We start from the raw sequence: 288,358 nt of genomic DNA on the forward strand, positions 1-288,358 counted from the left end.
ACATTCCACAGTGCTCAGCTGCCCCCAGTGAGCAACCAGAATGTATTTGGCAGAACTCAGAGTCAGACACGAAGTCAGAGGAATCCTTCAAACAAGCCACGCATCAAGACAGGTAGCAATAAGAGACAAAATCCATTTAACTAAGCCAGAAGTCAGGAATGGATAAGACAGTAATTCCTATAAACAATCTGGGTCAAACACTGATAGCAGAACACGTCAGGAATAAAGGCACACTAGGCCAAACAGGAATTATCATCAGCACTGGTATGCTGCCAGAAAGAGGTTTGTAAAAGCAGCAGCTCCAGTCAGAACTGCAGGATGATTAGCTGCATGAGTGTGGTAGGTGATTGTACACCTGAGGCTGCCAGACTGAGAGATGAATATATATATATATTGGTTGAAGTGTTTTTCGGTGGTAAGCCATACCACCAATGCTTCTGCAGCTTTGGTTGTAAAACTGTAAAATTCCATGCACTTACCTTTTCCATACAGACACTATTAAATTTCCACTTCGACTACTGTGTGTGTGTGTGTGTGTGTGTGTGTGTGTGTGTGTGTGTGTGTGTATAATATATATATATATATATATATATATATATATATATATATATATATATATATATATATATATATCTTGGTAGCATGGTGGCGTAGTGGTTAGCACTTCTGCCTTACAGCACTGGGGTCAGATTAGACAGAAATGCTAGCCACTTAGCCACCATGCTGCCCCACACTGGGGTCATGAGTTTGATTCCCAACTATGGCCTTATCTGTGAGGAGTTTGTATGTTATCCCCGTGTTTGTGTGGGTTTCCTCCGGGTGCTCCGGTTTCCTCCCACACTCCAAAAAACCATACTGGTAGGTTAATTGGCTGCTATCAAATTGACCCTAGTGTGTGTGTGTGTGTGTGTGTGTGTGTGTGTGTGTGTGTGTGTGTGTGTGTGTGTATATGCTTGTTAGGGAATTTAGACTGTAAGCCCCAATGGGGCAGGGACTGATGTGAATGAGTTCTTTGTACAGCGCTACGGAAATAGTGGCACTATATAAATAAATGATGATGATAATGATGTTGATTGCCAGGATAGCGCATCCAATAGGACGCTGTCCTGGCAATGATTTCACTTACCTTAAAACTGCTGTTCTCTATGGTCACTGTTTCAATTATTATTATTATTACCATTTATTTATATAGCGCCACTAATTCCGCAGCGCTGTACAGAGAACTCATTCACATCAGTCCCTGCCCCATTGAAGCTTACAGTCTAATTTCCCTAACATACGCACACAGACAGACACACAGACTAGGGTCAATATGTTAGCAGCCAATTAACCTACCGGTATGTTTTTTTGGAGTGTGGGAGGAAAACGGAGCACCCGGAGAAACACGCAAACACGGGGAGAACATACAGACTCCTCACTAATAAGGCCATGGTCGGGAATTGAACTCAGTGCTGTAAGGCAGAAGTGCTAAGCACTTGTACATGCTTTGCGTATATGCAGAGACATGCTTGCAATAGTGATCAGAGGGTACAGCAGGTAAGCTATGGTGAGGGATTCGAAGATCTCTCTACCGCAATGCTCTCTCCAACTTCAAAACTTTATTTTATTTTTAAACTGTCATTTTCGAGGTATTTTAGAATAAAAGTAGCTTAATAAATAGACCCAATAGTGCTGTCACATACCACAACGTACAGATGGAATGTGACGTTATGCAGTTGTCAAAACTCAAAGAATAAGAACCAGACACAGCAATAGGTGGGGTTCTCTTACTTTAATGATTAATCCTGGCTGACTAAAAGTAGAATGAATTATGTCTGGGTTGATTACACCACCAATATTAATAAGGATAATATTAAAGACATTTTAGCAGAGACATTTGTGAATACTTCTCAATGTATATTAAAATTGTATTTTCCAATTGAATTACAAGGATCATAAAGCATCTAGCTATGTAACGTCTCAGAGCTGACAGCCCTTAGAAGAATGCTGGTTGCGAGCTTATTTTAGCATTTCCGCTGGTCTCGTTCCACTAATTGGAATGCTCCCTGGCTGAAGGTTGCATATTCTTGACTCTACTTTTATGCTCTAAGGCTGAAGAGTTAATTGTCGCTGGAAAAAAGGTTAGATTCTTGAAGTATCACCAACATATAACAGCAAGGTTAATACTGTATGCACACCTCTGACATATTATGCTGGTTTTGTCTTGGTTCTTTTCAATCACATATCCCTTGTTGTACGCTATCACCTTTCCCTTGAGGAATCTCCTGAAACATTCCTTCCAAAGTTTACCACTGTTTAAGCTTGAGGAAGATATTTTTAGAAGTATTCCCCAGACAAAAGAGAAGACAAGAAGTCAAGTGCACATTTGAAAAGAAGCCTTTCTGTGCTGACTTGCAATGTTAGCTTCGCTCTACTGTATTTTTTATCTTCAAGTACTGTGTTTATGTATCATCATCATCATCATCACCATTTATTTATATAGCGCCACTAATTCCGCAGCGCTGTACAGAGAACTCACTCACATCAGTCCCTGCCCCATTGGGGCTTACAGTCTAAATTCCTTAACACACACACACACAGATAGAAACAAACAGAGTACGGTCAATTTGTTAGCAGCCAATTAACCTACCAGTATGTTTTTGGAGTGTGGGAGGAAACCGGAGAACCCGGAGGAAACCCACGCAAACACAGGGAGAACATACAAACTCCTCACAGATAAGGCCGTGGTCGGGAATTGAACTCATGACCCCAGTGCTGTGAGGCAGATGTGCTAACCACTATGCCACCGTGCTGCCCATATCTGTTTATAGTATCACAGAGTATACAGCAATTTATGAAATTTACAAGATTACAGTACAGGGTGAGTTATACAACACAGGGAAATAAATAATAGCTCATTGGAAGATACTTGGTCTCCATACAGTGCTCATTATAAATGGACTTTTAAGATTCAAAGGCACCGCCCAACTGTTTTAAAGTACAAGAAACACCTTCTGGATGTCATGCTCTTGTCTGTTGTCTGCATCGACCTATTTGTGTTGCCAGTTATTTTGTCTGCTGCCAGAACTGACCTCAGCCTTTTACCGTTCATACTTGTCTGCTGCTCGCCCAGACCTCCGCTTGTGATCCTTACAATTCTGTTAGCCATCTGTGCCAATTTTCGATTGGATTTATTAACTGTTTTTGTCACTGTTTGCCTGTGTGTGTGTATAAACCTATACAATTTCTCACCAGACCCAGGGGCAACTGAGTACTGGTGAACTTAAAAAAAACGTTCTGAAAAACTAAACGCAAAGCTAGTAAAAAATGTCAGTGGGTAAATCAGAGAAGTTAAATACAAAAACAAACAAACAAAAAAGACGTCTTGGTGAACAAGAAATTGTAGACTGATGCATGTGATTTGGAAAGAGATAGAGACAAGGGCTAGAGGAGGGAAAAAAGGGAGAGGGAGGCATGAGCAGTAGGGAGTGTTAGTATAGGGAAGATAAGTAGTGGGGAGGAAAGGAAGGAAGATAGTCAGTAGAGGGGAGCAAGTTCTCTAAGCATTTACTGGGAACTCAGGAAATAAAAGCAGGATATCATGTAGATAAATAAGTACACCAGGGGGTAAATGTATCAAGCTGAGAGTTTTCCAGCGGGTTTGAAAAACCAATCAGATTATAGCTATCATTTATTTAGTACATTCTACAAAATGATAGCTAGAATCTGATTGGTTGCTATAGGCAACATCTGCACTTTTCAAATTCTCCGGAAAACTCTCAGCTTGATACATATACCCCCAGGACTGCCAGGTCGATAGAAACTGGTTGAGCCGATCTTTTATGATGCTAGTTATAGGCTCTATATTTATGCTACATTTATGCATATTCTTTAATTTACGCATAAATGGCCTTCTTACTGTTTAGATTGCTATGCTTTTCCCTTACTCCCTCATTCCCATTTTTCCTTTCTATACCCCCTCCTCCATTTATTCTGAAAATCTTAATAAAACTTTATTTAAAAACAAATATCAGTGGTTATGGTTACATTAGAAACAATAGTAGCTAGTGCCAGACCCATTTACTTGCATTTTACTAATGTTAAAAAACTTGTAAGCATTTTACAGAGTACAGCAACATTGTTGCAGCACAGAAAACTATCAGTTACTTGCACATAAGTCTCCCACAAATATTGTGTTGATGTATTCTGCCTACAGAGAATAGGTCTGCTCTTGGTGGGAACCCTGCTACTTTGTAGACAAAGCATCTGTGAGCTGTGCAATAAACCATCATTGGTTTGCTAATGTTATCTTTGTGACACTTTATCTGAGTAAACATATGCAAGCTAGGTGACAAATCCCAGGCCTCTGACATACATTAACCTCTTGATTACTGGCACAATGTGACAAGTTATCTAAAAACTCTTATCTTTGCAAAAGATTATGGCCACATTAATATATTATTTCCAAATTCCTGATTAGGCTATACTCACGACACCAGGTATTGCTCAGAACTCATGTACCTAATCTGCCTCTAATTGGCATCCTTCTAATCCCTTCCCATCTTCCTTCATCAACTACTCTTTAAAACCCATTCCAAATCATTCAGTTTCCTTACTAATGTCCGATAAACCTTGAGGGAAAGTTTCATCTGATGTGCTCTTAAATTTGGGTCTTGAGTTTTTGTCTAGCACTTTTCCTATAACCCTGTTTCTGCAAGTGTTTTGATTACTTGGATCCTGACCTGGTTAATGTGTATTGATCCTTGCAAGTGACTTCTGACAGTTGGATAGGTTTTATCCTCATATATTTCCTTCATTACCTGCTATCCTTTGGGAAGCATTAAGTCTTATTCTAGAATTCCACCTAAGCCAAGTAGACCCAGCTCACTGTTAGGAGATCAGCACAGGGACAACATAATCTCAGATAAGCTTCCCTGTTTCTTTCTCATAATAATGTTATATACAATGCTTCCCTTCCCTTCCCTATCTCCTTCCCTCCCTTTTAAACAATATATCTGTTTACACTAATACATCCATCACTAACACTATATACAAAGGTACATTTTACTATGGAAAAACCGATTAAACTACTCTGATTATTTATCCCCTTTAAATATATGACCATAATAATTGTTCATCACAAGACATACATTAGACACACATGTAAGAGGCTGGAGATATACATAGATCCTATAATTTGATCAGTATGTGGTACATTCCAGGTGGATTGCAATCACAATTTCATAGCGATTAAGGTTAAAAAAAGACATCACCTAATCAACTGTGTTACATCTCTTGTACACTACCCCCATTGGCCAATGGGAATGCAAATAATAACCTCTAGCAATGGGGCCCTAACTAACTTTAAGAATGATTGACAGAATAAATTGTAAACTATTTTGTGAGAAAACTGTGAATATAGTAAATGATGCATATATGAGTCCCAAGTTTCCTTCTTATGTCTTTTAAACTCCAGGGAAATTTAAGTATGTGTTTGAAATACAGATTTCCAATATGTCTGGCTCAAATTAGAGCTGGTTTAAGGGTCCCTGGAGTGAATGGTCAGGTTTGCAACTTATTTCTGTAAACAAATATGACCTTGTAGTCACAAAAAGCTGCAATCTCATTTAATGAAAAGCCGCACAAAATATTCAACACATTCACACAATTCCCATTGAGATATGTGTACTTTATATGTATGCAGAGACAGCACTGAAAAAGTATTGCTAACAGCCACCAACCCAAGACTTTAAAACGAAATCTTGTATTTTTATTTGTAAAAATAAAAATACATACATGCTGCCAAAAGCAATTCTTAGATTACATAATGAACTAACATAGGTAATTAATGTTATAACCAATAGGATTGTTTCTGGCTTGAGAGTAGAAGCTGGACCATGATAAATACCTAAACCTATGTTCCACTGATCCTCCATTTTTACATTAAGTAATGTTTGGTGTAATATGTATGCAAAAGCTAAATAAATACAATTTCAAAATAAAAATAATAATGGAATATCAATAACCACTATAATAAAGGACATATCACTAAAACACGTAAATCCTGCCCTGTCCGATCTGAAAGGTTTGCTACCAATTATTTCATAGTACACATATATAAATGTATTCTTATTGTTTTACCTAAATATAGTACTTTGATTTGTAGCCCTCACAACAACCTCTTTCAGGTGAATATGGATACAGGGACATTGCAGATGATATCAGGCTTGGGTTATGTCATTCTGGTTCCTGAGGAACCAGCTGAAATGGCTTACATCTCATCCATCATGACAACCTATGGATATTTCTAGGAAAATAATGCATATCATAAAATGCACATAACATCACATTACTAATTAGACTAATCAAAGTATAAACAAGTAATTAGGATGTTGAAACATTTTTATGATTAATTCCATACATTTTGATGACCCGTCTAAAACATGCTGAGATATGTGCCTTCGTATACCTAATCATAGACCGCATTAGGGTAGAACTATACTTGGAAACCTGACACGTCATGCCTTCTTGAGTTGCACCCAGACCCAGTAAAAGAGGCTATCACTTCGCATGGTGCACATATCACATTATGCAATCTTGCAAACGTCATTTTTTTAACAGAGAACACTATATAGTACGCTGATCAGGGGAGGTCTGGCAACATTTAGCCTGGGGGACAAGATTCATCTCAGCAGCCTATTAGGAACATTTTAAAGGGAAAAAAATGCAGATGGCCCAGCCCAAGATAGTCCACTATGGGACCGACCTGGGGGGGGGGAATCGGCAGATGCCCCCAGTCCTGCCTGCCCCTGACACTGATATCTATTTAATATATGCATTATTGGATACACAAACTAAAATAAATACACAGGAATAGCATTTTATAACTTGCATTTTTATTTAAGAAACTACACTTGAAATTTCAGAAACACATAGGTATATGCAACACATTTCTACATATGCTATAATATATAGAAAAAGCTATTCGGTACACTTTTGCAAGGACAAAACATTTCAATGGAGACACATGCACACGTATACTGCATAGATATCAGCAACATTTTTCTATGAATGTCAAGTTTCAATAAATATCAGTATTCTCGGTCATTCTGAAGAGATTCTCAGAATTTGGGAAATTGTCCTCTGTTTAGTCTTTGGTTTCTACCACTACAGAAGACGTGGAGAAACCAAGCAATTTTGTGGGGAATAAAATCCTCTGTGCCCAAGATTAATCCATTGAATGCCCCATCCCAGAACCACCGTGAATACGCCCTATACACTCCTTAAATATCAATTAATGTCTCAAAAAATAATATACCGTTATTGCATGTTGGCGGAAAAATAAGATGCACAGGTGATAAACCCTAGCGATCCGTGCAGCTCAGGCAGAGGAGGCCCAAACTTCATGTGATCTGCATAAACTTCAGGGTTGCTATTTGGAGAGCAAGGGGGAATTATAGGTCCCAACACTTCAATAGGAAAAGACTATGTTTTTCAATTATTTATATTTCCCAGTTAAAAATAAGATGATTTTCTATCGTATTCATTTTTCTACTCCCTTATGGTTAAAAAAAAATGACCTTTAACCTTTTCTGCCAGGAGCCCAATGCTATGTTGTATCTCAGAAGGATGCATCATTTTTTTGCAATTTTACTCTGCACACCAGGTAATAAGTTTTTGATTTTTTTATTATATATAGTTTTTTGGAAAGGTTATATTGGTACCATAGTTGAGTCATTATACAGAGAAAAGGGAGAAGAAATAAGATTTTTATTCATATGTCATCCCTTTTCTGCTTTCACAAGATTACTTAAACCCAGAAAATATGCACTACCCTGATTGTATTCTGCAGACTACAACATGGACAGTGAGACCTTGTATATGTAAATTATTGGTTGTTTGGTATATGTTTTCGGTTCATAGTTTCGTGTGTTTGACTCTGCTTTGGTTTAAAAGAAGCTTGTCAGTTTTTTGAGTACTTGGCCATGCAAGTCATTATGCTCTATATTGTAACTGACACCTAATAAAATAAACTTGATATTGTGGCTTCCCAAGGCAATTAAGCTTTAATTAGACAAGTGCAAAGAATTTTTTTTTTTAATGCCAGACAGTTTGTTGTTAATACACCAGGTTGCTCCCCCAAATTTTGCAGCTACCAGCCTAGGCTATGAGCACTGGTGCTGGTAACACTCTAGGGGAGAGCATCCTGATATTTAAATGTCTTTAACATTTATTTAAAACACTGCAAAGGTCCTTGCTGATGATCATCGTTATAAGCACGGATATTTGCACCAGCCATCAGACTTCCACAACAGATATACTTATCGACAGTCATATCTGCATGTCCGTAGGTCTACATTTGTCCAAATTTGCACTCCCTCCCCCGTTATGCCTCTTTACCTATAAGGAGCTCTGCATTTCCCCATATGCCTTTGGTGTCTTTGAGAGCGAATTCACGCCATGAAAACTGGCATAGTAATCACTCTGCATAAGGCCCAATGTGTTTTGCATTTATTATAGTACTGAATGAAAAATTGAAGGGTGGGAAGATATGACCAATATAGGTGAATCAATAACAGGTAAACAATAGGCAAAGGGCAGCCACAGGTTGGTCAGAGTAGAGCTGGCACTTCTATAGTGGGTGAGGATGGACAGTGTGCCTTGATTTCCAGAGGCTAGCAGCTCCATTGGGGCAATTCCATAATCTGTGCACTGTGGGGGACCAGCTAATGCCACCGCAGTGGACCAAATATATTGGACAGGGGACCCAAGACCTCTATCGATCATATAAAACTCACAATTCTGATTATTATCTTTTTTATCCATTTGGGCTACTTTGTATTATTTACCACAGTTTTCTTATAGGCTCAACAACAGATCATGCCTAGCCAAAGAAGACATCACATAATTGATTGTGAGGTGATCACATGACATTGACAGCCAAAAATGTGATACCTTCTTTGGCCTGTCCACTGAGGCAAGGCTAAAAATTCAAGGTTAAATTCCTGCATGGAATACCTGATTTTACCGCATTATACACTGTTGTTGTAAATCAATCTCTGTCACAATATTGTTTCATACTTATCCATTGTTGTTTATGACTTTTATGCGGCATGCTGTACTTCAAATAAGGAGTTGTTAATTGGCAAAGCCTAAAACAAAGGACCGCTGTGTTTCTACAAAATGATCACAAATGCTTGATTTACAACAAAATTAAATATTCTGTATTCCAGCCGGATATAAGCTCTAATTTATCAGAGTCTGAGCAACAAAACTGTTTTTCTTTTCTTACTCACACAAAAGGCAAAAAAAGTGGATTAATACAATTGCTAATGAAATGCATAACATATGAATAACAACTGACAGAGGGTAATGACAAACAGGAGAGAGAGGAACACAATTGTGTGACGGGAACTGTGCTATTTATTGAATATTATTCCTTAATTAATATATCATTTAATAGTCCTTGAATTTAAGTAAACTTATCTACATGAGAATTTTCTTTAACACAGCTAGATCTGTTTCACCAGGAGAAAGTGTGGTACCCCAAAGCCCTGTTGAACAGCACAGAGGAGTGCATAAACGCTTTTAAAATGCAGGGCTACAAGGGGTTAATTGTGCTCCTGAAAACTTGTGCCCAGGAGTGATTGACAGGAGGAGGATGAAGGCCCTGATTGGCTGGGGGAGTAACAGGAAGAGGATGTGCAGGAAGGAGGAGAGAGAGAGAGCAGCATGGTAGAAGGAACAAGGGGGAGGATGTACAGCCGAGCAGAGAGAAGATAAGCTGCTGCCAGAACTGTGACATTGCCAGCAAAGCGGACAGAGAACAGCTGGGGACACACAGCGGGGTGCCAAAGACAGTCTCCACTAACTGCAGAAACGTCTCAAGGTAAAACCCTAGCCTGCAGTGTACTGCACACACCCCAGTGTCAGAGGGAAGAGTGATGAGAGAATCTATCCAAAACTGACATTGCATTCTTGTACAAGGAAGGATTGTGAGGGCTTTTCCCCCGGATCATACCTTTGCACAGGCTGCAGGGAACAATTAAGACGGTCGTTTTACCTATATCCTGTGTGTATGCTGATATCTGGACATTATACCCTGTTGCAGAGCACATGTGCCGATAGAGATTCATTGACTGTTGAGAACAGCGTCATCTTGTGGCTGAAATGAGCAACAGCCCTGCTTTCTACTATAATACTTAACCCTTGATGGAAACCTCTGCAGGACATTGGAACACTACCAAATTCCTGTGCACAGGTCAGCCCAGGACTGAGTGGAAAAATATGGTAACGTTACCAGGGATAATATTGGTGCACCAAATGTTGAGATGGATGTTAATGTTATGTGATTTACCTAAGAATTGATTTATTAATATTGAAGGTGTGACATTCAGTGTTAGTGGTACCGCTGCAATTCAAGTTAACTCAGCAGTAGATGCTAAAAGGGGGGCGCCTGACCCATAGGGAATAGCACGGTACCCCAATCACCTGAATAAGAAGTAGTCCTCTAGTGGGCGCGGTAGTGACCGTAAGAGTCTTGATGGGTTATTATTGATGGTTTTTGCATCATCACCAGTCAGATATTGTTAACGTGAAAGTAGTAACTGTGATTACCAGTGTGCCTTATTAGACAATGTGCATTGAAGATGTTATCGTTATTCTGCCTTATACTCACCAGTTGTATGTCATATGTTAAATGCTATTGTGCTCTATGCCGATCAGACGCATTATTTTGTCATTACTATTGAGCTGAAGGGGTCAGTGGCGCGGTGTCTTAACAAAACTATCCTTACCGCATTCTCAATAAACCCAAGTTATTTGACCAATCCTTGTTCCTTTCATTGAAGTATTTATCTCCTGACCACCGAATATCCGAACAGAAAAGAACCTGACTCGTGTCTGGAGGACAAGGAAAGGGAAGGATTCCCATCAGTACTCGACCACCACAAAAGCACCTATCTGCCACTGCTTTCAACTCAGCATATAAAGTGCGTGAACAAGCCTTTACATTGCTAGGCTCGCCTAGTACCTGCCCCGTTCCACCTCTCTAAGCGCCGACATACAAGATCTGTTGCAACAATGATGCTCACGTCATGTTTGTGAACACTGTGATGTCACTTCCTTTTCTATGTAGAAGACCAGGAAGTGTTTGAGAATCTAGTAACACTTTCCTCAGGGAGGCAAAAAAGTTACTTCTCGAATAGTGGCAAGCAGATCACAAACCCATCAAAATATTGATATCAGTAGAAAGTCATAGCTGTATTGATGGTGTCTATTAGTGAGCAGAGTGTTATGCCTTCACTGATCATTCCAGTGACTGTAAATAGAACTTCATACTCCACTGCAAACGGGCGAGTTACCCAGCAGTCTTCTGGGCAGCACGGTGGCTCAGTGGTTAGCACTTCTGCCTCACAGCACTGGGGTCAAGAGTTCTATTCCCGACTATAGCCTTATCTGTGTGGAGTTTGTATGTTCTCCCCGTGGGTTTCCTCCGGGTGCTCCAATTTCCTCCCACACTCCAAAAACATACTAGTAGGTTAATTGGCTGCTATTAAATTGACCCTAATCTCTCTCTTTGCCTGTGTGTGCGTTAGGAAATTTAGACTGTAAGTTTCAATGAGGCAGGGACTGATGCGAGTTCTCTGTACAGCGCTGGGGAATGAGTGGCGCTATATAAATAGCCGATGATGGTGATAGTGACCACTTTGGGTAAAACTTAAGATTACTTGTGGTCAGTACTCAGCAGTGTCCCTAGAACAGGGGTGGGCAAACCTGTCCTCAAGGGCCATATCCAGTTCATGTTTTTAGGATTTCTGTCTGTAGAAACAGGTGGGATAATTACTGACCCAGCCAAATAGATTAACTCAGCTGTACATGATTAAAGAAATCCTAAAAACATGAACTGGATATGGCCCTTGAGGACAGGTTTGCCCACCCCTGCCCTAGGAGAAAGGGCTGAAACAAGGTAGGAGTAGTCATCAGGCAGTCTGACACAAAAGGCATAATACTCACAGTCAAACCCAATAAGAAACAATGGTACAACATCAGTATAAAAGTATAGAGAAGGGAGTGGCAAATGTCAATAATGATAATACAGACCTGGGGGTAAATGTATCAAGCTGAGAGTTTTCCGGCGGGTTTGAAAAACCAATCAGATTCTAGCTATCATTTATTTAGTACATTCTACAAAATGATAGCTAGAATCCGATTGGTTGCTATACATTTACATTGACCCCCTGATGTGAAATCACCCAGCTGTAATTAATGGATACAGCACAAAGAGTATACTAGATTTAATAAGTTTATTGGGTGCAACTACAAGTGTCAATGCAACTCTATGAACAGAGGAGAAGGTACAAAGGAAGTGACCCTCCATGACCCAACCTCCCTCATGTCCAATCTTTAAAAAATAATTTAATGTTTTCTACCAGCAATTAAAAAATATCACAGTTTTTTACTGCTGAGAGGCAAGTGTTGCCCAATACACCCACTTCCAGCAGAAGTTATATATAAAATATGTGGCATCTCCAAAAATCCAGCCAATGTAAGGGCATGAGGCTTATGTGAATACTTGTAATAAAAAAAGAACACATGAATCAACCTTGCCAGTGGTCATACGTTTTGAAAGTATTATCTATGTTTCCCCATTCCCCTCCATGAGATAAGATATATCTCCTCCACTCTCATCACCACTTCCCACTCCAGAATTCAAGACTTCTCCCGTGCAGCCCCCCTTCACTGGAATGACCTCCCTCGCTCCATCTGTCTCTCTCCTAACCTGTGCTCCTTCAAACGAGCACTCAAAACTCACCTGCTCCTCAAAGCCTACCAACCATCCAATTAAGCCCCTCATCTTTTCTACTCATTCTCCTCTCTCTCCTCCCGACTCCCCCCATTTCTCCCCGATACTTCAACTGCCTCCCCTTGTGCCTGTTTGTTTACCCTCCTTTAAAATGTAAGCTCATATGGGTAGGGCCCTCTTCCCTCTTGTTTCCACTCCTGTTCTTTTGCTCCGCCTCTACTGCATTAGCCTGCCAGAGTTTCTGAAGTATTGGTATTTTTTGTTTATTGTTCTGTACCGTCTCTCCCTGAATAGTCTACTGTTTGTTCTGTGTATGGCGCTGCGGAAATCTTGTGGCGCCTGACAAATAAATGATAATAATAATAATAATAATAATAATAATAATAATCATAATAATATCAGGGACTGGAGATCTGAAGGAAACACAACGTCTTTGTAGCAGAGCACGTCCGCATTCTCTTGTAGGGGAATGCCGGTTACCCTGGTGATATCACAATGATATCTCCCAGACTGTCCTGTTTTGTAGGGACTCTAAAAGCAGAGTAGGGTAGATCCAGACTGGGTCTCCTTTGTCACTAAATCTATTGAATCCAGTGTGCAAAAAGCGCTGTTAGATCCTGGCAGCACCAGATTTAAGAATGTTAGTTGCAGTCATCATCATTTACCTGACGTATATTATTCACTACACTAACTTTTGATATCATTTAAAACAGAAGCAATAAATGTTCTTTAAATAAGTTATAAAACGGAGGAGACACTGAGGGGAAGATTCCATTCAGCGGGATGTGTCTCTGAAACAGTCCACGTGTCGAAGACACACTGCGTCACTGTAGTGGCTGAAATCTCCGCTCATTTTTCCTCACACCCCATAGAGCGGAGAATTCTTACCGTAATACCCGGCAGTGTTTTCAGCTGGACATCGCGCCGCTCTCCAACGGCACATATCAGTTATTTCAATCTCCGCCTGAGGCTCCTTATTTGACACGTCATATTTGTTGTTCTTAAAAGGTATCACATAGAAAGAGGCACTGCAGCTCCCCGTAAATTGAGAACTCACCCCAAAAAAGGGCAAACTCTACTCCCTAAAAGATCATTTTAATATTTTGTAATATTTTGTACCACAACACAAATTCTTGTGTTTGCATATGGATGGAATACCAGGCTTATTCCTGCACTAAGCCCCCATGCAGCAAGGAAATTTCTGACTTGTTACATGGTGCCAAGTAGCAGTCCCATAGACATCTATGGGGACTGCTTTGGAGTATGCAAAGCAGTAGATATCTACGTTATCTGCTACGATGTCCTATTAATAAAGCCAACTTCGCTTTAAAATGCGGCTATAAAAACAAATTAATAAATAGGCCCCATGTTTAGATAGGATATATATGTGCTACAGTCCTTTAAACATAATAACAGCTTGTATTTTTATTTGATTCGTTTAATTGCTGCCTCACATACTGACATGAATCTATCACCTGATATTTCTGAACTTTCGCTCCTTACAAAAGCGCTGTGAATTCCTATCACTTGATTCATTCTTCTTGTAAAAAGTGTATTTAACTTTTGCTCTATCCTATGCCATGAGATAATGGATAGGCTTCCAGGGATGCATTGTCATTGATCCATGGCTTTAGACATTAACCTTTCTTTCCATTTAGAGACATATGCATATTCAGCCTTTGTTCATGGATAAAACAGCTCATTTTATCGAGTGGTAGAACTTATTTACATTTAATAAGTATATTATACCTGCAATTAAATCTGCCCTCTCCATTCATCCTTAGAGAACTTTTCAGAATTATTGCCTTCAGGAATCACATAATGAATTAGTGGTAATTACAAGAGATACACCTGCAGAATGGGTAATCTAACACCCCTACAAAACTCCCTATGAACAAGACTACACTATCAGTCCATACTATAGTAAGAATTGCATGTTTATCATCATATGTAATTTGCCCTAGCTTAATCTCATGCCCACACATTGACATTTTTTCGCCAAACAAATCAAGCAGCACGACCAGAGCCGGTGTGACAGTGCCGATTACTCCCAAGAGAGAACCAATTGGCTGGAGGAGCCATCAGATACGCACCACGACAGACTTAGTCCTAAGAAGATGGGTTGTAAGGGACAAAGCTGAAGTTGATGGTTTGGAGAACGTAAAATCATGAGGGATGAAGCTGAAGCCAATAAAGAGGCAAACAAGACTCTTCAAGTACAGGCAGAGAAATTAAATTTCAACTTTGGCTGTGTAAAGACTGGTAGGAGTGAGGACCTATCATCTGTAGATGTTATTGCAGTGGATCCTCACAGTCGGATCATAAACTATGCAACCTAGACGCTAGCCTAGGGCCAGGTGGGCACTGGCGAGGCTGGATTACCCTAGCAATGGTACATGGAGATTATTTAAGCCCCATCTCACGCCCTCCTGTTAGCCTGACACCTCTCTGCCGTCACCTGCATGACTGAGTCCATATAATTATTGTGCCTAGAGCCCCAAGATATCTCAATCAGTCTGTGAACAAGGTCTATCCTTTCAATGAGAATACTTGCTTTTTTTCAGTGAGATATTGGGAGAAACAGATGGCACAAAGCACAAAGCATTTTAGGTAACTGCAAGAGGAGGATGTGAGAGATATTTTGTGCACCCACTACTGTGATTTATAAGGCTATGAGATGTCACAACAGTTCTGTGACCTGTGCCCTCATACAAAGTGTATATACGGTAGTGTGCGCCATACCATCACCCCTCCTACTGCTTTCATTGTACAACTATCACATTCCATTGACTTACATTTTCCATAATGCCACTTCCAAATTTTCACTTCGACCACTATATATACTTATTATGCATGGGGGTGAATACAGTGGCATGCTACACTGTCACTTCTCCCACTGCCCTCATTGTAAAACTATCAAATTCCATGCACTTACATTCCCATTACATTTTTCATGCCACCACTTCTAAATTTCCACTGCAACCACTGTGTTATATATATATATATATATATATATATATATATATATATATATATATATATATATATATATATATATATATAGTCATATTGACACCCAGCAGATGACTGACACAATGCCTTCTCTCTTGAATCATGGTGCTTTATTGCACAAGTAACCAATAATCCACAGCACACTCTTGTCAGGATGACACCAGGGAGCCCTAGCGCTGGCTGGACATAGACCTCCGGTCTAGTCACAAAAACCACCTATTTATGCTTTCTCCCAGCACTAGCTAACTGTTAAACAAGAAATTAATCACACCCATATCTTCTACCTGTATACCTGTGTTCTGTGTGCAGAGGAGGGTAAAGAATTAAACCTGTCTGCAGCATGAGCCTGTAGATTCCCTGAAAGACTGTCAGTCAGTCTGTCTCTTAACAATCCATGGCAAGCAGCCTTTTTTTTTTTTGCATATACACACACACACACACACACACACACACACATACATGCAGCATGTTGCTGTTAATACCTGCTGGAATTTTTTTCTCATGATGAATATGCAGGGCCTTCTTATCGTATACAAGAGTCAACTTAATAATCTAATACTATACATTTAATATCTGCTTCTTGCTATTAAACAATGTATATAATTTTTAGTGCACTATGGCACACTCATATATATATATATATACACACACATACATGTATAATGATTCCTCTTGCTGAGTATTGTGAGGCTGCTACCATGGCTGAGTCACCCTCTGATTAACAGTTGTAACTTGGTAATGTTAATTTAGCATTCCAACATTTTCCATAACAATTTCATGGCAGCATTTCTATCATGGAGGGTGATCCCATATGCAGAGCAATACGTTCTCTGTGCAGAGTAACTTATGTCCATTTGTTTTACTGAGCATTTGTAGCCACGATTTGTGCATTCTACAATGTGACTAGGAATGAGTGCCATGACTGAGGAAGGAGGCCCATGCTTCACTTCATCAATATGGGCTTAGCTTACAATATAGGTGTATTTACTATGAAGACGATACATAGATACACATTTTCTCTCATAAAAGAACTACTAATGACATTCATAAATATACATGTAAACATTTCAGAAGCTTATCAGAAGATTATACAAACATAAAGTTGTGATTGTGGGTGGATATATCTTACTACACAGCAAACTCCCTGTTAGTAATACCACGGAAATACATTACAGTCCGTCTCTTTAATACACCTTCCAAATGTCCCCATTTGTGGACCCTAAAAGAAGATTACCAAAATTAGGCTTGGCCAGAGTCAGATTAAGGCCCCATGGGGCCCTAAGTCAGATACTAGTTTGGGCTTCCTTAAATCCCTCTGTTTGTCCAAAAAATAAATAAAACATAAAAACAGGTTAGGGTAACCTGGGCCTTCCGGGACCCACTCGGCCTTAGGCAGGTGCCTTGTTTGCCTAATGGATGATCTGACTCTGAGAATGGCCTAGAGTAAATGTGGGTACAGTTGTGTGTATGGGAGAAGCAGAGGCGCCGAGGGTGGGGGGGTTACAAATTACCGAGGCCAGGCCTGCCTGGGGGGGCCCGGGCTCCGCAGTCCAGTAATTAATTTTTTTTTTCTATCTGAAGGTGGCGCGTACACCCTCGAATTGGGTGTGTGGGGAGTATTAAGGGGGAAGGAACGAACTGACAGCTGTCAGCAGCTCCCAGTCCCTGGATAGTGTGTGACATAAGACAGTGACACTGTCCCAGAAGCCCGGAAAGCAAGAAGGAGGAGGAGTTCCAGCTCAGCTTAGGTAAGTGTGCGGGGCTGGGGTTGTGGGGGGTATTATGATGTGTCTGCTGGGGGGGGGCTGATGAAGTTTCTGGGAGTGATTTGTCTGGGGGGGTTGTGATGTGTTTGGGGGGTTACAATGTGTCTGGGGGCTTATGATGAGTTTGGGGGTTATGATGTGTCTGCTGGGTGGGCTTTGTATGGGGTGGCAGAGCCCCTAGAGGCAGCCATTTCTCTTATACATTTACAGTTGTGTTTAATTATCTGACCATTTCCAAGCATATAGATATCTGTGATTATTTTTATCACACATATTTTGCTTGTTATATAATTATATACTGCGTGATCTGTGCTGTGTACTGTGCTCACTTATTATTTTCCATACTTCATGTACCTATACATTTTCCAAACAGGTCCCAACATTCCAGGATCCAGACAAGAATCTAGTACCAGGATGTGAAAGCTGCAATCACAAGTAGGTGAGAGAAATGTCATTTTAATACATAATGCCGGCGATGTGGTGCGCGGACATCGCACAGCACACATTGCCAGCACTTACGGTACAAATTCCTGACAAAATCTCTGCCGCAAAGTGTCTCACGGACATTCTGCAGACACTCCGTGGCTAATTGAATGTCATGTGTAAAGAGGTGCAGCCACAGCCCATGTTGGCCCTTTCCCCATCACTATGTGGCCACGCCCCCTTCAGCACTGCAGCTGTGCACATCCTCTCTCCTGCTATGTGTGGAGGGGAGCCTAGGAAGTTGCTCTACCGGGGCCCTCTCTTGGCGGCCCAGGGGAGAAGCGCTTCCATGGGTTCAGGGATGGGGGTTATTTTTCTTCTTTATGTTTTATTATTGCAATGTAAACAGGTTGCACGATATGCAGGCTTTTGCAGAAAATGCGCGTGTTCCTCTACATAGCAAGTTTAAATAGAATTTCATCGACTCAATTTGTTTCTAAGTATGAAAACTTTTACATATATACCATACTTGTGAATGTGGATATTGGCTAACCCATGCAGATATATCTGTATTATAGTACCACCTTTATGTAAGGGAAATTCTATTGTAGGTTTAGCTGCCCTTAAAGATTTTATTTCCTGTGTAGTGACTCTGCTTTTGTATAACTGCATTTATGAATGCATTTCTCTGTACTGAGCATAATTAACTGAAAAAGTCCAACGCCTGGTAAATTAATGGTCTATAACTGGGGTGACATAATTGTTTAATTAATGTAATACATGCAAAACCACATAAAACAAAGAGCGCCTTAACTAATTTCTAAGGTTTGATTTCAGCTTCTATAGAGGAATAAGCACCTCAGATTAACATTGTACACATACAATGAAGCACAGACAATTGAGGTGCTATTTTTGTTGTTCATGTACTAGTACAGAAGGTGGTTAAAGGTGTAATTAGTCAGAATTTGTCCCCACCACATTAGAAATCTTGGACACATATCTTTTTTTTTTTTCCAGATTAAGACTGATTGAAACAGCAGAGTAAAAAGTCATTTATTAGAAGCACAGAGTATCTGGCAATGATGGAGGCGGGCCAATATATGTCAAACGGGAAGCAATTAGCATTTCAATTGATTTAGCATGACAATAACTGCAGGTAATTATGCTATTTAACAGCTTTTAGGTAGCGTTAATTAGATGCTACATACCACAGTTGTACAGCATTTGTGCATACAAGCAAATTACTTATGCACATATAAAACAATTAAGTATAACATAGCAGAGGTAAACGGCATGCAAATAAATGAATATGAGAACATGCAGTAACAAGGAGTCACGTTGCAGAGGGGGAACATCTAATAGGAAATGGATGGTGATCAAAAATGGGAGAGAATGGGAGGCAGAGTTATTATTAATTATGTCCATCAAAAAACAGCATCTGGGCTCTGTTCCCTCACTAGTGGCGTTGACCCCTATTAATTAGGAATATGTAATACACAACTGTTTTTTCCTGTCTTTACGGACAGAGTTTAGTCATCTGTCTACCTCCAATCTGTGATAATTTTTCGTTCCTAGTATATTCTATGAGTGGCTGAAAAGATTGAAGTAAGTAGAAAACCTGGGCGTCAGCCAAAAACAGGCAGAGTCCTGGTCTGCACATTTTGGGAGGAGGAAGGGCAATTCATTAGCTGCTAATGAATGTTGTTCTCACACAGTGTATTTCTCATTTTGCAAGACTACTCACAGTTGTCATAGATGAATAGGTTCTCTTCATACTAATAAGTTATTTGGGTTCACACTAACTAATGTTGGAATAAAGACACATATAATGTAATTCTACAGTGGTTTTTCTACGGCAAGTAAAGGTCCATGCAGATGAGCCATAAATTTGTTTATGCGCTGTAGCAAACAGAGGGCATGAGCAAATTGATCATTGCGCCTGAGGCTTTCATGCCTCTGCTGTTCAGACAGTGTTAGAAGCTGTGGGTTAGCCCAAACATTCTATTCCTGGGTGCTTAGAACACTGCATGAGAAACTTCTGACTCACTGCTGCCTAATCGCTCATCTGAGGAGTCCTAGATGTGCAATTTAGGGATTGTTGTTCTGTCTGCAATGCTTTACAGGTGTTCTTCAGCTAAAACAATAGTTTTCAATTTTCCCTTACTAGGGTATGATCCTGTAAAGGTCATTAGATTTAAGGTTTGTTTGACTAGGGTCAGAGAACCGATTTCAAATGAATCTTGATCTCCGCTTCGTCTCTATGTCCCCACTTGTAAGTAGCCGGGGTTTGAACAGCCATTCACCAATCGGATCATCACAATGATGACTTTGGTGATCTAGTGGAAGGGCAGTGATTTGTCCACTTATGTGATTATGTAATTTAGGGCAGGGCTGCAGGAGACAGGATCAGTGTCATGATCATCTATCATCATGATCATCTATCTCCCTTGTCCCCCAACTTCGCTGCCTTGGTGTCATCCTCGACTCCTCTCTCTCCTTTGGCCCCCACATCCTCTCTCTTGCTAAATCCTGCCGCTTCCAGCTGCGTAACATCGCTCGCATCCGGCCCTTCCTCTCCCAAGATGCCACCAAATGCCTTATCCACTCTCTGATCATCTCCCGCCTAGACTACTGCAACCTCCTCCTCACTGGCCTCCCCCTCTCTCATCTCGATCCCCTTTGATCTTGTTCTTAACGCTGCCGCTAGGCTTATTTTCCTTTCTCACCGCTCCTCTTCTGTCTCCCCCCTCTATCTAGCCCTTCACTGGCTCCCATTCCCTTTCAGAATCCTCTTTAAGCTCCTCACACTCACCTACAAGGCCCTCGCCAACTCCACTGCGCCCTACATCTCCACCCTCCTCTCTATTCATGCTCCATCCCGCCCTCTCCGTTCTGCCTCTGACCGTCGCCTCTCTTCCCCCCTTATAACCTTCTCCCACACACGTATCCAAGACTTCGCCCGCGCTGCCCCCCTCCACTGGAACAAGCTCCCTCCCTCCATCAGAACTTCTCCTAATCTGTCCAGTTTCAAACGGGCCCTAAAAACCCACCTTTTTTTTAAAGCCTTTCTATCTCCCACTTAACTTCCTACCTTATCTTCTGCCTCCGTCCCCCTACTCTCCCTCTCTCCCCTGCGTCTCTCTGTCTGTCCACCCCTCCCCTTAGATTGTACACTCCTCTGAGCAGGGCCATCTCTCCTCCTGTTTCCACCACTTCTAACTCTGCTCTCTAGCTACTTAGCCCTCCTCCTCGAGGGTCCTCCACCGCACGTCTACTCTCGCTCCCTCCTCCCCCCTGGGGTTCTCCCTGTCTTCCGCGCCCTCCTTCTTGGGCCCTGTCATTTGCGGATCCTCCCTCTCCCTTTCCCGCCCTCTCTATCTGTGCATTGAGCTTACTGAGTTGCTGTGCTTACTGTTTACTGTACTGTGCTGTCTCCCATTGTATTGTAATTTGTTTGTCTCTATACGGCACTGCGGACGCTTTGTGGCGCCTTATAAATAAAAATTATTATTAATAATAATAATAATAATAATAATAATAATAATAATAATAATAATAGATTTCAGAGGAATGAAGGAAAGTACATTGATAGCTTGATGTAATAGAAGGAGCAAGGTCCTCCAACTGCACAGTGTAGTAAGGCAAGACTCCTGTCCTAAAACCAAGGATTTCCATAAACCACACCTTGATACATTTTCCCATGTAGCCCTTAGACACAGAAGATTCATTGGCAGTTGACAATCGTTTCTGGATATACTAAAAAAAAGTTATTTCATTCTGGATAAACTAGAAATGCATTTACAAATTCCCTTTAAGGAAGCTGAAGGGACTTTTCACAACTACAAGCACAAACACTGAATACATTTGTTTCTATTATTTGTCTATGTTATTTATACACTGAGAAGAGACACTTAAGGTCATCCTAGCTCACACATGTAACAAATATTTCTAAGGAACTGATAACTAATTCACATGAGCACATGCGACAAACATAATATACACGATGTATGTCCTAACAATAGAAAATTACATGCAATGATTTGTAATAAGAAGCAAATCCGCTTTTTTTTTTTTTATCACCAGTTTGAATAAAAACCTGTGAAAATAACAGTTTCACACTGTAGTTAAATTGTTGGCAGTGAAATAGAAAATAGCAAATGCTCCCATAATTATCAGGCATTTGCAGAAATGCAAAACCATATTTAGAAATAAATACAATTTTTACTTGCCTTAAATATATATCTCGTATCTTGCATTCAAAGAATTTTTGATGGCTAGGAGTGTGTATACAGTAGTTAAAAGCAGCATTCGAGAACTGATAGCTGTATCCTACTTACACAACTTCTTTCTATGGGAAGCAAAAAGTATCATGGGGAGGGCTGAGTGCATAGAGGGGTTTCTTCTGACATTAAATCATTACAGAAATGTTAAATAGCAATTTCTTGAGAGGGAGAGTTAACATAATCAAAGTGAATATACTCCCGAGAATATTATACCTCCTACAAACACTCCCAATACAAATCATACTTACATCATGTTATGAAAAATTTTGTTTGGAAAAATAAGAAACTTTGTTTCAAATACGAGATCTTATATAAATGCAAACATTAGAGGTATACAACTGCTACATTTTTGTGCCTATTATGACGCTGTAATGTTAAATAGGATCCTAGACTGGACAAGATGTGAATCCATTAAACAATGGGTTTAGATAGAGGGATACATGCTGAACACACCCATTAATCACTTTTCTTGGCAAACAACCCTTCCCTCTATTCATCACCCAACAATCACCACGACTTCGAAAAAAATGGTCCAGACTTCGAAACGTCCCACACATATTTTCCCCAATCTCTACACTAACTCCAATACTTAACTACAAAGACTTTCCTCCTGGGCAATCAAATACAGCCTTTGGCTGATGGACACAGGCTGGATTCTCGAGTGTAGGCCAGTTGATGGATGTATCGCGTGTCATGACATTTATAGACATCCAAACAAAATGGAACTTATTTAACTCTGAAATATGGAGATAATTACAACTAAAACACTTTGTAAGATTCTCTGAGATTTATTTGATGGCGGTAAGAAAACCAACTTTATTTGAGTTTCTATACACAGGTACCCAATACCCGAAACATACAATGTCTTCTATCTATAAGATTCTAATTGAACATATCTTTTGAGCAGAGCTGCCTTATATGTAATAACTAGATATTACATATGGCAATTCTCTGCTCCAAACATAAAACACTGGGGTTTGTAGATGTTCGTACATGGCGCCCATAGAATATGATGGCAGAAAATAATCTACAGATCCGCATTGTCTGTTCTTTTTTGTGTTTTTGTGTATGTGCGTCTGTTTCTTAAACTGTATAATAGATCTAAGTCTCAGTAATAGCTGTATGTTTGTCTCATGCATTCTTGAATTATTTTACTGTATGAGTCCCCTCCACAACATTCCTTGGATTTATTGACCTTTCTGTAAAACAAAAATCTTCTATATGTTACATTTTAGTCTTCCTCCCCAACTTGAGAGTTTCCTCTTCATCTATAAATCCTTTTAGTTTTAAAAATACTGCCTCCCCATTAATACATTTCATATATTTGAATGATTCTATCCTATTACCTCTGTTCCATCGCCTCTAAGTTGTTCATGATTACTAATTCAAGTCTTGTACGTAGTGCTTCTCTGAATTTTTTTCTATATATGGGCCTCCAAAATTGTACACAGCACTAAAGGTGAGGTCTTACCAGTGACCACTAAAGGGACAATTAAACCTCTATTTCCTGCTACTAACTTCTTTCTATACAACTTATCTATCTACTGGCTTTTCACAGTGCTGTAATATTAACTTGGAAGTCCAGATGAAGTATAAATGAATAATAGGTGTAGTCTTAAAGTGGTAGTAAGTTGGAACTGAATATGTCGTTTACTGTTTCTACCCAGCGCATTTCACAGAGCATCTACTAACCTGCAAAACTAGGTGCAGATTGTCTTTATGGCTGTGTTTTTAAAGACCATGAGGTGGACATGCTTCTTGAAATACACTGGTGGAACAATACAGTACAATTGCATACATAAATGGCCAGTCAGCAGATTTTGTGGTTGATTTAATGATTTCTGGCTATGTCATGAAGTATGACATAGCCAGGAATTAATTATTATTATAGATTAACATTATAGAAGACTAGCTGACCAATAAAGAGCATATGTGTGTATGTATAATATTGTGGGGGTTACACTATATATAATACTCGTTTGGTAGTGTCTGCTTGGCAAGGAAACAGAAGATTTTGTAGGGGATGTCAAGGGGCAAGCAGATGGTTCATTGAGAGTAGTGTTAAGAAATATTTGTCTGATCTGTAATCTATGCAATTACTTCTGCTACCCTGTGTAGAATCATTCATGCAGTTCACGCATTCAGCTGGTTGCTATGTTAATATCATTCAGCTGTATAATTACTTACCACTCATGCAGATAATCATCCTGCAGTTTCAGATTGGTGCTGCTGCCTTTATAAACCTCTTACTGGCTTCATACCAATACTGGTGATAGTTCCTGCTTGACCTAGTGTGCCTTGTGTCCTGACTTGTTCTGTTATCAGTGTTTGACCCAGATTGATTCTATTGTCTTCCCCACTCCTGGCTCTTGGCTTATTAAATGGATCTGCATATATATCTTTACCTTTCCTGAACCCTGGCTTGTTTATAGGAACTGCTGATTTCTCTACACCTGACCGTGGCCTGTCTGTTATTTGCATTAATCCCTGCCTGTCTGATTGTCAGCTTGCAATACTACACCATCTGGTTGCTCACTGCCTAATTTCATGTGCAGTCTACTTCACCAAGCAAGTACCAGAGAAATCCATGTTAACAACTGCCTTTCAGATTGTCAGTTTTCAACACTACACTATCATTATCATCATTTATTTATATAGCACCACTAATTCTGCAGCGCTGTAAAATGAATATTTATCATTCACATTCCTGGTTGCTCACTACCTGCTGCTGTCTACTCTACTGGGCAAGTGTCAGTCTGATTCTCAGTTTACTTTACAAAACCATCAAGATTTCTCACTACCTCTTACCGTATTCTGTCCACTCCATCGGTAAATTGTAAATCATCAACTCCTACTACCAGAGCTTAAGTCCTGGGGGCAACTTGGTACTGTGGAAGATATCTAGTTCCTCAGGAAGGGGGCTGATAAAGGCAAACACCTCGAAAAGTAGTTCTTGTTGTTGAGGATTACATACACATTGCCCTTAACAATTAATCACTGCTCCTTATGCAAGTTCAGGTCCAGTTCTATAATTGGACTCTGGGTTATTAATAGGACAGAAACATAATAGAGATATGAAGGCCACCATTTTCTCAAGAAAATGTGGTAACCATAGACCGTGAATAACATTTGTTATGAAAGATCTTTTGTATAAACTGAAAGGGGTTTATATACATTGTCAAGAAATATGACATAGCCAAGAATTAATAAGCTATGAAATATATAATTGACTACTCAACCTGATATAAATGGTTTTAACAGGTAAATTCATTGTATATATCAGTGCCCCTAGGGGGTAGCTAGGATAAATCTACATCATAGGCCGTGAATGTGAATATTTGGGAACATTTGTTGCCACCTTTAGTGTCTCTGTCCTGTTCCGTAGCAGGTTACGAATATTTCAGAGACAGTGTTTCCCAGGATCACAGATTAAATTAGGATGTCAAGATATGGGCATAGGTAGGCACCAAATGGGAATTTCATAACTGGCAATGCTGTTTATAAACCCATCCCAGTACTAAAAAAACACATCAAAGCAATATTATTCATAATTTATATTTGAGATGTCTGCTGAATATTTTTATAATCAGGACAAAAAGGTACATAAAATATGTTGAATGTATAGATCAGCTTAATAGCAAATCGATAGAAATTAAGTATTGACCCAAACAATCAATATTTTATAGGTTTGTTTCATGTCTACATGTAGGTTAATTTATACTCTGCTGCTTGCATGTATTATTTTGATTCTGTGAAGTTTGAAACTTATCTTCTGTGAGCGAATTTCTGGCATTCCTGAATAGATTGTGAATCACACCCAGGTGTGAATTTCCCACCCATCAGCATACACACAGGAAAGGAAGGCTGGAGCAACATGTTTAAAAAGTCATTGAATGTGATCAGAAATTGTTAATTTTGCCTGGAGACCAACTATACTGTGTTTATTTCTTCAACAGATATAAGAAATTGAGTATGTTTTTTATGTTTCTGTATGTTTTCCCTTTTATTTTTAAGAACCTGTTTTGCATAACATGCCTGCATGTCATTTTATTTTTACATACCTTACCATACCAAGCATTGTGGCTATTCTGCCATATTTAATTCCACTTAATAACATTCTGTCTCCAAACACACAACAAATTAATATGCTAATTAAGCTTGCTCATAGAGAGCACTACATGAATACAGGGTATTATTTATTTAATGATAACTCTGATTGATTAAAGTTTTGATTAAGATAGGCCATGGAGTAACCGAAGGCTTCCTGTAAGAGTTCTGCTCTTGAAACAAGCCTTGGTGGTGGCAGTATTTTGGAATTAATAGTGAGCTTATGTTATAATAAGGGGATTATAATTATTGCAAGACAGACCAGATGGGTTTGCTGTGATTAACCCTTTGTCAGACACGTGTCATGCAGGTTCCAGTGTGTGCTGGTTCGTGACATACATATTTGTATCTCATTAATGAACAGCAATCTTAAAGGTATTTCTGAAACATAAACAGCTTACATTTTCCAGTGAAGGATGAATATCTGCATAGTAGACAAAGCCCAAAGATAATTAACAATGACAAATTCCAAAGAAGGTGGTGCTTGTAGAGCTGTTGATCATGTCCTAGTCAACCAAAGTAAACAGGAGCAATTAGGCATTTAATAGGTCTCCTGACATGGGTCTTTAGAATTCATGTATCATACTGCTGTGATCACAGCCTGGAAGAACCCATTGACTCCAAAAGCATGTCAGTTTATCTCAATTATATCAGATTTTGAAAAAAATAGACTATTATCTATTGGACAGCATATGGAGCTAAGTGCAGGTGCTGAATGAGGATAATGGCTGGGTGCCATCACTCTGCTTGGCTTTTCATTCACTCTCAATAGGACACCGTTTGCTTCAGCGGCATGTTTTACATGGTACGGTCCAAGCACTCAGAAGATTAGAACATCTAGATTCTACAGCCTGTGAGCATTAGGATTTCTCTGAAGAACACAGTTGAACATCATTGGAAACAAAATCAGTGACAGTGTAAAAAAGGTTTATTCTTCTTTTGTGACAGCGTGCACTTGTCAGAGGGATGAGTGCCTGAAGCGTGGATGTATGCTCCGAGAGGCATCTTGTGTGTGTGTGTGTGTGTGTATAGAGACTGTCTACCCTTGATTACAGCGTGGTGTGGGATGTAGGAGCTAAAGGCAAGAGATACCACAAATTAATGTGAGAGAGCAGGGCAAGTGGAATGGCCCTGGTAAGACTAAGGCTGAAGACAGAGAGACAGAGTGACAATCTCAATCCGCAGTGTCAGTTCTGGGGACAAATTAGGAAATGAACTTCAATTGTAGTTTATGCAACCAAGAACTGTGCAGGAGAGAAAATATGTAGCAAAAGTGATTATTTCATCAGAGAGATGTCAACTGTGATTGTACTGCTCTACCATGCCTCTGCCTTTACATACATACTTTTTACTGAACCTGCATTTCTTGGAAGAAGAGGGCTGAGCTAGACTGGTGGGGAGTAAGAGAATCTCCAGAGGTAGATGTCTGGGACTATGCACCTACACCAACCCACATATGGACAGGTGGATGCATGTACTTTCTAACATGAGCAAGATTTGTAATGGTGATTGTCCAACCAAGCTAATACTATATACCAGACATACTGCATTGGAAATGGAACTGTAACCCTAATAGCTAGATTACGATGGGTGGGGTACGTTTATCCGATGGCAATAAAGCCAACAACAGTTACAGCAACTTAAAAATTCTGATGACTGTAAGCCTGACAACAATGAAATATAGAATTACTATATAAGTTACAGCCAACATTCCCTACATGCTTACAGCTGTAAAAACCGACTTTGTCAGTTATCTACAGGGCAAATGACGTCAGATGTAATAGCCAGGGTGAAATTGCCGGTTTTAAAGCGGCAATGGCCGGACCCTGTATAATGTAATTCAGGCAGCAATTTTACTCTGGTCATTAGAAGTGACGTCATTTGCCCTGTAGACATTTGCCAAAGTTGTACATGTATAGTCTGTATGCATGAATTGGCATGCTGATCGGGACTTCATTTTTTTCAGTCGTTAGTAAAATCGTTATTGATAACACATTAGTTGGAAAATTCTGCACTGTGTACCCAGTCTAACAACTGTCTTGGACAACGGTGTTTTTGTCTGCCATTGACATATACTAACAATATTGTATGGTAAATAATCAATAATCTTCAGTGATAGTACAACAAATAGTCTTCTTGAATTGAATAGCACTTTTGTCTCTCTGCTTACTTTTTTTTCAGAGTATCATAAATTTTAGATAGTGGTTCGGGCTTGCTTTTTTTGCATGTGTGTTTTGATGTGCGCTGTAGCTAAATGTTTTTGTTCTCCCACCCACTATTGGCCGCTTGCTGCTCTACCACGTCTGCCTCACCATATTGCTTTTACTAATTTCACATGAATTAATTAGAAATCAGCAATAACCATCTTCAACCATGGCATTTTGCTCCACCACTGACACACATTCTCTATATCAGTTTATAATATTTTAAACTCAATAATATTTAATTTTAATAACAGTTCAATAGTCTTCTTGACTTGAACAGTTGTTTTGGCTCTCTGTTTCAAAGTGCCATAAATTTATATTAGATAGCATACCTCCAATCTTTGAAGCTCTTCATATCTGGGGTAGGCTGTGAAAGGGGATGATGCCAAGTCAAAGATCATCTCACTGTCAGGATGTGGCCACACCCCAGGGTGTACATACCGCTCTTGAAGTACGAGCCCACACTTTACCCCCCTGTTCCCCTCAGAACGATCATTCACTGCTAAGCTTATCGGTTGCAGGTAGTTGTGGCACCCACTCACTGCTGGTCTTGTATTCATGGGTGATACCTCCCAACTTTCTGATCCATGGAAGAAAGGTGTCCGTGGGCTGGAATGGATGGTGGGACAAAGCCCTCGAGTTAAGACTTTACCACTTCAAATAGGACAGTTAGGAGATATGATATAGTATTTGCTTAAATAAAACACAATTGTGATGGGGAGCTCTACACCAGTGATGGGTCAACATTCAAAAGGACCACACTTTGCCTTTAATTCAGTAATGAAAAAGTAGCCATCACTCATCCTAAAATCCCCCCAAATGCCCTTCACTTGCTCAAAATTTCACCACATGCCATTCAGACCTCTCACTTGCTTTACAGTAGCCTAACATGGCCTCAGACCCCCCACTTGCCAGAAATTGCACCCCATGCACTTAGAGACCCACAAGCCCTCAGATACCACATGTAGTCGAAAGCTCCCCACATGCAACTCAGAACTCTTCACATGCCCCCAACATGCCACTTAAACCTTCTCACATGCTGCCACATGTCCTCAAACCTCCCACATGCCCACCAGACTTTGTCATATGTCCATCAGACTTCTCCTCATGCTCATCAGACCTCCTCCACATGCCCATGAGAATCTCCACATGCCTTCAGACCTTCCTACATGCCTCAAAGAACTCCCCACATGCCCATCACACCAATGCATATGTCCTGCAGGTGTCCACATGTGCCCTTTACATGTCCCTCAGTCCTCCTGATATGCCTATCAGACATTTGCACATGCCCTGCAGACCTCCCCACATGCCCATCACACCAACATACTTGTCATTTACATGCCCCTCAGACCTCTTCATACCCCATCAGAACTCTGCACATGCTCCGCAGGCCTCCTCACATGCCCATCAAACCTCCCCATATGCCCTTTACATATGCCTATCATCCCACCCCGTATGCCTCTTTCATGTCCATCAGACCTCCCCCACATGCCTTCTGAAACCTTCTGTATTTACTTTTCCAGATGAAGCCCACTGAGGAAAGGCTCTCTCTCTGCAATCCCTCCTCCTCCTCTGGTATGCAGAGGTATATGGCTTTGCTGCATTTTTCAGAAGTTGCTGCTCCTGTCATATAGTCATGTAAACTGCTATGGCTATAGCATACTTGCCAACTCTCCCGGAATGTCCGGGAGACTCCTGCATATTGGGAGAGTCTCACGGACTCCTGGGAGAGTGTGGCAATCTCCCGAATTCTGCCCACTTCACTAGGAAGTGGGCAGAATTTGGTCCACAATGCCGCGATTCACAGTCATTTGGCCCGTCCCCGGTGTAAAATGACACGTTTGCGTCACAGGATCCAAAATGACCAGACTTTGGCGCCCCGCCCCCCTTACGCCCACCTCCCCCGGCAGGCTCCCGGAAGACAACTTAATAAAGTTGGTAAGTATGGGCTATAGTTATGCTTCTGCTGGGTGTAACGTGCAGAGATTATGCAGCAAAGGAAAGATATTTTGTGCGAATGAACCACACAAAATTTGCAACCTTTTCACCCCTAATAGTTACACTTTTACAAAGAGGATAAAGATATTTAAAAAAAGATAGTTTCCCCCAATAATTGCAGATACACAATTACATGCTCAGAAGATCAGACAACACTAATTAAAAAAAAATCAAAGCATTAAATTTCCACATATTTTCAAAGAGATAGATCACAGAAAAGCAAACATTACCTCTGCCACTACCTAACATAGATAGATATGTGGTATTGCTCTTCTGTTTCACAAAGACCATATGTGACTGTCAGTACGCTTCATTGCAACTTCTGAATCAAATAAATACACATTTCTAGCACAGACAAAATAATGTTTCATTGTAGGTTACTGTGTTTATGTTAGAAAATACTTTCAGAGCATAATTAATTTGTCTGTATATCAGCGATGTACAGCATTTCGTTCGTCGGTGGTTACTTATTCTGCACTGTTATTAATGTGTCATTCCTTTGCCAGTTCCTGGCATTCACACACGCAGATAAACCATTTACCGAGGGTGTTCCGGGAATCCCGCAGCTTAAATAATACGATTATATTACTTCTACGTTTTTTTTTTACCTTCCATCCACCTTTCATTATTACAAGGGTAAGTGATACAGTATGTGTCACTAGTGTTATATACTTATTAAATAGAGGTGGACAACAATTCAAAACTATTCAGAAAAATATTAGCCTTGTTCTGTATCTATCAGCAAAACAAAAATATGTTTCCATGGCGAACTTTGGCCTGAAATATTCCCAATCCCAGACCGCAACTTCAGCACACAGCAGAATTAATTGACTGTCATCTTTCCGGCTCTATTCATTCCACGGAATGCCGTAGCAAAGTGGCATTCAAGTTGATACCACCGGAACTTCTCACCTCTTGTATGACTGTGAAATTCAATTTGTGCCAAATTCTGCACCTACTTTACTGGTTTCTATTATTGAGTGCGAGAAACCAGAACATAAGATTTACAAATTGACTGATCCTGCTCTAGTGTTGCAGGTTCAAGAGACAGGAAATATCTTTGTGAAGACCTTTTACATTTTGCTCCTCAAAGATATAATTATAAATAAAGGGATATAATTGTGTGTGTGTGTATGTGTGTATTAGCATATATTCAGTCTTGATTATTGTTACATGCTGTTGGTATTAACAAGAACAATCTAATTAATAAATATAGGGAACAGATTAAATTAACATACTGTACACTTTTTCACTTCTAGCTGCACTGAACTGTTATTCTGTTTTGCGTATGTTGCCTTGCCCATTGCCATTATCCTTAATACTTCCATTATTAAAGACAGGCAGGGATTTTTACGGGTCAGCCCCTGCTGGATGAAGAACACATCTGTTACCTGTGGAAAGCTATGTCATGGTGGTGGCACTGAGAATGCCAACAGTTAGTGGTACTGAAAGAAACACATTATTCCCCTGGAACACTCCTGTCCAGGGGGTGACTGGATTGAACATGACAGAAGAAGTAAAAATTTCACCATAGAGTTCAGTCTACTTTCACCCCCTCATTGGATGACAGCTTTACCTTTGTCCAAACAGAGGAACTACAATAAAAAACATAATACTGGAACAGAAAGCAGAAACACATGATCGCAGGTAAAACATGGAACTCACATTGCCTAGCAACCATTTCCCATTCTGGAAGTAATCATTCATGTGTGACTATAAATAGTTCAAGTGATGTTTAATAATTTGTTGTAACACTGATGACTCCAATGGTTCTGCATTGCTCTTCTGTATGTTCTACATCTCAATGTTCTACATAACATCTCCATGTTGTCAAGGCTGGGCCAAGGAAAGGCTGGGTTGGCTGCCACCTTATACAAAAGAAGTTTACAGCAGCATTCCAATGTCAGCACTTGCTACAATGGCACCTGTGAAGGGTTGGGATATATTAGGCAGCAAGTGAACAGTTATTGAAGTTGATGTGTTGGAAGCAGGAAAAACAAGTGTAAGGATCTGAGCGACTTGGAAGAGGGCCAAATTGTGATGGGTAGACGACTGGGTCAGAGCATCTCCAAAACAGCAGATCTTCAGGGCTATATATCATACACATGACAACCAGGGGCTGAACTCTATAGTGTACACTAGGTAAAAGGGACTGAGCTCTGTAACCAGGGAGTGGGCTTAGTGCTGTACAGTGATCATGTGGGATTGTAGTATATACTTCAAGTCCAGGAAATGGGCTGTATATGACGTACTTTTCCACCAGGGATCTGGATCAGTTGTGTATACTAGCCACCATGGACTGACTTTCTATTGTACAGTGGTTAGCAGGAACTTGGCTATTATGGACTAAGATCTTTATTATACTATTGGCCACAAGGACCTCTATCACAAGGGAGTGGGTTCTGTATTGTACACTTGGCCACTAGGGACTGTCCGTGAGGAAAGTGCTCTGAATTGTACACTGTTAACCATGGAATGGACTCTGTCTTGTACACTGGCAGCTACAAAATGTGTTCTGGGATCTATATTTTACATCTGGCCAACAGAGACTGTGATCTATATTGTACACCGGAGACTGGACTTTGTATTGTACAAAGACCACCAGTGAATGGCCTCTATTACTCAAAGAAAGGCGCTCTGTCATGTATCGTTGCCACTACTCTCCCCCTCAAGCACAGGGCTCTGTAATGTACACTGGGTAACAAGGAATGGTTTTGTTACCTTATTATGCTATCCAGACAGTGGGTTCTGTATTGTATAGTAGTCAAAAGAGAAAGAGGCATGTATGGCAGACAGGTGCAGACTGGGCTGGGGGGTAGAGGGGCATCTGGGCCCTGACCCGGTCCAATAGTGGGCTACCTTGTACTGGTTCACTGGGCCACCTGCTTTTCTTTTCCTTTAAAATGTTCCTAATAGGCTGCTGAGTCGAGTCTTGCCCCCGAGCTCAGATTTGTCAGCCCTCCCCTATTGGCAGGACACTGTTATAATTTGCAGAAGGCAAGTCTAGGATAACATACAGGGATACTGCTGGATTTAATATATAAAACACCACTAGGTAAACTGTTTAAATAGTAAAAATAGTAATGGTCAGAATAATAAATGGGGCTTGTCTGGGTCCCCCTTGGGCGCCAACTCAGTTTCTTCCGCATCTGTAGTTATACATACATATAGAATAGATAAGAATAATGAGAATCACAGTCGGTGTATATAAAAATTGAGATGATATTCTATATATGCACAATAAAAGCAAATATTGAGAAATACAGATAGTGTATGGAATAAGAAAGGTGGAATGAATGTAGCTATTCATAAATAAAAAATAAGAACAGAAACTGAGATTTACATCCATCAGAAAGCACAAGAGAAGTGGTATTCAGACCTTCAGACAAAATAGTAACTGAGTAAATATTTATTACTGCTTAAATATATCTGGTTATTTGGACAGGCTGTAGAAATAAGAAAAGTTTGATAATTGCGTGAATATATTGTTTAAATCAATATATTTTTATGTGATACGTTTTCTATGTTTTTCTATTTCTTTTTTTTACATATGTTTAATGCTCTAACAACATATTTTTATTAGATCAATATTTTTAGCTTTAATAATTGTATGCGTACAACAGCAGTGATAAAATGATTTTTAAAAGCATTACTGTAAAAAGTATACATTAAAAAAACTGCAAGCATGCACAAATAAGACTGACATAATAAAATTCGAAAGATATACTTTAAAATTCATTTCATCAATAGCCAACTTAACTTTGTCACTATGCTTTAGGCAGCCTGAATGAACTGTATTATTCACCCCATCAGGTTCATAGTTACTGTAGCTTGTAAATAACTTTTTTCCTCCCCCAGCCATCAGTTTTATAATGAATGTTGCTGCTGACTTAGACAAATGCTGCTGTACTCTCACAAGAATAGCAACGCTAATAAGAGACTGGTCCCTCTTCTCCACCTCAAATGGGAGGACTTAATGGCTGAGAGGGCTGTCAACGACTAATTTGTGTCCACCCATTTAATACAAGAGCTTGGTGGGAAAGATGAGAAACGGGCTTAAAAATTGACTGTGACGCAGAATCAGTGAGGTTATTTGATATGTAATATGGCACGGTCTTTGAATAATGATAAAACAGGAACCCACCAGCTCGTGGTTACACAACATTGTCAAATGAGTATGATTCTCAGAAGTCACTTCAGAGTTCCAGTGCACACCATATAGTAGAACGTATGTATCCCTCACCCAATGATCTGCTGGTAGTGATGTAGGATATTTCACTGAACTTGGGCAGATATTAAGCGTTACAGCAAGTTAATGATTCAAAAATAGTTCAGGTTGTTTGGGACAAATCCAAGATGTGATACTACATCCGAAAAAAAAAACACGTGAGGTATTGGAGTAAAAGAAATGTAACAGTGTGATCTATAGGTGACCTTTTAACAGGAGTGCATGACTAGTTTTAGGACAACACTACACCTGTAATGTTCAAGGAATGGGTCACTATTTTTCCTTTCAACAATAGTCAACTGATTAACTTTACAAGACACAGAACTGAAGGTTTAATATACCACTAACAGTAGAACAGTATCTTTACATCTTGTAAAGAACAATATGGGGCTCATGCGGTGTTGGATGTACATCTGTTTCTCTTGCATAAAATACGCATTACCATATGGCGAAACGCGCACCACAAATTCATATGCATACTTTCGTTTGCAAATTTGACCTTGTCACACATCGGCCCCGTGGACGGGTACCGGCTTTGTTACCTCTATCTCATAAGCGGTGACCACGGTATCATGAACTCGGTGTTTTGCTTCACAGTCTCCACCTGGTTTTCCGTTCTGCGCATGTGTCAACTACCACTCTCTCTTATGACCTCCTACCCGTCCCCATTGGCCCTGGCACTTTGGAGCGCTATTTAAACCTCCCAGTTCCTGCTATCTGATGCCTGTTCTTCGAGTTACTCACTCTCATCAGGATTGTGCTTCCTTCATGTCACTTAGCTGTGGTTGCTGTGCATCGCTGTTCCAAGGTCTGCTGTAGTTTCTTTCAGGTGCCTCCGCTGGAACTTCCACATTACCCGTCTTCTGCAGCTGTGTTCTGTGTTCCCTGTTCGGCTTCACCGCTCGGACTTCCGCGCTTCACGACTGGAACTCCAGCCTCATTAGGAGCTCTCCACATCCCCTGCTCTGAGTTACCATCTAAACGGATCAGCTAAGTTCTTCATCATTATTGTTTCTGCTGAACTATTGCTCTACCAGTAATCCACCTGCAGTTGCTCTGAGTTACCATCTAAAGGATCAGCTAAAGTTCCATTTCTCCGTTTCCTCCTACCGAACTGCCGCTGTACTAGTGTCCAGCTACTTTTCCTGTGTTGCCTATTATTTATAGCAAGTCCAGTATCGCTACCATTCACGAACCACGTCCGGAGTTCCCATTGTTATTTTTATATCTCTCGGAGCAGTCCCCACTACCATAGCATTCACTCTACATCAGGCTCCACCTACTGTTCTGCCATTACTCCTTCTGGGAACCGCGACCTGCGGTAATAGGTGCTGCAAAGTCCATGCCCTCTCCTGGGACTCAATGGTGAATACCGCCTACCGTTAGACTCCGCGCCCCAGTTCGAGCATTAGTTATCGGCAGACATACAGGACTCTCTAAATAATCACCAGATTTCGTGACAGACCTCATCTTATATTAAGGACTCTCTTCTCCTAGAGAGGCAGAATTGGGGAGGGAATCCTCATCTTTGCAATGAGGATTGAAATCAATCGTGCATATTATGCGGTGCTACATAAATAGGGTCCTTAGAGATTTGGATAGATTAAATGTTGGGTCATTTCAATTCAGCTGTTGTACACATTTACTGGTCAAGAGGTCACTTGGTAAGTTAGAGAATATACGTGTTTTTATAATTTGATTTGTTTTTCACAATGTTATGAATTATATAAGACCTACAGACACATGGCTTTCAAATAAGTTGCTCTAAGTTGCTCAAAAATGTATTAGTCTTGTTCAGGGCCGGACTGAGACTAAAAATCAGCCCTGGCATTTAAAGTACACAGGCCCACCTCAGTTCCAGCAGGAAAGAAACTATGTGCCGGCGCGCAGCGGCGGTGCCAAAAAGGGCGTGGCTACATTGTGTTGTGGGTGTGGCCAACATGGGGCATTGATATACATTATAATAAAACATTACATTTATCACGCCCTCCCAGCCACATCACGCCATCCCCCCAGGCACATTATGATGCCCCCAGCCCACTATACTTATCTATGCTTCTGGTGCTGCTGACATCCATAAGGGTGGGAACTTCCTGTAGAGTGAGCAGGGAAACTCTGTCTCACAAGATTACCAAATTTGCCAGAAGTGCCAGATGGCCAGACCGGCCCTGATTCACTGCATAATAATGGGATGAGGAGGGCTGATTGCATGTGGGTCTATTTTACGGCAAATGACGGACATGTTGGGGCATTTTGGCTAGTTTGTTTGGGGGCTTTCATCCATGATATTAAGGTTAATGTGCAGACCTTTTGGAGGTTGGAGAATCGCACTTGCAGACCTCTGAGTATATTGGGTTGCCAATTACTGCCATACAGCACCAACCCTGAAGCACCCAAAAAACACATCTTTACTCAGCTCAGACAGTCTTGGATACACTTCACTATACGTTGTATATAAGCAATGCTTGTTGAATAGATAGAGGGTATTATTTGAATAAAAGTCCTCTACATGTCTTACATTTAACAATGTCATTAAAATGTCAGCAAAGATGGGTATATTCTTTACAAACATATTAGGGTCTAAATTGCTTGATACCAGTAAAAAACTGCCCTTATGATGAGAAAAGAACTGAAGGAATTTTTGGGAACAGAGTCCAGCAGCAAAAGATCCTAATCACACAAATGAACTGGTGTTACAAAGTACATTAATCGAGTTCTAGGAGTGCCCAAAAGAGAATGTGCTATCGAGCTAAAGGTCCACAGAAGCGCATTGAAATCATATTGTTAAGGATAATACACTTAATACTTGCTGTTTAGATCCATCAACTGGATACCCAGCATCTTTTACGATAAATGACCCGGCTGTCAGTGTGTTGGAGGAGGCAGAGAGGCATCACAGGAAGTCACAGTGGAACGCACGCGCTGTCTGTGACTTTCTGTATTAGCTTGTGAAGCACATGCTCTCTGTGACAGTAGTCATGGGCAGAGGGGGAGAGGAGGATGGAACAGCCCTGACCCGCACGGTAGTAAGGTGGCTGGTTCCTGGGGAGGAGCCAGCCACCAGGAAGCCAATCAATGTCGGGGCCGGTATCTAATAGACTAAGGCCGGCTCCATTAACTTGCAGGAGGTAATGGCCGGTCCGCAGCAGCCCATCTAGCCATCGGCCCTTCTGGCATTTGCCAGAAGAGCCAGATGGCCAGTCCGGCCCTGGTCTTGTTTTACGATTATGCTTGTTCCCAATTGTAAAGCGCTGTGGAATATGCTGGCGTTATGTAAAAAATTAAGTAATAATAATAATGGGTCTTTCAATGTGTGAGAAGCTGGACGTATTCCAGCACACAACTGGCAACAGGAATACAGAGACATAAACCTGTAACTACCCTTTTCTTGGGTTCTCAGCTCTCCACCACTCTCTATTCCTCAGCCTACATTGAAGTCACCACTTACATTGTAGTGTATTCTCTTAAATAATCACTGCTCTGTTTTCTATAGCTTTATACAAGTAATTATATCCCAAATTCTCTGTACACAAGACTAAATTTTATGGGAAAATGTAGTTATAGAGAAAGTGAAAGGCACAGCTGTAACGCCTATGTTTGCCCCTTATTTACAATAAACTCTGTATTACACACACAGCTATAGCAGTCATGCTCTGGTACTTTCTCTTAACAAGGAAGCTGTGTTTATATACACTCTTAAATCAATCATTCCATCAAGATGCTAATTATCTTGTGTAACAAATGCAGTTGTCAGAAATTAACAGGCATGATTAAAACGAATGTGCTGTTGTATATTGGAGGTAGAAACAAAAACAGGATATTTTCGAATTCTAATTCTTCTTTCAATTCTTCCGCTGCTGTACAATTTTGCTCTACAATTCATGTGGGCTTTAAACACAACCCACAATAAAATCGCCTGCTTAGATGATAGATGTAACAAGCACCTTTAGTAAATCTACCAGTTTTCTATAAAGCAGATAGTGTTAAATAAAAAGAATTATCTCGCATCTTCTATAAGGAGAGTAGAGCGCACTTCAACCTAACTTGTAAAAGAAGATATACCGATTCTCATAGCTCATCTATAACAATCAGATTAACCCTACTGAACCAAAGAGTTAAGGTATTACACATTGACCTACAAATCCTTGTGTGAAAATAAATAAATAGGACCTGATTCATCAATAAATGCAATTTGTGTTTTTTTTTTAAATTGGACAGAAATTGCACACAGGTGTGCCTGTATTCATCCACAAGAGGATCTCAAGAAACAGCTCTAGTTGAATACGGGTATAAGTATGTTTTACCTAAACGGCAATTGCCGTATGCAGACAGACATGACACACTGCAGGATATGCACAATGCATGTGTATATATGAAGTCCCATCAGAATGCACAGATATAAAAAAAAAAAAAAAATGCACGTAGAATAATGTTGAAACCTGTTAATAATATTGGTCCTGATTCATTAAGGAAAATTGAGCTAAAATAAGTAAGGCAAAACCATGTTGCATTGGAGGGGGAGGTAAATTTAAAATGTGGGGACAGATTTATATTTGGGGTAGGGCATGTCCTAGGTCAACTTTAAATTTCAGTGTTCAAATAAGCTATCAAGTATTTGTGTGCTACATGAAAAACAGCCAGTATTTTCATTATGTACAAAATAATAAACTAAGTTGCACCCCTTGCATTGCAATGTGGTTTTGTCCAGAAAACTTAAGTAAGAAAACTTACTCAACTTTCCTTAATGAATCAGGTCCATAGTCATTAATAAAAAATACTTTTTAAAAAAGAGGGTTTTTTTTTATTTTTGTATATGGAATACATTTATCAGGATGTTATTAATCCCTACTGTACATAAAATTCATTTTATAGTTGCTCTTGATTGCAAACACATGTTCTGGCATACATACTTGACGGTCATCACTATTAATCGGCACTTACACCTGCCCTGTAGCTGGTGCAAGTGATATGGCTAAAAATCCCGTATCTGGGCTTGAATCAGACCGATGTGTGTGCGCTCAACCTTGGCATGCCCTTACTGTACATTGACTACATGCATATGACTCGTCCCTCCCCTGTTCCACACTTGAAATCGTAGGCTGTTGGAAGTATTACTTGTGTTTGAAAATTAATTGGATGCACTTGCGTTCAATGGCATATAGTCCATTTCTGAGAACACACAGAGCAATTTTACACAAAATATGGCATGTACCGGGATTTACAATCCTTAATAAATCAGACCCGTAACTTATTACTTGCTCCTATTGGCCAACAATAGGTTCAAAACTGCTGTCTTTCTTTCATGGATACAACCAGAGAGGCAAAGCCATCAACTCAACTTGCATAGAGCTTATTTCAATCTTGTAAGATCTCATCAGTGTAAAATACATGTTTTTGTAGTATAAGGCTGCACAAATACAGCAGGGAGCCCCACCAGTTGTAGATGAAAGGAAATTAAAGTGACACTTTTAGCAAATGGAATGTAAGTAAGTAGAGATAACACAGGGTTCTGCTCAAAAAAATTAAACTGATGTGTGTATGTGTATATCTAAGTATTGTAAATAGAGAAACATATTATTTCATGGAATAGAAAGGATAAAACAGTATGTTCCTAACATTTCAATTATACTCTCATGTAAACACAACTTATGCTTTATGTCGGCGGTTCCCAAAGTGTGCGACGTGGCGCTGTCACTGGGGTGCCGCGGGCCAGACATAAAAAAAAAAAAAAAAGAACACAAACTTACCAATCCACCGGGCGCCGGGACCCAGCAGCCTCCTCTCCCCGCAGCAGCTGTCACTGAATATCGACGTCAGTAACAAGCTGCGGGGAGAGGAGGCTGCTGGGTCCCGGGGCCCGGTGGATTGGTAAGTTTGTGTTCTTTTTTTTTTCTCCTATGTCTGGCCTGTGACAGGGATCGTGGCAGCGGAGGGTGACAGCGGGGGCAGCGTGAGAGTGTCAGCGGGGGCAGAGTGAGAGTGACAGCGGGGGCAGAGTGAGAGTGACAGCGGGGGCAGAGTGAGAGTGACAGCGGGGGCAGAGTGAGAGTGACAGCGGGGGCAGAGTGAGAGTGTCAGCGGGGGCAGAGTGAGAGTGTCAGCGGGGGCAGAGTGAGAGTGTCAGCGGGGGCAGAATGAGAGTGTCAGAGGGGGCAGTGTGTCTGGATGCAGAGGGGGCAGAGTGTCTAGATGCAGAGGGGGCATTTTTGCATACAACTAAATAAGTATTTCTGTCCTGACCTAAATACTTATTACAATTTTTTGACCCAACTACTTCTAAAACAGGACTGCTCAATAATTATTTTGGAGGAGTGCCTTGAAAAAATTTGGAGACTCTAAGGGTGCCGCGAACTGCAAAAGTTTGGGAACCACTGCTTTATGTACATTTAAAGAAAAAACAATGCCTCAACGGGTTTATAGACCTAATATATTGGTTCTATACATTTGTCATTGTATTGATATATTTTTAAGTCATGAATCTTTGTAAGATAAATAAATACCTTTTAGTATATTGAGACAAAGCCTAGGAGTCTTATTAATTAATTTGTATGAAAGTTGCTACCCATCCAGCCAAAGAGACGTAGCTTCCAGCATCTTGTAACTATGTATGGAGAGATAGGGTGGAGAATTGTAATCCTCATGTGTCTTCCTCCTTTCTCTGATAAATTGCTAAAGATAACATTTCTTATTTCCTCCTGGGACTTTATATCTGTAAAATACACATTGTTTTGTATGGTGAATGTTTTACGGAGTTTTGCTGCTAGAGGCTTTCAGTTCATAGTTTGGTTTCCAATGAGCCAGCTATGAAATACAATGCAATTCACTCCCTATTCCCAGCATTCCTTGCCGGCCTGTTAAAATGGACCTGTTGTGTATATATATATGTTAAATATATATTATAGATAGATAGATAGATGTCACGAACGCCCAGCCTGTCCCAGATACAGTAATCTGAACAGCTGGCCGTGACTGGCGTCACCTTAGTCACTTAGCAATGACTACACCTTTTCTGCCACCACGAAAGATTTATTACGGTGTCTTTACATTTACCAGAAGCACTTATTAATGCTTCACACTTAAATCATATACACATGCAGCATGAGCCTCCCTGGGCTTCGTAAGCCTTCGGTTCCAAGGCTTAGTTACAAAAATTAATAACAAAACATACAATATGTTGCACAAATGAGTTAAAGAAAATAAAATAGAAAATAAAATCAGTCACTACTTACTAGTTAAGACCTGGGGGGTAACTGTATCAAGCTGAGAGTTTGAAAACTGGAGATGTTGCCTATAGCAACCAATCAGATTCTAGCTATCATTTTGTAGAATGTACTAAATAAATGATAGCTACTATTTTCAAACCCGCCGAAAAAATCTCAGCTTGATACATTTACCCCCTGATGTGTAAGGGAACACAATTGAGAAAGATGAGACATTTCAGTCTTGATAGACCCCCCACATGAAAATGCACACGTTATTGTCTAAGGCAGAATATTTTAAACCTTTCTCCACATAGCTCTCACTCTCTAACTTTGGAGTTTAGTTGTCAATAAGAACAGATTGATCTCCCAGATGTCACAGGGCTTTCGAAGTGAGCTAGGGATGTCCTGAGCTCTGGAATGTTCACAGGACATTATTTCTCACCTCTACTGTTCTGCTTGGCTGGTCAGGTCCACATCCTCTGCATACCAAAAAAAACTCCTCAGAGCTGCTTATCTATCTCTGGATAATTTCAAAAGATTAATGACACTTGCATAGGTTCAAACTCATGTCATTTAGCAAAGCACACGTTGAGATTACATAAAATATTCACATTGTCATACATGAATTCAACAGAAAATAACAGTCATAAAGATATACTACATAATCGTCACTATAGATATAGATAGTGGAAGCAGGCATTTTATAGGATGAACAAATATTCATGAGAATGCAGCCTGTCAATTAACTAAAAACCAATGACAGCGCTAAATGTTATTTTCAAATTGTGCAAAACTGCCACTATTGTGCCTAGTTTTGTGCAAGTGAGCCTAGTTTTAAAGAAAAGTGCACAGACTTGCAGGCCAAGATGGTGGGGTCATTGAGGGCACAAACGTTTGCACTGCTCTATGGGAGGTTGAGTAGATCAAGGGTATTTCTTGCTAAGCCCACTGCAAGGTTTCAGTTGGCATGGAGAGAGGACATGCCATTTCTGTGGTAGGGTGCACAACCTATTCCTCACTGCCTCCTCTGATGTACCAGAAATCTGGTCTGGTCTCTTAAGACTATTATTTGTAGCTCTTGCAGTACCTTTGTTCTACCAGAGGTGCTACTGTTGAGGAACATTATCTGTAGGAGTTAATCTCCCTCCCTTGTTCTGACCTGCACCTGCTTCCTTGGCTTTACATTCCTGCCTCTCACTCTGCATTGTGCTGTTCACTGATTGTTACAGGAGAAGAGTGTTCTGCTGTTAGTGCCAGCCTTCAGCTATTCTTGTCTGTGTTGCTGTGTTATAGACATTTTGCATTCCAGTATTCAGCTTCCTTTATGTTCTTGGTCCTGGCTGTTTCCATTATCATCAATTGTCTGCAACTTCCAGCATTGTGTTTTTCCTCCATCAACCTTGTCATCAGTTCAACTTATGTCTGCAGCCTTCCAGTATTGCATGTCCTAAATATGCCTGCAACCACAAACTTATTGATCCTGCCCCAGTTATGCCACATAAAACAGGGCATTTGGTGGGTATGGGTAAAGCTCTGCCCAAAAATTCTGGGGGAGGCATTTAAATAAATTACAGAGTAAAACAAAAAATATGTATCATGGTAATATCACTAGAGAGTTTAACTTTTAGAAGTTTTTCATTTATTAACTTCCTCTTTTATTCATTTATTTTAATAACTGCTTACTATTTTCCATAGATTAAGAGACACGATATGAAGCTCTAATGTTGATCACCCACAATCAATAAAGATAATTGGCTAGTAAGTCCTTAATTCACCTTTAAGTCAATATGAAATATGGCGCAGTAAAGCACCCCACCCCCTCCCCACAGCTCCAGCAATTTTCATGCGACACCAATCACCCAGAACTAATATCGTTAATGAGGCAACAAGTAATTGATTAATGTAAGGATACATAATATTTGTTTTATTTACTGGTTCACAAGCCAGGGTTTAAATGCATGATTGCCTTTTATATGCAGTAAATCAAATGCTTTAACACTTCCAAATCACAATGGCTTCTAGCTAGGATTATATTCTGCAAGAAGAACTAAAAAAAAAAGCAATGTGATTTAAACTAGGGGTGTGCACCGGCCACTTTTGGTGTTTTGGGTTTTGGGTTCTGATTAGCTTGAGGTTTTGGGTTCTGATTTGTTTTGCCAAAACACCCGACGAAAGGTTTTGGTTCTGATTTTGGGTTCTGATTTTTTTTTAAAAAAAGCATAAAAAAAGTGCCAAAATCCATATTTTTGGGTTTTTTTTCACTCCTACCCTATTATTAACCTCAATAACATTCATTTCCACTAATTTCCAGTCTATTCTGAACACCTCACAATATTGTTTTTAGTCAAAAAGGTTGCACCGAGGTAGCTGGATGTCTAAGCTAAGCGACACAAGTGGGCGGCACAAACACGTGGCCCATCGTAGGTGGCTGTGTAGGCTTGAATGGCCTTTTGCTGCTCCTCCATCCTCTGCAGCATATAGAGGGTGGAGTTCAAGCGCGTCACTACCTCTTGTTTTAGTTGATGGCAGGGCAGGTTCATGCTTTTTTGATGTAGCAGGAACAGTGAACGTACTTTAATATCTGATACTAATATTTCTGGACAGTGAACGTATTTTAACTTAGCAGTACTAATATTTCTGGACTGCAAGAACAGTGAACGTAGGTAAATATAGCAGTACTAATACTTCTGGACTGCAAGAACAGTGAACGTAGGTAAATATAGCAGTACTAATATTTCTGGACTGCAAGAACAGTGAACGTAGGTAAATATAGCAGTACTAATATTTCTGGACTGCAAGAACAGTGAACGTAGGTAAATATAGCAGTATTAATATTTCTGGACTGCAAGAACAGTGAATGTAGGTATTGCAGTACTAATATTTCTGGACTGCAAGAATATATTGCTCTAGAATTTTTTTTATACTTTTTTAATTATTTTTCTTTAAATTATTTTTGTATAATTTTTTTTTTTTTTTTTATTTTTTTTATGATTTGTTAATAATTGTAAAATTACTATGGACTTATCAGAACAAAGCACAGGACAAAAGCACCACTGGACTCAGCAGGACAGACACTGGCCAAAGCACCACTGGACTCAGCAGGACAGAGCACAGGACAAAAGCACCACTGGACTCAGCAGGACAGAGCACAGGACAAAAGCACCACTGGACTCAGCAGGACAGAGCACTGGCCAAAGCACCACTGGACTCAGCAGGACAGAGCACAGGACAAAAGAAAAAAGCACCACTGGACTTATCACACAGGAGCAGGAGCACCACTACCCTACAACCTCCCTCTTCCCTGATCACAGTCCAAATGAAGATGGCGGCCGCAAGCGGCGAATTTATGACATCCGAGTCTCACGAGATCCGGCACGAGACTTGGATGTCATAGCCTCGTTTCGGATTTTTTTCCCGGGCGGAAGTACCCGAACAGTGCTCGGATCCCGTCGGATCCGCACTGTTCGGGTGGGCTCGGATTAGCGGAATCCGAGCCCGCTCATCCTTAATTTAAATGCCAAGGCAATGTGTTCAATAATATACAAATGCTATGTACTTTATGAAACAAAAGTAAGGGTTCATTTTAAAACAACTAAATCCCAGTAACCGTCAGCCTCATTAACACTACAAATATATAGCCATAACGTGATCTTTCCTCAATAACATGATTTTTCCTAAGGAAGAACATAGTAATAAATGCAGTAATGACACTTTCTATCCTTGGAACAGATTGGTTTGTACGCAGTGATACTGGCTGTAGTCAAGGGCAAGTACCCAAGTACAGTAGAACATGTTCAGTACTCTACTGTTTGCAATCTTGAGTCATATATAGATAATAATAACCAACTGCATAGTTTGTTTACATCTGCAGCTCGGGCTTCAGCATTTTCATATTGACAAGAGTATTTGAAATAAAAATTGCAAAAATGAAACGCACCACATGCTTTCTAAATAATTCCTCTAAATCATTTTATATTACATGGCATCCCTGGCTTAATTATTATAACGCAGATTATACATTTTTAAATAATATCCATCATATATCTCATCATATATTCTAGTTTATTGTTTCTCACTATAGGGACATTGATGCCACCTTCCATATGCTTCCTTGTTTATTTTTTGTTTTGTTTTTATTTGTTTTGGGTTGTTCCTCCATATATGTATAGATATTGACAATATATTGTTCTTTACTATTATTGTTTTATAATATAATTTTCAAATAAGTCTTTGAATATTATATGATTGTAAGAGTTACAATTTTTTCTTTCTTATATCAATGTTAAATAATAAAATATTTAAAAAAAAAATATTGTGAGGATACCAGGTTTTAGAACGGAAGTTCACTAGGTTACCCGGCCCCCAATAGGTTCAGAAATCATACAGGCCAGGAGGAGAATGAAAGATACAATGCTATCTTTAATTTTGTTACAGTAAAACAACAGCATATAAAACTGCACACTATAAACAATAGGTCAGCTGCTCAGCGGTGTCAATAAGAGTCCCAGCAAGGTTCCCCACCCATCTTAAGCTGGGTACAAACTACAGAAATTTTGACCAACTTTTTATGCCAAGCGATTTTACATGCGATCGATTGTCCGATCGCTCGGTCCATGGACTGCATACACACTAGCCTTGTTTAGGACGATAAAGGGAAGAGCGGACGTCCCGTTAGCGACTTTTTACAGCCATGTTGTCGTGAACAATGATTTAAATTTCGTACACACTGCAGCGACATTTACGGGAAATGTACGAGATACCAAAGACATTAGCATAAAGGGGCGGACCCTGCACTATAGTGAACTCCCAAAACAGCTTAAAAACAGAAGGCTACACTGTTCCTTCATTCATTCCCATTTGTAAACCTACAATGGCTACAGAACTAGAACAAGCAGCTGCACTTCTCCTGCTTGCTGTGGTAAGAAAACTGTTGGTATGGAACCAAAGAGAAAGAAGGAGAAAGAGTAGATCTTGTTGGAGCAAAGATTGGTTCAAGAGGAGAGACAGGTTCTCTCATATGCCCCTGCTACAGGAGATACGGGACAACAACCCAGATGATTTCAAGAATTTTCTTCGTATGAACGATTCAACTTTCCAGGAACTGCTCCAACTTGTAACCCCTCTCATCCAGAGGGAGAACACCCATTTAAAGAGACCCATACCGCCAGAGCAAAGACTGGTGGCAACACTACGATTTGTGGCAACAGGGAGAACACTGGCAGATCTTAAATACAGTACGGCTATTTCACCTCAAGCTCTTGGCATTATAATACCTGACACCTGTGATGCTATCATCGAAGTTCTCAGTGACCAGTATATGAAGGTTGGTGAAAAGCAATAGTATCTATTGTAAAAATAGCGTTTTACGTATTAACATATTTAACATTGTAAAAATACATTTAACTTGGAACGTGCAAATCATAAATTGTTAGGACCAGAGCAATAGTTTTTAAATGTTGGTAGTGCAAAATTTCGCTTGTGTCCATATGAGATGTGTCCCCAACGTAATGTGGCATCCTTACTGATGGTTATTCCGAGTATTTTAGACACATTATGTAATAAAGGTTAATATGACTTTATAACTTTTATAGTTTTTAAACTTTATAAAGGTTAAATGCGAAATGAATGCCAACATAGATGCAAAGGGTAATAACACACGTGCTTTATACACGTGTAATGGTCTGCAGCCAGACAGGTGCAATACACATCGATACAAAACACAACACAAGTCTGTGATGTGCGGATTCCGCACCCCGTGGGACTGGGATTGACATAAAAAATTAACATACACATGCTCCCCCAGGTCGTGGAAGTATCGGAGGATTGTCGTGGATCGGTCAGAAGTTTATACACACTACACAGCGGAAACGAGATTGGAACGAAAATATTAAACGGTACGACCAACCAAATGAGGCGACAATCGTCCATTTGGGCAGACTTTTGACCATTTAAAGCGGCGCTGCCTTGTAAAGGGAAGTTTCCCTTTACAAGGCAGCGCCGCTTTAAATTTAAGCGCTGAAGACGCCGAACTCGCGGGTGTTGAAGAACCCGGAGCTTCATACATTTACCCCCTGGACTTATAGATCTGGATTTAAACATCTAGACCTATACAGTAGCTATTTCCACCACATATCGCATTGTCACCCCCTGGAAGAATGTAGCTATGATCATCCCTGGCTCAAAATACTTGCACAAAATAAAATGTTTTGCTTTTCAAAAATGCGTAATCGTTGGTTCGATGTTGCATTATATTTTAATCTCCTAGTGCATACTTTCATCTAATGTTTAGAACCATTTCCATTTGTCGGTGCTTTCCTGAAATACATAAGGTGATGTCATTACATTCATCTAGAATTGAAGCTGTTCCCTTTAATCTGTACTAGCTTTTGGAAACACTGTACAGGAACATATCAGGGAGCACAAAAGCAGCAGTAGAACATTACTGGGTCTTAGCGTCACCCATAAGGAAACACAGGGGGGGGGGGGACACATTGGGAGGCCCGTGACAGTGTCTTGGGCTATTACTGTAACTGTAATCTTTTGGGTCCTGGAAGAATTCAATCATGTTGCTCCCGAAGGCCCGAAGCCCCAGGCGTCATGACCGCGCTGTCATAGTGCCGGTCATGTGATGTGCGGGCCCGTGCAGCATTGCCATTTTTCAGGTGAGAAAATCACTGCACCATCCCACCACCGATATATATATAGTGTCCATACATTTGGGTTTTTTTTTACAGTACAGCAAAAGTTACACTACCATCTACAGTTCACACCTGATATTCTGAACCTACAGTACCTGGAAATACCCAGTTCAAAGCTTACCACCCAAATAGAAGAGATTGTCTCCTCCAAGACCTGAAGATTCAGGATGCCTGCTCATATAACGTCTGCTGCATCTGGTCTGTGATCACACTTCAGCTGTCTTTAATATTAAAATAGTTTTTTTCAGTTGAAATGTTTTGTTAGATTTGGTTGTTTTATCAACCCCAAAACATAATAAAATGATTGTTCTAAACCTAATTTTATTAATTAGATGATGACAAATATTTTTTTCAAGAACATCTCTTAAGGAGAGGTAGGCCCACAATCCAAATATGTCAGGGACCCCATAATTCTTATTGGCAGGCCTACTGGGTCTCATTTGCGCAATACAAAAGGGTCAGGGTACAACACAAAATCCTTTTTGGCGATGTCGTGCCCATTGTTTTGCACAAGCGCACGCAGATGTTTGCAGTGATGAAAGGAGTTGGGCATTCCTTGTAAAATACAGAACAAGCACACCCCTGCACTAAATAGTTCAAAGACGATTTTCACAACTGGAACGAGATTATTGAAATCAGATAAATGGGAGGAGAAGGCATTTTTCTTTTTAGCAAGGTTCCTTGCCCACCCAACCATCTACATTGTGCAGAAGGACAAGACTTTTGCACCACCTCTGAGCTGGTAGAGATCGGTCTAGTCCTTTACTTTAATGGGACACGCCTTGAGTCGTCCACTTGTACATTGGTGGAGGAACACATATCTAGCCACACTTTGCCCAATAGAAAAGAAAACTTCAAACACATGACTTTATGTAATAAAGTCAGTCTCATTGTCCTCTCCCAATTCATTTAAGCAATAAATAAGGATAATCCCTGCATTATTTTAGCAGATAAAAAACAGAAATGTTTTATTCAATGAAAGGTTCTAAATCATTTTCTGCTACAAGCCAAAATCGTAAATAATTTCCACTGATTACCAACAGAGGACGTTCACTTATAGGTGTGTTCCTGGCCGTATCGTTGGATTCACAGTCATTTACACTCTGCAAATGGAGTGAATGAATGTTTAATAGAATGCATTTTGCAATTTCATGTTGCACTTTGACGGAGAAATGCGTTTCTGAGCAATGTAATAAAATGCTTTGCACACTAAAATGTATCACATGTAATTAAGCAGTCCTGATGTCCCCTCACTCTCATGATTAATTTTAGCCATAAAGGAGGCTAAATCGTCCGGTAGGAGATTGAACAATGATTTTAACTTTTGTGCAGTGTGGCTCTTGAGACATTGACACCTCTCTGCACAATTCCGGCATCATCTCCTGAGAACAGAGAGTGAGCATACACCTTGAAGTGCGCTGAGCAGACCATCTAGACGCGTTAGTGCAAGACAAAGACATTTTGCCATTTACCAGTGTAATTATGAGCGTAAATAAGCTCCATGGAAGCTTTAAGTTTCTCATTGAACTCCTCCTCCTCCACCCTTTAGCCCAATCTTTACATTTTCAACTGGTAAGCAACATCATAAGATTAAATTTAAAAAAAATCAGGCTCTTACAAGCGTTCTTTAATGCTAGTAAAAGCATATAAAAAAATTTTTTGTGGATAAAATCTATCGGTTCCATTGAATCCGTACCAACTTGCTGTTTACTTGGATGCTTGACCCCACCAAGTGTAAGCACTGGGTACCATCACATATAAAAAGCATTTAACATGCTGTCGTTTACCTAATGCCAGGGGGTAACCAGCCAAACTTCTCACCTACCAGGAGTAATGATTATACTTGGCAATGTAAGAAGAAGAAGGAGAAAGAAGAAAAGAGGAACAAGTTTATAAAGAAAACAAATTAAATCTTCTGCAAAGGACTACGGCATCATTTATTTAAGAAATGTCCAAATAAATACACAGTGAAGGATGGGGTGCAATGTGAAATATGCAAAGATATTACTGATTTGTTGTAATCTTACAAGAGGCCGCATTCTACTGTGTTTCTGACTGTTTCAAATTTACTTTCCTAGACCATAGTTCTCCCATAAGGATAAACTGTGAAATATGAATCTGTTCAGCAACCATGTGCCATGAATCTAAACTATATTGGGCTACTTCTTTGCTATGCTCATTTTATAAGTAATCATTTTTTCATACAGGCTTCAGTTGCACAAAAAAAGGGAATTCAAGGAAAATAATGAAACAATGTCCCCCTTGTATCCATCATGCACAGGACAGTTGTAATCTATTATTATCCTTTATTTATAAAGCGCTGACATATTACACATTGCTTCACATTAAGGGATCATCATACAAATAATGAACATACAATGACATGAAACAGAAGGCAAATTTGGCTCTGTCCACAAAAGCTCACAATCTAAGAGGTGTGTGGAGCAGTTGAACTGTCTATGACCTACACTTATCTTCCTCTCTGGTAACCACACTCACCTCTGCCTTCAAGACTTCTCTAATGCTGCTCCCCCGACTTTAGGAACTCCCTATACAACTGAACAAACTCTCTCCCATCCTTCAATCTTTAAAGAGCTCTATCAGGACTAGAGATGGGCGGGTCCGGTTCTCCGAGAACCGAACCCACCCGAACTTTGGGTATCCGAGTACCGAGCTGAGCAGCTCAGTACTCTCCCGCCCGTTCCGAATCCAAATCGAGGCCGAACGTCATCGTGACGTCGTCGGATCTCGGGGCTCGGTTCTCGCGATACTTCAACTTTATAAATACGCGCCTCCACAGCAATCCATCGCCATTTGACAGAGGGAGAGAGCAGGGTGTAGTCATAGGCTGATTAGAGCAGGGACAGAGAATACAATATTGTTCTTGCAATTGCTCTAACCAAAATCGCTAGTGCAAAGAGGAGGATAGAGGTTTATTATTTTTTCTTAATATTTGGCACTCCCCAGCGCTAATTGTGCATAAATATTTCTGGCTGTCAAAAGTCATATCTGTCAGCAGTATCTACCAAATAATTTTTAGCACTCCCCAGTGGTTTGCGCTCAGAATGGATTCAAAGCAGTCCACATATGATCTGAATGAGCAACCAGGTTCTGTCACCAGTCCTGATGTTAGTGTTCCCAGTACGTCATCTGGCCAAGGCGATGTCAAACAACAGAGTGTTTCCAAATTAGTGCAAAAAACAAAAACCCCCAAAAAAAATTACTGTATTGAAGCGAAAAAGAAGTGTAACTGAGCAAAAGTTAAGTGACGATAAAAAAAAAATTGCAGGCATGCCATTCTACACACGCAGTGGCAAAGAGAGAATGAGGCCTTCACCTTTGGGTATTAGTGGCAGATCCTAAAAAGTTACCCAGCCTACAATTGGTGCACAACTACTGTTACGCGTCAAAGCCGAGCTGCAAGATAACAGTGAGGCATTACAGGAGAATATTTGCTCTGATTCACAAATGACAACAATCCCTGTGGAGAGTCCATCCAACAGTGGGATGTCTAATCGTGAGCATTCTGCTGATGTGTGCCTTAATAGCCCGAGTGTAGCCGGTGATACCCAAATTGAGGATGCCACTTTGGAATTAGAAGAGGATGAGGGGGAGATTTGTGTAGGCGACGAGGGCGCTAATGATGATGTTGATGATTATGATGCAGACAGATACCAAATTGCCTTTCTCAATTTCTATTTATATTCTAGATTATATAACGGCTGAATAGTTTTCTATTTTACTCCTAGTGGAGAGAGGATCTGATGCAGACAGATACCAAACTGCCTTTGTCCATTTCAATTTATATTGTACAGTATATAACGGCTGAATTTATTAGTATTTTATACAAGTGGAGGGGGGCCTAGAGAGACAGAATCCAAACTGGCTTTCTCCATGTCAATTAATATTGTACAGTCTATAACGGCTGGATTTTTTGGTATTTTATACAAGTGGAGGGGGGGCTAGAGAGACAGAAACCAAACTGGCTTTCTCCATGTCAATTAATATTGTACAGTCTATAATGGCTGAATTTTTTGTTTTTTAAAAAAAGTGGAGGGGGGCCTATAGAGACAAAAAGCAAACTGTATTTTTCCATTTCTTTACATATTTAACTATAAGTGTAGGGTGTAATATACATCCAAAGACGATGGCTGCATTGCCAATATGCATAGATGGAGAGGAAGACAATCTGTTTTGTGTGTAGAATAAATGAAGGCCTACCAACGAAGAATTAAACTGTTTTTTGGATGATTTATTACCTCAACAATTAGATTACTTATCTCTAAAACAGTTGGAGCACTAAATTGGGTTATTTTAGGCACAAAAACATGTATTTTCCAACAAAATAGCAAAACAAAACCAAACAAAACCAAAACCAAAACCAAAACACGCAATGGCGGTTTTGCAAAACCAAAACCAAAACACGACGGTTATCCAGATCCAAAACCGAATCCAAAACCAAAACACGGGGGTCAGTGACCATCTCTAATCAGGACCCACCTCTTCACTATAGCTTATGACCACCTGATACAACCCCCTCTGCATGTTCTACCAGCTCCAACCTAATGCCTAATCTGTATCAAACTCTTGTCGCAGTATTGTGCTCCTCCCTCTAGGCTGTTACCTCTCAAAAGCCAGACCCTCTCTACCATATGTATCACATGTGCCCCTCCTTTATCAATGTTGTCTTGTTCTCCTTAAATGCAATTGTATTTTGTACGATTTGTAACTCTGTAAAAATGCAAAGTTTAGTGTCTGCTTATAAATACTTATGATGATGATGATGATGATGATGATGATGATGATGATACATAAGGTCGAGGAGAAGAAAAGTGTATGGCTACTGTAAGGCAGTAGCATTATCAGTCGCCAATATTGAAGCAGCCATTGACAACAAGCATTTCTGTGCAGCTTCCAGTGGTACGGTAGGGTTAGAATGAGGAAACAGTGGAAAGTTGAGACATGAAATATGTAGAAATTGTAGAAATCTTAAGTCGGTGAGTTGCTGGCAACCATGACTGTCCTTCACCATTCAGCCAAACCTCATTCTTGTACTAATTCTGGACAAGGTTTTAGCTTTTGTGTTGCACAGGCACTCATTTTAGGCGCTAGGTTATCGGTATCAAAGCCAAGCACTCTCCTTGAGGCCGGATCCTTTTTGAATTTGTTGACAAATAGCGAGTGATTGTGCTGCATGGCCCTCAGTGTCTCTCTGACCACATTGGGCTTGATGATACATTCTTCTGCCCTCAGCTTGTGGTCATGTGTCAGCTCAGAGTAGCTATCTGACCGGCAGTTTTCTCTTGTATCAAGCTTGCTGCTGGACATTGTTCCCCCTGTTGCAGATAAGTAGATGCTTTAAACAACCCTTTCTGTGGCCTGTTGACACTCCTCAGCACCATAATTCCTCACTGCCTTCACACATTTAAACTGTTTTAAAGACAGAGCTGATCTAAAATGCACCAAATGCTGTCAGTTGAAGAGGTGAATTGCATAAAATTACAAATGTAATGGTTTTACTTTATACGCTAGAATATTAAGAAATCATTGGACATGCTGAGAGTGTTTAACTTTGTAGTGTTTGCACCTTCTGCTAAAGGCACCATAATATATTTTTTAAAAACACAATTAGACACATTTTTATCCACGTTTTCAATCCTGAAAACCAATACACTGCATTAACTTGAATTCATTTTAGTTTCCATATGTATGGAAATAGGATGGAATGACTGCAGTGTGTAAAAGGCTCAATAATTGAATGTAATTTAATTTGGAAACAGAGAATCCTGATGGGAGGGACCCCTTTGTGTTATTATGGGTGAAATACAGATCCGTGATAACCAACCCCAAGGTAAGAAAAATTATACAAGATATGTTAAAAAATCCTAGCCTCTCCCAATTAAACTACTTTTGACCATCTGATGACATAGTTAAATATGTATTGTGACATCTACTTTGTAACTATATTGGACTTAGCTATATCTTACTTGTGTGTATTTTATATACAGTATATGCTATGAAAAATGTGATGCAGCATTTAACAAAATATCAGGATGAAGTGGCACCTATAAGAATCATTGTCTCTGTGGGGCAGCACGGTGGCTTAGTGGTTAGCACTTCTGCCTCATAGCTCTTGGGTCCATTCCTAATCATGGCCTTATCTGTGTGGAGTTTCTATGTTCTCCCCATGTTTGCGTGGGTTTCCTCCGGGTGCTCCGGTTTTCTCCCACACTCCAAAAACATACTAGGAGGTAAATTGGCTGCTATCAAAATTGACGCTAGTCTCTGTGTGTGTGTATGTTAGGGAATTTAGACTGTAAGCCCCAATGGGGCAGGGACTGATGTGAATGAGTTCTCTGTACAGCGCTGCGGAATTAGTGGTGCTATATAAATAGCCGATGATGATGATTTACAGAGACAGTTATTTTATTTTCTGTAATTTGCTTAAGAAGTTACCCTAAAGAAGAATTCAACTTTTTTTTTCTTAAATAAAACAACCCCTGAATTTCTGCAACATTACTTTAATATGTAAAGTCTGTACCATTACACACTTTGTTTTTCATTACAAAATACAGTATTTATCATCCATAGTTTAGGCAATGCCGAATCAGGCTCTGTTAAAATGTTCACGAAGATCGAGAAACGAACCATCTGGAGGAATGTGTAATTACTGAATATGCTCATTAAAGATTCTACAGCAAGGCATGTGGAAAGAGCGTTATTGAGGTGAGGCCACTGAAAAGAGATGTACACTCTGATTTACATGTCTTCTTTCCATAGGAAAGTATGCTAAAAAAAGGGAACAATTGGAGTTAAAAATAAATCCGCGGGTAGCAGAGAGCTCGCTTTCATCGGTTGTCAGTATTTAAGATATCACCATAAGACAGCGCAAGCAAATCAGCAGGAACTCTCGTTTACCCCCAACCACACTTTTCCAAGAATATTAATTAACAAAAGACAAAAGGTCTGTAAACAGACAGCTCAGTGCTGATATTTTGCTTATTCTGCACCAACTGTCTGTTTAATGAGAATACATGTGCACACAAGTCAGCTAATGCTGTGGAAATCATCTTAAGTTGACGTGGTGAATACAATGTCTCTGGACCACCTACAATGCCGATGGTTGCAGCAGAGTAAGTCATTCTAGCTCATTTAAGGGGCATTAAATATTTGTACAGAACTGTCACTGTGGCTGTGCTTTATGTCACTGCATGGTTTTCTGTGCGCTGAGAAGGGAGCTGCAAGCTATTATCTGACAGCTTCAGTACCATGATTTGTGACATGGGGCAGCAGGGGTTACATATATGGAATCGCTTCTCCATACATAGTATGACACAAGGAGAACTATATTTTCTATACACAAATATGCCACTTGCCCCTTTGCACTGACGAGAGACCTGAGTTAAACAAATCAGTAAAGTTCAGGTTCGCCAGAGAAGCAGTTTGCCGGGGTTCAGCTACAAAAATAAAAAGTAACGTTTGGAACAAAATTATCTTTTAAAAATGTTGTTTTATATGTGCGATCATCTAATCAGGAGCCTGTTAGCATTTGTACCCATGCATTGGAGACTTCATCATTCCTACAGCTTTACACAAGTAGTCTATAAGAGGTACCAAATCACAGTAATTACCGGGATCCCGCTGTATTGAGCAAACTGTGAAGATTATAGGTGTACGATAATGTTATGTTATGGTATGTTTTTTAGTTTGTTCTACTGTCTTGAATACTAATCTACCCAGATTAGTTGGGTAACTGTTCTTCTGGAATCTATAGAAATTATTTCTCCTCCAGAGTTTCAAACGCAATCCTCACCCCTTTCCTGTGACCGGTGCACTCCTAGTACGCAGATGAAGAAAGATGTGTGCAGATATATGTACGTGGATGACATTATCACTGCACACTTCCACCTGCTCTGGAAAGAGCAGGGTCCTCTTCTGAGAAGCATTTGCACTGTGGGTTCATGTGCCAGCTGCACATGCTCAGAAGAGGTCCCCTTTTCAGTGCAGAGCAGGGGGCCCAGGAGGTTACAGCTACATCACCAGGTCCCTCCCAAACTCAAATGCAGAGATTCACACTTGTGAGGTTCTTAATACATCAAACAAAGACGTATTACCGTTTACTGAAATAACACATTTTTACTTGTGGTTAATTACCCTGCTGTTACTGACCACTCCTACTGGTACCCTTTGGCCTACTCAGCCAACCATCAATTTTAATTTGCTGCCAGGACTAGACTCCTTCACTGGCACCTGGAACCACTTGCTTTTGGGTTGTGTATATTCCTGCTTGCAACACAGCTACACAACTTACTAAGGCTAGGTACACACTGGAGGTTTTTCAGACAATCATCAGGGCAATCAGCCAAAATATGACTATTCGGTCAGATATCACGTTCATGTGTATACTTACACGATGAACAACAGACGTTCCACAGTGCCAATCATCATTTCATTTGGTTGGTCGTACTGTTTAATAATCTCATTTCAATCCCCTTACGATTATGTAGGGTGTATGACTCCATGACCGAATCCACGACCAACTGCCGATAGTTCGTCATATTGCTGCAGGGACCCCATATGTTGTCTCAGTGTGTAAGAATGCAATATCTTTTAGGACAACAATTTGGCTGTCAAAGCCACTATCCGGACGGTTGGTCTTCCAAAAATCATTTAAAACGTGTCTAGTGTGTACGAATGAATCGCCCAACCAATTGAACCTTCAGCCGTAGATGCAATCATTGTAGATAAGACATTGGTTGTAAAACTCTCCAGTGTGTACCTAGCCTAATGGCTGGAATTCCAGTATATCACTGAACCCAAGGACCAACTGGTTGTCTAAAAATTGGATTTAGAAACCATTTACAGTATTCTCTGATTTCCCAATGACTGCATATCTCTAAACAGATATTGTTCATCATTGGGGCTATTTCCCCTTCTAGACCACATTTTTGTTTTTTTAGCCAGTAACCTTACAAAAGAATGTGGTTTTCATGGTAACATCACCCCTGCTCATTGAGCAAAGAGCTAACACTTAATTAATTCGTCACATCCTTTGGAAAGTACAACCAAAACCATGCTGAACAAAATTTTACATCCACGGAAACAGACATAACCATAACTGTGAATGGGCATCATACATCAGAAAAAACAAATACACAGATCATTATAACAACACATAAGTTATATAAATCCCGTGCGCTATGACACAGCTATACTGTGCTCTCTGCATTCACTAGCAGCTTTGTGTCCTATTCCGGGAAACGGAATGAACCAGTCTTATCTGATTGTATAAAGACAGGGCTTAAAAGCACAAATGAAGGCTATAAATAAATACCAATATATTTAGCAAAAGTTGTACAAGCTTAGCCAAGTAATCAGAAAGTGGAAAACTCATTTAAACTGAATGTCTGACTTCCCTTTAATTCTCTCCACCAAGTGAAGAAAGCAATTTTCTCCAAACCTGAATAAACATTCTAAATATCTCTAAGCTATCACTTGCATGTGTAAATTACATCCTATTGATCCTAGTCTTGACCACCTGTCAGATAAGGGTAAGGCTGTCAAGATAAGTCCTTCTAGCCAGACAGGGTCTTCAGAATAGTTCCCACTCAGGATTTATAGAGATCTACAGCAAGCGCTAGGCAGCATCGCATGGATTTAGAGCTCACCCCCACAATGTGGTTTGGCCATGGTAAGGTTCTATGTGGGTGCAGGTGACCTCATCAATGCTGCATTGATTATTCAAGTGCCCCTAAAGAATATATTGTTAGACAAAATAAATGGAAGCTTATTAAAATGCATAGTGTTGATTCCCCTCTTATGTGAATCCCCTTTCAGGTTAACCTTGCACAACACTTACAAACCATAAAATAAAGACACGGACACCGACTTAAGTTTGGAAATAAAAAGGTCCTTTTATTTTGTAATTAATTTTTATTTTATTTTTTTTAAATTATTTTATTTATTTTTATTTTCTTTATTTTATTTCTATCAAGATCTATCAAAAGTTTCTATCAACAATTTGGACCTTTTTTATATAGGTGGCGAAGAGCAGGGCAGCCAGCTAAAAACCAACATAACCAATAAGGTGGAAGATCGTCTCCTTTCCACCAACCCAGGTAAAAACCTTATCTATTGGCCGGTACTATCGACTATAAATTAACTCAATACCCTCAATACCCTCTGGTCTCAAACTGGTTAAGCCCTTTCAAGGCAAAACCTGATACTCCTTACTAGAGCATCATATCTGATAACGACGAGGGAACCAAGGCTACATCGCCAACACTTAAGTACCGTATGTTTAACAACCATCTGACTGCCATGCTCTCCCACCACTCACACACCTCGTTCCTCGTGACGAGGAAGAATTGCAACTGAATATACTTAAAACCGGGCGGGTGGGTGGGTATCCGGATCCAGGAAACAGGAAGCTCTCTCCTCCTCCACTGCTGGATATATTCTTTCCACGACCACTCCCACCTCATCCCAATTGGCTGATTCCATCACAGACTTAACCCCTTAATGGTAAGTAACATTGTCAGCTCACAAGACATGCTTTTAAACTCCTTTGGCTTATGGCCTCTCTCATACTTTTGTTTTGTTTTTTCCTTCTATTTTTTTATTGTCTAGAAATTCCCATATCTGTGATGATAACAAATAATTTGAAAAGACAGTGACTCAGAGTACTGTGCAGCGTTTAGTAGGTGGGCTGATTCAAGGACTTTAGTAAGAAGAGTTGGGAAAGGTCGGTACTGTCATCAACAGCATTGAACAGACAGTATTTTAAACATTCTTTTTGGAGCTTGTAGAACCAGTAGTAAAAATAGCTGAGATGTTTGGATTTTAACACAACACATTTAGCATAAGAGGATTTTTCAATTTTTTACTGTAGATTGTTACAGTATTTTTTATCACTTGTAGATGACTCAAGATGCATGAATTTCAAAAACTCAAGCAAAAAGCGTGCACTTAAAGCCGTGACTAATACTAAGTGTCAAAATAGCTTTTGCCTTTTGATGAAAAACTCTGAGCTGTGTATTGGACACATGGTGCCCACTATTACAACCCTACAGAATGTGTCCCCTCCTGTGTTTAGCGCTTTAAAAGATGCCTGCAGTATATTAGTAACCAGCTGATGAATCCATTTTTATTTACAATGCACAGACTTATTATTGTGATACGGAATTAACCAGTTCTATCGGATTGTATAAAAACACAAATAAATGCTATACATAAATAGCAATATATTTAGCAAAAGTTGTACAAGTCAAGACAAGTAATCAGAAAGTAGAAAACCCATTTAAGCTAAATGTCTGACTTCCCTTTAAATTCCACCACCGAGTTAAGAGAGCAATTTTCTCCAAACTTGAGTAAACCATTTATAAATTTCTTTAAGCTATCACTTGCATCTGTAAATCACATCCTATTTATCCTATTCTTGACTAGGGATCCTCAGGCTCTGTTCCCCGAGAACCGAACATACCCGAACTTAGCAGATCCAAGTACCGAGCCGGCTCGGTACTTTCGCGCGCCCTCAGAATTGAAAACGAGGCAAAATGTCATTGTAAGGTCATCTGATCTGGAATCTCGTGAGCTTTGGATTCTATGAGTACCGCCCTCCATGGTGATCCAGTATCAGTTCACAGAGAAGGGGTAGCACAGTTCTTGGCAGTCTCTAGTGTAGTTGGGCAGCGTCATAGGTAAAAAAGAAAGAGTAGGGGTAGCAGTGTTCTTCAAAGTCTCCAGTGACATTCAGGAGAGTTCCATTGCTAATTGTCATTGCTGAAATACAAATAGGCCTGGCAGGCTTGGTCTTCAAAATCTTTGTTTGAAAGTGTATGAAAATAATATTGTGACCTGTGAGGTGATTAAAATTGACTGCAAATGACTTGAAATTAGTGTTTTTGAGGTTAATGATAATGTAGGGGGGGAAAAAAATGTGATTTTAGCTAAAAAAACAAAACAAAAATTTGAGAATAAAATCGGGATCCAAAGTCAAAACCAAAACACGAAGCTAATCTAGATCCAAAACCAGAACCAGAAAACGGGGGTCAGTGAACATCTCTAGTCTTAAACACCTGTCAGATAAGGGTAAGACTGTAAAGATAAGTCCTCCCAGCCATGCAGGGTCTTCAGAACAGTTCCCACTCCATATTTATAGAGATCTAAAGCAAGCTCCAGGCAGCATAGCATGGTTCTAGAGCTCACCCCCACAATGTGGTTTGGCCATGCTAAGGCTGCATGTGGGTGCAGGTGACCTCATCAATGCTGCATTGATTATTCAAGTGCCCCTAAATTATTTATTGTAAGACAAAATAAATGGAAGCTTATTTTTGTTTAGTTTTTTATTTCTTTTTTCTGTAATTGTCTAGAAATTCCCATATCTGTGATGAGAACAAATAATTTGAAAAGACAGTGACTCAGAGTACTGTGCAGCGTTTAGTAGGTGGGCTGATTCAAGGACTTTAGTAAGAAGCGCTGGCAAAGGTCGGTACTGTCATCAACAGCATTGAACAGACAGCATTTAAACATTCTTTTTGGAGCTTGTAGAACTAGTAGAAACATTCGCTGAGATGTTTGGATTTGAACACATCCATTGGGTTTTTCAACATTTTTATTGTAGATTGTTACAGCTGTTTTTTTAAATCATTTGTAGATGACTCAAGATACATGAATTCTAGAAACTCAAGCAAAAAGCGTGCACTTAAAGCCGTGACTAATACTAAGTGTCAAAATAGCTTTTGCCTTTTGATGAAAAACTCTGAGCTGTGTATTGGACACATGGTGCCCACTAGTACAACCCTACAGAATGTGCCCCCTCCTGTGTTTAGCGCTTTAAAAAGATGTCTGCAGCATGTTAGCAACCAGCTGATAAATATGTTTTTATTTATGTTACACGGTGCTGTACATTGACAGGATCATGAGATGACACAAACAAACTACGTACAACGACAGGAAACAGAAGGCAAAGATGGGTCTGCCCAAATGAGCTTACAATCTAAGACTTGTCGGGAACATATGATACAGAAGGTAATGGAGCAACAATTGCTGTGGAAAAGTGTGGATGGCTGTTAGACAGCAGCATTAGCTGTCTATAATAACAAATAATAAAGAAGTCATTGGCGATCAGCATTTCTGTGGTGTAGTACAGTTGGAGCGAGAGGAGACAGCAGAAGGCAGAGACAAGAAACATGAACCAGTTACTGTACAAATCTTAAGCCACTAAGCTGCTGGCAACCATAACTGTCCTTCACTATATATCATAACTGAGGGTTCTTCCGCTGCTGGTTCTAAAGGATGCCTTAGCATTCATGCTTCTATATAACTATGTTATATATTTCAGCATGACTATACCAGGTTGTTTCCTTTAAACAAGTAGACAGGCTCCAGTCCCAACTGGAGCCTTACTGGGTTAGTAAGAACTCAGACTATTCTATATACAATATGAACAGGAAATTCAGTACCGTAGAGGTGATTGGCTGCAAGAACTTACCTCCCAAAATTTAAATTAAAAAAAATATTAAAAGAGGAGATAAATCTTAATCTGGCCCCTCATTCACCTAAGTGATGTCACAATCCACACCTCAATCTAATAGGCTTCTTGACTTTTGGTCTTCCAATAAAAGGACTGTTAGGGGTGTGGATAAGAGACCACTCTCATAGGAACAGGAATAAATCTTTTATTGGCTCAAATGTAAATGCATGGTGATAGGTATGGTGATAGGTATGGTGATAGGTATGGTGATAGGTATGGTGATAGATATGGTGATAGATATGGTGATAGATATGGTGATAGATATGGTGATAGGTATGGTGATAGGTATGGTGATAGGTATGGTGATAGGTATGGTGATAGGTATGGTGATAGGTATGGTGATAGGTATGGTGATAGGTATGGTGATAGGTATGGTGATAGGTATGGTGATAGGTATGGTGATAGGTATGGTGATAGGTATGGTGATAGGTATGGTGATAGGTATGGTGATAGGTATGGTGATAGATATGGTGATAGATATGGTGATAGGTATGGTGATAGGTATGGTGATAGGTATGGTGATAGGTATGGTGATAGGTATGGTGATAGGTATGGTGATAGGTATGGTGATAGGTATGGTGATAGGTATGGTGATAGGTATGGTGATAGGTATGGTGATAGATATGGTGATAGGTATGGTGATAGGTATGGTGATAGATATGGTGATAGGTATGGTGATAGGTATGGTGATAGGTATGGTGATAGGTATGGTGATAGATATGGTGATAGATATGGTGATAGGTATGGTGATAGGTATGGTGATAGGTATGGTGATAGGTATGGTGATAGGTATGGTGATAGGTATGGTGATAGGTATGGTGATAGGTATGGTGATAGGTATGGTGATAGGTATGGTGATAGGTATGGTGATAGGTATGGTGATAGGTGAGCACATTTTTTTGCATTTTCGCAATTAGCATTGACTGTACCACAAGGCAAACCTAGACAGTTTCCTAGGGGGCCAGGGTGTAGGGGGTGCCTAAAACACAGAATGAATGACATCATCATCATCATCATCATTTATTTATATAGCGCCACTAATTCCGCAGCGCTGTACAGAGAACTCATTCACATCAGTCCCTGCCCCATTGGAGCTTACAGTCTAAATTCCCTACTATAGACACACACTCACACACAGAAAGACAGACATAATGTTACTCATTCAGTGCCACAAAGGCCGGATTTAGGAGATCCGGATCAGGACACTTGGGTGTAGCTGGCCAAGTAGACAAGAATTTGAAGTTGGGAGCCTTGAGGAAGCTCCAGCTCATCTGGACCTTAAAAGCCGGAAGAGTAGCATGGCTTCTGTGAGTACTAGTGGCCTGAGATATGAAACTCAGGACTGGAGTCTGCAGCAGCAAACGCAGGACTGGAGTCTGCAGCAGCAAACTCAGGACTGGAGTCTGCAGCAGCAAACTCAGGACTGGAGTCTGCAGCAGCAAACTCAGGACTGGAGTCTGCAGCAGCAAACTCAGGACTGGAGTCTGCAGCAGCAAACTCAGGACTGGAATCAGTCACAGGACACAGGTACAAGACCTGGAACCCACTATAGGGAACTCAGAGCTGGAATGAACCACAGGAGACTCAGAACTGGCACTCAGTGGCACAAACAACGGGAGACTGAACCTACAGTGAAGTGTGGGAGATGGATGCAGGAGGAGGATGCTGTGGACAGTCTTAGAGGCACTTGGTATTGCTGACAAGAGTTACAGCAGTCAGGAACAGATAACGTGGTAATGCTGGTAGGAGATGCTGCAGTCAGGAACAGAGCACTTGGTAATGCTGTAGAAGATACTACAGTCAGTAACAGAGCACTTGTCAGTGCTGTAGAAGATACTGCAGTCAGGAACAAAGCACTTGGTAATGCTGGTAGGAGATACTGCAGTCAGGAACAGAGCACTTGGTAATGCTATAGAAGATACTAAAGTCAGGAACAGAGCACTTGGTAATGCTGGTAGGAGATACTACAGTCAGGAACAGAGCACTTGGTAATGCTGGTAGGAGATACTGCAGTCAGGAACAGAGCACTTGGTAATGCTGGTAGGAGATACTGCAGTCAGGAACAGGATCAGAGCCTGGAGGCCTTTACCTAAGGGATGAGAGTTGTTCTGGCAGTATACTACCAGCAGCTCCTGGTTTAAGTAGTGCACCCTGTGCACTGATGGGCTGGAATCATGTGACCGGAGTTCCTGGAGACTGGTTAGTCAGAATGGATCATATGATGCAATCCATGATGGCCATGCCCATGAAGCAGAACAACATGGATTATTTGTTTACAGATGGTGACAGGACTCAGGAGTGCCATAGGCAGCCAGGAGGGGCACAGATGGCCATGAGGTGAAAATTAGTCACAGAGATACGACAGATAGATAGAGACAAAGAGAGATAATATACTGTGACTGGAGTGACAGAAATACTGTACATAAATTATTCATCTAAATGCATCTTGTATTTTCTGAGGAAATTTTCCACGATTACCTCTGGGAGGTGTAACTAGAAATAATAGTGTCCCACAACGTGGCCCTCTGGTCCTCCAAGTTTCATGTCAATGTCAAACCCACCACAAAAATCTGCCCCAAATAATACCCACTCTTTCTATACCACAATTATAACAATCAGATGCAGGTTCATGCGAGATCCTGTTGCTGCATGCTTAAATCAGTATGGAGCCAAACTGCCTATAGACACATTTTTTACATGGACTGCTATGGCTATAGTTATTCCCTCGGGCTCTGTATATAAGAGTTTTCATAGGGATAAAAGTAGTTGATCCCATGATGTTGCCCTTTTCAATGGTCTGACATAAGACAGATGAAGTAGCAGATGTACCGGACCTATGAACCCATCTTGGTCAAGGCTCCAGATGACAATGTACATACTGAAAGAATGTATTATTATTATTATTATTTTTTATTTATAGGGCGCCACTAGCTATCCGCAGCGCCGTACAGGGACAGACAGTAACACGATACAGGGTGAGACAGCACGGTACAGTTAACAAAAAGCACAGTAACTCCGAAGCTCAATCTACAGCTAGATGAGAGGTGAGAGCCCCAATCGGGGTAGAGAGAGGGGTAGAAGGGCAGGAGGACCTCGTGGAAGAGACAAGGAGCTGAAGAGCAGAGTTAAGGTGGTGGAGAACAGAAGGAGAGGAGGCCCTGCTCGAAGGAGCGTACAATCTAAGGGGAGGGTAGGACGGACAGAGACGCAATGGTAGGGGGAGAACAGAGGCAGAGACGGAGAGGGGGGAAGAGGAGAATGAAAAGGAGGGAGGTAAGAGGGGGACAGGAGGGAGGGCAGGAGTGGGAGGGGGGTAGGGGGAGACTGGGAGGAGGTCAATTAGGTGGGGGACTGGAGGGCTTTAAAGGAAGAGGTGGGTTTTTAAGGCCCGTTTGAAGCTAGACAGGTTGGGGGAAGTTCTGAAGGAGCGGGGGAGATGGTTCCAGTGGAGGGGGGCAGCGCGGGAGAAGTCTTGGATGGGGGGAGGAGAATAATGTAGTAGAACTCTGGTCACCATCAAGATAGAGGTCAATGTCTAAATAATTGTAGCTAGTGAGATTGGAAATTCCAAACCAAGAAATTTGTTGCAGAACAGTTTTCTTAAATCAGATCTAGAGGTTGTCAGGGACTTGAAGTTTCATATTAACTTAAGGGCCACATCTTCCTCAATTCTGGCAACGGGGAGTGCCTATGTTGGTGCATAATAATACATCACTCAGTCACATTTCTCTCCGAAACTTCTATAAGTAGTCTGTGATGCACTTAAATCTATACACTCCGTAATAGTGTCTGCATTAGCACAATCATCTTACACATCATTTCATAATTATAGACTGTGTTTGAGGTCGGGTTACACTGAGAATTTCCCAGACATGCTACTTTTGGAGAACTCAAAGTAATCAAGCTCTTAGACAAATAATAAGATATAATTTGTTTAGAAAGTGATTTCATAATATAAATGAATACAAAAAGGCCCTACATATACAATGAACCATGCTCTCTACATAAACTGTTTTACAATAGTGCATCTCTTTACATTTACTAAGGTTTCTCCAGTTTCTTTAATAAATAACCTTGAGCTTTACCATTCTATTATCCTGTAAATGTAAGAAAGGGTTTTTCGGCCTACAGAGTTGTCTTTTTTTTTTTTATACTACTGAAGGGAAGTGTGGCCTTTAGACAAAATTAAGTTAAAATCATGTGGGCGAGTGACTTGAGTAATCACCAGTCACATGTGGCTTACACAGATGAACAGCCAATAGGGACTGGAGGGTGTTGTTGGCAAATCCTATATATAAGGCAGCTCGGCAGTACCTGAGTGTTCCTGTTTCCGGATTCCCAGCAACGAGAGTCAGGCTTAGTAGAGATTGTTATTTTGTATATTTGCTGTTATTGCGAATTGTCTTTTATTTTTTGTTTTATTTCTGTTGTTTGTTCTTTTGTCTCAGCCCCTTTTTCCCCTCTTTTCCAGTCTCCTCTCTTTCCCCTCTACCCCTTCCCCCCCTCCCCTTATTTCTCCACCTGATTTTTCCCGCTCTCTAGTATTTCCTCCTCTATCCCCTCTTTATTTTGTCCTTTTTCTATTTCCCCTTGGTTTCCTTCTCCATTTCCTCGTACCTGCATATTATGCCCCGTCCCAGCAGAGTCTGCAGCGCCCCAGCCCAGTACGCGGAGTTCTTACCTGCGTCCCAGTCTGTTCTGTTCACCCCGGCTTCCCGCATCCCCTCCGCTTCTGGTCCCGTCCCTGACGGTGTGTCCTCCAGGGTTTCCCGCAGCGCCTCTCCCTTGATTAGGTCTGGCGGTGGCAGGGGCACTTCTCGTGGGCGGTGGTCCCGTAGTTCAGGCGTTCGGCTTGCGGCGGCCCCTCTAGTGGTTGCTTCTGGTAGTTCTGCCCGGGGGTTTCTGTTGTCGATGTGCAGCAGGCAGCTCGCAGGGAGGGTTACCCATCCTCTTCTCAGTCCACTGTTGCTGCTCAGGTAGGTGTGAATGTGTTTAGGAGCTGGGAAAGTGCTTCTGCCCCATCTACCCAAATCCCCCCCCTTTCCATCATTAACAAAGTTGCATCCTCCCCATACAGGGGCCTGAGGCCTATTATTTAGATTCCTCCCGCTCCTTCAGTCGGATGTCCGTTTCCACCCCCTCGAGATATTTTTTCATCAAGGGATACAGGTTTTCCAGGATCACATTTTAATACCCCCCTCCTCAACTTCCCAGCAGCATGGTTCCTCAGTTTCCCTCAATAGGCGGAAGCGGGGCGTGGCAGAGTAGCAGTGCGGGTCCATCTATTCCCGGGGGCCAGTTGATGTCATTCCAGGGTATACGTCTCCGTTGCTATTTTCGCAGGAGGCGAGTAGCAATACTGTATGCTCGGCTCCTCAAGATACACTGGTCTCAACCTTAGCGCCTGTGATGCGCTCTGATTAAGTAGACACATAAACACATTCCTATAAAACACTAATTATTCGGATTCAGGGGTTCCCTGGGTCCTGCCCTATCCTCCCCCGGATCGCAGACCCATATCGCTGGCCTACATTTCGGGTCTCCTCCTTATCCTACCCCCTCTGGGCGGTACGCCCATTCCTACCCGGTCCCAGTTAGGGTGGGAACAAATGATAGGGGGCAAAGTATGGCGACAGCGGGTCGTGGGTTTGGGCGAGGCAGACCACCCACCCCAGGGTTCTTGAGGGAGGGCAAAGGCAGGATTGGGGCAACACATCTAGTTTAGTACCAGACTGGCCGCTCGCTAGACAGCAGATTGCTTCGGTTGTTAACATGTCTCCTTTTTCAGTAACACAGGGTCTAATGCACAGCAGAGGGGTCTGAACGAGTCCGGTCGAGTGACATCACCAAGGGCGGAAGGGACGATGGCAGTCTCTTTGGCAGGATAGGGGTTAACCATGGTGGCTTCTTCTTCAGCTTCCAACGTGGCGGGGCTTTCCCAGTCTGCAGACATCCACACAACAGTGGAACCGTCAATGTCGGGCGAAGCAGCGTCAGGACAACAGGCAACAGCAACAGCAAGCAGTGAGTTGCATGATGTTTTGGTATCACGTGAGCGTAGTCCTAGGTCTCCAGTTTCCACTACCAGTGTCGATTCTTCCTCGTCATCGGAAAAAGGCCCTGTAAACTTATTAAAATTCTAAACACGCACTTCAGTCACAAGTCGCGGGTAGAGAATAGAGCCACGGTAGCAAAATCAACAGCTTCTAAGAGTCCCATGATACATTGTGAGAACACCGCCCTCTTGGCGGGTCTTCGTCCTAGCATGAGAGATAAGATCAGGAGAGGTGTTTTCGTAAATATGTTTGAATTGACAGGGTCGGCAAAGAAAGTAGGTACTGACCTCTTTGCAATTTGAACTTTTCGACCTTTAACAAATCCAGTTAAGACAATGCTGTAAAGATGTGGTGCATAGCTTTTTGTAATGAGATTTGGGGAAGCACTGTCTAATTTTACTTTATTTTTTAACAGTGCTGCAAATGATGGGGTTCCCTTGTCCTTTAAAATGTTACATAAATAATGCTATATGGAAGAGGATTTTACAATTCCATTTAGCAAAATGTTTCCAAACCTTTTTTTAAAGCAGTGCGGCATATTGGATGCCAACATGTTTTGTAGAAACAGTGAGATAACATCAGGTCTGTGTAGGATGTAGGTAATTTTAGTGCAAACAGAATCATTCATTGAAGGGTTTCGTTTCCAGGGAGTATTTAACAGTGGGAAACATAAGTTATTTAGAGGGAAAACCGCTTGTCAAAATTTGGCAAATGGGGTACTGGATGCTTTAAGAAAAACAACATTATTTAATTATTTAACATTCATTGAGATGGCACGTAATTCTATGCCATGACTTAGCTGCAAATAGTTAAGTGCCAGTATGCCTAACCACTTAATGGCGGCCTGGGCATGCTGGGACCTGTAGTGCACCCACTCCCCTCCACCCAGGGTCAAAATGCATTAATCAAAACTGCCCAATCTGAAGCCACAAGCCTGATCAGACAATGTATTAAAAGGTGGTTTGACACACTGTATGGCGAACAGCAGCTTTTTAGGTTAGGGGTCTCAAAGGCGAAATAGCTCATACCACACACTGTTCGCCTGTCAGAACGGGAGAAAATAAGTAATATTTTTTTAAAAAACTCATCCATTCTGTGAGCCCAGCCTAATCAGCATCAAACCCAATCCTCTGGATGGGGCTCCCGCATTGTGCCCCCACTGGTATCCATGACTGTTAGATACCTTGGTAATACTGTAAAAATATATTGCAAAACTATGAGTCTTCTTGCATACTGGCACTTGTGGAACTACAATTGCCAGCATACCCATGGGCTCCAGTTATTTGGAGTGCCACAAGTATACACTAAGGGCTAGATTTACTAAACTGCGGGTTTGAAAAAGTGTAGATGTTGCCTATAACAACCAATCAGATTCTAGCTGGCATTTTGTAGAATGCACTAAATAAATGACAGCTAGAATCTGATTGGTTGCTATAGGCCATACTTGCCAACTCTCCTGGAATGTCCGGGAGACTCCCGCATTTTGCGAGAGTCTCCAGGACTCCAGGGCAAGTGTGGCAACCTCCCGAATTCTGCCCACTTCACTAGGAAGTGCCCCAGAATTAGATCCCAAACGCTGCGATTGCCGGTGAATCGCGGCGTTTGGCTCCGCCAAATGAAGCTACAGGGGGCGGGGCCAAAATGCCGCAATTTTGGCTGTCCCGCCCCCCTCTACTGGCTGGCTCCCAGAAGGGAGCTGAAGAAAGTTGGCAAGTATGCTATAGGCAACATCTCCACTTTTTCAATCCCGCAGTTTAGTAAATATACCCCTTAATGTGTTGTCACCAGAATACATCTAGTAAGTAATGTCCCCGACAGGAGTATACCCAACAAGAAATGCCCTCAATAAAAATAAAACTCATCAGTAATGCCCCGGATACAACTAAATCCAATAAGCATTGCCCCCAATATGAATAAATAGTTTTGCCACACTTCCACCAAATACAATCATTGTATACATCTCCTATTACATAACTGTTCATGTATATTTTAATGTTCTGTTTAATATTGCGAATTACACAATTTCTCATAGGGTATACCACAGATTGACAGGGATGTGGGGGAGTGGGGGGTGGAAATAAACATATTTATCCTGCAAACGGCCTCCGCATTACAGTAGTAGCTTTCAGCGTGGCTCCCAACAATCCGGCAAACAATTTCGAAAACACAAATATATCTTAAATTATAAATAGATAGGGGGGTCTTCTAGTAAGATTCTCGTTTCATACCATTTTGTGAAGCAATTCTTTAACTGTATTTTAAGCGTATATATTTCCAGCTAGTCCAGCTTGATGTTCTAAAAAGAAAGTTTATCTTAAAATAGCCCAGGAGGGAGGAGAGTTTTGCATCCATGATAGAATTCTATTTTTTTAATATGAGGAGTTTTCTACTGTTCCTAGTGAATTTGGTTTGGGCAACGGAAATGCCTAAGATTGCCCTTTCTAGTGATAAATGGAACAAAGTTCACTAGATGTGACATGGTATAGTTTTTCATCTGCAACCAGAATATTCTTGATAGGGGGACAATCCCATAGACATTGATATAAAAAGGCATTGGGGTTGCCACACTTAAGACAGTTAAGGGTTGTAGATAGACTGATAGTATGGCACCTGGGAGGTGTAATTAGTACCTGTAGTTAGGGTTGGGTTAGAATGCAAGAATGCATGTCTCAGTTCATCCATATGATGATGTGGGAAGAGTATCAAATTTGAGACATCCCGTTCCTCTAGTTTAAATCAAATCGAGGAGTGCATAATATTTTGTAAAAAGGAGGATATTGGTTTCGTAGATAGTCTACTATTTTTAATGACCATGTGTAGTGGATTACAGTGAGTTTATAGAGAACTGCATTTATTTAGTACAAAAAAGGTAATTAATACACTTTTATATTATTATTATTATATAATTATATAATATATATTATATTCTTAACGTACTTGTAAATATGCACATAACCTGTAATTGAGAGAGGCTTTATCAATTAAAATGGATAAAAGCCCCATTTACTTTGTTTAAACAGTGGTTTATGACTAGAGATGCCTAGATTTGTTTAAAAAGTGGTTCTTGAACTGGTTCTAAAGTTCAAAAATTGCCAATAAAGTCTCAAACCTTAGGCGAGACTAAAATACAAATAAAATTTGAGAAAGGTGAAATGGTTCGACCACGTAGGAGCCAGTTTGAATACGTTTGAGCTTCATTGAGTTTCATTTAAACAGTTTTCCATTAGAATAACAAACTTCACACTCGCTAAGTCAAATTAAAAAAAATGTAAAATATATATATTTTATTCAATGTAGCTATTTAAACTTCAGCAACATTTATATAGTCAATCCACTTTGCAAAAAGAAGATAGAGTGGGATCCGGGAAGATAGTCTTCTCTTCTGGGAGTCCGGGAGTATTCCCGAATCTCATTCCGGGAGAATATATTAATATATTCCGGAAAATAATGAGTATGTGGCAATGTTACAGGAAATGTGTGGAACATGTTTAAAAGTAGATAAGAGCTGGTAAGAAATAGTTTATTTTAGATAACATTGTTTTGGAATTTACTTTGCCAGGCTAAAATCATAATGGCAGATGTATAGCTCCAATAATTTTAGACATATGATGCCAGGTGTTATATCTTTTTGCATGCTAAAAAATAGTTTCAGACTGCTAAGAATGTGTAATCTTTATTTTAATAAACAGAATAGTTACTTGAAACACCAAGAGAGGTTGTGTGTTTCCTTCTATTCTCCGGACAATATTTGCATATATGCAAAAAAGTATTCCTCTCTTTGTGTAAGGGACTCAGATTCAATCCACTGTTAGCATACTCTGGATTTGACCATATCATTACATTTATATCTCTCACAGGCCATCAGCATACAAACAATTCTCTACTGGCATCAACAGTTATTGTAACATAATTAAAAGGAAAATAAAGCTATCTGCTTATTACTTCCAAATCCAAAACAAAATGTTCACAAAATATGTCTGCAGGAGCCGCTCTACAATTTTCAATGCTTTTCTTCATGGAAGCCAGACAAATACGAAGATAAATAGGACCTATTACACAAGTAGAGTTGTAGATCTTTTGTAAATGTAGTGAAAGAAATCTTACATAGTCACAACAACCAATATAAAAACCTTTTTAATGTATCCAGCCCACTTAGCAGTAGACTTTGAAACATCACATTAGCTGGCGATAGAATGATGATTAAAACAGCAGCCAATTTAAAACAACAAATGCCATATACCTGTAAAGCAATTTGTATTGTGCAGTTCATCCAGAACATAGACTATAAAAATATTAGATTGGACTGATTGTCTTATAAATGTACATGTTTCTGTTCTTTGCACATTGTGTTATAATTGTGAGGGGATATTTTTAATTTTAAAGCAAATCTTTCTCCATTATTTAACATTTTTAATAAGAGTATCATAAATGACTTAATTTGCAAAAAACTTTACAGACATACAGTCATGACGAAAGGTTTTGAGAATGACACAAATATTATTTTTCACAATGTCTGTTGCATCATTTTTCATGATGGCAATTTGCATATACTCCAGAATGTTATGAAGAGTGATCAGATGAATTGCAATTAATTTCAAAGTCCCTCTTTGCTATGACCATGAATTGTATTCCAAAAACAACATTTACACTGCATTTCAGCCCTGCCACAAAAGGACCAGCTGACATCAGGTCAGTGATTCTCTCGTTAACACAGGTGAGAGTGTTGATGAGGACAAGGCTGGAGATCACTCTGTCATGCTGATTGAGTTAGAATTACAGACTGGAAGCTTTAAAAGGAGGGTGGTGCTTGAAATAATTGTTCTTCCTCTGTTAACCATGGTTACCTACAATTAAACACATGCAGTCATCATTGTTGTGCACAACAAGGGCTTCACAGGCAAGGATATTGCTGCTAGTAAAATTGCACCTAAATCAACCATTTATCAGATTATCAAGAACTTCAAGGAGAGAGGTTCAATAGTTGTGAAGAAGGCTTCAGGACGCCCAAGAACGTCCAGCAAGCGCCAGAACTGTCTCCTAAAGTTGATTCAGCTATGGGATCAGGGCACCAGCAGTGCAGAGCTTGCACAAGAATCTGCATGCACAGTGAGGCAAAGACTTTTGGAGCATGGCCTGGTGTCAAGAAGGCCAGCAGAGAAGCCACTTCTCTCCAGGAAAAACATCAGGGATAGACTGATATTCTGAAAAAAGGTACAGGGATTGGACTGCTGAGGACTGGGATAAAGTCATTTTCTCTGATGAATCCCCTTTCAGATTGTTTGGGGCATCACCTTTCAAGCGTCCGAAGAAGGAAAGGTGAGCGCTATCATCAGTCCTGTGTCATGCCGACAGTAAAGCATCCTGAGACCATTCATGTGCGAGGTTCCTTCTCAGCCAAGGGAGTGGGCTCACTCACAATTTTGCCTAAGAACACAGCCATGAATAAAGAATGGTAGCAAAACATTCTCCAAGAGCAACTTCTCCCAACCATCCAAGAACAGTTTGGTGACGAACAATGCCTTTTCCAGCATGATGGAGCACCTTGCCATAAGGCAAAAGTGATAACTAAGTGGCTCGGGGATCAAAACATCGACATTTTGGGTCCATGGTCAGGAAACTCCCTAGACCTTAATCCCATTGAGAACTTGTAGTCAATCCTCAAAATGCGGGTGCACAAACAAAAACCCACAAATTCTGACAAACTCCAAGCATTGATTAGGCAACAATGGGCGGCCATCAGTCAGTATGTGTCCCAGAAGTTGATTGACAGCATGCCAGGGCGAATTGCAGAGGTCTTCAAAATGAAGGGTCATCACTGCAAATATTGACTCTTTGCATAAACTTAATGTAATTGTCAATGAAAGCCTTTGACACTTGTGAAGTGCTTGTAATTTTACTTCAGTATAGCATAGCAAAATCTAAAAGGTCTAAAAACACTTAAGCAGCAAACTTTGTGAAAACCAATACTTGTGTAATTTTCACAACTTTTGCCCATGATTGTAGATGTAAAAGGCTCTAAACCAGCGATAGGCAACCTGATACACTTCAAGGGCCGCATGGCTGGCCCTCTAACCTTCAAAAGGGTTGCACACTGCTCTTTCCCAAACAGGTTAAAAAATGTATTTAATCAAATAAAGATACCCCTATCTTTAACAACATATCAGCAGGCATTTTAAACATGTGTCACAAGATATAACAAGCTAATCTTACAATAATACAGGGAGGAGCTGGGGGCCACAGGTGTAGGTTCAGAACGTCAGATTTGGCCCTTGGGCCACCTTGGCCAATCACTCCTCAAAACCTATTAAATCCTTTTGCTTTCTTCCTAGACTCTTTTATTAATGACATTGACACACTTGTAAGAGATGGTGTAGAGGGACATCTTAGAAATATAGAAACATAGAATTTGACGAAACATAAGAACCGTTAGCCAATCTAGTCTGCCCAATTTTTAACCTATGGTAAACTCAAACACTATTATTACCTTTATTCTTTGTAAGGATATCCTTATGTCTATCCCAAACATGTAATAAATTGCTCTACTGTATTAGCTTCTACCACATCTGAAGGGGGCTATTCCACTTATCCACTACCCTTTCTGTGAAGTAGGTTTTGTCTCAAATTTCCTTTGAACCTACTTCCCTCCAGTGTCAGTGCATGTCCTTGTGTTCTAATACTTCTCTTCCTTTGAAGAATGTTTCCCTCATGTGCCTTGTTGAAACCCTCAATATATTTGAAAGTTTCTATCATGTACCCCCTTTCCCTTCCCTGCTCCAAACTATACATACTAAGATCTTTTAGTCGGGTAATTGTTGTGCTGTAGGCCATGCACAATTTTAGTTGCCCTTCTTTGTACAGTCTCTAATGTATTTATATCCTTCTGGAGATATGGTCTCCAGAACTGAACACAGTATTCCAGATGAGGCCGTACCAATGACCTATACATTGGTATTATTACTTTTTTTCTGCTACTGATTCCTCTACCGATGCAACCAAGCATCTGACATCTCTTCTTCATTGATTTGTTATATTGCTTACCTGCCTTTAATTCACCTGAAATAGTGACTGCTAGATCCCGTCCCTCGTCAGTAGTTTCCATTATAGCGCCATTAATACTATATTTAGCCTTTGTGTTTTTGAGACCCAAGTGCATGATTTTTTATTTTATGGCATTAAACTGTAGTTGCCACTCTCTTGACCATTCCTCTAGTCTATCTAGAATATCGATCATTTGTTTTACCCCTTCTGGTGTGTCTACCCTGTTACATCTCTTTGTGTCATCTGCAAAAAGACATTTTCCCTTCAATACAATTTGCAATGTCACCAATAAAGATATTAAAAAGCACTGGTCCAAATACCGATCTCTTGGGTACTCTACTGGTAATCTTACCGTCCTGTGAATGTACTCCATTTACTATAACTATCTGTTTTCTATCCTGCAACCAAGATCTTATCCATTCAACATCTTAGATTCCAATCCCAAGCATTTGAGTTTATGTAACAGTCTGCGATGTGGGACAGTGTGAAAAGATTTACTGAACTTCAGATAAGTTACCCAGTCAAAAAAGTCGATAAGATTTGTTTGACATGATTTCCCCTCAGTAAATCCATGCTGGTTAGGATCCTGTAAGTTACTGGATTTGAGATATTCTACAACTCTTTCTTTTAAGAGTGTTTCCATCAATTTCCCTACTACTGATGTAAGGCTCACTGGTCTGTAGTTGCTCGTCTCTTCCTTGCTTCCACTTTGTGCAGTGGGACAACATTTGCTCTTTTCCAGTTCTCTGGAATTACTCCAGTAGCTAGTGACTGATTGTATAATTCTGTTAATGGTGTTACAAGCACCCCTTTTAGCTCTTTTAGTATACTTGGATCTTCATCTCTAGGTTCTAGACAGATGACATCTCATTAAGAGATACCTCTCAACGTTTACAAATAAAAACTCAGGCCCAAAAAAGCCCTGCTCACACAAATGACACTCATGTTTCACGCAATCCATGTCACAATTTGCCTGACCATGCCCCCTATTTACAAAGCTACACCCACATTTCGAGACCTGAAATTCCCAAGTGCCTGGACAAAATTGGCTTTTGGAAAGCATGTTGAGATCAGCGCTGCATAATGTTTGTTACTGTTCCACTGAAGAGTAAAGATGTGCTTGATTAAATAAAGCCAACTTGCATTCATGGGTAAGAAAGAAGGTTTATATTTCTATGATTAAATTGAAGCTGTCCAGGGCACAAATTGGGGAAAACATCATAATGTCTGGGATTATAATAAGTTGCCGTTACATTTATGCACTTTCTATACTGGGTTTATCATTGTGTCAGCTACATTTTTCTCAAGGAGCTTCTGAGTCATCCATGATTTCAATACGCAGTTTTACATTTTATATGTCTCAATTACCAATGCAAATCATGCACAACATCTTGATTTGCAACCTGATTTGACTTTGGAGAGAGATTCATAGAAATATATGGCACAGATTGGATATCCATCGGCTACTCATGGACATTACAAAGGTTATATGTTGTAGAATTCTGGTGCACTTTATGATTTTGGTGACAATGCTCCCTATAACCAGAGCAATCTGGGAACGAGTGTTTAACTTAATGAAAACCCTGAAAAGCTGTATTGAGGGACTGTTGCTGTTGCAATGACACCCCAGATTTTCCCTAACAAGTTACATTTTTAACACTGTAATTCCAGATAACTCTTGTCTCCAGTTAAATCTCACATAATCTTTTTGTTACTTTTTAAAAATTGCTGCCTATATTCTATTTCCCTGTATGACATGGCTTATATTACATCATAGTTGCCTACTCTCCCGGAAAGTTCAGGAGACTCCCGAATTTTTGGGAGCTCTCTTGGACTCCTAGGAGAGCAGGGCAACCTCCCGAATCCTGCCCCCTTCATTGGTGAAGTGGGTAAGGGTAAGTGGGTAAGGGCGGGGTTAATTGAATCATCCTGGCCCTGCCCCCTGCTATAATAGGCCAGAATTGATACTGTATAGCAGGGGGCATGGCCTAATGACGCGGCCCACTTTGGAGAACTCGCGGAGGGTTGATCTCCAATGTTGACAAGTATGTATTACGTACAGGAAAAATACTTAGAACCTCTTTGATGCACTTTTAAGCTCTGTGACCCTATTACTAATTAATTAGTGATTTTTTTCATTTATCTCCTCACTGCTATTGTAATCCAATATGTATACTTTGTAATACTTTATTATTATTTTATTATTATCCTTTCTTTGCTTTGCTTGCAGTTTCCTCCTCTATATGTCTCTGATACTATTTCAAATGAACCTCGCTGTAGTAAAATAAATGTAGAGCTTACTGCAATATATCCTTTTGGCGTCACTCTTGTATTTTTGTGTCATTGTGCTGTGGTGCACGGGGAAAACATGTATTAGCGTGGTAAGATGCAGCGGCTGCTGTAGGGAAATAAGATTGTGTGCTACAAGACACTACGTTTACATGAGCATTGGAGTGGAGATTTCAAATTTTAGAGGCAGAGCTCCCTAACTTTCCCCAATCCCCCACAAAATGACCTGATTTATTCATGTCACCAGATGTCGGGTGTTGGCTTAAACAGTTAATGGGATTCCTTTTGCACCATCTAAGTGCATTTTATATAGGGAAATACATTTTAGAGGATGAATTCTACCAATGGAAGAAAACACTGAAACATATAAATAGAACACATTAATTAACACACACGAATGACTGTTTAATCCAATGACGTAATTAAAGCGTAAACTCATACTCGCCTACTCTCACAGAATTTCCGGGAGGCTCCTGAATTTCGGGGAGTCCTCCAGGACTCCCGGGAGAGTAGGCAATCTCCTGGATCCTTGTGGAAGGGGGGCATGGTGATGTCACCATGGTCCCGCCCCCACTATAAAATGCCGAAATTCCAAGCATTGAATACCGGGGGCGGTATTTAATGGATGATTGTTTCATTAAGCCCCGCCCCTGCTAATCAACAATGCCGTGAATGTCTGAACTTTATAGTAGGGGGCGGGGCTATGGTGACATGACGATGTCACTACGCCCCCTATCCCTGTCTTGGATCTCCCGGAGGACAGTTCAAAAAATGTAGGCAAGTATGTGTAAACCAAACAAAGCAGTATTTTAGAAGAAAAAAATTAAAGGTTTCAAATTAATGAAAAGGATGTCCTAAAGTGCGTCTCTAAAGTGACATTTTTACGTTCTTCATTCTGGACAATCCCACAACTGGTCCTGCAAAGGTGGATAAAGAGGCACTTTTGAGCACAACTAAGTGCTCTGTGCGACCACACATTTTGCACCTCGTATATGACCTTTTTGTAAACATGAATATGGTAGCACATGAAAACAAATTTGATTTAAGTGAAGAAATTAACTATCTCACCAAATTAAGTACGTTCCTGTGCCATAACAATACTTCAATCAGTTTAGCTTTTTAAAGTATTGGGCTTTGTAAAGTGAGTGTTGTTACGAGGACACGGCAAGATTCCATGGAGAGCAACAGAGCCTGAACCTCTTCTGGGACTCTCTGCTCTACATGATCAGCGATGCAGCCTCTAGCAACAATTTAAATATTAGACCTATCTATTTATGCAAGCATTTGATTACTAAACATTAAAAACTGGCTCTTAAAACCCATCCATCATTACTGAACTCATTATGCTGTAATACCCTCTTGTTTTCTCCTGCCTGAATGTTTTGCTCTGTTTATCATTTGTAGAATACTTTAATTCCTACTGGGAGATAATTACATTTATTAATATATCCTATAAACATGGCCAACAAACTATGCGATATTAAATTGATACCGGGAATAACTATATTTTAAAAAAATGCATTTAGAAAATTAAATTACTTTCTAATATCCATTAGTTTCCTGATGTTTTAACTCAAATATGTTTTACATTGTCATTTGTTGTTTGTACAAGCCCAGTGGCAACTTAATCTTTTTGGCTTCCTTCTGTGTTTTTCATTATGGCTTTATATGATCTAGACAGCACATAAACAAAACAAGAAATCAAAGTTATCTGAAGGTGGAAAGACCTTTAACACTGTGTAACAAAACAACACAAAATTCAAACAGCACCAAATACTACAAACTCAAGACAATAATATTCATTCTTAAAATGTGACTCACTGATCCCTTTTAAAATGTAATACATTATTTCTTAATTCCTGAACACATTAAAACCACAGAAAATTCTACTAACTCTATCATGCACAAACTATAATTTTTTAATTACTGCTGATGCTAGCTTTTAATTGATATAGTGTCTGTTCTTTAAACATCAATTTACTGACATTATATAAGTAATCAATATGTATAAAAAACCCAACCATAACTCAAATGAACGTGTAAAGACGTTTAGATGTGTATTGACCCAGATTTGACAAGCATAGGTTTCTAAATAGAAAATGACTCATATCATTCAAATATTACTTACAAATCAAAAGTTCTCACTTATTCGCCATGTGTTTTGCAGCTGTGGAAAACTAAAATATAGGAGAAATATGGGCATTGGCCCAGTAGTAGATGCTCTGCAGCAAATGATAGTCACACAGTAAATTAAAGCATTCTATCTCCTCATCACAATGACCAATTATCCAGCTGTTACTTGTTTTATTATGGACAGAGACTAAGAACCTCTACCTTATTCCTCTCCCTCGTCCTCTCTTTGTGTATAAAGCCAAGGGTGGAATAAGGCATTGCCGAACCCCATAGCAAAATTTGGGGGCAGGTCACACTATTGAGGCCCCCACTCTGCTCCTGGGCACATGCATCAGATTCGCACATGCTCAGAAGAGAACAGCGGTGGCAGGGCCGGATTAACCCTAGGGCTAACTGGGCTACAGCCCAGGGGCCTTGGGCATCCAAGGGGCCCTTGAAAGTGCTCAGCAGCAGTATTGATCGGTCGGGGGCGGGGGCGCCCCCGGCGCGATCAGTGCTGCTGAGCACTTTCCCTGCGGTCCTTCCCTGGTGCGCTGTAGTCTCCTTACTGAGGAGATCTCGTGAGTCTCACTCTCACGAGATCTCCTCAGTAAGGAGCATACAGCACGCCGGGGATGGAGGAGAAGGAGGTAAGTGGCGGGGGCGGCTCGGCTCACGGGGGAATGGAGGCCCCCTTAGGCCTCCATTCCCTTAATCCGGCCCTGAGCGGTGGTCACATGACATTGGACACCATTCCCAGGCCTCACCTCTTGTCCTGCACCGCTTCTTACAGTGATGGTATTTCCCCGGTATAAAGTTCTTTCACATTGGACCAGCTGTATTTTATTTTTTAGGAAATGTAATGTATTTTTTCAACACTTGCTTAGAAAACAGCAATTAATTATAATACACAAGTGATGCTAATATATGTATAAACTCCTGTCAATAATATCTGTCCTGATGCTACTACTTAGAATCTTGTGTTTCATAAAGAATAACATCTCCTACTGAAGTTATTATAGATATATGAAGTCACGTCAGATTTCTGAGACCCCTATAAAAGCCCTTAGCCAACAGTCTCATTCACAGTACCCCTTGCTGGCTTCTAATATCTAAATGATTAAAAGTAGTTGCTACATGAGGGCGGAGATCCTGATAAACAGGGGTTGTACGAAAGAAATAGATATTTTTAAGAAAACAAAAAGATGCAATTATTTTAAACTTTCTAATAAATGAATGTGCACAATCCGCTGTACTAATTTCCATAATTAATCTACTATTTAGCTATTATTGTATTATTGATGATAGTGGTCAGCATGGAAACCAAACCAAAGAATGGATTTTGAGTGAGAGACATCTCATATTTTTAACCAAAGAGCATTATTCACAAGGCCACAACGTTACATTTGGTGCAACAATGAAAAGAACTGAAATTGGTATATGATATTCCTTACATAAAAGCATCAAACCCAAAATAATTACCGCAGACGTGTACTTATGGTAACATGATCACGCCTTGAGGGTTTTCAACGTGAATCACATCATTTTGTCCCGTCCCGGGGTACGGTTATGTAATTGGGGCATTGTGCCGCAAGGAGCTGGCCAAACTGGTGGAATTTGCACTTGTCACTAGACGTTCCTTCCGGATCTTCCGGTGGATAGGGATCATTTTAAAGTTGGCAAGTATGATCTTACCAAAGAATAATAAAATTCCAATAAAAAAGTTGGGCAGGTACGTCATTCATTCCAGGGTACGTCGCCATTGTTACCTGTTCCACCAATATTAGTTTTATGAGCAAACTGTTATTGACTTAAAATAAAATAACTGTTGATTGATAAGTTTGGCTTCAGAAGGTTAAAATTTTAGATTTCAAACAAAAATGTTATAATTGGCACTTCATTTACTGTAAATGCATCCGCCCTAGCATTTTGGGCAGACTTTAAATGCTGTTAATACATAATAAATGAGATAAGAATTGAGTGAGCACAAAACGTGCTTATTTGCCCCTGGGAAAAACACATCTGATACATAAAAATAGGGCTATGTACAAAGGAAGTTACACAGAGATAAATTATGGTGCATTCATTAGTGTTTTACATAGTTATTTAAACTCAATCCTGAGATGGATTATTTTAATATGTGTTTTTGTTACATGCAACAGGGAAATCAGAATTACATTAAATATATTACATTACACTGTAACTATGAAATGCCCCAATCGCCCAATGCCGTCATCATTGTTACACGTTGTACCCATGGACCTAACGCTCTGAGTCCGGCGCACTCACCTATCCACACTCCGTGAGACTCCTGTCAGATCTGTGGCACGGCAGCTCCCTCTGACACAACTAGTCTTCTTTCCAGAGCTGTGCTTGTGCAGATCCAGCTTTTATCACCACCTCCTCCCATTCATTGGGAGACTAATTATCCCTCAGGATATTTAAGGCACCTGTTCTTTGAGTCAGAGCTCTTTAGTACTCAGACGTGGCTCCTTTTGCTCTCCTGCTCCACACCTGCTGCAGACCATCGCTCCTTGGCTCCAGCAACTCAGCAGCTAACCAGTGGTCTCCATACCTGCCGCAGACCATCGCTCCTTGGCTCCAGCAACTAACCATAGTGGTCTCCATACCTGCCGCAGACTATTGCTCCTTGGCTCCAGCAACTCAGCAGCTAACCACAGTGGTCTCCATACCTGCCGCAGACTATTGCTCCTTGGCTCCAGCAACTCTGCAGACCATCAGGCCTTCCTTAATCTCTATTGGATCATCACTTTTTCCCAGCCTCTGGGTTTTCTCTACTGGCCTCGTCTGGCACTCACTCAGAGGACCGAGACCTGCAGGGCAGAGGCCGCAAAGTCCATACCTCCTTGTGGGGTTCTGTGGCGAAAACCGTCTGCCTCGTTAGACGCCGTACCTGTAGGCTGAGTACCGCCTAGTCAGTCAGGCTACAAGGATCTGATTACCACAGTGACTGTGACAATCATAAGGCGCTCCTCTCACAGGTCAACGACATGAGGATAATAACAGGTGTAACTGCACATAATTGCTGCATGACATCACAATGCAGGACTTTTTAAAAAAATATATATTGGGGAAGCAAGAAGGGTCCTACAGATCATATAATATTTCATTGCATTAGTTCTTTAATACTGTATGCAGTGTGTTGATATTTATTTGCAAATGAAACAGCAGTTCAAGAATCCTGTATCACTACACATCTAGGGGTCTATTGATTAAGACCCCTATGTTAATAATGTTTTGCCCAATTTATTAAGAAATTGTCAATGGAGCAGCTGAATGATGCTCAGCTCCCCGGTGATACTGGCTATCAGCGGTAAGAGGAGTCTTACCATTTGCCAGGCCAGTAATAAGACCCACTGAACATGCTTGTGCTGGCGTTCCAGCTCCAGTCCGGACTGATGCATCCAGTTCCAGATTCTAAAAAATATATATTAAAGTTTTAAAAAAAAATAGATTTTTAAAAAACTTAATAAAGCAAAAACACAGAAAAAAAATTATTGTTTTGTAGAAATCGGGGATTATCTCCCTTTGATAAATACCCCTTAACTTGACTATTTACTAATTTGTTCTGTATTGTATGAACTTCTACAGCACAATATACTAATGTATGCTTCATAGACTACACAGGTATGTATGTCAAACACTCTGGTTTAGTTAAATGTCTATGATGTTACCTAGTGTTCTATGTCTCTTTCTGATGCAATCTATTGAGTTATCATTTTGCCAATAATAAATGAAAGCAATATGAACACAAAGTTCTTGGAACTACTGCTTCAGAGATTCATTGGATTTATTTTCTTTTTCAATGTAAGTATTGCTAACTGACATTTATATTGTAGAGCTGTTCTCCTGCCTACTTGAGTGTACAAGCAGAAGGCAGCAACATGCAAGATGTTCACAGTAGTCCAGCTGTCATCCCATCAAAAGCATCGTTACTCACTTGTCGGCCCTATCTGCTGCGGTGGTAGTCCTTCAGACTCTGTAAATATGTATTTTACTTCTCTACAACAAAGCGGTCTAGATAGGAATCCTTAATTAAATGTCAGATGAAAAGGTTAAATAAGTGCTTCCCTTTAAACAGGGGAGGGCTGGCATATTTTAGCCCATGGGGAAAGACTTGAATCAGTAGGCTATTAGGATGATTTTAAAGGGAAAGAAATGCAGATGGCCCAGTGATCCAGCCCAAGGTAGCCCACTATGGTACCAGTCCAGGGGGCGGACCACCAGGCCAGCCTGCCCCTGGCTTTAAGTTCTCTACAGCTGAAAAAAATTAAATAGGTTTCAGTGTATACAGTGCAGCTATTTACATCTCACTGGCCACAACGCATAATTCGGTTTTTTCTTTTTATGGGAATTTCTTGTATCTCATTTGCTGTCAGGAGCCTTTGCATTTGTTTAAAGAAAGATACTGCTCTGTGGTTAAGTAACCACAGCAAGTTGTATTTAAAGAAAATGTATCAGCAATATACATTAGTTTTTTTTATATAGTGGGCCTGGTTCATCTTTGAACGTAAGTCCCTTTGCATGCCGTATCTTGCATGAAATAGATCTGTGCATGCTCAGAAATTAACCTAGCGCCAATTAACGCAATTGCATGCAAGTCTTGGCCAAACGCAAATGACACGACTGCCTATGACCCCAAGGGCGGAACGTAGGCAATGTACAGTAAGGGTAGGCTGAGGGCATGCCAACACTGATGTGGCCTATTTAAGTCCTGCGTTTCCTGGATTTTAGCCGTATCATTTGCCCCAGCGACAGGGCAGGTGTAAGTGCCAACTGATGACTGGCACAGCATAGTCTTTGTTTTAAAAGCTACACATAGGCGTGCCACTAGCTGGCACCGAACCTGCGTATGCCAGCAAGACAGACTATACATTTGATGGCGTTGTATAAATAAATGTTGATGATTGTATGTACAGCACGAATGAAGAACATCCTGATTTATGCATTTACTATTTTTTTAAAAAAAGGAAAAGAAACGAAAAAATTGAAAGGGCTGCATGCAATCCAATTACACAGTGCAATAGGGAATTAGTATCACCAAACGATAGAGGACGTAATTGCTCTATTAAGGATAAGGATAATGAGCCATGAAAATATTATTAAAATTGCATTTTTATTGTTACTATTAGAACAAGTACCTGTTTCAACATTCAAAACGCCACCGTAAGGCTTGAACTTTGCCGCAACACGTCATCATTTTTTTTGTACATAGAACTGACACTGAACGATTTATTTATTTAAGTATCAAAGTGATTAATTTAAAAAAAGAAAAATCTGCAAACAATACAGATGGTAAAATTCTTTGATGTATACACATAATGGAAGTAATAGCAATTTACATAAAATGTAGAAGTCTTGTTACACACATTTGCATTTATATGACAAGCCACAAACACTTCACAGTGCTTATGCTGAGTGATCTTAACTCTAAACAATGAGAGTCCCTATATTGGGTCATACTTGTCAACTTTTTTTAATGGTGAAGTGCGGAAGGATGTGGGACGCCGCAAAGAATATTATTTTGGCACCGTATCCCCACAACAAAATGCCGCTATCAAGACGATTCAATGTGGAGGGTGGGGCCGAAATGACACAATTCACAATAAAAGCATAATGGAGGCCAACAGCCCGCCCACTTCACTAGGAGCTGGGCAGGATGCAGGAGAATGACCTGCTTTCCTGGGAGTCCGGGAGACCTATACGGAATTTGGTAGTCTTCCAGACATTCCGGGAGAGTGGGCAAGTATCTACTGGGTCACATATTCATGGGTTTTTAAATTGAGAGCTATCTTACTAGGAGGTACCCCAAAAGCCCTTTAAAGGCACTACAAGGACCAGCAGTCCCTGCCAGCTACTGATCCTATATATACCTCACAGAAAGTAATACACAAAATGGAACTTGCTCAATCAATGTTTCAAATGTGTGTGTCAGGATTGCCAATATGAAGACCACGGAGAGAATGTGAACAAAACAAAGTGGCTTATTTTAGACACAGGCCACACAGGTAAAAATGAGATGCAGTAAATAATAAGGCAACTAACACAAGTCCATAGAAAAAGTTGTAACATGCTCCCAGGATACCCAGGTTATCTGAGGACCAGAAGTACTGGATACTTGGCACAACAGGTCAACTGCATGTGCAGGTTAGTCAGAGTAAGCCGGTATGGCTGGGAAGCTAGAGATCAGGCACAAGAGTATGAATGCGGGTGCAGATTATCAGGATAACCAGGTTAGCTGGGCAGCTGGAGACCCAAGTTTTCTAAGTAATGTAAGGTAGTTTTTTTAGTATTTTTACAGCTATCACCGGCTTCCTGGGATATTTTTGTTTGCTTCTTTGCAAAAATACAAATACCAGAAATTGTCTATTAATCAAACAGTAAAGGGACACATTTTGTGGAACTAAAATTCTTTACTCACATCTTAAATTGTGTGGTAATAATGGGCTGATTCATTAAGGAAAATTAAGCAAGTTTTCTTACTCAAGATTTCTGGACAAAACCATGTTGCAATGCAAGGGGTGCAAATTAGTTTACTATTTTGCACTTCAGGAAAATACCGGCTGTTTTTTAATGTAGAACACAAATACTTGAAAGCTTATTTGTACACTGAAATTTATAGTTGATCTAGGACAATCCCTACCACAAATATAAATCTCCCATCACATTTTAAATTTACCTCCCCCTCCAATGCAACATGGTTTTGCCTTACTTACTTTTGCTTAACTTTCCTTAATGAATCAGGCCCAATATCACTAAGTCAGTCATTAATTATCCTTTGTTGTCACAAACCATCAAGTCCTGTGTTCTGTGGCCCATTACTTTCAGTGAAGCAGCTAAAGTTATCAAACCCATTGAGCAGTTCATATGCACACTCTTCCATGTTGTGACACACCTGCCTTGTCATTTAATTTTTCATGACTCACTTGCTGTAAATATTTTGATAAATAAAAGCAGAATAAAAATATATTTAAAAACAAAAACAACATTTCCTATTCTACTTTGATAAACAGAAAAAGACAAATGCAATCTAATAAGTATTATTAGTGAACATCACATTATGCTTTATCTCCTTATGGCTGCAATAAAGTGAAACATCCAAAATGTTAAAGCTGATGACAATATGGAGTTTCACTAATTTCCCAGCAGAATTACATAAAGTACACTATTATTTACTCATGTTTTTTTCTCCTACTTTGTAATCCAATTTGGCTAAGCATTTGTGCGTTTTGATGTTTAGCGAATGTATAATATACAGTAGGCATTGTAATTCATGAAGGAATGTCTGTTAAATCTTCTGATCAAATGTTTAAATCCCCCTAGGCTGGTAAGATAGATAATTCTATCAATCGTGGTCAGAGATCTATTATCTTGGCCAGATGTTTATATTCACATATCACCTCTATGCCGGCTAACAATGTGCTTTAGAAAACCATAATAATATGTTTGAAAGGAAAGACAAAATACACAGAGAATATTTGTTTGATTATTCTATTATTTCACATAGGGATGTATCTGGGTTTCCATGAAAAGTTTTAGCAGATAACTAATACGTTTAATAGTTGTTAATTGATATTGTTAAAAGATAACACAGGAAGCAATACATGGGATGATGTACATCCTTGTGTAAGTTTTAGGGATATTCAAAATCTATGGGTAAAATTCTTCAGAGGCAGGGCCTGATTATCCAATAGTGCCCTAGGCTGCAGCCTAGTCAGACAAGGAATTGGGGGAGGAGGAGGCGCAAATTTTTTAGGGATGAAAAATTGTGGCAGGGTAAGCTGAAATAAAATATAAGAGAATAGTTGTTCTGCAAAGTAAAAAGAAAATATGAAAGAAAAATGTAGTAAGGTTTTAATCTTAACATATCCCCATGGTGAAGTCATTCTTGGGTGGACGTTTGAGGATAAGTGAGTAGTAGAGACAAGGATGGCGATTCCCCTGTAGACCCTCAGGTCATCCCACCACATCTTTGATGCTAGATGACACAGCTGTCATACATTTCCTAAGGCACTTCCTTCTTAAACTCTCTTCTTCAGCCCTTTAAAACAGGTATGTGTCCATTTGATTGGATAAGGAAATTTGATTATCAGTGGCTAAGCATAACCAAATACAATTATGAGGGTCCCAATGTAATTGTATATCATTCAGGGAGCACAGTATATGTATTTAGTGGTGTATGAGGAACATGGAGGGTAAGAGTGTTTGTATGGTGTGTTCAATAGGCAAATCCTGCCTGTTTGTGAAGTGCTACTTCATTCCACTAAGTTATGTTTGTAATACCCAGCTCAATAGTTACAATATTCTCTCCATCCCTATTGGGAACAATTAAGTGGCTCTAATAGCTAAACAGAAAATCCCTAACTTTGACTTTAAGGGCTAGATTTACTAAGCTGCGGGTTTGAAAAAGTGGGGTTGTTGCCTATAGCAACCAATCAGATTCTAGCTTTCATTTATTTAGTGCTTTCTACAAAATGACAGCTAGAATCTGATTGGTTGCTATAGGCAACATCCCCACTTTTTCAAACCCGCAGTTTAGTAATTCTAGCCCTAAGTCTTTTTCTGGAGCTAAACAGATTAGACAGAAATGCTAGCCACTTAGCCACCATGCTGCCACGCACTGGGGCCATGAGTTTGATTCCCAACCATAACCTTATCTATGTGGAGTATGTATGTTCTCCCCAACGATGTCCTTATCTGTGTGGAGTATGTATGTTCTACCCTTATGTGGGTAGGTTTCCTCGGGGTGCTCCGGTTTTCTCCTACACTTCAAAAACAGACTGGTAGGTTAATTGGCTGCTGTGTGTGTTAGAGAATTTAGACTGTAAGCTCCAATGGTGCATGACAGATGTGAGTGACAAATATTCTCTGTACAGCACTGTGGAATTGGTGGCGCTATATAAATAAGTGATGATGATAATTAAACACTTTACATCTAGCAATGTGAGTGAGCACACCAGGAAGTATATTGCAATGGCTACGTGTGGACACTTATAGGGAATTTCCAGTTTCCCAGAACCCCTTCCCCAAGTGCTTTTGAATCACATGATCTGCCAGCCAGGGGCTGAACTACAGCCTGCCTTACATACATTTTTTTTCTTTTGCTTTCAATACAGCTATAGTCACGCCCCAGTGAAGCCAGCCTATAACACACAGAATTACTACTGGTGAAGCCACCTGAAACATTCACAATACTATTTATACTGCATGTAAAGTTTCAAGAGCTTAAAAAAAGAGGATATACAATAATATTTATTATTTATTAACAGTTATTTATACAGCGCCTACATATTCTGCAGCTCTTTACAGAGAATAATCATTCACACCAGTTTCTTCCCCGGTGGAATTTACATTTTATATTCCCTACCAGACACACACACAAACACACACTGTGGTTAATTTTTTTGTCAGTACCCAATTAACCTACTAGAATGTTTTTGGAGTGTGGGAGGAAACACGGAGCACCTGGAAGAAACAGACGCAAACACAGGGAGAACATACACACTCCACACAGATAGGAACTGGTCGGAATGGAACCCAAGACCCCCATTGCTGTGATTAAACAATGCTAACCACTGTGCCACTGTGGTGCCTCCAATATGTTCGAGCTGTATTAGGAAAGGAAAATAATAAGAGGATATAATGTTGTGATTAGGATGTAAAATGTTGCCTTATACACTAATATATAAGCACCTTATAAATAAATAATAATAATACACTACATTCTTCCTGTCAGTCCCATTGAAATACACTGTAGTCAGTTTCTTCCATTCTGGACAGTCATTGGCTGAACCTGCACACTGACAACAGAGAGCAGTTTGGGGGCCGGTTACACCCAGGCCAGTAGTAGCGATCTGTTGTCCAGATTTTCAAGCTTACCCAAAAATTATTCAATCGAGTTCAATAGAATCAATTTTGCCCATTACTTTTAAGCCACACACCTGTGAATATTGGGCCAATGTGCAGATATGGGCATTGACCTCTGTGTAGTCTACATTATTAGACTTAAATATTGTCTATTTAGTTATGTCTACCAGCATGGTAGAAACCATAAGACTTTGGTACTTATCATACATTCACCTGTATTTATGTGTCTAACTCTACTGTGCTGTTTGTTTGTTTGTTTGTTACATATAATGTAAGTTGTAAGCTAGATGGTGAATAAACTTTTACAAAGGTGGCACAGTGGTTAGCAGTGCTCTCTCACATGTGGTTGATTCCGACCAGGACCCTACCTGTATGGAGTTTGTATGTTTCTGTGGGTTTTATCCAGGTTCCTCCCACAGTCCAAAAAATGTACTGGAAGGTTAATTGGCCTCTGACCAAATTAACCCTCTGTGTCTGTGGTAGGGAATTCAGATTGTAAGCTACAATGGGTCAGGGGCTGATGTGAATGATTACATATTCTCGGTAAAGCACTGCCTAATATGATTTGTGTTATTTAAATAAATAATAATAAATACCTATAAATAAAATGAAAAATACAACAATTCCTTACCTTCTGCTTACTTTTAAAATCTGCTGCCTAGGAAGCCATTTTATAAGCCCAACAATGTACATCTCTGATAGTCAACTTTTGAGTGCCCCATTGTACACATTTTTTGTTTTTTACTTTCTATTTCTGCACATATCTGATAGAGTCTGTCCACCTGAGCTAAGATTAAGTAACTGGTAAGCAGGGGCAGACCTAGACTTTTTTTTTTGGGGGGGGGGGGGGGAGGCAATTTTGCATAGCCACGCCCCTCATTCACTCTGGTTGGTCCCGATTGGTCCTGCCCCCTTTTCCCTGATGCCCTGACCTCTCCATCGCAATTTATTGGGATGAAAATTGCTGCTAGGGGGTCGATTGCCCCGATCACCCCCCTCTGGATCCACCAATGCTGGTAAGATATGTTCTGAAGTTGCTCTTCTATGGGAGTTAAAAAAGAACTGTCATTAACACTTATGAGTAATTTTCTTTACATATTGCTGTGTCCCAGAGTGAAAAATTACACTTCTATTCCACTTCCATTGTTATAAGATCTCCCATAATTTTGAAATGTAAATCTGGAACTCCAATGTGACCTAATGTTTCAGTCCTTACAATCCACCCATTAATTTCATTAAGGTCCCAAATAAGATAAAACAGTTATAGGATGCTATTTCCACTTATCATGTTCATGCCTGAATTATTGGAAAGTAAGCATGGTGGGAAACAAGGGAACTGGCCTTGGAAATCCATGACCAATGTGAGTCCTAATCATTACACATGCTCCTGGATGCACTTAAAGAAAAAACAATGTAATATAACGCAAAAAGGAAAATATCCGTGATGTATATACACTTCAGAAAAAGGTATCTTAGAAAGTGCACCAGACCTACCCCAATGAAAGCTGAAGAATAAAATAATAAACAATCAAACTAACATTACAAGGAAACACCTGACAGATAAATCCTAGATGAACTTTACTTAGAGACATCCATCGGTCTTCTTACAATGTGCAATACTGAAGCTCCGTGTATCGTACTGTGATAACCAGCTTCTCATACACAGCAAACACATTACACATTCAGTCAGACTGTAATGAGCAAATCATTTTAACTATGTTATGAATTGTTGTAACTTGTCACACTGTGCACTTGTAGCAAATCATTGGTTTCTAAGTTTTATAATGAGACACACTAGTATGAAGGAGAAATTACTATATAGTATAATCTGTTTTCTAGTAAGGCTTAACAAGCTTATACTTAATGTATATAGCTAGTTTATTATGTATGGAATGGTTAGGAGTTTACTGAAAGGCATCAACATGTAAGACATACTAGTGTAAATATTGATGTACATTAAATGACGTGCTTACTCTTCTTATCAACCTCCAAAGAACTTAGCCTCAGTGTCTAAAAGCAACTCAAGCAGTTGTCTACAATAATCCCCCGCTGGCCACAGCGGCAGTGAAATGGTTAAAGGTAGTTCTCTGTGTCACAGAAAGTCATCCTCTAATTTCTGCATGAATAGGATCTATTGATTGTATGTTGCATATCTGCTGTATTCCACAGTTGCCATGCACACGTGCTAAGAGCAGGTCCTAGCAGTAATTATTTCTGTCCAATATATTCTTACATTGAGTTGCCTTTTCCCACCACACACAAGTAAAGAAGATGTGAGCTATAGAGGCTGAGGGAGAGAGCTACAGAGATGTTAAAGCAAGCCAATTGCACAGTATATCTATAAGGACCACAAGGATAATTTCATTTAAATAATGCAATACCTCCTACTGTTCCTCCACAAGGATCCATACGGGTGATTCCACGCAGTCTGTTGGCAGGTGGCATAAGATGTAGGGGGTCATTTTAATTACTGGTACCTCTTTCAGATCCCCTTGCCTACCACAGGGGGCAGTGCAGAAAAGAGATACAATCCTATGGGAAGATAAGCTGTCAATCAAGGCTGCACAACCCACAAACAGGTGCCCATCTAAGCAGCAGAAATTAGATTATTTGCTTTGCTATGCATATGGTTCTGACAGTTCTGCTTGGTAAGTGTATATCAGTATATATATCTACAGTGGAAGTGAGAGCCAATGCTAGATCTATCCAGAGGCTGTAGTTGGTAGACTCAGGGTCAAGTCTCTTAACTGGGCTCTCAGATATTAGTATGCTAGTTGGACACAGTCATTAGCAAATTAGAATGCAAAAACTGTTCTGGCAATTACAAAATAGTCTGGGTTTCTGAAATCAAATCTATTACTATGCACCTGTTGCCAGACTATTGCTTTCAATTAGTCGATCCTAACAAGATGATTAATAGTGAGAGTGCATAGTCTAGAACAGAGTTGGGGGAACCTGGGATTCCTGCCCTGATAGCCACTGGGTCTTGTAGTTTTACAACATCAGGAGAGCAACAGGCTGCCTCTTATCTAGACCATTTGCAATAAGAGTCATGCTTATATAAGAACATACTAACACACAGCAGTATTTCCTAACACAATTTTGGAGAGCTTTTCAAATGGCTTTGATGAACAAGCATTGAGCCAAAGCTACACAGAACCACATTCTTATTAAATTAATTGGATTTTTGTAAAGCCAATGCTTATTTGCTTGCTTTCTTGTGAACCCCTAAAATATGGTTGTCATAGTAATGAGTGCTACAAACCAGAAATTCAGAATAAATCCTGATCGGAATAGTCACAAAAAAAAAAAAGTAAGTCATGAACACACAAGTAGCTGAAGTCAGCTGAAATATATACAGGCATATTAGATATACAATGTTAGTATAAGTGGAATGTGGCAGTCAAGTTACAGTGTTTCTCATCCACTCAGTGAATATATGCAAATCACCTTGCAAGATTAAAAATAGCAAAAGGCAACACTGTGCGTCCCTGTAAAGTTGTTAAAAGAATCTTCATTGTTCTAATTGCCAAACTATGGCAAAGCAAGAGGGCTGATTGTAAACTCTGAGCATGTGAATGATTTAAAGCAGCTAACAGGCACAGTGGTGAATTTTAATAAATCAACAGCCTTGCCTCTGAAACTGCAGTTCAATCAAACTCTCCTTAACGAGAACACTCACCTTTCCTAGCGTGCTACACAGCATTTACAGTACATTAAAAAATAAGCATGCATGTTATTCTGAAGCATTCTGAATACCTGCAGTTCATTTAAAACACATTATAGAGTGTAAGGTAGCTTTAAAGTCCTTTAATTTGCTATCACACCCTCTTAGTTTTTCTAGAAGGCGATATGTATCACACAATGCATAACTAAGAATTCAGCCAACCAATGGTTAAAAACATTATTAAACTATTGATTTGTCATTTTAAAAAAAAAATAGAGACCAAAATGATTATTTCTGCTGTATGGCAGAGATGGTTTTGTCAGTGAGATTTGTTAAGAGAGCAATTTCCTGAAGCTGTCATCACAACAGGTTGTATTAGCTGCTTCAGCCAAAAGGATCCGTTCTAGATTGTGTAGAATGCATTATAGCAGTTCTCAAATAATAATAATCATCACTATCTCCGAGTGCAAAGCAAATTAAAGAGAAGAAAACATTGCTGGTTTGACAGAGAATAATAAAAGACATAAGGACTTACCTTGATTTAATGCATGGTTTCTGCGTTTAGCTTGGTGAGGGTGTGGGTTATGCTAAAGGGAATTATTTCTAATATAAAAGGATTAAAAAAAAAACAGGAGGAGAGACGAGAAAAAAGAGGGTGGAGAAAGAGCAGGAGGGAAAGAAAGAATGAGAAAGAAAAGAGAGAAAGACAGTTTCTCCTGCCCACACTGAAATAGGAATCACTGGCAAGCAGCAAAGAGAGAGCATACACATGCTTATACCAGAGGGGGCAGACGGGGTATGAACACAAAACGGTGTACTGGAGCTAAATAAAAACACAAATAAAAATTGACAGACACGTAAAAAATGGAAGAACAGTTGGTGGGGAAGATAAAGGATTACGCGGTTTTGTTTAATTAGTGCATAAACAGCTGCAACTCTACTAATGTGGGACGGACACAATTTAAGTTAGGCACTGACCTGCAAATCACTTTTTATGATGTAATGTAGTATTCCAAAGTGGATAAAAAGCACCATGGAAGAAGAAAGGGGCGCACTGTAGGCACCCAGCCTTAGGGTTTTGCTTATTAAAGGGGATTAGGTAAAAGCTGGAACTGCCGGAATGCCGGAATGAGTGGGCTTACTACAGCCTCCTCTGCTGCTTGGTGTCTTGATGGAAGCTTGTTGGGCCTGATTCATTAAGGATTTTAAATTAAGAAGCTTCTTATTTAAGTCTCCTGGACAAAACCATGTTACAATGCAAGGGGTGCAAATTAGTTTTCTGTTTTGCACATAAGTTAAATACTGACTGTTTTTTCATGTAGCACACAAATATCAACTTTAAATTTCAGTGTACAAATAAGCTATCAAGTATTTGTGTGCTACATGAAAAAACAGTCAGTATTTAACTTATGCGCAAAGCAGAATGCTAATTTGCACCTCTTGCATTGTAACATGGTTAAAATGCATAGTGTTGATTACTCTTCCTATGCAACCTCCCCATTCTGGTTAAAGCTCCCCCCATTTACAAACCATAAATAAAGACACGGACACCGACTTAAGTTTGGAATAAAAAAAGGTCACTTTTATTTATTGTTATTTTATTTAATTATTTTATTTATTTTATTTTATTTTATTTCTATCAAAATTTTGACCTTTTAATAGGTGGCGAAGAGCAGGGCAGCCAGCTAACCAACATAAACCAATAAGGTGGAAGATCATCTCCTTTCCACCAACCCAGGTTAAAACCTTATCTATTGGCCGGTACTATAAACTATAAATTAACTCAATACCCTCTGGACTCAAACTGGTTAAGCCCTTTCTAGGCAAAACCTGATACTCCTTACAAGAGCATCAACGAGTCTGATAACGTCGAGGGAACCAAAGCTCATCGCAAACACTTAAGTACCGTATGTTTACCAACGAGCTGACTGCCATGCTCTCCTACCGATAAACACCTTGTTCCGCCTGACAAGGAAACATTGCAACGTTAAACATACTTCAAACATTATCCAGATCCAGGAAACAGGAAGCTCTCTCCTTCTTCCCCTCCTTGATATATATTTTCCATGACACTCCCACCTCTCCACCATTGGCTGATTCCATCTCAGACTTAACCCTTAGTGGTAAGTAACATATCAGCTCACAACACATGCTTTTGAACTCCTTCGGCTTAATGGCCTCTCCCATACTTTGTCCAGGAGACTTAAATAAGAAACTTCTTAATTTAAGATCCTTAATGAATCAGGCCTGTTGTGTTTCTCCCTCTATATAGCGCATTCGGTTCTGCTACACAGATATGTCCTCCCGGGAGAAAAGCGCAAAATCCTGCAAAAAGGGAAGTTTTCGCAAGATTTAGGGCTTCTTTCATTACTAAAGTCTATTGCAGATGGATAATCATTGCCCGGGGCTTCCTGAAAGACTTCCCTATGCAAAGAAGCTAAATTAGAAAGAAAAGCAGCAATAAATGTACCGCCATTGTCCGCTAATTGCTAATGCCATATCAGGGTGAAATTGCGCAGGGGTGTCCAGGGGAAAAATGCTTTATTATTAACATTAAGCATCTTTTCTGTTTATTTGTGAAATTTCTTTCTTTTCTTTTTCATCTGTAATAATTTTTTTTTTGCAGAATTTGTAAATAGAATTCTGGTGGAAGTTTGGGCTTCCAGTTCTCATGCCCAAGCCGGCATGCCGGCTCAATCCAGTGGCGGATCCAGGGGGGGGGGGGGGGGGGGGGGGCGATCGGGGCTTGCTGCTGACGGCTGCACACTGTGCAGGTCCGTTCAGCAGTGACAGTGTGCTGCCCGGCTGCTCTGATTGTGTTTTAAACACAATCAGAGCAGCGGGACAGCACATTATCACTGCCGAACGGACCTGCACATACTGTGCAGCCATTAGCAGCCGTAGAAATTAGAAAGGGGGTGGGGCCTAAATCGCCCCCCCTAAAATCGCCCCGGGTAGAGCAGTTGCCTAGGTCCGCCCCTGGCTCAATCATGCGCAGAGGGTGCCAGGACTGGCTAGGCAATTGGTAAGACTCCTCGTACCTCTGTCAGCTAGCTTCATTCATCTGCCCGGTGACATTTTCTTAATAGATTACCTGATAAAAGGTTTTGCAGTGATATAAAATCTTGTTATCGAAGGTGTCTTAATACATAGAATCCTTAGTATCCAGACCCGCTAGCAGTTTGGGTTAGTTCCAGGCTTCAGGTTGCCTACCTCTGGGTTAAAAGATCTACAAATATCTACATTTGATTACCATTATTTTAGTGAATTGCTGCAAACATGATATTTATTGCCAATTAAATGAACTCAAGTGGAACATTTCTATTCACTTGTTAATCTACATTGAGGTTTTTTATTATTGATAACTGTGATAATAATCTATCTGTGATAAAAGATAACATGGAATGTTTTTTGATAATTGGTGTTATGCACTTCTAGTTGCTATCCAATAACGATTGTCGATTGCCGATATGTGGTTCCAAAGCACAATGTGGTTTAATAGCCAAAAGTAGCAGAATAACAAATCAGATTAAAATAAGTACAGCCGTTACTTATCGCAGGCGCTCTGGATTCAGTGTACAGTCATTCAGGTCTGACGGCTGTGGCCAAGTAGACTAACTACTAGGTCCACAGCCCCTGCTTATATACAGTCAGTGAATACAGTAAAACAATGCAGATGATGTGGCTTGTTTCTATAGGTCCAGGCTTCAGGAGGGTCCAGTGTAATGCAGATCATAGGCCAGTTCAAATGAAAATATCCAAAGGTTGGGGTCAGCTCTCCAGGGGATGTACTCCGATTTTCCTGCCAAGAATCCAGTTTAAACTAGTCTATTAACTTAACACAGACAGTATCATTTTAAACATTTATTCCCTATCATCTCTAACTAGAGTATGCAATGTGCAATCTCTAAGTCGAATGAACCGGACAACTGAGGATAAATAGGGGATTAAACTGATACTAAACTTTCCATGTTTCCTATAACCTGAACCTTTAATTTTACGAACATGTATATAACTTATAATATTAACCGTAAACATTGCTACATTTCGACATAATAACTATGTGTTGCAACTACAATTAATGTGTACTAATTACAAATGTGTATCTTCGTGTGAATGCGTGTAAATGTGTAAAACCTGTTATTGCCACGTGTTGAGGCTGGATACGTTTCTCCATGCCATATCGTGCTCTACGCATAATTTTCATACAAAGACAACCAAGTTTGCTAGATATAATAATTGAAATGACTTTATTCAATTTGCTGACTTCGACATTGGGACATCTGTGATGAAGGTATGTTTTAGCTTTAAGAAATTAAGAGCTAACACCAAGGTTTGATTTATTTATTTTTTAAATGCAACAAGCTGCAAGCTTGCATTTTTTTGCATGCAGGGAAAATATTGCCTGGCTTTGCAGGTAGCTCAAAAATAGTAGGCATCTTTATTTTTACACTGTGTTTTAGAGTCATCATCATCATCTATTTATATAGCGCCAGTAATTCCGCAGCGCTGTACAGAGAACTCACTCACATCAGTCCCTGTCCCATTGAAGTTTACTGTCTAAAGTCCCTAACACACACACACACACACACACACACACACACACAGAGGGAGAGACTAGGGTCACTTTAATAGCAGCCAATTAACCTACCAGTATATTTTTGGAGTGTGGGAGAAAACCGGAGCACCCGGAGGAAACTCACGCAAAAACGGGGAGAACATACAAACTCCACACAGATAAGACCATGGTCAGGAATCGAACTCATGAACCCAGTGCTGTGAGGCAGAAGTGCAAACCACTAAGCTACCATGCTGCCCAAAGTAAAGTTAGGATGCTACTTGCCCACTTTCCATCTCTAAAGCTATCCACACAATTTAACTTTCCTCCCCATCACCACAACACGGTTTTGCCAAAGTGCAAATTTACATGTTTAGCTTGGCGTTTAACTTAACATGAGCCCCATGGTGTTTACTGACGCTCGCTTGAAAAGTAAATACATGCAGGCACCAGGATCAATCATCATCATCATCATCATTTATTTATATAGCGCCACTGATTCCGCAGCGCTGTTCAGAGAAATTATTCACATCAGTCCCTGCCCCATTGGAGCTCACAGTCTAAATTCCCTAACACACACACACACAGACAGACAGAGAGAGACTACGGTCAATTTTTGATAGCAGCCAATTGACCTACCAGTATGTTTTGGTGTAGTGTGGAGTGTGGGCGGAAACCGGAGCACCCGGAGGAAACCCGCGCAAACACGGGGAGAACATACAAACTCCACACAGATAAGGCCATGGTCAATGATCAATGATCGTGTCATCAGCATGATTTTCAGAGCAGTTTGCTCACATTATAATCCATATGTGGGAGCACTTTTTCAGAATATCTAAACAAAAGCTAAAGCGGCCCAAACACTTGGCCACAAATTGCAGGGTGTATGGGCCCAAAAAGTTAACGGATCCTGATCCACATCTAGCTGTGAAGGAAATCATTGTTCAACCATGTTAATGGTGCTTTGCTGTATTTGGTTGACTAGTGGGATTACATCTTGTATGGGTACGTTAGGATTGTGATTGCATGAAGGACTGCATATGACTGGTATTACCCGGCCCTTCTACCTGCAATCAATTACTGAGAGAAGCTACTGGGGAGGAAGAGGCCTAGTTAGAGACCAGAAAGTGAGGTGAGGTCTCTGCTGCCCCAGACAGCAGTTTTTTGGGAAGAACAGAATGAGCTAAACCTTAAACATACTCTCTTTATTGGTTTAGAAAAGCAAAAGTAGAACTGTTACTTATCAAACACTAAAGCAGATTATCTATCTTTTTTCAATGTCTTGTAACAGAAGTTTTTGGGCACAAGAACAGAAAGAAGGAAAAACATTAGGAGCCATAGAATTTCTATGCAGCATAAAGTAGACCTGTCCCCTACACAGAGTGGAAGAATCCATTTTGTGGGCTGAACCAATATGCAGCCTATCAATTTGCTCGGAACCAGGAACATCACTGAGGTACCCCTTGACTAATATTCATGATGTACTTCTTACTAGTGAATGAAGGGATAGTATTCAGGATTACTTTGTGCGCAATAAGATTATTAGTGGGAATCGGCATGGATTTGCAAGGGATGGATCAAGTCAAACTAATCTAATTAGTTACAACAAAGAAGTTATTGGGAACCTTGACCACGGTAGTACAGTAGATGTGGTCTGTTTGGATTTTGATACAGTGCCACACAAGAGGTTGGCTTAAAAATGAGGGAACTGGGTCTAGGAAACAACATTTGTACTTGGATCGAAAACTGCTTAGAGAATAGGGAACAGAGAGTTGTGATAAATGGAGCATTTTCCAATTGGTCAAAGTTTTTAAGTGGTGTACCTCATTAAGTTATGAGAAAAGGTTAGCTAGTTTAGGCATGTTTATTTTAGAAAAGAGGCGTCTAAGACGGGATATGATTAATATGATTAATATGTAAAAATACATTAAGGGTCAATGCAGAGAACTTTCATGGAAAGGACTGCACACAGGACACACGGTCACCTGCTAAGGTTAGAGGAGAGGAAGTTTCACAACCAGCAAAGGAAGGGGTTCTTTACAGTAAGGGTAGTAAAGATATGGAATTCACTCCCAGTGACGGTTGTGATGGCAGATTCAATAGATATTTTTAAGAAAGGGTTAGACAAGTTTTTAGTGGAAAAGGGTATCCAGGGATACAACAGTTAATTAAAATGAAAGATAGTAGTGGACCCATGGAGAAATAGAACTGAAATAGTTGGTCAGGAAGGATTTTATCCGATTGAAACAGATTGGCTGCTGCTTCATCTGGATCAATTGCAAATATAAGTGAGGGATCACAGGAGATCCAAAATAGGTTGAACTTGATGGACTGGTGTCTTATTTTCAACCTCATCAACTATGTTACTATGTATGTTACTATGTATGTTACTACGTTATTATGTATGTTACTATGCATGTTAATATGTTACTATGTATGTTACTATGTTACTATGTATGTTACTATGTTACTATGTTAATAGGCCATGGTCTCTTTGATATTGGTTCAATTCACAAAATGGTTGCCTCCGTTTTGTGTAGGTGATAGGTCAACTTTTATTACCATATGAATGTGGGTAGATAGAAAAGAAAAGGGGCAATTTGCAATCTGGTCCACCAAATGTAGAACATTACAGTAAAATAAGTGTTTACAGGCAGATAAATCACCCATGGGGCCCTAGACAAGACATTGGTTTGGGGCCCCTACACCGATCTTCCCTGTCAAACTTCTTCTCCCATGGCATTCCCTGCACCTTTCCACCACACCACTCTATTTACTCTTGATTTTCTATTTTATGTGGGTCTGATGAGAGTGGCAGCAAGCAGCCATCACCATGCTGCCCCTCTCCCTTTCCTTTGGCGCTCTCTCTGAGCAAGTCGTTCTGGGAGGTAGTTTAGCAGCACTGGTATAACAGTAGCAAATTGTTGAATCTCTAATCAAAGCAGAAACAGCTTTATTGTGTGCGTATCATACACCTGTACCTCTCTCATAGGGCCAATAATGACATCATTAGCGGCATATTGACTCCACAGTGCCAGCAACATGCCGCAAATGCAGTGAAGCGGTAGAGGCGATGGCACGGCACCATTTGAAAGAAATGTACATCTGTGGGAGTAGGAAGAAAACAAAACAGCCGGACCGACACGAAAATGTACTTTAGTTACCTCAGTAAATAAAACAACAAACAAATAAAATTGGTTATAGTAATCCGGGCCCCTCAGAGCCCGCTGGGCCCTAGTTGGAAGATTAGGTTGCCTCATGGATGATCTATATTGGCCAGTACTGTAAAATACATAAGATAATTTAAGAATCATTGTAATGGTCATTTGGTTAAATTATTACAAGTTGCTATTAAGGGCTAAAAAAAAAAATCTATTACATTCAACCACTCATCCTGAAGTTACCTATTCTGATGATTATATGTTGATTAATCTGTTTTCTTGCTTGCTAGGAAGGTGTCTAATCCTTAATTAACTTTATCTACGCTTTCTGCCAGTATCAGTTCTTGTCAGAGTGCAATCCTAAGTTTCACAGCTTTTACTGCGAAGAACTCTTTAGAAACAGATAGAAAGTTTTCAATTAAAGTTTTATTACATAAGACTCCCAAAACCCTTATTCATCAGTTTATTAAATAGGAAAAAAATATTTTCTCCTTTCTTGACACATGATAGTTCAAAGGTGATCCCCTCCCACCTTTAAAACCCCCCATAAAAATACAACCCACCCCTACACTACCATTGACCAGGGGCCCAAATGCTCAACATTCATTTTTGTTTTTTAACAGCAGTTAAAAATTCGACAAGGCCCAGTGGCAAAGAGGGATCCAAAAAGGAACATGTGCACCAATCTAACAGGTTGGACCAGCCCCTCATAAAATCATCAAGTGCTGTCCTGTATGGTTCGCTCTTGCCATGACTGCTTCAACTTCAACTTTAACCCTGTCTCTGATTGGTTGCTGGACTCCACAGAGGGGGAAAGTGTTCACAGCACTGAGCATACAAGCACCGTAGCCAGCCTATAATAAGATCCAAAGAATGGTAATTATATACCAGAGTCTGCAATGCATTTTTTTTGGGTAGAGGGGGATAGGATATATTTTTACAGTCCTTTAGTTCCTAGTTAAGCCACTGCAACCATCTGCCGCTAAATGACTATAGCCAGGAGTAACTGGGACCCCCTTTCACTACCCACAAGCTTTATCCTACACTTCTGCCGGACTCCCAGGGAGTCCCGGCTGTAATCACTGTGCATCTCTCTAATAATAGATAAAGTAACTGAACTGATGCACACCCCGTGATAATCAAATGCTAATATATATAGTACATAATGACACAAAAAATATATGTATTAACTCACTGATAAAATTATACACGTTTCTCCCTGATTTATAACCATTAATGTAATCACTAACCATTATCAACAAACCAATTTCCAGCTCATAGTATTTATTTGAATATACTGAGGTTGCTGAAATGATCAGATAAACATATCTGAATAAAATAAAGTACTTGTGCTGATATGATTAGAATCTGCATTATATATGTTACTGCAGTAACAGTCTAGTCACTACATGCACTGCCGTGACAGAAAGATATGCAGACAGAAGTAAAACGCACCAATGTGTTAAACTACTATGATATAAAGTGCTTCATATACCTTACTGCAATAACAGTGTAATCACTGCCTACACTAACAAGCCAAAATAATAAGCATAATAATTAATTGGATAAATGAAGACAATGTCATATATGCAATAAGAATTGAAGACACGCTGTCAAAAATGCTAAACGATGTAAAAATAGACACAATGACTAGAAACAGCATTGACGTAGAGGTATGACGGGCATTGCTGAAGAGCATACTGATATTCAAGCTTTGCTGAGTCTCAGAGGCATGTGACAAACGGCCACAAAGTGAAGGAAGTACTCTGGTCCTTGTCTATTATGTCATTGCGCGTGAGTCCAATCCAGGCACTTCATCAGTGGTAGAGACACTAGATGCACCTAGACCAATGAAAACACATTCAGTTAAAATAGGTAAATACCTATAAAAACATATGAGACCACAATTCTTAGAGTAAACCTAAGGGGCTTAAGAATACATTTACTAAAGTGTGGTTTTGCAAAATTGCACCTTTTTTGGCGATTTTTCTGCGTGTTTTGGAAACCATCAGATTTACTAAAGGTAAAACAGCACATGAAATTGCATGTTTTGAAACTATCACAGTTTTTTCCAGTGGCAAGTATACAAACCATGCGATTTATTAAGCGGCACTTTGCAAAATTACATGTCAAAGTGCCAGAAAAAGGGCCGGTTTTTTAGATGTAATTCTGATAGGTGAGACTGCTTAAACTGTATGCTGTTTGAGCTAGCTTGTCTGAATACAGTGGTGTATCCACAATGGTTGCAAACAGGGCCGGTGGACCATGCTAAGCACTTACCGGAGCACGCCACCAGCCCGCCTGTGCAGAAAAATTATTTTTGTCAGCTTGGGTACCTTTGCCTCCAAGGCAAAGAGGGGATCAGAATACGCTCCTGGGTACTGGGTGGCAGCACATGCAAAGTGAAGCCCCAAAGTGCCCCAAAATGCCAGCAGTGGCCATGGGTGCAAGGTGTGCAGTGCACACAGGCCCATGAGTCAAGGAAGCGCTGCACACATTTGCAAATGTATGTTAAGCCACCCGCCACTCCACGGCGCTTTTGCTAATAGGGTGGTCCTAACTCTAAACAGTAAGAGTCCCATATATTTGGGCCATACATATATGTGTTTTTAAATTGAGACCTAACTTACCAAGAGTTACCCCAGAAGCCTCCAAATGGCAATACAGCCCCAGCACTCCCCCCAGCTACTGGCACCAACATGCCTCTCAATCAAACAATACAGAAATGTATGTTAAGCCACCTGCCGTGGAGTGGCGGGTGGCTTAACACACATTTGCAAATGTGTGCAACTGAGACTTTTGCATTTTTATGTACAAGTAGAAATGGCAACTCCTTTGCTGGCTATAGCAGTGTGCTGGGGGATGTTCTGTGTATTTATTCCTTTCATAAAACTAACACAACAAGATCTATGTCCTTTAATTCCATTGACAGAAACAGTCATAGGAAAAATTCCCCACAATCCAACAAACGTAATGCTGCTCATTCTCAGTACACCATCTGATTAGCACTAGGTCGCAGCTTAGATAAACATAAATAAATAAATAAATAAAGGGACCAACAGGGTGTGGGGGGGGGTAATAAATATTGCAACAAACAGGTTACCCCTTTGCTCTCTTACCTCTCAATCTACTCATGACACTCAAGACACTGTTCTGCTTCCCTTTTTACCACTGATTTCCAATAGTAACCAATACTGAATTTAAGAGTTCATTTCAATCCCTTCTCACCCCTCCGCTTACCAGGGTGCACTGTACCCCAAGAACTTTGAGAGAATCCTCCACTCACTGTAAATGTATCTATATGTTTTCATAACACTGATTAGATCATTAGATAGTTGGAGTGTTGTCCAGTGTTATAAATACATTTTCATCAAGAACTGTATTCATTTAAAATTCCTGACACTGACTGCTAAAGGAAGGCAGAGGGATAACTTGGTGAATTACGACTAGTGCACTTAGATTAAATCAGCACAGGATTGTGCATCTGGAAGAACAGGAGCAGAAATAAGTGTGAACTACTGGCTTCAGCATTAGGCACAGAAGACCTGAGCTTTAGGTGGCTGATGTTCAGATTCTTTGTGTGTCAATCTCCTTTTCTTTCATCTGCAAGGAGTGCTGCACTGCATTCCACAGCTCACGCTACCATACTGCCCAACATTTAGAAATGCAGAAATGCAGAAAGTTGACAAATAGACCAAGCCACTAATCTGACTAAATTCCACCCATGTCTGATAAAGGTTAGCCCCTTGTCCTCAATTTGCACTGTCTTGGCAAAATTGGGACAGTTGAGAGGTATGCACATGATGTGTGCGGTCTGAGCAGAGCGTCACTGGGAATCACCAGAGCTGTGTATAGAGTTTCTTTCCACATGGGTCAGCAGAGGTGGGAGGTGCTGTAAAGACCAGGACACCACAGCAGGTAGGAACCTGTGGGAGAAGTTTTGGGGCACACATGATAAGGAGATAATGGTGAGGAAACATATGCGGCAAGGGAAGAGTGGGGAGGGTACAACTCACATATGTCCCCCTGCTATCCACCGCTTTCATGTATTAGGGGTCCAAGCACTACTCTTGCACATAGGCCATAGTTGCCTACTCTCTCGAAATATCGGGCAGACTCCCGAATTTTTGGGAGTTCTCCCGGACTCCCTGGAGAGCAGTGCACCATCTCGGGTCCAGCTCACCGCGTTTGTGAAGTGGGTGGGGCTAAATGCATCATCCTGGTCCGCCCCTTCCCACCTAAAGGCTCGATGGAGCACCCTCCTGGACAGCTGGCTGCAAAAGTTGGTAAATATGACATAGGACCATTAAGTTCATAAAAAGCCCCTGGTGGAAAAGATGCTGAAAAGAAAGAATGAAGTGTGTGCTTTTTTTTTTAAAAACAAAAAGTGTACTCCCTTGCATGCTGAGAAAGCAGGTGCAGTGTGATAAACTATATATTGTATGTAGTTAATGTTTGATTGTTATGTGTTGTGTAGGTGAATATAATACGTCTGCTGTTTGTCTTGCTATTATTATTTTTTCATTTTGAATACTTGGCTTTAGGGCAGCTCATATGAGTCTTGTAAAGAATCCTTCCGTGAACCCTGCATGAATAGTTAATAGCAGAAACCACTCCCCTGTTAATGAAGCCAGTGAATGTGTTATTACTATTTAAGTAAGTGTTCCTTGAACCTGCTCTCTAAATTACCTTGCTTACAACTCCCACCAGCCTTGTTTCCTGCATCATATCTCTGATTGAAAGCTCTTATTCAGTCACTCCCTATGAATGTTACTGTTGCCACTTGTAGTGATGTGTTTTATCTTTGTTTCTTTAAATGTGCAAAAACAAGTACGCTTGCAGTTTGGCAAGCACCTGCCCTGTCAAAACTGTCACCTGTGTCACTAGCTACTCCACATAAGCAAACCACAACTGTTTTTACTATGCAGTTTTGCCTGTATCGTATGAGGTTTAGGGGTTAACAAAACACATTTATTAATTAAAACATTGAGGAATAATTCCACAGACACTAGTGAACCATAGCATAGCAGCAGAATATGCGATCATATCTGCGTTTAACAAAGAATTAGGATGAATATGGCAGGTTGCGATGTATTAGCTGACTAGGCTGATCATGTGACTGACGTACATCATGCAGAGCCTTTGTGATGTCACTCAGCTGTGGTATAACTGTCACTGCTGGGCAGAGCCGTAACTAGGGAGGTGCGGGCGGTGCCGTCGCCCAGGGCGCAAGCCCAAGGGGGCGCAGTAGCCGCCCGCTACTTGCCTCTGTGCCTGGCTCTGTGACTGCAGGCTGCCGGGGAACCCATGCTCTCTATAAGGCTGGACTTCGGAGACTCCGCACAGTGTCGGACTGGCCTGCCGGGGAGCCGGGGTATCCCCCGGGAGGCCCTGTTGCCTGATAACCCCGCCCTCTTTGTTGGTGAGGCAGAGCAGAGAATTACCGAGTTGCGGTCAGTCTACATATGAAACGGAGACTGTCAAACTAATCCCTGCCTACAGCCAGCACGTGAGAACACTTCCTGCTCCTGAGACAGAGAGAGGCAGAAATGCTTCACAGTGACACAGATCTCAGATTACTCCTTCTGCTGTAGTTGCAGGCGTCCTGTAGTCATAAAGTTGCCATCCTAACTGCAGTGTGAGTCCGTGTAATCAGTAAGTAATAAATCGTGCAAACTTCTCTAGAGCTCTCCACTGTGTGACCTCGGAGGGAGGGAGATAAATTAGAATGGCTTCATTGCAATATACGTCTTCAGTGCCTCTATAAAAGGATCCTATTGCAGCTGACCAATGAATGGATTCCTAATAAACTAGTAACCAAATTCACTGTTTATATCATGTTCCATGTTTATTTGTTTTCAATCAATTGTGGGACTCTATTCCCTATAGAAGCATATCTTAATCAGAATAAAACACATTCAGACAGTTAGGTCCTTATAGGATTGCATCTGCTATATGCTTTAATATTAATGTTTTGCTTTTGTCCTTTGTAGTGGCATTGGATTATTATTGAGTGTACATTTTGTGGGTAGATCATTTTTTAGAGTCCTGTTTTTATTTGCCAGTGTCTAGAGTGTAATTAGATTTATGTAATATTTTAAATGTGCATATATTTTTATGCTAATAATTTTGTGGTCTCCATAGTGCTTCATGGATATATTAATTTTTAGTCTATACCCTTATATTGTGGTTTTCATATGATGAATGGTTGATCTCTAGTACTGTAGTATAGCATTTGTTTTCTGTGTACACTATGAGGGGAGAGAACACTAACCACAAAGAATGGACAGCACACAAATAGCTGATGATGATTGATTGTATTCAATTCATCCCTCCCCTTTCCCTGTCTCCCCTGTTTCACACAGTGCCCTCCATGCTGCATTTGCTCCCCTTCACTTACTTTCCTATTGACTTCTTTCTTCTCTTCTGTCTTTTCCTTCGCGGCTCCTCACTGCAAATGTCCTCTTTTTCTTTATGGACCATACTAAGGTGCTATACGTTGTCCTCCATGGCCTGACCCCATCCCCTTTAATGACTGACCACAACCCCTCTTACAGTTGGCCACACCCCATTGTAGTGGGCCCCTACCGCTGCATTTCCCCCGGTGGGCCCTTCATGTCCCAGTCCGACACTGACTCCGCACACTAAGTATGTGAGTCTCACTCTGCTATCCTCTACCTGGGACAGTCTCTCTCCCCTCAGACTCACAATATATATCTGTCTGTGACAGCTTCGGCATTCACGGCGTTTGGAGGGGCGGAGCTTTCCGAAAGTGGGCGGAGCTATGTCCAAACGTATATTTTCTGTCTTTTAAACAAATCCCCGAGTGTGACAGCTTCTGTATCCTCCCATTTCCTGCTCTGCTTGTGAGAGCCTCTTTCTCCTTTCCCTCTGTGTGTCAGTCAGCCTCTGTCCCTCCCCTCCCCTTTGTGTGTGAAAGTTTCTGTCTGCCCTCCCCTCTTCACTCCTATGCAAGTGAAATCTCCTCCTCTCCCCCCTGCATCAGTATGGCTGACATTGGTTCAGCGTGGGGACAGTGCTGTTAATGGTGTAGTGTTGGTAGAGGGGGTGACAATAGTTTAGTGTGGGTAGGGGGGTGACATTGGTGTAGTGTGGGTAGGGGGGGTGGAATTGGTGCAGTGTGGGGCCAGTGCTGGCATTGGTGTAGTATGAGGATAGGGCTGGCATTGGTGTAGAGGGGTAGCATTGGTGTATTGTGAGGACAAGACTGGCATTGGGGCAGGGTGGGGACATGGGTTGTACTGGTACAAGGTGACGTTGGTATAGCCAGTTTCTGTAATGTGGAGAGTTGGCAAGGTTTTGTTGATTTCAGTAGTGTGGAGCAGAGCCATGGCGGTGCTAAGTGGGTGCAGCGGCTGCCTGCTACTTGCCTCTGTGCCCTGGGTCTGTGACCACAGACTATAGATTATCGATGCTAGGCGCCCAGCGTTTCCAAAATGGTGCCCAGCACCCTGCTCCTGATCTCACAACGTTGCTAGTGGATTTAGAGGAGTCGTGAAGAGCCAGGAGCTACAGCACAGGGGCGGCTGGACCGAGAAGTTAGAAAAGAACTCTTCAGACAGCAGTATACAGAAGAAGGATAATGACGAAGAATACAGCAGTATAGAAGAGAAGATGAAAAGGTAAATATGAAGCAATAAATTGTCCACAGTCACATATGCAAAATCTGGAAAACAAATGAAAGTCACTTTAATAATACAGTCTGTGCTTTTTCCCCACATTTTATATTACCGGCAAACCAAATCATTTAATATCCTACACCGTGCTAGCATCTCTCCATAGAAACATAGAATTTGACGGCAGATAAGAACCACCTTTTTTAACCTATGCTAACCTCAAACCTATTTAATTCTTGTTTCTTTTTAAGAATATCCTTATGTCTATCCCAAGCATGTAGAAATTGCTATACTGTATTAGCCTCTACCACCTCTGATGGGAGGCTATTCCATTTATCCACTACCCTTTCTGTGATGTAAATTTTCCTCACATCTCCTCTGAACCTACTTCCCTCCAGTCTCAGTACATGTCCTTGTGTTCTAATACTTCTCTTCCTTTGAAGAATGGTTCCCTCTTGTACCTTGTTCAAACCCTTGATATATTTGAACGTTTCTATCATGTCCCCCCTTTCTCTTCTCTGCTCCAAACTATACATATTAAGATCTTTGAGTCTTCCGGGTAAGTTTTGTGCTGTAGGCCATGCACCATTTTAGTTGCCCATCTATACACAGTCTCTAATGTATTTATATCCTTCTGGAGATATGGCCTCCAGAACTGAACACAGTATTCTAGATGAGGCCGTACCAATGACCTATACAGTGGCATTATTACTTCTTTCTGCTATGGTTTCCTCTCCCTGTACTACCAAGCATCTATCCGCCTCTGCAATTTATAGATTTCAACATTTAAAAAGAATACAAGGAGTTATTTTATTTATTTCTGTCGGGACATCTTTAAAATCAGAGAGCACACGTCTTCACATGGCCAAGACACCGGAATGAGAACATGGTCACCAGCTTAGGAGGAGTCTGTTACCTATTATTTTAATATGCAGAAAAATCTATAGCTGATATCGCCATCAAATCAGTTGTCTCTCCAAATATACCAACACCTTTCACTCTGCCAAGAGTGTTGTTTGTACATTTTGCTTGGGATTGTGAGAGTAATATATATATGAAAAGGCTACAATGTGTGGGATTGCTATATTATTTTTATTTTTGTTTTAAGCCATTTTTTTTGGAACGCCTCTCTAGAACGGCTTACCCCTGTGCCCAAGACCAGGACCGGGTGCAACGACTAGAGACGGAGAAACACGCCACCTGACCACTCTCAGGGCACAGTGGGTGGACCAGTCTTTTCATTTGCAACACATCACTGAGAGAGGGACCATAAGTTATATCCTCATATATATCACATAATTACACTGGGAGAGGGATTATTAGTTTCTATGTATATATATATGTGTATATATATATATATATATATATATATATTGTAGTGTGTATGGGTTTTCTTATAGATACAAGTTTTTTCACCATTGTTGGGCTTCTTTACAACTTTCAAGAATATCAGTTACAGACATAGAAGGAAAAATGCTAGACACACCCCTACATTAGGGTGGCCACACCCACTCGACAAACGTCACTCCTATTAAGATGGGGGGCGCCGATGCCCTGTCTCGCCCAGGGCACTGAAATGTCTAGTTACGGCACTGCTGCTGGGTACAGGAGAGTCAGTTTATCACTGAGTGTGAGCTGTGCGCTATACACAGAGATATATACATATACACAGGTATTATTTATTGCTGTGACTGCTGATCATACCACAGTCTAAGGTAAGCTTATATATTATATCTGTGCTTTCACATTTACAGCGCTCTAATTCTTTTTGACTTTATTAAGCTGATGTTGTACCAAGATTATCCTTGTTAATTCTTGTTAGTTATTCAGAAATTTATTTTGGTCATATTACTTTTAGATTACATTTTTCTAAATGAACTTGAGGTGCTTTCAGTATCTTTTAAAACATATAACATTTGTTTAAGGTCTTTTTAATATATATATATATATATATATATATATATATATATATATATATATATATATATTTTTTTTTGTTCTTAAAGTAGGTTTACAGATGGCCTCTTACAGAGAAGGAAACAGAGGTTCAAAAGAATTTCAAGAGAGAGTGCAAGCGAAATTAAGAAATGGGGTTGATGTGAACAGCCTTTCCATCATCGAGCGCATCAGTTTAGGTATTTACACCATCAATCTTGGAGCAGCTGGGCGTGCAAGGGATGCTGCAGAAAAGATGGAAGCTGAAAAAAAGATGGAAGCTGAAAAAAAGATGGAAGCTGCAAAAATAATGAAAGCTGCAAAAATGATGGAAGCTGCAAAAATGGTGGAGCCAGAAAGAGACGGCTATGAGATACCAACTGAAAGACCAAAACCGCCTATTAAGGCTGCTCCCACAGAAGGCAAAACATCAGCGTCTTCTGAGAACGGTAAGGACATGAGAAATAGTTCCACATATTGCAATACATGTTAATCTGACCAACTCACACCAAACTCTTCCCCTTCTAGCAAGGCACACACTACATGTAAACAGGAATTTAATTTAAGTTTTAACATGATCATTACTATTGTTTATAACTGGGTGAGTCTTACCTGTATACAGCTTTTAAAGGCAAGTATTCCCCAAGCACCAGCTGCTATTGGACACCTGGGGAATCACCTGACACATGTTGAATAAGGAGGGGAGGAGCTATTGTGGAGTAAAGAGCCTAAGGGCTAGATTTACTAAGCTGTGGGTTTGAAAAAGTGGGGATGTTGCCTATAGCAACCAATCAGATTCTAGCTGTCATTTTGTAGAAAGTACTAAATAAATGAAAGCTAGAATCTAAATGGTTGCTATAGGAAACATCCTCACTTTTTCAAACCCGCAGCTTAGTAAATCTAGCCCTAAGACTTTCAAGAACTTAGCTGTGAAATTAGCAAAATAAGTTGGGTGACAGGGGTTAAAGCTAGATTTGTAAAAAGGGGGGGTTCCAAATGTTTGTTTTTGGGTAAATTGGCAGAGAAAAAATAGCTGCAATAATAGAATTAGAAAAGCACAATGTATATAAATATAATAATATTAAAGAAAAAAAAAGACTGTTAAACTGAACATTAAAAACCCCACATTAACATTAACCTCCTTTAAATGAATCAATCTTGACCAACCCTTGAAAACAATACTAATCTCCCCCTTACATCGGATTACAGTTAAAAAAATTATTACAATTAATTATAATTACTCACCTAGTTCTTTAGATCATTCTCAGCAGCCAAGAAACTGCAGCATATCACAAGTAACTTACTTTTACTGCAAGGTGTGCCTTCAGTATCTTTCACGGTATATGATTTTGTTTACAATTATTTTACTAAATTTATATTTTTTCCTGTAAACTAGGTTTCCAGACGGCCTCTTACAAGAGGAACAGTAATGAGAAATCTGTTCAAGAGAAATTAAAAAATGTGACTGATGTGGACAGCCTCCCCCTCATCGAGCGCATCAGTTTAGGTATTTACACCTGTGCTCTTGGAGGAGCAGCTCGGCGTGAAAAGTTGGAAGCCGCAACCATGGTGAAGCCTGAAATACATGGATGTGAGGAGAAGATACCAACTGAAGGGCCCAAACCATCTGTTGAGGCTGCTCCCATCAAAAGATATGGAGAAGAATGGATCAATCAGCGTAGGGAGACCCCACAATACAACAACATGAAGCCACTTTCAATCTATGATCGTATGCAGTTAGGGATTTACACCTGGAGATTAGGACAAGGAAAATATTACCCATGATACTATATTTATATGGTATAATACTGAAAAAGGTTTGTTTCAGAATTAAACATTTACATAATCATTATCGATTATTATGTTTTATTTATAAGGAGCCACAAAGGTCTATAATGCCATTCATGAAATTAACAGTATAGAAAACGCAGACAGCAATGCTCTATTACATGGTACATAAAAAACAATATAATACAAAGACCAGACATCTACTAATTAACAAACTACACACGGATAACTTGGTAATGTAGATCAAGTTATTTACGGGACAGTAAGTGAGAATAATGGTAAGAGGAGGAAGTTACAGTAATCAAGATGAGAGATTACAAGGTACTGGATAAGAGATTTGGTAGCTTTCATGGTAAGAAATGGCTGGATCTTGGATATATTCCAGAGGTGGAGTCGGTAGGATTTGAAGAAGGATTGAATGTTAAGTTTGAAGGGCAGGGAGGAGTCAAGGACGACACCTTGGCAGTGGACTTGAGGGTCAGAGAAGAAGGTAGTATTATCAACAGAATGTGAGAGGGGGGAAATGAGCCAACTAAGGGGAGAAAACAATTATTTCAGTCTTAGAAATGTAGAGTTTAAGAAAGTGCTGGGACCAAAATGAGATGACTGAGACACAGCAGGACATAGACATGAGACATAAGGGAAGGGCAGAGATCAGGGGAGGAAAGATAGATTTGGGTGTCATCAGCATACAAGTGGTACTGGAGGCGAAAGGAGCTGATGAGGGAGGATGTGTAGAGGGTGAACGCAGGGGACAAGAACGGATCCTTGCGGAACACCCCAAGGTTGCTGACAAATTACTCAGCCCGGTACATTGAAGGGATCATGATATGTCACAGGATCATGACATGTCACAAACAAATTATATATACAATGACAAGCAACAGAAAATAAAGATGGCCATGACCAAATGAGCTTTCAATCTAAATGGTGTGGGAATACATGATACAGAAGGTAATGGATTAACAATTGGTGGGGAAAGTGTGGATGGCTATTGTTAGACAACAGCATTAGCTGCCTTCAATAATAAATAATAAAGCAGTCATTGGCCACTGGAATTTATATGCAGCTACAGGTGGTGTATGACGGTTTGCATTGATGAGAGACAGCAGAAGGCAGAGACATAAATCATGAACCAGAGAATGCAGAAGTGTAAGAACAGTAAGATGCTGGCAATTAGAACTGTCCTTCACCATTTATTATAACTAAGCGCCATTCCAGTGCTGATACTAGAGGAGACCGTTGCTTTTGTGCTGCACAGGCACTCTAGTGGTTATCTGTCAGGCAGGGCCGGACTGGCCATCTGGCACTTCTGGCAAATGCCAGAAGGGCCGATGGCTATATGGGCCGGCCCAACTCCCCCTGTCTTCTTGGTGGCTGGAGGAACCAGCCACCTCTGCTGCGCGCTCCCCAGCTCCCTCCCCCGTTATGCTGTGCAGCCAGTTACACTGGTGAGTTTCCTGTCTTTTTTATTTTTTTATTTTTTTTTTACTGAAGACGGGGGGGGGGGGTCGCGGGGGTGCCGCGATTTTCGGAGGGGGGGGGTGCCGCGATTTTCGGGCGGGGGTGCCCGCGATTTTAAGGGGGGGGGGGTCGCGGGGGTGCCGTGATTTTCGGGCGGGGGTGCCCGCGATTTTCAGGTGGTGAGAGCCAGGGAGTGCTGGGAAAGGGGGTGAGAGCCAGGGGGTGCTGGGAAAGGGGGTGAGAGCTAGGGGGTGCTTGGAGAGGGGGTGAGAGAGCCGGAGGGGGTGCTGGGAAAGGGGATGAGAGCCAGGGGGTGCTGGGAGAGGGGGTGAGAGAGCTGAAGGGGGTGCTGGGTAAGGAGGTGAGAGAGCCGAAGAGGGTGCTGGGAAAGGGGGTGAGAGAGCCGAAGGGGGTGCTGGGAAAGGGGGTGAGAGCCAGGGGGTGCTGGGAGAGGGGGTGAGAGAGCTGAAGGGGGTGCTGGGAAAGGGGGTGAGAGAGCGGAAGGGGGTGCTGGGAAAGGGGTTGAGAGCCAGGGGCTGCTGGGAGAGGGGGTGAGAGAGCCGAAGGGGGTGCTGGGAGAGGGGGTGAGAGAGCCGAAGGGGGTGCTGGGAGAGGGGGTGAGAGAGCCGAAGGGGGTGCTGGGAGAGGGGGTGAGAGAGCCAGGGGGTGCTGGGAGAGGGGGTGAGAGCCGAAGGGGGTGAGAGAGCGGAAGGGGGTGCTGGGAAAGGGGGTGCTGGGAGAGGGGGTGAGAGAGCCAGGGGGTGCTGGGAGAGGGGGTGTGAGAGCCGAAGGGGGTGAGAGAGCGGAAGGGGGTGCTGGGAAAGGGGGTGAGAGAGCTGAAGGGGGTGCTGGGAGAGGGGGTGAGAGAGCGGAAGGGGGTGCTGGGAAAGGGGGTGAGAGCCAGGGGGTGCTGGGAGAGGGGGTGAGAGAGCCGAAGGGGGTGCTGGGAAAGGGGGTGAGAGCCAGGGGGTGCTGGGAGAGGGGGTGAGAGCCAGGGGGTGCTGGGAGAGGGGGTGAGAGAGCCAAAGGGGGTGCTGGGAAAGGAGGTGAGAGAGCCGAAGGGGGTGAGAGAGCCAGGGTGGTAGGGGGTGCAGGAAGAGGAGTGAGAGAGCCGGGGGGTAGAGGGTGCAGGAAGACGTGTGAGAGAGCCAGGGGAGTAGGTGGTACAGGAAGATGTGTGAGAGCCAGCGGAGAAGGTGGTGCAGGGGGTTAAGTGAGAGGGACAAAGGAGAAGATGGTGCAGGGGCATAGGTAAAAGAAAGTGTAAAGGGAGAGACATCTTAAGAATGGGAATGTCAGGGATGCAGCCATCATAAAACACAAGTAGTAATGAAGAATGGAAATGCACAGAGGGGACAAGTGTTAAAAAAAATAAAAAATCAAGCCTTCATACTCCATTCACTTATATTTTCTATACCCCCACTCCTAAATTTCTGCTTCGACCACTGCCCTCTATTCCTGCTCCCGACTGTCTGTGTGAGCTGACAGCTGCTGATCCCTCCTCGCCCAGCGCGCCCACTAGGAGAACAGAACACAGGATGCCATAATCAGGTAAGTTCATATATTTTCTCGTGTGCAATATGTTTTTAACCATCCTTTCTTGAACTGGGGACACTACAGCGTATCCAATAATGTTTAACACTATGTATTGCTCATTATTGCGCTGTAATGTTTTTTGCATATTTATCTGTACAGAGATTTTTAATTAAGAGGAAAAAACATTGCTTGTCATAAATTTTATCTGTAATTGTGTCAATATATCTATTTTTGTTTGCATTGTAAATGATGTATTAAGCTGCTCTTGGGACTCACACTCAGTATCTGATATGCTGTAGCAATTTTTATTTGTGAATGAGTTTTTATCTGAGCTTTACTAATGATTTGGGGGGACTACTATGCCATAATATGATTTGTGGGCACTTCTGCATGACCAAATATGAATTGAGGGTAATACTATGTGGCATAATATGACCTTGGGGCACTACAATGTGGCATAATATGAACTGGGCACACTACGGTGTGGCATCATATGAACTTCTGCCAAAGGCAAGTCTTTCATTGTTGAATATGATGGGAGCCCAAAGAAGTTGCTGTATCGGGGCCCAAAATTCCTCTTGTCAGCCCTGCCTGTGAGTCAAGGGGGTAGACGCCTCCAGGTAAATAATCTAAATGTTTCCTATCTAATCAAACTGATGGATCACATCCAATTATTTCTCACCCACCTCCTCTATCCCCCTTAATTTATATACTGTGTTATTTAAAATGAATAGAAAAGACGCATATCCAATTACTGTAGTAAAACAAAAATATTTTTCTCTGACATTTTGCTGTAGATGGAAATACTTTTAATGCGGCCGTGTGGATTCAACTGATCATTCAATAGTTATGTTTTTTTTAGATATATGTTAGTTTTATTTCATGTGGAATGATTCATGAAAATTCTGCCATTACTATTTAATTGAGGGAAAAGGGTACCTGTTACCTATATGTGTGTAAGTATTCTGTTCATTGTTGCTATTTTGTGGGAGATTTGAAAAAAGCAAAACATTGTTTCCTACAGTGGCGTCTGTATAATTGGTGGTATTGCTGTAGTATGGGGTGGCGTGCTGGTGGCAATGTTGTAGTGTGTTTGGTGCTTAGTATTGCTAATAAATAGGAGAGGGTATTGCTATAATGTGGGGGTGATGCCGGTTGCTGTAATGTGGGGAGTGATGCCGGTTGATGTAATGTGGGGGGTGATGCCAGTTGCTGTAATGTGGGGGTGATGCTGGTTGCTGTAATGTGGGGGGTGATGTGGGGGGGGGTGATGCTGGACGCTGTAATGTGGGGGGTGATGCTGGACGCTGTAATGTGGGGGTGATGCCGGTTGCTGTAATGTGGGGGTGATGCTGGTTGCTGTAATGTGGGGGGTGATGTGGGGGGGGGGTGATGCTGGACGCTGTAATGTGGGGGGTGATGCTGGACGCTGTAATGTGGGGGGTGATGCTGGACGCTGTAATGTGGGGGGTGATGCTGGACGCTATAATGTGGGGGGTGATGCCGGTTGCTGTAATGTGGGGGGTGATGCTGGACACTGTAATGTGGGGGGTGACGCTGGATGCTGTAATGTGGGGGGTGATGCCGGTTGCTGTAATGTGGGGGGTGATGCTGGACGCTGTAATGTGGGGGGTGATGCCGGTTGCTGTAATGTGGGGGGTGATGCCGGTTGCTGTAATGTGGGGGTGATTGATGTAGTATGAGTGTGTGTGGGGGGTTATTTATTGCTGTAATTTGGGTACTAATAATGTATTGTCATGGTGTTTATTGATGTAATTGGGGTGCTAATAATGTAATGTTGAGGGTCATTAGGAGAAATAAATACCCCCCCACACACACACTCATACTACATCATGTTGTACTGCGCCAGCATCAGTGTGCAACAATATAGTGCATGGAGCCCACAACACGTGGGCCTGTGTGCTTTAAATGCCAGGGCTGATTTTTAGTCCCAGTCCGGCCCTGCTGTCAGGTCACTAAAACAAGACTCAGGGCTAGATTTACTAAACTAAGGGTTTGAAAAAGTGGAGATGTTGCCTATAGCAACCAATCAGATTCTAGCTGTCATTTATTTAGTACATTTGGCAAAATGACAGCTAGAATCTGATTGGTTGCTATAGGCAACATCTCCACTTTTTCAAACCCACAGTTTAGTAAATATACCCCTCATTCCTCTCCATGATATTGCCCTTCTCCATCATTATCCCCCACAGCTACAGTCACACAATAGATAATTAGCAGTCTATATGCTAACTGCAACTAGAGGCGCAAATGACCAGTATTGGAATATTCTATCTCCCCCTGTGTGGCTGCTTGCAATCCCCGTACAGTCAGTGGTCACATGGGACATGCACCACATGACAGGCGCTTTCCTATGTTTACAAAGAGAGGAGTCTACAGCAGCAGGAACAAGGTAAGTGTGAGGTTGCTGACGTGTGTGAAGGATGAGAGGGGGGTGTTATAAATTGTGTGAAGGATGGGAGGGGGGCTGCTAAAGTGTGTGACAGATGGGAGGGGGCTGCTAAAGTGTGTGACAGATGGGAGGGGGCTGCTAAAGAGTGTGATGGATGGGAAGGGCCTGCTAAAGTGTGTGACAGATGGGAGAGGGCTGCTAAAGAGTGTGAAGGATGGAAGGGGGGCTGCTAAAGTGTGTGAAGGATGGGAGGGGGCTGCTAAAGTGTGTGAAGGATGGAAGGGGGGCTGCTAAAGTGTGTGAAGGATGGGAGGGGGCTGCTAAAGTGTGTGAAGGATGGAAGGGGGGCTGCTAAAGTGTGTAAAGGCTGGGAGGGGGGCTGCTAAAGTGTGTGAAGGATGGGAGGGGGCTGCTAAAGTGTGTGAAGGATGGAAGGGGGGCTGCTAAAGTGTGTGACAGATGGGAGAGGGCTGCTAAAGAGTGCGAAGGATGGAAGGGGGGCTGCTAAAGTGTGTGAAGGATGGGAGGGGGCTGCTAAAGTGTGTGAAGGATGGGAGGGGGCTGCTAAAGTGTGTGAAGGATGGAAGGGGGGCTGCTAAAGTGTGTGAAGGCTGGGAGGGGGGCTGCTAAAGTGTGTGAAGGATGGGAGGGGGCTGCTAAAGTGTGTGAAGGATGGAAGGGGGGCTGCTAAAGTGTGTGACGGATGGGAGGGGGCTGCTAAAGAGTGTGATGGATGGGAAGGGCCTGCTAAAGTGTGTGACAGATGGGAGGGGGCTGCTAAAGAGTGCGAAGGATGGAAGGGGGGCTGCTAAAGTGTGTGAACGATGGAAGGGGGGCTGCTAAAGTGTGTGAAGGATGGAAGGGGGGCTGCTAAAGTGTGTGACAGATGGGAGGGGGCTGCTAAAGTGTGATGGATGGGAAGGGCCTGCTAAAGTGTGTGACAGATGGGAGGGGGCTGCTAAAGAGTGCGAAGGATGGAAGGGGGGCTGCTAAAGTGTGTGAAGGATGGAAGGGGGGCTGCTAAAGTGTGTGACAGATGGGAGGGGGTGCTAAAGTGTGTGAAGGATGGGAGGGGGCTGCTAAAGTGTGTGAAGGATGGAAGGGGGGCTGCTAAAGTGTGTGACAGATGGGAGGGGGTGCTAAAGTGTGTGAAGGATGGAAGGGGGTGCTAAAGAGTGTGATGGATGGGAAGGGCCTGCTAAAGTGTGTGTGAAGAATGGGAGGGGGCTGCTAAAGAGTGCGAAGGATGGAAGGGGGCTGCTAAAGTGTGTGAAGGATGTAAGGGGGGCTGCTAAAGTGTGTGAAGGATGGAAGGGGGGCTGCTAAAATGTGCGATGGATGTGAGGGGGGCTGCTAAAGAGAGGTGAAGGTTGGGAGCAGGGCTGTTAAAATGTGTGAAGGATGGAAGTGGGGCTGCTAAAATGTGTGAAGGCTGAGAGGGGGTGCTGCTTACGTGTGTGAAGGATGGGAGGGGGCTGCTAAATTGTGTATAGGAAGGGAGAGGGGCTGCTATAAATGTGTGAAGGAAAGGAGGGAAGGGGGGGCTGCTATAATTTGTGAAGAAAGGGCGTGTATGCTGCTATAAGGTGTGAGGATGGGGGGGTGTATGCTGTTATAATGTGTGAGAATAGGGGGTATGCTGCTATAATGTGTGAAGAAGGGGGGTGTATGCTCCTATAGTGTGTTAGTAAAGGGGGTGTATGCTGCTGTAATGTGTGAGGAAATGGGGTGTATGCTGCTACAATGTGTGCGGGAATAGGGGGTCTTGATATATGTTTTTGAGGGGAGAGAGGGGGCTGAATCAATAGTACATGGGTGAGAGGTAGGCTATTAATTTAATGGAGTTTAGGTGGGGGCTTATTATTTAATGAGTGCTATTTTATTTGTGTGGACAATTACCCATCAGCCACAGTCCAGGTGGGTCTGTAAGAGTCCCAAAGAGCCATAGTGCTTTCAGCACAAGTCTGATAGCCCCTCGTAGGGGTGTGCCACATTTATTTGTAATATACCCGAAATTAGTCTTTTTGTAGCCCACATTTTCGCACACACCTCTCTCCCTGTACTGGGTCATATTATGCCCCCTCCCAGCAATACTCACTGCATCTTAATTCAAGCAAAAAGGAAACAATAACGGTAGATCTCTAGAGTAGATGACGTTAAAGCCATTGGTCCCCCTCCTCCCCCTCCCTATTGGCCTTAAACTCTGGTAGTTGCCCGGATTTCCCCATAGGGTTGTGCACAGAAATTTGCGATGTTGCGGTACCGTAATGACACTTTACACGCACAGCCGCGAATCCTAATTGAATATGCCCCATTATTAGAAACAAACTTCATCTGACATTTTGGGGGGTATTCAATTGTTAGCGAGACGGGTGAAAATCCCGCGCTCTAAAAATATTACCGTTAATTACTCGCTGAATTTCAGCTCGCAGCTCCCTGAGCTGCGAGCTGAAATCCAGCAAGTAAATTACCGTATTAACGGTATTTACGCGCAAATTACCATATTAACGGTAATATTTTTCCGAGCACGGGATTTTCACCCGTCTCGCTAACAATTGAATACCCCCCTTTAATTCAGAAATGAATTTGCAAAGATTTCCCTGATGGTTGGATTTATTGATAAAATACTAATCTTAAACTTAAGAAATAATTAGACCCTAATGAAACATAGCAGTCAAATATGTAATCATATTTAGCAAAAAACCATTAACATAGAATATGCAATCATATTATATAAGAAAAAAGAACATATGATCTTAATATTTATGAACCAGTGTTGTTGTATGTATGGCCAAAAATGTTTAACCCACTTCCAGAAGACCAAGAAAGTTGAAATTTGAAACACTGTTACTCATAGGTCACAACTGGCTGGAAAATATGGGAAAGAAATAATTGGTGCCTAGGTTTGAGTCAATGAAGCATCTCTCTGTAAGGAACTATATGAATCCTTACATATAGGGGGAGATTCCAAAAAATGTGCGCGAGGTGTCTCAGGAACGCTCTCGGAGACACCTCGCGCATATTATTATAGTGAAATATCTGCTCATTTTTGCTCACACCCCATCAAGCTGCGAGCAAAAATCAGCGGATATTTTTACTGTACTAACGGTAAAAACACACAGCCGCGATATTGTCAGGAACATGTCGGCTAATTGAATCTCCCTCATAGTGGTGAAATGCCGGCAGGTTGCTATGTATCAGCTGACTAGGCTGATCATGTGACTGACGTACATCATGCAGAGCTGTAACAGTATAAGGTGCAATTGTTTTTACTTTAATCTTGTATGAAAATAATGTTAAAATTAACATTTTTGACACATTTGCGTTATGCATGAAAAGATAGTTTAACATTGCTTATAAAATCCCCAAATGATGCTTTTAAAACTTCACAAAACATTACGTCCCAGTTTATATGGGCTTAGAATGAGGCTGAAGCCAATTATTCAACCGATTGTGACCTAGGGAGAACTTAATGTAGAAAGTGTTTTGTTGCCTTACAAGTTTCTCAATGCATTTACTGGTGTTGTCCCAGATGCTCTAGAATATGGATGGACATTGAGACCTCATATATAGATGTAACCTTTATTTCATCCCTCTTTGTTACATTCAAATGTGTTCTGGTAATTCAAATCTGCTCAAAGTGAGATGTGCAACTAATGTGGATCATGAATGTACAAGAGCCATGTCCTATCCAATCAGGTGCCATATTAATGACATATCTTCCATCCAATGCTCATAATTTCCACTTCCACATCACCAGTATATGGTTTGTCCAATACAAAACAAAAGCAATTGAAGTGGCATTTTACCAATATGAAGGGGAATTCAACACTCAAAAGTGTGTTGGGGGCACCAGAATCCCACTTCTTGTGAAGTTATGTTTAACACAGTAAACGGTCAATCTTTGCTCACAACCAGCTGTCTGCACTCTTTGAAAAGAGACTACACTAATGCCTATTGCATACATCTTTTCTCTCCATTATTCCAGCTGTGCTCCCACCACCCATGTTTATCGTTGTTCTTGACCATAGTTCTACATGCTCTTCCCACAGTCCTGTTATCCCTATTGTCTGCCTCCCACAATGCCGTACCTGCCTCCTCTACAGACAACCCTATAAATGAGCACCAGCAGAGGAAGTGTGTACGGGTCAATGTCCCCTTTAACCCCCTAATCCATAGCTTTTCTTCTTGAGCACAGCGGTTATAAAGTAGCACATCTTTCTATCTCCAATTAAAGGAAATTATCATATATGTAGTCAGCTGTAGTGTCACCTTCACAGATTCCAAGAGACGAACACAAATACATAATAGAAGTAAAGGTCATTGCCAAGTGAAAGAATGTTACAGATTAGGACTGCTCCCAGTCCACCCAAGCCATTCCCGATCTGCCCATGTCTCACACACATCCCTCCACAAATCCAAACAAGTTTTTAGTAGACAACAGTCTTTTTGGCCTCTGAAAATCAGGATTGTTTGAAGGTATCACCATTATCATCCTCATCATCACCATCATCATCATCACCATCCTCATCATCACCATCATCATCATCATCATGAATGCAATATTTCCCCAGTACTTGTGGTTCAGGAGGTAGTCACCCCACCACTTTGGTATCAGCAACTTCTTCCTGGCTGACAGAAGGGGAAAAAGTTGAAATTTTCACTGGGGAGTTTACAATGGAGTTGATTGGACAGCTGTAATGAGGGTTATCGAGTTAATGAGTTCTATCTACCCTCATATATATCTTTCCTCCAACACCTGCCCCATGTCAGAGGAATGTAAGCAAAGCGTGGGAGGTACAGGGGTCCACAGTATAGAGCATCAGTGAACTGCAGCATGGTGATATCAATGCACACACTTTTGTGAAAATTTAGAATGTGACACCCCCCTCTCCCTTCTCCCAACCTCCACTATTGGCAGATGCCCTAATTAAGGCGTAGGGCGCATGCGGTGCAGCCCTGATTGGCCAGTACTCTGGAAATACAACTGGAAAAAGTATGATGAGTAGGTGTAGAGATAAATATTTCTTGCCATTGTTTATACTAATTATACTTCATCAACCATTTGTGTTTATTTTGTTTATCAGTTTCACAAGCAACATAAACATATACATGGCAGGCTAATACATTGATTTTACCCCATGTTAAGGATATTCGCTCAAATCTCCACATTAATTACATCCATATTTATTGCAATGTCCATCTGTTCCCATTTTTATCTGGTTTATTTGCTGTATGTAGCTCAATTAGGGAGGAATCATTAAACGGAAATAGATTAAAATGTGTCTAGCATGCAAGAAAAATGGCTGCGCCCAGTGACTCTGAAAATAAAAGGATATTTTAGGTTTGGGCAGAGTTCACATTTCTATTTTGTCTACACCATTGTTACAATTATATAATTGTTTTGAGGCCCTATACTGGCTACTTACTTTATACATTGTGGGAAATATTGGAGCTTAAAGGAATTGTCAGGTTTTGGACAATTTCTTATAAGAAAAACATGCCTCCCCGAGTCCCCGTATGGCAAATGTACTGAAACCAAGTGTTGGACTGCACGTGATTCTACGTAAATGAGTGCATACATGCAGTCAATAGATCTACAATAGATCTAGTGGTCTATAAATGAAAGGATGACATGCCCTAAATCCCGCAAAAAAAGGGATTTTTCTTAGAATTTAGGGTTTGTCCCTATTTCACAAAGCCTCCAGCCGGTTAAGGCTATTGCAGGCGGGTAGCCATCGGCAGGGGCCCCATAGTTTGCATAGGGAAGCCCATTTACCAAGGACAGCAGAGGTCCCATATCAGGATGGCGTCAGCAGTGGGTGCCCACATGACAAAAAGCTTTATTATTAAAATTAAGCATTTTTTCCGGGGGAGGGAGGGGGGGGTTAATTTATGTCCTTCGTTTTTCTTCATTTTTTTTTTTTTCATTTTTAACTTTAATTTGTTTTAATGTACAATCTAGAACTGGAATCCTACTGTTACGTCCCGTCCCTCCGTCCCGGCCGTCGCTATGACGACCGTAACGTCACTTCCGGGGGCTCGGAAGTGGACTTCGCTTGTGTATCCTGTGACCCTGACCTCTGGCCTGTTTACCGTTTCTCCTGTCTGCCTGTGACTCTTGACCCCGGCTTGTTAACTGGTATTGCGACCTGCTGCCGGCCCTTGACCTCTGCGTGGACCTCACTCCGCTTGCCTGGGTTCTCCCCAGCCGGTACACACTTCACGACCCTCTGCCAGTCTGCAGCCCAGTCTGTCCCCACCATCAGGGGCTCCAGTGAACACCTGATTGGCAGAGTAGACTTCGGGTTGTGTTGTGCCGGCTGGAGGGGTTCCTAACACCTACCGCATGCAGCCATTATCACCAAGGATTTGAGTATCACTAGACTGCAGTTGCATCCGCTTTAATCATAATAATAATAATAATAATAATAATATCAATGACAATATAATGCTATGGAAAAACTAGTTACTTAAAACCATTCAGCAAGCTTTTATTTTGATTTTCTAGTAGGAGTTGTGTGCACTGACACAGAATTTGGGTAAGATCCAACAAAGTGTTAGAAAACAACTGTAATATGTAAATCAATTAATTTCTGCCATTTGGTTTCCTGTGTCCTAATCTAACCTTACAGTGTTAAATATATTCTTTACAAATCAGACTAAAATGAATTAAAACTAACACAGTAGAGCACTAGTAAAGTACAAACTTTGATATTTGAATGCAGTTTGCCTCATTTAAGTGACCTCTCTTGGGCTGATTGAGGTTCGGAAGTATGTCATGTGACTCCTCGCATGCCCAGACACAGACCTTACAATTGGAGGTAATTTATGTCTGAATGCAAATGACACTTACAACTGTGTACAGCTTGAGAGGTAGCATGGGGGAGAGAAAGCGCAGATTAATATAGGCCATGTACAGTAAGGGAGTTCCGAAGCAGATGCGGTCGATTCAAATACAGAAGTATTTGTAAGTACGCTTGGTTTCACTCGTATCATTTGCATGATGACTGACACAGTATAGTCTTTGATTTAAAAAGTACTCGTATATGTGTGCCAATAGCTAGCTAAAAACATCTATATGCAACAAAGGTAGACTATAAAACACATTGTATGTACAATGTGCATTGAAAGCATGTTTATTGATGTATTTAATGTAAAAAATATATTTTTTTCAAAAACAAATATTCTCTAAATAATTGTAAACGTTTTTCTTTTATTGTATGATACAATTTTTTCCTATACATTATGTTCTACGTGACCTCATATTGTACATACACATGTGCGAACACCATCTCAAGGCTGCCGCCGTGAGCACCATTCCAAGGCTGCCCCTGTGAGCACCATCTCAAGGCTGCCACTGTGAGCACCATCCCAAGGCTGCCGCCATGAGCACCATCCCAAGGCTGCCACTGTGAACACCATCTCAAGGCTGCCACTGTGAGCACCATCCCAAGGCTGCCGCCATGAGTACCATCCCAAGGCTGCCACTGTGAGCACCATCTCGAGGCTGCCACTGTGAGCACCATCCCAAGGCTGCCGCCGTGAGCACCATCCCAAGGCTGCCACTGTGAGCACCATCTCAAGGCTGCCACTGTGAGCACCATCCCAAGGCTGCCGCCATGAGCACCATCCCAAGGCTGCCACTGTGAGCACCATCCCAAGGCTGCCGCCATGAGTACCATCCCAAGGCTGCCACTGTGAGCACCATCTCAAGGCTGCCGCCGTGAGCACCATCTCAAGGCTGCTGCCTTGAGAACAATCCCAAGGCTGCCACTGTGAGCACCATCCCAAGGCTGCCGCCATGAGCACCATCCCAAGGCTGCCACTGTGAGCACCATCTCAAGGCTGCCGCCGTGAGCATCATCCCAACGCTGCTGCCTTGAGAACAATCCCAAGGCTGCCACTGTGAGCACCATCCCAAGGCTGCCGCCATGAGCACCATCCCAAGGCTGCCACTGTGAGCACCATCTCAAGGCTGCCGCCGTGAGCACCATCCCAACGCTGCTGCCTTGAGAACAATCCCAAGGCTGCCACTGTGAGCACCATCCCAAGGCTGCCGCTGTGAGAACCATCCCAAGGCTGCCACTGTGAGCACCATCCCAAGACTTCCGCCGTGAGCACCATCCCAAGGCTGCCGCCGTGAGCACCATCCCAAGGCTGCCACTGTGAGCACCATCTCAAGGCTGCCACTGTGAGCACCATCCCAAGGCTGCCACTGTGAGCACCATCTCAAGGCTGCCACTGTGAGCACCATCTCAAGGCTTCCGCCGTGAGCACCATCCCAAGGCTGCCGCCGTGAGCACCATCCCAAGGCTGCCACTGTGAGCACCATCTCAAGGCTGCCGCCGTGAGCACCATCCCAAGGCTGCCACTGTGAGCACCATCTCAAGGCTGCCATCGTGAGAACCATCCCAAGGCTGCTGCCTTGAGAACAATCCCAAGGCTGCCACTGTGAGCACCATCCCAAGGCTGCCGCAGTGAGAACCATCCCAAGGCTGCCACTGTGAGCATCATCCCAAGGCTAAAAACATGAACACCAGCCCATGGCTGCTGCCGTGAGCACCATCCCAAGGCTGCCAACATGAAAACCATCCCAAGGCTGCCGCCGTGAGCACCATCCCAAGGCTGCTGCCGTGAGCACCGTCTCAAGGCTGCCGGCGTGAGCACCATCCCAAGGCTGCCAACATGAAAACCATCCCAAGGCTGCCGCCGTAAGCACCATCCCAAGGCTGCTGCCGTGAGCACCATCTCAAGGCTGCCGCTGTGAGCACCATCTCAAGGCTGCCGTCATGAACACCATGCCAAGGCTGCCGCTGTGAGCACCATCCCAAGGCTGCTCAACTACAGGCAGAGTTGTTTTTTGTTTGTTTTGATTTTTGTGGGTACTGTACTGCCTTGTATAAAGAGAGTTACTTAATACTGAAAGATGGGCACCAAAATAACAAGTCTGCCTGGTGATATAATTACAGGACTCAAAAGCATAGTGGAAAGCTGTAAAAATAAAAATATGTATTTAGTACTGAAATTATAACGGGGGTATGTACATGCTAAAAAAATCAAAGTAATCTGAAGGTGGAACTCATTTTAGGACCTCCAGTTATTAAGGACTGAAAGGGTAAGTTGACTAACTTCAAGCTCCGATGCTATAAAACCTTACACTGCTGTGCGGGAATACAAAGTTACTGCTCTGGGCATCCAGTCCTGAGTACATCAATTAGCCTAAGACACCAATCCTTGTTTACCCTCATCTTCCACAATCATGGAGTGCGTATGGTGTTCTTCACAGCAGAATAACAGATTTTTTTTATCCAATAGTGATTAATTTATAGTTCCCAACAATTAGGGAATTACTGCTTTTATAATCACACCCACTTTGCTTTGAGCGTAAATTTTGATTGCCTCTCTAAGAAGGTACAAACTCAGAATTCCATTTAATTTTTTTTAGAGGGCAGGAATCAGAGGGCCTATTTTTTGAGAGAGGCCTGGATTTAGCTTATTCATCCAGGCTTGGAAAAAGCAAACAAGAGCAGAAAGAAAGCTATGGCAACACACACATGCATAGATCATTAATTGCAGCTAATAATACTGTAATATTGAATGAACTGCTTATAATAATTCCAGGAACATAGCCCATTTTACATGACAACTTACAGAGCAATCAAAGTCATTTCAGGCATTAAATCTTGGGAGCAATGTAGCTACTTTATATTCAGAATATAGCATACACTTTGAGTAATACAATATTTTAAATCTGAACGCTGGCGCACAGGTAAAGCACGTGTTAACACTAGATTTAATTGCTTTCATATTGTATATTACATTAGAAAAATGACATTTAGAATCTGGTTGGTGGCTGTGTGTTAAACAAATAAGCTGTCAATAAGTGTACACTAGGTAAGATAAACAGCCTTAAATAAGCCAATGAGTTGTTTAAAATTCTGAGGAACTCCTAGGTTATCTCAGGACTATATTCTGTTTTGTTCTCTTAAAATGATTCCCTGATTTAAATGCAAAACACATTAGTTATGTTTGTGAAACATGAGCCAGCAAAATAAAGAAAACAAGGTTTGATAAAAATGTATATAGGGCTTACTGCTTGGATTCTGAACACATTTTTTAGTGGGGGACAAAACAGAGGAACTGAAATGTTGACATTAAACATTAAGGTTTGACTTGAGTGTCTGTGACATTTTGAATTATTAAACATCATATAACCACAGACATTTGCATAACCCTCTATGTATTTTCATGAAGCATTTAAATGATTTAATCATCATCTACATAGCTCCGATTGCTTCAATGAAAAAGACCAGTGTGTTCTCCAGCAGAATACTGAAGGCTGTCACTAAAGAATATTAATTCATTTGACCTTTGTTTAACAGTCTCTATCTAAATGTATTCATTGAAACGTTAATTTATCCATTCATTTATCCTTTTGATAATCATTTAAAAAGGGCAAGCTGGGAAAGGTGAACGAAGAAGGGGGTAATTATATCTTCCATGGCCTAGTATGATTTAAATGGTTAGGACCACCATGTAACTGTTATGGCAATTTAAGCCAAGCACCATATATATATAGGATAGGCTGTGGTGCTTCTACTATCGCAACTCAAGTCAATATAAAGAATAAACTTTCTATGTATTAATTCAATCATGTGCAATAACCTAAGGAAATCTGTGGTTTGTGACTATTTATTATATGGGCAGCACGGTGGCTAAGTGGTTAGCACTTCTGCCTTCCAGCACTGGGGTCATGAGTTCAATTCCCGACCATGGCCTTATCTGTGAGGAGTTTGTATGTTCTCACATTAAAGCATTTATAGCAATGGAATAGCATAATGCAGAAAAACCCAACACGATGAAAATAGCATTTTCTTTACATAATTAATATTCCAGATTATGGTGAATGCCCTTCAAGAAACAGGTCTCCAAAAATCTTATCTTCCCTTTGCAGAAACAGGGACACGCAAGGTCCCAATAACTAGGGAGTTGGATGATATTTTTAAGAAGAATAAGAGAAAACAACTGTACTTTAAACTTTTATTTGCATCTACATGTGTAGGAAATGGACTTTTTCCAATTAACAATGGAAGAAGTTTTATTTTTAACTCCAATGATTTTGTGTCTGTGATGCCAGATTTGGAATTTCCAGAATAAACTCGCTAGTAACATCTTCGCCTATAGCAGTCCCCTTTGCTTTAGAGCTGAACGTTCTCACTGGTGCTCAGCCGCCACATGGAGCAACAAGCAGTGTTTTTGTTTTGTTTTTTGTTTTGTGCTTGAATACGGAAACCTTCAGTTACTATGAGCCACCAGCAACTAGAGTCTTTACTAGGGAATTTGTGAATCACTAGAAGAGTCAGCAGTGCTGAGTATGCCAGGAGTAACAGTGATGTCCAGTAAAATGTACAGTAGTAATAATGCAGAATAATATATTAGCTGTAGCACAAGTGCCCAATAACATGTCAGCTATACTAGTAGTGTCAGTAGACTTGCCCAGTAATATGCCCCCAGTAGTAGTTGTACCCAGTAAAATGTCAGCTGTAGTAGTAGTTGTGCTCAGTAATGTGTGATCACAGTAGTAGTAGTTGTGCCCAGTAATGTGTGATCACAGTAGTAGTAGTTGTGCCCAGTAATGTGTGATCACAGTAGTAGTAGTTCTGCCCAGTAATATGTGATCACAGTAGTAGTAGTTGTGCTCAGTAATGTGTGATCACAGTAGTAGTAGTTCTGCCCAGTAATATGTGATCACAGTAGTAGTAGTTGTGCCCAGTAATCTGTGATCACAGTAGTAGTAGTTGTGCCCAGTAATCTGTGATCACAGTAGTAGTACCTGTGTGATCTGTGAACCTAGAGGGCCGGTCCCAACCCTGGTGTCCTCACAGGAGGCAATTTCCTGAATTTGAAATAGCAGAGCCTAATAATTGAGGATGTGATTAACTCGGCTGGCTAGGACACGGCTCAGATGCTGTCCATCTTTGTGTCAGTCCCACTGCCAATGGCTGCTCCGTGTTGTCTACAGATTCCAAGTTCACACAAAGGATCTCCTAAAAGGAACCTAATGATTTTAAACACAGGACTGTAATCAATGGTGATTTAATTATCAGGGGTATTGTTCCAGGGTTGACCTCTTCCTTGCTAGTCTGCAGATGATCACTCTTACCCAGGATGGCTACAGCTTTTTAACAGACATACTGTTTAATCTATCATAAAGATACAGTATATGCACACATAAATAATATAATAACTGTATGGGCGTAACAAATTAATGGGGAGCTGGAGGATCTGGGGGAACAACATAACTAAAAAGTATATTGATGACAGTCCACGCTTTAAATAAAATGAGGCGCAGCAATGTTGTTGTTGAATTAACCCCTTGTTTCATCACAGTAGCAGCAAGTTACTCTCTGGAATCTCAACCTGGTTTCTATGGCATAAGTCCTTCCCCCCTTGGAAGGCTTTAATGGAATTTCATTTAAAAATCTCTTGAAACAAGCTATCTTTTCTGCTAGCAATTACTACAACTCAAATGACTTTTCCATAAACTAACATTACTTAAATGCCTTAGTATAAAATAGGACCTATGGTTGGATTCTCCCCTCTTTCCTACAAGTCACTGGATTAGTGTATTATGGCAGGTATATTTCACCTAGGTTCCTAACCTACTTGTTTTGAAACCCCAGGAAAATTTTATTGCCTTTGAGCTGCTGAAGGGCTATAGGCCTGTTGAAAATCTAGAAAAGGGTCCTAGGGTTATGGATGGAGAGTGAAGGCGGGCTCCATCCATTAGGCCCTTTACCAAGTTACCAGTGATTTTGCTGATAATCAGAGGTTGCACCTGAGTGGGGCTGGTAAAAGCCTGCAAGGCAGTTCAGTCAGTCTCTCACTGCTTGGGGACAGGGGCTACAGAGTCTCTGTGAGAGAAAGCCTGATATCTTTCTGTAACTTACTGTGCTAAAACTTCTTATTGTCTTGTCTTAGTTTGTTAGTCTGGAGTGACCAGTGTTTAGTTGGAGCCAAATGGCAAGGTGTTTATTTTGGAGTTTTCTTTTGGTTTCTTACTGAATAGCCCTGACCGAGTCCAGTTGCATGAAACCTTTGGGCTTGTGTGAAATCTTTTGGCTGCTATAAACACCATCTAACCCAGGAGGTGGTCCCCCTACCCGGTCACAACATATATAGAAATTGTTATGTCCGTAGCTATCGTCACCAATAAAGATTGTCAGATGTGATCGCTGTGATTCCAAAGCACAAATGTTTTATTTGCAAACTATATTACAAGGCAAAGTTTGGTATGCATACGCAAGTGCATGTCAGCACTAACACAAGCTTCTCTGTGTACGCTCTGGTTTTCAAAGCCAGAGGTGAACAATTTATACACAGCACAGTTGAAAAAAAACAATGACATCACAAAGATACACAGTTACAGTGTTAAGGTCTTCATTCATAAGTTGAAGGGTCTTGACCTCCCAGGAACTCGATGTGGCATTGGGGGATTTCTCCGGTCATTGTACCTTGACATTGCCAGCTGTCCTTTCGTCAGCCTCCCGCCTCTAGACCTGTATAAACTGTTTTTTATGATCCCTGTGTACTGGCTATTTGGTGTATTAAACAGTGATATTATTTATAACTAGTGTTCGCAAGGTGTGAATGCTACATAAATAACACAGGAAACGTTTTCATGCAATTGGGAACACATTGATACCAAACTCCATGTAATTTGTATGTTGGAAACATTATTTAGCCTCTTTACCACTTTATATTTTATATTTACTAATATAAATAGCTTAAACTTATTTGCATGTTGTTATTTGCAATAATAAGTATTCGACTGCATACTAATCGCATCGCAACCGATATTAGTGTGCAGAAAATATTGATTACCACCTTCATCCAATTATTAAACTTCAACAAAATATATATGTTTGCTTAAACATTTTTTTTCAAAATAAATTATTTGAGGGAAAAAAGGGGAACAAAAAGGATAGAGAGAGGGGAGGGTTGGGAAGGGGGAAAACATTTCAGTTTTCAACAACATAATACACAATAAACAGACATACAATAGGTTTTGCACAAAAGAGTTTCAGAAAATAAATTAGGAAATTAACCCAGAGTCCTTACTTACAAGTTCAGGATTTGTCGTGTGAGGAATACACATTGAGGAGAATGGCACATTTCAGCCTTGACAGGCTTCCTCAAAGAGATGAACATTTTAACAAGCTTGAGATCTGCCACAAATGAATTAAGTAAGATTGAACTCATTAATAAATATCAAACATCTTACAGAACCCAGAAAAGTAGTCTCTAGGTTTCATGGATCCCAGGATGTGGATCATCCATCTTTTTGCCCAAACCTAAATGAAAAATGCCATTGCTTAGACTTTGAAACATGTTTGATCCATTACACTGATGTAGTCAAGACTTGGAATACTGTCACTTGTGGAGCCAAGTGGATGTTCTTTTGTGCCAATATACATTATATAAACTGTAGAAACGTGATAGGAATTGACAGTAAATAACATTTTCTGTTTTTATTGTTTCCTGGTCATGGTGGGCAGTATATTCTAGCACTAGTGTAACCTGACAGGTCATTTTCCCAAGAGGCTTCTCCATGTCAGTTTGGCTGAATAACAATTACATTTTTCTGCTTTCTTTTGCTACTCATACATAAAATACAAGTGTAAGATGCCCAGAAACCCAGACAATTTACAGTAATCAGACACAAAGTCAAAAGTTTAATTTACATATTTTAGCGATCTGTGATTATAAATAGATCTGGAGGGTGAGATTATACAGTGCTAAAAATTTATTACAATTCTTTTGAATGTTTGGAATGTTGTAATTGTATTGGGCTGGAGAATGAAAGAACCACCTGGAAATAACTTCTGATTCATGGTGTGTTATTATATAAAGTGAGAATGGTTTATACTGAAAATACAGAACAATACAAGACAGATGTTTTGTGGGATGGTGTTGAAAAATAATTGGAAATAGTAGACACTCTCCAAATGTTTTCCTAATGTTTAGTGTATTAAAGAGACAACCTGGGGATCATTGACAACTTAAATGGCTGGTTTTGTTTATCTGAAAACAATTATTAGCTGTTTAAAATAATGGATATGAAAATTTGAGTGTGCTAAAAAGAGATTTCCACGTTCACATTATCAGTTATTTACAAAGCCAACCAGAGGCACACTGCAAAATACCTTACTTGTGCAATAGTGCTCCACAATGATACAAGCATCACACATCATTGTGCTGCACACTTGGGAGCTGCTGCCACTAGGTAAAACTGCATATTAATCTATGAAGAGATTAATATGCAAAAGTATAAACCGGTTATCAAAATCCAGTCTTTAGTAACACCTGATTTAATTAAATAAACACATTTTCCTCCTAAAATACTGCTCAGTATAGCCATATTACTGGCTTTAATAAATCTTTAGAATGAGTGAACACTGAGACTGTTTTTGCAATATGTGTCACTATTTTGTATATAAAGTTTCTTGGAGTGCACCTGGTAAGGCACTTCTCTGCCGCAGCCTGTCGGGAATCAAGTCTCATCCTATACTTAATCAGATTCATCTGTGGAGCAGTGCATCTGCAGGTGCACTTTGACGGATGCAATATAGTTCACTTGCTACTTGTAATAGAGACAGTCTCCACATCCTGGCCATCAGCTTTTGTCACACATGCCTCCCCTTGTACACCAGCTTTTCGCTCACATGTTTGCCTGCCCACAAGCTTTTCTCTCACATGCCCCTCTGATCACCAGGTTTTGTCACACATGCCCCCTGCCCACCAGTTTTTGCCACATATGCCCCCATGTCCACCAGCTTTGAACACACATGCTCTCCCTGCCCACCAGCTTTTCATAGATATACAGTTTAATGCTATATCTATGTATCTTAGATGACCCTTGTATTTCTTTAAATTCAGCAAGTAAAGTCACTATTTTACTGTTACTTATATAGTGTGTGGTGCACAGTGCTATTGCTGCTTCTATAAATATTACTATTGAGTGGCTGTGGCTACTCGCTCAGCTGAGTTGCTGTTGTTCACAGTATCCATCAATCTTCTGCTCCTCTGGGGGCGGAGAGTATCTGGGCAGGATTGCAGGGGAGTGGCGCCTTGCTGCGCCACTGCAGGATTCTACTTAGTCAATGAGCGATTATGTGATGTCAGTATGTGACATCATTGTCATTAACTGCTCCAGGCCCAAGTAATATACACACTGTGCAGAAACCGTCAGTGCTGCCAGCTATAAGTACAGTAACATTGTCTCATTCAGAGACAATTAAGGTTTGCACTTACCAGTAGTGCCACCCCCTTCAGAGCCGGCACCATTAGGCAGCTTCCTAAATCTGCCTAATGTTGGCGCCACCCCTGGGTCTCTGGAATGATAACTTTGGCAACTCAGTGGTCCTAGTATAATGAATAATAATCCCTAAGACCCACGCACATTGTATAAAAGAGTAAAAGAAAAACCACACAAACACAATTTTGATATAAATTTTAATTGAGTAAAACATTCACAAATTACCTCATTAACTGCTTTATTACATATAAAAAAAAATTGTTTACTTCTAACGTGTACCATCGTATTCCAAATAAACAAATAAAAAAAAAAGTAAAGAACCTAATAAGAAAGAACACTTGTCTGAGCAGCAAATCACAATAATTTTCCCACACTGGCTACGTGTTATTAAGGGACCAACATAGGGATATGTTGGTGATTGTCTTAACACTGAAGGGTACTCCTATGGACTGTAAGCATTTTGCCACAGTTGGCTGTAGAGTGTTGGTATTTTTTTATTGAGATATATCTGTTTTTTGTTTTTCTTATTTCCAAAAATGATTTTTTGTCTATATATTCTATACAGTTGTGAACAAGAATTTCAGGGACTCTTTAATTCAATTTGCCTATTTTAAAGTCAAGTGAGTTTTTTCATCTTTTTGGTTAAATGACAGTGTTCTTAGTTACCCCAGTCCATTACACTGGGAGACTGGGGCAGCATCGCTGCCACATCAGGGTCTCAAACTAGTTAATTACCCTGGTCCCCAAACTTCAGGGGGGGTGGCAAGAGCACCAATGCTTTTTATTGCAGGGATGATGGCCTCTGGGAGGACATGATGTACTTTGTTTTTGCAACCACACACACACACACACACACACACACACACACACACACACACACGCACGCACACACACACACACACCAAAGAGACCAGCCTTGTCCTGACACCACATGATATACTGGGAACCAGCCCAGCCCTAGCATTTGTGCTGCTTGAGGATTTGGTGAGGGGGCATACTGCCTTATTTTTTAGATATTTTTTATTTTAATTGAAATAATACACAGTTCATGGGAACTGTTGTACCTAATTAAAAATATAGGAAGAGACCCAATCTTTGGTACAAAATTCAAATAATTGTGCAGAGTAAAAATGTCTGTGCACAGCAAGGAGGGCATCTAAGAAGGCTCCCTCTTCCCCTTTATCTCATTATAATAACCCTGCTCCACAAAACTAAAACTCTCTTCTGTACAGCTGTGCATAATGTGGCACTCTGGTGCTCCTACCTCACTTACTCCTCCCAACAACTCCTCTCTGCCTGTGCAAACAGCTGCTCCTCTGTCCTCTGTGTATGTGGACATTTACATCTCTAATCATATGCCCCCTGCGGAAATCTAGGTGAATTTGTGCAAATTAAGATGCTCAGCAGGTCTAAATTTGTGTCTGTGTTTCGAAAGGGACCTCCATTCCTTTATCTCTTTGCTTCTCAGTAGGACCTTATTATATCATATAGGCAGAGTTGTTTATTGTGTGTGTAAAATAGCTTTCGTATGCCTTTTTATGTTATATAGTTGAAATGAAAAGTGATACATGCATATTAAAGTATAAAGAAGAGAAACATATAGATACAGAGAGATGGGATTAAAAGCTAAATTGACATTTGAATGCTCAACCGTTAAAGAAAATAAAGTCAATTACAATTTTAAAACTGGATCTGTCACTGTGATCTGTCTTATTTTTTTAATTTAAATCCCTATATATAACTAGCTCAAAAACATAATGTTATTTCCTTCTTTCATACCAGTTGTCTTCCACATCCTTCTTCTTTGATGATAGCCACAACTTTGGGCCAGCAGCATTTTGTGCCAATAGGTTGAGGGAGGCAGATAAAGCAGGCATTCTATTCATATAAATAAATCCTATATTATTGTAGATCTGAGAAGAAGAAGAATACAATCTGTTTGCAATTATCCTACAAAAATATGTATTCCTGGCATACAGAGGTTCAACACTCAATTATTGACCCAGAGGGAAAATCTGGGAAGATGGACCAGCATCGGCGGGTCGTCCTCGCCATAGGGCACCAGAGCAAGCACAAGAGATGCTCAGGCATTAGGTCTGCCACTGCTGGAATAATGGTCTGAAGATGTTTCATAAGATAGGGCAAACTTGTCTGTACAGGCAGCCCAAAGTTCTTAACAGGTTTCATGACAGTATCTTATGAGCAGCTGCATTCTGGGGACACTTGTCTCCTATAGAGAACATCTAACCTGCAACGTCACCTTTATTTATAATAACGTGCTGTAATTTTACAGTATATTATCTATATCAACTCCGACGCTTGATCATCGGCCACCTTCCACAGTATATGCTAAATAAGGAGTGCGTAATCTGATTATAAATATAATCTTGCATTTTTACGTGGAATCAATCATCATCATCATTTATATAGTGCCAGTAATTCTGCAGCGCTGTACAGAGAACTCACTCATATCAGTCCCTGCCCCATTGGGGCTTACAGTCTGAATTCATAACACACACACACACACACACACACACACACACACATGCACACACACAGATAAGGCCATGGTCGGGAATTGAACTCATGACCCCAGTTTTTTCACCAACAAATTTCTTCCCTGGTAAGAAAATTGTGTGTAAGTGAGTCCATAACCTTTTCCTTTTTGAATGAGGCAGCTCTCTGTATATGGTTGTAATTCACTAGCAATGCCATTAGATTAGCCACTATAGTCATGATCCTTACCTTTGACAGCCACCTGTCTTCTAGGACTTCATGGGTTCACCAGTACTCAGTCGCCCATGAATCTTGTACAAGTAAGTATAGTCGCTGACTAATATGGCTTCACCTAGTGGACCACACAAGGGACAAGAGAGGTCAGAAACATCCAGGAGAGATGCCATCTTATTATTTTACACTTTTTAACATATGTCATACAATAATGCTTTTTCCAATCGAATGTAAATTAAACTAATCATAAGAGTGTGGTGATATTAGGACTGTGTTAAGTAAAGGTGCCACTTTTATGTGTCTGACTATTTTGACTACAGGGGTATTTGTCCACACATAAATGTACATATACACATTAAATGTGCTTGAATGGGAAATAAAGGGATCCTGTTCAAAATATAAGATGTCTACACACTGTTGGCACCGCCTCAATTCTTTTTTTGCAGTTAGAAAGAGTATCTGTGGCTACAAACACACCAGAGAATACCTTTGTTTATGTGTCCCCTCATCTCTGTCAGTGCATCCTCTCATCCCTGTCAGTGCATCCTCTCATCTCTGTCAGTGCATCCTCTCATCTCCATCAATGTATCCCTGTCAGTGCATCCTCTCATCTCTGTCAGTGCATCCTCTCATCCCTGTCAGTGCATCCTCTCATCTCTGTCAGTGCATCCTCTCATCCATGTCAGTGCATCCTCTCATCCATGTCAGTGCATCCTCTCATCTCTGTCAGTGCATCCTCTCATCCCTGTCAGTGCATCCTCTCGTCTCTGTCAGTGCATCCTCTCATCTCTGTCAGTGCATCCTCTCATCCCTGTCAGTGCATCCTCTCATCTCTGTCAGTGCATCCTCTCATCCCTGTCAGTGCATCCTCTCATCCATGTCAGTGCATCCTCTCATCTCTGTCAGTGCATCCTCTCATCCATGTCAGTGCATCCTCTCATCTCTGTCAGTACATCCTCTCATCCCTGTCAGTGCATCCTCTCATCCCTGTCAGTGCATCCTCTCATCTCTGTCAGTGCATCCTCTCATCCATGTCAGTGCATCCTCTCATCTCTGTCAGTGCATCCTCTCATCTCTGTCAGTGCATCCTCTCATCCATGTCAGTGCATCCTCTCATCCATGTCAGTGCATCCTCTCATCTCTGTCAGTGCATCCTCTCATCCCTGTCAGTGCATCCTCTCGTCTCTGTCAGTGCATCCTCTCATCTCTGTCAGTGCATCCTCTCATCCCTGTCAGTGCATCCTCTCATCTCTGTCAGTGCATCCTCTCATCCCTGTCAGTGCATCCTCTCGTCTCTGTCAGTGCATCCTCTCATCTCTGGCAGTGCATCCTCTCATCTCTGTCAGTGCATCCTCTCATCTCTGTCAGTACATCCTCTCATCCCTGTCAGTGCATCCTCTCGTCTCTGTCAGTGCATCCTCTCATCTCTGTCAGTGCATCCTCTCATCCCTGTCAGTGCATCCTCTCATCTCTGTCAGTGCATCCTCTCATCCCTGTCAGTGCATCCTCTCGTCTCTGTCAGTGCATCCTCTCATCTCTGGCAGTGCATCCTCTCATCTCTGTCAGTGCATCCTCTCATCCCTGTCAGTGCATCCTCTCATCTCTGTCAGTGCATCCTCTCATCCATGTCAGTGCATCCTCTCATCTCTGTCAGTGCATCCTCTCATCCCTGTCAGTGCATCCTCTCATCTCTGTCAGTGCATCCTCTCATCTCTGTCAGTGCATCCTCTCATCCCTGTCAGTGCATCCTCTCATCTCTGTCAGTGCATCCTCTCATCCCTGTCAGTGCATCCTCTCATCTCCATCAATGTATCCCTGTCAGTGCATCCTCTCATCCCTGTCAGTGTATCCCTGTCAGTACATCTTCTCATCTCCATCAATGTATCCCTTCGTCTCTGTTAATGTATCCTCTCATCCTCTGATTCCTGTTAATGCATTCTCTCATCTCTGTCAGTGCATCCTCTCATCTCCATCAATGTATCCCTTCATCTCTGTTAATGCATCCTCTCATCTCCATCAATGTATCCCTGTCAGTGCATCCTCTCATCCCTGTCAGTGTATCCCTGTCAGTGCATCCTCTCATCCCTGTCAGTGTATCCCTGTCAGTGCATCCTCTCATCCCTGTCAGTGTATCCCTGTCAGTGCATCCCCTCATCCCTGTCAGTGTATCCCTGTCAGTGCATCCTCTCATCTCTGTCAGTGCATCCTCTCATCTCCATCAATGTATCCCTGTCAGTGCATCCTCTCATCCCTGTCAGTGTATCCCTGTCAGTGCATCCTCTCATCCCTGTCAGTGTATCCCTGTCAGTGCATCCTCTCATCTCCATCAATGTATCTCTTCATCTCTGTTAACGCATCCTCTTATCCTCTGATTCCTGTCAATGCATTCTCTCATCTCTGTCAGTGCATCCTCTCATCCCTGTCAGTGCATCCTCTCATCTCTGTCTATGAATCCTCTCATATCCGTCAATGTATCACTTCATCCCTGTCAATGCATCCTCCCGTCTCTGTCAGTGCATCCTCCCGTCTCTGTCAGTGCATCCTCTCATCTCTGTCAATGCATCCTCTCGTCTCTGCGAAATGCATCCTCCCGTCTCTGTCAGTGCATCCTCTCATCTCTGCGAAATGCATCCTCTCATCTCTGCGAAATGCATCCTCCCGTCTCTGTCAGTGCATCCTCCCATCTCTGTCAGTGCATCCTCTCATCTCTGTCAAATTATCCTCTCATCTCTGTCAAATTATCCTTTCACCCTGTCACTGCATTCTCTCATCTCTGTAAATGCTTCCTTTCATCTCTGTCAATGCATCCTCTCAACCTGTCACTGCATCCTCTCATCTCTGTCAATGCTTCCTTTCATCTCTGTCAATGCATCCTCACTCCCTGTCACTGCATCCTCTCATCTCTGTAAATGCTTCCTTTCATCTCTGTCAATGCATCCTCTCAACCTGTCACTGCATCCTCTCATCTCTGTCAATGCTTCCTTTCATCTCTGTCAATGCATCCTCACTCCCTGTCACTGCATCCTCTCATCTCTGTAAATGCTTCCTTTCATCTCTGTCAATGCATCCTCTCAACCTGTCACTGCATCCTCTCATCTCTGTCAATGCTTCCTTTCATCTCTGTCAATGCATCCTCTCATCTCTGTCACTGCATCCTCTCATCTCTGTCAATGCATCCTCACATCCCTGTCAAATTATCCTCTCATCCCTGTCAATGCATCCTCACACCCTGTCACTGCATCCTCTCATCTCTGTCAATGCTTCCTTTCATCTCTGTCAATGCATCCTCACACCCTGTCACTGCATCCTCTCATCTCTGTAAATGCTTCCTTTCATCCCTCTCAATGCATCCTCTCACCCTGTCACTGCATCCTCTCATCTCTGTCAATGCTTCCTTTCATCTCTGTCAATGCATCCTCACACCCTGTCACTGCATCCTCTCATCTCTGTCAATGCTTCCTTTCATCTCTGTCAATGCATCCTCACACCCTGTCACTGCATCCTCTCATCTCTGTCAATGCATCCTCACACCCTGTCACTGCATCCTCTCATCTCTGTCAATGCATCCTCACACCCTGTCAATGTATTGTCTCTACCTCTTGTCTCAGAAAGTATATCTCATTTTTGCATGTGGGATAATTCAAGGAGTAGCCTGCATTAAACAAAGAACACCCCAATTCCACAAAATCTCCCATCAGAAAATACATATATTTTCACAACCCCTAATACTCACAGACACTGCCATCTTAAAGTGAAAATCAATGCAATTCCAGTGGAAACTGGTACATTTGGGAAAAACAGTTACATCATGTTACAAAACACAGAGGCCCATTTTTTTTGCACATTAATGAATTGCCCTTCATGTGAATAAGAAATATACTGGTAAAGGCATATCCTACGCAATACTTGCACAATATTTCTGTTAGGTGCCATCCCTGCTTACCTTCTCTGCCACAGGGACAGACACTTTCTTGTCTTGATGCTGGCAGTACGTGTCCATTGCTAAGCAACAGGGTGCGATCTTAGGGTTTCCTATTGGCAGTCAGTCATCAGGTGACATCACTGAGCATCAGATTACTTATTGGACTGCCTATATAAGGCAGACTCTGTCAGCATTCCAATTCCAGAGTAATGGGCCTCACACCTTCAGTCTGGCCCTGTTCCACTGTGCTATTGTTCCAGTTCCTTCCTGGTTCCATTCATCCTTGATATCCTGGTTCTGACTGCATATTCCTGTCTACTCTTCTGCTTTAAGTCCTGATTCATTTTGGTTCTCACCAGGCCCGGCGCTCCCATTAGGCAACCTTAGGCAGTTGCCTAGGGCGCCGGGACCTGCAGGGCGCCGCTGACTAGATTTTCTAATCTAGTCAGGGGTTCAGCAGCTCGGGAACGTAGTGCAGCGGCGGCGGGGTGCCGCCGCTGTTTTTCAATGTCTGCGGCGCATCTCACACATGATCACTGACTGACGTCAGTGATCATGTGATAGTCTGTCCGGCGGCGCCTCTGAAGTTGTTCCCGACGTCCCCCTCCCCTCCCCTGTCAGCATGCAGCTAGAGGAAGAAAAGGTAAGAAAAAATATATATTTTTTTTTATTTAGTGTGTTCGGGGGGGCGGGGGTGCGGGCACGGGGGGCGCGGCGGCGGAATTTTGCCTAGGGCGCCGCAAACCCTAGCACCGGCCCTGGATCTCACAGTTCTGACTCCTGCATATTCCTGACTACTCTTCTGCCTCACGTTCTGTTTCTATTCGGATCTCCTGGTTCTGACTTTGGCTGCCTAGACTACTCTCTACTTGTGTTACATCTGCCTCGCTAGCGACTGACAGGTCTCACTCAGCAAACACCGAACCTGAGAAAGTCCCTGGTTGCTCAGTAGCGCCAACTGCTGGCAGGTATACGTCCATTATTTTCCTAGCGAGATTGTGACAGTATTACTTTGTGTCTGCTGAGCAGTAATTGGTTCAGGGTAATGTTCTGCAGATCCCAACATAGCTAAGGCTGCTTTTCAGTCTTAGACCCTGGTCCAAGAGCAGGTCGTATTGTAAAATTGTCACCGATCTTATGTATGCCTGCCAGTTTATAAACATAATAATCATAATCCTAGTCTGTCTGTCTGTCTGTCTCTCTGTGTGTGTGTTAGGGAATTTAGACTGTAAGCCCCAATGGGGCAGTGACTGATGTGAGTGAATTCTCTGTACAGCACTGCGGAATCAGTGGCGCTATATAAATAAATGGTGATGATGATGATGATTTTAATTACTGGTAGAATTTTTTTTGGGGGCGGAGGCCGTAAATGGTGGAGGACGCAGTTAAAGAGACCTAGGGTAGCAAACAACGTTAAATACGTCCATGTCTGTGAGTATCAATGTGGATAATATCAATAAAACATCAAGATGAATCAGAACATGTGTTAGCAAAGTCAACTGTTTAAACATGTTGGAATGATGTGGAATTAATGGATGAACACACAAGAGTACATAAAAGTAGGTTTTTGCAGTCACCAGACCGGAATACTCCGGAATACTCTACTAGTAGTTACCAGATCATTATTACTTCCATGTCAAAACTGTGTGTTATCAGCTATTCACAGAATGTATTTATATTTTATATTCTGCTCCATTTTTAAAACCCAAATGAATACAGTATAAATACACAGGAGGAAAGCCTGATTATTATTTTGATTCTAGTCAATCTTGCATTTTAATTCTGATTGTCTCTGGAGATCATAATTCTGGTGTTGCGGTCTTTGTAGTTTACTTCCTCTCTGAGATGCTGCCTTGTTCTATAAACTAATCTGGTCACACTGTATAACAAACAGAATTATTGGCTGACAATGCTGGTATACTCAAGTGTTTATTGTAAGATTGACGATTTGTTTGCACAGCTGATGGACGGGCTGCTTGTAAAGATTGCATTAAACAAAATAAACTAATGAAACTTGTTGTCTCAAAGTGAATGGGCAACTTATTATATTTACAGCACATTTTATAGGTGCTTCCAAAATCTGTGTAGGTCACTTGAAAAGAAATGACTAATGGGAAGAGCTTATACTAGAGCTTACAAGTGCATTTTCTTTTCTTGCCGGAACTGGTTGCCTCGTCCTTTCTCCTTTGTGAAGTAATATTGTAAAGTTTACTAGCTTATTCGATTTTCACTAATTAAAAAAAAAATACTTGTACACCCTCCAATTGATAACACATTGATTTTTAAACTATATTATTAATTTTCTACTGTCCTATGGTTGAAAACATAATTTAAATGGTATCTTCACCTTTCATGGACCTTTAAATTAAATGTGCTCCTCATATATAACAAATAGGGGTTTTCCCCTCTGGGAACCCTACATTTCTGGAAGCCAAGAAAAACATACAAAAGAGCACGAAGAGTAGGGAGTTACTGGAGAGTAGGGACTGAGGGGGGACAGAATAACTGATGGGAAAGTAAAGAGTGAGGGGGCACAAGATGATTGACAGGAGAGTATGTAGTGTGGGGGGACAGAATATGTAATAAGAGAGTAGGGATTGAGGGGGGACAGAATGAGTGACAGGAGTGTAGGGACTGAGGGGGCTGACACAATGAGTAATAGGACAGTAGGGAGTGAGAGGTGATGGGAGAGTTGGGAGAGAGGGAGCACAGGATGAGTGATGGTAGAGTAGGGAGTGATGGGAGAGGAGTGAGTGAGGGGGACAGAATAAGTGATGGAAGAGTAGGGATTGCGGAGGACAGAATATGAAAGAAGTAGAGGGAGTAAGGGGGGACAGAATGAATTTCTGTTTCTAGCCATTTATAAAATTATTATGTATTGCTTTACCTTTAGGTTAGTTTTACTAGTATTTAGTTAGTTTACCTCTAGAAGTTGGCAGTGTAATTATTTAATAATGCCTGCCATGCATACAGCTTTCACACTTATTTGATATTGGCAATATCACATATTTCTAAACTCCTATTTGTTAAAAAATAAACACTGATACTGACTAGCACTTTTGCTAAAGGAATTATCCCAAGCTCTTACCCCAGGGCATACAATATAATATAGGTCCTAGATTCTGCCAGGCTCACTGCCTAAATGACTTTTTTTATAGTAGTCGTAGTAGTGAAGCGAGAGCTTGTTTCAATAATTCACATGGCAATGATTCTGTCTAGTTGCCTGGCAACCAGCTTCCTCATATCCAGTTGCGAGAGGGACCTTTATAGGACAGGGAACAGAGTAAGCTTGTTTTTTGGCCTCATAAAGTTTAAGGACACATTTGTACATTAAGTCATTCTAGTTGGCAATATATTTTTCAGATATTATTCTACTTAAATTCACATCATTTGTGCAATAAAGCATCTAAAAGGGACTTTTGAATGACAATTACCATCTATAATTCTGCATCTGTTTTCAGATTAGTGTCATACAAGGTCTCGGTACCATTTAAAACATTGTCTATTTTTGTTTCTTAAAATCCTTACCAAGAGAAATTATTTGAGCTAAACAGAGCATACTAAAGTGTGTTGTGGTTACACAAGAGTGGATTCAGTACCCAGGGAGAGGATTGACAAGCCTAACAAAACACATCTGTATTGCTGTTTCCTGACAACTAAAATAGAAAGAAGCACTATCTGTTTTAGACACTAGACTTCACAGAGAAGAGAAATTACATTTTACAGACAGGAATTCTTCTCTGAGCACTCGATTCTCACTGAAAACTGATCCTGAGGAAAACACAGATAGGGATCCCTTTCAAAAAGCAATATGTTTATTCACACGAAAACCAGAAGAACAGTTATAATGCATTCGTAGATGTAAGTTACATGACATCATCATCGGTATACAAGTTACTCCTGGTCATCGATCTTCTTCTCCCATGACAAAAATCTGAAAATAGTGCTCAGGGTGAAAGAGGGACATAGAAAACTATAGAATAGTTGTGATTATTGTAAAGCAGTTTTGTAGGGATCAGGCAGCTAAACTACTTTGCATATGAATTGGCTATAATTTCAATCTGTCAGAGAGTTTAGACAGAGTAGTGGCTACTAGTTGTTATCTAATATATAAATGCTTAGTGGCGTCTGTGTGTGTGTGGAAAAAAAAACCAAGTTGCAGCGCCACCTGCTGGGCAGAGTTATACACTGACCTACTAAATTCTTAGTGTGTGTGGAAAAAAATTTCAAAAAGGGCTGAAATTTGGTAGGGCTCAAACTCATTTTCGTGAGTTAAATTTACCTCATGAACACACATGTGTAGAGGCGTGCGTTAGTGTGTGTGTGTGTGTGTGTGTGTGTGTGTGTGTGTGTGTGTGTGTGGAAAAAAATATTTTCTCAGAAAGGGCTCATCCAATTGACCTGAAATTTGGTATACTGACATTATTTGACAAAAAAATTAGAATAGTCAAGTCAGTTAACTTCCATCATCCCCCCTTCCCCCCGTGGGAGGGGTAGTAAAGGCTAAATTTACGAGTTGTGGGGTCAAACTCATTTTCGTGAGGTAATTTTACCTCATGAACACACATTAAAAAGGGCGCTTGCGTCGGGAAGTAACGATCTTCCCCTGAGGAGGCCTTGGCTAGGCCCAAATGCATGACAAGAACCTTTTTAAGACCTTAAGTATCTTGATTTGACTAGAATGCATGAGTATCATGCACGGGTTAACTTGTTAATATATATATATATATATATATATATATATATATATATAGTACTAGCATATAGACTGAGTTAGATATTATTCTGGACTAGCAACTATATTTAGTGGAGAAAAAGAGTGTGGTTTTGCTGTATGACTATAAGCAGCGGAACCAAAATAACAATTAAATGTATTTATTTTAAAGTTTTTAAAGTTTTTCTAGTGAAAGTAATCTTTTGTGGGGAAATGACATCTATATTAAGTGGGAAGGTTTTTCTGGGCATCTTCAACGTTCAGCGACGGTGTGTAAAACATTGCAGCAAAGAAAATGTCATCTGTCATATCACCAACTGAAGCAAGTCCATTAGATAAATTAAACAACAACAAACATTTAGCGTAAGGTGCAAGAGATGAAAATGTTGAAACCCAACGAACACACTAAATTTGGAACATTAGACAGCATCCATCACGGAGAGTGAAGACGCTGGGTCTCCCCTGGTCTGATACTGGAAGGCCAGTAGTGTTTGGAGCCCGAGGTGCATGAAAATGTCTCTGGGAGACAGGGCCAGTAGGTGACCTGAAAATGCTGTGGTGTTGGGACTGGAACCATCACCTTGCACAACCGTGGGGTAAAGGAGATGCCCGAGACTTGCGGTTGAGGCGGTCCCGAAGACTCATGTATAGAAATATGGAAATATACAAATATGGAATGAATAAATAATATATATATATATATATATATATATATATATACATTTTATATTAGTGAAGTGTAAGACATATGTAAAACAGACAGTTCAGATAGGCCAATAATTGGCCTTCCCACACAACTAAGAGTGTATAACTGACATTGATTTAGATTTGGTTGCCAAAAACATCTGTCTTGACAAGACAATACAATTGAAAGTCCACATTCTGAAAAGTTAAGAGGACAGAATTTGGTACTGACAAAGAATATATGTATAGATGGAGATATGAAGGCTAACGATTCATGTTATGTGATGGAGTTAGAGAACCTCATAGACTGGTTAATTATTATGTTATTTGAAATGGAGAAAGCAAATGCAATGATGGCAGAGTTACAAAATCCTTCATGTGGACATTAGACCTCAACTACAGAAAGCGGCATTAGTAGACATTTAAAGGATGATGAAATTTCACAATGGTACTTTCCTTGGGGCCCACCCACCCCACCCACCCATATGTTGAAAAGGACATGCACATAGTATAACAACAACCCAAGCACTTCAGCGACAGCGTCTGTCACTTTTGAAGCTGAAGTGCTTGCTATGTTTGGACCCCCACAAAAGCTAACATTTTGTTTGTTGAACTGGAGAATAGATAGGGATGTTAACAAATGAATTTTCGGTATTTGAATAACAGCGGTCACTGGTCATCGTCTTCAGTGGTGGCAAATGACAATGTTATCATAACCCTCATCAAAGATGTCTACATCAATTACATTTTAATTTTAAAAAATATACATATACACTAAGTTGGTAACTGTGAGGCAGCATGTGTCTCATATTGGAGAGGGACAGCAGCAATACTTTGGAGAGGGTCAGCAGCAATACATTGGAGAGGGTCAGCAGCAATACATTGGAGAGGGTCAGCAGCAATACATTGGAGAGGGTCAGCAGCAAAACATTGGAGAAGGTCGGCAGCAATATACTGGAGAGGGTCAGCAGCAATACATTGGAGAGGGTCAGCAGCAATACACTGGAGAGGGTCAGCAGCAACACATTGGAAAGGGTCAGCAGCAATACATTGGAGAGGGTCAGCAGCAAAACATTGGAGAAGGTCAGCAGCAATACACTGGAGAGGGTTAGCAGCAATACATTGGAGAGGGCCAGCAGTAATACTTTGGACAAAATTGGTGACAATTTGGACAGTTGTGAAGAGATCAATAGAAAATAGACTGTAAATACTTGTTAATGTTATAAATAGCAACATAGGAGCAAAAACAGCTCAAAATCACATAATTTTACCTATCTTTCACAATTTATAATTAAATCTAGATCCAAAACCAAAATCTTTCATGATTTGGGGGCAACACTTGTAACAAAACCAAAACACGAAGACGTTTAGAACCAAAACCACATCCAAAACCACAACATGGGGATCAGCGCACATGTCTATCAAAGTCTCTTTGTCTGTGATAGCTATCGCCAGGTCTCTCTGGAGAAGGATTCCCCAATCAAATCATGGGGAAGCCTATTTAGCAAAGCATAGGGAAGCCTATTTTTAAAAATATATGAGAATAATGAATATTTTTTTATTCTATATTTTTAAAATATTATTTTGTGCGTGTTTTTCTACAAAAAATTGTAATTGAAAGTGGTTTTGGAAACCCTGGGTTTCCAGTTCCACTGTGCATGCGACCAACTTGACCTGGTGAATTTGTATGTTCACCCAGTGCAGTCAGTATTTCCGACGTGCTGTATCATACGCCACAGAATGGTTCAATTCATCGTCGAACGCAAAGGACACTTACTACAGCCAATGATTTCAGGGAGGGAACAGTTCAGGGAAGAGGCGTTTGGCTGTAGCCAATCGCAAGCGTATTCAGCAGCATCTGGTGCAAGCTCCGGGCATCTCTCAGGTACTTGTTTTTCAGCCACATCTCCTGCTCCAGGTACGGGGAAAGTGCCAATAATAACGATGGCTGTGTATGCATTCTATATCTGGTGTATGCAATCAGTACCAACTGTAAAAATGTATTTTATGTACAGCAGATATTAATAACATCCTAATTTATTTAATGGGAAAAAAAATAAACAAAACCATTTATTTTTATTTTAATGTTTTGTCATTAATACCATAATTATTAACAGGTGACATTTATGTGCCACATAGGTATTGAACGTATTCTGCAATGTCTTATGTAGTAGAGCAGAGCAGACCTATACCCAAATTCATCAGCGCACGTATATTTAGATCTGTTCCTTTTTGAATTTGGGAGTACCCAGAACTGATATAAGTGCGTTCTGAAACAAATGCACATTTCGCTCAGTATGTGTGTCTTGATGAATCAGACCCACTATGTTTTTAAACATCTGTAATGTTAATATTTGAATAGATATCCTATCAATGCTGTCAATTTATAAAGTATTTTTAAACCTTCTCATCTTAACATAACAACCCCTCCAGCAGAATTGCCCATGTTCTGATCAGATGCAAAGTTCTGTTTAAAAGGATCTTTGCACAATACTGAACATATATGTCACACCTATTGACCTGAAATAGTTTCCCCTTGCAGATGGTAGAGACCTAAATTGCCACAATTATTTAATCAGAGACGGTTTAAGCCAAATGATATACGAAATAACACCCCTAGAGCACAGTAGGATCATCACAATAGAGGGATTCAAGCAGATTCTAAGCTATCCCAATTTATCTCCAATTGGCTGGAGTCCTGTAGGAAGCATTTGTTTAGCCTTGAGAAACCAAATCACATTGCTTATAATACTGAGAGCGGCGTCTGTGTACATTGTGTGTAGCTCTGTTCCCTCTGTGAGTCAGCCGGTCTGATGTGAGTGAGAATATAATATTTAAAAATAATGGTTTGGGGAGACATCTCCTTTACATCTTAATTGATGTGTGCTCTCAGGTGTAGATAACCGGCTAGATGGTGGTCCATTAGATAGAGCTATAGAAGGGAAATCAGAAGGAAATACAACAAGTTATCTTGGAAATATAGAGGTTACATATTGCATCACATATATTGCAGAAGCTCTCAAGCTATAGGGTTCATTTGCAACGTTTGCCAAAACCAGCACGAGTGTTCCCTTTGATTATAATGTCTCTATGCTTACTGTGTGTAATAGGACCTGGCTGCTTACTGTGTATAATTGGACCCGGCATGGATGAACAGCGAGAGAGAATCAATTAAGGAAATCACACCATCATTTTTAATAGCGAGTAGCAGCTATGTAAAAAAAGGTTGATTAAATAAATCAACTGATACAGTTTACAGTGGCACATAGCATTAATCACTTTCTTGAATGATGGTTTATTTAACCCATGTTTATATTAATACATATTTGGCTTTTAAATGGGGAATATTTCTTGCACCATATTTTAATAAAAAGATAAATGCTCATGTAAAGTTGGACATAATCTTCAGTTGTCAGAATATACGAATCTCTGCGCGTGTATAGTGAAAAAAATGTACTCCTTTGTCTGTATCCAGAATTTTGCGCATCTTACACCTAAAACTACTTACACCTTGAGAGGCAGAATGGGCAAGAGAAGTGGCAAGCAAGCATAGGCCAGGTACAGTAAGGACATGTTCACATAATTGTGACTCAAGTAGATGCAGAACGCAGAACTGGGGCAATAATATGCAGTGATGCTGATGACGATTAGTAGCTAGTCGCTTCTGATTGGCTGATTGCATATTGACCACTGTATATGATAGTACTTAAGTAATTAGCGACACGGCGAAGTCGGAGCCATCTATTTGCATTACATTTCCATTTGGACTTCTCAAGGAAAGAATATTCCAAGTTTATTTTTAAGGGGTAAAAAACAGATGTTATTTAATTTCAGTTCATTTCATTTGTATTTAATATAATTGAATTTATATTTGTAGTTTTATTTGCATTTAATCTCATTTTTATATTGAAAATATAACTTCTGCATTTTTTAATAATTTATATGACGCTTCATTAAATTATTATATTGTGTACTGATAGGATAATGTGACTTTATCATTTACTATTAACACTGTCAATTCTCAACGCTTACTCTATCATGGGGCATAAGTCTGCACACACTTGAGATGCATTCCAATGAACACGAGCACGTAAACGCGCTTTTTCTTTTGTGCATCTTTTATTGTATATGTTCATCGCGAATGTGTCCAGCACTAGGGGGCTGATTCATTAAGGAAAGTAAGGCAAAAAGTGAGTAAGTTTTCTCCTAGAAAAATCCGTGTTGCAATGCAAGGGGTGCAAATTAGTCTATTATTTTGCACATAAGATACATACAGGCTGTTTATTTCATGTAGCACACAAATACTTGACAGCTTTGTTTTTACACTGAAATTTAAAGTTGATCTAGAATGTGCCTTAACCCAACTATAAATCTGCCATCACATTTTAAATTTGCCTCCCGCTCATATGCAACATGGATTTGCCAAGGTGCAAAGTTACTAATTTTTTTGCTTTCCTTTCCTTATTGAATCAAGCTATACGTGTACAAAATGAGATATTTCACAGTGATACAATATAATTTCATTTTCCAATTAAGTTTTTGGTTTAAGTAACATAGGTTAATTGAAATAATGAATGTGCAATATGTTATCAATTATTTAATTAAATAGGTGTGGAAACCAAGAACAGGCATCGGGACTTACAGAATTTTAAACCACTTGTTGCTATACTGATATGTTGGTTCTATTCTCAGTTTTTGCTCACTGAGAGCAATCATGTTTCTCTCACCAGGCTGCGCTGAGGAATATTTGCTAGAAACACAAAAAAGGAAAAAAAATCTTTAATAACAGAAGAGAAGTTAAACAAACATGTGTGCTGTAAACATTGGACCCAGCCATCGCCTTCCCTACTATCTTCCATCCATTATCAAAAGTCGTCCTTATACCCTCGTCAGAAAAAACACAATTACTATCCATTTGCTAAGAAGCCTGATAAGCTTCTAGCATATAAATTGTACAGTTTTAGCTCCCGTATGACTCACACTAGTAGAGGTTGCTTAGGTTACATCCACCTGGTAGTCAAATAGTTTTATGACCTGAGATGTACCAAAATGACAAAGCTCCCAGACCTATGGAGTAATTGTCCACTAATTTTTTTTCTGGAAGTCATAAAGACACAAAACCTAGTAAGGCTGGGTACACACTACAGAATTTTACGACTATTGTATTATATTCATTGACCCCCGTGTTTTGGTTTTGAATTTGGATTAAGTTTGTGTTTTGGTTTTGGTTTTGGCAAAACCACTTTTGCGTGTTTTGGTTTTGGATCTGTATTTTTTAGCTAAAAAGCTAAAATATGCTAAAATCACATAATTTTGCTCTTTTTCTGTTCCAACATTATTATTACCCTCAATAACACTAATTTCCAGTCATTTCCAGTCAATTTTGACCACCTCACAGGTCACAATATTATTTTCATACACTTTCAGACAAATACTGCAGCGACCTGGCTGGATGGTAAGTGACAGAGCAATGACACAAACACATGGCAGTTCCTAGCACATCTGGGGCACATTGGCACACAGCAGTGGCAGAAAAGAAAAGTGGTGCAAGATGGGATTGTCCTTGGACATGAAACCAGTTAATGTTCATTTGATCGCTCTATTAGTTTCTGGGATAACTGGGGCAATTCTACAGCTAATACATGGTGATGAGCGCTGCCCCCACCCTCCCCGGAATGCGTGCTTTGATCAGACCCAGACCAATCTAGGGAGCCAGACAATGCACTAAAAATTGCCATTGTAATTCCCCACCAAAAAGCAAGTTCACCAGTGAGCTTCGAATCAGCCCCAATTCCCACAAAGTTATAATATAGTTAGGTACCTTTGATGTAAAGTGCAGATTACAAACACTTGATGAAACAGCAGCAAAGTGGAAGGTAATACATATACACAGCTATTTAGACATCCATACTTAAATTACTTCTGCAAGCAACGTTGTTCTTTGTTAATAAAACTGTTGTCTTTATACCGTTCAAAAAAAAAAAAAATCCTCCACCGTTCTTTGGATGTTGATAGTTGATAGTAGAATCAGGTGGAGTTACAGCAGAGGTGTCACTAATTCTGGCTGGATGCTAAGCGACAGAGCAACATCAGAAACACACGGCAGTTCATAGCATCATCATCATCACCATCATCGTCATTTATTTATATAGCGCCAACATATTCCGTAGCACTTTACAATTGTGGACAAACACATCTAGGAAATATTGCCACACAGCAGTGACAGAAAAGAAAAGTGGTGCAAGATGGAATTGTCCTACAGTTTAAGAAAGCAAGCACTCCAGGGACAAGGAGTGCCACTTTTGTGGCTGAAGTGCTTGGTTTGTTTGGGCCTCCACAAAACAAGCTAACAATAGCTTAGCTGCCTTAAGCCCAACAGTGCTGTCAAAGAACTCTACATTATTTAACCATGTCTGCTCGTGCTGCATCTTTAATCTCCTTCTCCTCTCTGTATACCTCCCTCTCATCCCTGAAGAACTGACAAACTTATGTAGACACAGGAATGGATATTACAGCTGGAGTGGCATTACATCTGCTTCAGACAGACTGCGACACGGAACATATGGGCAGCATGGAATCCGTCATGTTGGAATACGCTGCATTGAACAGAGATTTAAACAAATATATAGATGCAGTTGAGGAGACCGTAGTTAAGCTAAAACGTGACCCACCGGATGAGATCCCGCATTTAAGAAAGCTTGTGCAGGAGAGATACACTGCGCTTCAGAAGAATAATACAAAGGAGGCCCTGAGGCAGGATGATTAATATGTCCAGTTTAAAGAACAGCTAAGAGTCCTGAGAAAACAAATGGGTGTGTCACCGGGCCCTGCAGACGAAGATTTGGAAGATGAAGATGAGGAGATCGCTGTCACCCAGAGCACCCCTACAACACAGTTGGAGATGGTGAACCCAGTGAAGACAAAGTATATGGTCACACGTACGAGAGAGAAGTAATTGAAAGGATTATTGAAAACAAACTTCAGCACTTATAGCACATGTAGCTAACATTGACACAGCGGTAGTTGAAAGGAAAAGTGGTGCAAGATGGAATTGTCCTTGTAGCATGAGAAACTGAAGGAGGGGGCACCGTTGTGTCATGTACCCCTTCAGCTGTCAACTTGCTCTCCAAGAGCTCATTGCATCTCTTGTGATCTGGAACAGTTGCAAATAAAGAGAAGACATAACTCTTAAACCTAGGATCAAGCATAGTCGCCAAATTGTAGTGATCCGATTTCAAGATCCTGGCAAAGCGATTAAAGTACATCATCTACAAATACGACCCACTAAGCGTAATTTCTTTGTTTCATCTCCTCCTTCAATTTCTCAAGCTGCTTTTCCAAACGTCAAATGAAGGGAATCACTTTGCTCAAGCTAGTGTCTAAACTCAATTCACAGGTGACTTCTTTGAATTGTTTCTTTCAGCACCTTGCACAACACGGAAAGTATTCTCCACTGCGCTGGACTAAAATACATTCCCCCTCCTTTCCCTTCTATGTCTGCATTGTCAGGCCGCCACTTTCTACAACAAAACACTCATTACAGCCCTAGACAATGCAGCTCCAGCTACCACATATAATCTTTGACGATATAAAACTCCAACCAAGGCACACCAAACAGACCCACTACCTGCAACAGTGCACCCACTCTGCAGAGAGCCACTGGAGGAAATTTCATTCTTATCCTGATTTCCTCCACTATAAATTCATCATTTCATCTTACAGCACTGCCCTTTCAATTGCCAAACAAATATTCTTCAAATCTCTAATATCCACACAGTGTACTAATCCACATTGCCTCTTTGCCACTTTCAACTCACTTGTCTGCCCACCTGCACCTACTCCCCTTTCCTCTATCATACCCCATGATTTTGCCACCAACTTCAAAGACAAAATTGACACTATTCAACAAGATATTTCCTCACGCCAAATTCCACACACTCCCCCCACTCTACCCACCTTCACCTACACTCCACTATCCACCCTTAATTCATTCTATCTACTAACTGAAGATGAAGTCTCTACACTCATCTCATCATCCCACCCTACAACCTGTTCCCTCGATCCTATTCCCTTCCAACTTCTCCGCTCCCTCTTTTCCACTGCATGCCCACCCCTAGCTCATCTCTTCAACCCGTTTCTCTCCACTAGCACATTTCCATCCTCCCTTAAACATGCGCTCATCTCACCAATTCTAAAAAACCATCTCTCCATCCAGCCTTTCTCTCCAACTACCGCCCTATTTCTCTCCTCTCTTTTGCCTCCAAACTACTTGAAATTAGTGTACAAACGCCTTTCTTACTTTCTCTCCTCTCACTCCATTCTCGACTCTCTGAAATCAGGTTTCTGTCCCCAACATTCCACTAAAACTGCTCTCACAAAAGTGATTGATGATCTACTTACTGCAAAGTCTAAGGATCATTTTCCTGGACCTCTCTGCTGCTTTTGACACTGTTGATTACCCTCTCCTCCTACACACCCTTCACTCCATTAGCCTTCATGACACAGTTCTTTCCTGGTTCACTTCCTATCTATCAAACTGCTCCTTTAGTGTTTCAACCTCTGGCACACCCTCCACTTCCACTATCTGTTGGGGTCCCACATGGCTCTGTTCTTGGCACTTTACTTTTTTCATTGTACACCTCTTCTCTTGGGACACTAATTCGTCATTCGGCCTAGCCCCTTCTGTACTATCTCATGCAACCAATTGTCTTTCAGCTATCTCCACATGGATGTGCCAATGCTATCTGAAATCACCACCTCCCCTCAAATCTCCTTCACTGTTAATAACACCACAATTTTGTTAGTCTCCCTAGCCCACTGCTTTGGTGTCACACATGACTCTGTCCTCTCCATATATAGTGTGTGACAAAAAAAATGTAATAAAAAAAAAAAATATGAAAAGCCAAGTTGGCATTTCGGGAAACAACAGACTAGTTTTGCCACGGGTGTCATATCATCTAAGATAGACCATTCATATAGTTCACCTATCTGTCCAGTATATTGAAGATTTTGTCTAGTACTATACTGCTGATTCAGATACAAATCACTGAGCATTGATGCTGTGTTACTTTTTAATTTTCTCTAAGTGTCTGAAACCTTGAAAAAGGGGCAAGGCCTTGTGTCTACTCAAGGTCCAACCAATCCATTGCAATTCCTGCCAAGAACAGCACTTACAGAGGCAACAGGACAATAGAAATCAATATATAAAGAAGATTCTTCTTCAAATATCCAATTAAATAAAATGGTTCTGCTGCCACAATGATCTATGCACTCTCAGTTAGGATTTGGATGTCTGACAGAATTTTTAAATCGCTTTTACCCACCCATAGACAACAGCGTAGCATTCTTGGCACCTGAATTGTGGGCACCGCCATAGTAGTAGTAGATGTCAACACTGTACTAGATGAGTCAAGGACAAATGTCTTCCTTGTCACTTCTGTTCCACAACTGCTTTATTTAATGTAGTAACACAGTTTCTCAGCCATAAAGCGGTAGTCCCTGTATATATACAACCCAGTGGCGCACGCAGGGGGGGGTTTCTGAGTCTCCAGAAACCCCCCCCTGCGCTAACTAAGTGGCCGCTATAGCTGCACTCTAGTGTATACAGCACTGCCGCGGACGCTTCTTAGACAGCGCCGCGGCTGCTGTATAGGACAGCGCTGAAGAAACGGAGCTGCTGCGCATGCGCAGCAGCTCTCGCGGGGGGTGTTTTTTTTGGGGGGTCGGGGGGGGAAACCCCCCCCCCCCGACAATCCTCCGTTCGTCCCTGCAACCCTACAACATGTGGGGTTTACTAGGTGTAGATAATATCTTGTAAAATCATCTCCTACAGTGTTCTCCCGAGAAAGTTTTACCAGCTGGGTGACATTAAGAAGCAGCCGGGTGGGGGCAATTGTAATATTGTGCAATTGGGGGTTTGAAAAGTGGAGATGTTGCCTATAGCAACCAATCAGACATTTTGAAATAATATGGTCATTTGTGGGTGGAGTTAGGGCATAACTGGGTGAAGTTTGGGTGGGGCTTATTTTTTCCAGCTTTTGTGATTCTGATTTTTGGGAGCTATGCCATGTGAAGTGGCGGCTCCAGGAGGGTGCTGAAGTTCGGAGTCTCCCGGACAGTATGGGACATTAGGCAAGTATGAAATTAGGTCTCTCAATAACAAAGATAATCTTATCACTGGTGGGAGAGCTTTCTACTTTTTGCTGACAGAGGTATAGTCAAACTAGTGATGTATCTATCACCAGTTGCAACATTAATCAACTTAATCTACTTTTTCAGTTTCTCTTCCGGGAGGTCCAGTAACAGGTGGGAATGTGGGGGGCGGAGCTCAGAGAATTGTGTTACTAAGCCCCACCCCCTAAGTGGTCATCACCATTTTGACCTATACCGGCAGGGGGTGGGGCCATGATGATGCAATGAAATGAATCGTGTCAATAAGCCCCACCCCCTCCATTGAACTTTATAAACTGGCCAGGATCCTGGAGGTTGCCCTGCACTCCCGGGAGTCCAGGAGGACTCCTAGAAATTCTTGAGTCTCCGGGACATTTCGGGAGAGCAGGCAACCATGGAATTCATTTGTATGGAAAGTGGAAATAGTAACATGCTTCAAGAAAACTGTATGAAATCCAAATGACAAACATGAATGTGTTAAGTCAAGGGGGTAGTTTTAGTAAAACTTCTAAAAAGGAAAGGTGAAAGTGTGGTTCATAGCAAACATTTAAATTCCCACTATCATTTTCTAGAATGTAAAAGATAAATGACAGCTATAACCTGATTGGTTGCTATAGGCAACACCTCCACTTTTCCTTTTTAGAAGTTTTAGTAAATCTACCTAAGGCCTTTAACCAATAGTAATCACAACAAATCATTATAATTTCTTAATTCCCATGTTAATAAAGTTAAAAGCATTTACACAGATTATGCAGTGTGCTAAGTAACATAATTCAAAACACACAATGATGAAATGTGATTATGCTATAATGTATTTTAATAAAATGATCAAGAGAAACAACAGAACCAATGAAAAACTGGAAGCTATTTATGTAGTGCAACCAAATAGCTGTAAATTATTAACAGTGCATAAAATACAGACAACTGGGAAATATACTACATTATATTACATAAACAGAATTAATGTCATCGGGTTAGGTTGTTAGATGTTTAGAATGATGGATGGCTATGGAGCAAGAGTAGAAAGCCAAAAAAGGATATAGTGTCACTTTAAGGACGGGAATGGATAAATAAAATCGTGGTAATACAGAAAGCTCATGTAAACTACTTAACTGCATGGTCTGTACTATCACAGCAGTAGCAGAGTACTGAATTGGAGAAAAATATGGCCATGAGAATCTTAAAAGACCTGTTTATTTTCCCTTCAGCACACAAAGATTTTACAGCATAAGTTCCCCAGTGGGAGAGGAATTTAGAGAACTCACTGAAAACAGTGCTATGCACTCTAAACACCTCTTCTCTCACTGGACAAATGTAAACACCCAAAACTCTAATGTGACACTAGCTGTAATGTGATAATTGGGGAATCAATTTTCTCTCTTTACTCTCTCTTTGTTGTATGAATCTGGACTGGCTAACCCCCAAGGGCCTCAGTATCTCTGGACATGATACATTAAGGAGTGTAAATGGCGATATGTTGCGCATAATAGGCCTGATTCAGTAAGGAAAATAAAGCAAAAAAAATGAGTAACTTTGCACCTTGGCAAAACCATGTTGTATTGGAGGGGGAGGTAAATTTAAAATGTAATGGCAGATTTATAGTTGGGGTAAGGCATGTCTTAGATCATAGTTGCCTACCTTCTTGGAATGTCCGGAGGACTCCCGAATTTCTGGGCGTTCTCCTGGATTCCCGGGAGAGCAGAGCAACCTCCCGATGATTTTTTAAATTAAGCGGCGGGCCCCCACACACCCACCTCACCCCCGATCTCCCGGAGGTAATCTTGCCAAAGTTGCCATGTATGTCCTAGATCAACTTTAAATTTCAGTGTACAAATAAAGCTATCAACTATTTGTGTGCTACATGAAAAAACAGGCAGAATTTAATGTATGTGCAAAATAAACTGGTTTGTCCAAGAGAAAACTTACTAATAATTTTTGCCTTATTTTCCTCAATGAATCAGGCCCAATGCGCACAATTGCTCTATGCATGACCAACACTGGAACATACACCACAGAATGCAGAAGCTTATAATTCATGTTTGAGCACAAAGGAGACTTACGGCAGCTTACGGGTGCAGAGGCTGGACGGGGAATGAGTGGATGTGTGTAGGCATTGTACAGTAAGGCGCACATAGCAGTGTTAGATTCAAGCTTTGTGCATCTCTAAGGTACGTGATTTTCAGTTGTGTCACTTGCACCAGCTACAGGTCTGATGTAAGCGGCGATTACTAGTGACAATGGCTGTATAGGCATGCTAGAACATGGAGCAATTGTATAAATGTATTTTATGTACAGTAGACATTCATAACATCCTAATAAACTTATTTTTTGGAAGAAAATAAAAATAAAAAAACACTTTTTTTACTTTTTAATGTTTTGTCATTAATAAATATATTATTAACAAGTGACATTATTTGAATATTTTTATTTCTTCTGTGTGTTCCACATACATATTGGATGTATCCTGCAGTGTCTTGTCTGTTAGAGCAGAGCGGACCAGAACCAGAACTCATGAACAGACGTATCTTCACATCCTCTAATTGTTGAATTCGGACGTACGCATACCCGAATTGATTTGTAAAAAGCACATTACGTTCGTTTTACGTTTGTTAATGAATGAGGCCCTCTATGTTCACATGTGTGTGTATATACAATACTGTGCAAAAGTTTTAGGCAGGTGTAGAAAAATTTTGCAAAGTAAGAATGCTTTCAAAAATTAAAGTGTTAATAGTTTGTTTTTTAGCAATTAAAATAAAAAGTGAATAAAAAGAAGAGAAATCGAAATCAAATCAATATTTGGTGTGACCACCCATTGCCTTCAAAACACCATCAATGCATCAATTCTTCTAGATACACTTGCACACAGTTTTTAAAGGAACTCAGCAGGGAGGTTGTTCCAAACATCTTGGAGAACTAATCACATATCTTCTGTGGATGTAGAATTGCTCGAATCCTTCTGTCTCTTCATGTAATCCCAGACAGACACGATGATGTTGAGATCAGGGCTCTGTGGGGCCATATCATCACTTCCAGGACTCCTTGTTCTTCTTTACGCTGAAGATAGTTCTTAATGACATTGGCTGTGTGTTTGGGGTCATTGTCCTGCTACAGAATAAATTTGGAGCCAATCAGACGCCTCCCTGATTGTATTGCAAGATGTATAAGTACCTGCCTGTACGGCTCAGCATTGAGGACACCATTAATCCCGACCAAATCCCCAACTCCATTTGCTAAAATGCAGCCTCAAATTAGCATGGAGCCTCCACAATGCTTCACTGATATATTTACACTCCCCCTTCCAACCTCTGCTCTGCCTCCCCAGGCGTAAGAAGTCCCTTATACGCAAAAACGATAATGTCGATGCGGGGATACAAATTCTTTGTGCACAGTACACAACAGTGTATTTATGTGCATCCTCCTCTAAATGACCCTCTATCTTCGTTCATTCATTAGAATCATGGATAGAGTTGCTGATAGAGTCCAGCAGTTCAGTAGAATGATGAGAATTGTGATTTTAGCTCTTCTTTAGCTGAAAGATCTATCTCACATGGTAATGTTTTGTAAATATCAATGGTTTGATGCATGTCACTACTGAGAACTGGTACAGGTATTCCCTGTAGTCTATTTTTTTTGTATTGCAGTTGAATAAGACAGTTGTTGATGACAGCTGGATTAATTGATCATCCTTATCATAAATGCTTGTTTTGAACTGAACAAATGAAAGTGCTACTCTGCTGACACGCTCACTCCGGCTGAGTTTCTATGGTAATAAAGCCAGCAGTTAACATGGTAACTAAGCTTTCACAACGAGTCTCCTCCACCCGTTTATAAAGTACTTTGAGTGCTACAACAGCAAAAACAAAATGTTTCATTAAAAGTTTGACTCATTGCTATAGTCCAAGCAGCAAGTGCTTCTCCTATAGCATTATTGTTATTAATTCTGAGGCAGGTCAAGGTACATGTCCAAGGGCTACGGATTGTGCAGCACGCTGCAGAGATCATCTCACGCCACCTTTACACAGTGTTTGCACTTCATAAAAAGAAAGAATTGATTTAATTCCCATGGAGAGTAGGTCATTTAATATTGTTCCGAAGCATTTTCATAAATTAATTCCATGTACTTTATTAGGCATTTTTCTTTAGTCATGCTATATGCTTGGCATCATTAACTCTTTCAGCACCAGACGTTTGAGGTGCTGTGGGAGGTGGCAAAGTCAGTGTGCGGTTGGAGGGTACTGTCTGTGCAAGGGTCGCTATTTAAATCTATGTGTAATGCTGTCTCAATGACCCAGTATATATCATAGCCCATACTAACCAACTTTTTGGTCTTACCCTCCGGGAGATCCCAGAGGGTAGGTGAAGTGGGAAAAGGAAATGGGGGCGGGTTGAGGTGCTGAAAATCGCATTATTTTGGTCACGCCCCTGCGACACAATGACACAATTCACCACTAATTGCGGCATGGAGGTTCCGATAACGCACACTTCATAAGGAAGTGGGCATGATGCGGGATCATTGCTAGTTCTCCCAGGAGTCCCAGAATTTGCGAGCTCCCTGACATTCCCGGGAGAGTGGGCGAGTATGTGGGCGAGTATGGGAGTCCAGGAGGCCTACCTGGAATTTGCGCGTCCCCCAGACATTCAGGGAGAGTGGATAAGTATGTTATAGTCTCAGACTGAGGTTGCTTTAATCCAAGAAAGAGACACAAATCTGTAATAATATATCAGCAGATAGGTTTTACAAACTATAACAAAACAAATCTGACAAATCAGTGTAACGTCTGGTTGACCAGATTTTCCATCATCTTTTGAGAGTTAGGTGAAAGACTGGAACAGTCCTCCTGCAATAATGCAGAGAGGATTCCATCCAGCAACTTGTTGTTTTTAATGTGCCCCATAATAGAAAATGTTTGCTCACAATGTGTAAGTGGAACCAAAAATTAACAACAACTTTGCTGCAAACTGGTGTAAGCCGGAGTCTGCGGAGGAAGGAGGCGGAACACATGGTGCAAGCTGCATGTCCATCCTCTGATCTCAGATGTTCTCCTGATCCTCGCTGTGTTGTGTGGAGGAGGTCACATCATGGGGAAGACAGCTTCTCCAGGAAAATAATAAAATCAGACCAATTCTCTGCTTTAGCTCCTGCAACCTTCACCCATGGTCCCGGGTCTTGTTGAATAAGAGCCGAAGCTGAGGGTGAAGTTCAGTGGGACATAAAGCCGAAAATGAGAGTTTGGACCGATGGGATATAATCTTAGAACAGAACCAATGGCTTATAAAGCAGGAAAGCGGTAATGGTCCTAGGATGGCTCAGCAGGTCGCTGGTTGCCCTGGGGCTGCTTTTTGATCATCAATGACCTAGAATAACATAGGCAAACCAAGGGGGGGTTTATTAGTGCCTGGAAACCCCCTCCAAGCCTGGGGCACCGTATAAATGAGGTGGCTGGACCCTGCTCCCGCTTCACACAGCTCTGCTTGAAAAGGGAGAGCATTGCCCATGTATATTATGGAAACAGGAAGAGTTGGAGAGCAGCCAAGCACTGTTTAAAATTATAACCACGCCCCCATGAATGCTGGTTACTCCCACTGGCGGCGTGGTGTGGAAACCCACCTCTACAAATCCTGCGTTTGCCCCTGAATTAAATAAATATTAATCTGCAGCTGGGTGGACAGCCCCTTTAATTTTTTTTGCCACTATTGGGCTTGGAGCCCAGAATTCCAGGTCACCCTTCTAAGGCTCCCACTCTGCTCTTTTGATTATGTGCAGATATATAATTTCTATAGATAAATAGATGTCTACTATTTATTTCAGTTCATTCATTAGAATTATGAATAGAGGTGCTTATAGTGTTCAGCAGTTCAGCAGGATAATTAGAATTGAGCTTTTGTCCCTGTTGTAATTGAGTTATATATGTAAGTTTCTCCAGTTGCTGATACAGAAATGGTACGTGTTTATTTATATCTTTCACAGGCCTCTCTTCCAATCTAATGGCAGCGGTGGATGAAAGCAGAAAAAGCCTTTCATTCATATTCTCCAGTCTATTCTTGCCTGAGTAGCTCCCCCTGTATATGTATGAAGAACCTGTCACAGAATGTCAGCTCAGTTTCCTACTGAGAAACAAGGAAGCGGGAGATTGTAGATGCACATTTGCAGCTTGGCTGTGTGTGTTCAAGGAATAGACAGGGGCACTATAGTTTTATGCTATATTTTCTGCAGTATTTTACATGGAAAACATATAAAACTGCTTTATTTTGACAAAGGCATAGCCAGTCTATTTCTGGCATGCATACACTGTAGGAACCCAATCTGCCTTAAACCAACTTTTACAGGGTTTTTAGGATTTTAGCTGACTTCTATCAGGATGATTAGTTTCACCTTTATCCCACAACTATAGAAAATTCTTACATTCAAGACTTATAAACCATAAACTACAATGGCAAATATGATGGACCAAATTAAGTCATTTTTATTTTATTATGCGAGATAGGAGGAAAATATCACATATTAGACAGAGATCGATCACTGGTTCTGAAAATTTCAGCAAGAAAATATTGCTTATTTCCTACTACATACCCAACAGTCCCAATTTAGATGGGGAAATTCATAAATCTTTAAGGAACTAATCAGTCCCAGCTGGTTGCGAATCCCATCACAGCAGTTATAAAGCAACTGATGGATCACAGGAAAAAGTCCATGAGGAACAATCAGTCCAAATTATTTTCAAGTCCCATAGGAGCCAGAGAATATATATTGCACTTTTACTGAGAGATAGGTAAACAGAGAATCATTTCTGGCAATCATTAGCTCTGAAGCATAGAATGTATGATGACTCTCACCACATTCATTTACCTGATGTCTAGTTGTTTGACGATTAATAGATATGTATCCACCATAAAATGTAAAAAGGACACTCCAGAAGAGAGATGTGCAAACTTAGCTTAGCATCTTGACGCGTTCCTCCGCTTTAACTCTGTCGTGTCCAGTGTCTGTGTTCAGACTCAAAGGTCCTGAGTCATTAAGGAAAGTAAGGAAAAACAAAGGGAGTAAATGTACTCCGGGACAAACCATGTTACAATGCAAGGGGTGCAAATTAGTTTATTATGTTGCACATAAGTTAAATACTGGCTGTTTTTTCATCTAACACACAAATACTTGATAGCTTTCTTTTTACACTGTAATTTAAAGTTGATCTAGGACATGCCCTACCTCCAACTATAAATCTGTCCCCACATTTTAAATTTACCTCCCCCTCCAATGCAACATGGTTTTGCCCAGGTGCAAAGTTACTCCCTTTTTATGGTTTGCTCTCCTTTAATGACTATGGTCCAAAGTGACCAATCACTGTAGGTCATTAATGAGTTCACATATGAGTCCTTTCTAGGTGTCTTCTCTGCTACAAATGGAGATTACTACAAGAAACAACATATAAAACACATCCTGGCTTCTGAGATGTTTTTAAAATCAATCATTTAAAATTCATATTGATGCATTCTGACATGTTTACTTAATGATCGGAAGCATGTAACAGACTTTATTTGTATAAATATTCATTTAGTTCCAGAGCGTTTATAATGAGTGTTTCTATGCATCTGTAGTTACAAGTAAAACAGGTAGCCATTACTGAATAAAATCACTAATTTATATATTTATATCATTTATCTAGAAGTGAGCAAATATTTATACATATCTGTTTCAAGCTTCCGATCATTAAGTAAACATGTCAGATCACATCAATATGAATTTCAGATTATTATTTTAAAAACATATCATAAACCAGTGTGTGTGTTTTATATGTTGTTTCTTGTAATAACCTCCATTTGTAGCAGAGAAGAGACATATAAAGGACTTGGATGTCATGATGAAAGAAAACAGTTTCCTGTGTAACCAAGAAGATGTATCAAACTGCAAAAATTACCAAACACGTTTTGCAATAGTGCCTAATTTCATGTTCTGTGGCTATGAACATTCGCCAAAAACACCACATTTTATATCAGGACGCAAATCATTTTACAAACTGTAATTGCCTAATTAAATAACTCCTGCAACATATAGCCTGCACATAACTTCCTTATTGATAGGTAGTGATGTTTATACAATTGCCCATACTAGGAAATGTACGTAGCCTCAAAGTATGGTACATGGCCACTCACTATGCTGGGGATAGAATAGAGCAAGGAATATATAGTATTAAAGTAATTTTATCATTTTCCAATAAGCATTGTCTAAGTGATTTCTTGTGTTTCCAAAGCACAAACAATGTATTTAGCAGATGCAAAAGTTTTAGCAATTCAATACATAATTATAATACAGTACAGCCGATACCAAAGATATATACATACCACTGCGCCCGCCTGCGCTAGCTGCGCTCCGCTGGTACCAGCTACAGTACTTCACTCCAGAATACTGTGGTCAGAGAATGACTGAAGCCAGTGCCAGCAAAGCTGTATTATATACACTCAGTGTTACAGAGAAATCAATGCAGATGATGTGGCTTGCTTCTATTGGTCCAGGCTTCAGGAAGGTCTAGTGTACTGCAGGTCATATTCCAGTTCAAACCAAAATATCCAAAGGTGGGGATCATCTCTCCAGGGGATGTGCTCCGACCTTCCCGCCAAGAATCCAGTTTCAACTAGTCTATTTACATTTTACAGTCTGTATCACTTTAAATATTTATTCTCTAATATCGCTAACTAGCGTATGCAATGTTCGATTCCTTCGGCGAATGAACCGGACAACTGCTAATGAAAAGGGGATTAAAATACTAAACATGACATAGTTCCTGCAACCTGAACCTTAAATATCAATAAAGCGTACATATAACCTTAATATATATATATATATATAACTATACTTAAATACCATCTGCTCATAAATCAATGGGGAATGGAACCATTATAATATGAAATATATAAATAACTAAATGTGAGACTGCAAGTGTGTGCGTGCGTATTTTACCATGTGATTGCGCCATGCCACGTGTTACGTGGCATACTGATCGCAATTGCACGGTAAAACAATATTAACCAATATACTTTCGTTCATCCAATTATACGTCTTCGACAATAGGATAATTAGTTTTTCTATACAATTGTCCATACAAAGCGATCTTGGTATTTTAAATTTGTCAGAATAGTTTTACACAGGTATAGGACTGTTAAGTTGCTCAAGCTCACCTGAGTAATGCACTACCATATGTATCCCTATTTTATATATGACTTGGAAGTGTAACAGCTTATGATGACTAGACTGAAGGACGAGCTGCAGCTTCTATTCATGTAGATAGAGGGAAGTTCTAAGTTGAGCGCACTTTGATAAATCTAGGCCATGGACTCAGCAATGCAGACATAACTAGTTTTTGTTAACAAAGATTTTCTTTTGTCATTTCTATAGTCACCTACTTATTTTAATGAATGGGAACCTTTGCCATAAGTTCCACAAAAGTAGAAAATAAAGTAATTAAGAGATGGATCCATTGTAATTTTCAAATCAAACCATGATCATATTAAAATAGCCTATTATTATAAATGAATGGGAACAGTATTGCAGATGGTGAGTGTGACTATACTGTATATAATATATAGAGAGCTATTTAGTGAGTCACTTCCTAGAAGACTTTGGCACACAAAACTGTGACAGAGTCACATCCTTTCCACATTCCACGGAGCAAACATCCCTCTGAACCGCAGGGGGCATCTTTCTGGCCAGCTGTAATTACCCACACTTCAGGGGATTAGGTGGGCCAGATCCCTTGGGGGTCTGTCATGTTCCATCCTACCCGAGATGTCTGTGATGCCATATGTTCATCCTTCTGATTTTGTTCTCTATGTCTGGTGATGGATCTGCAACCTTGACCAGTAAATGATACCATGGTATTTGTGATCAACAACAATTGTTGCCATGACAACTGAAATATAGTAACAATAGGATTATTTTCTATTATTATACAGCTGTCTATCCAGCTGCTGTGGAACTACAAGTCCCAGTATATTCTGCAAGGATGTATAGAATACGGCGATGTCTGCTGGCCCCTAAATAGATAATAGCAAAATCAATAGACCCTTTGAAGACCTTTATGTTTAATAATTGTTATCTATATAATGCCAACATTTCCTGCAGCTCTGTATGACAATGAAAATGACCAGTCATATACAAAACAGGGGACTTATCTTCTCTATACATCTATTTGAATTGTCATGATCTGTGGAAGATGAAAGTCAATTTCCCTTTTTTTTTTATCTGTCCTGTTTTTAGCATATTATTTATGTTTCTGATATGCATGTACTCAGCTTTGCCCATCACATTTTGCTTTGAGAGCCAAGTTTTCTGCAGCCGTGAGTTTAAACAGAAGTGAGTGAACTGAAAATGGCTTTGCAAGAAAGAAGTTGGTGACCTAATAGGAGTGTGCAACTACTACAGGTCCTGTAACTGGGCAGATGAGGTAGGTGGACGCCTCCTTTGTCAAAGCCCCTGCAGCAGCAGTAGGGCTGTAAACAATTTCTCACCTCTCCCAGCTTACTGAAGCTCCCTCTAGTGATCAGATGGTGGCTGCTGTCATAGTAGCTAAAGGAACTCTATGATTGGCTACCAGTGTGGGCTGCTTCCTATTGGTTACTATAACAGTGAGGCAGACTATTTTGGAAATGTGTTATGTACTTTGATAGATTAATGTTATGTTTAAAAATTCCATCCACAACACAAATATTTATTTACTTCATCATTAATTTGCTGGGTGCAATTGATTTAAAAAGGGGACGTTTATCCATGCAGGCAGATATTCACTGACATTTATAGCTAAAGGGCTGATTAAATTTAGACCAGGTTAAAATGTTCTTACATTGTGAAAACAGTATAAGCAAAAGGTACAAGCTACAACTTTACATATTATTTACCTTGCTGAACTAGTAAATGTGTGTTAAAGGATTACTCTACCCAAAACTAAAAAGTGTTTGGATAGAGTGCAAAGAGAAAAACGGGATGCCTCCGTCCCTTCCCTGTCGGCACTGGGACGCATGCGCAGTTCATCACGTTCTCATGGCTAGGCAACAGTAATCAACTTAACGCATGCATGACTCCTGAGTTACGTAAACAACAGCAATTCTGCATAATAAATGATAATCTGTGTAATGGAATGAGCAGCTCTCTCCCAGCTACTGTAGGGTTAAACAACTTGCAATTCTCTCATCAGCAAACATATTAGTCAGTTTCACAATAGAATCAAACTTCTGAGTTATGAAAAGAAAGTTTGGGATGGTAACAGAGCTCCAGGAATGAAACAAAGCTGGGAAGAACACATAAAGAGCTGGGTTAAATAATAAAGATTATTTCATGGAGAGAAAAGGGAGTAAAAACACTGTTGATCGCCAATAGTGTTTATCTGTAGAACACAAGGAAATTATATACAGCAACCAACACAAAATGTCCAAATGTGCTAACCATAATGTTAAAGTTATTATATAGACTATATCTCTCTCTAGCTAGGTTTCACAAAATGTAACCTGCACAGTCCAAGTTTTCCTTGTTCAACTGTGGAGAAGTGGGAGACATATTCCTTATACTTTGGACATGTCCTCATATTTAGCCATGAACAAAGGTTTTTACCTTGACATATAAAGTACCATTTATCCCCTATCTGCTAGTGGCCATTTTCCACTTATTTCCAGAACAGAGCCCAAAACATTATACATTATATGATACATTTGGGGACACATCTTAATCGCGGCCAGAGCGGCAATAGCCCAACAATCCTCCCCTCCCCCATCCAAAAAATTGTCTCCAAAATCCAGTTTAGTTTTGAAATGGACATGACCGGAGTCCCCTACTCCATAGCACCCTCCTCCCCTCTGGTTAAATGTTATAATTGGCATGAGTTTGTTACAGATGTAGGAGGGCTCCCTGCTCCATCTTCTGTGGACATCCAACCTATTAGCTTGAATGAATCAACTCAGCATCTTATCCATCTACATTACGATGGTAGTGGTTTGTCAGTGAGTATATTGTGTTAACTGTATTGTTGAACACAGTCTTTTGAATATTTTGTATCGTATGATCCCCACTCTCTTCCCTCTCCCCTTCTTTTTCTTTTGCACCCCCCTGCTCTTGAACTCAAAACTCACTGAACTACAAACTAATAATGTTTAAAAAAATAATAATAATGGTGGTAATCACTGTCTCAGGCACTGCTGAATATGGTTTTATTATATTATTTTATAGTTGGTTATTTTTGTTACCCTGGAATAAGACCTGTCTCAGCCTAGGACAAAAAAAGAAATCCCAGAGGAGATGCCCAAAGGGCAATTGCGTATACCAGATGCGATTGTTTCATTGGTGGGTACCTGCCTGATGAGGCCTGATGCACAAATCACGTCATCAAGGCTAGTACTGCCCTCTTTTCAAGCAGAAGAGGCAGGACCTGGGAGGTTGGTCTACTCTTCCAGGAGTCCAGGAGGGTCTCCTGATATTCCAGAGTCTCCTGGAGGTTCCGGAAGTGTAGACAAGTATGTATTAAATAAACACTGCTGAGTGTAAAAGGTGATCAATATCATCATTCATTGATAATCCTTTGACAATACTTGGAGGAAAATTTGGGATTATAAAACACATATTTGGAGCAAACAAGAAGCAACTACGCATTCCAGAAAGACATAACAAATGGAAGGGCAAACTGTTCCATCAGACGAGGGAAAGGATCCCTCTGACAGAATAATCACACAGCACAGCAGAATGAATTGTGTTCTGATGACGAGAGAATGGGGCAGAGTGACAGATAAGCGACTGAATGCCTGATAAATAGAGGGCACATGATTAGCAGAATGGCACATTTACAAGGCTTATGAGCTACAGACAGTTTACAGGTTTCTTTAAACTATAAATACAATGTCACTGTTAGGCTACAACTGAAAACAGAACCAAATAAATGAAATACCATTAATAAGCGATGTAACCACACAGTATTTGAGGCAATTTACACTTCAATCAGGACTTTTTAACCTACAAGTTGCGATGTAAATATGTGGGTGATAATAATGTTTAGGGTGGGCCAACATGATTTTCCTGTCTTATTGTTGTGCAGCTGTTTTGATATTAGTGTTTCCTAATTATGTTTCAGTTATTCAGTGGCGCACGCAGGGGGGTTTCTGAGTCTCCAGAACCCCCCCCCCCCTGCGCTAACTCAGTGCCCACCATAGCGGCACTGTCCTATACAGCAGCTGCGGCGCTGTCAAAGAAGCGTCCGCGGCGGTGCTGTATACAATACAGCACCGCCGCGGATGCTTCTTTGGCAGCGCCGCGGCTGCTGTATAGGACAGTGCTGCCGAAATCTCTCGTGGTTTTTTTTTTTTTTGTTCTGCGTGCGCCCCTGTTATTGTTATGCTTTATTTAAACAGCATGATAATATTATACAGCGCTGTACACAGAGGGCCTCATACAGAATTTTCCATACTGCTCATGCGTAGTTAAAGTGGGTAAATCTAAATCTGTATGCAGTCTGAGACATATCTTTCCATAGCTCCTTTCTCCACATTTAGAGGTGCAGAACGAAGAGAGATTATGTATCCCATGCACAGTGAGGGCACTCAGTGCACCTTCCTCCACCCCCTCTAGGAAAAACCAACCCCAAGCTGACAGCATAAAAGGGCTATTCCCACACCCCTGGTGTGGTGGGTGTAGGTTAATTGACAAAATTAAAATCATACTTGCCAACTCTCCCGGAATGTCCGGGAGACTCCCGCATTTTGTGAGAGTCTCCCGGACTCCCGGGCGAGTGTGGCAATCTCCCGAATTCTGCCCACTTCACTAGGAAGTGCCCCACTTCCTAGTGAAGTGGGCAGAATTAGATCCCAAACGCCGCGATTCCCGGTGAATCGCGGCGTTTGGCCCCGCCCCCGCTGTCAAATGACGCAATTTGCGTCATGACGTCACAGGGGGCGGGGCCGAAATGACGCGATTTCGGCCACCCCGCCCCTTCACGCCCCCCTCCACTGGCTGGCTCCCGGAAGGGAGCTGAAGAAAGTAGGTAAGTATGATTAAAATGGTAGAGTAGTATTCTTATATGGTGCACTACTGATCCCAGCAAGCCCTGGCCACATGTGTTTGGGTATGATGGTGCTTGTAAAGGTAAACAGTACTATAAGACACCTTACCCTCTGGCATTAAAAATCATGCTTTTATTATTGTATTTTAAATGGGTCTGGGAATAGAACTTATTGGAATACAAGAATTCGGGATCCACCCCAACCGCAAGTGCAAGTGATAGTTACCATTATGTCAAACACTATCACGTTTGACCAGTGCCGTAACTAGACATTTTAGTGCCCTGGGCGAGACAGGGCACCGGCGCCCCCCATCTAAGTGGGAGTGGCATTTGACAAGTGGGTGTGGCCAACCTAATGTGTGGGTGTGGCTAGCACTTTACTGAAAGAATATATATATATATATATATATATATATATATATATATATACACACATACACATATACACATATATATACACACACACACACACACAGTGGTGGGATTCCATTAACCTAGCTTTTTTTATATAGAAAGGAGAAGCCCTATGGCATACATTGCTATTTTAATATAGTACACTAAAAAGAGGCAAGATGGGAATATTAGGTCAAGTAACAGAACAGATCTTATAGGTCAGGGGGTAGTAAAGAAAATAAATGTGTGCCTCCTTTAGCACTCACAAGTGCCCACAAGCAAAAAGGATATTTAATTTTGCAGAACACAATTTTTTTTTTTAATTTAGTTTTTTTTCTAAAATACATTTGACCTACTAACTTGCTGGATAAGTTAATAAATAAGCACTTTGGGTACATTCCAGATCGCTTACAGATCAATTGTTTAGTAAAACAATTACTGGATTGTTGTAAAAGGCATTTTGCAAAAAAATACTGGGTTTTGAATATTGAGTGACCTCCTAAGCTGAGTAAAAATACATAGCCTGCCCACACACACATAATATAAATACAATTTTACTTACCTTTCCTGTGTCCTCTGTCCTGTGTTCTGTGTTCTGTGTCCTCTGTCCTGTGTTCTGTGTCCTGTGTCCTGTGTCCTGTGTCCTGTGTCCTGTGTCCTGCTGCTTCTGCCCCAGCAGTGCTCCTCGCTGAATATGACGTCGGGCGTGATGACGTCACATTCAGTGGGAGCGAGGAGACTGCTGGGAACCGCCGGGAGATCAGGTGACTTCTTTTTTTTTTTTTTTTTTTTTTTTTTCTTCCCCTTTTGTATTAACTTTATTGACTTTTTTTTTTTTTTTTTTTTTTACTATGCCGGCGGGTAGGGGAAGGTAGCGGGCGGCTGCTGCGCCCTCTTGGGCTTGCGCTCGGGGCGACGGCACCGCCCGCACCACCCTAGTTACGGCTCTGTGTTTGACATGCAGTGTGACTGGTGTTTTCCTACACCAGTGTGAACCAGCCTTACCATGTTTAGTACATCAGAACTGAATGTGTGTAAATCAGGTCGCTGTAGATAATAGTAAATATTCAAGAAATATTCAATATCAATCACACACTAGCAGGTGCTCATGGAGAGTCTCTACCTTGGAATGCTCTTCCTTATTCTATCAGACTGACACTTAACCTTCAGTTTTAAGTGCTTGCTGAAAACAGAAAAAATTATCATATTCCCTACTTGACCTGTCATCTAGTTCAATAGGCACTTTACTATCAATTTAATCCTCTCTTCAAATAATGTCTTTAAGGGTCTGCTCTTTTTCCTGCTTTTGGAAATCCTCTAATGAGTTTATTTCTGTGCTTGGATACAAATCAGCTGGGACACATGTCAATTACCTGATCCCAAGAACCAGACAATCTACATCCATCCTCTGTTTATACACGGCCAGCCAACTCCTCAACATGTGCTCTTATTTACTTCTTACCATTACCCTTGTTTACATTTACATTGTAAACTCTAATTAGCAGGGTCCTCTGTTGTCTCATCCTATTGCCATGTATTCTTATCAATGTATATGTTTGCCGTGTTCTACTACTATACAGTGCCATAGAATATATAGGTGCTTTATAAATAGAGTATAATATATATATATATATATATATATATATATATATATATACACACAAGTTAACCCGTGCATGATACTCATGCATTCTAGTCAAATCAAGCTACTTAAGGTGTTAAAAAGGTTCTTGTCATGCATTTGGGCCATAGCCCAGGCCTCAACCACTCCCCACTGTCACCCCCGGCAACCACCAACCACTCCCAACTGTCACCCCCGGCAACCACCAACCACTCCCAACTGTCACTTCTCCTTCAAGAAATATATATATATTTTTTTTAAATCTATATAAACACTTTTAACAATTAACAAATTAAATTAACAAATTAAAAACATCTTAGTATACCAAATTTCAGCCCTTTCTGAATTTTTTTTTCAACACACACTAAGAATTTAGTAGGTCAGTGTATAACTCCGCCCCGCAGGTGGCGCTGCAGCTTGGTTTTATTTTTTCCACACACACACAGACAGACTAACACACGCAACTAGACATTTATATTATAGATATATATAGATATATATATATATATATATATATATATATATATACATATATATACATCATTCCTGTGTTAGCTGTGATACTCATTCCAGAAAAATAGTGTACCCTTGCCTCTGCACTCTAACTTGCACTATGTGTTGCCCTCTATCACCATCTCCACACAGGCCACAATAACCATTACATCTAATACTTTCTTTGGATGTATTAGGTGCTACAGGTCTACTCTATACTGCCAAGCTGTTATACTGGAGGTTATATCCTACGGCATTTCAGTAAATTTGCTTTACCTTGTCCAGGTGCAGCCTGCATCCCTATTGCCATAGAGTTCTCTGCTCTGTTTCCCACTGCCAAGTCTCCTCTATGGTGTTCACCTACCTCAGTTAAGTTATCACTAATTAAGATTAAGTCCTGGGGACAATCAAGTACCGGTGCTCAGATCTGGTTCATGGAAATGGGGGTTGCTAACAGGTTTTAATAAATTAACTTGTTGGGTGATCGACGACATGTACACTCTTTTTCTCATGTAAATTGTTTCCAGCCAGTTCATACAGTAAAATGTTCATAAATATCTTTCACAAGGTCTTGTCCCCTCATATACACTTCCTGACGGGTCTCTCTAACTCCCACAAGTGCCCTAAATGCAATCAGATAGAGGCAGTGTCGGACTGGGGCATCAAGGGCCCACCGGGGGACTGCAACGCTAGGGGCCCACCAGAGGGGGTGTGGCCAGCCATCATAGAGGCGAGACCAGACACTAGAGGGGAGTGGTCAGCCCACGAAGGACAGCTAGCACCATAGTGTAGTATATAAAGAATGTAGTGTGCTCATCCTTCTTTTTTAAAATGACAGGCTGACTGCGCACTTAGTTACTAACCTGCTCATGCTCCTCTGGGGGGTTGGATATCCGGAACTCCTACTCTCATCTGCCCTGCTCAAAGTAAAAAACACACTACCGCGCAGGTTCAGAGAGCCCAGATGCGACTCTCTGCACCTGTGTGGTAGTGTGTTTAACGGGAATGTTTGGCAAAAACGGGGAGGGGGGGGGGGGGGAGTTGCGCTCTACCCCTACTGTTGCAAGAGCAGCATTAACACAGGTTATCCCTCTCTACGAACTAATAATATACTGAAAGTTAAGCGCTCATTGACTTATGTATTATTCCAAGTGTAATGCTAATAATAAAATTTGTATTCTTTTATCTTGAATACAATTCGTATTTTTCTATATCTTGTATTAGGCTGTGAGCAAGAGGCTCGGTTCAATTAGTGGGATAACATTTAATGTTAGTTTTATCACAATTTATTGAATCCTGGTTAAAATACATAAATATACATTAATATAGACAAATAAAATACTCCAATTAAACCACAGTATTTATATTATGAGGCATTGATTTCTATATACATACATATGGTATGGCATCAATTGAACATACATAAAAAATCAGACACCCCTAGGTATATAGACCTGGACTAGTCTAGCTACTGGGAGGCAAATGGCAGTGGGTATAAATGCTGCATTGATCCAGATATAACACAGTCACTGATATCTCAATAAAATAATGTTCATAGCATACAAGTCCAGTAGATGGGAATTGGTATTTCTTTAAGTCTCTGCTAGTGCAATATAAATATTCAGATCACTGTCCACATATATCACATGGTTATTGCTGCGATGCTTTCAAATTTAACTTTGTTTACTTGCAGTTTTGATATATATAGAGATGGTGGCCGGGTACCCAGTGTGCTGAAATCAGAGGATGTTTCTCGTGGTCCGTGCTTGTTACTGTTGGAGAGGAAGGTGCCTGTGTTCCACTGTGGAACGCATCTGTCCCTTCCTGTTCTCGCGTACGTGCAAAAGAAGAATTGTATGCAAGTCGGGAGTCAGCTGTTTTCTTAGCTCCTCCCTAACAATGGAGGGGGCGTGGCTATAATGTGGAGGGGCCTACCGGTGGATAGTCCTGCTGCCCTGCAGGCCAGTCCGGGCCTGGATAGAGGCTGATATCTAAATCACTGCATATGGGGATGCTCTTTGATCAGGAAATTTTGGATACAGGTTAAAAGGTATGCTGCAGAACATTTGGTATACTTTGTACCTTTTCAACCTGAATGGGCAGCAGTGGGAGTCTTCCTGCTGGTACAAAGAATAACGAGGTGATGGAAGGCTTCTATTGGCCATAAATGCTACAGCCCCTAAGACAATCCTTCAATCATGGGTTCACCCTGCATACCCATCTTTATCCTTATATTAAGATATATTGTTCTACTTATTCCCAATTGTAAAGTGATACGGAATATGCTGGCACTAGATAAATAAATGTTGATTTTTGATTGTTCCGGATGGACTGGCTGAAGACCACATTAGACTAAGAAAAAAAAACCAAGAAAATTCAAATAGATGTAGTAGCAGACCCTTACATTGCAAATGTTTATATATAATATATATTCTGACGGGGCCTAAACTAAATAAATTATATTATAAAGCAAAATACCAGCATTACAGAGTAACGCGGTTGCTTACAGTGTGCATCAGTCCGCAATAGATAAAAGTATAGACTATTCACCAGTAATAATCATCAGGCAACATTAATTTAGCCAAACCTAATTTCATATAGTATAACATAGTCTTTAATAAAAGTTAATTGAAGTCCCTGCTTACAACAATGTAATAAATTGTTCCATCGATGATCACTGGTCCCAAGTAAAAAATGTTCCCCCACAGTCCTTATTAGACAGCATTTAAAATGGTGCGGGTTTTGTTTATTAAGTAATGATAAAATCTGTTATGGGTTATTTGTCACATGAGATTAGATTTTCAAATTCTAGAACTTGATGATTGTTAATTATGTCCTGATATGTCAAAACACAGATTTGAAAGAGGACATAATTTCTTCTTCACGTGACTGTAATATAGTTGTTTCTTACTCCAGAGAATGTGATTTATCCTTTGATTCTACCAACAAATGATATTTTCTCCCATATATTTGCTATTTCTTACTGTGTTAACATTAAATTGCACAGGCTTAGCTATTTGATTTTGATACGTCCAAATCCTTAAGGCAATTTCCACAAACAGACAAACAATTTCACAGAGAGGCAAAGTGATAGATGTGTGAATTCTTCTCATTCCTCTCTCCAGTTAGATATTTAAACTGAGTTTTAGCCAATCCTTTCACTAAAAGGTCCATCATGCAATGCAGTACATGGCTTTCAGCTGCAGTCAAATGTCTAAATATAAAATGTCTAAGGGGTGTATTTGCTAAACTGCGGGTTTGAAAAAGTGGGGATGTTGCCTATAGCAACCAATCAGATTTTGCTTAACATTTATTAAGCACATTCTACAAAATGACAGCTAGAATCTGATTGGCTGCTACAGGCAACATCTCCACTTTTTCACACCCACAGTTTAGTAAATATACCCCCAAATGTCAAAGGGATATTACATTTTCATAGACATTGTCATACTTCTGGCTGGCAGACTTTAGCCCGGGGTGCAAGCACACAACACTGGCCCATAAGTAGCGGCCCATCCTTAAAGGGTGGTTTTCGGTACAATATATATTAATCAATATAAAAAAGAGGCTATTTTAGTGTTGCTTAACTCAGCGATACTTTATGATTTTAAATAATAAATCTTAAATAATGAAAATAAACAATGCAACAAAAAACAAACCTCACTTTGTATTGCATTTTATTTTATACGTTCTTTCCTCCTACAACAGACGTGTCAAACTCGCAGCCCAAACCCATATTTTTGGTGGCCTCGCATTACTATGGGGCAACAAGTGGAATGCTGCCTGTGTTTTATTTTATTCAGTTAAATGACTTAAAAATTTACTGAATATAACAGAACAGTTTGTGTGTGAGTTTAGTCAACCTTCCCCATCAGTGTCATGTGACACGTTCGCACCGATTCTGTTCGTCCCCCTCCACCCATGCTATATGTTGGCGCACGCAGTCAGCACAGTACGCTTTTGAAATTCAAGCGAACTGCTTGGTACTTGTTAATCTGTGACTTTTTGTGCTCTTATTCGTTTGGTAAGTTCGTGTCCAAGTACATTTATATGACATTTGATCGATTGTTTATCAAATGTATTCCCCTTTGTGCTGATGATGGTTATTTATTTCCTTTTAGTTTTCTTGTGACCCAGACAATCTTAGGGGTATATTTACTAAGCTGCGGGTTTGAAAAAGTGGGGATGTTGCCAATAGCAACCAATCAGATTCTAGCTTTCATTTATTTAGTACCTTCTACAAAATGATAGCTTGAATCTGATTGGTTGCTATAGGCAACATCCCCACTTTTTCAAACCCGCAGCTTAGTAAATCTAGCACTTAGACTTTGATTTTATTTGGCCCAATTGGGGTTTTGAGTTTGACATGCCTGGGCTACTGCAGCTTTTTCTTACATACTTGACTGATTATAATGGGTATATATCATATTATAGCCAAAGACTTTATAATATTGTTCTATTACAGAAATGAACACAGGGGTGATTTATCAAAGTGCAAAAAACCCTTTTACTTTAAAAAAAAAAAGTGATGTTTTTGACAGCTTGATTTTGCTTCGCCCTATAAACAATCGCCAGCGATATAAATCTACTTATCATGTATTGTTTATAAACTTTACAAACAAAGTTTACAAAGTTTACAAATAAATAGTAATAAGTCACTCAACCCGTCCCTCACGGCTCTGGCGAATCACCCTTCGTGCTACTAGGTTTTGTTTTGTTTTTTTCTTAACGCTCCGATTACTTCAGGACAGAAGAAAAGAAGATCCCAAATGATTTAGGAATGTAATAAAGGTGGTAGGATGAAATTGAGGAGTGTTTATTTCTAAAAAAAAAAATATTTCTACTGTGTTTGTGTTTATTAACTATTTGTTTACAATGTGGAATTACTTTTTTCAATAAGTGGAACTAAAGCTTACATCTGGGCGTCCGGTTTCACTGCGCATATGCATAACTAAGGAAACTGGCCCGGTAATACATTATGTTAACTCTTAGCGCTCCAAGCTCATTTCCCAATTTTTTGTGCCACCATTACGACATTGTTATCCCCACGATAAGCAGTAATGAAATATCCCATTTATGGCCAGGATCAGGAACATATAGATAAATACTCCCTTTAGCTACTTAAATTGCTCTCCATAGATCTGGAGTATTTAAAATAACTTATTTTTTAATTGAAGGTAGCCTTATAAATTACAATATGTAATAACTTTCTACGAACAAGTTATATCCGCAGCTAGTCTAATGCTATCCATATTACTTTACTTTAGCTGAGCAACATTATCATCAGTAATATATCACACAATACTTTTTAGAAATAAAAGAAAGAAAAGGATAATTAATCAAAACTAAGGGATATTTATAATGTCTGTTGCAATACATAGTCTTATCTAAGCAGTCTCTTTTGACCTCCTAAGCTTGCGTTTAATAAAGAAATATGGCCATGTGACAATGAACTTTCCTTTGAAATATGATGATGTCCTTTTAGTATTACATATTGCCTTAAATAATGTTATTCTAGGTTAGGTGGCCCTGTGTAAACTGACTGATGGTGAAAAGTGTTATTTCCTTATTTCAGAAACTGAGGCAAGAGAATAGGGGGTGCGTGACAAAGAAAAAGAACACACAAGGACAACAACAGACACGGGTCAAGTAATTGTAAGCGATTAGGCAGGGGGCATACAACCGTTATGGGGGCAGAGAATAAAGACAGCCAAGGGCACAGCCAGTAATATAAGTGGGACATACAGTACATGTAAAATGGAATCAATGAAGAAGGTATTTGAACCATGGCGTATACTGTGAAGTACTATATACTGAGGACATGGGAGTCATACTGTGTTAGGGAGCTGACATCATAACTCATTCACACAGGCCCGGCGCTCCCATTAGGCAAGGTTAGGCAGTTGCCTAGGGCGCCGGGCTCTGGTGGGCGCCACAGAATTAAAATTACTTTAAAACTCAGCGACCATACATTCCACGGCCGCTGCACAGCTTCCGATAGATCCACGGGGAGGGCTGCCGCGCTCCCCTCCCCTCACTGACTGTCGGGCGTGACATCATCATCACAGCCCGACAGTTTCAGTGAGGGACGGGACCCGGCAGAGAGGAGCAGCTTTATGGAGCCAACTTAAGGTAAGGAAAGACAAGGGGAGGGGGGGCGCGGATTTTGAAAGTGTTCCTGGGGGGGGGGGATTTTGAAAGTGCGCCTAGGGCGCCAAGGACCCTAGCACCGGCCCTGCATTCACACAAATGCATAATTCATGTAGTTTCATCACAGCATGAAAAATGCATCCAAAAAAGAAGGTGCAGTTTTAGTGTGATTTTTATGTTGTTTTTATGTTTTAATTTCCATGCCATTCCATTCACTGAACAGGAATGGATTAAAAATGCAACGTACTACATTGGAAATAGGGCAACCAAAGCTGGATTAAGGGGGAGCCCCTGGGGGCACATTCCCCTGACCCCCCTCTTCACAGGGCCCCTCGAATCCTGTTCTTTATGGTTCTTAGTAGCTGGCCTCTACTCCAGGACCAGCCACTTTCATGTACCCGCAGATTGTACTATATGCTCCTCCCTTCCTTCCCCTAAGTGTGTCCATCTCCTCCCTCCCTCCGTTCCCCTCCACTCTGTGTGTGTACACTTGTTACTGATGATGGCACACGCACCACATGACATTTGTCATCCCATATGTCAAGGCAAACAGAAGAGTCTATCTCTCTAACACAGTGCGGCTAGAAGAAGGTAATTGTGAGGTGAGGGGACTCTTAATGTAATGAGGGTGGTAAGTGGGCTATTCCTTTTATGGTGGAGTGTGGGTGGTGGCCAATTAATGGTAGGTAGTATCTAGTTTAATGCACGGGTGGTTTGGGGGCTATTCATTAAATGTGGGGATGAGTTTGGGGAGAAGGAAGGCCATTTATTAAATGTGAATATGAACTATTTAATGTTGGGAATGGTTGTGGGAAATAGGTCTAGTGTGAATACTCTTAATTTTATTTAATGTAATAGTTGGGGCTGGATTGCTGGGAGGGAGGCTTAATTATTAAACCGGAATTCTATTGATTTAAAGCCAGGACTGGTTGGGGTTTTCTAAATGTTATGTATTTTTTACCAAATAGGGTCCCCAACATTCCAGGATTCAGACAAGCAGCAGCTGATCTAAAGACAGCAGAAGCCGCAGGTAGTGAAAGTGACAAGACAGGTAGGAGAGAGCAGGACAGTCTGCCAACTGTCCTGAATCTGGTGGGGCAGTCCTGTATTTGGGTGACTGTTCTGCTTAGTCAGGATTTGATCCGACATCAAGGACAGTTGGGAGGTATGTCCTGCTTCACACTGTACTGCTCGTGAAGGGTGAGCTTTGCACACCTAACAGTAGTACCCATATTACACCATAGAGACCCCTCCTTTGTAAGTGCCCCAGGTCCCACAGAGCCTTAATCCAGCTAAGAGGGCAACCCAATATATTGTCAACAGAGACAATGAAGTCGATTTATTCTATTGTTTTATGCACCCAAAGTACCAGACAGCTGAATAAGAACTACAACGCTTTGAATTCAGACTTTTGAGTAGACCAAGGGCTGCATTCTGGACCACTTAGCTGTGCTTGACCCACATGTTGCCAGTCCCCAAATGAACCTTGCCATTCCATGTCTGGTCAGCCAAGCCCTTAGCCTTTCTGTATGATTATGCTATATTGTGGCTGGAAGGCCTCTCTGCAGATATTCAGTTTCTTAACCAAATCTCCTATATAACCTTCCTGACATATTTGTGTGTCAGGAAGGTTATATAGAAGATTATAGTGACTGTGTCACTATGATCTGCTGAGCTTGTCTTTGTCACTTTATGAGAGCATACTGACTTTGGGGTAAATGTATCAAGCCGAGAGTTTTCCGGTGGGTTTGAAAAACCAATCAGATCCTAGCTATCATTAATTTAGTACATTCTGTAAAATGACAGCTAGAATCTGATTGGTTGCTATAAGCAACATCTTCACTTTTGAAATCCGCCGAAAAACTCTCAGCTTGATACATTTACCCACTTGTGTGCTTAATTTTGGTGGATACTGATCTTGAAGTTTGAACTTGTCATTGAATCCCAATCTTTCCCTGTAAATGTTAAACACATAATTCTACTTCAGGAACCCACTAGTCTCCGGTAGGCCCTGTTCTGTACACCATCACAGCCTAGCTAACCAACCTATTGGCCGAAAAACGGCAAGCACAACAATATTACATTACCATAAGCCATAGATAAGGTATAACTTACACTATTCTCATTATCGGATATCATTTACATTGATTATAATGACATATAAATATAAAAAGACAGAATTTTCAGAGGATTATTCAATATATTACAAATATATTTAAATAATTATTTCACTTTGAATTTGATGATTTGAATGTTTTAGGGTTCTTTTTGCTTTCCTTAAAGACATTTTGTAACAGTCTCTGGCGCCATCTACTGTTTTTTTGTCACATTTTGTTTTTTAAATATTTTGTACCGTATTTTATATATGTCTGTTAATATTATTATTATTATTATTATTATTATTATTATCAGATTTTAACTAGGTCTTACATTAAATTCCACTATTATTCTGTTTATAAAACAAACAAATCATACATAGAAACAGAACAAAAGCATACAAGGTTAATGGAAAATATGCAGACATGAGACAGAGTGTAGAGAGGGCATTGTTGATGAGAGCTTACAATCAAGAGGTAGTATTGAAAAACACCATAGAATTGGTCAAAAGAACTGATTAGAACTGCTTTATTTAAATTAATAGCACACGTCTCAATGTATTGACACCACTGTGATATGACATATCTTCAGGAGCGTGTAGGGGCCATGTAGATGAAATATATTTTGTGTCAATATATTTAGGTGCGAGGATGAGCCTTATTGTATCTCTCACCTATACATGCTGGTTTACATTTCTGGTGAATGTATTATATTGTGGCTAGAAGGATGCAATCTACACATCTTGTGGCACAGTGTTTGGAGACTTCAGGCACAGAGTTGATCAATGTTACAAACAAACGAGTTAAAAGAATATCCTTTGTGTCAAAGGAACCCTTAAGAATTTGTCCAAAGGGTGACATATATTTATATCACCCTTTATGTCACGTACTTACGCGCACCCTCAGAAGTGAAAATGAAGCAAAACATCATTGTTGCATCGTCGGATCTCGCAAATTTTGTATTCTATAAGTACCTCCCTCCATGGCGATCCAGTGCCCTTTCACAGAGAGACACAAGAGTAGTACGGTTCTTGGCAGTCTGTCGTGCAATTGGGCAGCATCATATCAAAAACATAAAGTGGAGGGGGTTGCAGTTTTCTTAAAAGTCTCCAGTGACATTCTACTAAGTTATAGCTCACACAGGAACAGGAGAGGTCCATTGCTAATTGTCATTGCTGAAATCGAAATAATAGGACTGTCAGTGTTCTTCAAAATATGCAGTCATATTGTGCTGTTATTATAGCTCACACAGAAACAGGAGAGCTTCATTACTCTATTGCTAATTGTCATTGCTTAAATAGAAATAATAGGGCTGTCAGTGTTCTTTAAAATCTGCAGTCACATTGTACTGTGCCATAGCTCACCCACAAACAGGAGAATGGCAGTGTTCAGTGCTGAAACAGAAATTCAAATATTAGGGCTGGCAGTGTTTTTAAAAGTCTCCAGTGACATTCTACTGTGCCATAGCTGCATACAGAAATAGGAGGGGTGGCAGTGTCCTTGTCACTCTCCAGTCTCCAGTGACATTGTTCCTGAAGACTGGAGAGTGACAAGAACATTGTCAGTATTCAGTTTCAGTCATGATAATACTAATCCCTCTACGTCATGTGCTAAAGCCTATGTTCAAGTACAGTGGTTTTAAGTCAGGGAAACAAAAATGTTAAAAAAAAGCTAGTACCTTTTTAAAGAAAAAACCACCTCTCTAATAAAGGAGAAAGTTTACTGTAGAAAAACATAAAATTGCCAACATGCCATTCTACCCAAAATATTAACAAGCATACCAGCATCAGCTAGCTCCCTTCTCTCAGCTAGATCCCTCCATCTGCAATCTACACTGTCATCATCCTCACACAATACTAATTCATCCTCGCTGGAATCCATCATTACAGAAGTCTCTCGGTACCACCAAGTTGATTGTGTGAGCAAAACAGGGAATGTGATGGAATTCTCCCCGCAGTAATGCTCTCACAAAATTGGTGGTGTTATCACAAATGACATATCCTCAGGAGAGTCCAAGCAGGATAAGCCATGGTGCAATGACATCCCTTAGTTTTTCAAACATGTTGTAAGCTGTATGCCTCTTAGTGTAGCCAGTGATACACAAATGTAGGAAAATAATATTGTGAACTGTGAGATGATCAAAATTGACTGGAAATTAGTGTTGAGGTTAATAATAATGTAGGAACAAAAAAAGAGCAAAATTATGTGTTTTAGCATATATTAGCTATTTTTCTAAAAAAAATAAAAATAAAGATCCAAAACCAAAACACACAAGGGCGGTTTTGCCAAAACCAAAACAGGAACTTAATCCAGATCCAAAAACAAACAAGCTGCTTTGTCCATTTTGTATCCCTGATGACTAACAGCAAAATATGGACCAATGCTAGTCAGCCCTGGTGAAAGACTTGGTCAAACCATGGATTTCCTGAAATCCCCCTAAGCTTTCTGCTAATTCCAACTGTGCAAAATACTGGTCCCAACTTGAAGAAGTGGTAGAGCAGTAGAAGGGATAGGCCTCTTGCAGAGAAGTAAGAGGTCCTAGGTATAAGTAAGATTAGACCCTATTGTGTCACTTAGCTTAAGTGATACAGGTAGAGCCTATATGCCTTAAAGGGTATGTGTCTTTTGTTTACGATAGGCTAGGTAACTATAGGGGTCATATTTCTATAGTTAGATCCACTTTGTAGAATTATCCAATTTTGTGTAGGCTTCAGTGTTATTATTTATGCCATTGGTACTTTAGAGCCAGAGCTTAGATTATTGTCCTAACTAGTAATAACTGAAGACCTAGCCATGGTTATTGAATTAGGGGCCTAGTAACCAGCCCATTAATAGTTAATAGACCAGTTTAAGAAAGCACCAATTAGTGCTAATGAGTAAGGAGTAGGTCCCTGTCATCTATAGCTGTGTACCAGGAAAAGGTATTAGAGAGCACAGTACAGGTATTAGGAGAAACGTGGGACCTGCTGTACACTGTCGACTGTGATGGTTCCTGTAGATTAATGTTCCACCTGCAGTTTCTGCGAATCTGAGGGACAATGTTTTTGCAACTCATTATGAGTAAGCACCTGTGTCATCTTACAGAATAATCAAGTTTATCAGTCTATTTACTTATGAAGACTTGTGGAGCAATCTACTATGTGATTACTGGTAGGGGACATTGAGACCAAGTAAAGAGTGGAACAGCCAACTAAGTACAATACACAGTAACTGTACTGCCAAGGACGCTCATTGCATGGCCCTGCAAATCCCTGCCCTTCTCTCAGTGTTGACTGTCATCTGTAAAAATAAGGATACCCTGAAGACAATTCCTATACCCCACTCTCTTTGCCAGACATTTCAGGTGAGTGGTCTCTGTCTTTGTATTTGTTTGTCCGTGTGTGTTTTGTGCTTCTCCTATGCATAGTATTTCTGGTTATAGGTAGAAGCATTGAATACGGCAAGATTTTGAGAAATCCTTGCAAGGACAATTGGTACAAGACTTAAAGGATAATAGATACACCTTCGCATGGAGCCCTTGTCAGAAGTGTAGAACTATCTACTGATATTGACACAGCCTTATCTGGAAGCGCAGAGTTTAACGCGCCTCTGGTCTTCACCAGGTACCCCCGCAAGGGAGTTTGGGTTTAGCTGCGAGGGACGCGCAGGTCGCGGTTCTCCAGGAGGGCAATCAGCGAGGTACATGGAGGTAAACAGATAGTCAGGGATGCCAAGGTCAAGCTGAGCGATCAGCGAGGTACTCGAAGGGTATCCAAAAGAGTAGTCAGACAAGCAGGGGTCAAATACCAAGAAGGACTTGCAGAGCCAAAAGGAGAATCCAGAGGCAGTGTCAGGACAAGTAGAGTCAGGAGTCGGGGAGTCAGACCAAAAAACAGGGAGATAACATACAAGTGTATGGAGATAGTTTTTCCTAATACTCTGGCACTCTAATGGTGCCAGAGTTATCCTTAAATAGGGAACTGGTAATGCTAATTACTGGTGGTGGTGACATAAGCAACCGCCGCCGGGTCTATGAATAGCATACCGTTGCCTAGCATGTGCGGAGAAGGGCGCCGGGCAGTCAAAATAGATTCGTCTGATTGTATGTCACTCAGTACGTAAAGAAAATAAGTGTATCAGATTGGGTACTAAATGCCAATACTGGAAATGTCAGCAGTTAACCTGTTGACATGAAAATGTCGACAGAATAAATGACGGCACTTCCATTCTGGGGACAGCTTAAAAATGTCGACAGTGTGATTGTCTACATTTACAATGTCGACAATCCCAATGTTGGCGGCAATATATGAATGGATGAATGGAACCAGGAAGAAACTGGATCAATAGTACACTGGAACAGAACCAAACTAGACTCTGGCACACGAAAGTTGCATCTCTCTGCTAGGCAACAACCATGCACTGCCAGTAACGAAAAAAGGCGTCCGTCCCTGTGGCAGAAGACAGATGCGGTAAGCAGGAACGTGCCAGACAAAGGGTGTACTCTAACCTAAGCCTCTTTCTAGATTCAAAAACCTCCATGCAAAATACAAATGTCACTATACAAATCACCTAAAAATACACTACCCCTTAACGACCAACCACTACAGCTTTAAGGGTGTACCTCTTGACCTCTTAATCTTTTCCGGAAGTTTTGGGAAGGGGAGCTACCCACCCAGGATGCCTCGGTGATGGAGTAGGTTATTAAGCTCAGAGATAGGTTACAAAATCTCATGGGCTTGTGCAAGCTAACCTAGCAGAAGCACAGGCCATGCAGAAGACTTGGTATGATCAGAGCGTACACGCCAGAGTATTTGAGGTAGGACAGAAGGTCCTTGTTCTGATGCCCGTGTCAGAACAAGCTCCAGGCTGCCTGCTCTGGACTGTACACAGTCTCAAAATGCCTAATTGACATCACCTATATGGTGTCATTTGATAGCTATGGTAGATGGCCGTGGACCTATCACATAAACATGTTAAAGGCATATCACGAGTGTCTGGAGTCTTTAGCAGTGGTTTGCTACTTACCGACTTAGGAACCAGGAAGTGATCCACTACCTGACCTCCTCGAGGATGCCAGAGGTAAAGGTGATGTAGAGAAAGTGAGCTGGGATGTGCAGTTGAGTGCCAGCAAGAGGGAGCAGCTTGAGGCAATTTTGCGGCTCAGTTTAGTAGGAAGCCCAGGCAGACTTCTTTGAGGATGCACCATGTGGAAACATATAAGCATAGTCCAATTAGGCAACCCGCTTACTGAGTCTCACAGAAAGACAAAGAGTCTATATACATGGAGGTGCAGGAGATGCTTGAGCTAGGTGTTATCCAGCCATTGTGCAGTCCCTGGGCAGCCTCCAATGCATTGGTTCCCAAAGAGGACAAAACAATGTGGTCTTTTTGAGCAAAAAACTGCTAACCTGGGAGTATGTCACACGAAGGAATATTTAGCCATTGTTTGGGAAGTGAAAAAACTTCAACCTTATTTGTCTATACGACATTTCACAGTGGTGACTGACCACAAACCTTTAAAGTGGCTACAACACACCTCAGGGGAGAATGGCAGACTGTTGTGGTGGAGCTTTGGTTTTTTAAACTTATAACTTTCATATTGTTTACATGCAAGGAAAGGCCCACAGCAATGCAGATGGACTGTCTAGACAGGAAGAGCCGGATCCCCCGGGTCACCTCCAGTAACCCTAATAGACTGTGGGACCAGGAGAAAAAACGTGGGGATATGGCATGCTGGTGGCCCGTATGGACAAGGAGGGTAGGAGTGTTGTTGGATCACATAGAAATTTATTTCTATTAGCAGTGCAGTTGTATATCATTACAAATGTACTGATTTTTTATATTGTGTTGTATTTTTATATTGAAAATGTAGTGATATTCCATGTTGAAAGAAATTTGTTTTATGGAACTTTTCTAAAGGAAATCCCCCATGCTAATTAGGCATTTTTCATTGTGAGTGAACAATTTAGTTTGAATGCACAGCAGGAGGTAGAAACCTTTATCCTGTCTTGTTAAAAAGATAGACTAACTACATGAATAATGCAACCAGCAAATAGTTTAGGAAATAACAGATTGATGTAAAGTTTGTTCAAGTTTAAAATTGCGCTATCTATAAGTCTAGCGAATATTACATCCTGATGCTAAATATCTGATGTACTATATCAGACTTGTGGTGCCAGGTAGGAAGGGGACTGGATTACCTCCTGCCAGGTTATGTCCAAAACTGTATAAAAAGAGCTATGTTTGACCATGTAATATTATTCCATCTTAACTTCTGGACTCCCTGCATCACTAGTACCACTAAACTAGCATGGAAATGTTCTTGTCAGGACTATTGAGCAATAATACACCACACTTGAGGATTCCTTCTGAGTCTATTACCAGCTGTATCTTGTGACCAACAGATAAAAGCTTACTCTAATCCGTTCCCTGTCCTGTGTTGAACCCAGCGTCTGTGTCATTGCACTGCCTGCTACCCAGCAGTCCTGATCCATAGTAAGTGGTCAGGAGCTATCAGCCAGCCCACAGCAAAGAGACACTTCAGCAGCTATGCCAGCTACCCACAAGTAAGTGGTTCTAGGTGCAGTCGAAAAGGCCTAGTGACAGTAGCCAAATTCTCCTACAACTATTGCACCAAGTAAGACCATCTAGTCACAGTTTATAACCTCTCATCTTACTGCAGATGAAGCTAAAAAATGCATAAACTGAAGCTGGTAGTCAGATAAATATTCTTCTTATAATATATAATGCTAAAAGTTTTTACTTGTTATATTAATGAAAATATGCTCTCACTTTGTAAGTGGATGAATAATAACTCAGCAATTGCATACTTGTACAGTGCCAGGAGAGAAATAAGTACAGAGTCCAGTACTCTAGGTGAGTTTAAATGATGTAGATGAGTCACCCACTGATGAACTGGCAGAAATGCAGGTAATGTAGTCTACTCTAATTCTTTAGGAGGATGAATAATAATAAAACAGTTGTATATAAGCACTGATTTGCCAGAAAAGAAATAGCCACAGAGTCCAGTACTCCTGCCCAGTGAGTTTAATACAAATGATATATTTTACATCCTTATTGCATTGCTCCAGTATATTTGTTCAGATCCCCATGTAGACAGCCTAGATTCAGAAGGACACTGTCTTCTATGCTGACAAGATGGCGATTGTAGTGCTTTTGCATGCTATATCTCAGGCCTCTGACAGGTGTCTTGTTACGGGTCCAAGAGGTCCCCTCCAAGCTCCCCTTACACAAGCGTCAATTCGGATGGACACAGGGATGGTCTACGAACTCCTCCGCCTCTATGAAGAAGGCATCCGGTACTCCTAGCTGAGAGAAGGGCTGAAGATCCGGGACCTTGAGGTCAGATGAAACAGAAGGTATGCAGCATGTAGGGTCCCACACCAGGGTTTGGCAATCTGGGGTCGAAGTAGAGCTCAAAAGCAGGATTTTTGCAGGATAGACAGCAGGGGAGAAAAAAAATCTGCATCCTGCTCCATGGGGGAGTATCCTGCTCCATGTACTTGCAGGATACTCCCCCTGGTGTTAAAGAACTTTTACTACAATTATGTCACTTTCACAGTACTAATCATATTACCATGTTTATTTCTTTTTGTCTATGACCCTTTACTACTGGTGAATAAAACACATTTTCAAACATCGGGATATTTAGCAATGCAAAAGATGTACATTGTATAAACATCATTACTTAATAGTTCTAATAAGATGGTTACATCTTGTTTGCTTAATATTTTAACCTTTCCCATTTACTATGTTTTTCAGAGATGTATGACTCTCATTATGTCATGTTACAGCAGTTTTGATGGCATTTATCAGATCCTGTGTCACATTGCATAATATTGGGGATTTCCCATATACCACTCCGGTACTGACTACTCATTAGGCTTTACATCTGCATATACCTCAGATATTGTTTTGGCTTTAATGGATAAATCAATTATCATTTATTGAAAGAAAAACAAATCTTGCTCTAAGCACTTGAGTCTTTCCCCTCTGCTTCCACAAGTTGTTACATCGACTACTAACAAAACTCTGATCTCTACACACTTGCCAGAGACGGATTATCCATTAAGAAACTTAGGTTCCTGCCTAGGGCCTGTGCTTACTGAGGGGCCAGGGTTACTCTAACCCACTGTTTCCCAACTCCAGTCCTCAGGAACCCCTATGAGTGCAGGTTTTCCAGGTCACACGTGAAATAATTATACCTCCTGTGGATCTTTCAAAATGTGTCAGTTATTAATAAATACACCTGTGCTCCAGCAAAGAGATATGGAAAACATGGACTGTTAGGGGTCCCTGAGGACTGGAGTTGGGAAAGACTGATCTAACCCATTTCAATGTAGTCTTTTATGAGAAATGTTGGAGGAAAGGGCGCCCCAATCCAGTATGTTGCCAGAGCACCATGGGGTCTTAATTAGGCTCTGGTTCTTACCAAAACATTCCATATTGATTATATATTTTAAGAGCAATTAACTGTCCAATATTCTAAACACATCTATTGCATAATTCCTCAATACTTATATTAACCTTATATATGTTGTACACTACTGCCTGAAAAGTGCACTGTTCTACACATACTAACATCTCCCAGCACACTGCTATAGCCAGCAAAAGACCTGCCATTTCTACCGTAGATAAAAATGCAAAAGTCTTAGGTGCACACATTTGCAAATGTATGTTAAAGCCTCCCGCCTCTCCACAGCGCTTTTGCTAATAGGGTGGTCCAACTAAGACTTTTGCATTTTTATCTACAGTAGAAATGACAGGTCTTCTGCTGGCTATAGCAGTGTGCTGGGGGGAATATTTTTAGGATAAGCCCACTCTTTCAAGCATCTGCTATGAGCCTATAAATGGATTGAGCAACTTCTACTTCTGTATTTGTCTGAGAGACATGTTGGTGTCAGTAGCTGAGGGAGAGTACTGCGCTGAATTGCTATTTGGAGGCTTCTGGGGTACCTCTTTGGTAAGATAGCTCTCAATTTAAAAACACATATGTATGGCCCAACTATATGGGACTCTCACTGTTTAGGACCACCCTATTAGCAAAAGTGCCGTGGAGTGGCGAATGGCTTTAACATACATTTGCAAATGTGTGCAACAAAGACTTTTGCATTTTTATCTACAGTAGAAATGGCAGGTCTTTTGCTGGCCATAGCAGTGTGCTGGGGGAATTTTTTGTGTCTGTTCCTTTTAGGATAATCCCACCCTTTCAAGCACCTGCTATGAGCCTATAAATTGATTGAGCAACTTCCACTTTTGTACATACTAACATCTGCAGCTTCTTGAATGGTATAAAATTCAAACTCACCTGTCCTGATATAGATCTCATTTGTAAGGCATACTTGCCAACTCTCCCGGAATGTCCGGGAGACTCCCGCATTTTGCGAGAGTCTCCCGAACTCCCGGGCGAGTGTGGCAATCTCCCGAATTCTGCCCACTTCACTAGGAAGTGCCCACTTCCTAGTGAAGTGGGCAGAATTAGATCCCAAACGCTGCGATTCCCGATGAATCGCGGCGTTTAGCCCTGCCCCCCGCTGTCAAATGACGCAATTTGCTAACCTATGTTATCTGTACCTAATCAGGTTTACAGTTATAGCACCAAATCTACCAATAAATCCCATTACAATGATTGATTAAAATAGCTAGTCTACGCTATCAGAATATGTTCCCTGCTAATAACTGTAACTCTTCCAGACTGATGGTGAAAATGTGTTACATGTACCAACATCTTCCTAGTACAGAGTATAACAATAGCATATCAGTACTGTGGCTGGATCACTTATAAATAAGTTATTGTATAAATATATTTAAATTATTAGCGCAGTGTGCTAATTTATATAATTGCAAATGTACTGATATTTTTTATATATTGTGTATATTACGGTATAGGAAATGTATTGATTTCTAATGTATTATGCCAGGCATTTGTTTGAGGAAATCTGGTGTGTAGCTTCGAGAGGAAATCCTCATTTAGGCTAATTAGACCTTTTTCATGTGAAGTGACAAAAACTTACTTTAGCCTAAATGCACCGCAGGAGGTTGTTATCTTCCTTTCATGTGTAGTTTTCATCCTGTATCTTAGAACCTGTCTGAATAATGCAACCAACAAGCTTTAGGATATATCAGATTGGTGCCAATTTTGTGAACTTTGCATTGCAATTAAATCCAAGTTTGGAAAACATATTGCATCCTGATACTAAAATATCTGATTTAATATCTCAGTCTTTGTGGAGCATTCTAGGATCAGGGGGCGGTGTTTTCCCCCTGCTACCATGTGTGTCAGAAAATGTGTATAAAAGGAGCCCTGTTTGACCATGTAATGTATCATTTTCCATCTGACTTCTGGATGATCACCAGTACCACAAACTTGTGTGTAAAGGTCCTTGTCAGGACTCTGTGCAATAAACCATCACTGCATGAAGATTCTGCATACGACTATTACCTGCTGTATCTTGTGATCAAAAATTAGGAGCTTACACTCTAATCCGTTCCCCGGCTGCTCTGCGTTGAGCCCAGCATCTCTGTGTCAAGGCTCTGCCCACTACCCAGCAGCCCTGATACATAGTAAGCGATCAGGAGGTACCAGCCAGCCCACAGCAGGGTTAGTCTGTAATCCCATTAAGTCAGGTCTGACAGGAGGTAATCCCCAGAGGCATTACAGCAGCTATACCAGCTACCTCAGAAGTACGCGGTTCTGGACACCGCAAAGGAGACCGGTGGTGACAGACAAATACTCCTACAACTAGTGCGCAGTTGGCATTCGCAGTTGGCGAGTGTCTGGTGGCAAGGTGACACCGGTAGGAGTGGCCAGTAATGGTCGGTTACTGACGGTGAGAAGGAAACCAAGGTAACCTGTGCAGGAAGGACACCTCCATTCCACCTTCCCACCAACAGACCAGGTGGTGATGTAAGCCCACCCGGCCACAAGTACTCTTTCTCTAGTGCCCAGGTTTACATATTCTTATCACACACAACGTCACAATCACTTAAAAATAGCAATTAAAGCAGTTGGGACATGGCTCAACACTGTAATATGAAAATATGATATTTTAATAATGTAACATAAGTAATACAAATAACTCAGCACATTATGTGATCAGTATACTGTACCATACCTCCAGAAATAGGAGCCTATTAAATATATTATATGATACACTCACTACTTCTATACTCTTCATAGGATACCTCGTTGTTTACTCACATTCTTTCCATACTTTTCCTTGCGCCATTTATATTATGCCCACTAGAGGCCTTTACAACCTAAATAACAGCAATCTTTCCATAATAACCAAAGTCACTATATCAAGACAGAATATTCTATGGATGACACATAATCACAATACAAAAATATATGTACAAAATAAAATACTATATTTTACTCACACACTAATGTAACAATATATATCCTCAATAATAAAATCTTACACATAATATAAAACAATTCAACGTAGGTCTGATTTTTGCATCTGTTTTATACACCAATCAGCCACAACGTCGGTGTGGCTGGTCGGTGTATAAAACAGATCGGTGTATCAAAGTTAATAACATTGATTATCTCATTATGATGGCACCTGTTAATGGGTGGGATTTATTAGGCAGCAAGTGAAGAGTCAGTTCTTGAAGTTAATGTGTTGGAAGCAGGAAAATCAGGCAGGTGTAAGGATCTGAGCGATTTGACAAGGGCCAAATTGTGATGGCTAGACAACTGGGTCATAACATCTCAAAAATGGCAGGTCTTGTGAGGTGTATGTAGTGGTTAGTACCTAGCAAATGTGGTCCAAGGAAGGACAACTGATAAATCGGCGACAAGGCTCGTTGATGTGCGTGAAATCAGCCTCACTATATCTTAGCATTCACTCTAGGTGGACAGTTGTCTGTTTTCTGCACTAATGTGAAGAGCCATTCCCCTGCGTGAAAAGGGCAAAGGAAAGAAGAGAGAAGAGAAGAAAAAGAAGCCCAGAAGTCTTACCTGATCCGGGATCCATCACTGGTAAGTTCTTTTGCGCTTCCCTGGTGCTAGCAACCGTGAATCAGCAATGAGGAGAAGGACGTTGCAGGAGACCTTCAATCAAGACAATCATTGATGGAAACAAGTCACTGCGGAAGTCGTCAAGGCTAAGAACACCCCTGCCATGAAGAAAAGAAGAGTCAGAGGCTGCGTATTAAGGACGGCAGCAGGTTGGAAAACAGCTGCGAGTATGCCGGGACCATCCTTGGAGACGGCTGGAACCAGGTAAGACCCTTGTGGAACACCTCTCCCATGCCTGTGCCTGCACTCTCCAAACTTTCTTTCTCCTTACATTTGGGCACAAGGCCCTTGGCTACCTCCAGGCACTAGGACTGAGCGGGATCAGTGGGCATAAGGATGACAGCATTAGGTTTTCAAGGAGCAATTAGTCGAGCACTTGGCTTGTGGATGTCATTAAATCAGGCTTTAGGCCTGTGGGGACCATTAATTTAGGCTTTAGGCCTACAGAGGTAATTAATTCAGGCCTTAGGTAAGTAAGACAGGCTTAATCTGTAATCCCAGTAAATCAGGTCTGACAGGAGGTAATCCCCATAGTGAGACTGCTAGGTGGAAGGTAAGTGGCCATTTGTTTGGTGGTCACTTTAAGGTATTGTATTGTACTTTATAGCATGGCAGTCTAGGGTAGTGTGTGCATTTCTCTTACAGTCATTTGATGAGTGGACAATAGTAGATAATGGAGAGCTAATTACCCATCACTATATTGGTCCCTGGTAAAGAAGCAGTAGGTTCCGCGCCCAATCTTCCCCTTAAGCCAAAGTTAAGCCCCTTGCCTATTAGTCCCCTGAGGTGTTCACCGGAGTCAGAGTTGGCAGTGCACCAAAATCCCTTTGTGGATGGCAGTGGTTCCAATTTTGTGTGCCTATTTTTGAATTCCGGTGGGTAATCCGGAAAAAACTATTTGGGCGGTTTGTTTAGTGGGGTGTTGGTGTTCTGTTCCTGACTGGCCCTTGCTGAACTGAAGTGTCAATGGGTCCTAAAGGAGGGTGAACAACACGTAGTCAGTGAAAGGGTAACTTTCACATTAAAGCTCAAGGATTAGGACACACCACCCCCTTCCCTTGCAGAGTTGCGGACAACTATCAAGAGGAGGCGACCAGTCCCCAGTGAGCATTGCCATTCAGTTTCGTCTCTCTTGGTAGGGGCCCTCATCTGTATCATGGTGAGTAGCTTTTTCGGGCGGGATTCTGCCCTGTCCCGTGTGTCCGTAGTCCTTTCATATGGTGGCCTCCATGTCGCTCACACTTTCAAACCTGGACAGACAAGGAGTTGAACTATTTCTTTCCCCCCATTGCACATTTACAGTTCTACCAAATATACCATGACTAGCGTTCACATCTTTTGAAGTACATGCTATTAGGATTTTTAACCCATTCTCTATGCATATTGCTGTGATCTATCGGCCCCCTGGAACACATCAACACTTTCTTGAACATTTCTTAGCATGGTTCCCTCACTTTTTATCTTCAGACATCCCCACCATCATCATGGGTGACTTCATCATCCCTAATGATACTTCACATTCCAATTTTGCTTCCAAACTACTCTCTCTATGCTCATTCGTCTGCCTGTCCCAGTGGTTGACTTCTCTACTCATCAGGATGGCCACTGCCTTGATCTTGTTCTCTTTAGACTATGCTCAGCTGCTCAGCTTCTGATTTCCTTAACACTTCTTTCCCCCTCTCTGGTGGTATCTTTATCAGCTACAAGCTCTCCTCCAGTACTTTAACCACTCTCCGGTCAAACTCCACCAAGCCTTCTCATGCCCACAGAAACCATAACTCTTTTAATTTTCAAAAGTTTTCCACCTCTCTCCAACACCTTCTCTCCCCAATTTCTACATTCTCCTGTCCTGATATGTCGGTACTACATTTTCAGCATACCCTAGCAACAGCCACTTGATCAAGTCGGTGGTAATCAGCATATCGATGCTGACTACACCGACAAGACTTACCAGGACTTCTTGAGTACGGACGGCTGCTTCCCCGACAAGGATCCGTCACGACTCTTCTGTGAAGCGACTTGAATCAACCCTTTGTAAAGTACATTGTACATGGCCCCATAGTTACATTACCCCCTTAAGAGCAGCGTTAACAGCGTCGCCTATGTCAGTGACGTCATCCAGTCCTGCCGGTGTCTTCTTTCTTCGGGATTGCTTCAAGTCGCTTGACAAAAAAGTCGTGATGGATCCTCGCCTCGGGAAGCAACCATCCAGACTCAAGGTGTCGTAGTAAGTTTTGTCAATGCAATCAGCACCGTTATTCTGTACCCCACCCGATCAAGTGGCTCCAGCAACTCTTCATACCCCTTGTCGATTTCCAATCACTCATCTCTGTTCAGGATTTTAACCCTTTTCAACCTTCCCAACCCAAACCCTCAAACGACTATTAATGGCCAAGATCTTGCTTCCAACTTCAAGGACAAGATTGATAAGATCTGACATAGTATCATATTCTTCGACAAACAACCAGCTCATTTCCTTCCCGCCACCCTCGGACACCCTCTCTTCATTTGATCCTACAAATGAAGATCAAGCATCTATTTTCTTCTTCTCTTTCTACTCCACCACCTGTCCTCTTGATACTATACCCTCAGAAATAAGTAGTGCTCATCCCACCCTTAACTAAAATCTGTAATCTCTCCCTCTCTCTACGGTTATCTTTCCATTATTATTCAATTCACGCACTCACAGATTACTCCTATTCTGAAAAAAACTAAATTCTGCCCAAACGCTTTCTCAAATTACCGTCCCATCTCTCAGTTCCCATGCCCCTTCAAGCTTCATGAGAGAATTGCCTACACTTGCCTCATACTCTTTCTTTCCTCACACAATCTATTGGATCCTCTTCAGTAAGGCTTTCATTCACAATATTCCACAGAGACTGTATTGACTAAGGTTGTCAATGATTTGATCACGGTTAAATATAAAGGCCATTACATTCTTCTAATTCTCCTGGATCTCTGTGCTGCATTTGACACTGTTGACCACTCTCTTCTCATACAAACACTACATTCCCTAGGTCTTCAAGACACTGTCCTATCCTGGTTCTTATTCTGCCTATCTAATTGCTCTTTCAGTGTTAGTTTCTCTGGATCCTCTGCTCCGCTTCCTTTATCAGTTGGAGTACCACTAGACTCAGTGCTAAGTCCCATACTCCTTTGGATTTCAGCATCATCACTATGCAGATGTTACACAAGTTTATCTATCCTCCCCTGATCTCTCACCATCTGTGTCTCGCGTTGCTGACTGTCTTTCTGCCATTTCATCCTGGATAGTCTCTCGCCAACTTAAACCCAGTCTTTCAAAGCACTTTTCACCTTTGCAATCTGGCTGGACCAATATATAATATGTAGTACTTAACCTCATGTATCAATGTATCAAGCTCCCATAGTCCCATAGATTGTAAGTTTGTGAGCAGGACCCTATTACCTCTTATAACTCATGGCTCTTTTACATAGCTGTCAAATTAGAAAGGTTAACCTTAAATCAGCATGAAATTTTGTGGTAGACAAAAAAAAATGCACTGTGAACCCATATTTTTGACAACTCGTAAGTTACCCATTTAGTGCCTGATTCATTAAGGAAAGTAAGGGGACAAAGGAGTATATATTCTCCTGGACAAACCATGTTACAATGCCAGGGGTGCAAATTAGTTTATTGTTTTGCACATAAGATAAATAATGGCTGTTTTTCCATAAGCACACAAATCCTTGATAACATTATTTGCACACTGAAGTTTAATGTTGATCTCGGATATACGCTGCCCCAACTATAAATATGCCATGACTTTTTAAATTTACACCCCCCTCCAATGCAACATGGTTTTGCCAAGGGGCAAAGTTACTCCTTTTTTTTCTTTTTTTGCTTTACTATCCTTAATGAATTAGACCCTTTGTGTCATGAAGATTTTGGCTACAACCACTAGATGTCGCTGATGTTCTGGAAATTATTGGAATCACTACTAAAAAAAATTATTGGTTCTTTACAATCAAACAAATTATAAGATCCAGTGCAGCATAGATTTGCTGTTAGGAGATGTCAGACAAATCTAGTGGATATTTTTGACTTGAAAACCAAAAAGTGATAAATAAGGGGATACACCTTAATTAGCGTGATATACATTATATCACACAATAAATTCAGAAACTGAAAATCCTTGTATTTGACTTTGAAACAGGTAAGTGTTACAGGACAGGAAATAGAGGGCTAGTGAATGGGAACATATTTGCACCTGATCAAACTATGTCACCATGAAAGGGGTAGGAATTATTTTTCTTCTTTGCACTCAGGTTAAATAATGCCTGTGCTTACATGTAGCGCATATACAGTATATATCGGGCAGCTCTATTCATGCATCTATTCAGACGTGTTAGGATGAACCCCCTTCCAAATGGACTGAAGTGTGATATCTTCCATTTAATACATCAAAATGTAAAATGATGCATGTAGGGTAAAAAATAATCCAAAGGCAAGATACAAAATAAGTGGTGATGAGGAAAGGGGGCTTGGATAGGAGATAAAGGTCAGCCAGCAGTGTAATGAAGCAGTGTGAAAAGCCTTTAGAATACTTGGTTGTATAGGAAGAGGTTTTATAGCAGGAAGAGAGGTTATATTGCCACTTCATAGGTCACTAGTAAGAGCTCATCTCAGTATTGTGTACAGTCCTGGAGGCGCTACAAGACATTAATAAACTAGGATAAATACAGAGAGGAGCTGGTAAACTGATGCATATGTGCTACATAACAAAACATATCAGGAAATACTTCACAAGTTGAACATGAACAGCATAGAGGAGATAAGGCACAGAGGTCATATGAGAAACATTCAGATATAATACACATATTAGTTCAGGAAGGAAGTGTTTATAAATATAAGAGGTGACATTTTTACAGTCTCACAGAAGTTGTAATAAGGAATCATACAGGGAATGCAATCAAGGACATATGGAACAAACATGTTTAGTTATCTACAGCATTTTCTATAGTGCCTACATATTATGCATACTTGCCAACTCTCCCGGAATGTCCGGGAGACTCCCGCATTTTGTGAGAGTCTCCCGGACTCCCGGGCGAGTGTGGCAATCTCCCGAATTCTGCCCACTTCACTAGGAAGTGCCCCACTTCCTAGTGAAGTGGGCAGAATTAGATCCCAAACGCCGCGATTCCCGGTGAATCGCGGCGTTTGGCCCCGCCCCCGCTGTCAAATGACGCAATTTGCGTCATGACGTCACAGGGGGCGGGGCCGAAATGACGCGATTTCGGCCACCCCGCCCCTTCACGCCCCCCTCCACTGGCTGGCTCCCGGAAGGGAGCTGAAGAAAGTAGGTAAGTATGATATTATGCAGTGCTTTTACAGAGACTATTTAATCATTCACCTAAGTCCCTTCTCAGTGAAGATTACAATCTATATTCCCTACTGTGGGCAGCACGGTGGCTCAGTGGTTAGCACTTCTGAATCACAACACTGGGGTCTTGAGTTCGATTTCTGACCATGGCCTTATCTGTGTGGAGTTTGTATGTTCTCTAAGTGTTTGAAGAGGTTTCCTGCCGATGCTACAGCTTCCTCCCACACTGCAAAAAACATACTGGTGGGTTAATTGGCTGCTGGCAAAATGAACACTAGTCTGTGTGTGTTGGGGAATTTAGACTGTAAGCTCCACTGGGACAGGGACTGATGTGAGTGAAAAATATTCTCTGTACAGCGCTGTGGAATTGGTGGCGCTATATAAATAGATGATGAAGATGGTCACACGCACTAGGGTTGATTTTGTCAGAGTCCAGTATTTGGATTGTGGGATAAAACCATACATGTCAACCTTTAAGATTTCTCCCCCGGGAGAAACCATGTGACATAGGTAGGAGGAGCCTAATATAAATAGCCGAAATTCACACCATTGAATGGAGGGGCGGAGCTTAATTTCACAATTAAGCCCCACCCCATCATTCAATGCCTTGAATTCCGGCAAATGCGGGAGCTTTGCCTACTCTTCCGGGAGTCCGTGAGGACTCCCCAAAATTCGGGAGTCCCCCGGGAATTCCGGGAGTGTAGGCAAGTATGGATAAAACTGGAGTACTTAAAGATACAAATTCCCAAAAGAGCCCTGGTCAGAATTGAGCCCAGTACAATGGGACAAAAATGCCAACCAGGCCCCTCTCCCGTATTTGTCACCTGACCTGGGGTCTCCCGGGGGGGTAAGTGTATAAGAGTTGGCAGTGATATCTCTTCTCCATAAAGAAAAACACAAGAGCAGACTAGATGGATCTGTAGGTTCTTTACTGGCATCATATTCTATGTTTCTGTCCTAAGTACTACAAACATACTTCTAATTAACACATACTTGCCAACTCTCCCGGAATGTCCGGGAGACTCCCGCATTTTGCGAGAGTCTCCCGGACTCCCGGGCGAGTGTGGCAATCTCCCGAATTCTGCCCACTTCACTAGGAAGTGCCCACTTCCTAGTGAAGTGGGCAGAATTAGATCCCAAACGCCGCGATTCCCGATGAATCGCGGCGTTTAGCTCCGCCCCCCGCTGTCAAATGACGCAATTTGCGTCATGACGTCACAGGGGGCGGGGCCGAAATGACGCGATTTTGGCCGCCCCGCCCCCTCACGCCCCCCTCCACTGGCTGGCTCCCGGAAGAGAGCTGAAGAAAGTAGGTAAGTATGAATTAACATAGCAATGTTGCTCTTAGATTGGAACAACCATGACATGAATGTTGTTGTTTCTGACTGTTGTGAGCTTACCATATTGTGTGACTATTCTGTTAGTTCCTGGGTAATCTGATTAATGATCAACTGGTGTTTTGTCCTGTCAGCCTAAGGGCAAACGCAGGGATTTATTTTTTACCTCTCATCAAATGTTTGTTTCCCCAGGATCCACTTATACTCTTTCGACTAGCAGAATTTTGACTATAGGAACAAATTAACCTTTCTTAGCAGCCCAGATAATCATTACTTGGTGGAAAACAAACGGTCCTTATTCTTGCCCCAAGCAGTGCATGGTTTCAGTAGCACAGGGAAGATCAATCAGTATCAGAATAAACAGAATAACCATTTAACTCATTAATCTACTGGGAAACAGGTTGTACAATAAAGGATGAAAGAAGTGGTCAAAGCAAATGTTATACGGAACAGAAAAACTCAAAAATAAATCATTTATTTTAATTCTCCATATATCCTGTATGTGAAAGTGATATACGGGCAATTTGTATTGACATATCAGTTTTACATTGTCAGCTACAGCTGGATTGGGTGCAGTCATGATAATCCCTCTCTAAGTGACATAAGCACAGTTGTAGCAATGGGCTTTTGAATGTAGTCAATGCATTGGAGAACCACAAGTGCCAGCATGCCCTGGCAGTCAGGGGTATGCTGGTGCTTGTAGTTCTAGAAGCACCAACACGTCCAGACTCTTAATGGCAGCCCGGATCCCACCGACTCTGCAGGAGCTGATGTACATACGTACCTGCAGAGTCCTGTGTGGTAGGGCTGAACGGAGCAGCCCTGCACCCAAATTCAACAAGGCACGAATCTAGAGACCGTGCCTTGATGAATCTGAGCGAGCCGAAAGCCTAATATGTGCCTATAATAGTGAATGCGTGCCTATATGTTCATTTTGCATGCCTTAAAGTTCTGTTTTTGCTTCAAATTTGTTACATTTGCATATCATAGAATTTGCAGACTATAATAGAGCTGGGACAATGATGATCGCGATGTGTGGTGTGGTTGGTATGGGAACAGTTAAGGCCAAAGTCTTTCAGAGGAACGAGCAAAATGTTGGGATCGATTTTGTTAATCTCTTCATAAAAGCAAAAAAAAAATTACATTCAAAAATATTTTAAATACTTTGTCAATTTTGAATTAATATGAAAGAGGGTAAACTGTGTGTAGCATTCATTGCTGTTAGCTTAATATTTTATTTAAATCAATGACTTGCCTGGGATAGACTTTTATAGGAATGTCCAAGCAGAGAGGCTATATTTATATTTTTAAAGACTGAATCTACAAGCAATCCTTTTATTTTATCTCAAATTTTAAACACTATTAGAAAACATAACAAGTACCAGCACAATACATGATAAATAGTCTATCGCCAGTGGCTGCTTAGTTACCATTGATAGGATTATCAATGGCAACAATTGGGCTATTGCCAGGGTTATCTCCATTTATATATTGAGGGAAGTGACATGAGGCCGGGTTTTGCTGGTGAGAACACATATTTTCACCTGCAATCCATTGATAAATATATTTTAAAGATAAATTTGGGGTTGATGAAACCTAGACTAGAAAATGCTGTTTTAATTGACAGTTTAATTAATCAATTTGCAGACTTACAAACCTGTACAGAGACATATATACAATTAAGACTCAATTCCAATGAATATTGGTGCCACAAAAAAAAAGTTATCTATGCCATAGACAACCTACTAGATATCCTTTAACCTGTTCCCTCGACCCTGCTTCCTCCATTCTCTATAGACCCTGCTTCTCTCTCTCCAGCTACTACCCCACATCCCTACTTCCATTGCTTGCCAATCTTCTCAAAAAGCTAGTCTACAACTGATTAACACATCACTCTTCACTACACTGAGACTCTATCGGGGTCCCCCAAGACTCTGTTCTTGGCCTATTACTTTTCTCTCTTTACAGCTCCTTTCTTGATTAATTCATTGACTCCTTCAGCCTCCAATATCACCTCTATGCTGATGACACTCTAATCGACCTATCCCCACCAGCACCTCTCTCATCATCTGTGTGTTTGACTGCCTCTCTGCCATCTCCATTTGAATGTCTACACACTACCTCAAGCAAAACTTCCCCACATCCAATGCTTGCCAAATCATGACACCTCCACCTTCACAACATTGCCAAGATTCACCCTTTCCTGTCCCTGGATGCCAGCAAGGCCATCGTCCACACTCTTGTCATCTCCCGTTTTGATTATTGCAATCTTCTCCTCTCTGACCTGCCTATCACATGCCAGTCCCACTTCAGTCTGTCCAGAATGCGGCATTGTGACTAATCTTCCTCTCCTGCCATTTCTCTTCCACTGTGCTTCTCTGCAAAACCCTCCACTGGCTACCAATTCCCTTCAGAATACATTTCAAGTTCTTTGCCCTCACCTATAGTCCCTCTTTAACACCTCCACCTTCTACATCTCCAACCTTGTCAATAAATACTCCCCTACTAGTCCACTCTGGTTTGTCATGATCTTCACCTCTCCCCTCTCTTATCACCACCTCACAATCCCAACTTCAGGATTTCGCCCGCGCGTCTTCCTAGTATTGGAACACTCTCAAGCACTTAGTTAAAACTCTTGATTTCACTCTTGCTTATCCCATCCTAAGACAATTCCCTCCTCATGCTTCACCTGCCCCTTCCACTCCTATCCCTCCACCCCTATTGTCCCCATTTGCCAACTTGCCTCATCTTATAAAACCCTCTCCTCTCACTCCACCTACCTGTTCTCCCTTCTCTCCACCCCTATCATCTTCCTGCCCTTCTTGAAAGCGAACTCTTAATAGCTTGAACCTCTCTACCTTTTATCTCCTTGTCAGGGGCTTGTCACGGTCTGGCTGGCAAATTTTATCCCGGCAGGTGAGACTCAGCTCAGAAGCCTATGAGGAACATTTTACAGGAAAAAAAATGCAGGTAGGCCAGTGACACAACCGAAGTTAGCCCCCGGTGGCACTGTAACTGGGGGAGGAGGTTGCAGATGCCCCCCTTCCCCTCAGCCCAGCCAGCCCCTGCTCATTGTCCCCTTTGTAAGGTTTCCTTTGTTATAGCTGAGTCACCTAATGTACTTGCCATTTCTCTGGTCTCCACTTATATTGATCTTACTGACTCTCTTGTTTTTCGTGTATATGTGGAGAGGTCCCTGGAGCCGGTGCCCGTGAAGAGGGCGAAGATTCCGGCTGTCGCTGTGCCCCTGGAGGGGCTGAAGACTCCCCAGATGGCGGTGCCCTACAAGCGGGTGAAGAGGGAAGAAGAGAAGTACTCACCCGTCCAGCGCTCCAGCGGCGGTAAGTATGACTTTCTTCCTGCAGGTCTTGTCCGCGGAGGAAGGATGAGCCAATCAGGGCTCATCTTTCCCCGCTGGCCAATCAGCGGCCGGATACGCGAGCCAATCGCGGCTCGCGCCCGGCCATTTAAAAGATTGGCGCCGACGCGAGCCAATCAGCGCTCGTGCCGGCTAATGACGTCACGCCGGTGACTATATAAGTCGCCAGGTGGCGCCATTTTGGCAGAAGAGAGTCGGCGGCGGAGGGAGAAGGACGTCGTGGGAAGTCCGGAGTTGGAGAAGAAAAGAAGCAGGCAGAGCGGAGATCGTCGGCGGGGAGCCCCTGTAAGGGCTGAGAGCGCCCCCGCCTCAGCAGCAGCAGCAGACCCAGCGCCAAAGAGGAGAAGAGGCGCCGCCGGCTGGAGGGTCTGGAAGACCCGGAAAAGAAGACAGAAGACGGCGTGGCAAGTTGAGTATCCTGCGCAAAGCAGGTAAGTACACTCAACATTAAATTCGGACACTAGGCCCGTGGCCACGGTCGGGCACAAGGCCCGTGGGGACAGTAAATTAGGGGTACAAGGCCCAGGGACCTGGGCACTAGGCCCCGATAAAGTTCGTGGGCCAGTAGGCCACAATATTGGTGATAAAGGGGACAAGCCCCTGTTAGTAGGTAGTGAGGGGAGGCTCAGAGCCCCCAGGTGCAAGGGAACAAGGCCCTTAGGTAGTCAGTGGCCTAGAGGCCATAGGAAGGCCACAGGGCCTGTGTAGGGGCTGGTAGCCCGTAGGCTATAAAGGGCACAAGGCCCTCAGTTAGTTAGGGAGGCCACAGGCCTAAGTAGGCAGGGGCTAGTGCCCCTAGGTAGCAGGGCACAAGGCCCTAGTTAGTGGGCTCAGAGCCCTGAGTTAGAGAGGGGGCTGAGGCCCATTAATCAGAGCACAAGGCTCTGTGGGCAACTGGGCAAGAGGCCCATGGTGTGAAGGGCAGACGGCCCTGGTGGTGGTGTGATAGAGGGCCTCGTGAGTGTAGGCGCGGTCCTGTGTGAGGTGAGCACACGGAGTTAGGAGGTACAGTAGAGCGGAGGCTCCTGTGGTGTTGTAGCAACCGGCTGGTTGGCTAACAGCGGTGTGCTCAGGTGAGTAGCGTACAAAGTACTGTATACTGTGTTTATTCTGTCTGTGCGGCGAGTATTGTTTGTATTACGGTATTTTGGGGTGTGCTACATAACTGTGTCCAGGGGCAAGACGTCAGGCCCCCATTAAAGGTAGGCTCTTGTTCCTGTGTTTTTCTGTGCTAACCCGTGCTGTGGGGGACAAGTGTAGTTACCAGCGTACACATAGTCAGGGGAGAACACACGTAGTTTCCCCATCCCTTAGGTCCCTGGGGTCGCACTGGTTTCCAGAGGGGGTGACTGAGTGAGTCGGTGACAGTACAGCACAGCTCAACGCAGTTCCAGGGGGCATCCCGTGGTTCAGGTTGAGAGTTCTAGTCCTCAGTTCCGTGCAGGTTACCTGGCGGTTCTGGAGTGGGACACGTGTTCGATACCCGGGTGCGGGCAGTCGGGCGGTTCAGTTTCGAACGGCTGTTCCGGGCGGCAGTCTATACGCGGGTTAGCGTGCTGTTCCAGTGAGCCTCAGTCGGGCCTCGTGCAGCCGGTCCTTGGGATCCGTGGGTGACCCCATAGCAAGAAGGCAGCTTCTTGGTACGACCTGGGTGAGGGGGTTAGGAACCGCCCTCCGGTATAGTCCGTGAACACCAGCTGGTGTTCCCCATAGTGGTTAGTGAGCAGTTCCGTTAGTGCACCACACCTAGTTAGTCATAGTTGTTTGACTTAGTTGCGTTGCCGACCATTAAAATGTTGTTAGGGTCGGGTCGCTGTTGTAGTCAGTTTAGTTTTGTGGGTGCCATCTTAGTCTCACTGAAAGTGCAGAGGGAGGCTGTGTGTTCCTTGTCATCCGCAGGTGTCGGGGAGGTGCAGGAGAACCGGATCGGAAGTGGGAGTGTCCCGGTGAGTATCACGCTCGATTCCCCCTTTTGGTTAGGCCCTCACCGGCAGGTGTGCGAGGTATTTGAGGCGGGACTAGTCCTGGTCTCAAGTGCCTGTAGTCCCCCGTGGCTTGGCAAGAGCAAAGTGAGGAGGCGGCAAGTGAGCTTGGACTGACCGTGTCCTCGTTCTTTGCCGTATTCTCGGACAGCCCTTACCTGGTAGGCACGGCCGTAATCTTTGTCTCTTTCTTAGAGGGACGTGGTTGGAGGTGAAAAGGGTTGCGGCTGCGGATCTGCTGGGATCAAATCACAGCTGGGACGCTACATATATTTGCATATTGTTCGGTTTATATTTTGATAACACAATAATAATGGGTACAACATCTATCCTGGAGATTCGGGTGAGATCAGCTAGTTTAATAATAATCCTTGACGATTAACTTATCTACAGCTATATTATTTTCAGTCTAGACTTCTATTTAAATACATAGGACATTTTTTCACCACCATTAAGCTTATTTGTGGTTTGCACTGCTAACTTGTCTTCTGTGTGTCTGTTGTTATGCTGATAAACTCTGGGCTGCATCTTTCATTTTCATAAGTGTTGTTCGGATTCTCATTCACACACTTGAGGTAATCGTGTTGTCATCTGTCTGTTGGTAGCCTGACCTCCAGACTAAATACTAGGCAGAGACATGGTAGAATAATACAACTGATGCATAATTTCAGTTTAGCTCAATTTCTGCCAGCTTTAAAGGAATCATTGTGTAAGCGCTGCTTGCTTGGATTGATGGTGGTAATGGGTTAGGTTTAATGCCTACATTACAGCACCCTTGGGTCAACCACCCGCTGTATCTCACTTTCACCCATCTCAGGATCCTGTGGGTTAGAGGAGTCAGCAGACACGTGTCCCCATACATGCATTTTTGATAACAGGAGAACAGATGTCATGCAGATACAGCAGGTAAAGTGAAGCACCATTACCACTGATGAAAAGGACATGTGCCAAGTCATCTAATTTGGACAAACGATAATGATTTATTTATTTGCATTCTCTTGCCTCTTCCTTTATGAACACTTTCCATTTTTGCCTCATATTATTTTGCAGGACAAAACGTGTGATCCCATCAATCGCTTGGTAATACATTATCGGGCATCAGAGCTGACGTTCATTCTGTGCCACTATCTCTCCCTCTGTGCTTCCTGTTTGTCACACTGCACCTTTAAGGTAACTGATCTGAGCTTCTCCTAACTCTACTTGTAACAAGTGGTGGATTCTGCTATTCCAGGCTGGATGAATCTCCTTCCTCGCTGACACACAACCTTCGCACTGACGAACTCCCTCGGGTTCTGTCCCTTTACTCATTCTCAGCTGTAATTAGGGTACAGGTAATTACAGTCTCTCAGGTACCTCGAGCATCCACACTCTTGTATATGAGTCACATACAAGTTAGGGTAACAATACTCTACACTATCTTCTTTTGTGCCCCTGTTCCAGCTTCATACTCAGTCTTATTACTCTCTCCATCGCTGTGACTTGGCAGGCTTGTATCTCTCTCAGAACTCAAACATTTTTGGGAGCATTTCTCAAACTTACACCTATTGCTTTACACATCCATCCAGGACCTTACAATCTCAATAGATGTACTCCATACTCCTCCCACCTTGAGCGTTACACATACTCATGCCTCCAAATACACCGTATAGGTAATAATATCAAGTATATATTGGATAAGCAAAGATACCAGGAATACACCGGATAGGTGATGATACCAGGAATACACAGGATAGGTGATGATACCAGCAATGCACCGGATAGGTGATGATACCAGGAATACACCAGATAGGTGATGATGCTAGCAATACACCGGATAGGTGATGATACCAGGAATATACCGGATAGGTGATGATACCAGGAATACACCAGATAGGTGATGATGCTAGCAATACACCGGATAGGTGATGATACCAGAAATACACTGGATAGGTCAGGATACATCGAATACACTGGATAGGTCAGGATACCAGGAATACATTGGATAGGTCAGGATACCACAAATACACTGGATAGCTCAGGATGCATCGAATACACTGGATAGGTTAGGATACCAGGAATACATTGGATAGCTGATGATGCTAGCAATACACCGGATTGGTGATGATGCCAGCAATACACCGGATAGGTGATGATACCAGGAATATACCGGATAGGTGATGATACCAGGAATACACCAGATAGGTGATGATGCTAGCAATACACCGGATAGGTGATGATACCAGCAATACACCGGATAGGTGATGATACCAGGAATATACCGGATAGGTGATGATACCAGGAATACACCGTATAGGTGATGATGCCAGCAATACACCGGATAGGTGATGATGCCAGGAATACACTGGATAGGTGATGATACCAGGAATACACTGGATAGGTCAGGATACATCGAATACCCTGGATAGGTCAGGATACCAGGAATACATTGGATAGGTGATGACACCAGCAATACACCGGACAGGTGATGATACCAGCAATGCACCGGATAGGTGATGATACCAGGAATGCACTGGATAGGTGATGATACCAGCAATACACCGGATAGGTGATGATACCAGGAATACACCAGATAGGTGATGATGCTAGCAATACACCGGATAGGTGATGATACCAGCAATACACCGGATAGGTGATGATGCTAGCAATACACCGGATAGGTCAGGATACATCGAATACACTGGATAGGTCAGGATACCAGGAATACATTGGATAGGTGATGACACCAGCAATACACCGGACAGGTGATGATACCAGGAATACACCGGACAGGTGATGATACCAGCAATGCACCGGATAGGTAATGATACCAGGAATACACTGGATAGGTGATGATACCAGCAATACACCGGATAGGTGATGATACCAGGAATACACCGGATAGGTGATGATACCAGGAATACACCAGATAGGTGATGATGCTAGCAATACACCGGATAGGTGATGATACCAGCAATACACTGGATAGGTGATGATACCAGGAATACACCAGATAGGTGATGGTGCCAGGAATATACCGGATAGGTGATGATACCAGGAATACACCGGATAGGTGATGATGCTAGCAATACACCGGATAGGTGATGATACCAGCAATACACCGGATAGATGATGATACCAGGAATACACCGGATAGATGATGATACCAGGAATACACCGGATAGGTGATGATACCAGGAATACACCGGATAGGTGATGATACCAGCAATGCACCGGATAGGTGATGATACCAGGAATACACTGGATAGGTGATGATACCACCAATACACCGGATAGGTGATGATACCAGGAATACACCGGATAGGTGATGACACCAGCAATACACCGGACAGGTGATGATACCAGGAATACACGGGACAGGTGATGATACCAGCAATGCACCGGATAGGTGATGATACCAGGAATACACTGGATAGGTGATGATACGAGCAATACACCGGATAGGTGATGATACCAGCAATACACCGGATAGGTGATGATACCAGGAATACACCAGATAGGTGATGGTGCCAGGAATATACCGGATAGGTGATGATACCAGGAATACATCGGATAGGTGATGATGCTAGCAATACACCAGATAGGTGATGATACCAGCAATACACCGGATAGGTGATGATACCAGGAATATACCGGATAGGTGATGATACCAGGAATACACCGGATAGGTGATGATGCTAGCAATACACCGGATAGGTCAGGATACATCGAATACACTGGATAGGTGATGATACCAGGAATACATTGGATAGGTGATGACACCAGCAATACACCGGACAGGTGATGATACCAGGAATACACTGGATAGGTGATGATACCAGCAATACACCAGATAGGTGATGATACCAGGAATACACCGGATAGGTGATGATACCAGGAATACACTGGATAGGTGATGATACCAGCAATACACTGGATAGGTGATGATACCAGGAATACACCGGATAGGTGATGATACCAGGAATACACTGGATAGGTCAGGATACATTGAATACACCGGATAGGTGATGATACCAGGAATACACTGGAACAGATAATGATACCAGCAATACACCGGATAGATGATGATACCAGGAATACACCGGATAGGTGATGATACCAGGAATACACCGGATAGGTGATGATACCAGCAATGCACCGGATAGGTGATGATACCAGGAATACACTGGATAGGTGATGATACCACCAATACACCGGATAGGTGATGATACCAGGAATACACCGGATAGGTGATGACACCAGCAATACACCGGACAGGTGATGATACCAGGAATACACCGGACAGGTGATGATACCAGCAATGCACCGGATAGGTGATGATACCAGGAATACACTGGATAGGTGATGATACGAGCAATACACCGGATAGGTGATGATACCAGCAATACACCGGATAGGTGATGATACCAGGAATACACCAGATAGGTGATGGTGCCAGGAATATACCGGATAGGTGATGATACCAGGAATACACCGGATAGGTGATGATGCTAGCAATACACCAGATAGGTGATGATACCAGCAATACACCGGATAGGTGATGATACCAGGAATATACCGGATAGGTGATGATACCAGGAATACACCGGATAGGTGATGATGCTAGCAATACACCGGATAGGTCAGGATACATCGAATACACTGGATAGGTGATGATACCAGGAATACATTGGATAGGTGATGACACCAGCAATACACCGGACAGGTGATGATACCAGGAATACACTGGATAGGTGATGATACCAGCAATACACCAGATAGGTGATGATACCAGGAATACACCGGATAGGTGATGATACCAGGAATACACTGGATAGGTGATGATACCAGCAATACACTGGATAGGTGATGATACCAGGAATACACCGGATAGGTGATGATACCAGGAATACACTGGATAGGTCAGGATACATTGAATACACCGGATAGGTGATGATACCAGGAATACACTGGAACAGATAATGATACCAGGAAAACCCTGGAACAGATAAACATTCAGGATAACACAGCTAACAGAGAGATGAAGATCTGGCACCATATTGCAGCATTAGCGGCTTTTAATGGTCTATGGGAAATGAGGGGGTGACTAGACAGCAGCCACCGAGAGACAGGAAGTTTATAAATAGTGGACGTGCACAAGAACATCAGGATGGTGACCGCCACTATCAGCGGGCATCAGCAGCACCCGAGCAGAGCAATGTCCCCCGGTAAGTACACCGAAAACTCTGCTACAAACTCCAAGCTAGATTTTTTTTAAAAAAATGGTACCAGGCGTAAGTAACTACTAGATATACAAGAGTGTATTATCTACCATGTATATGAGGACCAAAAACATTTTATCCTGTTGACTTCCGCACTCCACACTGCTGTCATATGATTGAGTTCTGGGTGAAACAATTGCAAAGCACCACTCGGTGTTTATATTGAATCAACCAAACTAGAACAGACTTGCAGCCTGCTCTTTTCTAAAGTCATTTTTGCAACAACAAAAAAAATCTCTAAAAAGTGTTGCCCAGGACCACATCTGTATGATGTCCAGTGGATGTCACCGCATTTGGTGTATGTTGTATTGTTAAAGAACAGGCATTACTGCGTGTCTCCATAAACAGAAGGGAGGAATTTCCTTTAGTCTTCCTGACATTGTGGACTAATCTGGTTCCATGTGATTGCTGCACTTCTGATCTCATGTGAAGCCTCAGTATCCCCGACATTGGCTGGCATCAAGACAGTAGCTCCATTCAATAGGATAAGCCCAGTTTTCTCCTTTTTTTTTTTAGCATTACTAAAGTGTTCTGCTGGATTTTTGTGTGTTCTTCCAGCCTGCAAAGAGAACAGCTGGATATATATTGACTAGTGAATGTCTGGCAGTTTTCTTTCTGCAGGGCAAATGATTTGTACTGGCCCAGATATCACACCATCTGTAGCCCACACACTGCGAGCAGACATGGACGCCCAGCGGAAAAATGAAGGTGACACATGAAATATCCCAGCTGTTGTAGAGTCTGCTGCTCAATGTATAGTTTACCCCGGAAGTTCTGCAGCTGAAGCAATGGTGCCCCTCTCATTTCTGTCATAGACCTAAACTCATTAACAATGACCAAATTTAATAATTGCCCCAGAACTTGAACCAATTGGTAACCTAATCTTGCATCGCAGAATTGATCTGCAGAGAGATATATGGAAAGAACTGTGCATACTAATAATTTGCCAAAATAATGATTACAAAACAGCAATTACTTTAATTATCTCCATCTATATTTACAGAGTCTGCGATAATGCCTACTTGACTCAGACACCTATCATTAAGTCCAGCGTTGACCTTGAACAGTTGGTAATTAGTGCTTAGGATGTTGAATATCTGGTTTCTCCTGTTTTGTTATGTCATTTCTTTTGACTATTTGTTATTTGACTAAGGCTGAAAAGTACAAATGTCACATAAATCATTATGATAAACAGTGCACCTGTTAAATAACTCCAGGTAATACCAAAGACAGCTGCATTCCAGACTTTTTTCCAGCTATCTGTAAGTTTAAGGGAATGTTATTCCTCCAACATTGCTATTATTATTGGAGACAGCTTTTACCCTGCCTGCTTTCGTTTTTACTTTGTTAACACCTTCTAATTTCCCAGCCACTCTGTTACTCACCAACCCCGACAACCAATACTCAGATAATGTATGTTATGTTATGGTAATATTGACAGTATATTTAGTACTACTAAAATATAGCCCTGAAACTTTTTTTTATTATTATCCAGATTATTGCTTAGCACATAACACATTGTAACATTGTAACCAGGAGCATTTACAGAAATTAGCGGGCCAGTGTGCACAATAACTGTGCACATCTCCTCTCTTGTCTCAAAATATCTCCCAACTCGCCAACTCCGTTCTGCACAAGATCTGCGTCTCTCATCCACACTCATTACATCCTCCCATTCCCGGTTACAGGACTTTTTTCGGGCTGCACCCACTCTATGGAATTCTCTCCATCGCACAATAAGACTTTCCTCTAGTCTACAAACTTTCAAGCGTTCTCTGACAACCCACCTCTTCAGACAAGCTTATAATATGCCTCAACCACCCTCTTAACCTCACTCCATTACCCTATTACCACCCGTTACACTATTTCACACAAGACAACTACCCCTTGACCAACATTGTTGTGTGACGGGATCATTTAGCTTATGAGTCACTTTTACCTTTGCAGTCTGGCTGGGCCGAAATGCAAAATGTAGACTTAGCCTTAGCCTCATATGTCAAACTCCCATTGTTCCATAGATTGTAAGCTTGCGAGCAGGGCCTTCTCACCTCTTTGTCTGTTTTACCCAGTTTGTTTATTAGTTTACTATGTTTGTCCCCAATTGTAAAGCGCTACGGAATATGTTGGCGCTATATAAATAAATGATGATGATGATGATTATAGCTGATCACCAATCTGTCAACCAAGCTGAAAGAAGGTTAGAGATACTGTATATTTTAATATGTTACAGACTTTTCCTATGTTATATCTAGTTCTAATGGTAAATGTCACTGAAGTAGGAAAATGATTCTGTTTGTATAGATCAGTTTTATCTTGTTTTTATTTCTTCACTTTTGCATACCTTCCAGCTATCCGAATTTAGGCAGGACGATGCCACCGTTCCAACAATGTTAGGTGGTAGGTATGTCCTGCTCACAGTGACGAGCGGGTGAGTATCGGCAATGCAAGAGTTTTTAATCTTCAGTGGAGGGGAGGGGGGTGTGAGGCGGATTAGCGTTGCAAATGCCCATCTTGGCACACGCACCGTCTTGACCCCCATCTCACATCGTCCTGATTCCAAATTGGAATGTTGTGGTATGATCTCCTGCATAATAAAGAAATTATCTACCAATCTTTAGACAATGCTGTTTCCACAAGAAATGATTCATCTGAAGATAAAATGTTGATGACTACCAGATGTAAGAGAGTCCCTTTCCCTGCCCTTTTTTTCACAGTTACTCACTTGGCCTCAGGCTTAGCTAGAAACAGGTCAGTTGCATCTCAGAAACCTAAAGGACAGGTTCCATAATAAGCGGTTTCCTGTAGTGAGGCGTGGGAAGATGCAACTTCATGTAAACTGAAGCTATCATCAAAGTGATTATCCTATTGTCATCTACATGCATTGTGTGATACAGGATTGTTTTAAATTTCTAACTGCTAATTTATATTGTGTAATAAGTTCTTGAGAACTTGTATTCTTAGTTGTCAACTGTGGTTCCATTATAGGAGGATAGACTGGATCAGAGTAACTACATTTGTGATAATGTAGTTTCAAGCTGCCCTCTAGTTTCTCTAATGTACTGTCTGATGTTCAGACATAGGGAACATACAAAGATGTAATAATAAACTGCTCAAAACAAAAGATATGGAGTATGGTAGCCAGTCTCGATATACAGAGCAGGTAGTTAGACAGGAGTCAGATCATATATAGTAGTGGATAGTCAGATGGAAGCCTGACCATTCACAGAGCAGATTCCCAGAATAACAGGGTCAGAACACAAGTAGGTTCTCAGAATAGCAAGGTCAGTGCACAAGTAGATTCTCAGAATAGGAGGGTCAGATCACAAGTAGGTTCCCAGAATAGCAGGGTCAGTGCACAAGCAGGATCCCAGAATAGCAGGGTCAGTCAGTACATGAGCAGGTAGTCAAACAGGAACAGGGTCAGGACCCAGGATCAGGAATGTAAACAGGCAAGCACAACACGTATCACTAGTATCAAAGCAGGTATCTGGAGTGTCAATATGCTGGTTTCATGTGTCAGGCCTAGACAGCAGCTTATATAGGCAGACAGTACAACAAACATGCACAGTGTCCAAGTGGTGTTGTGGCCAGGTGTTCAGGACAGAGATAGAGCTGTAGGCTGCTACCGAGGCTTTGGCCTTAGGTTTACAGATTTTGGACTCATTCTCCAGTGAAAAGGATGGTAATAAATTCCCTTATCAATGTCATTTATAAAAGCAGATATCACCAGGGCAGCCATTCCTGGATCTATGAAGAAAAAAGTCTAGTTGCACCCATGTTGTCAGGTATTCTTATCATGCTCTGGGGTTTTTTGGATATGAGGGTGGCTGAGCATCTCTAATTAAAGGGGTAACTTCATAGTAGGGCTTATGGATATACGGTAGCTACGGGACCTGGCAGCTGAGGGGGCTCCATATAGCTGCCGCCTGTGCTACTGTGGGCTCTGCTTCCCTCTGTCATCCCCTCCGAGCACCTCATTTAGAGGATATTAGCTCAGTGTCCACATTCAGCAGTGAGTTTAATGCTGATTGCTTGCATCTAATGTTAGTAAATGAGGCCTACTTCATGGGATATAGTGTTTCTGCCATTACAGTGTTATCTAATAAGCCCATGCTCAGTATATCCCATATTATACATGGTACCAGCTGCATGGCAATATAAATGCCATTATACAAATACAAAACAAAAAGACAGTTATCATGGCTTATCATTGCTGCACATCTGTCCACTGCAAATCTGTGTGTAGCTAGCAAAATGAAAACATGAGGTATTAGTTCATATGTTGATCAAAACATTTAAGCCTGCATTCCAGTGTCATATAATGAGGTCCTACACTGACCTATATGCTTTAAACACCATTAATATGCAGCATACAAAAAAACATTAAAATGCAGTTAAAATCAGATGCCCTCACCTCCCAGGTATAGGGGTTTACATCTAGAAAGGGGTGGCTTGTGAGCCACACCCAAATGTACCATAAATAGTCTTGATGGACAACTGCTATGACAATAAGGCAATATTTTTTTGAGACAAAACCAGAGAAAAATTAAGGCTGCGCTCTGTATATTCCATGTTATATATGGTACCAGCTGCATGGCAATAAAAAATCCCATATATGTATACAAAACATGTATACATATATGGGAACTTTGTCAAAATAGGCACTGCTTCACAAACATAACAGTTTTTATCTGCTAGAGCAGAACAACTTTCTCAGCACATGTACAATTTAGGATAGCTATATGATCATTAGGGGCCTGATTAATTAAGGATCTTAACTTGAGAAACTTCTTATTTCAGTCTCCTGGACAAAACCATGTTACAATGCAAGGGGTGCAAATTAGTATTCTGTTTTGCACATAAGTTAAATACTGACTGTTTTTTCATGTAGCACACAAATATCAACTTTAAATTTCAGTGTACAAATAAGCTATCAAGTATTTGTGTGCTACATGAAAAAACAGTCAGTGTGCAAAACAGAATACTAATTTGCACCCCTTGCATTGTAACATGGTTTTGTCCAGGAGACTGAAATAAGAAGTTTCTTAAGTTAACATCCTTAATGAATAAGGCCCTAGATTTAAATCACAATCTACACTACACACATTTAAATCTCATAATTTTTCGAGTAAAATTTTCCCTCAGTCAGATTATCATTCAGTTTAACCATTTACATTTGATCGTATTAGCTTGACTGTCACGCACTTACCTGCCACTGAAAAAAACTACTAGATCAAATTATCACATGTTTGGGGTCATAGCAGCGTAGGATAGCAGAGTATTAATGTGAGGCTCCTGTCAAACTGATTGTAGTGTCTAATACACCCTAATATCAAACTAAATTCAAACATCCAACTTGGCTGTTTTGGGGAGGTATGATGATTCATTTATCATTACAGAATTGTATATATTCCTGACATCACAGGCCAGCAGGTATTTTAGGCACAGGGCAAAACGTTGGGCCACTGGGACTGTTTTAGGCACCTTGTGTGTTTGAAGCTTTGTTTTACAATGGGTGAAATACACTTCTGTGGCGAAGTGCAACTGAAACAACACGCATCAAATTAGAACTTTAACATCAGAGCCAGTGCAAAAGAACTTTTGCGCAATGGACCTGGCTCGGAACTCCTCTGTGCAGCAAGGAACATCCCTTAAAATGCATAATTTTATCCCTTTTAAGTAGAGATGGGCGGGTCCGGTTCTCCGAGAACCGAACCCACCCGAACTTTGGGTATCCGAGTACCGAGCTGAGCAGCTCGGTACTCTCCCGCCCATTCCAAATCCAAATCGAGGCCGAACGTCATTGTGACGTCGTCGGATCTCGGGACTCGGTTCTCGCGATACTTCAACTTTATAAATACACGCCTCCACAGCAATCCATCGCCATTTGACAGAGGGAGAGAGCAGGGTGTAGTCATAGGCTAATTAGAGCAGGGACAGAGAATACAATATTGTTCTTGCAATTGCTCTAACCAAAATCGCTAGTGCAGAGAGGAGGATAGAGGTTTATTATTTTTTCTTCATATTTGGCACTCCCCAGCGCTTTTGGGGTGTCCCCCATAATTGTGCATTAATATTTCTGGCTGTCAAAAGTCATATCTGTCAGCAGTATCTACTAAATAATTTGTAGCACTCCTCAGTGCTTTTGGGGTGTCCTCCCTAATTGTGCATTAATATTTCTGGCTGTCAAAAGTCATAACTGTCAGCAGAATCTACTAAATAATTTTTAGCACTCCTCAGTGTTTTTGGGGTGTCCTCCCTAATTGTGCATTAATATTTCTGGCTGTCAAAAGTCATATCTGTCAGCAGTATCTACTAAATAATTTTTAGCACTCCTCAGTGCTTTTGGGGTGTCCTCCCTAATTGTGCATTAATATTTCTGGCTGTCAAAAGTCATAACTGTCAGCAGAATCTACTAAATAATTTTTAGCACTCCTCAGTGTTTTTGGGGTGTCCTCCCTAATTGTGCATTAATATTTCTGGCTGTCAAAAGTCATATCTGTCAGCAGTATCTACTAAATAATTTTTAGCACTCCTCAGTGTTTTTGGGGTGTCCTCCCTAATTGTGCATTAATATTTCTGGCTGTCAAAAGTCATAACTGTCAGCAGTATCTACTAAATAATTTTTAGCACTCCCCAGTGGTTTGCGCTCAGAATGGATTCAAAGCAGTCCACATATGATCTAAATGAGCAACCAGGTTCTGTCACCAGTCCTGATGTTAGTGTTCCCAGTACGTCATCTGGCCAAGGCGATGTCAAACAACAGAGTGTTTTCAAATTAGTGCAAAAAACAAAAACCAAAAAAAAATTTACTGTATTGAAGCGAAAAAGAAGTGTAACTGAGCAAAAGTTAAGTGTAGATAAAAAAAAAATTGCAAGCATGCCATTCTACACACGAAGTGGCAAAGAGAGAATGAGGCCTTCACCTTTGGCTATTAGTGGCAGATCCCAAAAAGTTACCCAGCCTACAATTGGTGCACAACTACTGTTACGCGTCAAAGCCGAGCTGCAAGATAACAGTGAGGCATTACAGGAGAATATTTGCTCTGATTCACAAATGACAACAATCCCTGTGGAGAGTCCATCCAACAGTGGGATGTCTAATCGTGAGCATTCTGCTGATGTGTGCCTTAATAGCCCGAGTGTAGCCGGTGATACCCAAATTGAGGATGCCACTTTGGAATTAGAAGAGGATGAGGGGGAGATTTGTGTAGGCGAAGAGGGCGCTAATGAGGATGTTGATGAGGATGAGGTTGTTTGTGTAAGTCCTGCACCAGTGGCAGCAGTTCTGGCACGTGACAAGAAAAAGGCCATTGTCATGCCTGGGCATAAAACAAAAAAATCCACTTCTTATGTGTGGAATTATTTCTACCCAAATCCAGACAACAATTGTATAGCCATTTGTAGTGTATGTGAAGCCACAGTCAGTCGAGGGAGGGACCTTAACCATCTTGGAACCTCGTCTATGTTACGCCATTTAACGAGAGTTCATGGCAAAGTGTTGGGAAAAGCTGAAAGTTCTTCCCAAAAGAATACAAGCACTCCCTCATCAGCTAAGACCCTCCGCTCACCGACATACCGACGGCTACAAAATACACCCACCACACCATCCTCATCAATATCCTCAGTAGCGCTCGGAGTTAGCCCTGCATCCCACTTAAGGCTGGATGACTCCGGCACTATTATTGATTCCTCTGAAGAAAGCGTTAGTCCTGCTGCTGCTGTTGCTGCTGCTGGGGGTGAATCGTCATCCCAGAGGCAGGTGAATAAAATGAGCAGTCCTACATTTCAGCAATTAACTGTGAAACAATCATTTGCGAGGGGAAGCAAATATGACAGCAGTCACCCAGTCGCCAAGCGAATCACAGACGCCATGGCTGCAATGTTAGTGTTAGATCTGCGTCCAATCTCCACAATAAACGCAGCTGGTTTTTCACAGTTAATTGAGGTTTTGTGTCCGCGTTACAGAATTCCATCGCGACACCATTTCTCCCGTAAAGCTATTACACAACTATACCAAAAAGTGTGTGAAAATGTAGAGATTGCGCTGAAAAATGCCATTCTGCCCACTGTTCACTTAACCACAGATATGTGGACAAGTGGAAGTGGCCAAACCAAAGACTATATGACTGTGACAGCCCACTGGGTTGGTCATTCACCTTCACCAGCAGGAACAGCAGCAGCATGTACACCACTACGTAACATTTGTCACAGGCAGGCCACTCTTTGTATCACCGGCTTCACTAACAGGCATACGGCTGACAATTTGTTACGCAAACTGAGAGATGTGATTGATGCATGGCTTATACCACTCGGACTCTCCCCAGGGTATGTCATTTCAGATAACGCCAACAATATAGTGCGAGCATTACAGCTGGGTGATTTCCAACATATTCCCTGTTTTGCTCACACCATCAACTTGGTGGTGCAGAGCTTCCTACGAAATAACCGTGAGGTGCAGGAGATGCTTTCGGTGGCCCGTAAAATTTCAGGCCTTTTTTAGGCATTCAGCCACAGCATGTAGGAGATTACAGCAGCTCCAAGAGCAGTTTAACTTGCCCTGCCACCAACTTAATCAAGAGGTGGTAACTCGGTGGAATTCCACCCTGTACATGCTTCAGAGGATGGAGGAACAGCGCAAAGCCATCCAAGCATATTGCACAAGTCATGACATTGGGAAAGGAGGGGGGATGTATTTCACTCTTGCACAGTGGGGAATCCTTTCAGTGCTGTGCAAGGTGCTGAAACCATTTGAAGTTGTGACATGTGAGGTCAGTGCTGACTCTGCTAGTTTGAGCCAAGTCATTCCTTTAATTAGACTATTGGAAAAGCAGCTTGAGAAAATGAAGGAGGAGCTGAAAGCAAGCAATTCAGCAAAGTATGTTGGCCTTGTCGATCAAGTACTTAATTCGCTTCACAATGATCCTCGAGTTATTAAGATCTTGAACTCGGATCAGTACGTTTTGGCCACTGTGCTTGATCCAAGGTTTAAAACCTACATTGAGTCTTTACTTGTAAATGAGCGAGATGTGAACTTTTGCAAGGAGCTATTGCTCAGCAAGTTGGCCGCTGAACTGGGCCTCGGCTTGACGACGTGTCCTCCTTCACTTTCTCAAGCTGTTGCTCGTAAAAAATTAAATTTCCAAAAAAGAAGCAGGGAAGACACAGGGGGCAGACCAGAACAATTTAACATCTGGGCTGGTTTGAAGGATTTTTCAAAAAAATGTGTCACTTTGCCCATAACTCCATCCAATATGAGTATAAACATGCAAAGGATGGTGGAGGATTACTTTCAAGAGGTAGTTGATATGGAAATGTCAGACAGTCCCTTTCCTTACTGGGAAGAAAAGCAGGCCATTTGGAAACCCATGTACAAACTTGCTTTGCAATACCTAAGCTGCCCACCCTCCAGTGTGTACTCTGAACGAGTGTTCAGCACAGCAGGGAACTTAGTCAGTGATCGCCGTAGAAGGTTACTTCCCAAAAATGTGGAGAAAATGATGTTTATAAAAATGAACTACATCTTCCACGAGGAAGGCCTTCACCATCCAAGACATCCAAGCACTGACTGTTCTCTAATGGCGGATTCAAGCGGCGATGAATTGATAGTCTGTGATGATGACGTACACACTGATGAGGGTGAGGATGAAGCTGAAGATGATGATGATAACATCTTTTTAAAACTTTCTATGTAAGTGTAGGGAGCAATCTACCCCCAAAGAGGAAAGAAACTTGTGGCATTTCCATATCACATACCATCTTGAAAGGCTGCTGTTAGGGCAATTTATCCTTAAGGGTAGGGTGTCATAGACAGAGTGACCCTAAACTGGCTTTGTCCATTTTTCATAATATTGTACAGTCTATAATGGCTGAATTTTTTGGTATTTTATACAAGTGGAGGGGGGCCTTGAGAGACAGAGTGACCCCAAACTGTCTTTCTCCATGTCAATTAATATTGTACAGTCTATAATGGCTGAATTTTTTAGTATTTTATACAAGTGGAGGGGGGCCTAGAGAGACAGAAACCAAACTGGCTTTCTCCATGTCAATTAATATTGTACAGTCTATAATGGCTGAATTTTTTGGTATTTTATACAAGTGGAGGGGGGCCTTGAGAGACAGAAACCAAACTGGCTTTCTCCATGTCAATTAATATTGTACAGTCTATAATGGCTGAATTTTTTGGTATTTTATACAAGTGGAGGGGGGCCTTGAGAGACAGAAACCAAACTGGCTTTTTCCATTTCTTTACATATTTAACTATAAGTGTAGGGTGTAATATACATTCAAAGACGATGGCTGCATTGCCAATATGCATAGATGGAGAGGAAGACAATCTGTTTTGTGTGTAGAATAGGCCTACCAACGAAGAATTAAACTGTTTTTTTGGATGATTTATTACCTCAACAATTAGATTACTTGTCTCTAAAACAGTTGGAGCACTAAATTGGGTTAATTTGGGCCCAAAAACATGGATTTTCCCAAAAAATAGCAAAACAAAACCAAACAAAACCAAAACCAAAACCAAAACACGCAATGGAGGTTTTGCAAAACCAAAACCAAAACCAAAACACGACGGTAATCCAGATCCAAAACCGAATCCAAAACCAAAACACGGGGGTCAGTGACCATCTCTACTTTTAAGTCACTCCATTAATTGAAATCTAATTATTGCACCTGTAGATGCGTCTAGTCTGTACCTTACAAGGAATACCCTTACTCTGCTTAATTCCTCCCAAGCTTCTGAAAGTTTTACATATATCTTTATGAGTGTTAATACCAGATATGACAGCACAGGAAGCAGTTTCTGAAGCTGTGGCAACTCTATTTCCAGGAAATCAAAACTCTACAGAAAGAGGGGAGATGTAATGTTGAGTGTAATTAAAAAAAAGTCAAATTGAGCGTTGGAAATTTTTGTGATTAACAAAATTCTCTGAACAAAGATAGCTCATAAATTTGGCTGTGGCTCCGTTTTTCAGGCCTTTTTCCTGATGACGTTGTTTATCCGCCACGTGCAGTAGAAATGGGGGAATTGATCCAATGCTTTATAATTCAATATCTATTAAACAAAAATGTACAGTATCAGGTAATCATGTTCACGAAGCAGTAGTGACCAACATAAAGGGGCTTGGGGAGTGTTTAGAGTAGCCTAACACTCATATTACGTTACCAGTGTGATGGACCGGACCTAGGGGGTACAATTATGGTAAATCCTGTGGAAAAAAAAAAAACATTTAAATTGAAAATGAAAAAATAGTTTTCAATGAGTCAAATGAAGCTGCTTTTAGTCAATTCATGATCAACATTTTGATGCAGTATTAATTTTATCCCTGACCAAAGTACAGGTAAGGCAACTTCCCTGTAAAGATAACAATACTCATTAAATGCCGGTTTGAAAACACCAGCAGGATTTTGAAGGACAGGTGTTCAGAACATTTGCAAGCCCAGCAGTTTGAAAATTACAACTCAATCCTCAAAGTTTGATCCACTCTAACTAGACTGGAAACTGGTATTGATTTAAGAAGCATGCTTACAGTATTTACTGTCCTGTATCTCAGAGTCAGAGGGTGAGCCTGTTGTGGACTCTTGAATCTTTCTAAAGTAAGAATATTTCCACCCAACACTGAAACTTTAGCTTTAGATGAATTACCACATTTAGTTACCTGGAACCCAGTATTAACAATTTTCAGCATCGTGCCACTGCTCTCCCGGCTCCTGCACAACACCTCGTCTGTCTGAATAAAGGCCAGGACACTAAGGAGAGACCAGCGATAGCTGACACACTCTTCTTGTTCCTGCCAATCTAGTCTTTGTCAGGCAGATAGTGTGTTGGGCACCTGTAAAAGGGGTCTACCTGACCTCCACTGGTCCACCTGACACTGAGCACTGACTTTCTCAATGACCCTCGCTTACACACCTTTCTGGTCCAGCATAGGAAGTAAAGGGCAACAATTATTTTGGAAGGGGTAATAGAGAGAAGTGGCAGAAGGATTGTCCAAGGTGTTAGACTGGAGTAGAGTAACTGCACCCCACTCCAGATGCTGACACCTCAGTTTTGTTCCTAGCCTGGGAATGGGGCTACAGGTATTCACCACAGGAATGACTCCTGAAGGAGCACCTTACTCACTAAGGGTGAGGACCAAACCAAGAACGAAACAGAACGGGGGACACTCACTGTAAAAACACTGTCTCATCTTAATTGTAGTCTGCGACTAAAGATGGCTCCTAGGACAAGGGTGACACACAATAGCCCTCCCACAAGACTAAACTGTCCCTTATGTAATATATGCCACCCACTCTATTGCTAGCTAACAATGCAGCAACATTAATGCCCTGGTCCTAATAAAGTTGTATGTGACCAGTATGCTGAGTAAAATGAACATCTAGCACTAGATGCAGTGTACTACTGTAACTGACCAAACATTGACAACCACAATACAATAAGACAGTGAAACACAGTAATGACACCAAAAGTCTACCTTTAATTGGGGCCTGACCGGTGAGATCTATGATGTGGGGGCCACCAAAAACCTACCTTTAATGGGAGCCTAACCAATGGGTGCTCTATGAAACAGGGCACAGAGAAAAATGTAGAATACTGTAAAGGACCATACAGCAAGTTGTACTTAAATCACCACATAAGTTTTGCTGGGAATAACAATCTTAGGATGTCGTCCCAGGTGAGGGAGGCTAACTAGGTTATTCCTTTATACACCACAGACCAACTGACTGAATAGGGCCATGGGCCAAGTACCCGACTACTGATGCCACAGCCCCAAGGCCTCAATGCTGCTACATGCTTAAGGCCTGAATTAAACTGGTGCCCATGGGTCTAGAACCCCAAGTAATTGTGCCACAGGCTCAAGGCCTGACCTATCTGGTGCCCGCAGGCCTAATGCCCGAGTAAATGATGCCCATGGCCTTGTACCTGAATATTGTGCTGAAGGTCTTACCGGTGTCAAGCAGCTTTCGTTGACAGCATGGAGGAACCATAATAGCTCTTTTGCCATCCACCTGCTGCTTCTCTAGTGGCTCTGCTTCAGCAGTCTTCTCCTCTTGAGCCCAGCATCTTCTGCCTTTTTTTCTTGATCACGTTGCCTTCTCTTCTTGATCTAGTCTCTTCTCCTCTCATTCCGGCATCTTCTCCTCCTATTCGCCTCGTCCTTCCAGACAATCCTCTTGGTCTCACACTGCATCTGACTTACTCCCTCCACTCGAGACAGAGTAAAGATAAGCCATTGTCAAGGGGCGAAGCTATGGCTGGCTCGCCATGGTGTGCAAATGCAAAAAACTTGCGGCGAGCTCCTATTGGATCGCTGCAGCAGCAGCCTCTGATTAGACCAAATTAAGTCTTCTCAGATATACTTGGTTCAGGGCCGGAAGACTTCGCAGCTGACAGGTGCTTACTTGTTTCTCCTCAAGCAGCCTTTTCTTTGGTCATTTCATCGTTTTCCAATAAGCATTGTCTATGCAATTTGTGTGGTTCCAAAGCACAAGCAATTTATTTAGCAAAAGCAAAAGTTTAGCAGTTCAATAAACAAGTATAATACAGCCGATATCAAATAAATGCATACATACATACATACATACATACGCTGCGCTCTCTGCTGGATTCAGCGAGACAGTCCTTCAGTCCAGAAGACTGTGGTCAGAGTGACTGTTTTAGCTGGTCCCAGGGAGCTGTATATATACACTTAGCGATACAGATAAAACAATACAGATGTTGTGGCTTGCTTCTATAGGTCCAGGCTTCAGGATAGTCCAATGTAAAGCAGTCCATAGGTCAGTTCAAGCAACCCCCTCCAAGGGTGGGGGTCAACATTCCAAGGGTGGGGGGTCAAGTCTCCAAATGATGCATACTTAGTTTTCCCGCCTCCAACTGGTTCAAATTAGTCTATTAGCACTACACAGACAATATCATTCTAATCATTTATTCCCTATCATTATTCCCTATCATCGATAACTAATGTGCGATCCTTTCGGCGAATGAACTGGACAACTGCGGATAAATAGGGGATTAGAATGATACCAAACATGACATGCTTCCCGTGACCTGAACTTAAAATATCACTAAAGTGTATATATAACCTTATAATATATAAATATAAACCAAATAACATCTGCTCATAAAAGACTGTGGAATGGAACCATTATAAATATGAAATATATATATAAATGAATGTGAAAGTACGAGTGTATGCGTGCCTGTTTTATCGTGCGATCGCGCCATGACACGTAACACGTGACGTACTGATCGCAATCGCACGGTAAAACAATATTAATCAATATACTTTCTTTCATCCAATTATACGACTTTGACAGTTGCCCTACCACACTGACATCACATTGGCCACACACTGCATGTGAGAACATACAAGAGCTAGGGGAGCGGCAGTGAGCGCACACAGTACATTGTTGGACCTGCTAAAACTCATGAACACCAGGCACTAGTTTAGCAAATGGTTTGGATGGGGTATAATAAGTGATAATGTTTTCGTAGCTACAAGCCAGGAGCTGGGACCAGGATTAAGTCTCCAGTTTCAACAGTCTTGAATAATAGGAAAAAGCAATGGACTTCCCAATCTGGGAACTCCCACTACTACTGAGACAAAGTCCCCAAATCTTTATTTCACCAGGCATCTCCGTCCCCACAACATGTGGATCCTCTTTCTTCCTGTGGTATGGGGGAAAACAATTTCATTATATACCTTAGCCAGTAGGACATACAAAACATTAATGTTATTGTACATTTATTGCAGTAGAAGCAGTAATCACACTCTGAGAATATGTCTATTGAAAGTGGAACCAAAGTTCTTTAAAATGTATCTGTAAACAAATTGTTTATCATTTGTGGCTATAACTGGCACATGTAAATAAAATGCTTATTAGCAAAGGTGGGCTGTCATATCAACCTATGCTTTCAATGCACAGACCGTTCCTGCTGCTCTAACCATAAGTGACAGTAATCATTTCCAATATGCCCACACGTGACCACTCCTCCCCAGATCACATGGGAGCCTGTTAGTGTGGTCAGGGGGTGACCATCAGACTAATCTTGTGAATCTCATTTGTTTTAAAACCATACATGTGGCAGTTTGCTAAACAAGTGTGGCCAACATTACAGTGATCATTACATTCAATCAGTAATATTTGTTAAAGAATGCAGCAGGACAGTAGGAGACTCAATGCAATTATAAAACAATTAGTGCAGCCTTGGTAGATGCTTTTTCTGTAGCTGATCTGGTCAGTATTACAGTGCTGGACTTACCTCCCCATCCCTCCACAACATCATGGCAGCTATGAATGTCAGATACTGGAGGCGTAAGTAAGTAGTCATGTTAATATTTGCAATCATCAGCTTTTTAAAAGCCAAGTGGCTGAAATAAGGGGGAGCTCAAAGATTGAGAGAGGTTCCGGCAGGGAATGGGTGAGTTTGTTGGAATGTACGAAGAGGCAGCAGGATAGAATTCCATGAGTCCAGGTCTCATTGTATTGCATGCTTGTGATCAGTTTGGTCTTGTCCATAAACTATGCATGAAAACTAGGGATGTGCACCGGCGACTTTTGAGGTCTCGTGTTTTGTGTTTTGGATCCGGATTTTCGTTATTTTTGAGGTTCGGATTTGTCTCGCAAAACACTTGACGAAAGGTCTCGGTTCGGATTTAAGGTATTGGATTCGGATTTTTTTTGAAAAAAACATAAAAAGTTTAAAAATCAAGTTTTTGGGCTTATTTTCACTCCTAGGCTATTATTAACCTCAATAACATTCAATAACAAGCATTTCCACTAATTTACAGTGTATTCTGAACACCTCACAATATAGTTATTAGTCCAAAACGTTGCAACAAGGTATCTTTCTGGACTGCGTAGAGGAGTGGGTCACCACAATATATATTAAAAACCCTGAACTTTTATGATTCGCACCAATAATTGTACCTGGACTGCGTAGAGGAGTGGGTCACCACAATATATTAAAAACCCTGAACTTTTATGAATCGCACCAATAAATGTACCTGGACTGCGTAGAGGAGTGGGTCACCACAATATATATAATAAGAAAACCATCAACTGGTTTGATTCGCACCAATAAATGTACCTGGACTGCGTAGAGGAGTGGGTCACCACAATATATTAAAAACCCTGAACTTTTATGAATCGCACCAATAAATGTACCTGGACTGCGTAGAGGAGTGGGTCACCACAATATATATAATAAGAAAACCATCAACTTGTTTGATTCGCACCAATAAATGTACCTGGACTGCGTAGAGGAGTGGGTCACCACAATATCTTAAAAACCCTGAACTTTTATGAATCGCACCAATAAATGTACCTGGACTGCGTAGAGGAGTGGGTCACCACAATATATATAATAAGAAAACCATCAACTTGTTTGATTCGCACCAATAAATGTACCTGGACTGCGTAGAGGAGTGGGTCACCACAATATATTAAAAACCCTGAACTTTTATGAATCGCACCAATAAATGTACCTGGACTGCGTAGAGGAGTGGGTCACCACAATATATATAATAAGAAAACCATCAACTGGTTTGATTCGCACCAATAAATGTACCTGGACTGCGTAGAGGAGTGGGTCACCACAATATATTAAAAACCCTGAACTTTTATGAATCGCACCAATAAATGTACCTGGACTGCGTAGAGGAGTGGGTCACCACAATATATATAATAAGAAAACCATCAACTTGTTTGATTCGCACCAATAAATGTACCTGGACTGCGTAGAGGAGTGGGTCACCACAATATATTAAAAACCCTGAACTTTTATGAATCGCACCAATAAATGTACCTGGACTGCGTAGAGGAGTGGGTCACCACAATATCTTAAAAACCCTGAACTTTTATGAATCGCACCAATAAATGTACCTGGACTGCGTAGAGGAGTGGGTCACCACAATATATATAATAAGAAAACCATCAACTTGTTTGATTCGCACCAATAAATGTACCTGGACTGCGTAGAGGAGTGGGTCACCACAATATATATAATAAGAAAACCATCAACTTGTTTGATTCGCACCAATAAATGTACCTGGACTGCGTAGAGGAGTGGGCACTGGGCACCACAATAAAATATATAAAAAACCTTCAACAGGTCTGCATTACACTACACATACGGCTGCTCCTCCATCCTCTCCATCATATACATGTTGGAGTTTTAGCATGTGACAACCTCTTGTTTTTGATAATGTCAGTGCATTTTGAATATTTTTCAATTTGCCCCACACCACTGAATGTACTTTATCTATGATACGCATCTATCTATCTTGACTGCGTAGTGTGGTGGCCCCGGTACACAATTTGGTACCGGGGCCACAATAAAATAAATACACCCTCCACGTGTCAGAATTCCACCAAACAAGTATCTGGACTGCGTAGTGGGGTGGCCCCGGTACCCAACTTGATACCGGGGCCACAATAAAATAAATACACCCTCCACGTGTCAGAATTCCACCAAACAAGTATCTGGACTGCGTAGTGGGGTGGCCCCGGTACCCAACTTGATACCGGGGCCACAATAAAATAAATACACCCTCCACGTGTCAGAATTCCACCAAACAAGTATCTGGACTGCGTAGTGGGGTGGCCCCGGTACCCAACTTGATACCGGGGCCACAATAAAATAAATACACCCTCCACGTGTCAGAATTCCACCAAACAAGTATCTGGACTGCGTAGTGGGGTGGCCCCGGTACCCAACTTGATACCGGGGCCACAATACCTCCTCCAAACATGCTACAGACAATTCGTCATTGAGATCCCATTAAGTATGTTAAAGACAGACAGGGTCCAAGTGTTATTAGTTGACTTTGTAAAGAAAAAAACTGTCCCTGTTGCACATAGTCGTGCAATGAAGACTTACTTTTTCATTTAAAGGCACGATCTTTCAAGTGTAGTGTTTGTAAGTCTAAGTCATATTATACTTTTGGTAAAATTGGTTTTTTTGGTTCCTCTTTATGTTAATTAATTAGTAATAGAATTAAAGTAGGAAATAGAATTAAATAGAATTAAAGTAGGAAATAGAGTGGTATAGAGTTGTAGTGTGGTATAGATAGAGTGGTCCACACAATATAATAATAAAACCCTCAACTGGTCTGAATTCCACCAAACAAGTATCTTGACTGCGTAGTGTGGTGGCCCCGGTACACAATTTGGTACCGAGGCCACAATATAATTAAAAAACCCTCCACGTGTCGGAATTCCACCAAACAAGTATCTGGACTGCATAGTGGGGTGGCCCCGGTACCCAATTTGATACCGGGGCCACAATACCTCCTCAAAACATGCTCCAGACAATTCGTCATTGACAGACCCCAGACAGACAGGGTCGTAGTGTTATTGTTTGACTTTGTAAACCCAAAAAAATGTCCCTGTTGCACTTGCACATAGTCGTGCAATCAAGACTGACTTTTTCATTTAAAGGCACGATCTTTCAAGTGTAGTGTTTGTAAGTCTAAGTCATATTATACTTTTGGTAAAATTGGTTTTTTTGGTTCCTCTTTATGGTAATTAATTAGTAATAGAATTAAAGTAGGAAATAGAATTAAATAGAATTAAAGTAGGAAATAGAGTGGTATAGAGTTGTAGTGTGGTATAGATAGAGTGGTCCACACAATATAATAATAAAACCCTCAACTGGTCTGAATTCCACCAAACAAGTATCTTGACTGCGTAGTGTGGTGGCCCCGGTACACAATTTGGTACCGAGGCCACAATATAATTAAAAAACCCTCCACGTGTCGGAATTCCACCAAACAAGTATCTGGACTGCATAGTGGGGTGGCCCCGGTACCCAATTTGATACCGGGGCCACAATACCTCCTCAAAACATGCTCCAGACAATTCGTCATTGACAGACCCCAGACAGACAGGGTCGTAGTGTTATTGTTTGACTTTGTAAACCCAAAAAAATGTCCCTGTTGCACTTGCACATAGTCGTGCAATCAAGACTGACTTTTTCATTTAAAGGCACGATCTTTCAAGTGTAGTGTTTGTAAGTCTAAGTCATATTATACTTTTGGTAAAATTGGTTTTTTTGGTTCCTCTTTATGGTAATTAATTAGTAATAGAATTAAAGTAGGAAATAGAATTAAATAGAATTAAAGTAGGAAATAGAGTGGTATAGAGTTGTAGTGTGGTATAGATAGAGTGGTCCACACAATATAATAATAAAACCCTCAACTGGTCTGAATTCCACCAAACAAGTATCTTGACTGCGTAGTGTGGTGGCCCCGGTACACAATTTGGTACCGAGGCCACAATATAATTAAAAAACCCTCCACGTGTCGGAATTCCACCAAACAAGTATCTGGACTGCATAGTGGGGTGGCCCCGGTACCCAATTTGATACCGGGGCCACAATACCTCCTCAAAACATGCTCCAGACAATTCGTCATTGACAGACCCCAGACAGACAGGGTCGTAGTGTTACTGTTTGACTTTGTAAACCCAAAAAAATGTCCCTGTTGCACTTGCACATAGTCGTGCAATCAAGACTGACTTTTTCATTTAAAGGCACGATCTTTCAAGTGTCAGAAAGAGAGAGAAGACACAGGAGAGGAGAGTTGTAGCTGGGGACCTGGGGTGGAAGCTCCCAGGCTCCCCCAGCATTGCCTGGAAGTCTGAGCGTGGTGACTGAGCCAGGGCAAGGAATGTGTGCCCTGGATGAGGGGGAGAACTCCATGCCACTATAGTGAACCCAAGAGAGAGGGGGACACTGCACATGGAAGAGGCCCTGGAGTGAGGGCTGCTACAAGAGGCATGGTAGCTGTAGTGTCAGATCCTGAGGCTGAGAGTACACAGAGTGACGTGTCAGAGCACAGGAGACATTATCCCCGCAGAGGAGGGATGAGCTGCAGTTGAGAGGTCTGCTGTTGAAATAGGACATGCACACTTTAACAAACCAATCATTTCAGCGACAGGGCCTACCAAACAACTTTGACTGAAATGATTGGTTTGTTTGGGCCCCCACACCAAAAAAGCTATTCATCTCTCCCTGTACAGACTAAACAGGCTCTACTGAGGCAAGATGTCGTCCTCATCCTCAACCTCTGATTCCTCTCCCCCTACAGTGTCTACTTCCTCCTCATCACACATTATCAATTCGTCCCCGCTGGACTCCACAACCACAGGTCCCTCTGTAGTATCTGGAGGGCAGTGCTGTACTTCATTGAGGAATTGATTATTCATTTTTATAAACATCATTTTTTCAACGTTGTGAGGAAGCAACCTCCTTCGCCGCTCACTGACCAGGTTCCCCGCTGCACTAAAAACTCTTTCCGAGTACACACTGGAGGGGGGACAACTCAGGTAAAATAGAGCCAGTTTGTACAGGGGCTTCCAAACTGCCTTTTTTTCCTGCCAGTAACAATATGGACTGTCTGACATGTCTACTTGGATGGTGTCAGCAAAGTAATCATCCACAATTTTTTCTATTGTGACAGCATCCAATGCAGCGAGAGTAGACATGTCTGCAATGGTTGGCAGGTCCTTCAGTCCGGACCAGATGTTATCAGCATCCCCGCCAGTGCCTCTTTTGGGAAAACTGAGCTTTTTCCTCGCAGCCATAGATGTGGAAGAAAATGAGGGTGGAGCTGTTGGCATGTCACGGTCCTCTTCAGAGGACAATCTCCTGACCAGCAGGTCTTTGCACCGCTGTAGATTTGTGTCCGCCGGAAACAGAGACACAACATACGCTTTAAACCGAGGATCGAGCACGGTGGCCAGAATGTATTCCTCTGACTTTAAAAGAGTGACCACCCTCGGATCCTGGCAAAGCGTACGAAGGGCTACATCCACAAGAGCTACATGCTTGCTGTAATCGCAATGGCTTACCAGCTCCTCCCTCACTTTCTCCAGCTGCTTCTGCAACAGCCTGATCAGGGGAATGACCTGACTCAAGCTGGCAGTGTCGGAACTGACTTCTCGTGTGGCAAGTTCAAATGGCTGCAGAACCTTGCACAACACGGAAATCAGTCTCCACTGCGCTTGACTCAGGCGCATCCCCACTCCTTTGCCTATGTCGTAGGTGGCTGTGTAGGCCTGAATGGCCTTTTGCTGCTCCTCCATCCTCTGCAGCATATAGAGGGTGGAGTTCCAGCGCGTCACAACCTCTTGTTTGAGGTGATGGCAGGGCAGGTTCAAGCTTTTCTGATGTGCCTCTAGTCTGCGGTAGGCACTGGCTGAATGCCGAAAGTGTCCAGCAATTTTGCGGGCCACCGCAAGCATCTCCTGCACACCCCTGTCACTCTTGAGGTAATGCTGCACCACCAAATTAATGGTGTGGGCAAAACATGGGACGTGCTGGAAATTGCCCATATTTAATGCCCGCACAATGTTACTGGCATTGTCTGACACCACAAATCCCCATGAGAGTCTAAGTGGGGTAAGCCACTGGGAGATAATTTCCCTCATTTTCTCTAATATGTTGGCAGCGTTGTGCCTCTTATTAAAGCCTGTAATGCACAATGTTGCCTGCCTTTGCATGAGCAGCCATTTTGTAGATGCTGCTACTGATGCAGCTGTTGCTGTTGCTGCGGAAGGGGATGCATCTACCCAGTGGGCTGTCACAGTCATATAGTCCTTCGTTTGCCCAGAACCACTTGTCCACATGTCCGTGGTTAAGTGGACAGTGGGTACAACCGCATTTTTAAGAGCACTGAGGACACTTGATCGTACTTCTCTGTACATTTTTGGTATCGCCTGCCTAGTGAAGTGGAATCTCGAGGGGATTTGGTACCGGGGACACAATACCTCCATCAACCCTCTAAATCCCACTCCACTGATGGCGGACACCGGGCGCACGTCTAACACCAACATTGCAGTTACAGCCGCAGTTATACGCTTTGCAATAGGGTGACTACTATCGTATTTGGTGGTCATGGCAAACGACTGTTGGACGGTCAATTGTTTGGTGAAAGACTTAGCGGTCTTACGACTTCCCCTCTGGGAAGATGACCGACTAACAGCAGCAACAGCAGCAGTGGCAGTAGTAGGCGTACCGCTGCAGGATTCCTCGGATGAATCCCGTATTGAGGAGGACTCAGTCTGGCTGGTGACTTGGGCTGCAGGACTGAATCTGATGGAGATTGTGGAGGAAGTTGACGAGGAGGGTGTTGCTGGTGTGTATCCAACTGGACCACGGGATTTAGGTGTCCCTGTACCGATGAGGGTCCTAGCCCCAGTTCCTGAACTAACCACTGAACTATGAAGGTTATTCAGGTGACGTATAAGGGAGGATGTTCCTAGGTGGGCAAGATCCTTACCCCTGCTTATTTGAGCTTTACATAAGCTACATATTGCCATACATTGGTTGTCTGGATTTGGATAAAAATAACTCCAGACCGAAGAGGTGCATTTTTTGGTCTTCTGACCAGGCATGACGATGGGCTTTTTCATCCCATGGACATCAGCTGTTTCCCCCCCTGGTGCCTCATTTACAATAACCACATCACCATCCTCATCATCAAGTTCCTCCACAGCGCCAGCTACATCATCAATAGCCTCCTCCCGAGCCACCTCTTCCCGTACAGTGATGGGAAGGTCAGGCTTGACAACCACCAACACGCTTGGACTCGCCTTGGGGATTTGTGATAATTTCTCTTTAGAAGGCAGAGTTGTTTGCTGTTTTGTTGCTGACAGCATAACTCTCTTCAATTTTTTGTAGGGGGGGGGAGGAGGAGGAGGGCTAAGATCCGTGGGTGAAGCTGAACCACTAGTCATGAACACGGGCCAGGGCCTAAGCCGTTCCTTGCCACTCCGTGTCGTAAATGGCATATTGGCAACTTTACGTTTCTCCTCAGATGATTTTAAGTTTCTCTTTTTGCTACTTTTTCTTAACTTGGGCTTTTTGGATTTTACATGCCCGGTACTACGAGATTGGGCATCGGGCTTGGAAGACGACGTTGATGGCATTTCATCGTCTATGTCATGACTAGTGGCAGCAGCTTCAGCATTAGGAGGAAGTGGGTCTTGATCTTTCCCTACTTTATCCTCCAAATTTTTGGTCTCCATTATATGTAGCACAAGATACTGCAGAATGTGTGAACTTGGTAATATTGCAGTACCAATGGACTTATAATGCTGGATTGGTTTTGCAAATTTGGTTATAATTATTATATATATTTTTTTTTTTTTAAATTTTTTATTTTTTTTTACTTTTTTTTTATTTTTTACAAACTTGGGAATAATGGGGAAATAACTATGCCCTTAGAAGCACAGAGCACAGGACACAGCACCACTGGACTGAACAGGACACGGCACAGGACCCAGCAGCACTACGGAACTCAGCAGGACAGAGCACAGGACACAGCACCACTGGACTGATACTGCAGAATGTGTAAACTTTGTAATATTGCAGTACCACTGGACTTTTACTGCTGAATGTGTGAACTTGGTAATATTGCAGTACCAATGGACTTATAATGCTGGATTGGTTTTGCAAATTTGGTTATAATTATTATATATATTTTTTTTTTTTTTAATTTTTTATTTTTTTTTACTTTTTTTTTATTTTTTACAAACTTGGGAATAATGGGGAAATAACTATGCCCTTAGAAGCACAGAGCACAGGACACAGCACCACTGGACTGAACAGGACACGGCACAGGACCCAGCAGCACTACGGAACTCAGCAGGACAGAGCACAGGACACAGCACCACTGGACTGATACTGCAGAATGTGTAAACTTTGTAATATTGCAGTACCACTGGACTTTTACTGCTGAATGTGTGAACTTGGTAATATTGCAGTACCAATGGACTTATAATGCTGGATTGGTTTTGCAAATTTGGTTATAATTATTATATATTTTTTTTTTTTTTTAATTTTTTTATTTTTTTTTACTTTTTTTTTATTTTTTACAAACTTGGGAATAATGGGGAAATAACTATGCCCTTAGAAGCACAGAGCACAGGACACAGCACCACTGGACTGAACAGGACACGGCACAGGACCCAGCAGCACTACGGAACTCAGCAGGACAGAGCACAGGACACAGCACCACTGGACTGATACTGCAGAATGTGTAAACTTTGTAATATTGCAGTACCACTGGACTTTTACTGCTGAATGTGTGAACTTGGTAATATTGCAGTACCAATGGGCTTATACTGCAGGATTGGTTGTGAAAATTTTGTGGTAATTAAAAAATATTAAAGTAGTTTTTGGTATTTTATAAAAAAAACTTTTTTTTATTTTTTTAAACACAGGGGAATATTGGGGAAATAACTATGCCCTTAGAAGCACAGAGCACAGGACACAGCACCACTGGACTGAACAGGACACAGCACAGGACCCAGCAGCACCACTGACCTCAGAAGGACAGAGCACAGCACACAGCACCACTGGACTGATACTGCAGAACACAGCACAGCACAGCACAGCACAGCACTAAACAGCACAGCACTAAACAGCACAGAACTAAACAGCACAGAACTAAACAGCACAGAGGACCACCTAACACACCCTCCCTCTACCCTGATCAATGCCCGAGTGAAGATGGCGGCGACTAGCGGGGAATTTATAGGATCCGAGTATCGCGAGATCCGACAACGGGATTATGAGTCAGAGCCTCAGTTTCACTTTTGAATTTGGCGCCAATACCCGGATCTGTCTCGGATCCGACTCGGATCCGCAACGTTCGGGTGGGCTCGGATTTCAGAAATCCGAGCGCGCTCATCCCTAATGAAAACCTAATCCTACCTGGATTACACATAAAGCTCACAAGTAAGCATGACGAAGCTTGCAAATAACCACTTGAACACAGAAGAGTTATGCACATATGACAAACCCCTGGTAAATCTACTATCAGGAAGTGTATAGTAGTTTTATGCGTAAAAATGTAACAATTTTCAGAGGGAGAAAGGCACAACTAAAATATTTTATTTTTTTTATAAAAAAATATTTTATTTGACAGGATGGGAAAAGAGCACATTGTGATATACGTAGACACAATGAGCCTTTGCTATTATATCTGCAATAGTTCTAATGCAGCAACATGTATTAAATCACTGATTAGGAAACCCTAATTAAAGTTTTTAAAATATGAACTATTATTTGCAAGTGTAAATACTTTCTGTGCTTCTTGAACATTGTAAAGTCGGAAGAGATAAACATTTGTTGTGGTTTGGGACCAAGAATAAGTCTTAGGAGTGAAAGGAAAAAATTAATAAACAATGCAAAAAATGTCCCCAATCCAGCCTACTCAGTATCGGGCCTGGTCCTCTAGAGAGTACCGGCTTAATTCAGAGTAGCACTGGGCTCTGCCTCCTACCCCCTAGCCGTTGAGAACCAAGTGCCAGCATGCACATGGCAAACAGTCCATACTGGCACTTTTAGTGCCCCACGTGTGCACTACATTTACTCTGCCACTATTGCTTTAAAACCAATTGCCCCCAGCAGAAACTCAATAAGTAATGGCCCTGAAACTAATAAAGAGATCATGTCCTAGTGTAGTGATAGAAATCATGCCCTGATCTTATTAATGAAATTATGCTCTAATCCTATTAATTAAATCATGCCCCTTATCCCATTAGTGAAATCATGCCCCAATCTTATTAATGCAATCATGACTTGATCTGAATAAGATAAGAGACTGATCCTGATTGGCTGCCTGAATTTAATTCCTTTTGCGTCAGGTGCTCCTCTGGAGCAGTGCGTTTGTTCCATCTGGTTGTATTTATATTTCCCATAGGATTATGTTGGACCTAGACTGAATTAGGATGTTAGGTAAGTATAAAAAAAGCCTCATTAAGCCACATTTCCTGGGGGTGCTACACTTACATGAACACGCTCCTGCGGAAATTCAGATATTTATGCCACAAATATTGTCATACCCCCAACTCTGAGGTCCTGAATGTATCTTGTTACTGTCACATGCTTACAGTGTGCAGCGCCTATATTAAGATAGGGCAACGCAAAATACACACATAGGGGTGCAAAATTGCAACCTGCACTACATCAGGCCCTCAGTGTATATATTATTTATTAAAAATACAACTGCTATGAATTTAGGTATAACATAATATAAAACTAATATTGCAAATTGATACACTGATAGGAAATCTTTTGTCTGGAATGCTTGGGACTTGGGGAGTTCTGTAATGTTTTTTTCTCACAATAATTTGGAACAGCATGTTCCAAAAATGACTTCAGTCTTCCCCATAGTGGCCCTTCTCTCCCGGAATGTCCGGGAGACTCCTGAATTTGTGGGAGTCCTCCTGAGCAAACTCCCGGCTCGAGCCTACCTCATTAGTGAAGTGGGTGGGGGCAGGGCTTAGTGCCGCGATTATTGCATCATCGTAGCCCTGCCCCCTGTTGTAATTGGCCAAAATGGTGACACTTGCTTAGGGGCCAGGGCCAAAAGGACGCGATTCGTCAAGCCCTGCCCCCATAAGCCCACCTCCCCCCGGATCTCCCGGAGGCCAACAAGTACGGTCTTCCCCAACACTGCTGCTGAAGTTTTCCAATATGCCCAACAGTGATTGTAAGAATTATTACAAATCAGCTGCAATTATTTACTTTCCTGGGTTTTTTTTTGTGATTTTCATAACTTTTCTAAATTACCGGTTTAGATAAGAGAACCCATTAGTCATACTTGCTTACTCTGCCGGAATGAGGAAGTATAGAAAGTAAGTGAGTCTTTTATTAGATTGTGTATTACACAACAGTTCTGCAGAAATAGAATCATTGGCGCCAACACTGATCAGTAGTGTGGTTTCTCTTTGGGTAGAATCCCACAAGTTAAGAAGCCCTCTTCTTTTAAGTTTGAACACAATCTGAAATATTAACATTTTAATCAGGACGTCCAAGCATATATAAGTTATTCCCTTTCAGAGAATGATGATTTTTTTTAAATTAATACGGAAACAAAGTTAGGTATCCGCAAATACACCAAGCAGGTTTAGAACATGAAATCCCACAACTCAGGATAAAACATGTCATTGACTGGGGGTGGAGACATGCAGATACACATGCGTCTTCTTCAGTCCCATCCCACTTAGCCTAGATTCCCTAAGGTACATGTTTGCTGCCCTAAACATAGTGATTAAAGCTGTAATTCATCAATTAAAGCTTAGAGGTATACACAGCATTACTTCATTAAGACCATACTAGTTTCATTCTGAAACTGACAGGCCAGGCCCAGCCCACATAGTCTCAATAAGCATTTCTGCTTTCCAATATTTCCAGATAGCTTTATTTAAAACCAAATGTAAATATTGATAGGGAAAAACTGCTGAGGGCTTGTCAATTACATTGTGATTTAAAGAGTTGTTCTCTGTATTTGTGGGTCTGCATAGCACCTACATGGGGTAAACTCTGTGGTCACAATGCAACACCAAACATTTACTTATCTGCTGCTTGGAAGAAGCTGAAATTTAATTCAGTGATTGGCATAATTCTATCCACACAAGGCACTATAAATATACAACTATTGTTGCCTTCCATACCCAGATATTCAGAATAGATATGTAAAGGCGTATTTAAAGGGACACTAACGTAAAAAATTTTATGCTTATGTATTTAAATAGAGGACTCTACAGTTCAGTTACCGTGTATGGAACACACAGTGCATTTCATTTTGCGGGAGTCTCCCGGACATTCCGGGAGAGTAGGCAATTATGCGTTAAAGAAAAGCTGCTAATGAATCTCTAGAGACTGAAGTGTCTTTTACATTTCTGTCTCTATTACTGAAGTCATCTTGTCTTACCTGTCAGTCTTTGATCAAATCTTGGTCTCCATGAAGATGGCCACCTCCATAGGCATCAATACATGGACATAGGACACAATTTCTGAACTGTGTCATCATGCCACAGATGGCGAAGCCAACCACGTCTTGTACTGGCTCAGCATCAGGGAGAATGCCAGACTCTTCAGGGAGTGAGGGAGATCACCCCTATTTCAGGGAGTCTCCCTGACATTCAGGGAGAGTTGGCAAGTATGATGTATACGCCAACTTTCCAATAATTCCAGCCGCCTTTCAACACTAGGGGCCTGTATCATTAAGGAACGTAAATACCGCTATGTGCCGGATTCTGCATAAAATCGCACTTACGTGCTAAGAACTGGACAATACGCCAGTAAACAAAATAACATCCAATTAATGTTCGAGCGCAAAGGACCTCTACTACAGCCTACGATTTCAGGGGTGGAATGGGGAGGGGAGTAGGCATATGCATACAGTCAATGTACAGTATGGGCGCACCAAGCTCGAGCACACGCAGCTCTGCCTAAATCAAGCCTTGGGTATCTCAAAATTAGATGTTTTTCAGTTGTATCACTTGCACCAGCTCCGGGGCAGCTGCAGTAAGTGCCGAGTGATTGTGACCATGGTCATATATTAAAGCTAGAACATGTGTTTGCAACCAGCAGCAACTGTGAAAATGCATTTTATGTACAGCAGGCATTAATAACATCCTAATAAATGTATTTTATATGTCCGTCAGAGCAGAGCGTACCTAGACCCATATTCAACAAGAGACGTGTCTTCAGGTCCACTCCTAATTGAACACTGACGTGCGTGTGCCCGAATTTTATAAGCGTTTTAAGCAAAAACACAATTTACGTTTCTTTTTTGTGCCTAAATGAATAAGACTCTAAGGGGTATATTTACTAAACTGCGGGTTTGAAAAAGTGGAGATGTTGCCTATAGCAACCAATCAGATTCTAGGGCCTGAGTCATTAGTGATCTTAACTTGTGCAAAAGTTAAGATGCATATTTTAAGAAGAATCAGGGAGATAAGAGTGAAGTTAAGATGGATTTTTATCTTAACTTAAGAAATTCTTCACTTACGCTGTGGATTTTGATTCTTAATCCTTTTCTGGTCATGAACAGAGTGGATTTGCTTAAGATAAGAAAAAAACGGCAGATAAGATCACTAATGAATCAGGACCCTAGTTATCATTTGTTTAGTATCTTCTACAAAGTGACAGCTATAATTTGATTGGTTGCTATAGGCAACATCTCCACTTTTTCAAACCCACAGTTTAGTAAATCTAGCCCTAGTAGTCCATCTATCCATCTAGATTTGCTAGGCAGTGGAAAAACGTGAAGATGTGCACTGTGCAAAGTTTTTTAGAACCAACCCCAGCATTATATATATATATATATATATATATATATATATATATATACATATACATTCACATTTTTTTTACTAAAATACTGCTCAGTTTTGCCTCAATTATGTCTTAAATTAATCATGAAAGGGAGGGAACATCTGAATTTTTAATCGGTCAAAGTGCACATGAAAATGCGCATCTCTAGAAGGTGCAAAGCTGGCCATTAAAAGTATACGATGAGATACAATCAAAATAATAATTGTGATAGTCCCCAGTGTAGCCTTGACGTAGAATATTGAGAAAGCCCTATAGCTACATCATTTATGGTCAACTTGTTGACAGACCCAGCTTGTGGATAAGTGGTATGTGTGACTAGATAGATCACATATGGGTGGCTGGCATAACATGTCTTTGGAATTATTACTGAAAATGGAGTCCAGAAAAACTGCCAGATATCTGATAGCTTCTGCCTATTTGTTAATGTGCAGTCTAACACTGCAGCCTTGTGAGTCTATTATTTTAAAGAGATATTATGGGCAATTCTTTCAATCACAGTACATGCAAACTAAAAGGAGGGAAAGCCAATGAACTTAGTGGTGATAGAGTGCACAAACTTATACAAGATAAATAAAATGAATGAGTTGTCTGTCTTCAGTCACTTGATGGATGGATTATGACTTATTGCAGGGGAGATGCTATGCATGTGTTTGCTTAAATGTAGAGGAACAACATCTGCACAAAGCACATGGCCAACATTATAGGCACCACTTGGACAAGGATTATTTAGGTGGATACACAAAGGTGTAAGGGTGCAGATGCATTTGTGTAAATATGTAAATATATGTTCATGTGGTTGGTGTCTAGTATATAAAAAGTTATAAAATCGTGGAGTAATTAGATCATGCAGATTATTGGTGGATTCATAAGGAGGAGGATTATTGGAAGCTGATAGAGGAATACCCATGTTTCAGTTAAACCTAGAAAATGCTGCCTTGATTTACAGATTTAGTATAAGAAAAAAGAATCCCCCAAAAAATCTAGTAGCATGAAGCAAGACATACCCCCGACCCCCCCCCCCCTCCTCCAACTAGCTCCAACATTAAATTAATAACATTACCATTTAATAAACAGAGCATTTCTCCCAACCGGCCCTGATATAAAATGAATAGCATACACATCTGATACAGTGACCCCACATTGCATTAATAGCCGCTAAAATATATTAATAGTCCCAACCAACTCCCCATTACATTAATAGCCCCATTATAATGTTAACCAGGGGAGGAATCACAGCACAGGCCTGGCAGCCCAGTCTGGACTCCTCCTATGTTTAAAAAAACTGAAGAAAAAGACGTTCCGTGTTCTTTCAAATTCCCTCCCCTGGCAGGTCCCTGGGTGTTTGATTTTCTTATGCCTCAGTCCGGCCCTACTAAAGCCGACTCAGACAGTTCGCTATAGGACCAGTCTGGGGGGGGTATATGCCACCTTGCCCAGCCAGCCCTTGCCCTTGCTTACGGTGACTGTCCACTGATAACAAACAGATGAAGCTTATTGTGAAATCCCTGGGAATATGTTGTAAGACAGTTTGTATAAATAATAAGGAAGAGACTGTGCTCCAATCACAATTTGAAAGGGCTGCATGTTTGAACAATTCTAAGGAATTTAAATTACCATGAAAGTGATGTAAAGGGACTGCTAGCACTGACAATGAGACATGTTTTAAGGTTACTGTAGCGCAATTGCATCATTTAGTAGAAGCCAACTTGAAGAGGTGCTCTGTCCGTTGCATCATGTACTTTTTCACACTACAATACTTATTATAAACATTCAAGCTATGAAAAACCTGGGAACAGTGATCATATTAACCCATGGACTGGGATGACATATTCATAAACACTCCATGACTTCCTTCTCTCATTACCAGATGAATTTTCACATTTTGCTGATGTACCTGTTCCACAGAGAAAACATTTTTCTAGTCCACATAAGTCAGTTTTATATTATTTTTACGTGACTGATAGATGCAAACTATAATTAGGAGACCGCACTTCCCTATTGGTGTAGTAGTCAATATGCTGTCGGTGGGAAAGTAAAGGGGCAGTGGTCTCAAAACATTCACTATATTATATGCTTTGGCAGGGCGAATGAGGACCGTCCAGCATGGCCCCATCAAAATGTCAGTCGCTTGAGAGGACCAATCATTATCCGTATATGCTAATTAAGCTTCCCTTCATATTGGGAGAAATCCTCTCCACATTCAATTCTTATCCAAACATCCCTGACGAAGACTGTGAGGGCAAAACGCGTAGGTATATATATTTTTAATTACCATCCAGCTCATGAGCTCTTCAGCACTGATAACCTGCTCCTATTACATTGAGACGGAGAACTGGAGCCTTCCAGTGCATGCGTGAAGGACTAAGTACAGACCACAGGCGCCACACACATCTGTACGAGACCTAGCGGTGAAGAGGAAGGACAGAATTCCTCAAAGCTTGCTGGCGAATCCCTGCATCGAAGGCTGAGATACTCAGACACTTCCGCATTTTGAACACGACACTTGCACCGAGCACTGTTTACAGGTAATTGAAAAGACATGAACAGAATCAATCAGGTCCTACCCAGTCACTGGACCAGATGGCACAATATGCCATTACAGCCTGAGGTCATAAACTGGTTAAAAAGACACAGCAAAATGGCATTCAGAATGGCTAAAAAAAAATAAAAAAAAATTAAGAACAAGTTTAAAGCAACCAACGCCAATTACAAAAATTGTTTAGCTATATCAGTAGTAAGAAAGGCAAAAACGAAATACACTTATGTCTGAAAAATTTAAATGGAGATTGTGGGGCCTATTTAGCAAGCATTTATTTGCCTTAAATCATCTGAAATGGCTGTTACTGCATAATTAAGGCATATATTGGTATTACTGGTAACAGTAAGCAAAAACATATATATTGAAAATATCTCCTGCTTTAACCAAACTAACGATTGGTACCTGCGTTCCCTACAACTTTCTATGGGGACTGTAAACTGGAGTCAATTTACCAAGCTCTGAAGAACTCAGCTTTTCGGAGCTTGTAGTTGTTTAGCAGTTGAAGTCTACGGCCACTATAACGCAAATGCGTTGGGTAGAGGGATCTTTTGGGACCACCCTGACAAATTATCGGCACATGCACAGTTAGGTCAGCAAGAGAAAGGAATGAGAAAACTTACACTTTCTCAATGAAATTGTCTTTGTCTGATAGCTATATATCGGAGGGGCATGATTAGGACCAGAAATTGATCTGAAAAATGCTTCTACTATTGCTGCAATCAGCAGTGATAAGAGATAGTCCAATATGCGGCCTATATAAATAACCCCCTTTGTTCCAAAAGACTATGGGAAGGCAAAGCTATTGAATATTTGTATTGTTCCTCTGTGTATACAAAGGAACAAGCTGGTTTGATATGTTGTATATTGAAGTTACTGACACCATACCAAATGTGTCGAAGTGGCTGCCAAGAACTTGAAAAATAATGAAGAAAATAAATGCAAATAAAGCATTGGATTAGATGGGTTACAAGCACACGTCCACAGAGAAATTAGCTTAGTTATTGTCAAACTATCATTTCTAACGTTTTAAGACTACAAACTTGTAAGATAAAAATAGATTGACATAAAACATGTTAAATATGATTTTTTGTTAAGGCCTCATAAGGCCTTTGTTCAGCCATTTTATTGTAACTTGTATAGAAATATTATTTGCTAGAAGAGATTATTCATTTTTCTGTTAACTTGCAGTTTTGCAATATGTGAGCCTATGGCCTTGAAGTTGAACTAATAGAGAACACCTGAAGAATGTAACCAGTTATGAAAACAATAATGAGCTTCATATCCAGCTGGTAGTATGGGAGCTGTATCCATGGTGTTGCACATAGCATATCTCCAACTCCCCTTGAGATAAGAAATAATAGGCTCATCTGTCCTTAGAAGGGGGAGAAAAGTAAACACCTCAAGAATACGTGAGAAAGTTAATCAGTAGCGCTTCTCATAAACTAGTGGTATAAACTATTGTATGCATATGACGTAGGATTCATTTATTCAGTAGCCTATAAAAACCTGTATCTTTGTATCAATAAACTAGAGAATATTCCTTGCATACAGAACTTGGTCTGTGTCAATTCTCTCCAGCTGATTGAAGCGCTTCCAGATATACTTGACACCACAGGCAGACTTGGGTCAGAATTTTAGATCTAACAACTTGGAGGTCCCACCGAGATTCGCTGTCCAGCAGGCTACAAGACAGACAACGGAGGTTTCCCAGCACATTGAACCCCAACATCCGCGGTCAGTAGATTTCTACTCGTTGGTCTTCCTAGTCTGGGTCACCTCATGTCTGTCTGAGGCACCTGACACGCGAATTTGTGAGTCTCAAGTATCATCTGATTAATATAATACAGTATTAACCCAATTTGTTTACTGTAATTGTATTGTTGATTAGATTTTTGAAAGATGATTGAATTTTGAGTGCATGTGTTTGTACCTATGTATGATGTATAAAGCATAAAAGTCACATAAGACATTGATCAAAGAAGCATGTAATGGAATAGAGGGATTTAGAGAGTTATTGTTTTGAACATTGAGTGAACATTTTAGACACCATCCCCAGAGGTATATCAAAGAAGGGAGATTCTGTAATCTGCCCAAATTGTGTAAGAGAGATTTCCAAAAGACCTTCGTCCCAGATACTGTCAAAGCACGGACATCCAGTACAAGGAGTCCACAGAACGGGACGTCCAGTGCAAGGACAACCCACAGAAACTAGATAAGAGTCCCGATTTGGACTCAACAGAATACTGTCAATACGAGTAATATAGATAGTAAACAAATGACAGCAGCTCCCTCATAGATATGATGCACAAAGACTAAAGGAAATGGGGGAGTAGAAGGTCTGCAGGGAATTTTTCAAGAAAGCGGGGATAGCCAAAGATATGTGTGGATGGAGAAACAAAGGTGTTGCAAGTGGTAATGTGACAAGAACAAAGGGGTATTGAGATCAAACCCCAAGAGATTGTTTGAGGTGGCACAGGAAAGTTAAGAGATCTGAAAAGTCGAAATATATGTGGATATGCTAAATGCATCGGAAGCTGAATAATGAATCAAGTAGGTTGTATATTATAAATGTATGTTTGATCCTGTGCAGCTGAATAAGTGAAATGTGCCCCTCCCTTATTCTGTGTAAATGATTTCAGTGTGTTGAGATAAGAAGCACACTGTTTTTTGTTTTTTGACAATGTATGTAAAATTAAAAAAATGTGTCCGGAGTGCTGATTGATGATAACATGTTGAAGCTAACTTGTATTTAGTGTAATGCTGGGACTTGTAGTTCCACAGCAGTAGGCTGGAAGATGTCAGTTAAGTTTTCTTTCTCTGTATGTGAGTTTTGTCTCCGTCTTACTGCGTGTGAGAGAGATCCGTGATAATTCACATTGTTTGTTCTCTGTCTTAGTGCTCTATAAGGGAGATGTTTGATTTACTTTAAATCACAATGTTTGTCTGTCTTGTCCGTTTTTTACAAGAGACATGTTTCAAGGTTGAAAAAGTTGTACATTCATTGCTTAATGATAAGCTTTTAAAAAGATACAAAAGAAGTTTTAAAATGTTTGGTCCGATTGCACGGACAAGATTGTAAATAATGTACATTATCACTATAAGTACTAGTGTCAGAACAAAGCTGGCTGGGATCCAACAAGCCGTTTCTGTATTTGAACAAAATAATTTTGTTTCTGAAGTTCAGAAATATAGCTTTCTCTTTAATGAAGTTGAGAATTGTGGGAGTGAGCTTACATGCTGTTTTTATCTGTGTTAAAATGGCGCTGATGAATGTTCTCAGAAATCAGGAGGGTTTGTTATGCCTTTAAAGAAATGTTACGAGATAAAATGTCGTCTGTGAGCGAGACTTAAGTGAATATATTTTTACTTTGAACACGAAAATCACAGAATCTAGAAATATGTGTGAATATTTGGTCACGGGAGAGAGATTTTGTTGAGAAAATGTTGAATGATTTACAGACACAATGTATTGTGTCTAACGAGAGTACTCTGATTTATGAGACAGTGCTGCTTTTAAAATGGTTGAATACTTGGAACCAAGATTCCAGATTGAATGTTTCTAAACCCGGAAATTTAATTAGTGTCATTTAAAAGGGCTGTACTAAGAGATGATAAGAAAGGAGTGGCTTTGAACACTCGCCCAGGTCTCGTCACTTTGACATTCTCTATTTGTGAAATTAGGGACTGCCCCTTTGAGGAAATCAAGGCATGGAACGCATAGCGTCACAGTTAAGCTTTTAGCAGCTGTTCACTGGTTACCTGATAACAGTATACACGCATGTTACAGTTACAGTAATTCCTAGTAAATAAATGTTAATCTCTATGCAAAAGTTTTTTTATTCACAGGTCTCCAGCTGCAAAGACCCATTAGGCAATCCAGATTGCATTGATTTAACTTCCAATGCACCATCTTTGCACCACAACAAACATAAGTATAAACTAATGAAGGATTTAAATAACGTAAACTCTTCTGAGTAATGATTACCTTGTTTTGGAAGAGATATTAGAGTTTATGTGCTATTCGCATAGCAAATGCATGAACTAGGTGGTTTTTCTGTATGTGCAGAAAGCAAAAGGTTTTTATTTGTATCCTCATTACAGTTTTGAGTAAATCAGTGTTTGTAAAGACATTTACTGCCCTTATTTACTGTGCTATAATTGTCATATACTGTAAATAATTCTTTTTATTGTGGGTATGGTAATGCATTGATGGGAATTCTATATTTTTATAGAAATGAAAAAGATTTAAGACTTTAAGAGCAATTGTATGTGCTCCTGCATTAGCACTTCTGGATCATAGCAAGCCATTTATACTCTCCTCTGAGCAGAACCAAATGTTTAACCAATTTTAAGCTGAAATAACTTCAGCGCCAGCACTGGCTTTGCCAGATTATGACAAGCCTTTCACATTATTTTGTTATGAAGTCAGTGCACATGTACAAGGAGTACTGACACAAATACATGGTCGCAAGCTAAGGTCACTTGCATACTACTCTGCTTTAGTGCTTGAAAAGAGTATAGATATTGTGCTAGGACACCCAGTTACCTTAACGGTATCGTACGTTGTGACAGAAACCAAGCACAAGCAAAACATTTGTTACCGGCCAGATTTACTAAGTATGAAGATATACAGCACAAAGGACATTCCCTCCTATTGTGAAATGAGTGACATATAACACTTGCCGAGCGCACTGTGTATTTTCTTCCTCCCTTTCCTTTTTTATTAGAAGACAAAAAAAAAAAAAAGGAAGCACAAGAGGCCCCAGAGCCTCTCATGTTCACAGATATATGTTAAGACCTTCAGACAAGGGGAATCTGAGTAAACTGTATTTTAAGTTTTTTAAAGGTCCAAGGGAGACCAGAGAGGGGAGTTCATTGATATTAGCAGGAGGAATATAGATTGCACGTTATTTTCCTTTGCTGTGCGCTGTAGATGTGTACTAGACTAGAAAGGAAAGCCAAGTTTGGAAGAACCAGACTCAGGCCCATAGTAATGTATAGATCATTATACATAATTAGAAAATTCTAATATGAAAGTTTAACCCAACCAAATAAAGAAAAGAGCAACCCATGACTACAGGGGTTTACACCCAATGCAGGAATGTGTTTGTGAGTATTGTGGCCCAACACATTATTATATACACTAATAGAACTGATGATGTGGCTTATTAACAGGTTATTTAAGCTAAGTGTTTCTCTTCCAGAAGAATTAAAGTTACCACATCTGTCTTAACCGTTGTACTGTACACTCCATCTAATGAGTGTAAACTTTGTGGAACTCAGAAACCAAGAACCTTTTCCTTGGATTCCACATGCTCCTTACTGAAGCCTATCCTAATGAAGTAGCACTGCTTACTCCCAGTAACGTTACACTTAAGCAGTGCACAATGTTGAATCCTGCTGCCTTATTGCAGCAAGTTTCAAAAGATGGGAGAAGTACCTGTATATATTGGGGTTACCCTAGGGATTTGGGGGAATTCCATTCCAGCTTGAACAGAAAGAAAGAAAAAAAAAAAAAAAAATGCAAACAAAATTTTTCTGAACATGATTGCATAGAACTAATGAAACAAGAATCTCTGGTTTTATCTCACATTAAAGATAAACCATTACCAGATGCAGACATCACTCTTTTTGTAGATGGTTCACACTATCACATAGATCCTGTCCCGTATACAGGGTGTGCTGTAACCACACACACAGAAATAGTGATTCAACAGACTCTACCGAGTCACATGTCAGCACAAGAAGCTGAACTAAAGGCCCTGACACTTGCATGCATATATGCAAAAGGACAAAGAGTAAATATTTACACTGATTCAAGTTATGCATTTGTAATTGCGCATGATTATGGCCCTGTATGGAAAAGTAGGGACCTTATGGGTTCAGCAAGCAAACCAGTCAATATGATGAACATACCAGGGCACTGTTCACTGCATTCCAGCTGTCCTCCAAACAGTGATGAAGGTGAAGACACACACAGAGATACTACCCCCGAAGCTAAGTGAAATAGACCAGGCCGCACGAGAAGCCGCCATAGCCCCAGTACCCCAAGGGGAGTCTATTTACATGGTGACCCCCTGACCCCTGTTTGACCAGAGCACACTCCAACTTATGGAAAGACAAGCAACAGAAAATAAGAAAAAGACCCGGGCAATACATGGAGCACTAGAAGTGCAAGGAGTGGTGTAAAGGTCAGCGTTTGTGTCTGCCAAAAGTAGTTTATCCCATTATGGCCAATATAGCACACGAGAAAGTGCATCTGGGAAAAGATGCTATGGTTGTACTCACTAGCAGCTTATGGATAGTACCAGGGTTCGCCCAAGCAGCACAGTCGTTAGTGGCAGAATGCCTAGTCTGTGCACAAAGTAACCCGAGTAAGTCTGTCCTATGGAAAAGCACACCCCAGACATAATATCCCTATAAGAGGATACAGATAGACTTTATAACTTCCCAAATGCTCGGGCTTTGAGAATGTGCTTGTCTGTGTCAACTTCTTTAGTCACTGGCTGGAGACATGACTGTATAGAAAAGCAAATGCTAAAGCATTAGCCAAGAAAATTGCGAATGAGGTAATCTGATGATATGGTGTACCAGAGGTCATTGTAAGTGACAGAGGGATACACTTTACGGGGCAAGGATTCCAGAAACTATCACACCCCCTACAGATCCCAAAGTTCAGGATGTATGGAGCGCCTTAATGGTACACTGAAATTGAAAATGCAGAAAATAATGGCTGAAACAGGTCTGCCATGGATCTCATGTTTACCTGCACTCAGTAAAAAATACTGCTAGGAAAGACACAGGTTTAACACCATATGAGATATTGTTTGGCACAGCAAACAGAACAGGCTGTTATTTTCCATAGCAACTACACCATGTATATAGTGATTTGTTGAATTATGTTGCCTTATTATAGAAACAACTAACTGAAATACATGGTCAAATATTCTCCTCCATTGCAAACCCTAATTTTGATACAGGTACCCATAAACTGCACCCTGGGGGGCTGGGTGGTCGTGAGAAAGCACATCAGGAGAAGTCTTGAACCCAGATACAAGGGTCCTTATCAAGTCCTGTTGACGACTCCCATGGCAGTGAAAGTACAGGAAAGAGACACCTGGATTCACGCATAACACTGCAAAGTCTTCAAATCAGGGGAGTCTTGTTCTGATAAATAGAAATGACTGTCTCATTGTATTGATATGTCTTGCCAGAATAATTGTGACTGAAGTAGGGATTAAGGCCTCCCTAACCCAGTATGAAACAGACAGTTAAGTGACATATTGCCTATGCCACTGTGAGAAACATATGGGAAGGAGTGCTCAACAATTTGCACTCATAGTAGAGTAAACTCTGAAAATGTCTTTGTGCAGATGCATAACCTCATTGGTAAAGTTGTCAGTAATGATTCATGTTGGATATTGGAAATATTGGCATTAGTAGCAAATGGTTTAGCAATCCTGTTGATCGTATAGGTGATAATGAAACTAAATATATGGCTGATTAAGAAGTTACTGACACTTGATTGTTGTCTCTCCAAAAAGGGAACCACTGAAAATCCCGAACCTCTGATGATCACAGAAATTACTTCTGAAACCTGACCAGACTATGAGTGTCATGAATTATTTGGACTAGCAAAGCCAAAGAACTGCAGAGTTTGCAACAAGAAACTACTAAAGATTGAACAAAGGACATGCAAGGCCTGCAGAACTACTATAGACTCATTAACTATCTTTTAAGAAACCATCTTTTAAGAAACCATCTTTTAAGAAACCATCTTTTCTAGACATGGACATTTGCCAAAATGCATCTCCTCATAAATCAAGTTAGGACAGGGAGGATCACAGGCTTATTAGTGGGGGATGAGTTGACAGATTCCTAAGGGGACCAACTCTATGCATGTGGCCTCCTACATGTGTATAAGTACCTGCTTATTAAGAATGTGGTTCTATAGATAGGATTAGGTAGGTAGGAGGAGAAAGGGTCGAAAATTGAATAAAAGATGGGAAATGTTAAATATGATTTTTTGTTAAGGCCTCATAAGGCCTTTGTTCAGCCATTTTATTGTAACTTGTATAGAAATATTATTTGCTAGAAGAGATTATTCATTTTTCTGTTAACTTGCAGTTTTGCAATATGTGAGCCTATGGCCTTGAAGTTGAACTAATAGAGAACACCTGAAGAATGTAACCAGTTATGAAAACAATAATGAGCTTCATATCCAGCTGGTAGTATGGGAGCTGTATCCATGGTGTTGCACATAGCATATCTCCAACTCCCCTTGAGATAAGAAATAATAGGCTCATCTGTCCTTAGAAGGGGGAGAAAAGTAAACACCTCAAGAATACGTGAGAAAGTTAATCAGTAGCGCTTCTCATAAACTAGTGGTATAAACTATTGTATGCATATGACGTAGGATTCATTTATTCAGTAGCCTATAAAAACCTGTATCTTTGTATCAATAAACTAGAGAATATTCCTTGCATACAGAACTTGGTCTGTGTCAATTCTCTCCAGCTGATTGAAGCGCTTCCAGATATACTTGACACCACAGGCAGACTTGGGTCAGAATTTTAGATCTAACAACTACAAATAGTGCCTATATTTAAAAAATAATATAAGCTTCTGCCTGGTACTTATAGACCAGTAAGTTTAGGATCTACATCATGGGAAAGATATTTGAAGGATTATTTATTAGGAGACCACATTCAACAATATGTTCTGGAAAATATCATTAGCAACAGCCAGGATTTATGAAATAAGTAACGTGTCAAATGTTCATTTTGTGAAGAAGTGAATAGGAAATTGGATAAACTTTTGACAGTGGAAGGTGTCATTTAGATGCTTCAAAGCCTTTGACACTGCTTCACAGGTGGTCAATGTGTAAGGTGAAGACTGTTGGTCTAAAAAATGCTGACAGAAATCTAAAAGGTTGAGTTGAGAGAACAGTTATCAATGGTACATACTCTAACTGGACTAAACGTATAAGTAGTAGAACCTTAGGGTACATCTTGGAAATAATGCTGTTTAATTTGTGTATAAATGAGCCAGCAGGATATTATCACATGATAAATTCAAGAGAGAAAAGTATAATTTACCCCTTTATAAGAGACTTGATTATGGAGTTCAGTTTTGGGTAACAATTTACCAAAATGATGTCATGAAACTCAAAAGAGTATAGAGGAAAGTAACTAATTTAGTAAAGGGTATATAAGATATCGGTTAAAAGGAAAACTGAGCAAGATTTATGTAGAGATAAGAGAAGATATTATATATATATTAATGCCCATACCATAAAATGTATGCCCTTTTCCGCTTCAGGTCACCACAGAGGACACAAGGTCATCCTTTGTGGCTAGAAGTAAATAGATTTCATCTCCAGCTGGGAAAAGGGTTCTTTACTGAAAAATACAGAGATGGTGCCAGTGGTAACACCTAACAGTATGGTAATCCAGGGAATTGGTTTAACTTGACGGACATGTCTTTCTTTAAGCCTAACCAAATATGGCCTTCGTTTGGAGTTGGGCTCATTTCTGCATCACAATGATAATTATAATAATTTCGCCATAACATGTGTTGTGGTGGTAGTCATGTTCCCGGTACTTATAACACCGGCACTTAGTTTGACGACATAAAATGTCCGATGCTTACATGCTCGACACTAAAAAAAGTATAGACTGACCTTAATAATGACAAGTGAAGTGTCCGACACTGTTCACATACATTCTGAAGACAAGTTATTACGGCACAGCGTTTTTACGTCATTTCAAATGGCGACCGTCATATTACCCGTTTTAAAGCGGCAATTGTGGATCTCATCTAACCTAAGTGTTGGTGTTAGGGTTAGGATTAGGGTTAGGGATCAGGTTTGGGTTTGGGTTAGGGTTAGGGTTAGGGACCTGGCATTGCCGCTTTAAAAACACTAATATGACGGTTGCCATTTGAAATGACGTAAAAACGCTGTGCCGTAATTACTTGTCTTCGGAATGTAGGTGAACAGTGTCGGACACCTGATATAGGATACGTCCTATTCTAAATCCGGCTCTATGTAACTATCTTATTTGTTTAAACTAAACGCTCAATGTTTAATATTGCTAGCATGTGCTCATTTTTTTACTCTAAAAAAAAATACATGGTAAATTCCCTTAAAGTTCTGGGCAGGTACATTTATGAATGTCACATCTAGGGTACTCTATTTCAGTGATTGGCAACTAGATATACTTTAATGGCTTCATGTTCATCCCACCAATCTTCACAATGGCCATGACCTAGGCCCCTTGCAGACTGCAATAGGTTTTCCTCCAAGGTTTGCTTATATCTTGCTCCATCCATGTTGCCCTCTGTTTTGACATATTTTCTTGTCCCTGAAACAGAGAGGCATCTGCAAAGCATTTTGTTACCACCAGTGTGCTTTGTGATAGGGATAGTGTTCTTGGGATGATGCATAGTATTAGACTTCCACCAAGCATAATAGTTCAAGCTAGGTCTTACCAGATCATATAATATTCCTCCACTATGGGGGTCTTCCACATACTTTCTGACAAACTCTTAAGCTTCTGGCTTTCACTATTGGTGTACATTAGTGGGGTTTTCTTTGTTGTGTGCTACAGTGACTGTTCTGTACAGTGTTGTAATTCATGTTATAGTATGAAAACAACACAAAACACCATACACAATAGGACTCATATGTTTGCTCAAAGAAGACCAAGTTTTTTCCCTCCCTCAGTGTCACGAACAAGCTCCCAGCTTCCATGACTTTGGGGGGTTTGCTGTATGAGGTTACACACGATTCCAGCCCGCAGTCTCTGTCTACCTATCACACAGGTTATAGACCTACTGAATCGCCCCCACACAGCACTCTGATCGCCCCCCCCCCCCCCCCGGATCCAGCACTGGTGTCAGTTGAGTTTATATTCATTTCATCAACTTCTCTGTGTGGCAGAATTCTTAATTTGACATATGAGCTGCCTTTCATCATGCTATTGAGGAATATATGGTTGATCATTACTTTTATTGATTTTGAGTGGCATATTTTAAAACTGAATTCCCTTTGCTGTATATAAATTTTAGCCAAGTCAGCACATGGTCTCTTTGAGCCGGACACCATGCTGAGCGGTTCCTAAAAGTCTATTTAGGTGTCAAATCTCCACCCCAGGCCAGGATATAGCTCACCGCAGGGGCCTTTGAAGCTGCTACAGGTGACACTTCTATCTTCTATAGACAAAGGATGACTAAGTCCAAGGCGCAAACCAATGTAACAATATGAAAGGCAGCCTGTAGCAAACAAAATAGGAAACACCAAACCCTATCCAAAATATATAAACAAACAGCAGGTTTGCAGACAGGTGCCAATCACAAAATATATACAAAACAATGAATCCAAAGCATTCAGTAATGACACAGCCAAAATGTCCAAAAAGTGAATGAAATGAGAATCCTACGTTCCAAGGGGCAAAGATGATAAATCTTCTAAAAGAGTCCCAAACCCTTCAGGAATCCTCGTGGGTCATTCATAAGAAAAAGGAGAGAGGAAACAAAACATAGTGCAATCCACATATATAGCAAGATATAGGAGGGGGAAATAGTCCCTATATACTCCGTGCACTAATAAGTAGAGAGGAACACCTCATGTGATGATGGGTTAAAATAAACCCCTCAGGGTTGCGCACACCAAACTGCACATGAACTATTTGCAAATAGTTCATGTGCAGTTTGGTGTAGGTGTTTCCATCTGAAGTATACCTTAGTGGCTAAAGAAATGAGCTGCCAATGAAAAGGAGTCCGGTATAATCGAGTGAAACGCCACACCAGAGGACCCATCATTGTAAGGAACTACATCTTTGATACGGGCTTGTTATACTATATCATTTGGTGAGTGCGCAACCCTGTTTTAACCCATCATCACATGAGGTGTTCCTGTCTACTTATTAGTGCACGGAGTATATAGGGACTATTTCCCACTTCTATCTTCTAACATTGGGATGTGCAGAGTCATCGAATACACACACAGCAGACTTTCTGACTTCACATTTTACACTTTAGTAGCTCAATTTATCAGTGGATTCATTTGATATAACATATTTACACTGCCGTTATGATTTAGGCCTTATTCCCCACAATTATGTGATGGGTTAACCCTTATAAATAACTGTAAATTCTCTATGTTCACGATACTCAGGATAACATTTTATTTTACAGACATAATTTTTCATTAAAAGTCCACAATGTGCCGACATTTTACATTAAGGAACAAATTTTTAAAAGGATCTCTCCATTTTCGGACAACCTATCCTTAATATAACATGCACCACCTAATAGAGCAAAAAGAGGAGTCCACCTTGGGAGATCCCCTGTTAACTGAAGGTAGGTGTCGGATCGCTCTACAACCTGCTTATGCTTGCTGCAGAAAAATAACAGGGTAAATGTGAGTATTACAGTCTGTCCATTGCTTTCTAATAGAGTTCTATCGAAGAGCCATGGAGTACCCCTGCACCCTAAGCGCATTACATTTACATTGCTACATGTATATCAACATGCAGCCATTGCAACAATTAAAGATTATTATTATTATTATTATTTATTTATAAGGCCCCACAGATTCCATAGTCCTGGATACAGAACGAAGTAACAAATAGATGAAGTAATACTGTACATATAAGTGATGAGTGTGAGTAATGCTATGGGGACTCACAGAGAGTGCAGCAAATGACGTGACAGGACAAACAAGGGTGTCAGACAGTAGACAGACGTGGGACAATAGGTAGAGAGGACCGCAAGAGCTTACATTCTAGAGGAAGGAGTGGTGAGAGACAGTATGACCAACTGAGAATAGATGGAGGTGGCAATGATGAAGAGGAGGTGATGAATAGAATGGTTTGAGGTGGTAGAATAGGCAAGCTTGAAAAGGTGAGTTTTGAGTGAGCGTTTGAAGGACTGAAGGTTGGGGGAGAGGTGAGTGAGACGGGGTAGGGAGTTCCAAAGATTAGAGGCAGCACGGCAGAAGTCTTGGAGGCGAGCATGGGAGGAGGTAATAAGAGGTGAATTGAGGCGGAGGTCAGAGGCGAGGCAGAGTGGCCGGATAGGTATGTACCTCAAGACAAGGTCAGAGAAGTCAGGGGGAGAAGTGTTGGTAAGGGTTTTGTAAGTGAGGCTAAGGAGCTTGAACTGAATTCTGAAGCAGATAGGGAGCCAATGAAGGGATTTACGCTGAGGAGAAGCGGAAGAGGTGTGGTTTTATTAAAATAAATAAAGATGTATTTCTTTTAATTAAAATTATATTGTAATAAATTTAGAAAAGTCTCTATTTATCTTCACATACCCATGGAGCACAGGCTTATAGTGATTCAGGGACCAGCATTTTTTTTTATCCTCAATACCTGATATCAGACTAATACCAACGTACGCCCTGAGCTGTGTTCCATTCTTGTGTCCCTGGCTTGTCTTCGTGGTTCCTGCACCTGGCAAGAGTGGATTGTCTGATAGACATAACTGTCTGTCTCTGAGTTGACAGCAGCTTAGTGACAGATTAATGCAAGAAGCAGCCAGCACCACAAGGCACACAGCCAAGAGTCAGAGGTTGCTGGAAAGCATTGCACACCCCTAAGGATATCTGGCAGAGTGTGGCAGCGAGAGGAAGGATGATAGCTGGATGGGAAAGGAAGAGAGAGAGGAACTGGTAGACATGAAAAACACTATACATGGAAATAAAGAAGCAAACCGGCCTAAACTAGACATGGATGTTATTGACAGATGAGAATCTGGAATGTTTGGGGAGAATGAGATAATGAGATGATATTTGATCTAAGTTTTATGTTCAATCCTGCTCCAAAATGCTGAGATGTTTTAAATTTTAGTGCTAAAATGCAAACAAGAACTCCTGAACACTTCAATCATCATCACCATTTATTTATATAGCACCACTGATTCCGCAGCGCTGTACAGAGAACTCATTCACATCAGTCCCTGCGCCATTGGAGCTTACAGTCTAAATTCCCTAACATACACACACAGAGAGACTAGGGTCAATTTTTGATAGCAGCCAATTAACCTACCAGTATGTTTTTGGAGTGTGGGAGGAAACCGGAGCAGCCGGAGGAAACCCACGCAAACACGGGGAGAACATACAAACTCCACACAGATAAGGCCATGGTCGGGAATTGAACTCATGACCCCAGTGCTGTGAGGCAGAAGTGCTAACCACTGTGCAACCGTGCTGCCCCAATAAAATAAACCACCTTATTAGTTGCATCCAAAGAAAGATTCTGCCTAGTATAGATAATAAGCAACTTCTGCACATATGCTAAAAAAAAAGTGGGAGGGGCTACATGATGTACATGACAGAGCAAACTTCAACAATTAATTGTATTTAATCTGTAAAACATATGAAACTAAGATGATTAAGAACCAGCATATGAATGGCTACATAAGGAGTATTTTAGAAATGATAGAGCAACTACATGATATTGGCGGATAAATAACAGACTTCCAAGTAGCAAAATGACACAAACATGTTACTCAAACAATATTCTCATGTTAGAAAATGTAAAATGCAAGCTTAGGAGCATTGGGGTGTGAGGGGTGCAGGGGCCACAGCGGGGGAAGGGGAGCCTGGCATTGGTCTATGAAGGCCATACCCCCCTTGTACCCATGGTAGTTCCATCACTGGCGTAAGCAATGTATATATGTCCTCACTTGAATAATCATAAAACACACAATATTTGGGTGAGAATTATAGTCAGCAAGACAACATGACTAGCACAGGGATATTTGCAAAATATGGTAAAATGTATGATGTTGCTTTTGATCCAGTTGCTAAAAAAAGTACATTTAGGATCCCGATGGCTGTGGCTGCTGTACAGAAGATACAAGTGAGACCTCACAATATCAAAACAGACTTCCTCTATACACTGAATGACATGGAAGTGAAGATGTACCTGTCACAGACTGAAGGCGATACCAGAAAAGGGGAAGATCATCTTGTTAACAAGTTACAGAATTCACTTTATTGGCTTAAACATTCAACCAGAGCATGGAACTCTAAGTTGAACAAGGATGTATTTGCTACTTCAGGCAAATGATTGGATCATAGTTCAGAAGGAAGACAAATAATTTACAAAGTTAAGTCAAGTTCTCAGTGCACACTTATGGAAGATGTGACATTCTGATAGAGAGGAAATCAGGGCAATCGTCAACCAGTTTAGGGCAACAGCAACTAAAGGTTCATCGACACCGGTGGATACAGCTTACGTGAAGATGGAATAAGAAGATTATCTTCTACCTAACAATTGCAAGTACAGTTAACTAATGGGGGCATTGCTGTATGTGGCAATAAATACACATTCAGATAGTGCAGACGTAATGGGGATACTCTGTAGACGTGTGAGACTGAAATGCAGTCCAATCTAAGTAATGCAACATTTAAACAGACTCAAGACATAAATATCAGCAAAGATTATCTTAAATACACAGGCTATGTGGACGTGGATTGTACTGGATACTCACCAATGCAGTGTAAGCTTATAAGCAGTTCATAAGATTTACTCTATAATAAAACCTACTTCTTTAATTTGAACACATGCACAATATCCTGAATTATCTGCTACTAACAGGTATCCTTTAAACTATTGTAACACATCCAGCCAGGTAGTGTGATACATAAATGTGTTCCAACACACTGGTTGGGAATCACAACTGCTTTCTGTGTGCAAACCGCAGATGGAACCTCTGCAGCTTCGAATGAGTGTACAAGACGCCTTTGCCAGTCAATGGTATCACTATTGAAAGAACACGTCACAAACACATACACACACATGTTTACGACAATTATCTAAATTCGACTCACTCTTCCTGCTCTGTTTCTGATCTCAAAGATAAGAGGCAAAACCACAGCTGCAAATGTGGAGGAAGAGGGGAGCCGCAGTTGTATATGGTAAATGACAAGCAACACATAGCAAGATTTGACAGACTACACTCTCTAGATAAAGCTGAACCATGGACAGACTGTTTTTATTTATATAAAAAACAAGTTGCTTTTTTTGTTTTATTTTTTACTAATCTGCATATAATATATTGTCGTTACATGAAAGGGCGCTCCATAAATTTTTCTCATATGCAGTTTGCCAAAAACTAGTATTAATATCTGTAATGACATGTAGAATGATATAAAAATAATTGCAACATGTGAAAAATATACCTTTCCATATCACTGTCTCTCACTTATCTTTTTAGCATTAGGTATGAACAAGACGGGATCATCACATATTGTAATACCATAGGCTCATTCTACACTCTTCCAATATTATATAAGAATTAGGGTAAAAGTACACATCTACCTAACAAACATTATATCACTACCATACACCTGTCGGCAAGGGTGTAACTAGAAATATAGACATTTTTGGACCTTGTAAAAGGGTATCTATTTCTACCCCCAAAGCAGGAGCTATTTCACTCCTTCACAGACCCCATAGCAATAGTTTGAAGAGGTCTCCATGGTTTCTAGAGAGGGACACCTCACCTCATGTGACTTACCACCTTCTCTTGTTGTTTGCCGCTTCTCTACTCTGTACTTCCTGCTGAGGGAGGAAGGGAACATCAGAGCTCTCTTCAACAGTAAAGCATCCTTAGACCATTCATGTTGGGTTGTTTCTCAGCCAAGAGAGTGGGCTAACTCACAATTTTGCCTAAGAACACAGCAGCCATGAATAAAGAATGATACTAAAACATCCTCCAAGAGCAACTTCTCCCAAGCATCCAAGAACAGTTTGGTAACGAACAATGATTTTTCCAACATGATGAAGCACCTTGTCATCAGGCAAAAGTGATAACTAAGTGGCTCGGGGATCAAAACATCGACATTTTGGGTCCATGGCCAGGAAACTCCCCAGACCTTAATCCCATTGAGAACTTGTGGTCAATCCTCAAGAGTCGGGTGGACAAACAAAAACCCGCAAATTCTGACAAACTCCAAGCATTGATTAGGCATGAATGGGCGGCCATCAGTCAGTATGTGGCCCAGAAGTTGACTGACACCATGCCAGGGTAAATTGCAGAGGTCTTCAAAAAGAAGGGTCAACACTGCAAATATTGACTCTTTGTATAAACTTTATGTAATTGTCAATAAAAGCCTTTGCACCTATGGACTGCTTGTAATTTTACTTAAGTATACCATAGCAACATCTGACAAAAAGGTCTAAAAACACTGAAGCAGTAAACTTTGTGAAAAACAATATTTTTGTCATTCTCAAACCTTTTGGCCATGACTGTAAGCAGTCACATATTAGGGATCGCATTTAGCTCCCTACTCACAGCAGACACTGTGCAATTCTGAGCTGCAGCATCCTGAGTTAATGGCATAGGGGAGCAGGGCCAAAGGCAGTATGAATAGCAGATACACGGAGACTGGCAGCTGCTACTCCTATTACACATATCTGTCAGAAACCTTACAGTAGCTATAGATATCACTAGTAGACAAATCTTCATTTCTTTTTTCCTGCTACCTATACTGTAAGTATAATTAATATGGAAATACATGTCTTAAAGATTGCAAATTATACCTTAACTCTTAATCTACAGTGTATGTGTCACACACAGATGAGACCGACATCATGTGACCTGAAACAATATTCATTAGCCAATCAGTTTACAAAGAATAGGTAACATCACTGCATTGGAATCTTCTGTCTCAGATTTACTCTGTCCAAAAATGCATCCCAATAGGTCATGGGTTTCTGTGTTATCTTACAGGAAAATGTGTACAAGTGATACCCATTATTGGCTAGCTGAATAGATTAAAATTGGAAGTTTTCAATACTACTTACTACATCAGGGGCTAGATTTACTAAGCTGTGGGTTTGAAAAAGTGGGGGTGTTGCCTATAGCAACCAATAAGATTCTAGCATCCATTTATTTAGTACCTTCTACAAAATGACAGATAGAATCTGATTGGTTGCTATAGGCAACATCTCAACTTTTTCAAAATCGCAGCTTAGTAAATCTAGCCCCAGGTGTACAAACTAACCCAGTATACCAGCAGGCCAATAATCTGTTGCAATGCTCACTATAAGTAATATGTGGTCATGATTACAGCTTAATCAGGTGTTGAGAAAATAATATATAACTGTGGACCGTATCCCTCCCAGAGAGTTGTTTTTATCCTGTGACTGTCCTATGTGCAAGTAAACTGGGGGTTAATATGTCTTGAGATTACTTCAGAGACCTGGTTCTTGTCACCTGGCTTGAATGACTTATGCAGAGGTGGCTGCCTCCAAATGACCGGTCAAGTATAGTTTATAGATATAAAAATTATATCTCTATTATGTTCCAGATGAAAGATATCCTGACTATAATATTTATGACCAGAAGTGGTTTTGAACAAGAGGCAATAACAGTGTCGTAAAACAAATTAACATACCACACTATTCTTTCAGTGACAGTGAAGGGTTTGTTTGATGATGTTAGAAAATTGTCAGCTCTTGGGGCTCTTCCTACTGATGAGTTGTCTAGACCTTTTAGCCCTTCCCTGGAGAGTACATGTGTGATATTTTTGTTTTTATTCCCAATGTAAAGAAAACTCTGTTATATTTATATTTTCTGCATGTCAATTTGATATCCATTTTTTTATTCAATAAGCATTCAATAAGCATTGTGACTTTTTTTGTCATATTAAACGACATTCAGTATCATTCTGTCTTTGTATTATTTCAAATTCACATGTCAGATAGGCTTGGTTGCTATAATGCTACATTTAAGACAGACAACTGTTGGGTTTACAAGAACTCTGATTAGATTTGGTTCAAATATATTATTGGGGAGTATAATCATTTTTAGACCGAACAGGTGGGTTTGTTTTGACTAACCCATTCACTCCCACACTTCAAGCAAGCAAGCAAGAGGAACTTGAGGCCCCAATACAGCAACATCTTTGGGGCCTCCTTCATAGATGTTAAGGTGCCGCCGCAAGCAGCTATGTGTTGATGAAGGGGTGTGGCCACTGTGTTGTGGGAGTGGACACGCTGGGGAGAGAGAGAGAGAAAGAGAGAGAGAGGGAGAGAAATAGAGGGGAGGCACTGAGGAATAGATAGAGGAAAGCAAGGGAGACCTGGAATAAAAGAAGAGGAAAATAGGTTGGGAACAAAATTAGGAGTGCTAAAGGACGAGGCTGTTGTTGCTGTCTCCTTTCTGCTATTGCAACTTTCACAACCTGCTAGTGGTCTCTTCTCTGGATCTTGGAATGTGGGGTTCTGTTTGGAAAATGTATAGGTACATAAAATATGGAAAGTCAAGCAATAAGAGAACACAGTACATAACACAGATCACATAGTATATAATGCATACATAATAATATAATATAATATTTTTACAAACAGTCGGTATAAGCTCACAGGAAAAACCTGTGGTTGCTGTCAAAGTGAAGGATGGCTGGCAAGTTTTGTCATGGGGAGAGGGGGGAAAATACAAGAAAGAGGCCCTGGCTTATCTACCAATGTGCCAGCAACAGAAAGGTTGCAGGTGTGGTTTGTCTAATTTGGGTGTAGTTATGTATAGTTAATAAAATATAAAATATTTGTATGTTATAGAGTTATAATCAAATACATCTACCAGAGAATTATCAACTCCCCATCATTAAATAGTATAATTACAAAATTCTAATGTTTGGATTGTCTCTGATTTGGGAGCTGATAACTTTATGGGCAGCACAGTGGTTTAGTGGTTAGCACTTCTGCCTCACAGCACTGGGGTCATGAGTTCAATTCCCAAGCATAACCTTCTCTGTGTGACGTTTGCATGTTTTACCCATATTTGCGTGGGGTTCCTCTGGGTGCCCCGGTTTCCTCCCACACTCCCAAAAACATACTGATAGGTTAATTGGCTGTTATCAAATTGACCCTAGTCTCACTCTCTTTGTCTGTCTGTCTGTGTATGTTAGGGAATTTAGACTGTAAGCTCCAATGGGTCAGGGACTGATGTGAGCGAGTTCTCTGTACAGCTCTGCGGAATTAGTGGCGCTATATAAATAGCTGATGATGATCTACCAGGTCCATCTGTGTAATATTCAACATCCTTGTGACCAACACACAATACAGAGAGTTCTGCTACCCATATCATTCATGCCCACCAGAAAATAAATATAACAGGAATCACAAAGTGTAGGATCTAAAATAAAATAAAGAACTGTGTCCGTGAGTGTATAAAAAATATTACATTTTGTCAATTACATCTAACCATCATTGGTATAAAAAGCAACAAATCATACAAAGGACTCTACAAAAACCTATCATACAATCCATTGCAGTAGTATATTACAATATAAATGCCAATGTGGTCATGTGTTTTGACCAGACCAACAATATAATGCTTTGTTCGTCCGGAACAAACCTATTACTATTACCAAGGAGTAGTAATAACAACATATGCCCAAAGAGGCTTGTCATGACATATGCATATTCTCTGTCATATCACTTGTACCAGTTACAGGTGGGGTGTAATTGGCAATCACTAGTGATGAAGGTCAGGTGTGCACGCTATAACATGTGTTTGTAATCAGGAGCATCTGTAAAAATGCATTTTATATACAGTAGACATTCATAACATTCTATTAAATGTTATGTTATGTCCATTGTTTTGACATTAATGACTATATTATTAACAGGTGACATTAAAAAAAAAAATTCTGTGCTTTCATTTGGGATTTTATATTCCACATATGTATTGGACGCATCCTCCAGTGTATTGTCTATTCCCATATTATCGTATCTTTAGAGCCACACAATACAGACGTGCGTATGCCTGATTCACATCCGATTTTAAAAAACGCCCAATATGTTAGTTTTGCGTGCCTCAATGAATGAGATAACAGTTGACTACTATTTGTGGGCTACATGCAAAAGCAGACAGTATTTCCTCTACATGCAAAAATAATTACCACTGCAACATGATTTGTCCAGATACAAACTTGTAGCCTTTAGCTGGTTTTGCTAACTCTCATTCAGATGAGTAGCTGAATGGACAAGATGAAAAATCCAGTTGGTTAAAAGCCCACATGGGTATAAAGTATGGCATCGCCAACCAGTCAATCAAAAGATTTGGCCACAATGTGGCTGTCTGAATCTGCCATATCCAGTGGTTAAGCCAAACCACTGGATGTAAGTCTCAGTTGAATGTGGGCCCTGGCCTGCCTCTGTAGTGGGAGTGGCCACACCCCCTTTAGTGGCTCTGGAAGGGCCCCAAGAAGTTGCAGGGGCCCAATATTACTTTTAGCGTCCCTGCTTGTAACTGAGGAGTTGATGGCGAATGGCGCCCTGCTTCACACATATTGCGCTTGTGGTGTGATTTTTTTCAATCTGTGAGCAGGAGACTTCCATGGCGCACACAGGTATACTGCCTTTAACCTTATGCACTGTACTATAACACATGATAAAATAAAAATAAACCTACCAACTTGAAAATACTTTGATCAATAATTCAAGTATTAGGTCCCTCAAAATCCAGTTTGTGCTCAATATTAAAACTCGTTTTCCTTCACTTTTCAGACCCAGGCTATTTAAGCACTTCAGTAGTTAACCACAACATTTTCCATTTGCAAAATCATTGGAAGAGGGTGGAAAAAAACTCTTCACTAAGAAAAACAATGAAAAGTCCTAGTGTGACAAATCCCCTACTATAATATGTCTGCCTGGCAGGAGACTTGGATATATGACCCCTTCTTTTCATGATGTAAAACTGTACAAGCAGTGTTGCCACAGATTAGTAGGTGATCAGAGAGAGATGGTGGGTGTTGTGTTGCCATGGAAATGTTAACTTCAGTCTATGTCTGGAAGCAGGTGAGATAGTGGTGTTTACTGAAAGAATGCCCGAGGTATAGAAATGCCTCTTGGATTCCTTCCAGTTTAAATCCCCAAACACCTAGCTAAACCACTTGCTGGGACATCAACCTTACGGTTGGCTGAATATCCCACTTATTTCATAGTAGGGGGAAAAATAAATGAGGTGAGCTCCTCTGGCATGTCTTACTGCACAGAATAAGGAGTGTGTGTCGATACCAGATGTGTTTAAATGATTTCACTTGTAAATATTCCTTCTTCTTCTTTTTTAAAGCAGTAACCTGCTATAATTCTGTGCAAATAAGACATTTTATTAATATATTTAATAAGCCGCTATTGATATAATCTGCTATAATTGCTCAGTTCCGACATTATCACTTATTAAAAGTCAGGGGGTATTAAACGACCAATAGAAGGGAATTTTAGTTAAGCCTTTGTTAGTGTGTTTTTAATATCATCACAAGGCCTCCAGAACCTGCAGAAGATACGACGCCTAAGAAGCATTACTAGTGAAGTCTCATTAGGTTGCAACTCCAGTGGGAATGCCACACTTACGTGATCAACCCCTTGCTATACTCAACTTACGCTTGCCCATCGCTACTCAGCCACTCCAGGTATAAGGAACTGCAAGTCTGAGATAAGCACAATTCAAAATACAGATGTATTTTGGTGCACATGCGTAGGACGGAAATGGTTAGACTTATGCCACAAAAGTTGATGTGCATCAAAGTCTAAGTTGGGCACAAGATCTCATCACGGCAGTGTCTCTCAACTGGACTATATAGACAGTTAAGCGCAGTCTCTAGAAGATTACATTATCTCCTCACAGTAATATCTCTCACAGTAGTTCACATGGTATTTAAGTACAGTCTCCTACAGTAATATCTCACTGCATCTAGGAACTCTATTTCACTAGGACATCTGTCTTCTGTCTCTCTAAGAGGCAGATTGAATTCAGCGCGAGTTGTCCGCACATCATTTTATACACACGTGTCAATTCAGTGGTGGAAGTGAGGGCGTATACAGTGGCCTGCAAGCCCAGCTGAAGTGCCCATATAATTGTCTATCAGCCAGTCCAGAGATGGTGTCCATCACACCAGCTAGACCACCAGAGGTCCAGATATTGTTATATAATACAAAATCCAGAAGAGGCATCTATATTATTGAACAAGCAGTGCCCCTTGCCTCCTCCACAAGGCCCCACAATAATAAATGGTGCTGAAATACCTAGTCCTGCATTCAAGATCAGATTCCGTGACCAACTTGCTAATGTTTCATGATCAACATTGTCTAAGGTAATTTCAGCAAGGAGCTCTTAAGGAAAAATCATCATTTCACATAATATTTCTGCATTAACTAAGTGCAGGGCAAAACAGGCTGCAAATTTCAACCTGTGCTATGAAAACCAAGTTTTATCAAAACTTTCTGATGAGAAGCACTCATAACACCAGGAAACTTATGTTGTTGAGTTCAGTGGAGAAAATAGTACAGGCAATGACTACCAGCCACTGGAGGATAGTGATATGGTCAGATGAATCATCTTTTACCATCTTCTCAACAAACGGACCAGTGTGCGTTAGGCACTAATCTGAAGAGCTCAAGAGCCCAGAGCTTCCAGCTGTTAAGGATTCTGGTGGTTCTGTAATATTGTGGGGTGTATTTTCATGTAGTGTGACCAGTTCGTAAGAAGGTCAATGCTAATTGCTACTTAATGGTACTGAGTGATCATTTCACACTCCATCCTTTCCATGTAACACCCATTCTTTCCTGAAGGGAGGGGTGTCAATGAAGATAACAATGCCAAAATCCACAGAAAACATGCGATGGATGGACAGAATACTTGTGTTGTCCATATGTCATTGCACTGTAAGTGACCAGACCTACATGCCATCAAGCACTTATGCAGTATTTTGGAACGATGCCTGAGACAGCAATTTCAAATACCATGAACTAGGCAGTACACTCAATGCACCAATGCATACAGGCCCAATGCCCAATTAAGTACCTTAATATTGGTGACACCGTTTTATAAACACAACCTGTGTAGGTAACAAGACCTGATCTCTGGGACCTCAGAGTTGGAGAATTCCTTATTTTGGGGGAGAAAAAAAAACTGTGCACCCCTCCACAAAGCAGGGAACGTCCTGTAAATGTGCCCACTTCACCCCTTCATTTCATTTTCCCACATCAGTGAAAATGTTGGCACAGTTGCAAGCGTAGTCCGCAGGGAACAAGGAACGCTCCTTATTCGCTCACTCCTACCACTTGCCATACAAATCTGCCACCATTATTTGTACCACGCATCCATCCTTCTCTGGAAAACCGGTTATATTTTCAGGCAAGTATGGTCACAAAAGATCATTTTCGCTGCAGTTTTGAACTTATGTGGTTCGCATTTGCACCATTCAGCGATGCTTACAAAATACAGTCTATTGCTGCACATTTGGTTGCCACCTTTTCTGCTCTTTTAATGGCATAGATCCTTAATCCCAACTTTATCGGTAAGACTGATAAATACTGGCTAGGTGGCAATCCTGCTGTACGTGGAATTCTGTGCTACCAATTAGGATCTGCACCCGACAAGTGCTTTTTCCTTCAGGTTCTTTTGAAGCACAGAAAATGCAACTTGCCCTAACATGTTAGCAACCCTGCCTGATAGTTCATTATTCTTTCAGTACTAGTTGTGCGTGTTCAGTTTCTTTTCATTTAAAGCTGAAAGAAAAACACACAGCAAAAACCGCAATTAAAAGAATTGTAATGTTGAAAACTGCAAGAAAAAGGTGATAGAGAAGCAGAGAATATATACATATTTAGTGTCAAGGTCCTTCGAAAACTTGTTAAATGCATCAATATGAACTTGATATAAACCACTTACATTTTGAAAGTTTAAGATCCATTATGAAACCCATAAACTTTCCTTACATAAGTTTTTTTTTAAAACATTTCAACAGCCACCGCCTCTACTCCCTCACCCCAACCCTTGTAGCCTGAGAAGCAGCTGAGCACAATCAGACCTCTGTTACACTCATTCACAGCCGTATCCTTTGTGTCTGACGTCTGGCTGCAATTTATTTGGTTTCAATTTTAACCCCACAGAAAAAAAAAATGTCCCCGGCTCCTCCTTTATTGGCTGTGCCTCCCTTCCTTCCTTCATTGCCTGTTTCCTGTTTGTTCTGGCTGTCCATGTGTGTATCACTCTGCTACAGCCCACTCCTCCCTGTAAGGTTTTCTGGGGTCATGTGTTCCCACCCTGTTTTCTGGACAAGCGGAATGTAGTCAGGAGCACAGGGGGGGAGTGTGTATCACCTATTACTGCCAGACAGCACTGTGTGTAGGTCTTTGTTTGAACATGGGGTTCATATACTTACCAATATTATTCAGGAATAGCAGGTGAATCTGTGCGTATTGTGTGTGGAACACCCTATAAAAAGACATAGGACACTACAAATATCTAATATGACAGGACTGCTGGATATAATCATAATATAATTATATTATACCTTTAATAAACTTCAACATTTAAATAATAAGAAAAGAGAAAATTGTGTCTAGCAACTAAAGTATGGTAAGTAGTGCCAAGCTTCAGTATCTAAAACCAGTTGCAAAATCTTCCTGGGATCAATCTTCAAAATCAAGACTATCACTGACAGGGCCAGATTAGAAGTGTTTAAGGCCCCAGGACAACTAGTTTGTGACTGTTTCTGCAGCTAAAACTTAATTGTCCAAAGTGTTTGCCCGAATGGCAGCATCCTTTCCACCAGTGACGAGTAACAGGTGGCTCTCCGAGCCTTCACCTTATTAAAGTAATTCTATCGTTTTCAAATAAGCATTGCCCAAGCGATTGTATTGTGTTTCCGAAGCACAAAGTAATTTATTTTAGCACATGCAAAATTTAACAATTCAATACATGATTATAACACAGTACATCTAATACCAAAAGATACATACATACCGCTGCGCTCGCTTGTGCTAGCTGCGCTCCCACTGGTACAAGCGGACAGTATTTCACTCCAGAATACTGTGGTCAGAGAAGACTAATAACAGTGCCAGTTAGAGCTGTATTATATACACTCAGTGTTACAGTGAAAACAATGCAGATGGTGTGGCTTGCTTCTATTGGTCCAGGTATCAGGAAAGTCCAGTGTGCTGAAGGTCATAGGCCAGTTCAAACCAAAATATCCAAAGGTGGGGGTCATCTCTCCAGGGGTTGTGCTCTGACTTTTCCCGCCAAGACTCCAGTTACAACTAGTCTATTAGTATTTTATAGTCAGTATCACTTTAAGTATTTATTCCCTAACATCACTAACTAGAGTATGCAATGAGCGATCTCTTCGGCGAAAGAACTGGACAACTGCTGATGAATAGGGGATTAAAATGATACCAGACATGACACATTTCCTATAACCTGAACCTTAAATAACACTAAAGTGTACATATAATCATAATATATAAACTAATAATAAACTAAATACTATCTGCTCATAAATCACTGTAAAACGGAACCAATATGAATATGAAATATATAAATAACTAAATGTTAGTGTACGAGTGTGTGCGTGCGTATTTTACTGTGCAATCGCGGTATGCCACGTGTTATGAGGCATACTGATCGCAATCGCACGACAAAACAATATTAACCAATATACTTTCGTTCATCCAATTATACGACTTCGACAATCAGTGACCCCCAGCTCCTTCCTGCTTTATTGGCAGATTTGTTTGGCATAGTTTGCAACACTTGTTTATAATGCTGCTGATATGTTATTACAGATAGGTGTCTCCTTCATTAATTAAATGTTTTGTTTGAACTTATTACTGAGATTAAGGGTAATGTGCGGCCCTTTTGAAGGTTAAAGGTCCACCCATGTGGCCCCTGGAGTGCATTATGTTGCCTATCACTGCTTCACACCATCCAGCCTGTGCATGCATTGGTTGGACAAACAGTGCCTGCAATTAATACTGCCTAACCCTGCCAGAGTGCCAGGCAATGGGAACACATAGCAGACTGTGAACAGTGCTCACCGATCTGCAGCACCATGAGGAGGGGAGTGGGTTCCATGTGGCTGGGTGCCAGTTAGTTTGTAGGGGACTCTACTGTGTGAGAGTCCCAGGTCTAGCTCCCCAGTTGCTTTGCCTATAACCCAGTTCTGATTGTTGAAAATCTCTTTAATGCGTGTGGAGAGCGAAACCTAGCCCGTCTGGTCCAATACAGCAGAAGAGTTACTGTAGCACAAATTGCTGAAAAAAATAATGCTGGCTATGATAGACAGGTGTCAGAACACACAGTGCACCTCAGCTTGCTAAGTATGGGGCTGTGCAGCCGCAGACCGGTCAGAGTGCGCACTCTGTCCACCACCGAAAGAGCCTACAGAGGGGCATGTGAGTGCCAGCACTGGACCATGTGCAATGGAAGAAGGTGGCCTTGTCTGATGAATCACGTTTCCTTTTACATCATGTGGAAAACCGGGTGTGTGTCCGTCGTTTACCTGGGGAAGAGATGGGACCAGGATGCACTATGGGAAGAAGGCAAGCTGGGGGAGGCAGTGTGATGCTCTGGGAAATGATCTGCGGGGAAACCTCTGGTCCTGGCATTTATATGGATGCTACTTTGACATGTACCACCTACCTACCTCAACATTGTTGCAGACCAAGTACACCCCTTCATGGCAACGGTATTCCCTGATGGCAGTGGCCTCTTTCAGCAGGATAATGCACTCTGCCATGCTGCAAAATTGTTAAGGAATGGTTTGAGGAACATGACAAAGAGTTTAATGTGTTGACTTGGCCACCAAAGTCCCCAGATCTCAATCCAATCGTACATCTGTGGGTTGTGCTGGAAAAACAAGTCTGAGCCATGGAGGCCCCACCTCGTAACTTACAAAAGTTAAAGGATCTGCTGCTAACATTTTGGGGTCAGATATTACGGGACACCTTCTGAGGTCTTGTGGAGTCCATGCCTCGATGGGTCGGAGCTGTTTTGGCCACAAGAGGGGGACCTACACAATATTAGGCAAGTGTATTTAATGTTGTGGCTGATCAGTGTATATTATTTCCAGTAGGTATGGTAATCAGGTACATTTGACAGGTACAGGGCAACTTTCTGTTCTTTTGAACTAATGAAATATTACTATTTTATCACTGTGTTGTGGAGTAATATTTTTAATGGTCAACTGAAATTAAATATTGGAAAATGTGGTATATACACAGTAGCTTATATAATGGTAGTGACATTATTTCCATTTTATAGTTTCACAAAATGCATCAAAATCATTGGTGTTGGTTGAGAACCTTTGTCAGATTTAAAACAATTTGTCACTAAAATGCATGCAATTATTTAACCATCGCAAAATATATTTTTAACATGTTTCTTTTATTTACAGATTAAACCCTGTATTTGTTTTGAAGAAACCAAAGTAAATTATTTGTAGAATTTAACATCAACTACTCAGCAAGCTAAAAAAGTGTCAAACTAGTGGATACCAGTCTCATCTTGGTGCCTGCTCTGTCATTCAGTCGGTTTATATTCTTAAATATGGTTCAAAGATCTGTACATGCTTAATAATGCATAACACTGATGTGTAACAGATGAAGAAGTTTGTGTGGGAGGGCAGACCTTTCACTCCCCAGAATAAGCTTGGTGATTTCCAGAACAGAACGGCCTTGTGGTCTACTGTACGGATTGCTAAGCATTATGGGTAATTCAGTTCAACAATAGCTTGCGTGAGGAACATTGCCAATACCAGGCCTACACTAATTTGGGGTGGAATATAACATTCCTCTTAAATTTCGGGTGGGAGAAAACTTATAAAGTATGCACACTGTTGCAGAAGTTCAAGTTTTAAATTATCCAGGAATTGTAACTGAGAGACTTCTAATGTAGCTGAAATTCATCTACCCACCTAATTTGCCTATTTGGTATATGTAGCACTGCCTAATCTGTTATGTTTATCCCTCCATGAAGCATAGTAATAAACTGCACTCTCCAGTCTTACCCTGATTTACCTTGCAGCTCTGGTAAAAATATTGAGTACCTCCTCCACCCTCAAGGACTATCCTAATACACCATCTTTTCAAATTTGTTGTTTTATCTTTGTTTATATAGTGTCATCATGTTACTCAGAACTGTACAGATCTCTATATGCTGTGTCTTCAGATGGAACATATCATTTCCTTCTTATTAACAGGGTATATAACTGAGTCATAAGGTATAAATTCTCATGCTTTGATGATGTAATCCGTTGCTAGTTAATTAATAGGCTGCAGTATCATGGATTGTGGCTCAGCAAAATATATATCTGTCTCTATGTGTAGGCAAAGGGTGATCTTGACAATGATTTCAGACCATATTTTCAGGTTCCATAGCCCATAAGCGGAATCCTTTACATTTTGGGGAAAATTCGGCTAATGAAATTTGCCACTTGGACACAAACCATGTTGCAACGCAATGGGTGCAAATGCAATTTTATTTTTGCTTGTAGAACACAAATACTTTACTTTTACACTGTAATCTGTTGAGTTGAGCTAGAGTGCATCCTGTGACAACTCTAACTCTGTTTGCACATTTTAAATTTGACATTTAAGTATCCTTGCTTTGCAAAATAAAATCTAATTTTTTCACTGCTTCTTGCCTATTCTATATATACTAGCGCCAATCAACGTGCGTGACTTTACCAAAGAGCAATATGCACTGCGATTTAATCATTTTGTGCTTGATAAAGGTGGCCAAGTGCTGTGATGTCACTGCAGGCTGCCCTTCCCCCAGGGCCGTAACTAGGGCTGTGCGATAGGGGCGACCGCCCACTCTGCAGCGCTGAAGGGGGCGTGGTTTATGAATATTTTAGGTTCATTTGGTTAAAATTGAGGGCTAGGGGAGCAGTATTTTTCTTTCTCACCCCAGGCGCTAAAATTTTAATTGACGACTCAGCCTTCCTCTATCAAGACTACATTTTGAAAAGATACAAAGCCAGGAAACTGCTACTGACATTGTTGCCAACCACATGTAATGGGCAAAGAGTCATCGGCTCTGCTGCAAAGTTTCCATAGATATTATTTTAAAATATTGGCAACTATTGGGATTCACAAAAGCAACTACAAACAGTATATCTGGGTTCACTAAGGTTAAACAAAAACAAGCATTAGCCTTTAGAGGCGGAACATGGCATGACTCTAACCACATTTGGGGGAGGGCCCGCTGATGCTGCTCCTCCCTCACTAGGCTCCTCAGGGGCCGGCACATACTCAGCAGAGGAGGTGCTTCAGGAGGGTGGGACAGGCCTCCCTGATTACCAGGGGATGGAACACTATCACACCCTCTTCAGTGGTAGCATTTCCACCACTGTTAGCTTTATTAACAGTATAAAAGAATGAATTATTATTTAATGGTAACTTTTGCCTTGGACTCGTAATGTTATTTTACCAAAATAACCTTATAGGTTAATAGCATGCTGCCAAAATCTTAAAATAATACTCAGAGATACTTTGCTGCTCAGAAAGTTTAGCTGAGCCCTTCACTAGGAGATCTGCAGTGCATCTTAGATACTTCAATAAATATTAACTTATAAAACCGCTATAATATAATACACGATAAGAGTGCGCCTAGTATGCAGAATAGTGAATAGAACATTTTAAATTTTTTAAAACCTAGAACTATCCCTGGTAGTAATTTCTCTGTTATTATGACTTATACTGTCCACCACTAAGTTGTGGTTAGTTATTTCACTCTTTTTCTTATAGTAATATGCAAAACTAGTCACTGAGGTGCAAAACTAGTCACTGAGGTCTTGGGTGTAGGCTGTGGAGTGGTGGAGGGGTTGTGGCTTTTGCTGCTCCCGGCTACCACATAAATGGTCTCTGGCTCCGATGTTACATAGACTGGAAGTGGAATTGGGGCAGCAGAAGGGGCGGATAGAATGATGTCCTGGAAGCCGTATGGGGGGCGAGGCCCACAGTCCTTTTTAGGGATGTGCATTAACCAATATCAGGGGCGAACGCAGGATTTAGAAGGGGGGGTTTCCGCCCCCCCAGAAAAAAAAAAAAATATTGCGCATGCGCAGCAGCTCCATTTCGGCGAGTCTGAATTCTACAGCAGCCGCGGCGCTGTCAAGCAGCATCCGCGGCAGTGCTGTATTATACTACAATACAGCACTGCCGCGGACGCTTCTTTGACAGCACCGCGGCTGCTGTACAGTACCATTGGTTCGCAGATGGGAGGGGTTTCTGGAGAACCAGAAACCCGCCTGCGTGCGCCACTGAATATGGGTCCACACAGTCACACCTGCCTGGCTGTGTACACAACACGGCGGCCCTAAGCAGCCGCTGCACAGGGATCTGAGCCCCCTTTTGGACCTAGATTTAAGCAGCTGAGACTTTAGGGTTTGCCTACAATGAGAAAGGGATTAGGGTCAGGCATCGAGGGAGGGTTAAGGTTCTGTGAGGGAATTAGGTTTGTCACGATAAGTGTTAGACTGCTTACCCACTGGCAATGCATGCTTCTAAATACCCCATACTCACTATAATTTACTCTTGTGATCGGGGGTGTTTGATTTGCTATACCATTATTTGTCCTCCATTGACTTCCCTGTCCGCCAACCACAAGTGCAAGCTCCCGTTAATAAACACATGTTCAACATGATTGCTTTTGACATGCGATGTCACTGGCATTTAATGTAGCACTAGTGTGTAATTGGCTTTTGGTTGTTATGGTCTAGATGTCTGGACCTAGACTGTAGGAAGGGAAAGTAATTGTTCTCGATCTAATCATCAGCAACATTTATTTATATAGCGACAGCAAATTCCGTAGCGCTTTACAATTGGGAGCAAACACAGCAATAATACAACACTGGGTAATACAGACAGAGGTAAGAAGGCCCTGCGCGCAAGGTTACAATCTATGGATTGGTCAGGAGCAATATGAATCTAGACCAGACAAGACTTCTTTTCTGATGAGTTTTCTTTAAGGTTACATCACATATAGTTTTACAGAATCACCTTTGATGTTATATAGGTTCTTTTTCAGACCACAGGGCACCAGGACATTTCCTTACCCTCAATTACATTGGCAGCCACAGGAGATTTCTTGTACTAGGATCTATACTGTGTTTATGATAATTGCATTTTTGTGGTCTCCACATTTCCAGATGTTACAGTCCTCTCTGCCAGGAAACGGGATGCAAAAGTGTACATTACATGTATTTCAAAACATATGCATTTCATTTATAGAGTAAATAGTGTTATTGCAGTTAATACATTATGCTGCGCATTATGCTGATTCTGGCTAGTGGACTGTCTCATATAGATGACAGTAACCACCCATGTTGTGGGATTTCAGTTATTTTCATGGCTGGTCATGTTTCCACAAGTGCCACTATAATTACTGTTCTACTGATTAAAATGAACTCCTAGGGGTATATTTACTAAACTGCAGGTTTTAAAAAGTGGAGATGTTGCCTATAGCAACCAATGAGATTCCAGCTTTCATTTATTTAGTACATTTCGACAATGGCAGCTAGAATCTGATTGGTTGCTATAGGCAAGAGCTCCACTTTTTAAAACCCGCAGTGTAGTAAATATACCCCAAAGTCCCATTAAATGCTTTTAGAGCAATCTTGGACTGTCCATTAAAAAAAACACAACCTAAACTACAAAAGGCCTTATATAAAATCGCATCATGTAACATTCAAAACCATATATGTAAATGTTTCTGTTTATCAACAATGAACATATCTGAGAATGAGTTATGAATGTGGGGGGGGGGGGGGATTTTTTGTTATACAGACTAGACTTTCTGACTGTAACACACAGATAAGGCCATGGTCGGGAATTGAACTCATGACTCCAGTGCTGTGAGTTATAAGTGCTAACCACTGAGCCACCGTGCTGCCCACTGGAGTTAACATACTTATTTTTACAGGTGCTCCAATTCCCTCTGACAATCCAATAACATACCCAGGTTGAATTGGCCCTGGTGTGTGTGTCTGTGTGGCTATGGTAAGGAAATACAGATTGTAAGTTCCACTGGAGCAGGGATTGATGTGTATGAACACACATTCTGTGTACAGAGCTGCGTAATATGTTGACAATACATAAATAATAGATAACAATTCTAGCAGAAATATAAAGCAGAATGGGACATTACCTAGCACAAAGGTGAGCATGTGTACTTCGGACTCTGACAGAACTCACAGGGACGCCGAACGATGATTATTGAGGCTTCTTCCAATAAGGTGAAGGAATGTGAATTGGAGATAGGGTTTTGTAAGCATACTGCAGTTCTGAACAAGGCTGTAAACTATGTGTAATTTGTACAACACCTCCCAACTGTGTACAATATATCTTGTGCTGACCTCATTCAGCCTCTGATAAGTGTTATTGTCTCTCTCTCTCTCTGCTCAACAGTCAGTGTGAACAAAGTCTGGTATGAACTATATTAACTTAGAACATAAACAGGTGACCTCTTACTGCCACAATGATACAATCTCCAGCGTAAATAGCAAGACGTACTGCAAAACATGGCTCTTGTATGTCAGTGCTGAAGCCTCCCCAGCATACAAAATGCGAGTGAGCAATGGATCATGCTTTTATATGCAGTCCCTATTACTATCCTTTGTTTGTATAGTGCCAATATGTTCTGTGGCACTATACAATGATAGTACTTAATTCAAACACATCAGTCTTCCCCGGTGCAGCTTACAATCTAATCTTCCTACCACAGGCACACACACACACACACACATCAATGCCAATTTAGTCAGGAGTCAGTTAACCTAATGGTAGCATAATGTTTAACAAAGAACGTGACTTTACCACGATAAATGAATATCCTAAAACAATGTGTGATTTCATTATTATAAAAGAAATGTATGATCAACATTTAGGTCATTATATTGTATTATGTTGTTCTATTGCTTAGCTAGTATGTTTTTCTACAACTGTATTCAGAATGATTAACATAGCATAATTCGGAGTTAAACAGGAGGAGATCACTCTGCCTGATATCAATATTACAGGAGTTCAAAATCCATCACTCTCCAGTAAGATCTGTTACCCTCCATCTCAAGCACCTGCTTGTACACTACCTGGACACTTCCTACTGACATATTAACATGGATAAGATCACGGCTGATTTAATGAACCGCTTGCAAATCTGGTCTCTCATTTAATTTTTCAGTATGTCCACTCAGTGGTAAATCCGGGAAGGGGTGGTGGGGGGGCGATCAGGACAATCACCCCCATAGCAACACAAACATATTTTCAAATTGCAGCTAAGACGCCGATCAAAACCGCAAAAAGGGCCTGGCCAATAGGGACCAAGAGGCGGGGTCAGCCAGGATCAGCCAGTCAGCATTAAGGGGGTGCGCTATGCTAAATTGCTCCTCCTAAAAATAAAGTTTAGGTCCGCTCCTGTGTCCACCCTATTATTCATCTGTACTACCGTATACCTCTACCCACACTACACTGACTGCTTTCTGTGTCTCTCCACATTTCCTCATATTCCTCTCCTCCTTCCTGTCCTACCTCTTCTCCAGTGTTACCCTTCTTCCCCATCCTCCCTGCCCAATATCCTTACCTACTTCAACCTACCCTATCACCACTCCTTCACACCACCCTCCTACCACTTTGACTCTAGCCACTTCCCCTGCTACCCGCCTGGACTGTTAAGCTTAATGTCCCTTTAGCTCCTATTGTCACTAATTACCCCCTCCTATGCAAGCCGCCATGTCTGTCCAGTTCCTGTCTTCCTTGCTTGTCCCTGCCATGTCTTATGCTGAATTGTATGTCCAGTCCCTGTCTTCATTGCTTGTCCCTGCCATGTTTTATGCTGAATTGTATGTCTAGTCCCTGTCTTCCTTGCTTGTCCCTGCCATGTCTTATGCTGAATTGTATGTCCAGTCCCTGTCTGCCTTGCTTGTCCCTGCCATGTCTTATGCTGAATTGTATGTCCAGTCCCTGTCTGCCTTGCTTGTCCCTGCCATGTCTTATGCTGAATTGTATGTCCAGTCCCTGTCTTCCTTGCTTGTCCCTGCCATGTCTTATGCTGAATTGTATGTCCAGTCCCTGTCTTCCTTGCTTGTCCCTGCCATGTCTTATGCTGAATTGTATATCCAGTCCCTGTCTTCATTGCTTGTCCCTGCCATGTTTTATGCTGAATTGTATGTCCAGTCCCTGTCTTCCTTGCTTGTCCCTGCCATGTCTTATGCTGAATTGTATGTTCAGTCCCTGTCTTTCTTGCTTGTCCCTGCCATGTCTTATGCTGAATTGTATGTCCAGTCCCTGTCTGCCTTGCTTGTCCCTGCCATGTCTTATGCTGAATTGTATGTCCAGTCCCTGTCTTCCTTGCTTGTCCCTGCCATGTCTTATGCTGAATTGTATGTCCAGTCCCTGTCTTCCTTGCTTGTCCCTGCCATGTCTTGTGATGAATTCTATGCCATGCAATTTGCTTTGTTAATTGCATCCATGCATTTATTATTCTGCTCTGTACCCATGTACATGTTATTATGGTCACTATTTTTAGGTATGTCATCTTTGCAATCTTTGTTACCATACAAATAAATGATGATCATGTTACATTGTGAGCAATGTCATTTTAATTGACAATTCATTTGGAACAACTTTTTCACCCCCCAAAATTTGGAGGAATGAGTGGAAATGTGTCAATCTTACCTTCATATTTACCTGAGTACATAGACACCTATGGGGTAGATTCAATTATCCGCAATGTTTTTCTGCGCACAAAACAAGCTGCCAGATATAGGATGAATGCTTGTCTGCAAAGAAGCTAAAATCCAACTAAATTATGTATCTCCTCTCGTTAAACTCTGTATCTGGGAATTAAATCATACACAGATACAGCAATATCATACACACAGATTCAGAGCTATACAAATATCCTGATTTTCACAGTATGCAATCTAAAAGATGATGGCTGTTCTGATGCTTTGGGCAGGACAGGAAATTAGAGCAAAATTACCCTTTAATGTCTGTCATGAAACAACTGGCAGAGTGTAGAAAATGACTCTTGGGCCCTAATAGTAAAGATATCACTGGTGGAAAATAGAAGCTCTGTTACTAGGGAGACCATTGAGCAACTCTTCTTCCAAGGGTAGATCAGTAAAAGCTATCCCTCCCCTTGACAAGCAATATCTCTTTTTCCATTGACAGCCCAGCAGTTATCCTCTCCCCCTCCCTGCTCTCAAACCACACCACCTCCAGGCAGTCTCATCTGTTGTACACAGGTAACCATGACAGCTGGCTTCATAGCAACCAGATGACTGTCAACACAAGCCATGCATTCCCTGGATAGTTGCTAATACATATTCCCGGCCCACGCAACGACAGAGGAGCAAACAGCCTGGCCAGTGTACTGCTATTCTGCTGGGACAGAAGTGGCTTTGTGGACCTTTCTTTTACTAGACTGTTCAGTGGCAACAGTTTGCCATTTAACACCTTTGTGTTTATTTAGGGTGGTCACCTGAGCAGTGTGGATTTGGAATGTCTCGTCTGGCTTTCAGAAGAAGCTGGAGACTTAAATATACTTTTGCTCCCAGGTATCTATGAACGTAAACATTACATCATGTATGCAGCTACCTATTGAGGCAGACTGCATCTTCAACGTATTTAGGATGAACTATTAAGGTGCTTGGATTTTCACGCTAGTCTTTTCCAACCCAGTGACATCAGGTTTGTAACACAGAGGACTGGCGGTAGCAGAGGCAGGACTAGCGAGCTGTGGTCCCCGATGCAGGGAAGCGGGGAGGAGGGAATCGGGGCTCGCTAGTTCCCCGTGCAGCAGGCCCCATTATCTCCATGGGCCCCGATGCACCGAACCTGCTACACCAATGGTAGATCCACCACTGGGCGGTAGACAGATCGCTCACTACAGCCGTTTCCCCTTGAAGTTGGCAGCAGTTTCATGAAAGTAAGGGCTGTATACACTCTTCTCAAGAGTGTAAATAGAAAACATTTATAGGGTAGATTGAGGTTATTTTTGCAAAATAGACCCTTACAAATTCAAACCCCCAAAATTTGTGAAAGTGGAGTTTACGTTTAAAGCGGCTCTCCACTTTGGAAACCCAATCCCCCCTTTATTACCTGTCAATTCCTTGAAACAGTTAGGTCAGGATCTCTCCCAAGAAACCCACACCATTAACGAAAGCCGGGAACCAGACCAGTTTGTTTATGAGAACCGAGTTACTGCAGTTTATAGAGTAGAAGGACTCAGTTTGTTCCTACCAGCTCAACAGAGCAGGATTAGGAAGTGAATTGGCACGGATGGATTGAGTCCCATACCTGCTAACAGGCCTGATTTCTAGCTGCCAAAACGGTATGACTTGTCATAAAAGGCTTGTGGTCTTACCTGATGTGGGCATGGGTTTTGCTGATCTGGACGTTGTTTGCACAGTGCCTGCCCGCTCATAAGTGGTGGCAGTCCAGCTGCTGGTTTCAGGTAACAGTGGGGGCTCCTGAAACAGACACCCACCTAATTTCTACATGAGGAGGTCAGTGCATATAGGGGGCTGTGCAAATGTGGACATCCCCTTTAAATGTTGTTGTTGTATTATATTAAAACTTAAAAGCATTAAAAAGTACACTTGTGTGTATGTCCCTCCACACAAACCTTGTGGTTTTGTTTTAGAACAGATCTTCTGGACTCCTGAGCCACGGACGGTCAGCATCACTGAGACCTACTGTCAGGACCTTGTGATCCACTAAGCTGCAGCCTAGGGCACAAGGCTTTTGGTGGCACAAAATTTTGGGGGAAGCAAAATTGCAACAGGGAGAGGTATAAACTGCAATTCATTTTAAAATAAAAGAGAATAGTTGCTCTCCGAAGTAAAAAGAAAACATTAAACAAAATGTAGTGAGGTTTCAATATTGACGTATTCCCATGGTAAAGGAGGAAAACAATTAGACATCGTTAGGTGAGAGTTGGGGATAAGCGAGTAGGAGAAACAAGGATGGCGACAGGCACAGACGTGACAGCCCCCCTCCGAATCTTCACCCTCACCCATTCATGCCTCCATTCTGCTATACAGTGCTGATTTTAATGAAAACGAAATGAGTGAGAAAGACTGATATGACCGCATTAAAAAGTAAAGTGGATATAAGTTTCAAAAACACAGGAACAGGAAACTGCAATTCATTTTAAATAAAGGAATAGTTTGTTTTTACCTACCTGCGCATTAGCCTGGGGTGGAAGGTGAGGGGGGACTACGAGCATATTAGCCTAGCACGGCCTGAATCCTTATAATCAGGCTCTGCCTACTGTAGTACTGTCACACAATTACCAAGTATCACATGACATAATCATCATTATTTATATAGCGCCACTAATTCCGCAGCGCTGTACAGAGAACACACTCACATCAGTCCCTGCCCAATGGAGCTTACAGTCTAATTTCCCTAATACACACACACAGACAAAAAACACAGACTAGGGTCAATTTGATAACAGCCAATTAACCTACCAGTATGTTTTTGGAGTGTGGGAGCACCCGGAGGAAACCCACGCAAACACGAGGAGAACATACAAACTCCACACAGATAAGGCCATGGTCGGGAATCGAACACATGACCCCAGTGCTGAGAGGCAGAAGTGTTAACCACTAAGCCACCATGCTGCCCAATGCTGAATTTCCACCCCGAAGCCATCTTGAGTAAATATTTTATACTATTTTTATTTTTTTTTATTAGTGGAACCGAAAGACCAAATTATAAGTGGATTATGCACTGCAACTCAACTATAATATCCTGCTCTGTGACTCTCTTGTTGGATTTGCAGTTGCTCATGGGATTTGCCTTATACTTAAAATACCCACTGTTTCCTTTTGCCAAGAATGTTTTCTCTTCTCACAGTTCCATGCGGATTCCATGCTGACATTAGCTTAGAGACCATTGCTTGTGAAACATTGGCAGGTTGAGTTGTCTTAGCCCTCTCTCACAGATGTCTCCTCTTGCAGCAATGCTAACCATAATTATTGGTAATCAGGTCACTCTAGCATTTTTATACATGACTCTGACCATGCTAGTATGTTATTTGCTTAATTAATGTATGAGCTACACCTGTGTGGAAGCCCTTGCTTTCAATATGCTTGGTGTTCAACAATAACACCTATAATCAAGTATTTTATTTATCTAGTTTAGTTCCCTAAAATCTAGTTACTTGTGTCTCTATTTTTAGAATTTAGAATCCTGTGTCTTATTCATGTCCTACCCTATTCACTTTCTTCCCAATATGCAGTCAATTTGTTAGGGCATAGACTTAACAAGATGTTTTAAAGGGATGTTGGTCTATAATGAATGTCGTGTATCCCATAGTTTTTGAAAATCAGCTGGTGTTGGCTCTCCAGATAGCTTGCTTCATATCATACTTGTCTACTCTCCCACAATGTCTGGGAGGAATTTTGGGGAGACCTCCTAGACTCCTGGAAGAGCAGAGACTTTCCTGGGCGGAGGTGGGGCTTAATTGTGTGATTCGCGTCATTAAACCTCACCCCGACACACAGTGCCACGAATCATGACAAGGGCCAGGGTGTCACCATGACTCCTCCCACACTTGTCAGCTGACTGCCCGACCGACTCTCTCGGAGGGGAGCAAGGAAAAGTTGGTTAGTATACCATATAGGTTCAATAAGATAGGATTACTAGGGAAGCACTGTATGAAGCTGAATTTATTGACATGTTCCTGGAGCCACACATCCTGGCCTTGTGAGATGGAGCATTTGTCACACGCCGCACACCCAGGGCTGCCACCCGGTAACCTGAATATCATTCATTCCTCATTCCCTGCTTCTTCCCTGGCTGTCAGGCCAGCAATCAGCTCTGCACATGCGCAGGTAATCATCTCACCTGTGTTCACCTGTCCCGCTCATCCATTGGTTACCTCTCATTTATAAGGCTCCTCCCAGCACCTCTCAGTGCTGGTTCTTCTCGTCAGACTCCAGGCCTGGAAGCAGCTCATGCACTCTGCTGTTGCAAGCACCTATTACCTGCTCCACTCGTTAGTGGTAACTACTGCAGATCATCGCTATCATCTCTCCAAGCGTATTTGCTGCAACTCACCTATTATCTCTCTGTGGACTATCACTGAGCATCACTCAGTAATCCTACTCATTTGTGGCTATCTAGTGCCTACATTCTTCTCTGTACTAAGTTCTCTATCACCGCTCACTGGGAACTCCCCTAGAGGGCCGCGACCTGCAGGGTGGAAGCTGCCAAGCCCAAATACCCTTGCGAAAACCTCTGGGTAAAATCTTCCCCTCAGTTAGAAGTACCATCAATCCCAGGCAGAACAGAAGGATCCCACTTATCCTAGTGAATCCTGACAGCATTATCTTGCTAGTCCATTTGCAGATGTGTATACAATGCCAAGAAGGGTTGAACCTCACTAACATGCAGTGTGGCTGTACTTGTAAGAGACCCACGCATAGTTACTATTGGTTTTTAAGGAATAGTAACAGTCCCAGGGTTAAACACATGTTTACGCCTATACATGTCCCTATTTTTAATACTAACTAGTACAAATGATCTTGTATTGTTTGCAAAATTCAAGTCTCTCTATATTTATCCTTTTATGTTATTTTTCACTGGTGAATATTATTTAATATACAAAAATGACATAATAGGTATGCACAATGAGCATGCCATGATGGGTGTAGTACTCCAATGCCCATCTAGACTGTTTTACTGTATCTGCCCAGCACCAAAGTGGCCCTCTATATTACTTTCATATGTTGACCCACCAAACACCGCCTCCACACCAGCCTGCGTTGTTAACACCCAGTAGGATAGATCCATCATCATCATTTATTTATATAGCGCCAGCAAATTCCGTAGCGCTTTACAATTGGGAACAAACATTAATAAAACAATACTGGGCAATACATACAGACAGAGAGGTAAGAGAACCCTGCTCGCAAGCTTACAGTCTATGGGACAATGGGAGTTTGAAACGCAAGGGCATGTGCTACATCATATGGGCGTATGTCGTGTTTGCTATATCAAGATCTTCGCATCACTGTGAAACAACAGGAAATAGGATTTTAGATAAAACTGGGATTGTTTTTCCATTTCTCCAGTATTCGGTGTTTGTGTTCTATAACTTCTTGCTCTTCAATTCCAAGAATGGAATCCTTTGATATTGTCAATTGCCACACCCCATCTATGACAAGGTACACTGTGTTGCCATTGTGCTCAATTATTAGATGTCTGACTGTAGCCAATCTGATACTGTGCATTCATTATGTCAGTCTGTTAGTCGGATGTTATTTGGGTGGTGGTTCACTCTTTGTACATACATTATACGGTCATGCATAAAATCCTCAGCATGGCTAGTGGATCTGTGCCCACTACTGCACTAGGTTCTAAGTCACTTAACTAGTATGTTTTACTCCTTCTATAAATAACCTGCGTAATTGCTGCCAACCTGCCTGAAATAGTATTGTTTGTGCATATGCAGCCAATGATTGAGCAGTTTTTTTTAATGGGAATAACAGGTCAATTTTATAAATTGACCACTCAGTGTATATTTAGCAAACGGACCTCACATAAGATGAAAACAACAAGCCTCCCCTCTGTAGCCAACTGTTTGAGAACCATTTATTTCATCATCATCAGCTATTTATACAGTGCCACTAATTCCGCAGCGCTGTACAGAGAACTCACTCACATCAGTCCCTGCCCCATTATCCTGTAGTAAATCACAGACAGCGTATCTATGACTGAACGGCACTAGGTGAATCTACAGTTGTGATTCGCTTTCTCTAAACATCCGCAGCCATGAATGTCAGCATAGCTGCCTTCTGAATGATTACTTGTCATCATATCGTGAAGCAAGACTGCAAGACCTTACTGCTGCTTGTAGAAAGCTAGGAAAGCTAATCCATCAAACTCAAAATGTATATTAACAGCAGGGATCACAGATTCCCCTATCTGCTGATACTGGAATAAAAAAGGTATTAGCTGGTTGGGTGCCTCTTGATGCAGTTGCTATGTCCTGAGGGCCACTAAACCAGAAGCCTTTGCATATATTGGTGATGTCATGGTAATAAATGCTTGTTTCTAAGGAAGACTGGCACCACAATCTCAGCAGGGGCCTTGGTCCTTTCCTATCCCTGACACAAGTGTATAATGCCTATAATCTGATCACTGCACATTGCTTGCAAGAAGCAGTAGCACAGTGTCACTTGAGGTTTGTGACCTTTCAGGCAGCAAAAGCTATAAAAGAGAAATCTATCCTAATAATAAACATGCTTCATTATATTGCTAAAGGGGTAATAAAATATACGACCAAAGATTATTGCGTGCAGGAAAAATTTTACGTATGGCCATAAGCATCTTCATGAGGACAATCATAATGGAAATAGTCTTATATCGCCTGTAACATGGAAATGATTTCAGATAGTTCTATATACCAACCAAAGGTGCGCTACTCACATAGGGGCCTATTTAGTAAAGCATAAACCATGCAGAAATGGCTTTTTCCGCATGGTTTAGGCCTTTTTAAGTAACACATCTATGCAACAAAAGCCTAGGAGACATCACAGATTAGGATAATTAGCATTAGGCTAAGTATTGCATTAAACCGCAGTGCCCATAATGTTCAAAGGGGACTGATGTCTGGGCTAATTTACCAAGTTCCAGAAAGCCTAGCCATTCAGAGCTTGTTAGCCATTATGCCCTATGCTGAGAGCATCACAGGAGAGGAAAATTTGGATCCCTCTCCGATCGCCTTCCTGCGGTCCCCTCCGTCAACGAATGAAAATGGCTCCACGCATGCATGATCAGTAAAGGCAACAGATCAGAACCCAGAGTTGTTAGTTTAGAAAAGTCATCGCCAGGACAGCCTCCTTCCTGACGCGCTGTTCCGGCATGTTTTTTTTATTAAATGGCAGCGTAACAAAATTGCGTTAAAGGATGGTAATTAAGGGGGGCACATACAGCTGTTTATAAATAGGCACCATGGTATATACCAGTGATGGGCAAACTTTTTCAAATAAACAAGAAAAACTTTAGGCGGGCCAATATAATTTATTAAAAAACTCAAATATCGAAATATATAATACAGATTTTTTGAATGAGACGGGAGGGTGTTATATAGCAGTGTTACCTCTATAAGTGCAGCGATCGTACAGACAGCACTTATTTCAGCAGGTTGTTGCAGATCCGTCTTTCTGGTGAGCCAGTAACTGACAACACAGCAGCCAATCGAAATCCGCCTTAGTATATGGCCCAGCCCATCTTTTCTCACATGACTTTCAGCCATTAGGGGGCGGGCAGGTGTTTGAGTGATTAACATACGAAGTGTCCTTTTAGGAAGGATGATGAAGTGTAATGGAGGAAATAGTTGGGAAGGCATAAAAATGAAGGTTCTGACACACAGGGTCGGCCCTAATAATTTTATGCATATTTTAATGAAATTTTTTAAAATATTGGTGGGCCGGATAGAACCTCTAAGTGGGCTGGATCTGGCCCGCAGGCCGTAGTTTGCCCATCACTGGTATATACAAACGTAAAAATTATTTTTAAAAAATGGTAGCATTGACATATGTGTTTGCAAAGGTTAAAAAGTGATCTTGTGAATCTGAATTCCAGCTAGAAAAGTGTAGCAGACACTATAAATCCACATGAAACACACAGCTACATTCTCACGTGTTTTCAGATGATTATTTTTTGCATAATGGAAAAAAGAATGTAAATACTTAAAACACAGTATTGCTGTTAGACATGAAATGCAGCATTCCAAAATGTGGATCTCAATGTGTCCATATGTTGGTGACACCAAGGTGGTAACAATGGTTTTCACTGCTATGTTTTAGTGCAACTGTCAATTGCTACTGTATAAGTTTGTTCAGCACTCAGTGTAAATGGTTTATTGGAGAGTGAAAGAGTGGAAGGACTTTGTACTTAAAGTATGCTGTGACTCAGCAAATAAAAACTCCCTCTATCACAGAAACTGCAGAAACTTACTTATGCCAAAATGATCAGTTTTATAAGAAATTCCATTCTCAATTGTGATGACAGTCAAAGCTGTGCAGGCAGATTAAATGGGAGGGGTCCACAAAACTTGACAAAATGACATGGATGTGTCACATCATGACACCGACATGAAAAATACAATAATGGAAGCACACTTGTGTTTTTTTCTTATGTGACAATGTGGTAGCAGTTAAAGCGGTGTCATGAATTACAGCACAGCTTGTGACATGTAGCCAGTTTAGTGACAGCAAAAGTGAAAATAAAGACATTCTAAGAAAAACTGGGAAATTTCGAATGAATCACCATACTGAATATGTGAGTAACACTGTTGTGTACTGTCCAATGCAGACCTCCCACATTGTCCCATCACTCTTTCTTTCCAGACTGTCCCTCCGTTTGGACTGATGTATCGCATATATCGGTATGTAAACACTTTCTATACTGATTCCAAGGGGGCGGTACAGTTGCTGGTGATATCCAGCGGTGCACATTGCCGGCCAATACTTTACAGAATCACCGCTGAGGTTTGAGAGGAAACTCTGCCGCGATGTGTCTCTTCAGACTGTTCCGGAGATACATGGCGGCCCCTGGTGTCAAACTGAATGCGCCTGTAAAAGTGTTTGTTATCTTCTTCTTCTGGTAGTATAGCTACATGCCACTGATCCCTGCTTCTTATATGAGCTGGATTTGCTTGTAACCAGAAGCGGACATACTGTCGGTGCAGGGGATGAGGCTCAATGGGTCGAAAAGTGAGCGGCCACTACCTGCACCCACTATCATCTCCTATCAGCACAGTGCGCATGTGTCGGCATCCATGCATGCTCAGAAGAGCAGAGGAGGGGGGCCGCAGGAGGATGGACGGCATAGCCAGAGCTGGATTAAGGTTCTGGGGGGCCCGGGGCACTTAAGACAGGGGGCCCCCATATTGTCGAATATGATATTCATTTTAAACAAATAAACAGGCAATGCTATGTGCACTACTGTTAGATGCACACAACTCTGCCTTCACAAGAATAACAGTGTGAAGTAGGACATACCTCCCAACTGTCCTTGTAGTCAGACCAAATCCTAACTAAGTGAGACAGTCACCCAAATTCTGGACAGTCCCACCATATTGAGAACAGTTGGAAGATGGCCCTGCTCTCTCCTACCTGCTGTTGTCACTTTCACCACCTGTGGCTGCTGGTGTCTTAAGCTCAGTTGCTGCTTGTGTAGATTCTGGAATGTCGGGGCCTATTTTGAAACAAAAACAGGTACATAAAGTTTAAGAGTCCCCAAAGAGTCCGGTTAATAAATCAGTAGCACAACCTTTAATAATTAGGCCTCCCTCCCTGCAACCAGCCCCAAATTTGGAATTAAATTAAATTAATACTATTCACTTTTAATAATAGAACTATTTTCCCCAAGCAGCCCCGACATTAAATTAATAGCGTACACATTTAATAAACTTATTTCCCTCTCCACCAAACAGCCTGGTGTAAATGAATAGCATTTACATGTAATAAATAAACCTATTTTTCAAAACCATTGCCAACATTTTATAATTCATATTCACATTTAATAAATAGCACTCCTTCTCCCCAAACTCAAGCACACATTAAATACCTCACAATCACTCCACAAATAATTAACAAAATAACCTTACTATATGTAAGTATATATTGGTTATCCCTAACAGCCTAGTCCAGCTAAGCACTAGCAGGCCTGATTTGTTGCAAGGCAACAGAGCTAGCATGGAGGCATATTACATTTTGTACATTATACATTTCCATATAAAGTAAGTGTATGTCCTCTTTAGGAGAGCTAACAGAATGAGTGGCCATAAATTTGTCATTTTTCCCATAATGCCCACTTTTAGAAATGCTACTTCCCTGGGGCATGGAGAGAGGGTCCACAATAAATAGACAATCTAGGTCTGAGCACATCGTACTTCTCTGTTCTCCATTTATATCCCCAACATCCCACTCCTCAATCCTCTTCTTCATCTTAATCCTCTATCTTCCCTCTCACTCCTCATTCCCCACCTACTTAGCATCTTCAATCCCCTTCTCATCAGCGTTGGTTTCCCTTCCTGGGTTGTCACTCTGCAACCCCCTCTATTTGTATAATCACATCCTCCTTGTCCATAAATCACCCCCTCTCCTTGTCCATAAATCACCCCCTCTCCTTGTCCATAAATCATCCCCTCTCCTTGTCCATAAATCACCCCCCCCCCCCTCCTTGTCCATAAATCACCCCCTCTCCTTGTCCATAAATCACCCCCTCTCCTTGTCCATAAATCACCCCCTCTCCTTGTCCATAAATCATCCCCTCTCCTTGTCCATAAATCACCCCCTCTCCTTGTCCATAAATCACCCCCTCTCCTTGTCCATAAATCACCCCCTCTCCTTGTCCATAAATCACCCCCTCTCCTTGTCCATAAATCACCCCCTCTCCTTGTCCATAAATCATCCCCT

General features: G+C 41.2%; 1 long non-coding RNA gene across 1 annotated transcript; it reads left to right on the top strand.

Moving 5' to 3' along the window:
* The first annotated feature begins 246,092 nt into the window (after positions 1–246,092).
* On the top strand, positions 246,093–250,601 carry LOC142099118 (uncharacterized). Its single transcript, XR_012678476.1, has 2 exons — positions 246,093–246,586; positions 247,300–250,601. It is a non-coding gene; the product is annotated as an uncharacterized LOC142099118 (long non-coding RNA).
* The last annotated feature ends 37,757 nt before the right edge of the window (positions 250,602–288,358 follow it).

This window comes from Mixophyes fleayi, chromosome 8 (genome assembly GCF_038048845.1).
Source record: "Mixophyes fleayi isolate aMixFle1 chromosome 8, aMixFle1.hap1, whole genome shotgun sequence".
Taxonomy (NCBI): domain Eukaryota; kingdom Metazoa; phylum Chordata; class Amphibia; order Anura; family Limnodynastidae; genus Mixophyes; species Mixophyes fleayi.